We start from the raw sequence: 248988 nt of genomic DNA, 5'->3' as shown, positions 1-248988 counted from the left end.
GCTTCAGTTTGCTTGGCTGGAAATGGGAGTCGTCCTAATCCCACCCTGCGAATTTTCCGAAGTCTGGTGAGGACCCAAAGCCAGCCACAGAAGGCGCGGGAGCTCGGAGAACAGAGCCCAGGGACAGGAGAAATCCCTCTCCCCTCCCGTTCTGCGCTCTCACCTGGGCTGGGGGCAGGGCAAGAGAGAGTGCCCCGCAGCCCCGGGACAGAGGGGTCCTCGGGTCGAGCCGGGACGGGCTGAGCCATTGCTCTGGGCTGGGGGACGTCTACTCGGTCACTCTCATTTTTCAAATGAAAAAATTGAGACCCGAGAGAGGAAGGCGCCTGCTCGCATCCTGCTCCTGCCGCTGCCCCTCGGGGCGCCTAGGGTCCGAGAGAGTGTTGAGAACAGCAAAGCCAAAAAGCCGCGATCTTCGAGCCGGGAAATACCACAATTATGCATTCACATCGACGCAGAGACCGAAAGGCTCAAATCTGAAGGCTGAAGGCTCGGACCCTTGGGTGCGGTCAGCTTCGTCTGGGCCTCTACCCCGAGGCCTCTGGCTTTGGTTGGAGCTGGCGCCTTGGTCCTGCGAGCCGAGGCCCCGAGACCCCGCGCAGACCACGTCCCATCTCGCTCACTCAGCGGAATGAAGGGCAGAATCTGCGGCTGACTTGCGATGCAAGCCCGGCAGGTCACTTCGCTTCTCTGAGCCTCAGTTTCTCCATATATAAAATGGAAAAGATCGGCCCTACAGAAGGGGTTCTGTGGTTTCCGTGAAAGTTCATGAAACAATCTCGGTGAGGAGGGAGGAAAGAGAGTTATTGCAGGTGCCCCACCCCCACCCCCCCCACCCCAAGCCCCTGAGAAACAAGAGTATCTGCAGGAGCTGGAGGGCTGGCGCTACTGCCTCTGAACCGTCAGGGAAGGGCCCTCAGAAAGTGGAAAACAGGAGCAGCACCACCTCTGCAGCGCAGTGAAGGGGACTGAGGGGGAGGGCTGGGCTGAGGAACCCCCAGTCAGCTTCTCTAGGGTGGAGCCCACGGGGGTCTCCCGGACATTGTTGAGGAAGACCCAGGCAGTGTAAGCACAAGTCTGGGCTGGGGACCCAGGTGGGGTGGCGGCTGGGCTCTGAGCCCGTTCTCCCCTGCCCCCTCCACCTGGATCCCCTCTCCCAGAGGTTCCACTATCACTGGTTGGAAGCCCTTAGGTTGACCCTTCAGGCTTCATGGCACCCACCCCTCACAGCCCCAGGTTCCAGCTCAACATGTGGGGAATCACAGCCCCTCACCCACCTACCCAGGGAAGCAAACACAGACCTGGCCCAGCCACAGAACCAGGACTGACAGATGGATACTGGAGACAGATGCATGAATCTACACAGAGACTCAGAGACATCCATGGAGACAGCACAGACTCTCAGGGAGACCCAAAGACGGACCCAGGGACCACAGACATACTCACAGACTACAAGGCTTGGGCCAACACAGTCCTGTGGACACCCGGGCAACCATAGACAGCAGGACACTCACAGACCCCTGTAGGGCCTGTCCCCATAGGCCTAGCTCCTCCCATCAGCCACCCAGGAGAAAAGAGGCAGAAGCATGGTGGGAGGGCAGGTCTGGGGAGATCCCTGGCCCCTTCCCTGCCCAGAGTAGCGGGCACCAGTCACTCAGCAGAGCAGGCAGTGGCCGGCCCAGGCCGCAGGGAGGCACTGAGGAGGGAGGCTGGCCATTAGAGGCCTGGGCCCAGGCCCTCACTTACGGAGCGGAAGGCGAGCTCTCACGCTGGATGAGGGTGGACACTGGGCACCAGGGGTCCTAGCGGAAGCTCCAGCAGCCCAGGTGGGGCAGTGGCGACTGTGGGCACACGGGAGCTCCTTCACGCCACGGCTGGCGGCAGGCGGACAGTAGGCTGGCCCTGTCCGTCCGTCCTCCTCCTCCTCCCCGCCCTGGGTGGGGGGGCCACCGGAGGCCCAATTGGTCTCTGCCCCCACGTGACTCTGCAGGCCTCTCTCCTTCTTTGTTGGTGTTTCTCTTCATTTAGGTCTATTTTTTTTCTTCTCCTAAAAGAAAAAAAAAATACCCCTATCTATCTCGGGGCTGCGGATGGGGGCGGAGGCCAAGGCACTCAAGGAGGCCTTGGCCAGCTGGCTGTTCCAGGCTGCTGTGGCAGCCCAGAGGCAGGGACCCCACGTAGGCGGGTAGGCAGCCCCGCTTGTTAGCGACTGGGTGGGAGTGGGGCCTGATTTATGGGCAGCTCCCCCACCCAGCCTGCAGCCCGGCCTCTCTCCCTTTGAATGGCTACCTCCCTGGGGCCTGGCCCAGCGAGCGGGGTCCGGCCTGTCCCAGACATGGAGTGGAGTCAGGTCGGGCTGGCGTGGAGGCAGGGGCATGGATGACTTGACCAGGTGGCCCTGCAGCTTTGGCCTGGTCTTTTTACTCTTCCAGAAGGTGAAGGAAGGAAGAGGGGGACAGAAGGCAAGCAGGTGAGCTGAATAAACACCTCCCCATGTGTGCATACCACGTTGGCTTCTCTGAACATCACCATCCACTGAGGACTGCTGATGCAGCTGGGAAAGTTGAGGCTGGGCTTAGACTGCCTCCAGAGCCAGGTGGTTGGCTACAGTGGCCCCAGGGTAGGCCAAGTGGGTAGCTAGACCAGGAAATTTAGGGCAGGGCGGAGGGAAGGGGTTTTTTTCTAGGCCAGGCCTCCCCATGCAGCTGAGGGTGTCCCTATCCAATCTCCAGGCCTACACACGTCTTGGTCTCGGAGGGCCCAATTGCTCTGCTCTGCACCCCTCCCATGCATGACTCATTCTTTTGTGCATTCCTCCATTCATCTCACAGTCACTGAGGGCACACTAGGTGCCAGACACTGGTCCAGGCACTGGAGGAAAGGGAAGTAAAGGAAAGAAGTCTCTGCCCTCAGAGGATTTACCTCCCAGCCTCTTGTTCAAGGTGGTGGGGAGGGGCACAGGGGGACCATGGGAGAATCCACACACAACTCCCTTCATTTGAGGAAATAGGCAAATCACGTAGAACACCTCACTTATCTGGCTTGGGATGAGAGGGATTTTTCTGTATAACTAAAGCCAACTATATTTAAAACCTAATGTGTCTTCCTCATTGTGCCACTTAAAACATTTTTTCCCAGTTTTACCGAGAAATAATTAACATATGTCACTGTATAAGTTTAAGGCATATAGCATGATGATTTGATATACATATATTGTGAAATGATTAACACGATAGGTAAGACTTTTTTTATTGTGAAAATACACACAGGACAATACGTTTTCTGACAATCATAACTGACTGATTCTACTGATTCAATATATTCTAATTCTACCTATGACATAGTTTGCAACTTATTCCCCATTGTGCATGACCTCATAATTGTCTTTTTTACCCATAGAAGTTCTTACAGGATACACTTCTCTCACATATGACTGAACCTAACTAGTCTCCCCATTTTAATATAATGATTTTGTTTCTGGATTAATACCACTCATCCTCTGCATTTAAAAAAGAAGTATTCCAGCAAATACCCTATATCACCAATATATCATATACGTGTAACAAAACTGAACAACAAAAAATCATGGTCGTTTGCACCTCTTTTGATCGGATACTTTGTCAAGTTTTGGGGATGAAGTTAAAAATTTTTTTTAATTTTTACAAATCATGGATATATTGAGTCATTCTAAAACTACTTGACAAAGTATCCCATCAGAAGAGGTGCAAAGGTGATTTCCCCACCTTCTTAAATAGGACAAACAGGGTCTTTCAACATCACAGCACCATGGAAAGAACCAGCCTGGCTTTGCCAGTCTCCTCATAAGGCCTTGAGTCTGGAGAAGAACTGCTGAGGCGCTAGTGGCAGAGACTCTATATTAAATCCCAATTCTTCCATGTTCTAGCTGTGTGACCTGGGACCAGTCACTTTCTCTCCCTGGGTCTCACATCCTCTCCATATAATGAGGACAAAATGAGACAACTCAGTGGCTGCCTGACATGTTGTATGTGCTCAGTAAATGTTGGCAAAACACAAACCAACCAACCAAAGGACTGGTAGGTCTGTCCTTAGGGGCCCTCTCTGTGTTGAGTCTGAGATTGCAACATCATCCTGAACACTGTTTGCCCTTCTGTGATAGAATGACTCACCCCAGCCTGGGGAACCCTCAAGGAAAGGCTCAGGGCTGATTTATTTCTGAGTCCACAGCAGCCATCAAAGAGCCAGCATCAGCGAGTGTCTGTTGAATGACTGCTTGCCGCTGTATCCACATGCTGCCTGAGGGTGTAGAATTCTGCTGCCTGTTCTCCTGTCCTGCCGCCTTCTCTATATGCAGTCAACTGTTACTTTCCACCACTCGGGCTGGGTTTTCCTCACCCCAATCACCCTGGATGTTTACTGACATCCTCTTCCTCTGTGCTGCCCCCTCTGCCCTCACCCTTACTGGATGAGGCATGCTGGGAGTGCAAGGCCCTAACACTAAAGTGCTTCTTATTTGCTTCGTTCCCTATTAACCTTTCCACACCTGTGGTCAGTCACCTCTCTACCATCCTGGGAGGTAGGTAGTATTTTCCCCTCACCTTCCATGAACAGTATTTGAGAGATAAGGAAACTCAGGCTCAGAGAGATGAGGCATCTTCCCAAAGTCACAGAACAAGGGTGTGATGGAATCAGGATTCAAATCTAGGCAGTGGGAGTCCAGAACCTGGGCTTTCAGACACAGCATCCTCTCCACTCTGCTGGGGCCCCTGGGTGGCCTATTTGTCCTTTCCTTCCAGCTCCAGCCCAGGTGGTCCCAGGCCATGAGACCCACCCAGAGGGGAAGGAGAAGGGGTGTAGTCCTGAACCAGGCTCCCTCCTCCCTCCCTCCTCAGGCAAACAAAGCCCAGGATCTCCTTCTAAGTGGGGACTTTCCCAAAGTGCCAGTCCTATTTCCTGGAGGTGGAACAAGGAACAAACAAACCAGAGACCCAGAAACTGAAATGGAGAAGAGAAAGAACCATCACGCTGGGGTTGGGGTACAGTGTAGAAAGAAAGACAGAAAAAGAGAGAAGCCATGGAAAGAATGAGGCAGAAAATGAGAAAAGGGAGACCCATTGACAGCGTAACAGATGCAGAGATGGCCAGAGACAGAGACAGAGAGACAGAGAAGAGAGGAATGGGGGGGTTGAGAAGGAATGAGACAAGAAATGGGAGAGAGAGAGAGAGAGAGAGAGAGAGGAGGGAGGGAGAGAGAGAGAGAGAGAGAGAGAGAGAGAGAGAGAGAGATTGGCTGAAGCAGAGAATGAGAGGGGCAGGGGCCCTGAGCTGGAAAGAGAGAGAGTGTGGACGTGAAGACCCCTTGCAGGGCAGTGGAGGGGGTGGGGCTGCTGGCAGCAGCAGAGGCAGTTTCCGCTGCACCCCTTATCAGCCTGCTGCCAGATGTTCAGATCCGATGCCAATGTCAGAGAAGTCCATAGTGCCGGGTCAAGGCCGTGGCCGGCGGGAGCCTCAGCTGCAGTGTGGGGAGGGGGGCCGGGGGACGGCAAAAGACCTGCTTGCTCTTCTCCCTCTGCCTCATGGCTCTCGGGGCTGGACCACCTGGTGAGGGTGGGAGAGACCAGGTGCCTCTGGGGGCTACTTTTCTAGCCTGAGAGCAAGGACTTGTGGAGGCAGAGTGGGGCTCCTGGCAACACGTGGAAATGTAAGCACATGGACATGTGCACATAGGCTCACACATGTGCACGAGTGTGCAAAGCCACATGGGGACAAATCACAGTCCTGCTGAGCTGCTCCATGACAGGGCCCCTGTGCTGGAGGCCTGCTCTGCATGGTCGGCTTAGAGACCACCCCTGCCCCCAGCTGCCTCACCTGAGCCAGGGCTGCAGCCAGAGCTGGAGAAGTAAGACTCTGTGGCTGGTGGTGTTCCCAGGGCGCCCCGCTCTTCTATGAATGGCAATCTGCATGCCCTCAAGGGCTAGGCTGAGGGTCCTGAGACCTTCCAGACTGTGAGGCCTGGTGGAGACCCTCAGGAGGAGATGCAGGAGATGGGTGTCTGGCAGGGCTGGGGCTCCAGCCTTGGGCCCGGGCCTCTCCGCCACGCTCCTGGAGCATGCAGCCGCAGCTGGGGCCCCCTTCCTGGGGTAGTTTATCTTACAGTGCACACGCTTGGCCCTCAAGGGGTGACCCAGCCTTGCTCCCCACATTCCACTTCAGCCATGCAGCCGGTGGGCCCCCACAGCCCTGAGACAGAGCCTGTACTAGGAGGTGGTCAGGAGCAACCACTCAGAGACACCCCACTGCCCTCTTGGCCCCAGCCCTTTGCAGCTGTCTCTCTCTGCTTTTGTCTCCGCCACAGTCAATGTGTCTATCAGTTTTTGCCCCTTTCTCTGGGAATGTCCCAGTTTGTCTCTCCCTAAGGTCCTTGAGTGGGACCAAGTCTGGGGATACCTCTGCTCTTCTTTCTGGCTCAGAGTGGCCAGCCTCAATGGGAATGTATAGGAGAAATCAGGCTGTGGGGGAGGATCCTGGGCAAGTGAAGGCCTTAGACTTGTAATGGGTGAACCGGGACAGCCCAAGCAGCAGAAGTCCAGACCCCCTCCCACCCACCTGCTAAGAGACAGCCCAGATAATGGACACTGATCAGGGCCTGGAGCTGGTGGGTCTCCCCATGTATTAGCTAAGACTGCGGGGGTGGGGGTGTAAGAGGAGGAAGCTGGGGCTGGAGGTCTCGGCCTGAGAGCCTCCTTCCTGTTTGTAGGGAAGTGACTGCCTCAGAAAGCTGCTCAGGGGAGAGGAGGGAGGCCGTGGTGACTTCCGGGAAGCTGGCCAAGGGCCCGAGGCCACCCTCCCTGTGCCCACATGGGGCCCGTCGGCCCTGGCTTAAAATAGTGCAGTTCCTCCACTGCTGCTGCCAGAGGCCAGCCCAGAACTCAAAGGACTGCTGCTCCTGCTCCCAGCAGAGGCCTAGAGCAAAGGGGATTCACCCACCTACCTAACCCTCCCCAGACTGAGGCTGGAGGCTGTGTCTTGACAGTGTGTGTATGGGGGGGTGGGTGCAGGGGGAGCTGCAGGGAAAGCAGGGCTTCAGAAACCCTGGATTCAGGTCTCGATCCAAGACTGACCAGCTGTGAGACTTTGAGCTGGTCCATCTTGTCTCCTTGAGCCTCAGTTTCCACTTACATAAAATAGGGTGAGTGTCTGACTTTCAACCTAAATGAGGCCACATATGTAGACCCCTCAGAACCTTGCTAAGCATAGAGTAGACACAAAAAATGGGAGTTCCCTTTGCCTCTCTTCCTGGCTGTGCCTCAAAGTCCTCAGCCTGAGGAAGGGCCTCCTTGAAGCTTTCCTTAGTTCCTACACTGCTCCTAGGACTAGGTGTTGAATACGGAAGGTCTGTGGAGAGGGAGCTTGCAGGGAGGGCAAGGATGGGGCTGTGGTCTCCATGGTGAGACTTGTTGCCAAGGGAACAAGACTCCAAGAGCCCTGGGTCTGACAGTTGGGCACTTTTGCCACAGGATCTGAGAGAGGCTGATTACCACTGTGGACCTAAAACCTGGGTGGGCAGCCAGGCCAAGTCAGAGAGGGGGCTTCTGGCTTTTCTGGGTTTCTGCTATTGGAGTATGAGGCGTTGCAGCTCCCCTCACACAGCTTCCTTTTATTGGATTGACTTCATTGAGCCCCTACTTTGAACCAGCTATAGTGAATCCTCCTCAAACCTCCAAGATACAAGCACCGTCAACTCCATTTATCTGACAGGGACAGTGAGGATGAGAGAGGTATCTATCTTGGCCAAGGCCACATATGACTGGAAAAGGAAAGAGGTGGAATTAGAACTCAGGCGGTGAGAGCCCTGGTTGATGTGTATGCTGTCACACAATCTGCCTGAGGAAAATGATCCCCGAGAGAGAGCTCCATGTAGCCACGTCCAACCTCATCCTAACACCCTCCCCTGCCCACCATTTCTGGGGGTTTCTGGCTTCAGATTCTGACAACCCAGAGCTGCCAGCATGCCCTGTTTCCTCCTCAGTTAAACAGAGATGATCTTACCTCAGAGGGTTTGCTTAAGAATAAGGGTCTCTGCAGATCCTAGTAGAAGGCACTCAATCAGTGCTGGTTTTTATTCATTCCTGAGGTTACATACAAGTTATGTAACCTTAGGCACATTACTTACCCTTTCTGGGCCTTTGTTTTCTTATCTGTAAAATGGGATCATTATAGCATCAACTTCATAGGATTGAGGAATCAGTAATCAAATGCACATAAAATGCTTATTAGCACAGCACTTAGCCTTGCTCTATATATGTTAATTACTTTATTATTCTTTACTTCCAGGTTATTGCCTGGCACTCAAAGAAACCAAAAGTTCAGCATTAGTTAAGTAGCAATTTATAAATTTAGAGCAGTGTCCTAAATTTTATTCCATGGAACACTGTCCCAACAGAATTTTAACAGGAGGAAAGAATGGTCCATGGTCAAATACCTTTGGTAGACCCTGAGCTAAACAAAATTAAAGTTTTCTTTAGGTAGGACTTCTCAAAGCCTTTAATATGCCAGCGAAGGTTGGGAACCAATAAGAGGAAGGTAAAGTGAGTGCAGTATTTCCCAGATTTTCGGCAGTAGAACTCCTACTTCTCTTCCCATGAAGACACCTGTGGGTTCTCTACCTTCTGATAAACCACAATTTGGTGTCTGTAGCATTCTACATATACTTGGGACAGCACTGCTTTTCACATCAATTTGGGTCTATTCATTCACCTCTTATAGAAATTAATCCTTTATTAGTTTAATAGAGTTTTGTTTTGTTAATAGCAAAAAGTTCAACCAAAGGCCATTCCTGAGCTTTGTTACAAACTCCAGACATTCATATTCAGCACTATTTGAGTTGCTAAGGCCCAGAAGGGAGGAAGCCTGTTGTAACTTTGGTATCAGATAGACCCGGATTCAAAAGCCAATTCTGTCACTTACTCATGTGTCATTTTAGGCAAATGGTTTAACTTCCTCGAGCCTCAATTTGCTTATGAGTAAAGCGGGGCTGAGACCTATACCTTGCAAAATTGTTATGAGGATTACAGGAGCCAAGGCATGTAAAACACCAATCCTAGAGCCTGGCACTCACTACGAGGCTTTTAGCAAATATGTTCCTTGCACCTCTGTGTCTTATCTGTTCCCTCTTGTGGGGCAAAAAAGAATCTACTAATTAGTTCTGCAGCATTCCCTTTATTCTAAAACCATCTCTTTCAAACCTCAAGGGCTCTCTGGTCCCTTGTGCTGGAGGAGGCTGAGGTATGGGAAGGCAGCTGGGCTTCCCCTCATTTCACACATGGGATTTAACAGAACTTGATCAGACTCCTCAGCCTTTATCTTCCCAAACTGAGCTTTCATCTTTCCTGTCTGTCTTCAAATGACCCTCAACCCAAACTCTGCCACTTCTCTGATCGTAGGAACAGCAGGATTACAGGACAGTTGGGCAGATCTAGGTTCAAGTCAGAACTCTGCCACTTCCTGTGTGACTGGGCACATCCCTTGACCTCTCAGAGCTTCCATTTTCTCAGCTCTAGAAAACCTCATCCATTTTCTGGAAAAACAGGTATTAACTGATTGGACCATAGTGACATACAGGCAGGCCACCCACCAGCACACTGCTGTCACTGAGATTTAGCTCTTTCCTGAGATTTAGCAGATGGTTTTCCTTCCTCTAACTCCTGAATGTGGCATTCAAGGCTCCAAGTGCTTCTCCAGCCTCAACTCTTGCAAAAACCTCCCATCTGCCACCATTCCTGCCATGGCAGAACCCTGTTATGTCTGAATATTCCATATGTTTCTGATTCACAGCTGGGCCTTCAAACATGTTGTTGACCCCTCTGACTTGGTCTATCCTCCTCTTTCTGTTTGGTGACTTTCTTCAAGGCTTACCTTCAACACTCATCTGTGAAGCTCCTCCTGAGTCCCATGACCTCTCCTCTCAGAGACTCCATTTTCTCAGCTCTAGAAAACCTCATCTATTTTCTGGAAAGGCAGGCATTAATTGGTTGGACCACAGTGACATAAACGTCCATACACATCCCCATATACATCCTTAATTCCAATCCTGATCCCACTGTACTTCAAAGGTCTGAGTTTGCCTCTCCTGCTAGACTCAGTTCCTCTAGTTGTGCCACTTTCTGGCTGGTTAGTCCCTTACCCTCATTTAACCTTAGTTTCTTCATTTACAAAATAGAGGTAATAATTCTTGAAGTTCAAGGAGGTTCAGGTTTGTGAAAAGTCCCAACACACTGCCTGGCACACAGAGCAGGCACTTCAGTCAGTATTGGCTCACTGATTCAAACAGTTCTGAGAGATATCTCTCTGCCAGACTCTCTCAGCAATAGGAAGTGGGCGAGTGTCAGCTACAAGCAGAAGCAATTGGTCTGAAGGCACACCTAGCACCTAAGGACACCCCATCGTCCCTCCTCGGAACCCCACACACACTTCACAAACAGATGCCATGTGCAGAAGGATTCACATTTATTGGTTCAAATACAGTACCTAACATTTGCTAAACATGCATTTCACACTAATTGGTCACATTTCCACAGGTAGTCAATTCACAGAAAAGGGCCCAGCCCTTGCCAGACGGCAGGGTGGGAGGTAGCAGAGGGCCTGGGGAGCAGAGCCCGCCAACTATCACTTGGTCATGCAGGATTGATGGAGCCTGGTTGGTGGGCAGCCCTTGGCCGGCCCTTTGGGGACAAGGGCTCAGAGACATCCTGTTTACTCGACTCCTATACAGGACTGTGGGTAGAGGTGGGCCTCGGGGAGGTAGCCCAGGGCTAGGCTCACGGATGCACGTGCCACCAGAGCTCCTGAAGGTGGGGTCACGGGAGGTGGTGCTCCCTGTGCCTTGGGTCATAGGAAGGAAATGGAAGCCTCTTCAAGGGGGTGGCTAGTCCCTGGCTGGGCAGGTGGGAAGGACTCCCCAGACATGGCCCAGACATTACAACACAGCCACAAGCCCCTATCGCAGGCCTGGGATGGCAACATAGACAAAAACACCAACACCCCAGGGCAGGCGGGGTTTCTTTACTAACAGAAACATGTAAACAGAGCAGGAGCTACAGTATTCTTTTCCCACAAGATTCCTCAGAGAGGAATAGACCAGGATGTCACTCAAGAGGTAGTTTTTTTTTTTTTTCTTTTTCATGGAAATTTGAGTCAACAACATTATCACTTATTATAAGACATTTCAGAGAAAGAAAACAATGGTCACCAAAGGGCAAAAATGATCCTTTGGCTGGCAGGGCTGGCTCTCGGATTTGGAAGACTAGCCTCCACCATTAAGACAACTTTTTTCTTGGGCTCGAAGCAAGCTCTGGCCTGATTCACAGATTCCATTTGAGCCTGCAACTGATTCCTGAGCAGGCTGTGGCCCATTGAGGGCCACAGGCCCAGAGAAGGGAGGCCAGATGGGGACTGGATTAGGCAGAGGGACCAGGCATCTTGTGAGCCAGTAGAGGCAGGGTCACTGTGGCTCATGTTGCAGGACAGCCAGAATTCTTCAAGTCTCAAGGGAGCCCAGCTCTGGCCAAAGAGGAAGCCCCAGCATCTTTTCTGGGGGCCCTGCCTCTGAGGAAACAGTCCAGGTCTGGCTCCCAAGCCCAGAAAAGAAGCTGTTGCTTGTGGTAGCCAGGAGAGGGGTTTCTGGGGACCCTGTAATTAAATACACATCCCTGAGCTGTGGTCCTAGAAACCCTTGCCTCAAGGCTAACCAGTTTCCAGCACCTGGTGGAATGATTGCCGTTTCTTATCCTGAGACACAGATAAAACATCATTTCACAGACACTGGACATAGATGCTTCAAGCTGAGGGAAAAGGGAGGAATAATCAACTGCAAAGGCAGAGGGGAGTGCAGGGAGACTCTCATGGATCAAGTTGGGGAAAGTAAGAGTGGTGGGATTTTTGTTTAGTTTTTTTTTTTAATTTTTTTTTTTTTACTTTAAAAAAATCAAAGAAAAATTTAAAGTTTAATAAAAGGGCTGGTCTAAAAGACTGGATTTCTTAAAACAATTGCAAAATTTAAAAAAGCAACAAGGAAAAAAAGACATAGACCAGGGGCCCAGAGCTAAAGACTTGGAACCACTGCTCAACTTCCTGCCCTGCTGGGAGGCCAGAGTCCCTTTACTTTGGCCAACCTTGGACATGGCCTAGATGTTGCCCATACTGGGTTTGTCTGTCTCCGTCTGTCCCATTCCCCAGTAAATTGAGAACAAACAAAGGTAGGATATAGGCAGCAGAGCAAGGCAGCTAGCTCAGAGAGCCCAGGGCTTTAAGGACCTGGTGACACACTGGCCACGGCAGGACTCTCTTCCCTGACAAGGGGTGGCAGGTGAGAGGCACGGTGCTGTGGAGAGGGTGACTGTCATGATGCCATGGAGATCCCTCAGTTCCCTCTATCCCTCCTCCTCTGGATCTGGGGAACAGGACAGAGGTTCTTGCCTGCTGCTTTCTGTCCCTGGAGGTTTGCCCACCTCACTTACGGATCAGGCCTGGCTGGGGGGCTGGGTATCCTCTGAGCCAGATGGAGTGCTTTGAGACAGGTTCTGGGGAGTTTCTCCAGACTGAGGGTAAGGCCACCAAGCCTTGTGAAAGACTCCAAAAGTCTACAAAGTAGCCATAGAGCATGAGTTGTAGGTGAAATTGCAAGATTCCAAACTTCTGTCTTGGGTCAAGAAAACATTCAAAGGGAAAGGATGGGAATAGCTTGTACGTTTCAACGCAGTGCAATGAGGTGGGATTCTCCTTTACCACACAGCCTTCAGGGTCATATTTTTATGGTGGAAAAGTTCTCACTCAAAGTGAGTGCTGCTGGTGGCAGGGGATCAGAGAGAGGACAGAAGGGAAGGGAATTACAGACAACATGCACAACTTTTTTCTTTTCCACTAGCAAAAAGGCTACCTGTTAACCAAACATCATGGGAAGAAAGGCAAAAAATAAACACATCAAACCTCCCCCTCCAACCTTTCTCTGTGTCCTTCAAACTGAATTCACAAATACATCTAGTGGCTGACCTAATGTCTCCACACTGCTAGCTACACTCCTACCTTCCTCTCATAATACCTGAGTTTGCGACGCAACACAGTCACTTTACCCTGTTTAAAAAAAGCCCACGTCATAAAAGGACTGGGTGCAGAAGACATTAAAGGTGGTCCACAGGTCAGGCTCCGGCTTGGAACACAAGGCCACTTGGCTCAGAGATTCTGCAGGGCTCTCAGCAATGAATGGGCTCTTTGTTCTTGTGGAATCTGCTGCAAACATTTGTAAAAATGGATTTGTACAATGGCAACTTGCAGAACCTTTCCCCCATTCCACAAATTAACAACTTGCTCTGTTTAATGCTGCATTATTAAAGAGACATGTTGCTGCCTCATGGAGAGCAGTTCCCTCTGATACCCAACCCAACCAGTAAAATGCTTAATTTAAGAGAAAAGCAATTTCAAAAAATAATAATAATTTGGCTGATGGAGGTCTAGCAAAGAAAGATGCAGCACGTAAGAGCCATCCTGGAGAAGGGGTCTCTGATATGTGTATCCTCCCCTACCTTGAGGAAAGCGGCTCGGAGTCTGACCTGTAGCCAGAGTGTGATCTAGTTGGTTAAATAAAAGAGCAGAAAAGCAAAACTATTGTGAATTTAGAAATAAACAAATACACACACACAAATCTTCCCATTGACATGTGAAAAACATTCTGGTTGGCGCTTTTCCTGAGGACCACGTCTCTTCTTTTTTTTTTTTCCTTTCTCAGAGCAAATGGGGAAACGGCATTGGGAAGTAATGCTCTGAGTTTTAGATCCATCAAGGGATAAAGTCATCACTCTGCTGGTACCCGTAACATTTTACCGGAAAGAAAAAATTACAATCTGACATGGACTACCCGATATGCACACAATGTGGTGGCCCTCTGAGTAAGTGTGCTAGGCTGAGCTGGGAAGAGAGCAAACAGCCTTTGACTAAACAGGCAAAAGGAGGTCCTGTAGGCCCCTCAAGCCTAGCCAGGGATGTACCCAGCTAACTGGCCTGTCTGCTGCATTGGCTGTGGGAGGTATGTGGGTTTAGGCAGGGACAACTGCTGTAGTAAGGCAGAGGAGGGAAAAGCACCAGAAAGAGTTCCATGACAGACCTTGTGTGACTGCTGGTCAAAGTCAAGAGGGTAAGGAACATTTCCCAGGACTAGGTGGGGCAGGTAGTGAAAGAACAAGGGGTCCAGGCCATACCTGCAGAGGGGGCAGCCAGGCCTTTAGGAACATGAGGTAGTTTAAGGCCCCCCTTCCCTTCCAGGAGCTTTGGACTCCAGCCCTCCAGACCTTGGTCAGCCAGGCCACTGATAACTCTAAGGGGCAGCTGGGCCACTCTGGGTCTTGGGCTTACTATTCTGAAGAAACCTGGTTTCATTTTGGGACAGATTAGGAGAGCATGGAGTAGAATGTAGGGACAAAAATTCTGGTCAGCAGATGGGTGAATGATCCTTCCAGCTGTTTGGAAAAGAGACTGCAGTTTCAGATTCAGATCTGGAGGTGGAATGGGATGGGGTGGGGAGAGAAACAGGGAACTCCAAAAGAGGAGTGTTTATGCTATTAGCAGTCTGGCCTTTGTCCCACTACTCTCTGAAGGTGAAAGGAGAGTAAATCAGTAGTGGGCATCAGGATTCTGGACATGACATTCTGAACTCACCTGTTTTTTTCAAAGGGCCAATAGGAAGTCAAGTTTATAAGGGAGAGGCAATGAGTCCAAGGAAAGTAAGGAAACTAGGTAGCTGTGAGCCCCAAGGGAGATGGTAGGCAAATCCCAAGGATTAGCTTACCGCTAGGGCTTTGCCTAGGTGAAAAGTTGACAGTGGCAGAAATTAGTAGTGGTCGTATGGATGGTGGGGAGGGGAGGCCCCACAGTGTGGTGTGAGAGAAGAAACCTTCTCCCTGAGGACTCGTCCGGAGGGAGGACACCTAACTTAGATGTGGTCACTGTGCCCAACTCTCAGCTTTCATGCTTTCCAAAGAAAAGAGACAGCTAAATCCTCATCTCTTGTCCTGTTCCCGATGTCTCACCCACTTTGCTTAGTAAACCTCCTAATGCCACTTTCCCTTTTATGGTGTGCTCTCTTACCTGGTAATTCTGTAGCTAGAAAAAGGCAGTTTGCTCTCTGACAGACAAACGTATGAATCTGCTGAGAACATGTGGAAAAAGTAGGGTTGGTCACACCCCTCCCTTTCCACTGAGGTAGTCATCTTTGTCAATATTATGGAAATAGTCATCTCAGCCCCATCCCACCCTCTCCCTCAAAATACAAAAGAACTATCTCTAAACAATGACAACACTGTAACATTAAACATCTTCACATTCTGTAAACTGCAAGGAAATGCATCGGCTGCATTCACACAAAAGCATGTGCATCATGTTGAAGGCCATACATTCAACTCTGTCGTGAAATAAATATATAGAAAAATGAGGTTAAAAAAACAAGACAAACAAACAAAAACTCTTTTGCTATGGAGGCAACTGGCAAGGCTGCTCCACAGCCTCCATCTTGGTCTCTCTGGCTCTTTCTTCCGGAGCCTGTCCTGCCCACCCCAGGCCTTGCCACTGGCCTGAGGAGGGGTGCTGGGGACAGGTCACTCCTTGCCCACACTTGTCTTGCAGGAATGCAGCACCACCTTAAAGAGGAGGGGCAGCTGCTCCAAGGGTACATTCACCATCTTTCCTGGGAAAAGGCAGAAAAAGAAGAGTTAGCCGTGGCCACTAGAAGAAGGGCGTGTTTGCCTCCTCTTGGGCTGGTGAAAGAACACTGCCTTTTCTAGCGACTGGGGCGAGGAAGGTGCCACGAGTATTACAAAGGTAAAACAGACTGGGCTAACATCCCATTACCCAGACCTATTTTGGTGCCTTAGGGAGTCCAGTAATGGTGCAAGTTCTAACTGTTGCTACTATCCAAAGAATACTGAACTCTATGCTAGGTGTTTAAATACATTATCTCATTTAACTCTCACAGTATTTCTGTATGACAGATTTTACTTTTTATCCCCATTTTACAGATGAGGAATCTGAAACTGAAAAGTATTCCTAGATGTCCTCTTAGAGCGAAAATAACATGAGAAACTTACATCCTATTTCATTTCCTAGTAGATTCTTTAATTAGCATTCTATAAAATACGGCTCTTCAGAATAGTATAATGGGTTAATAAAATGTAGCAAGGAAAAAGGAGATGGGGTTTACAGGGGCAAATAAATTGAGAAATTCAGGGTTAAAACAGGTTTTTCTTTATTGGAGGACTTCTAAGAGCACTCAGTATGCTAATATACTTTGTAAATATGAGGCTATAGTTCTCCTCCCTGAGAGAACCCTACAGTCACCTGGCAATTTTTTTTTTTTAAATACTGATGACCAGGCTCCACTCCATATCAATTAAGTCAGAATCTTTAGAGGTGCAGCGCAAGAATGGATATTTTTTAAAAGCTTCCCAGGTGATTCCAAGGGCTGTCAGTGTTGACGACCCAGCTCTGTGGGGTATAATTATTGACCTGTATTTCACAGAGCACCTGATTAATATTTTGCTTGGTAGAACATAGTTTTAAAAATGCTGAGACATACACTATCAAAACACTCCTAAAATTCCAATCATTTATTTAAGTCCAGTTCACATCTCCTAGACTATTTTGTGGCCCAAAAAGTAAAATTTGATTTTATCAGACTGAAAATTTTTTTCCTTCAAAATTGTACTGCTGAAATTTACAGAACAATCTCAGCCCAGAGGTCACATTTCTGAGCTGCCCCTCAGTATGTGCTAGATAACTATAAACAAGAATCTTTACCAAATGAAGTAAAGCAACAACAAAAGCCAGGGTTTCATGTTGAAATGGACCTATTTAAATGTCAAGAAGCTCAGAAAGGGGTCAAGACCACAAAACAACTAAAACAAAAATTCCTTTCTGAACACAGGATTTTTGAGAATTATTTTAAAGATATCACTTTTAATGAAAGATCCTCAAAAACCTATAGGCAATTCTATGAAATAAAATCAATTAAAAAATTGAGATATAGTTAGTTCACATGCCATAAAATCCACCCTTTTAAAGTATATAATTCAGGAAATGACGTTAATTTGAGAAACTGAGCTTCTTTCCCCATCCATAGAATGGCCATAATATCACCAACCACCAGTCCTGCAGAAATTGAGATTAAATGATATCAGGTCACAAAGGACCCTGCATATCACAGGAGCTTAGGAAACGTTAGATTCTCTTCCCTACAAAGAAAAAACAAACTTCTCATTATAACTTTTCTGAGGGCAGGGGTAGTACCTCTTTTATTCAGCTGGTGATAGGCCTGGCATCAGCATCCTGAAAACACTGCTTTCCTCATTCCCTTCACAAGTTAACAAAAGCAAGGAAGGGTTGGAAACCCAGGACCCAGAATGTTACCTGCAATATAGCGAATCTCAGGTAAGCACATCATGAGGTCAGGAAAACGGTTCGGCTGATGTGTATATTTATATTCAGTGAAATCCTGGCAAATGTACCAGTATCGTTTGTTCAATTGTTCCAGCTGCGAGGCACTGGTCAGACCCCTGATATCTGTGAAAAAACCACAGGAAACGGGAGGGGCTTTATAATGTGGAAGAAACACTGGCTCCTTGAATATGTGTATCTTTCAATGAAAAGTTATTAAACATTGTCTCAAAAGGGGATCTTCTCTCTTTCTGACAGGGAGGAACAAAAGCTCTGGGTAAGGGAAGAGAAATAAGATAAAGGAAAAAATTATCAAGGACAATCACTAGACTGAGCCCCCTGGGGGCTAGGCTTATCTTTCTCAACTCTGTACCCAGCTCCCAGCACAGGGCTTGGCACAAAATGGGAACCAGTGGATGTTGAACAACTAACTGAAATAATCTACTTTTCCCAATTTATCCTTCACAGTGTCTTTAAATTTGCTCTTTGCTGGAACCATTCAGAAATCTTCACGCTTCTACATACAATTACACATGGTCTCCTATGTGCTTCTACTCATACTATTCTACCTGGGCCACTGGTATTCTACTGGGTCACTCCAGTTTTTTTTTTCTGTATATAAGTATACCTTGTTTTATTGTGCTTTGCTTTATTGCACTTCACAGATACTGCATTTTTTACAAATTGAAGGTGTGTGGCAACTCTGCACCAAGCAAGTCTATCGGTGTCATTTTTTCCAATGGCATTTGCTCATTTCATGCCTCTGTCACATGTTGGTAATTCTTGCAATATTTCAAGCTTTTTCATTATTATTAGATTTGTTATGAGGATCTATGATCAGTGATCTTTTTTTTTTTTTTTTTGGCAGTATGCAGGCCTCTCGCTGTTGTGGCCTCTCCCGTTGCGGAGCACAGGCTCCGGATGAGCAGGCTCAGCGGCCATGGCTCACGGGCCCAGCTGCTCTGCGGCATGTGGGATCTTCCCGGACCGGGGCATGAACCCGTGTCCCCTGCATCGGCAGGCGGACTCTCAACCACTGCGCCACCAGGGAAGCCCAATCAGTGATCTTTTTTTTTTTTTTTTTTTGCGGTACGCGGGCCTCTCATTGTTGTGGCCTCTCCCGTTGCGGAGCACAGGCTCCGGACGCTCCGGCCCAGCGGCCATGGCTCACGGGCCCAGCCGCTCTGCGGCATGTGGGATCTTCCCGGACCAGGGCACAAACCCGTGTCCCCTGCATCGGCAGGCGGACTCTCAACCACTGCGCCACCAGGGAAGCCCCAATCAGTGATCTTTGATGTTACTATTGTAATTGTTTTGGGGTGCCACAAACCGTGCCCGTATGAGACGGTAAACTTAATTGATAAATCTGGTGCGTTCTGACTATTCCGTTGACTGGCTGTTCCACTGTCCCTCTCCCTCTCATCGGGCCTCCCTATTCCCTGAGACACAACAATATTGTAATTAGGCCAATTAATAATCGTACAATCACCTGTAAGTGTTGAAGTGAAAGGAAAAGTCACATATCTCTCACTTTAAATCAAAAGCTAGAAATAATTAAGCTCAGTGAAGAAGAAATGTCAAAAGCCGAGACAGGCTGAAAGCTAGGCCTCTTGTGAGTTAGCAAAGTTGCGAATGCAAAGGAAAAGTTCTTGAAGGAAACTAAGAGCACTACTCTAGTGAACACACGAATGATAAGAAAGCAAAACAGCCTTATTGCCGATATGGAGAAAGTTTGAGTGGTCTGGATAGAAGATCAAACCAGCCACAACATTCCCTTAAACCGAAGCCTAATCCAGAACAAGGTCCTAACTCTCTTCAATTTTGTAAAGGCTGAGAGAGGTGAGGAAGCTGCAGAAGAAAAGTCTGAAGCTAGCACAGGTTGGTTCATGAGATTTAAGGAAAGCCGCTATCTCCATTAAAGTGTGAGGTAAAAGAGCAAGTGCTAATACGGAAGCTGCAGCAAGTTATCTAGAGATCTAGCTAAGATAATTAAAGAAGATGGCTACACTAAACAACAGATTTTCAATGCAGACAAAACAGCCCTATATTGGAAGAAGACACTATCTAGGACTTTTCATAGCTAGAGAGAAGTCAATGTCTGGCTTCAAAGCTTCAAAGGACAGGCTGACTCTCTTGTTAGGGGCTAATGCAGCTGACGACTTTAAATTGAAGCCAATGCTCATTTCCCACTCTGAAAATCCTAGGGCCCTTAAGAATTATGCTAAATCTACTCTGCTTGTGTTCTATAAATGGAACAACAAAGCCTGGATGACAGCACTTCTGTTCACAACCCGGTTTACTAAATATTTCAAGCCCACTGTGCAGACCTACTGCTCAGAAAAAAAGGTTCCTTTCAAAATATTACTGCTCACTGACAAAGCACCTAGTCACCCAAGAGCTCTGATGGAGATGTACAACGAAATTAATTTTGTCTTCATGCCTGCTAACACAACATCCATTCTGCAGCCCATGGATCAAGGAGTAATTTCAACATTCAAGTCTTACTATTTAAGAAATACATTTCCTAAGGCTATAGCTGCCCATAGATAGTGATTCCTCTGAAGGATCTGGGCAAAGTAAATTGAAAACCTTCTGGAAAGGATTCACCATTCTAGATGCCATTCATGATTCACTGGAAGAGGTCAAAATATCAACATTAACAGGATTTTGGAAGAAGGTGATTCCAACCCTCATGGATGACTTTGAGGGGTTCAAGACTTCAGTGGAGGAAGTACTGCAGATGTGGTGGAAACAACAAGAGAACTAGACAGAATGAGAAGTGAAGCCTGAAAATGTGACTGAATTGATGCAATCTCATGATAAAACTTTAACAGATGAGGAGTTGCTTCTTATGGATGAGGAAAGAAAGTGGTCCCTTGAGATGGAATCTACTCCTGCTGAAGAAGCTGTGTGAAGACCGCTGAAATAACACCAAAGGATTTAGAATATTACATAAACTTAGTTGATAAAGCAGCAGCAGGGTTTGAGAGAATTGACTCTAAATTTGGAAGAAGTTCTACTGTGGGTAAAATGTTCAAACAGCATTGCACATCACAGTAAGTTCGTTCATCAAAGAAAAAGTCAATTGATGTGGCAAATGTCACTGTGGTCTTATTTTAAGAAATTGCCACAGCCACCCCAACCTTCAGCAACCACCACCCTGATCAGTCAGCAGCATCAACACTGAGGCAAGGGCTTCCCTGGTGGCGCAGTGGTTGAGAATCCACCTGCCAATGCAGGGGACACGGGTTCGAGCCCTGGTCCGGGAAGATCCCACAAGCGGCAGAGCAACTGAGCCTGTGCGCCACAACTACTGAAGCCCAAGTGCCTAGAGCCCGTGCTCCGCAACAACAGAAGCCACCGCAATGAGAAACCTGCGCATCTCAACGAAGAGTAGCCCCTGCTCGCCGCAACTAAGAAAGCCCGCATGCAGCAACGAAGACCCAATGCAGCCAAAAATAAATTTAAAAAATAAATTCAAACAAACAAATAAAAACAACACTGAAGCAAGACCATCCACCAGCAAAAAGATTACAACTCGCTGAAGGCTCAATGATGGTTAGCATTTTATAGCAATATTTTTTTTGAGGTATGTACTCTGTTTTTTTTTTTTTTTTTTTTTAAATATTTTTTTAAATTAATTAATTTATTTATTTATGGCTGTGTTGGGTCTTCGTTTCTGCGCGAGGGCTTTCTCCAGTTGTGGCAAGCGGGGGCCACTCTTCATCACAGTGCGCGCGCGGGCCTCTCACCATCACGGCCTCTCTTGTTGCGGACCACAGGCTCCAGATGCGCAGGCTCAGTAATTGTGGCTCACGGGCCCAGTCGCTCCGCGGCACGCGGGATCCTCCCAGACCAGGGCCCGAACCCGTGTCCCCTGCATCGGCAGGCAGACTCCCAACCACTGCGCCACCAGGGAAGCCCTGTACTCTGTTTTTTAAGACATAATGCTACTGCACACTTAACAGATCACAGTATATTATAAACATAACTTTCACAGGCACTGGGAAACCAAAAAATTCATGTGACTCGCTCTATTGCAATATTCACTTTATTGTGCTGGTCTGGAACCAAACCTGCAATATCTCCAAGGTACGCCTGTAGACGTCTCTCTCAGTCTCATATATGTATATATATATTATATAGTGTGTTCATATACATATAAACACACACAATCCCCCTTTTTCATATACAGAATATAAATATTCTATACACAAATCTTACCCAGGCTTTGAGGCCCAGCTCTCAGATTTCTGGTCCTCCAACTAGTTGTTACTGATCTCCCCCCATTTGAGGCTCAAGCAATGTAACAAGTGCCATCAGATTGTATACTTCTTGAGGCCAGGAACCTGGGACCTAATTTATTTCAATGTCTTTAATGCTCAACACAGGGCCTGGCCTAAGGGAGGCATACAGAACACCAGATAAATGCATGAAAGGTGCAGAAGCAAGAGGAAGAGGTCAGTACTGAGGGAGGGGTGGGCAAAGAGGAGGGGATCAAGAGTCTCTGGACTAGGAAACTGAATACAGGAACACAGCATTTTCAGTGTCGTAGGCAGCAAGACAGCCCAGCCCCACTCTGAGAGTAGAGTGCTCACACGCTACTCTGGACGAAAGGGAACACAAATCCTCCTTGCATACTCTGCTTACCAGCAGCTACCAAGCGCCGCTCTGCAGGTAATACTCCATGTAAATCACACCCACCACTCTTCGAATTAAAGCCATGCTTGATATGGGTGTGTGAGTTTTGTGCACCCCCGCTCTGCCCTGAAGGGGCCCGTCAGCCTGTCACAGATCCCTTATCTCCAGTAGTTTCATCAGTCACTCTGCTCTTCTTCAGTCACTGGTAAACTTGGTGCATATTTTAAATGACGCATGTACTGTCCTTGATGTCTGTGTTTAAATGCATTAAAACTGACTAAACAAAGCAAATCCTCTTCCTTCCTCTATGAGTTATAGAGGCTGTGGCATTTAGGTTTGAAGAAAAAAATCCAAACCATGCTCTGCGCTATAGTGGGGCAGAATGATGATGAGGGCAGCACAGGACTTCCAAGATCGGTGCCCACGTGGTGTGACAGATTCTGTGTGACAGTCCTGGGGGTAAAGGGGGGTAGGGGTGAAACATGAAGGCAAAAGGGCAAATATTCACTGACAAAAAAAAAGTCTTTTCTTCCCACCCCCACTTACTCACCTTGATTTAGGAAGTTAATTGCTTTCATGCAAGCATACTCCTCATTGCTCACTTTTAGCTGATGGAACTTGTGATACAGGTAGATGAGCCGCTCAATCACCTCCATCCCTTCATCACTAAATCTGGGGAACAGATACCAGTGTTGTTAATAATGGGCTCTGATTACCAGTGGAGGTAATGGAAGGGAGACAGAAGTCACCTACAGCTCCTTAAGGCAGCTAAGATAGGAAAGAGGGTGAGCTTGGGGGAAATGGAATCCAGACACATCTGTGAAAGACAGGTGAATCCATGGTTTGTCTAGAGGCCAAGGCAGCTCATACGAGCTGCTGTTCCCAAGGTCAGCTGGGGTCAATCTAATCTAAGTTCAAATCCAGCTCCATCACATACAAGCTATGAGACCTTGGGAAAGTCCTTTGACCTCTCTAAGCTTTGAGGACCTCCTCTGTAAAATAATGCTTGCCTGCTTGGGGTAACAAGGGTCACGGAGGTTTGGGATGTAAATGTAGAGAAGTACGACATCGTTAAGACACTGCTGTTGTTGCAATGCAGCCTGTAGTAACAATGGCAGCTACCATGGTGACTCTATGTGAGCTACTGCCACAATGAAGAAAAAGCTGCTGATTGTATTTAAGTTCACTGTTTCCAGCATGGCTGAGGTTACGCACAGTGAACATTTTTACTGGTATCCCTGACTTTAGCTAGAGAGGGAGGGAGGGAAACATAAATTGAGCCTCCATGTCATGCCAGTCTTTGTGCTGGGCACTTTATGTGCATTATCTCATTTAGTTTTCTCAGCCCTATGTGCTAGGTGAGATTATAATCACCATTGTACAGATGAGAAACTGAAGTTCAAAGAATAGAAGGGACTGGTCTGCAAGCACACAGCTAGTTGGTAGCAGAGCTAGAACCTTGAACCTGGGCTAACTCCCTAAGGCCTTGATTTTCTCAATATCTGAGGTGGCATCCATTAGCAGAGAAGACTCAATGCTGACCATGCTGCCTTTTTTTTTTTTAATGTTTTTTCTTTCAGGAGTGTTTTTTTTTTTTAATTTTATTTTTGGCTGCCTTGGGTCTTCGTTGCTGCACGTGGGCTTTCTCTAGTTGCAGTGCACAGGCTTCTCATTGCGGTGGCTTCTCTTGTTGCGGAGCCCAGGCTCTAGGAGCGTGGTCTTCAGTAGTTGTGGCACACGGGCTCAGTAGTTGTGGCTCGTGGGCTCTAGAGCACAGGCTCAGTAGTTGTGGCACACGGGCTTAGTTGCTCTGCGGCATGTGGGATCTTCCCGGACCAGGGCTTGAACCCATGTCCCCTGCATTGGCAGGTGGATTCTTAACCACTGTGCCACCAGGGAAGCCCCCATGCTGCTTTCTTTGGATTAGGAGTTAATTCCTTGGGGAAACACCAAGTTTTAGGCAAATGAGCCCTAGGCTGGGGGACTAATACTCTGGGTCATAGTGGGGAATATCTTATACCAGAAATGGAGATACTCCCAAACCAAGGAGGCAAAGGCTTAGTGGGGAAATAGTTTATAAAAGTTGGGGTCAGGCCCAGCATCCACTCTTCTAGGTGTTCCAGACAGGCCTCTGACGCAGCTGAGTCACAGAGAGATGCTTAGCCTCAGAGTTGCTTCCTGGTGACTTGTTCAGATCGGGGTACTACAGCCCCATGCTAGGCAAGAAGCCCCTATCTGGGTAGGGTCCAGAACTCCTGGGAATGTACTACTGCTGTCTGGGTCCTATTGCTTTCTGTGTTGACTCTGAAGGCTTCGCAAGGGCTTGGGTTCCTGGCCAGGCAGGACATTTTCTCTTCCCTGGGGAAAGCCTGGCTCCTGTTGGGGCCAGAGGCACCTGCACTTCTCAAGCACCAGGGGGAGCCACAGCAGCAGCTACCTGCAGTCCGGAGCCCTGACCCCCGGGGTCCCAGTTTGCTAATTTGAACTACCATGTTTCTCTCTGCTCCTGGCCCAATGGCTTTTACAACTTTATTAATACGTTCTCAGATTGGCTGATAGACACACTTATATTTAATAACCACTATAATAACCATATCTATTATTCTACCATTTGTTGAGTGTTTGCTACTTGCCAGGCCCTTTGTTAAATATTTTACGTACATCATTTCATTGGATACTTCCAATAAATCCACAAAAAAGGATATTATAATCCTCTTTGTTCACTTGTGGAAACAAAGGCTCAGAGAGATTATTTACTGCGCCCTTATTGCATTCTTACATTTTGCCCTCCTGATAATCTGTGAGAAAAGTAATATCACCTTCATGTTAGGGAAGAGGAAGCAGAAGAGATGCCTTCTCCAAAGTTCTAAGTGAATAAAACAAATTAGTGGTGGTGGGGACAAGGTTCAAACCCAAGTTTTCTCATTCCAAGTCTGTTGCTTTCTCGGCACCACACTGTCCATTCCCTGACTGTCTTGTTCTTAACTGGCAACAGGGAAAGGCTACCACATGCTACCACAGGGGATACCTCAGGAGGTCTGTGTTCCCAGAGCAACTCAGCTCAGGGCCCAACCCAGAGTGGGTGTTGGACTCGCTGCAGTGCATAGAACTGCCCCTCCGCTGCCTCCATGATGCTGAGACCTGCAGGAAGCAGTGTGCCTGTGAGTGAAGATCACTCCTCATCACAGTACTTTGTCAGCTACTTCTGTTCTTGAGAGGGAAAAGGTCTTTACTGAAAATGCCCATCAGTATCTGTTTGGAGGGGTGGGGAAGAGATGGGATGGGGTCGGGCATAAAAAAGGAGGATGCAGCAGTGTCAGCGTCTGTCTGGTGGCCGAGCAGTATAGCAAGTAAAGATAACACTCTCTCCCCTCATCAGTAACCTCTTGCCGCAAGTGCTCACTCTGGCTCTGCAGAACCTGCAGGTGTGTGGCTACCAGCCAGACCCCTAGACAGCAATGCTAAACCTATTCCCAGTTGAGTCTTGACCTGAGGACACAAAGGAACTCCCACATGCCTGGCCTGAGTATATGACCCAGATCTGCCCTCTCTCTTGGGGAGAGCACATACCCTCTTTCCCAAGCTTCCTAGGATAGGCAACCAGCATGGACCCCTGGCAGCCAGCCCAGCAGCCCCCACTCAGTCTCCAGAGCCTGACTGCAAAGATTTCCTCCACACCCCGCATCCCGCCCCTTGATAAACAAATTGTTCTCTGTTCCATGGGCCTGCTTTCTCCTGCAGCCGTGCCTCCTCCACATCTGCCCACTGCACAGTTCTAACGCCCCTGTATTCCCTGTCTACAAATTATCAACATTCAAAGCCTGAAAGTTGGACAAACACACCCATTCTTCTTCTAGGTTACCATTACACAAGCATGTTAGGACAAGGAAAACATTCCTGCCAGGATCCCCCAAACCACTGGACCATTCAGTCAGCAATTGAAGCTGACACTGTGTAAGTTATGTCCCATTAAGGGGGCTGAAAGGCCCAGTTGTCTCTTTTTCACTCATCTAAATGCACCTACTCCCAGAAGCAGTCATCAGCCACATCCTTAGAGGAACTGCCATCTCAGCACCCACATACAGACTCCAAGGTGAAAAGTAAGACTGCAGCTCCAGGACACATTCCAGAAAGTCAAACTTTTGAGAAGGCTGAAAAATTTAGTAATGGTAAAGAATCTGGGCTTTAGAGCACAACAGATCTAGATGATAATCTCAACTCCATCTCTTTTAGCCTTAGAGCCTTGAGTTTTCACCTCTCTGAACCTCATGCTCCTTCCTCATGTGTGGAACAGGGTTAATATTAGTACAGTCTCTTAGGGAAGTGGTGACGACTAAACAAATGTTTGCAAAGCACTTAAGATGGAATTTGGCACAATAAACAGTCTATAATTGTTAGCTATTATCATTATTAACAGCAGCAGCAGCATCACTCGTGTTATCACAGCAAAAAGAAAAGACTGTGTTTCCTGAACCTTACAGCTAGGGTCTTTTAGCAGGGAAGCTGTGAGGCAACTTTCCAGAGATCTGGCAGAAATGGAGCTAGTGTTCACGAGATAGAAGTGCCCATTAAAGCCCATCTAGTGCAAGGCATCTTCTCCTAAGAGTGAAGGAGTCTTGATTAGGGCCAGGAGCAGTCACCGGCTGGTGCTACAATCGGCTTTAAATCAAGTTCACCCAGCTTACTGTCTGATAACAGCCTGATTAAGGAAAATGGGCACCATAAATTTGATTCAATATTTGAGAAGAGAAAAGGAGCTGGTCATGTATCATCTGAGAAAAGTCTTTCATGACAGCAGGAACTCGCTTGCACTCAACAGTTGTGAAAAAGTAAAGGCGTTTTGTGGGAGTGGGAGTAACGCCAGAGTAGGCAAGGTAGGGAAGAGCTGTGGCCTATTACAGACTCCACGCTCTCCACAGTCTGGGGACTGCCTTACAGTGATGAACATGATTCCAAAGGTTCTCGTACTTCCATTTTCCTCTGGCCTCCTGAGCAGTTCCACGTGCATCTCAGACTCAAGAGACCCCAAGTCAAACTCAGAGTGGCTCATCTCTCAACCTGTTCTTCCCAGGCTCCATTATCTTGGCTAAGAGAACTGGTGCCCACCTGCCTGGCAGTATCCCCAACTTTTCCACTCACTGAGGTCCCACTGACTTTACCTCCCTGTCATCTCTTAACTCTGTGCTGCCCTCTCTATTCCCATGGTCACTGCTGCCTTGTCCAGGGCTTGTTTATTTTTACCTGGGCTATGGAACAGCTTCCTACACAGCCACTGTCTTCTAGCCTTGTCTATGCAATCCATCCTGAACTTTATAGCCACGGGGATCTTTCCAAAATGCAACCTGACATGTAATTGCTCTACATAAAAACGTCCCACGACTTAATACTATTCACACAATAAAATCCGAGTTTTTTAGATTAGCATTTGAGCACCTTCAGGACTCGTCTTTCCTGTACCTTCCTCTCCTGCCATTTCTCCCCTCATTTCTCTGCCTCTCAGATATATTCTCTCTATACCCTAATCCACAGGATTGCTTTTTGGTTATCTGCACAAACCAACCACCCAGAATCTCTAACTTCTAGGACTCTGTGTTATTCTCCTGCCTGCCTCTTATTCTCTATAATCTACCTAGAAAAATGCCACTTCAAGATGCAGCTCAAATGTCTTTTCCTCTTTGGCAACCATTCCCTGATTATGCAAGTAGAGGTACTCACTCCTTAGTCTATGCTTCCACAGTCCCTCATATGCCCCTCAATCTCCACTAATATCACCCTGAACTGTAGATTCTATCTGCTTCTATTTGCCCCCCAATCCCCTAAACCAAGAATATGGGCGCTCATCTCAGAAACCATGTCTGTATTATCTGTTATCCCAACACCCCTCCTCCAGGCACACACAACAGGTGCTCAATAAATGGGCATGTTGAACTAACATGCTGAAGTTTAACTTGTATTTTTCCATTGAAGGATTCCACAGTGGAGTGAGCGTCCTAACAACGAATCTACTTCTTATCCTCAGAACCCACTTGCAAGCTCAGCTGCAACATGTGCTCCAGAGTTAGCACTGTTCAATACAACTTTCTGTGACGATGGAAATATATATATATATATATATCTGCAACTGTCCAATACAGTAGCCACTAGCCACATGTGGCTCCTGAGCACTTGAAATATGGCTACTGTAAATGAGGAACTAAATTTTTAATTTTAAGTAACTTAAATAGCCACCTGACGCTAGCAGCTACTATACTTGATAGTGCAGCTCTAGATTCTCCTCGGTAAGGACCCTTCCTAGAAAATAAAAATTCCCTCACTAGTTCAGCTGCTACTGGTCCCTGCCTTGCTCTTGGGGCTCAAGGGATTGGAAACAGTGGGATGGGGTGTCTTTCATGAAGCTTAAAGCCACGGAGAACCCTGCATGGTCAGTGATCCTTGCCTATCTGCAGAGGGCATGGGGGAACTCACCATTCTATAGAGAGGGGAGCCCACAGGCTTACTTTGTAGGCAGCCTCAGGCTGCACTGGTGGATTCCAGGCAAATAGGGAGGCCGGGCTCACTGGGCCAGCTCTGCAAACCCTGACAATATTAGAGCAGGCTGACTGCTATCCAAACACTCAGTCAGCCCAGAGATACAGAGCAGGAGACAGGAATTTGATGGAAACAATGAATTAGAGGCTCAAGACAAGGGGTTAAGGTTATCTGCAAAATCAGATAGCTCTGTTTAAGGACAAAATGTCATCTGGGTTAAAAACTCTGTCATTTATAGATTACCATCAAGCCTGTAAGCATCATTAATAAGGAAATATTAGAAAACCAGGGGGAGAAAGTATCCAGACTCCTCCCTCCCTCAGCTGTGCAAAGGGCCCTTGAAGGTGTTAGAGCTTCGCTCCCAGCCTAAGTCTCAACTTATCTTTATGCCATGGTGATTAAGTGGCAGAGGGAGATGCACCTCAGTCCTGTGTAGAGAAGTTTGGGGGCTGGTACTCTACCTTCTCCAGGTTTCTTCGATGGAGGAACCTTTTCTTCCTTCTCTCTTGGTGCTCTGGAATCCCATGACTTCCATTATTTTAAACTGTCTAATAAAGGTAAACTATCGAAAGGACTTTCTCACTGCATCTGAGATACAGTGAAAGAGCCTAGACTTTCAGTTGGGCAGGCACAGGTTCAAATCCAGGCTCTGGGTTCAAATCCAAAACCCTCAAGGGTAGGCCCCTCTGAACTTCAGTTTTCTCATCTATAAAATGGGCATAACAACACCTACAGTGCTGGAGACTGTGACAAAGAAAGATAATAATGTAAAATACCAAGCCCAGTGCTTGGCACACAGTAGGTACCACAATAACTCCTGAGTCTTTTTCTTGGATTGTAAACTATAGCTCAGAGCCCCTCACCTTGTAGGAAATGTTCTTTCCAGATACATTCTCTTATCTCAGTAGTCCAGATGTGACCAAAATAACAGCTTAATACTTGCTAAGCTTTGCTGCACATTATCATTTATTCCTCACAACTACCTTGTTGGGGAGGTACTGTCATTACCCCACTTTATAAATTCAGAACCTGAGGATCAGAGACTTGACCAAAGTTACAAAGCTAGTCAGCAGCAGAGTGAAGATTCAAGTCCAGCCACGTGTGGCTTTAATGCCCATCCTTTGGAGTGTCAGGCAGCCCTGCCTTGCAGAGATGACAATGGTTTGGTTGCCTGAGACTTTCTCCCCAGCCAGCAGCTCTCACCTATGTAGTTCTTCATCAGAGGGTGAGTACTTGGCAGTGACATCAGCCAGCTCCCCGAAGATCTGCTTGCTGTAAACAGTGAGGGAGGACAGCAGGATTAATTCCTGCCACGTAGAGCTCAGGAGGCACGTGTAATCCTTGATTGAGAGCTCGCAGAAGAAAGGCAGTTTCTTGATCCAGGCAATCTGCCTAAAAAGCAGCTCGTCAGCCAGGCGGCAAAGCAGGGCAAATAGCTCTGCTTGAGTCACAGCATATCTGGGGGGGTAGGAACAGGAGAAAGTTACTTCTAGTGGCCAGAATGGTGGGAATGGGGGCAAAGGGAGAGAGTACTCCTAAGGGCACAAAGGGTCTCTGGCAGTGGGCTCCTTGCCCCTGACCAAGGATCTCCAGCTCCATTCAATTCAGTTTAATGATAAAGGGACAGGACTGGGGCCAGCATTAAGCTCAGGGCTGGAGGAGCAGATTTGATAAGAAAAGGTTGCAAAGGGGAAAGGAGGCTTAGAAATTTGTGCAATTATCAGGGAGTATGACTTTTAATGCTCCATGTGTTAGAAGAAAATTCCCAGTCACTTTTGCACCAGTTTTGGAAATGAGAGCTCCATTAGGGTGAATCTGGTGCCTACTCAGTACAGGGATTGGCACAAAAATGAGCCTCGGGGCGAGATGGCTCAAAGAGAATAGAACAGGTTCAGAAGCTTTTCTTGCTCTCATTGCACCCCCTGGTGGTGCGAGTTCAGGAAACTAAGCCACCGCGGGATGGAAGGAGCAGGGCATTTCTCATCTCTGGGCTGGAGGAGACAGGGTCCCAGTTTTCTTTCTCTCAAGGCCCCTGTCATGACTCTTCCCCACACCCCCACATGAGATTTATAAAGGTTTTGGTGGTGGCCTTCTTGTAGGCAGACATCTGAATTTCCTCTTCTGAAACTGGAAACCAGCTTAAGAAATCTCAGGATACCTTTTGGAGCAGAGGGGGCGGTCTAAGCTTAATAACACTCAAATAGCCTATGCTCCAGGCTAAATGAATAACAGTACAGCAATGGGTTGGCTGAACTATTATCTACTCAGGCAGAGCTGACAGGATTGAAAGAGTATTCCTTCCACCCACTCAGGCCTGCACACAGAGCACACGGCACTAGGCTACTGATGAGTATGTTGACTAGGGATACAGACAGGCCACAACCAGTTAGTGCCTTGAGTGCCCTGTTAAGAAGCCTAAACTTAATGATTATTCCCAGAATTATAGCTCATCTCTGGCACAGAAGCACTCAGACCCATTCCAGAGTCTGGCGTACCTCGGCCCAAGCAGAAACAAAAGCCCTTTAATCCCAACTCCATAGGGATTGATAAATAGCCCCCACTCTATGCGAAAAGATGCTCAAGAGAAAAATGAGGGACCACTAACTTCAACGATAAGCAAAGATTTGTCCTCTGATGCTCGAGTCATTGCTCATTATCCCCAAACTCATTCCAAAGCCTGGGGTACAGCAGCCAGGGATGAAGATGAGTGTGGGGTAGGGACCACTTTGAAGCTACAGGGCTAAATAGACCAAGGCTCACTCACCCATCTTCAATCAACATGGGCGTGCCCAATGGCTCCAGGTCCTCGGCTGACACCAGCTGATGAATCAGACTATATGACTGGGGATCCAGGCTGCGAGCTTGTGGGGGCAGGAGTGGAGAGTGGGCAGAATAGCTAAAAAGGTGCGGTATATATTGATAGTGTGGAGGCACAGACATCCCCATGTATTGATCCCTGAATGCCATGAATCCATTTAGTTCCACAGACCTACTGGAGAGAAAAGTCTCATGTCAAGCAGAAACATCGCAGCTCTACTGCCTACTCAAAGGAAGTGAGCTAGGAGGTGGCTCAGGTGTTCTCTGGCCATGCACTCTGTCTTCATTAAGCTAAGGACATAATCAATGGTTACACGCATGTCTCCCCTACTAGATGGGGTCTCTGTGCAAATGTGCATATGTGTGGCTCACCTTTGGACACCCAGAACTTGGCAGAGCTGTACTGAAAAACACTGGTTAAATGACCTCTCTGTACAGGTGCCACATTTGGAAAGTTTCATAGAATATTCATAGACTATGATGACAAAGGTGAGTGTTTATATTTTATACTGCTAGGACAACTAAGTCAGAAACAGGCTAACTGCCTTGCCAGGCCACAAAACAAATCCAGCACCTAGCAAAGAACCTGGCATGTGGCAACAACTCCCTAAACATTCAAAGGAAGGAACAAACTAAGGAACAAACGAATGAATAAAAGTTATAATGAAATATCAAGAGAAAGGAATATTCTTATCTTCCCCATCTTTCTTGGAGAAATCTAACAGTCAACTAGTTTTACCTAGATGACCCCTCTGGTAACAGGGGCTGGCAAACTATGGCCCATGGCCTGTTTTGGTAAATGAAGTTTTATTAGAACACAGCCACACTCATTCATTTACGTATTGTCTCTGGCTGCTTTCGCACTACAATGGCAGAACTGAGTAGTTGAGACCTAGACTGTGTGGACTGCAAAGCCTAAAATATTTACTATCTGGCCTTTATAAAAAATGTTTCTCAACCCCTGTCCTAAAATAAAGATTTCTGGAGAAAGAAAATCTTCCTTGGTAGCTGATGGCTATATTTCACACCTAACAACTAACTTAAGACATCATTCTAGAACCAAGAGTCTTCAAACTGGTATTTCATGACACCAGCAAATCTGACTAACTTGAAAAGTTTTCACTGTTTCCTAAAATTTATAATGTGAAAATCTTCACTCTTGCTGAGGCAGAGAAATGATAACTTAATTCGATATTGTCAATGTGGTTTTTTTTTAAATGATAAAGTAAGTGAGAGAAAAGAGCTACAATTAAAATGTTATTGTGTTAGGTGAAGAATGTATGGGCACGGATAGTGGCTATAGCACTTTATCAATCTGCAGAAGAGACTGCTGACATTTTCAAGGTCTTTAGCTAAAAAATGGGCTGTAAAATGCTGCTTTGCATCATCGTCACCCCAACCCCAGAAGACTGAGGAAGCAAGAGTACAATGGCTGAGACAGACTGGCAGGAATACCCAGCCCAGCTCAGAGGTTGCTTGTGGGTCCATTCTTTGGGTGATCTCTAGATGATGTTGGGTTTGCCCTGAAGCTCACCTGGAGGACAATGTGGAGCCTGGTGAGGGCTGGTTGCTCTCTGAAGCCCTGTTCCCAGGGGAACTGTGGTCGCTGTCACCATGGTTGCTCCAGTGACTGGCCTCTTCCTCAAATTCCTGCCCAGACATAATCCTTTCGATCTCTTCCTCTGATATCTTTGACAAGGAATTGATATATGTTAGACTGAGTGTTCCTTCTTTAGGACTGAGAACTTATTTAAACTTCATGGGGATTCTTAGAACTCTCTAGAGAGAAAGTCAAATTCCCTCCCCTCCACCCACATACTCCAAGTCTCTCTCTCACTAATCTTAGGACAGCTTGGTTGCCTGCCTGCCAGCACTATGGCTCACCATGGCATTCCTTTTGTCCATTTACCTTCCTCCCAGCCACAAAGCCTCTAGGTTCCTCAATACTCCTCTTTGTCCTTAGTCTATTCTTTCCTGCCGCTGAAACACCACTCTTCAATAACAAACTCCTACTTGCCATTTAAGACCCAATTCAAATGTCACCTTCTTTTTGAATCCTTCTATTACTAAGCGCAGACAGAATTTTAGGTCCTTCTTCTATCCACTCATAATTCTGTGTATTCTGAGAGAGGCAGAATAGCATAATGGTTAAGAGTTTGAAGTTTACAGTCAAATCACCTTTGTTCTAATCCAGGTTCTGCCACTTTCTAGTTGTACAATCTTGGGAAAGTCATACAACTATTTAAACCTAAGTTCCTTCACCTGTAGAGTGGAGAGAATAATAGTATCTATCACATAGGACTGTTTTGAGGATTAAATTAGTTAATATATTATCACATGTTTAGGAAAGGGCCTAGCACATAACAACTATTATGGAAGGCTGACAATGATATCTTGATTATCACTGTTATTTTTATAGCACTTATGGTAATGTATCATAAAAATATCCTTAAGTAAGAACTTAGGCTATGACAGGATCTAGAAAAAAGCAGTACTCAAATAAATGCATGTTGGATAAATGAATAAATGTTCACTTACTAAGTACTGACTATATACCTTCACATGAGATTTCTTAGTAAGAAAGACATTTCTAAGCCTACTGAATAAAAGAAGAAACTGTAGCTCAGACAAGCAAATTGACTTGCTCATGTCTGAGCAGGAGTTTGAGGAAGAGGCCAAAGTAGCCAAGTATTCAGTCCAGTGCCCTAGCTACTATGCCATATAGGGAGTGGACACACACTTTTTCTCTAAAGTGTTTAATCCAGAGTTGAGGCCAAGCTGGCTAAAGTCAGCACACAGAATGAGAGTGAGTGCTAAGGAAAAAGAGCCAGATGAATTTTTGTTTCTTGTTCCTATGGAAAGCCTGGAAGGACATTTTCTCCCAAGTCTGTCTGACACAAACCTACATACTTCTTTGCCTGTGAGGGAACCTTGAGCTGCTCCAATCATAGATATAAATAAATAGGCATTTAGAACTGGAAGTTAGCCAACACAGAGGACTTTGAGGGAAAACAAGAAATGTTTAACTGGTGCTCAAGTTGAGTGATTGGTTTTAAATAGTTTGGGTTGCATATTGAATTAGAGGGTTTGTCTTTTTTTATTCAGTCACATGTAGCAAAAGAGACCCCAAATATTTTCTCTTAGAGGTCCTTAGAACACTGAAATCATTGTTTACATTTTATAAGACACATGAAGACAAATGGTGCCATCAAATTACAAGCCATCTACTGAGGCACTGAATGTGCAGCCTCAGTGATGGTGGTGAGAGCAAAACCAGAATGTCGAGGTCATGAAAGTACTTGAGCTTGGTAAAAAGGGCCAGTTATGGTAAAATCAAGCTTATTCCAGCTGGAAGTCAAAGTTGGACTGTACTTGTCTCTCCCTGAGGGTCTCATGGGACACTAAGCAATCATTAATGCATTGAACAGGGGACGGAACTTGTTGGGAGTGCTTGAATCTGGGTGTAAATCTCATCTGTCATTTCCTAGCTGGGTACCTACTGTTGGGCAAGTCACTCAAGTTCTCTGAGCCTTAGCTCCCTCATTGGTAAAATGGAGATAATACCACTTCCCTCATAGCTCATGATTCCCTCACTGGGTGCTGGAGCAAAGAAGCATACAGGTTTGAGTCAGATAGACTTGGGAAGTTAATCTAAGATAAAGTTATTAAGTGCAGGTGCACAACAGGTGCTCAATAAATGGAAATTCTATCACTTCTATTTTTAATTACAATTAAACACAGTTAAGAACTTGGAGATAACAGCTCTCTCTTCCTAACACACCACCTGGAAACAGTGAAACACTAAAAGGAAAATTATATGCCCAGTATCAAAACCCCAAAAGCAATGACAGATGAAACAGGTTTTTCTGAGCATCAGCCTCCTCAATTCTGGAGAGAACATAGAGTCTGGAGATGTAAATGACTGAGGATCCCTTGGCATGGTGAGAGAGCCACAGAGGGTACTCAAAAAACATTAGGTAATAGTGAGGAAGGTTTTTCATTGAGGAAATGCTTAAGAATTCTTCCCAATGGATAAACTTTTTATTATATCTAAATATAAAAAGAATAAACACAAATAAGGCCATATATTAAAAGCCCATAGCTAACATCATACTCAGTGGTGAAAAACGGAAAGCTTTTCCTCTAAGATCAGGATCAAAACAAGGATGCCCACTCTTACCACATCTATTCAAGATAGTACTAGAAGTCCTTGCCAGAGCAATAGGCAAGAAAAAGAAACAAAAGGCATCTAAATCAAAAAGGAAGAAGTAAAACTATCTCTGTTCACAGAAGACATATGATCTTATATGTAGATAACTTAAAGATGTCACCAAAAAACTATTAGAACTAATATAAGAATTCAGCAAAGCTGCAGGATACAAAGTCAACATAGAAAATCAGTTGCATTTTTATATACTAATAATGAATTATCTGAAGAGAAAATTAAGAAAACAATCTCATTTACAATAGTATCAAAAAGAATTAAAAAAAAGAATACTTAGGAAAAAACTTAACTAAGGAGGTGAAAGGCTTGTACACTGCTGAAAGAAATTAAAGACATACATAAATGGAAAGACATCCTGTGTTCATAGATTAAAAGACTTAATATTGTTAAAAAGTCCATACAAGTCCATACTATCCAAAGTGTTCTATAGATTCAATGTAATCCTTATCAAAATTCCAATGGCATTTTTTTGCTGAAAAAAACAATCCTAAAATTCATATGAAACTACAAAGAACTCCAAATAGCCAAAACAATCCTGAGAAAGAACAACAAAACTAGAGGCCTTGCACTTCCTGATTTCAAAACATATTACAAAGCTAAAGTAATCAAAACAGTAACGTACTGGCACAAGGACAGACATACAGAGCCCCCCAAATAAACCCAGACATATGGTCAAAAGGTCTTTGACAAAGATGCCAAGACTACACAATGGGAAAAGGAAAGTATTTCAACAAGTGGTGTTGGGAAAATCAGATATCCATATGCAAAAGCATAAAATTAGAGTTTTACCTTATGCCATATGCAAAAAGCAACTCAGTGGATTAAAGACTTAAACATAAGACCCAAAACAGTACAACTCCTAAAAGAAAACATAGAGAAAAAGCTTCTTGACATTGGCCTTGGCAACGATTTCTTTTTCTTTTTTTAATTGAAGCATAGTTGATTTACAATGTTGTGTTAGTTTCAGGTGTACAGCATAGTGATTCAGTATTTTTACAGATTCTATTCCATTACAGGTTATTACAAGATAATGGGTATAATTCCCTGTGCTATACAATATTATCCTGTTGCTTATCTATTTTATATATAGTACTTTGTATCTGTTAATCCCATACCCTTAATTTGTCAATGACTTCTTGAATATGACATCAAAGCAAAAATAGAAACATAGGATTACATCAAACTAAAAGACTTCTGCAAAGCAAACAATTGACAAAGCGAACAGGTGACTTCCAGAAAATTTTTGCAAACTATATACCTGATAAAGGGTTAATATTCAAAATATATAAGGAATTCCTACAACTCAATAGTCAATTAACTAATTAATCAGCCTGATTAAAAAAGCAAATACTAGGGACTTCCCTGGTGGCGCAGTGGTTAAGAATCTGCCTGCCAATGCAGGGGACACAGGTTCGAGCCCTGGTCCAGGAAGATCCCACGTGCTGCGGAGCAACTAAGCCCATGCGCCACAACTACTGAGACTGCGCTCTAGAGTCTGCAAGCCACAACTACGGAGCCCACGTGCCACAACTACTGAAGTCCGCCCGCTTAGAGCCTGTGCTCTGCTACAAGAGAAGCCACCGCAATGAGGAGCCTGCGCACCACAATGAAGAGTAGGCCCCGCTCGCCGCAACGAGAGAAAGCCCACGTGCAGCAACAAAAACCCAACACAGCCAAAAATAAATAAATAAAATGTTTTAAAAAGTAGCAAATACCTGAATAGACATTTCTCCAAAGAAGACATACAAATACCCAACAGGCATATGAAAAGATGTTCAACGTCACTAATCATCAGGGAAATGGAAATCAAAGCCATAATGAGAAATCACCTCATGCCTATTAGGATAGCCAGTATCAAACAAGCAAGCAAGCAAGCAAGCAAGCAAGCAGAAAAAAAACTCCAGAAAATAAGAAGTGCTGGAGAGGATGGGGAAAACTGGAACCCTGTGCACTTGGGTGAGAATATATCAACAAAATGGTGTGGCGACTATGGAAAACAATATGGAGGTTTCTCAAAAACTTAAAAACAGAATTATCATATGACGCAGTAATCCCACTCGGTATTTATCCAAAAGAGCTGAAATCAGGATCTTGAAGAGATATCCGCACTCTCATGTTCACTGCAGCCAAGGCCATGTTCACTTTAGCCAAGAGGTAGAAACAACCTAAATGTCCATCAATGGATGAATAGATAAACAAAATGTGCTATATTCTATTTACAACAGCCAGGAAATGGAAGCAACCTAAATGTCCATCAACACAGGAATGGATAAAGAAGGTGTGGTACATACTACTCATGGAATATTACTCAGCCATAAAAAAGGAATGAAATAATGCCATTTGCAGCAACATGGATGGACCTAGGGATTGTCACACTGAGTGAAGTAAGTCAAAGAAAATATCATATGATATCACTTATATGTAGAATCTTAAAAAATGGTACAAATGAACTTATTTACAAAATAGAAATAAAGTCACAGATGTAGAAAACAAACTTATGGTTACCAGGGGAATGGGGGGGGATAAACTGGGAGATTAGGATTGAGATATAGATACTACTATATATAAAATAGATAACTAAAAAGGACCTACTCTACAGCACTGGGAACTCTACTCAATATTCTGTAATGACCTATATGGGGAAAGAATCTAAAAAAGAGTGGATATATGTATATGTATAACTGATTCACTTTGCTGTACAGCAGAAACTAACACAACATCATAAAGTCAACTATACTCCAATAAAAATTAAAAACACAAAGCAAAAACAAACCAAAAAACGTGCTATATACATACAGTGGAATATTACTCAGCCTTAAAAAAGAAGGAATCCTGTCATATGTTGCAACATGGATGAACCCTGAGGACATTATGCTAAGCAAAATAAGGCAGTCACAGAAGGACAAGTCCTGCATGATCCCACTTATATGACGTATCAAAAGGTGTCAAACTCTTAGAAGCGGAAAGTAGAATGGTGGTTGCCAGGGACTGGGGGGAGGACGAAATGAGGAGTTGCTGTTCAACAGGTATAAAGTTTCAGTGATAAGATTAAGAAGTTCTAGAGATCTGCTGTACGGAATGTGCATATAGTTGACACTACTGTACTGTACACTTAACAATTTGTTAAGGAGGTGTATTTCCTGTTACATGTTTTTTACCACACAAAAAAAGAGCAGCTATGAATGGAGACCGAAATAAATTAATTTGCAAGAGACACATATGACTTGAATAAATGAATAAAAATGTTTGATTTAAAAAAGAGAATGAATGCAGCACACACCCCACACCTGAGTGCATATGTGTACCAAGCTCATGTGACAGAAGACCCTCCCATACATCATCAGTGTATGTCTCAAACCAACTCTGAATTCCTGTCTTTCTCTCATTCCCTCACATTCAATTGGATAAATCCTATCAATTTTACCTATTAAACATTTCTTGAACCTATTTCCTCTCTTCAATCTGCACTATCACTGTCCTACTTGAAACCACACTGTCTGTATCTCTCGCCTGGACTTCTGTAAAACCCTTTTAACTGCTTTTTCTCTGCCACCAGTTTCACTGACCCTTACCCAGCTCCTCATAAACAATTTACATTGCTAGAATGATCTTTCCAAAATGTAAATTTGACCATATCCCTCTTTCTACTTAAAACCTTTTAGTAGTTGCCTCTTGGTCTACCCCCATAATTCCTGAATCATGGTCCCTGCCCACTAGGGTACTGAAGGATTCACTTCATGGGTCGTAAGCAGATCCAATTCTCTATCATGATGAAGTTCTTCTGCTGGCCAAGTAAGAACAAGTGATGCAGGCTGGCCCCACAAAAGCTTTACTGAAGGAGCTATAATCAAAGTTAGTTGAAGGCCACTTTTTAGAGAACTGATTCCAAACTCAAGGAATCTGCCTTATCTCTTGCCACTTCACAACATGTGCCCAGTGCTCTAGCCTGAGTGAATGAACTCCTTGCCATTCCTTGAAGATTCCTTTTACAGTCTATTCTGTCTAGCAGGAATAAAAGATGTTTGGGTTTCCACCCCTTCTCAACATAGCTAATTCTTCCTTTTCCTTGAAGACTCAGTTCAAACTTTATCTTCTCCAGGAAGCCTTTCCTGAGTGTCTTCAGTCCTCAACCATGGCTCTGGTCCAAACAGAAAAGAAGCCCCTTCTTTCTGTACTCCCTGGGCAACCTCTGTTATCACCCACTGTATTATGATGTCCGTTTACGTATCTGTCTTTCCCACTACACTGAATTTACAGTACAGGGGGCCTGGTACAGAGTAAGTAATACTGAGTAAATGTTTGTGGGACTGAATGGGTATTACCTTCCCTACTTTACAAACAGGCAATCAAGGAACTTTCTGCTGAAATATCTTTAGTGACACTGAACAGCAAAGTAGTCTTGCTGATTTCTGCCAGACTAAGTAACTACAACCTTAAGTGACTGACATAAAAAGTCCTCTGGGAAATTCCCTGGTGGTCCAGTGGTTAGGACTCTGTGCTCTCACTGCAGAGGGCCTGGGTTCAATTCCTGGTCAGGGAACTAAGATCCCATAAGCCGCATGGCGGGGCCAAAAAAAAAAAAAAAAAAATCCTCTGGATGCTTTAGAACCAGAATTGGATTCATCTTCTGTAAAAATCCTTAGGAAGAGTTGAGGCATCACAAGTGGAGCTTTAACCATTATCTTATATATTTAAGATTTTCAAAGCACTTTCATATCCAGGCTCTAAAGCAGTTTTACAGGAATGAAAGTAAAGATGGCTCCCCCTAGCAGCAGATAAGAGGGTCAAGGTGAGCAGCTACAGGAGCATCTGGAGGCCTGAGCTTTCAGGGTAGATCACAAAGAGTAAGACCTAGAACTCACCTGGACGGGCCCAATGCTCTTATTCCGGCCTCCAGGCATGCCATCTTCTCTGATTGCTGGAAGGAAACATAAGTTAAGACAGTAAGAAGCATGCCCACAGAAGTCTAGGCACAAAAAGAGAACTTATTTGGCCAAAAGCATAAGGTAGTAATTGGTGAAGCTAAGATTAAAACACCGATCTTTCTGGACCCAAAGCACATATTCTTTCCATCATTCCAGGCTAGCTCATAGGCAGCAGATACTTTTGGGTCCCCAAGGCACTGTATACACACTACACACACTGTATACATTCAATATGCTCAACAAAGATGACAGCATTATTAACAGTCCTACAGTTAAATATCCCACCAAGATCATGCATTTGAAGGCCTTGATAAATTCAACGGGGCGGGGGGCGGGGAGATAAAAAGAATACTCCCATTTTAAAATAAAATATTTTTTATTTCTAGTTTAGGTTTGAGACTAATTTGCAGGATGAGGAAAACAGGTTTTTTTTTTGTTGTTGTTTTTTAATTACTCAGAACTTTGACCTCACTGGCTCTTTTCTACAATGGCAGTCAGTAGAGTTCCCTTGCAGTTGATTTCCCACTCATGTAATTCAACAAAAAGCAGCTATTTAGCATTTCCTAACTATAAAAAGCAGACTTTAAATAGTACCAGCCTCATTAAGAATAACCACTACTAACACTGTTACCATCATTGTTTACAAAGCACTTAATACAGGGGCACAGACAAGGAACCCCTGATTCGCAATTACAGAAGGGTTCTGGTGTCTGGCAAAGCTTTCTGGAAAACATAACTTCTGAACCGGGTCTTAAAGGATAAATATGATTTATGCAGACAGGAAGAGGGTGCTCCAGGTTGAGTGGACAGTATACAGAAAAGCTTCAAGTTGAAAGTAAGCATGGAGTGTTCTTTCTGGGAATTTCCAAGTGATTCAGTCTGGCTGAAGCATGTGTGTGTGTGTGTGTGTGTGTGTGTGTGAGAGAGAGAGAGAGAGAGAGAGAGAGAGAGAGAGAGGGAGGGAGGGAGGGAGGGAGCGAGGGAGAGAGGGGTGGGGGGAGAGAGAGAGAGAGGCGGGGGGGGGAGAGAAGGGGGGAGGGAGAAAGAGAGAGAGGGAGACAGAGGAAGAGGGAGACAGAGGGAGAGAAGAGTAGCAAGAGATAAGGCTGAAGAGGCCAACTGGGGCCAGATCATAGAGAGCCTTGGACGCCAGGCTAAGAGTATGGACTTCAGCAGAGGAGCCTGAGGATAAGATGGAATGCAGGGGAGGATGTGGTCATGTTGGCATATTTGAAAAATCTTTGTGATGGCAACTGTGGAAGGTGGCTTGGAGAGGGTAATATTAACAGAGAAGTAATGGCATCATGTGAGAGCAAGCTTTGCTGTAATACACCTGGCTCCAAAAAAATTAACATGAACAATCTGTAAAGTCCTTAGGGCGGGGCTGGTTGCCTCAAAAGCTAAGGGCTCCAAGTCTAACAGTTACCTGTGGTAACTGAAAGGCTGACAGGAAGCTCATTTTCCTTAAAGCAGCCATTATTCTTAGTCTTAGAAGATTACACACTCAGAATTAGACAAGCTTGAGTCTAAATCCAGTTTCTGCCAGGTCTGTGTAATTACAGACAAGTTTTTTTCATCTCTCTGAACTTCAGTTTACTTAAGAATAAAGAGGGCTATTGGAACCTGTCTTATGGGGTATTGTGAAGATAATATATAATTTAGCGAAAGCACCAAGCATAGGGCCTGGCATATGAAGTAGGAGGTAACAGTCTGCTTTACAAGGCTGCTGTGAATTTGGGTCAAGAAACATAGACAGCTAGATATATATTATCTAGATGCATGCTGGTTGTTGTCTAGAAGCTCTCTTTCAACCTTACTTCAAGTTCTAAACATCCTTAAAATTCCTCCTCTGCTGTTCCAGGGTCAATGACAGTCTTCAGATACTCATATTTCCAATACTGGTATCTCACACGTCTTTGCTTCAGCTCACAGGTACACAACAAACGTCTGTCACTGGCAGATAGAACACTGAACATTTCTCACTTGATACTTAACTCTCAGTGTCTTGGAGGTGAGGAAGGAACTCAACTTGCTTTCCTTTTTGTTTTAAAGGGCCACAAATCTTAAAGATTTACATCTTGCCAATTTCACCTTCTGATATTTAAAAGCTTGTGTTGTCCCTCAACCTCACCTGGAGTAAGAAACTCCTATACGTGTGAGATAGTATCATGGGTAAAATTAACCCATGAGGATAGTATTAGTATTATCACTCCCACTGAACAGATGACTCTAATGCTCAGAAAAATGAAGTATTTTGCTTATGGTGATAGAAACTAAATATCAGAATCCGACTATCAGATTAAGACCAACCTTCTTTCCACCACTACAATTTCCTGAAGTGTGTGTGCATACCATTGGAGAAACATAATTTTAGGTGGTGCTTAAACTCTTAATTATACATTTATCCTAATGTGCATTAAAAATACTGATTTTCCATTCACTGAAGTGATAAAAATTCCGTTTGAAAATTAACTTCGATTTTTTCAAAAAGATAATTTAAAGAAGAACATAAACAACTGGTTTAATCAGAGATGGTAACATCCGTTAAGACAGCATGATACTGCCTGAGGTGTGGGCAGCAATACCACATGTCACAGTGCCTCTGTTAAGAATCTGGATCATATTTTAAAACTTATATTCAGATACATGAGATTGCATTTGATCCTCACAACAACCTTAAAAAGTATACACATTATTATTATCCTATGCAGTTTAGACATGAGGAAACGAAAGCTCAAAGAGGAAAAGCAACTTGCTCAAGGTTATTCAGTGAAGAACTGACAGAGCTGGGATTTCAATTTAGGTCTTCTGATTCTAAAGTTGTGCTTGTTCCTTGATGCTACACTGAGCTAAGAGCAAGTTTTTCAGCAGGGCTGAGAGTCTTCTGGTAGTGAAGTTATTAAAACAAAACAACAGAACAAAGGGCTTCTGGGTATAGGATCACAGGAACTGTTCTGTTGCACCTCTCGTCTAAGCCTAAGAGAATGGCACCAGCTGTGGTTCTTCTATCTACTCAGAAGAAGCACAAATACTTTTTCTGCTCTAGAACTCATGTACCTAATATTCCTCACTTGCTTAGGCCTGGGTAGCCAACCAAACCCAGAAACCAGAAAGGTAGAAAGACACAAAGCTAACTACCATCAAAGCGCTGTTCAAAATCCACTGGTGCTTCCCTGTGGTCTATGGGCTAATTAAATACAAGCTCCCTAGCTTGGCATTCAAGATCCTCTGTGATCTGGTTCTTATGGAACTCTCCATCCTCATCTTTAGCCAAAAATGTTACACTGTACCTACAGAGAACTACTTGTTAGTTCTTGAAAATGCCATGCTGTTTTACAACACAGTTTTGCCTCTGCACGTGTTGCTGCCTCTACTGAGAAAGAAACTTCACAGTGGAAAAGTCTAACACCACCACGTTACCCAAGTGACACCACCTTAACTAAGTGACTCAAGTTAAAATGACCAATAATGGGACAAACTTATACCATGTGCTCTAGATAGGATGCACTAAAAGGACACAACATTGGTTTTGTGGCATTCTTGCCAAAACTGCATAACCGCAACCTAACTGTGAGGAAAGTGACAAACCCAAATTGAGGGACGGTCTACAAAATAAATGATTTGTTTTCTTAAAAATTGACAATGTTATTAAAGACAAGAAAAGAATGAGGAACTACTTCAGATAAAAGGAGATTAAAGAGACCTAAGAACTAAATATAATGTGTGATTTTGGATTGGCTCCTAGATTAGAAAATAGAAATTGCTACAAAGGACATTGGGATAACAAGTGAAATTTAAATATGGTCTGCAATTAGTTAATAGTATTATGTTATGTTATATTTCCTGATTTTGATAATAGCGCTGTGGTTATGTTAAAAGGAAAGGGGAATGAAATCTGTAACTTACTCCCAAATAGTTAAGAACACACACACGGAAGAAGAGAGAGGGAGAGAAGGGGGAGTCATTTTTACAAAGCTCTTTAAGTTTGTAAGGAGCTTGAACTTCTATTCCTTCAAGATTCTGCTCAAATATTATCTCTCCTTGAGATTTCTCGGTGCTCCATTTTTATCCTGGTAAAGTGATACGGCAATGCCACAGGATCAGTCTCAACAATGTCATTCTACAAACACCAACCTCCTCCAAGCTTTCCTTAACCTTTTCACTTTTGAACTAGTTATCTAGCAAGTTACGAGACAACAAAGTTATGGGAATTTTAAGTATTTTCACATAATTACTTAACTGATATGAATTCCCCACGTGGCTCAGTGTAGCTTCCTCTTGCCTCTGATGATTTTAACAATATTTCCCCCATCCCACTTCCTACCCCGCCCGCCCCCCCCAACCACAGTCAATTCATCAAACCAGGAAGCATCCTACACTAATTGGGACACAAGAGAAAAGTAGGACTTGGTCACGGCCCGTGAGAGGATCACTGTCTAATAATGGGGGCAGCGGGGGAAACAGACAACTACACAGACAAAGAGCACAAGGTGATCAGCGCTATGCAGAGAGCAAAAAAGGGTGATGGAAGCACAAAAGGGTTATGTGGTGGGGGGTGGTGTCAGAGAAGACGTCTTAGAGGATGTTACAAATAAAAGCTGAGTCTAGAAAGAAAAGTATATATAGTCAGGTGAAGAAGAGGGGATAGAACATTCCAGGAAGATGAAACCAAATGTGCAAAGCCCCCAAAACATGAAATATCCCTGAGTTCTTGGAGAACTGGATTATGTGGGAAGAGCAGCAGAGGGAGAGGGAAGGGATGCCAGAGGCCTTGAGAATCATGCTGAGGAGCCCGACTTTACCTAAAGACTGCAAGATGTGTGAGGAGGATGTGTTTCGGGGGTATCGGTGTAGTAGTGGGGATGGACAGAAACGGCCCAGCCTCTACTCACCACCCTTATTTAAATCTCCCTCATTGCTTTGCTAATTAATTTCCTGACCAGCCAAGTTCAAGGTCTGAAAAGATATCTATGTCCAGAGATGGGGGGCATAGGCTGACTGTAGGCTCACACATGACAGCTGTTTTTTGTGTTTTTTTTGCGGTACGCAGGCCTCTCACTGTTGTGACCTCTCCCGTTGCAGAGCACAGGCTCCGGACGCGCAGGCTCAGCGGCCATGGCTCACGGGCCCAGCCGCTCCGCGGCATGTGGGATCTTCCCGGACCGGGGCATGAACCCGTGGTCCCCTGCATCGGCAGGCGGACTCTCAACCACTGCGCCACCAGGGAAGCCCGACAGCTGTATTTTTTAACAGTTAATTTTTAAAATTCTGAGGTTAAGTTTAGATTTATAGAACAATTGCAAAAACAGTTCAGAGAATTCCCGTATACTCTACATCCAGCTTCCCCTTCTGTTAACTAAGCTTACACAGCCATAGATCATTCATCAAAACTAGAAAATTAACTTTGGTAGAACACTATTCACCAAAGACTTTATTCATATTTTCCCAGTTCTATTAATGTCCTTTTTCTGTTCCAGAATCCAATCCAGGATCTCACAATGCATGTAGCTGTTACGTTTCCATAGTCTCCTCCAATCTGTGACAGTTGCTTAGTCTTTCCTTATCTTTTGTGACCTTGACACTTATGGAGAGTATTTTGTAGAATGCCAGTTATTTTGAAGAATATTGCTCAATTTGGGCTTGTATGTATTCTCATGATGAGACTGGGGATAAATCTCTCCATCCCTGTGTGTGTATATGTATATGTGTGCCCTTCTTAGTGATCATATCAGGGGGTACATGATGTCAATGTAAACACACTGATGTTACTCTTGATCCTTTGGCTAAAGTGATATCTGTCAGAATTCTCTACTGAAATGTACTATCTTTCTCTTTGTAATTACTAAATATTCTGAGACTATTCTAAATATTCTGTTTCTGTTTAAACCCATGCTCTCTTATTTTAGCATCCATCAGTGGATCTTGCCTATAACAACTACTATGGTGTTCTAATGGTGATTTTCTATTTCCCTCATTTTTTCTACACTTACTAGAATTCCTCTGTAAGGAAGAATCATCATTCCTCTATTTATTCAGTTCATTTTATCGGTATGAACTCATGGATATTTTATTCTTTGGGTTATAAACTAATATATATATTATTCTTTGGGTGAAAAACTAATATAAACTAACATATATCTAAATATCTGTATCTATAGCACCTTCTAACTTTCCAGCACCACAAGATGCTCCAGACTCATCTTATATATTCCCTGCCTCAGCCCTAAAATCAACCAGTTCTCCAAGGACTCCTGATTCCTTTTATTGATATTTAGAAACCAAGATATGGACACTAGGTGTGCTTGTTACTATTGGGGGTGTCACTGCTTCTAGCCCTTCTCAATGGCTGAGCTAGGAAATATATGTATGTATACCAACTCATCTATCTACACACACATCTATATTTTTTTAATCTATCTAAACATGAGTCCATATTACAATAACCTCTGACTCCAATCTAGCACCAGAGGTTTCATTCTAGCCTTCCCCTTTCCTGATTTATAACTTCTTTCCCTGATGTGAGAAACCTAACTCTCATTATCAACAGTATTATTTCCTTATTTGTTCAACCCTAGTATACAAACAAAGTAGTGAAAGAATTCCTAAACCGTAACTTTGAGAGAATCAAATTTATAAACCAGAGTGCTGTTTGTATACAGTTCTTTTTGTCTTCAGTTTTAACAGTATACAGTCAAAACACTATTTTCCAGCTCTTCTTCCTCGTTCCCTTCAGTGTGGCTATGTGATTTATTTGTAATATTAGACTCATTTGCTATATGCTACAGTCTCTCTCCACCCCACCCCCACCATACTGGTTGCTTTAAAAAAATTTATATACAGTGAAATTCACTTCTTTTGTGGTGCTCAGTTCTATAGCTTTCGACAGATGCATAAAATTATGTGTCAAACACCATAGTTCCATCACCCCAAAAATACTCCAGTGGCAACTGCAATTTTAATTCTGCTTTCTCAGCACCAACCAGGAGGTGGCAGGGTTTCTCTCTGAGACGCAGCCTTCACCATGCAACTGAGCCTGTCTGCTCTGCATGCAAATGGGCCTAGGAAGGCAGCTCTACATCCCTCACACCTCAATGTGTCATCTTCTCCTGGCTATGGTTAGAGGGGTTATGTTGGGTAAGCTTCTTCCTCCCTGGAAGAGGCAAGTTTGGCTGAAAGCCTCAGAATCTCACACTCTTGACTGAATAAGCAGGACGATTCATCAGAGAGAGTAGTCAAGAAAGGAACTCATAAATATGCTTTGATAAAATACTCTCAGTGAAGGCAACAAAGGAAGATGAGAAAACTGGAGACCAAAACCAAGTCAGATGACCAGACTCTCTCTTCAAGACATTACTTGGTGGCTTGTAAGGATTTCTGCAGGAGTAAACTGATAGTGGGGATGGGAGAGGATTTCTAGGTAGCGGAAGGGACCTAGCACAGGCAGGACAGTGCAAGGCATGCTTGAGGTACAGTAAATTCTGGACAAATGAGGTTAGAAACATAGACAGGGGACAAAGATGGTAACAGTTTAAATGCCCTATTAAATGTTTTTATCATTCAGTAAATATAGCACATTCCAACACGCAACTAGTTATCCCATACGGTAGACATGTGAAGCAGTGTGTTGTCCATGTGGTTAGGTACAAGTTTTGCTTGATTAATAACAAATTACATTTTAAAAATTATTAACTGTCAATACAACAACCACTAATCCAACTACTTGTAAGTCATTTTACCTCCCTAAGCTGCCTCTGTAAACTGAGGATAATAGTTAACAATAGGGTTGTTGTGTGTATTTAATGAGATAATGCATAGAAAGTATACAAGACTTTTTGGTACACACGATGCTCAGTAAATATTAGTATTGTAAGTAAATTATAAATGACCTGTATTTACCTAAATGCCCTAAATGCCCTTCTATATCTCTCTTAACTCTCTTCATAATAGGCAAGTTTTCAAAAAATTCTTATTATCCCATACACAATTTAAAAAACCAGTCTGGGGGCTTCCCTGGTGGCACAGTGGTTAAGAATCTGCCTGCCAATGCAGGGGACACAGGTTCGAGCCCTGGTCTGGGAAGATCCCACATGCCGCGGAGCAACCAAGCCCGTGCACCACAACTACTGACCCCGCATGCCTAGAGCCCATGCTCCACAACAAGAGAAGCCACCGCAATGAGAAGCCTGTGCACTGCAACGAAGAGTAGCCTTTGCTCGCCGCAACTAGAGAAAGCCCGCGCGCAGCAACGAAGATCCAACGCAGCCCAAAATAAAAATAAATAAAAAATAAATAACTTTATTTAAAAAAAAAAACAAAAACCAGTCTGAAGTGTCTGCTACAAAACCAATTTGAACAATTCATTAAATCTGACTAATCCCCACCCCATACTACTACTATGAGTTCTTAATACCTTGCTAGGTATTTTATATACATAGTCATATTTAATCCTCTACAGAGCTCTGAAAGTTAAGTATTATCATACCATTTTAAAGGTAAGATTTAGCATCAGAGACATAAAGCAAACTGCCCAAGGTCACAGAGCTAGTCTGTCACCAACCTCTGCCCTCCTGAGCCTCTATTCTTTTACTGAACTACACTGCACCGCTCTCCACCCTCCATAAGAATACTCCTAAAGTTCTGACATTGGCCCTCTTTCTCTTCTGTATCCAAGTTCTCTCTTTGGGTGGTTTCTACCCACTAACAAAACTTTACCACCTCTATGCCAATAGCTCCACAAACTCCTACTTGTAAGTAGGACTTTTCACCTCAGTTTCAATCCAACTTCCTTAGTGGACATCTATGTGTGTGTCCTTCTCAGGTACTTCAAATTCAGCACCTACCAAGGCCAACATTTTGCCCCATTCTTTTATTAATTAATTTACTATTTATTATTACAATTATTATTATTTTTGCAGTACGCGGGCCTCTCACTGCTGTGGCCTCTCCCGTTGTGGAGCACAGTCTCCGGACGCACAGGCTCAGCGGCCATGGCTCACAGGCACAGCCGCTCCGCGGCATGTAGGATCTTCCCAGCCCGGGGCACGAACCCGTGTCCCCTACATCGGCAGGCGGACTCTCAACCACTGTGCCACCAGGGAAGCCCCAATTAATTTAATATTAATTCGAATTATCAGCTTCAACCTCTGGTACTGCCCAATACTCAGTATGTCACCAACTCCTATCAGGTGAGCTTCTCCTGAATCTCCCCATCTGTGCCATTACTTTCCCCGCCTCTCCTTCAGATCCTTCATACCTTTCTTGTGGACTCTTCTAAATACTTTCTAGGTGTTTTTTCTGCTTCCCCCACCCCAATCCATTCTTCAGAGCTGCCCTCTGGATTAACCCCCTTAGAATATTGGTTTATTCATGTCATCTTAGGCTAATGGCTCTTGGAAAACTTCCCAATAAATCCCAAATTCTTCACCAACCTGGATGCAGATTTCTGGGTATGCCCAACCTGAGTATGCCATGCTTGTACCAAACAAAATGATAACACATTCAGGGGACCTACTGCCTTCCTGCCGTTTCATATAAAATTCCTGCTTCCTTTCATCATGCTCTGAGAAAAGAACTAGTGGAGTCTATTAATCCTAGTTAGTGCCTGATTGTTAATTGGCGTCTTGTCACATGGACCCTGTGCATTCATTCGCACAGGATCCTTAACATCTCACCAGTCCTTTCTCCCACCTAATCTGGGAGATCCCTGTAGGCAGATTCATTTTGGGGTTATGAGTACACAGTACAAGTGCAGGCTTGGGAAATGAATAACTCCAAGGCTTAATGGCTGACACTAAAGATAAAGTGATGGGTGAAGCGTGGGTAGCAGAGCCGCAAGCACCACTCACCTTTCCGGTTCATCCCCATCTGGAGGCATTTGAGCAGGCGGCAGTACTGGCACCTGTTCCTCTGCTTCCGAGACATGACACAGTTCTTGTCACGACTGCACCGATATACCCGCTTGTTGCAAATGCTCCGCTTGAAAAACCCTTTGCAACCCTCACAGGAGATGATTCCATAGTGCAAGCCTGTGGCGCGGTCCCCACAAATGAGACAGGTTCGTTGTTCAGCCCGATCATCTGGAACAGAAACTGAACATATGCAAGTTAGAACACAGTGGAAATAATGGCTTTAAGCCTGCAGATCTAAAATTAGCAACCCTGGATAGACCCAGAACATTATCCTCTCCAGGCTAACTGGCAAAGAGGTGGCATCTTTAAAGCCCTTGTTGTAGGAGCAGACTCCTGCATCTACCTGTAGATACCGCAAACATAGCCTAACTAAAAAAAGAACTCACATTCCTTCCTCTGAGTTTCATCATCACTTGGACCAGTAACCAAGTCAGAAACCTGGAAGGTATCTTTGACTCCTCTTTCTCCCTTACCTTCTTTAGCAACAGCCCATCACTTCTACCCTGTAGGAACGTGGTAAGGATTACTTATCATGTATGTAAGTGCCCAGCATATGGTATACACCCAATAAATGATAGTTATAATTAATAACAAGTGAAGAAGCTTCCATGCCCAGCTAAGCCATCCACACATCCAACAGATATATACTGAGCAACTATTCTCTTCTAGTCACTGTTGTAAGGCATGGATACAGCAACGAATAAAAGACCCTGGTGAAGCTTACATTCCAGCAGAACATCTACTCTGTGTCCAGGCCCTGTACTAGGTATTGGGTATTCAGAAATAAATCATCATAATCCCCATAGTCAAGGAACTCACTGTCTAGCAACAAACAAGTTAGTCAAAGCAGAAATTCAGGCTGGAATATAGCTCTTCACTTCCTCTTCCCTCAAATTCCACTTTGGACCAAGCAACTGCCAAAGAACAGGCATATGACAAAAAAAAGCACCTTGGTGAACTATGTCAGACCTTGGTAGCGGGTCCAAGAAACCTCCAGCAGAGAAAGACAAATATCATATTATATTACTTACATAGAAAACAAACTTCTGGTTGCCAAAGGGGAAAGGGAGGGAGGGATAAACTGGGAATCTGGGATTAACAGATACATACTACTAAGTATAAAATAGATAACAAGGGGCTTCCCTGGTGGCGCAGTGGTTGAGAGTCCGCCTGCCGATGCAGGGGACACGGGTTCGTGCCCCGGTCTGGGAAGATCCCACGTGCCGCGGAGCGGCTGGGCCCGTGAGCCATGGCCGCTGGGCCTGTGCGTCCGGAGCCTGTGCTCCGCAACGGGAGAGGCCACAACAGTGAGAGGCCCACATAACGCAAAAAAAAAAAAAATAGATAACAAGGACCTACTGTGTAGCACAGAGAACTATATTCATTGTCTTGTAATAACCTATAATGGAAAAGAATCTAAATATGTACATAACCAAATCACTCTGCTGTACACCTGAACCCTGTAAATCAACTATATACCTCAATTAAAAAAACAAAAAGGAAAAAAGAAACCTCCTGGAAAGATTCTGATCTGTGCCAAGCACCTAACACATGTTATTGTGCTGAATCATCACAACAAACCTAACTGAGGTACCCTTATTTTACAGCTGAGGAAACTCATGAAGCTCATGAGGTAATATCACTCTTCAACAGTCACCCATCTAGTAAGAAAGGGAGCTAGGGCTGGAACCCCCAAAGTCTATACACCTAACAAACATACTCAGTGGCCACGGCAAGGCAAATCTATCCATTCTACGCAGGTAAGTCAGGCCCTTCCCTTGGGAAACACACACACACACACACACACACACACACACACACACACACACACAGCTAAAAAAAAGCCAAGGTCTCCCTTTGTAAATGAACAAACAGAAAGAAGCAAACTGTCCCAAATGGTGCTCGTCCAGATGTCAGATAGAGATTTCTGCACCTCCGATTCTTATAAAGGACTTGAAGGGTATTTAAAGCATGTTTACATTCATTATCTCACTTGTACCAAGACCAGGGCATGGATTATTTTTATCTTATAGATACGGCAATGAAAATTCGGTGAGCACCAATCGTGTACCATGCAATGTTCAAGAAGTTTTTACTGTCTTATTTATTCATCTCAGTGACTGTGAGAGGTATCTTTATCCCCATATTACAGAATCAAGAATCTTAAGAGTTAAGAAAGGGCCTTAGAAATTGGCTCCAACAGACCTTTACCTGAGGCATGAAATGAACTCCCTCTAGGATATTCCAAGACAAGGGGTTGGAACTCTACTTGCACATATCCAGTGACTCAATAAGGTACTTCATTCCATTCATTCCGTTTTAGATAGTTTTAATGGTTCAAAAGCTTTTCTTTACACTGAGCCAAAGTCTATTAACCTGAAGCTTTCCTCATTGCCCTGAGTTACGTGCTCACGGGCAAAAAATAAATGTATAACCTAGCCTAGTTCATATATCAACCATTCAGAGATTTAAAGATAAGTGGGGGCTTCCCTGGTGGCGCAGTGGTTGAGAGTCCGCCTGCCGATGCAGGGGACATGGGTTCGTGCCCCGATCCGGGAAGATCCCACATGCCGCGGAGCGGCTGGGCCCGTGAGCCATGGCTGCTGAGCCTGCGCGTCCAGAGCCTGTGCTCCGCAACGGGAGAGGCCACAACAGTGAGAGGCCCGCATACCGCAAAAAAAAAAAAAAAGATAAGTGGGGTTCCTAACTGAATTTTTCTTCTCCCATTTTTTTTTTTTTTTTTTTGGGCGGTACGTGGGCCTCTCACTGTTGTGGCCTCTCCTATTGTGGAGCACAGGCTCCGGACGCGCAGGCTCAGCGGCCATGGCTCACAGGCCCAGCTGCTCCGCGGCATGTGGGATCTTCCCGGACCAGGGCACGAGCCCATATCCCCTGCATCGGCAGGCGGACTCTCAACCACTGCGCCACCAGGGAAGCCCCCTCCCATTTCTTATTCTTAATCATATAGTATCAAAATTTCTTATAAAACAAAGTATCCAGAACTAAATGGTTTGATTTTCTTAATTTAAGACTCAATTAGTTTTGTTTATGCATCTGCAGCTATCAACACCAGTATATACATAGTATTTTATAATTATTGATGCTATGCTATAAAAATGCTACACATTTTATAATGGGAAAAAAATGAAGCTTAAAGAGGTAAGGAAATTTAATTGGTTATATAATCAGGAGTGGAATTGAAATTAGAATTCAAGATTTTCTGATTCTGAGACTGCTATATTTCCAATCCCCCCCTACATTTAATTCACATCTGGTTCAGAGACATCTAAATCCTGAAGTATTTATCACATATAACATTAACGCATGTCTTTCTTATTCCATTCTTGGGAAGGGTAGGATTTCTAAACCCAACGGTAGGACTTTACACTTGTCTTTGATCAAATTTATCTTTATATAAGAAATTCTATGTGTCATTCTGGTCTATGGAACTCCTTGGGGATCCAGTCCTGCCACCCAGTATATTAGTTATTTCTCACTCCTCCTCCTTTTCTCTAATATTGTATGGTCAATATTAGATCATTTTCATTTCCAACCTTAAAACAATATTCAACAGAAATGTGGCCTCAGGCAAGCTGTTGGAGCCCCTTCTCAATCTGACTTAACCAAATTAACCAGCTGGAAACAGTTGTTCAACTAGTTTTGTCTGTTAATTAGGCCAGACATTTCTCTACCTTATACATAAGGATATCATGTTATACGCCTCACTGAAATTTCAGATTCATTACATCTACAGTATTCTTTGACTAGTGAGCCTACCAACACAAAGGAGATGTTCATAACCATTCAGCACTCTTAATCTATTCAACGTTCTTAATCTGTTAGTCTACCTGAAAATATAATGGGAAAAAAATCAGGCAAATAAGCACTTCAAAGTAGAGACTATGGGAACATAGCCAATATTTTATAATAATTTTAAATGGAGTATAATCTACAAAAATATTGAATCACTATGTTGTACACTTGAAACTAATATTGTAAATCAACCATACTTCAATTAAAAAATACATATATATAAAACAACACCACCAACAGAAACAATAGCAACAAAAACAAAGTAGAAACTATGGCTCTTAGTAACTGTAGTGCTCAGTAAGATAACAGACAGAGTTGTTGATGAAAATCTGAGGGTCTGAAAAATGATAGGTATTTAAAACTCTGAACAAGGCAGCTTGCTATCTACAAAAATAGCAATGGGTTAAAAAATAGTAGGAGAGAAGATTCTTACTAATTTATCAGAGAAGTTCAATGTTTGTCTTGATAAGGAATACTAGAAGGTAGAAGGGCTCAGACAGTGTACTCTAAAAATACCATTTCCTATGAACAGGAGCCAGGACTCCTAAGAGAAATGGTTGATTTCAGGTTTGAGGCAGAATGTATACAGGATGAGTCTTGTACTACCCAAGACTAATACTGGGGTTACGTCAAAAGGATACAGGGAGCAACATAAAAGCCTCCCATTGGCCTTAAATGGAGCAGACTATGCATCAAAAAGAATAATGATGGCAATGGATTAAAACACTTCAGATATAAAAATCAATGAGTTCATAATAATATTAAAAAGAAAAACTTCATTAGTTACCACTGGAGGTTTCTAGGACACCAATTCAGTATTCTGAAAATTGACGAATGAAGGGGAAAAAAATCAAACATTAAAGTAAAAACTATTGGAATCTTCTTCTTTTGCTGTCCTCCCCATGAGTAAGAGAAGAGAGGAGGGTGAACACTAAGACAGTTTTTAAGAACTTTAAACTTTAATTGAGAAGATTGGCATTAGGTAAACATTTGCCTGGCAGTCAAGGGAAGAGGCTAGGGTGGGGAAGTAGAGTTGAACTCGCGCCCCATGGCAAGGTAAGTCTCAACTCAGTGATGGAAAGGAAAGAGACAACTGTCAGCTCTACAAAATCTTCTGAGAAGAGGCAGTAGAACATAGAGATTAAGAACTTGGTCTCTAAAGTCAGAATCCTTGGGTTGAAATCTAGGCTCTGTGACTTACTAGCTGTGTGACTTTGGAAAGCTTCTTAACCTCTCCAGAGGTACCTCAGTTTCTAGTCTATAAAATGTGGATCATACTACCTTCTTCAAGGAACTGTTGTGAGAATCAATGAGTTAACAGATTACCTATAAATAACATGGAGCTCTAGCTTCCTCATGGTTTGTTTGTATTAGAATGAGACAGCTTTACGAACTCTAAAGTACTAGACAATATTGTTGACTGTCTTTTTTTTTTTTCTGACTTAAAAAACTTAAAAAATTCCACTAGCACAAAGGAGGAGTATACAGTCAGTCTGGTGGCAGGGTAAGGTAATAACAGATTTCCTAGAGGAGGTGAGTTCTGAAGTATGCCTACCAGTTAGACAAGTGAAAGGAGAGGAGGGTATAAGCAGAAGAAACAACTGGCATATAAAGTAATGTCTCAATTTTGGCGCTAGAAACCTCTAACTTGGGTTTTCCCCAAAACAATCTCATTCATTTCTAAAATAGCCAATATAGGGGCTTCCCTGGTGGCGCAGTGGTTGAGAGTCCGCCTGCCGGTGCAGGGGACGCGGGTTCGTGCCCCGGTCTGGGAGGATCCCACGTGCCGCGGAGCGGCTGGGCCCGTGAGCCATGGCCGTTGAGCCTGCGCGTCCGGAGCCTGTGCTCCGCAACGGGAGAGGCCACAACAGTGAGAGGCCCACATACCGCAAAAAAATAAAATAAAATAAAATAAATAAAATAAAATAGCCAATATAGTTTACTAAGCTTCAGCAAGACTAACTCAAGATGAGTTACCCAGAAATATCCACAGATACAACATCAAGTTATGTCCTACCCCTCTATATGTAAAACAGTCATGATTTGCCCAGAATTTTTTTCCTGCAAGATGTTCACAAGGATGCTTGCTGGTTACTCATGAGAAATAAATGTAACCACACATGGGCATTGTTAGAGAGAAAGGTAACATGCTTGTCTTTGCTATAGTCTTTCAAAACTTAGAAACAATCTTAAGAATTTATTTTTAATCAGAAATGATTCTAAGGCAGGTAACAGGAACTATCATATCATTTTCATTTCTTCACACATTAACACTCCTGTGTAGAGAGAGAAGGGCTAATGCAGAGCTCGGTTAGGGTCACTATGGACACAGATTAATCTTCAGAGGCAGAAACATCAAGTTCAAAGGAAATAATGAAAATGATGAAAAAAGCAGCTGATATGGTTGGCTTAGAAGATTAATAACAATCTGAACCAGGTAAGAGCCCTAGCAACGTCTCTTCAGGGTACCAATGACACGCACCCGCTCACACAAATCGATGTTCCTGTTTCTACATCATTTAGCAAGAACAAAAAGTAAATGAACACAAGGATATTTATAAATGAATCTATCTGGTCGTCAATCTGACCAGAATTTTACAATACTGAGGTTCTTGTTTTATAAAAGTGGCAGGACCCCTTAGTTACACCTAACCAAGATTATACTGCAGTATTAAGTCTCAATCAAAAACATTAACAGTGGGCTTCCCTGGTGGCGCAGTGCTTAAAAATCCACATGCCAATGCAGGGGACACAGGTTCGAGCCCTAGTCCGGGAAGATCCCACATGCTGTGGAGCAACTAAGCCCGTGCGCCACAACTACTGAGCCTGCACTCTAGAGCCTGCGAGCCACAACTACTGAAGCCCACACACCTAGAGCTCATGCTCTGCACCAAGAGAAGCCACCGCAATGAGAAGCCTGCACACCACAACGAACAGTAGCCCCTGCTAGCTGCAACTAGAAAGCCCACGTGCAGCAACAAAGAACGAACTCAGCCAAAAATAAATAAATAAATTTATTAAAAAAAAAAAAAAAAAAACCATTAACAGTAACATCTGGTACCATGACTGCTACATAGAAGAAGCTCATTTTGTTGAATGAATGAATAAATCAATAAATACTATGGCTTAGTGCAGTGTTTTTGAAATTATGTCATAACCCATAGCATCACGACTAGCATTTTTGGAAGAAATGAAGGAAAATATCAAAGTGCATCACATGTAGTAAGGGTAAAATATTGTGAAACCTTTCTTTCAATTAAAGTGTGTGCATTTTATGTCTGTGTATACATGTGTGCAGCGGATCACAATGTACTATGGATCAAATTGTAAAAAGTTTAAAATACACTGATTTCGTGGTTAAGACACACTGGGTATGAATTCCAGCTCTGCCACATCCTAGCTTTGTTAACTGTGGACACACAACTCAGTTCTCTTAAGTCTCATTATCAACTGTAAAATAGAGATAACAATAGTACTCACCTCATGCAGTTGCTAGGGAATAAATGATTATAGGTATATGACAACAGCTAACATGTACCCAGTGCTTATCATGTAACAAGTTCTGTTTTATATGTGTCACATATAATAATTCACTCATTCCTCACAACTCTATTATCCCCATTTTGTAGATGTAAAAGACTGAGGCACACATAGGATAAAAAATATGCCCAAGGTCCTCAACAGGATCTAGCTATCTAGTAGGCAGCAGAGCCAGGATTCTAAGCAGACTATCTTGAACCAGGATCTGAGACCTTTCATACTACACTATACTGCTTAATACAATTCCTAATATACAGTAAATACAATAAATGTCAGTTGTGCTATTGTTATTAAAGGTACATTTCCTGTAAGATCAGAACCTGATAAAAATTGCAACTTATGAAACATTCTGGAAAGTATTTTGTTTAAAAAAATCCATCTTAAAAGCAATAAAGAGTGCTTTAATAAAAAAAGAAAAGGCTTTCATAGAAATCAAATTATTATTATTAAACTCTTGGCAAATTAGGAATAGAAAAAAAACTTGCTTAATATGATAAAGACTATCTAAAGAAACCTGTACCAAATATCATACTTAATGGTGAAATGCTTTAAAAAACCTTTTCTTCTGAGATTGGAAGACAAGGATGGCCCATTATCAATACCTTCATTCAACATTGTACTGGAGGTTCCAGCAAGCACAGTAAAATTAAAAAAAAAAAATACAAAAACTAACTATATTTCTATCCCAGCCACAAACAGAAATGAAATTTCAAAAGATGCCATTTACAATAGCATCTAAACATATAAAATACCTAGGTTGCAATCTAATAAACACATATAAGATCTCTATGTAAAAATTTTAATACACTTATTTAATGTGAAATATTTCTAAGATAAATTGAAGAAGATTTCAGTAAATGGACAGGTATGTTATGATCATAGGTTGGAAGAGTTATTATTGTAAAGATCTATAGAGTCAGTAAAATTCCATTCAAAATCCCAGTTCTGTGTGTGTGTGTGTGTCTGTGTGTATATACCTGACAAGCTAATTCTAAAATGTATATGGGGGCTTCCCTGGTGGCGCAGTGGTTGAGAGTCCGCCTGCCGATGCAGGGGACGCGGGTTCGTGCCCCGGTCCAGGAAGATCCCACATGCCGCGGAGCGGCTGGGCTCGTGAGCCATGGCCGCTGAGCCTGTGCGTCCGGAGCCTGTGCTCCGCAACGGGAGAGGCCACAGCAGTGAGAGGCCCGCCTACGGCAAAAAAAAAAAAAAAAATGTATATGGAAATGCAAAAGAACAAAAATAGCACAAATACTTAAGAAAAAATAAGATGACTTTATCTACCATATATCAATATTCATTTTAAAGCTATAGTAATTAAGATATCTTTTACTGGCTCACAGGTAGACAAACAGACCAAAGGAACTGAATGGAGAATCCTATATCATCATACATATATGGATATTTAATTTATGATATGAGTGGCACTGCAGAGCAGTGAGGAAAATACAGTTCTTTTCCATGAACAATGCTGGGACAATCAGATACCTAATATGGAAAAAAAAAAAAGAAACTTGATCCTACTTCACCCCATGCAAAATATTTAATTCCAAGTAGATAGCAGACCCAAGTATCAAAAGCAAAATAATATACCACTCAGAAGATAATAAAGAAGAATATCTTCATGATCTTGGGATAGGAAGAGATTTCTGAAACAGGCCATAAAAAGCACGAACATAAAGGAAAACATTAATAAAATTGGACTACATTAAAATGAAGAACTTCAAGAAAGTGATAAGGCAAGCCACAGTGTGAAAGAAGATATAAGCAATACACACAACCTAGAGTGCTCACATCCAGAACATATAAAATTCCTTTACATCAATAAGAAAAAAGCAACCAGCAGAAAACTGGGCAAGAGACCTGAACACGCATTTCACAAAGGAGGCTATCCACATAATCAATAAACTTATGAAAAGATGTTCAAACCTATCAGTGGTCAAAGACATGCAAATTAAGACATGCAAATTAAAACCACAGTGATACACTATTACACATCCATTAGAATGGCTAAAAATTAAAAATGACTTCAAGCTATGGTGGCAATTTAGAAAAACTAACTTTCACATACCATTGGTAGAAGTGTTTACTGGTACAACTACTATGGAAGTGTGTCATTATTAGAGTTGAAGATACACCTATCTTATGACCCATTCCCAGGCTCATACCCAACAGAAATACATGCACATGTGTATTAGAAGACAAGTTCAAGGATGTTCACAACAGCATGCTTATAAAAGTCCCAAATTAAAAATTACCATACATTCATCAACCTACTGTAGATTAACAGTGTAATTCATACAATATAATACTTTACAGCAGTAAAGATATTTGAACTACTGCAACAGCATAGATGATGCATACAAACAGTGTTGGGTAAAAGAAACCAGGAAAAAAATAATGCATACTGTAGGATTCCATTTGTATTAAGGAAGTTAAAACAGCAACAACAATAACAAACAAGCAATACAGGGGAAAGAGACACAGAGTGAAGAGAATGCTGGGGTGGAGAGAAGCTTTTGGATCCTATCAAGGTTCTATTTCTTGATTTGGGTGGTGCCTGTTTTATATTAATTCATTAGGCTTTAAATTTGTGTTTTATTTACTTTTCTCTAAGTGTTATATTTCACAATAAAAAGGTTGAAAACAAAAGATAGCAGGGCACTTCAGGAAAGGGAAATGACATCATCAATAGTAAAATGAAAGAACACAAATGTATGGTGTGTTTGAAGGAACTGCATAGGATATTATAGTTAAGTAGAGACCAATGGTCAGAGATAAGTCTAGAAAGCTAGTTTGGAACAGAGTGCAATTGATTTTATCCTACTGATAAAAGGCTACTGAGATTTTAAAATAGAGGTATATCTGGATCAAAGCAGTATTTTTAGGAATATTAACCTCACAATGATGTGCAGGTTGCCACAAGATGGATGGCATGGGCATCTAGGTAACATGAATGGTAACGAAGGAATGGCTGAATGGAAGTGAAAAGAAAGCATAGGAGCCCTAGAGACGGCTTGTTGACTGACTAGATTCCAGAGGGGGGATGAGGGGAGGACGGGATAGGAAAGTGTTTAAAAAATGAACTCGAGGTTCTAAACCAAGGTGGCTGTGAGAAATGTGGTATCACTAATAGAAAAGAGTAAAGCAAAAGCTAAGTGAGGGACAAAAATCAATGGCTTTAGTTTAACAGAGGATGATGGGCAAGTCAAACAGAAGTTTTCCAAAGGCAGTTACTTAGAGGACAATGGTTCAGGCTAGAATGAAGGATTTGGGAGTCATCAACCCATGCGAGAGTTGAAGCTATGGCAACAGGTTAGAACTCCAAGGAGGAAGGGGATGTACGGAGAAGCAGCCGGAAGGTAAAATGGAGACACAGAGAGGGGAAGGTAAGAAGTTAGGGAAAGAAAGTGAGATGACATGATCAAAGAAGAAACAGGTAGAATATAAATCCATGATTGTGAGAAAGATAAAGGACAAAAAGGGTTTCACAAAGAAGATGAGCACTGTCAAACACAATGCAGGGCTTCCCTGGTGGCGCAGTGGTTGAGAGTCCGCCTGCCGATGCAGGGGACACGGGTTCGTGCCCCGGTCTGGGAAGATCCCACATGCCGCGGAGCGGCTGGGCCCGTGAGCCATGGCTGCTGGGCCTGCACGTCCGGAGCCTGTGCTCCGCAACGGGAGAGGCCACAGCAGTGAGAAGCCCACGTAATGCAAAAAACAACAACAACAACAACAACAACAAAAAAACACAATGCAGGTCAAAAAGTGTGAGGAATAAGAAAAGGCTCAAAGATCACTGGTGAGAAGTTTCAGTGAACTGGTTAGAACAAAAATCAGATTCGGTTAAAAACAGGTGAGTGGTAAAGATATAAAATTAGTATTTTATTATCACTCCAAGAGTGATAGAGAAACATTTTGCAGGAAGAAGCAACAGATTTAAGCAAATGTTTATTTTTTAACTAGGAGAAATTCATATGCATTTAAAGAAGATAAACATAAGAATAAAGCCTTTTAAGAGGAGAAAGAACTATAATCCAGATATACTTTCAAAATAAAAAGTAATGAAATGTCAAAAAATTAAACATTAAAATTTTTCTTATGTATTTTATTTTTATTAAGAAAAAGATAAAGGTACATGCCTAGTGTCAGAAAAGGAAAGCGATCTACCCAAGGTCACACAGCTAGTCAGTGATGGATCTGAACCTCAACCTTACTACTTTTCCAAAGACAGACTTCCCATTATACAAACTACCTCCTATGGGGGTGGGGTACAGGAAGAGAAGGATGGTATATATCAAAATTGAGCCTCAGTGCTGCTGCTGCCTTTTTTTTTTTTTAACCAAAGAAACAACTGGAGTCACAACAAAATCTGTGTAACTAGATGTATTCTTACCATGCTGTGAGTGAGCATGAAGTACCTTCATATTAGCAACCAGTTCTACTTTAACTTGGTTAAATGCAGACCAAAAGCTGTTGTTGAAATGCGTCTTACTGTCATACCTCCACTCAGCCCTGCTGTTACAAAAATACCTCCCCAACCCCACAAAGAGCATTTTACCCATTCCAAGGGCTCAGGTTACGCAAATTACATTTGGAAACTGATTTTTATCAAAACCTGCTTTTCAGACTGTGATGAAGGCCAGATTTAGGAAATGGAGAGTACAGCTGCTCACTAGACCAAAATTATGCTGACAGCTCAGGCAATCTGGAACTTGGCTGGGTAAAGGGTATCAAAAACAAAGGGGATCTGTTTCAACTGGATTGCTGGTTCTAACTCCCTGATCAGCTGCATAGTCTAAGTACTGACTGCAGTCAGTTTTATAGGTTGCCACTATCTGAAATGAAAACATCAGGCGGTGCAGCAGAAATGAAATTGGGAACAGGTACCCTCAAAATTTCATTTGTGAATACAGAATTCAAACAGAAATAAGTAAAAATCATAGGACTTCTCCTCTACTAATATATTCTTCCTCCTCTACACTTACCACTATAAAAATCCATTTCCAGAGGCCGCACGTGGCGTTCCACAGAGGACATTCCTAAAAAATGACATCAGTTGAATGAAAGCAAGTGAGCAATTTACAAGATTGGTATTAACTGAATGTTTGGAAATTATCCCTATATGTCACTGAATGAAAGATGGGAAAAAGACAATGTTACCACCATTAACTGCTTAGGCCTGGAAACACAGATGAAATGGTTCACAAATTACAATAAACTGAATGCCACAGGAAATGAATTCAGAGAAAATATTACCCCATCACTCAACAGATGGGGGTAAGAACATAAAGTTTCAGACCAAAGTCCCTAGTTCCTTCCAGTCTCTCATACGTAGGAATCTTTGAACTAGGAATCAAGTTTCAATTTGCAATAAAAACAGTTTTCATATTCATGCAAATTTAGGTTTTCCAGTTGGAGAAAACAACCTGCAAATTTGTGGTTTGTCCTATTTGGATTGTTAATGGGAACTTTTAAGGATTCCCTGTTCATTTAGGGAAAAAAAGAGTTGGTTGATTCTGAGGAGTCTTCTCTGAAAAAAAACGTAAACATATATTTCATTAATAGATAGCTTGGATCCCTGCATTATGGCTCTAAACAAGTATTTTTGAATTTGGAAGTATAAAGTAGACATTGATTCACTATTTAATAATTGTTACTTCTTACTTCAAATCATCTCTTGACATTTATTCACTAAATAAATATTTGAGGACTTCTCTGTGCCTCTGGAACTATGAATGTGACCAGTAAGATGGCCTTCTTCTGGAAAAGCAGAAGCTGCTCATCTGTGTGATAGTGGTGGTGATGAGGGCTGGGGATGAGGTGAAGCAGAGGTGCTATACCACATGGATTCATAAGGGTTGAGAGTAGTTACTATGGCTCCTGAAGCTTAAACATGGCTCCCTGTAATAAAAACATACCAATCTTGAGATTTCCCTAGCAGTCCAGAGGTTAGGATTCGGCGTGTTCACTGAAGGGGCCTGGATTCAATCCCTGGTCAGGGAACTAAGATCCCACAAGCCATGTGATACAAACAAACAAAGAAAAAACCCATACTGATCTTAATTCAATCTGTGGACACTGCCCAACCTGAACCAGCCTGCTCCCTCCTTATTTCCACCAAGAGTTTTCAGCCTTTGGAGTTTAACATCCCTAGTCCCCAAAACTGACTTACACAGTACGTGATTTCTAGTCCTCTTATCACACTGGTCATCTGCTTCTCCTCTGGACATGTTCCTGCTTGTAAGGATCTTATGAAAATATGATGCTCACAATCTAGTGTGGACTGATGGGTACATAACAGAGGGGGTCTGTTTCCCCTACTCCCTTTTATATGTATATATTTTTTGGCTGCACCGCGCAGCTTATGGGATCTTAGTTCCCCAACCAGGGGTTGAACCCAGGCCCTCGGCAGTGAGAGTGCAGAGTCCTAACCACTGGACCTGTATACTATGTTTTTAATGAATGCAAATTGGGCTTATCGCCTTTAGGGTGTCTGTAATGTATTTGTGACAGTATAATACTATATGACTGCATAAAAGATAATGGATTAATATTATTAATCAGTCCTGAGTATATAGTAACTCAAATCTCTCAGTCTTGGGCTTCCCTGGTGGCGCAGTGGTTGAGAGTCCGCCTGCCGATGCAGGGGACACGGGTTCGTGCCCCGGTCCGGGAAGATCCCACATGCCGCGGAGCGGCTGGGCCCGTGAGCCATGGCCGCTGAGCCTGCGCGTCCGGAGCCTGTGATCCGCAACGGGAGAGACCACAGCAGTGAGTGGCCCGCATACCACAAAAACAAAACAAAACAAAACAAAAAAAAACAGTAAATACAGTGATTTTTAAATATCAAAATGTATTCAAGTTATATTTTTATATTTATAACTTTTCCCAATTTTACTGAGACATAATTGACATATAGTACTGTATAAGTTTAAGGTGCACAGCATAATGACTTGAAATGATGACTTGTGAAATGATTAGAAGTATAGTGATTAAGAGGATGAGCTATGAAGTCAAATCTCTGTCTGGATTCAAATCTCAGCTTTTACATTTACTAAATGTATGGCCTCAGTTCCCTCATTTGTAAAATGAAGGTAATAATACTACTTACATCACAAAGTTGCTGTGGGGACTGAGTTCATACATGTAACATACTTAGTGCTTAGAACAAACTTAATATACATAAAGTTCCTGGCACACAGTAAAAGCTCAATAAATGTGCGATATTATTATTACTACTATTATATCATCACCATTTTGTCTCAGGATACCCATCAGTAATGAGAAAGTGCCCCCATATATTCTAAAATTCAGGATACCTGTGAAGAAAGGTGGTAACTGACCGGAGTGAGCTTCTAACTCATGCCTGGGCCTACTGGGTTTGCATGCCAGTCAGGTGCAGAAAAACACCTATAGTCGCGCACATATGGCTTTCCTCAGTGCCTGATTGCTCCCCTCTACATTTACTTTTGGTTTTGGAGATCGCTGCTTAGGCTAGAGAACTAAAAATTTACTTATTAAGCTTTTGCAGCAAACTGCCCTTGAAGGTTTTTTTTTATTTATTTTTATTGTTATTATAAAGTCAAAAGCAACCCCAGCTGTGCATCCCTGTTAGTCACTATTTTAGCTGTGTGACAATCTCTCTAAGCTTCAGTTTCTTCGTTTATAAAGACAAAAATATTCATCTTTCAGGACTGTTGTGAGAATGAAGAGATTAAAATATGTAAAAGATTTGTGAAAGTGAAAATATACACAGTTCAGTTATACTAAACCATTAAACCAGAGTCATCAAAATCTCCTTTAGGAAAGTATGTATATATATAAAATTATCTTTGGGTTTATTCCAAAGACACTCCCAGGGACTTTCATTATTGTAGCTTTCAACTGTCAAAATCCTGTGCTTCCACCATCAGACACTCAATTAGAGGTTGATCTGGCTACTGAAGGAGTCACTGAAAAAGACATTACAGACGTTGAAAGTTGATGTGTTTGTTGCATTATCTCAGTTATTTGTGACTTCTCTGATTAGTTGGTCCTGGACTATGGAGTCATTAAATTTCAGAGCCAGAAGAGGCTTTAGAAATAAACTAGATGGAGAAACTGAGGTCCAGAGAATTAAAGTAACTTGCACATGTTTGTGTAAGTAACCTCTACATTACAGCTGCCTCTGCATTTCATTTAGCCTTTAAATGACCTATGTATCTATAATAATGTTGCTATTCTGGATCACATGAATTTGCATACCAAACCTTCTATTCTAGTAACAAAAATTGGGAATACTATGGAATCATTAGTGTTAAAGTGTTCAAGGCAACTTTCTGAAATTTAAATATCGTAACTGAATATAGATGGGCCCTCAAAATCCCTATATAGCTTCACACTGAAATCCTTAAAATATATATGTAGACTATATATATTGGGTTGGCCAAAATGTTTTTTCGGGTTTTTCCGTAACACCTTACAAAAACCCGAACGAACATTTTGGCCAACCCAATATATTTAGAGATAGAGCGGACTACTTCATCTGTCCTGATCACTGCTGGACCTATCCATGGAGTCTTATAAAGTGAAAAGTACTCAAGAATGTTTGCTTGATGAATGAAAGAAATTGGACAAGCATCTCAATTCTTTCCTTTTTGAAACATTTTCCTCCCTTGGCTTCTAGAATACCACTCTCTCCTGGCTTTCCTACTTTCTCAGTCTCTCTCTCTCTTTTTAAAAAAATTTATTTCTTTTTGGCTGCGTTGGGTCTTCATTGCTGCACACGGGCTTTCTCTAGTTGCAGTGAGCGGGGGCTACTCTTCGCTGCGGTGTGCGGGCTTCTCACTGTGGTGGCTTCTCTTGCTGCAGAGCATGGGCTCTAGGTGAGTGGGCTTCAGTAGTTGTGGTGCATGGGCTGAGCAGTTGTGGCTTGTGGGCTCTAGGCGCACAGGCTTCAGTAGTTGTGGCGCATGGGCTTAGTTGCTCCATGGCATGTGGGATCTTCCTGGACCAGGGATCGAACCCGTGTCCCCTGCACTGGCAGGTGGATTCTTAACCACTGAGCCACCAGGGAAGTCCCCCGGCCCTTTCTTAAACTACCATCATCTCTCACTTGGATGACCATTCATTCTAATAATGGTTTCCCTACTTCTCCTTGGCTCCCTACAATCCATTTTCCCATCCATTCTATAATGTAGTGGGTGGGCCAGGGTGGGGTGGGTCTTTAAAAATTCTCCTCATTAGGCTGTAAATACTTCCTCTTGCACATGAAATAAAATCCATGGCCTATATATAGTCCTATATGATCAGGTTCTGGCCTAATTCTCTGACCTCATCTAATTCTACCCTTCCTCCACTCACTGGAAATAATCCTTTCTCATTTTCAAAAGAGCAATTTATATCTAGGGAGAGGATTTCAGACGGGGAAATCACAGTACATCAATTCAATTGTTTAACATTTCTAAACTGTGAGAATTTAGAATTGTGAGAAAACCCCCTGTGTCATAAAGCACAGGTTGGCTCCTAAAGAAAAAGGCTGAGAGTTGTAAAAGCATGAGGCATAAACTATGATTTAAGAATAATCTGGAAATATAAGCAAGCCGCTTTAATAACTACACACTACACCCTTTCCATCTTCAGTCATTCAATTTCTGTAAAGAAAACTCATCCAAAAAGGAATCCATATCCAGAATATATAAAGAACTGTCAAAATTCAATAATGAAAAACCAAATACCACAATTTAAAAATGGAAAGACCTGGACATTTCACCAAAGAGGTTATGTGGCTGCAAATAAACATGAAAAGATGGTCAACATCATTAGCTGTTAGAGAAATGAGATACCACAATGAGGTATCAGTACATATTAGAATGGCTTAAAAAATTTTGTTCTCAATTCTTTCCACCACTCTGCTTCTATGTATTCCCACAGTAGATACGTTTATACAAATATTAGTCCTTAACTAATAAAATTACATGTGAACTAATTTTTTAGAAGATTCTGATCACATAATACTTTTTATAAACAGATTTGCTATTTGGATCATTATTTTTTTAATTTATTTTTTATTAAGGTAATATTGGTTTATAACATTATTTAAGTTTCATGTGTGCAACATTATATTTTTACTTCTGTAAACCCTACAGTGTGCTCGCCACCAAAAATTCAGTTTCCATCTGTCACAATACAGTTGATCCCCATTACCCATTTCACCCTCCCCCATCAACTGCCTCCTCCTCTGGTAGCCACTACTCTGTTCTCTGTATCTACATGCTTGTTTTGTTTGGTTTGTTCATTTATTTTTGTTGTTGTTTGCTTTTTATTTTCCACATATGAGTGAAAAAAATATGGCATTTGTCTTCCTCCATCTGACTTAGCTCACTTAGCAAAATACCCTCAAGCTCCATCCATATTGTTGCAAATGGCAAGACTTCATCTCTCTCTCTCTCTTTTTTTTGATCTGGACCATTTTTAAAGTCTTTATTGAATTTGTTACAATATTGCTTCTGTTCTATGTTTTGGCTCTCTTGGCCCTAGGCATGTGGGATCCTAGGCATGTGGGATCCTAGCTCCCCCACCAGGGACTGAACCCGCACCGCCCACATTGGAAGGCGAAGTCTTAACCACTGGACCACCAGGGAAGTCCCAAGATTTCATCTCTTTTTATGGCTGAGCAGTATTCCATTGTATATGTATATCACATCTTCTTTATCCACAGAATGGCTAAAATTTAAAAACGACAATACCAAGTGATGGTGAAGACCTAGAGCAGTTAGAACTCTCATACACTGCAAGTGAGAATGTAAAATGATAAAAGCACTATGGAAAACAGTTTGGCAGGTTCTCATAAAGTTAAACATATACTTACCATATGACCCATCAAGTCTACTCCTAGTTATTTACCATAGAAAATAAATACTTCGGTTCACACACAAACTTGTACATGAAATGTTTATAGCAGCTCTATTCATAATCACTGCAAACTGGAAATAACCTACATGTCCTTCAAGACGTCAATGAATCAACAAACATACAATGGAATACTACTCACCAATAAAAAAAGAATGAACTATTGATACATACAACAATTTGGATGAATCTCAAAGGCATTATACTGAGTGAAAGAAGCCAGTTTCAAAAGGTTACATACTGTATGATTCCACTCATAGAACACTGTCCAGAAGATAAAATTATAGTAACAGAAAACAGATAGTGATTGCTAGGGGGTTAGGATTAAGGTAAGGGAATGAAGGAGTCTTTTTTGGGGGGGGGGCAGGTAATGAATCTGCTTTGTATCTTTATTGTAGGGTGGTTACACAAACCCATATTCATAGAACTATGCACCCCTTTCAAAACCTCTCAATTTTACTGTATGTTAATCTTTTTAGAAAGCATCTAATACTACCTATTCAAAAACATTTTAATGCTTTGATCACTAGGTCATCAACTATTTCACCAAGATTAAATAAAAATACAATGATTACCTCAGTAAAAACATACACAACTTGCCCTAGAAAACCAAAAGAAATTTTTGGTCTAAACTCGTGAAATAGTCTGGGTAAGATATTATTATTATTATTTTTTTTTTTTTTTTATTTTTTTGGTACGCGGGCCTCTCACTGTTGTGGCCATTGCGGAGCACAGGCTCCAGACGCGCAGGCTCAGCGGCCATGGCTCACGGGCCCAGCCGCTCCGCGGCATGTGGGATCTTCCCAGACTGGGGCACGAACCCATGTCCCCTGCATCGGCAGGCGGACTCTCAACCACTGCGCCACCAGGGAAGCCCCCTGGGTAAGATATTATTAAGTCTCTCGTATACCACAGGGAATTCTACCCAACATTCTTTAATAACCTACATGGGAAAAGAATCTGAAAATGAATGGATATATGTATATGTATAACTGAATCACTTTGCTGTACACTTGAAACTCATGTAACATTGTAAATCAACTATACTCCACCATAAAATTAAATTAAAAAAAAAAAAAAAGACTTTCACAGACTTCCCTGGTGGCACAGTGGTTAAGAATCCGCCTGCCAATGCAGGGGACACGGGTTCGATCCCTGGTCCGGGAAGATCCCACATGCCGCAGAGCAACTAAGCCCGTGTGCCACAACTACTGAGCCTGTGTGCCTAGAGCCCACATGCTCTGCAACAAGAGAAGCCACTGCAATGAGAAGCCTGCACACCGAAACAACGACCCAACACAGTCAAAAGTAAAAACAAACAAATAAATTTAAAAAAAAAAAAGACTTTCTCTATTAACTAAAAAAATACAAGAGGCCCCATTTCTGTTTGGAACCATTCCCCCAGAGCACAAATAGTATAACTTATTAGAACCATTTAACCAAGGCCTCTCCCTCTGCAGTACCTGGCAATTTGTAACAAAGTTAAGCAAGGCTATAGCATGCTCTCCCTAAGTCCCAGAAGCAGTAATGTCCAGGCCTCCAGCTCTGGGGCGGACCTGTGCCCTTTTCTAGCAAAGTACATTAATCTCTTCAACATATTTGCAAGAGGAGTACTGAAAGGAATGTGAGGAGGGTGCTCTTCTGCTCAACAGGGGTAGGGGTATACATTCTCAGACCAAGGCTCTCTCTAAGGTTTCCCGTGCATCTAGAACCAACCAATCCTTCTGTCTTATGTGGGCCTTATAGCTCACCCTGTACTCTGTCAGGTTGTTTTATATTGTTATGCCTTTGCTCATGCTGCTCCTTCTGCCTGGGAGACCCTTTCCTCAGTTTAACAGCCTGACAAACATTGACCAATCTGTCATGATGCCTTCCTGGTTGAAGAAAGAGAACAGAAAAGAGCACTCTGAGCTGTGTACAACCTTTGTACCTTCCAAGATTACTATTATTGTGCCTCAAACACCTTGTTGCACTTATCTATCTCTGTAGACTGTAAGCTCCACGGAGCAGGGAGAGTATCTTATTTTTTCTGTATCCCTAATATATAGCTCAATACTAAGCATAGGGCAACCTCTTGTGAATGTCAGTTGAATGAATGAATAGTGTAGCTTCTCTACTTGTGAATCAAAGTGCACAGTTTATAAGAACTCTAGATGATAAACTAATAAGCCATCCCAGAAACCTTATGCCAATGCTCAAAGCTCAGTATTCTGCTACCTAGGTCTCTGCCCAGTTCTAAAATCCTGGTGAAAGAGAGATAAATTAGCATGCTTCAAGTAAAACCATATGTTCTAGAAGGGTAGAAAACATAGTTGCCATACCAAAAGGCCACTTTCTCCAGAATTCTGACCAGATTTAGTATAAAGAGCCAGAACACAGATATGCTGCATTATTGCAGATTCACACTCTATATGCCAAGAAGTGCTTTTGTAACTACTTTCATATGTAAAACAATGTTCAGAATAAGTGCTGGAGTCTCTCTGCACTCATAATTAAGACCACAAATTATGAAACTTAAATTATGCACAATTATGCACATTACAAAATCTTTCACAATTACACTCACATTATTTTACTAATGTAGCCATCAGAACCACAGGGTTCTGCTTCCTGGAGGCCCTGGATCAATACTTTCATAAAACTAGTACTCCTTCCCCACCACTCCCCAAGACTCCCTAAACGTTCATCATTCTCTTCCTTTGGTAAGACTAATGGTTAGTGGAAATAAAGAATTAAGAAACTAAGTTCAAATATTTTTCAGCATATGACATATGACAACTTTCCATACTAAAGCATGTTCTATGGTGGGTAGTTTTTCTCTAGTAACAGATTGGTAACTTCATGGCAAGTGTTTTAGTGTACATGACACTCAAAAAAGTATGTGAGGGGCTTCCCTGGTGGCGCAGTGGTTAAGAATCCGCCTGCCAATGCAGGAGACACGGGTTCAAGCCCTGGTCCGGGAAGATCCCACATGCCGCGGAGCAACTAAGCCCATGCACCACAACTACTGAGCCCAAGTGCCACAACTACGGTGCGCTCTAGAGCCCACAAGCCACAACTATGGAGCCCACGTGCCACAAATACTGAAGCCTGCGTGCCTAGAGCCCGTGCTCCGCAACAAGAGAAGCCACGACAACGAGAAGCCTGCACACTGCAACGAAGAGTAGCCCCCACTCACCGCACCTAGAGAAAGCCCACGCACGGCAACTTAGACCCAACGCAGCTGTAAATAAATAAATAAATAAATAAATAAATTTATTTTAAAAAAAAAAAGTATGTGAGGATGAGAGCAGAAGTTCTGAGGGAGAATTCATTTCTACATATTCAAAAGGAACCTAGAATCCTAACAGAACAATGTGATGGCCAATTTATTAAAGTACCACTTAAATACGCAATATGGTTAAAACAATGGTATGGACTATACCCAATGACAGGGAGAGAAACTAGCTGTGGCACATCATCACCTCACCCCTATCCTGCCCCCAGTCAATAAAAGACGTGAGGGTAGTAGATTTTTTTGTCAGCGGCAATAAACAACTATCTCATGGCAAACTTAAAAAAACTATGAATGCATATGAGTATGTGCATGTATACATGTTATTATAATAGTAACAATGGCCAAGACTTCATGACCAGCACCTACTGGGTGCCAAGACTTTCATTTACACATCTCTTACTTCCACAGACTCAAGTGCATGTGTTTTGGGATTAAATGGCCACTGGGATGGTATTTACTTCTACTTCTTTCTTTTTTTTTTTTTAAAGGTCCAAAACATGCATTTGCTGTAGAGCAGTTAGTTAATAAACTTTAATTAAATATATCTGACATTTAGTAAATTATCCATAACTTATCAGCTCCTTTGAAAAGCAAAGCTAGGTGCTATAGTCATCACACTGAGGGCGCATGCTAAAACCTCTTGGAAGGAAAACATTTTGCTAACAGTGAATAGGATGCTAACACAGAAACAGAAATGAGATTTAGAGTCTCTCCACACTTTTGCCAAATGCATTCCAGGACTCTAATTTTACTATATTAAGAAAAATAGAAAAGTATTTGAATATTCTACGTTGCAACCATACACTTGTAAGAGCAAAAACATTTCAAGAAATGTCTAACAAATGTAGTCAAAAAAACTAAAGAAATATAAGGCCCAAAGTGCAAACAAAATCCTACTGCCAGTTTTGAATAATGCTTTGGAAGCTAAATGTTCTTCTTCCTCTCCCAGCAACTGCCCTCAAAAACTGGGGTTTTTTTTTCCTTAAATTTTTAATTTTTGTACTATTTTAAAGGTTGCTTTCCATTTACAGTTATTACAAAATATTGGCTATGTTCCCCATGTTGTACAGTACATCCTTGAGCCTATCTTATACCCAACAGTTTATACCTCCCGATCCCCAGCACTATCGTGTCCTTCCCCCTTTCCCCCCACCACTGGTAACCACTAATTTGTTCTCTGTATCTGTGAGTCTGCTTCTTATATTCACTCGTTTATTTTTTAGATGCCACATAAGTGATATCATACAGTATTTCTCTTTGTCTGACTTATTTCACGTGGCATAATGCCCTCCAAGTCCATCCATGTTGCTGCATATGCCAAAATTTCGTTCTTTTCTATGGCTGAGTAGTATTCCATTGTGCATCTTTATCAAAAACTCTAAATGAGGAACTTCCCTGGTGGTCCTGTGGTTAACACTCCATGCTTCCACTGCAGGGGGTGAGACTTCAATCCCTGGTCAGGGAACTAAGATTCAACATACCACGTGGCATGGCCAAAAAAAATTAAGTAAATAAATAAAAATAAAAATTTTAAAACTCTAAGTGATAAAGTTAATATCTGTTAAGCAACATTAAAATTATTTTTCCCTCTTTGTAGCTAAAAAGGAGGAGCTGCAGTTCAGGTAAGGAATTATGTCTGATTCACCTGTGTTCCCAAGGCTCAATGAATGATGGCTACATAAATTATAATTTTAAATACAGAGATAAAAAAATGAACCACTGATATAACCTCTCAACCAGAAGGCGGAGAGACTGAAGACACCAAAGTTAAGCAGGGCAATGATTAGTGTGCTAATAATATTCCCGACTTTACTACCTCACGGTAAGGCTTCTGAGAAGGGGCTACTAAGCATGGCCTCGGTAATCATCTTGGCATCTATTTATCTCCCAAAACGCATGAAAGAATATCTTCTTCTTTCACGTTATAAGACTAACGTGACTATCCTTCCTTTTCTAATAATGACTTAATCTGTGTGCTCACTTAGAGGCCATCCCTTCTCCTTTTCCTTCCCATCAAAACAACTGTAAAAAAGACTCTTGGGGAAAAAGCTACAAATTTTGCAGGGACCCACTCATTACTAATTATTTTCATTAGCCCAGGAATAGGATATTAGCACAGCAACTGGATGTAGAAGAAGGCTCAGCAGCTCATCTCACTGGTCATACAGCATTTTCCAATTTCCAAAGGGCCCTTCCCTGACTGTTCCCCACTGAATGGAGGCGTTCCCTGGGGACTTTTCTACTTGGAATATAAACAGCACCAGCCACAGCCTCACCCAAGAATCTTCTCCTTCCTAATCTCCTTAAATTTGCTACTATTTGAAACTTATTTCAATGTCAAGGCATGTTAAGCATGTGTTGGGCACTGAGCCAGAGGTTCTCTTATTCAATTCCTATAACAATCCTGTGGAGATTGGTATTATCATCCCTTGTTGTACATATGAGGAAATTGAGGCTCACAGAGGTCAAGTGACTTGGCCAAGTGACAGAGCAGGCTGCTGAGGTTCTGTAGCAAAGCAATGGATGCAGTCAAGTTTTTATGAGCCATCTGGGCAGCACAGGACAAGTCCTTACCATACAGGCCAAAGGATCTGCTCAGAGGCCATGGAAGCAACAGCAGGTTTTTTGTTCTTTCGTTTTTGTTTTTGTTTTTGTTTGGCTTCAACGGCTAAAAATCCTATACGAACTCTGATTGGCCCCAACGACAATCCACCAAGGCCCACAGTCAGTTGACTCCTGACCTTCCATGCTTCTCATCCTAATTAATGCAAGGTTCTTGGATCACAGTGTGAGCATCAAGACCCTGTTAGAGTTAGCAATGACCTTTACATCTATCAGGCTTTTCAAAATATGTAAAACAGCTGTGCCTTGGGAACACCCCCCAAAACCCTCAACCTTGAAATATGAGTGGGTACATTTTTCTTAATTATGGTGTTTTTAACCAAGTCTTTGAGACATGACTTCTTTATGTGACAAAAAAATATCTGAGAAACAGCTTGTTTTTCAAATGCCCAAGCAAACCACTGAGGCATGCAAAAAGAAGATTCTTACAAATGGACTAATTTTCTTGGCTTAAAAAAACTTTTAAAAAAATGATCTGAAAATATTTGGCGGGAAGGGAGAATGTTTGGCTTCCATACTTGTGCCTCTGATATCCTTTTGTTCTCCCACCTCATTGTATTAAGGATGCTAAATCAAACATGATTGCAGTGATGTTTGTGTGTGAAAATGACAAAAGCAATGGCCTAAAATCCCAACCTCATCTTGAACCCTGAAGACTTTTATGGCTTTTCCTTCACTAGGCCCTCCCCCTAAAGCACATTAAAGACCACATTGTTCAAAGGGTCATGGTAGGTTTCATACCCCATTTTAATACAATGCAAATGGTAACTGAACTTCCAAGTTTTGCTAGTAATATTTGTATCTCCCTGGAAAATACCCATTAAAAGAATTGATCCCTTCTGTAATGAAAAATTATAATGCATCAGAAAGGCAAAAACAATGCTATCAAAGAGGTTTGTGATGATTAAATTAAATTTTCTTTTTATACATCATTTCATTTTATACATATACATCATATATACAGAAAAGGTGTATAGGTTAGAGATGTGTTAAAAATATCCAGATGATCTTGTGAAGTGTCGATGTATTCTCTCAAGCCTCAAAACTGTCCAGGAGACTGTGTCAGGTCTCAACTCAAGAAGCACAAAATAAATTAAACTTGGGGCTCATTTAAGATACAGGTCTTTTGTATATTTGCAAGTTGCATTACAGACCTCCAGTTAGCTTATGCATTTATTCCTGGAAGATTTTTAAACTGGAAGATTTTTAAACTGGAAGAAGTTCTTTATGATTCCATTTTCCACAGCTATTACCATCAGTTGTCACCAATACTTTGGAGGTTTAGCAGAAGAGAAGCAGCAAAGACTCCATTACTCTTTCGAATTGCCATAAAGAATCTGCATCATAAAAATACCTACTGAATTACTGCCTTGGTCCTCTGAAAAAGGATACAGTAAAACAGGAATGTTACAGTTGGGCCTGGAAAAGGGGAATTCAAAAAATGAAAATCTGGGCTGGAGTAAAAGAAGAACAAACTTGGTAGCTTTTAAAACCATAACTTCATTGGCGGAATTTGTTCACTTTCCCAAGCTCAGGTATTTCTGTTTAACACCCATGTAATATGCATTAGGATGTGGCATATCACAACTTCAGTGCATTTTAAAATAAGACCTATAATTTTTATAGATTTCTTAGCTACAAATCTGCTTTAAACGATCTCAAAATAACACTAAGAGCATCTGTTTAGCTCAGCTGAAGTTTCAAGAACCAATACCAGCTGTTGGGGGAGGGATTTCACACGTGTTACTTAAATCCTAACCAAATTTTGTTTTTTTTATTCCTTTAATGATGCCTCCAATACCAATAGAGTAAAACAAACGTTAGAGTAAAAAAGAAAAAAAAGAAGGAAGAGAAGAAAAAAGTAAAGAAAAAGAAAAAAAAAGACTACTCAAAGCTTTGATGCACGTGACTAAGACCAAAATGATCACCCTCTCCAATTCAATACAGTATTAGCATGAGGACAAAAGGCGTTTAAAAATCAATTTGGAGTTATTTCTAGTGGGGGTTGCCTGATCCCAGCAAGTTGTGGAATGAGAATATTCCCAACATTAAAAGGGCACTCAAGTATTTTTTTCTCTTTTAAACAGCAATCTTATTTTCACAGGGAATTCATTCAGTGGCATTGTTTTGGTTTTAGGTGTCTGTCTTGCCAGGCAGGGGCCGTGCAAAAGGGCTACATCTATCTTGAAGTGTGCACAATGGCCTCTCTGCGGCTTGCTCTCTGTTATTGATCCTTACAGATGCTCCAAGGCCCTTCCCCCACCCTTCTCCAAATCCCAACCCCCCATTCTGAAAGATAGCTTAAGAAATAAGACTTCCTGCCTAGCGACTGGCAGGGCTGAAAGACCAGATTGTAAGACTCCACAGATCAGGCCTGCCACAGTGAAAGCTTGAATAGAGTTAACCCTCTGTGAACTAAAACAAAACATTTGTATGCCCAGCTGTGACAAAGGTTAATTTAAATGGACAAGGGCCCAATATCTAAAACCAGGCAACGCTTTTTTACAGTAGCATTTTCACTGATCTCTTTTGTAAGTAGTTTGATTTTGCTTTTTAAGCTTCCAAAGACCTCCTTCAGCTGGGATAATTCATTTTGCCTTATTAGAATTTTGTATGGATGATTCAGGTGAAATTTTTAAAATTCACTTCTTTGTATTATAAAAGTTCTCATTTTAGTACCATAAGTTATTTTCTGCCATTGAACAGCTAAGAAAAATTGAAGTTTCAATATTTAATTAAGAACTAAGGGAGAACCTTCTGTTCAAACATTTTTTCTCTTTCAGAACTGGTGTAATACCATTGTAAAGCATTATACTCCAATAAAGGTGTTAAAAAAAAAAAAAACAAAACTGGTGGACTACATATCACTAACAGATTCAAACTAGTTGAAAAAAGTCCAAATCCTCCAGAGCTATCCCCTCCAAACTCATCTAACTATTGCTCTGGTATCTCTGCTTACCCCTAAACTATTCCAATGGATCCAGAGCAAATCTTACTTCTTAAACTACTCCCTTCTGGAAAAGCTAGTGTAAGCAGATTAGTTTAACAAAGAATTTCTGTGCCTATTGGGAGAAAGTTGTTCAAGATAAAAAATATCAGGTTGTGCATGTAATTGATAATTTCTATAAACTTTGTAGTTTCCATCAATTTATAATAAAAACCAGTGAGGTAATTCTGGCATACAAAGTGCTGGGGAAGAACATATAAGGGAGTATTACTATAAAGAAGAATGTTGCTGTGAGAGAGGGTCCCATTTCCCTAGCTTGCGCATCCTCAGAGTAAGAATTAAACTGCAAAGCTGCCTATGGCAGATGTTAGGCATGCTGCAAGGGGCTGGGAAGCTTTCCTAAGAAAGCATTTCATAGATTAATGCCATTCCTAGAAATATATCAACTGCCTCAAAGAATCTGAAACTCTTCTGGCTATAACTGAGCAGTGCCTATGAGAAACCAAACTTTTGGCAAACTCTTAGACTCTATACTTTATAAACACAGCAAACAAATACAGCAAATCTTAAATACTAAGATTCATTTTGTAGCTGTTTCTTTAGCTGCCTATGTCTTTTGAGGCCCGAATAATAAAGTTGTGGGGCACTGGTGTTTCTCACACAAGAGCTTATTACAAGTATACAAATTCAACACTAAGTACTTGCTATTAAATGAGAGAGAGAGAGAGAGAGAGAGAGAATATTTACCCATTTTAAAAACAATCCACTTAAAAAGAAATTAGCAATGGCTTAGGCTTATACCCAAAACCGTAAAGTATCTAAGTTCCCCCAAAGGGAATGAGGATGCCTTATCAAAGGGCTCATGACCTCAATACTATCTATAATTAACAGTACTAAATAAGGCTTTGGCAGATGGTGAACTGGATTAGGGAATTTAAAATATAAACAAAATCTGTCAAGAAGTAAACAGAATAATTTTTTAAACTGTAAACTTTACCTAAGGACTGTGATGTAAAATGAAGTTTAAGATTTTTTTCAAGTCACTATAAAATTTCAATCCATTTTTTCTTTCCTTTTTTTCTGCTCATTCTCTTAAAAACATCAACCACAATAACCAATTTACTACAGTTCTCCCTTGCTTTTCTCTATTTCAAAACATTTATAGTTAGTTGCTATTTACATGAAAACTTGTTGGCTGAATTCCGCCAAGACACACAAAAAAGGATTGGACTGCCTCCCTCTTCCCTCAAGGCTACTATCTGCTCTAAACCTTCAAAGAAAATTTCTAAACCTTAGATTTGAGCCGAGACTGACACAGTCTGCTCCCTTACCTTCCCATGTCTCCATTTCATGCTTCTCGGAGTCTGTTGAGAAGTTCTATTGCAGCCATGAAGAAACAGAGATTACAAGACAAGTCCAGCTTGATGATCACCCTTCCGACACTTGGCCAATTTCTCTCTCTTAGCCCGTACTACAACAGTCATCCTCACAGGTCAGTTTACAAGCCAGTCATGTGATTAGAAAGTTCAGGCGCTAAGGTCACAACGTGTATGGAGTTCGTTTATTTCCAAAGGTTATCTAAGTGGAACTGATAGACTTATTTTCTTTAGTTAACAATACTGCCTACCATGACTCTCTGAAAACTGTTATGGGAACATTTCATAGGAAATACTCCTCTGGTCTTTTTTTTAAAGCTGAGATCCTAAACTTAAAAGGCAGCGTTTTAGAAGGACTTGGTTTTCATTTAATTTAAAAGAGTTCTAGTATGTAGGATTTTTTCTCTCCTTTCTTTCAAGAGCTATTTTATATTATATTCTTTTATAATCTGGATTAGAAAGTTTACAGTTAAAACCTTTGGCACAAGGAAAAGAAAAAACAAAGACTCCGTGTTATGCATGTGTTGGTGGGGTAGGAGTGGGATCCCCTGCTTTTTGTCATTATAATAAACAATGACAAGGCAAATTCTTCTGAGAAAATTAAAATGTGAAGCTGAGTTATTTGCAGTGTTCACTTTAACTCTGGCCCTTAATTTTCATGCTGTGGTCATACACACTAGTTTGAAATAATGTGGAGAAAGGGAACTAGGTCTGCAATATTCTTTTGGAAAGCAAAGGTTAGAATTTTCATCCCCCGCCCCCAGCCAAGAGCTTAAATCTTTAAAGTAAGCTTCTTGCTTCATTCCTTTAAAACTCCTAAGATCTTAAGCAATCATTATGCCATGCCTCCTTGATTTGTGAACCATACCAGTGCACGTCACCCTGGGTGTATGAGTATGTTCAAACACCGCCACAGAGCTGCAGAGGCTGGCAAATCTGAGTCATATGCTAATGACACATGATGTCAAACATTCAGCTCTCCATTCAGATATCAGAACACAATATCAGGTGAAGTTCCACTGAGAAGGTGGGATGATCCAAAGAGAGACCAACTGTCGGGGATAAGTGTTTTTTAACTGTGCAAAGTGTTTCATCCTATGAAATCTCCTTTAATCTCTAGGCTAGCCTTGGGAATAATTTAAAGGTCAGGCACATCTTACAGCAGTAGTCCATAAAAAAGGAGTGGGAGTGGAATCTGTCACTGGCAGCCATATAACTGAATGGCAAATATTGCTACCACTGTTACTAGAGGGCTTTCCCAACCAAACGAGAGAGCATTAAGGTCATCTTACAAAGTATGGCCTAAAGGGAAAGCAACCAATGATTTCCAGGAGGAGAAAAGGCTATAATTTGTCTGCCTAAAAATAAATTTTTTGCCACTGGCATCACACACCTCACTCCAACACAAACACATCAACCAGCATTCCCATCCTATTCCCACCCAGACAAGAGATTAATAAAGTGTAGTAAGCCTCTTTGCTTTACTGTACCAACCTTTGGAGGAAAACATAAAATGGGGAGCTGTTGGTCAAGGTCCAAGTATCAAGACTGAGGCAGCACTCTTGATTTTAAAGGGTGGGTCTTAGTTATAATCCTTGATGTACCCATAAGCCTGAGAACAAATCTTTAACATAATTTAAGACAGGTAAGTCTTTGTCTTTGGATACAGTTGCATATTTCTTCAGTATCCAAAGTCCCACAAGTTTTTTTTTTTTTTTTTTTTATGGTACGTGGGCCTCTCACTGTTGTGGCCTCTCCTGTTGAGGAGCACAGGCTCCAGACGCACAGGCTCAGTGGCCATGGCTCACGGGCCCAGCCGCTCCGCGGCATGTGGGATCTTCCCGGACCGGGGCACGAACCCGCATCCCCTGCATCGGCAGGCGGACTCTCAACCACTGCGCCACCAGGGAAGCCCCCCACAAGTTTTTTGAGAGCCCTTTATAGGTTCTACTAGGAGGAAGGGGCACAGCACGAGAACATGCACCTCAGTGACCATGTGAAGCAAAAGACAAACTCTAAATCTAAACAGGGCTCCCAATAAGATTGTTAAAAACAACCGCAGAGAAGAAAAATCATTTAAAAAAATTAAAAGGATTCATGGAATTTACGAGTGGGAAGGGGAGAAAAGAAGGTAAGAAAGCAACGTTTTCTACTTGCTAATACTAGTTTTGAAATGTAGAAAAAAGTAGATGAACAAACTTCTACATCCAACCAATACCTGTGACATTTGCATACTGAATATCTAACAGAATTCAAAAGTTGAGTCCAAATTATGAATGGCAGAACCTTAGTTAACCTTGCAAGAAACTGGTTCCACTTTCATTTTAAAGATGGGGAAGAGGCCCAAAGAAAGGAAAAAGCAAGAGTCATCAGACCAACTGAGAGAAGAAATCCAAATATCCTAGTCCCTCATCTCCTCCATTATGCCACATATCTTGGACAGGAAACAACAAAGCCTCTTTTTAGATGTTACTATTCAACATCATTTCCATGTTTGTTTATTCAAATGGAAACTTTCAAAGAAGACTGCAGATTTTGAAGCTGAAGGGGGTAATCAAGATGTATTATGTTTAGTCCTTCAAAGTAAAACAAAAGATAGCGATTCTAGTGGCTACACAATCACTGGAATCATTTCAGCCTTATTGGCCTTTAAGAAGTTTCAGTGATAGTCTGATGCGAAGTGAAAGCCATGTGACCACTGATGGAGGGGGACTAGTTAGAAAATCTATCCATTTCAGAAAAACAGAATTATGCGGAAAATATTTTAAATTCCTTTTTAACTTGCAAACCACAAAACTCAAAAGCCCAAGGTCTCTTGTTCTCATCTGTCAGATCCTTGATGCATACATTCTTTATGGCAAGGACAGGAGTTTAATTCAACGAAACAGGAATAATGAAACACAGCCAAATGAAGTCCACACTACCTGGGACTAACAAGCAAAGCTCCTGAGTTCAGAAAAAGAACAGGAGCAACAAAGAACATACTTAGATATGATTTCCAGTTTTGCCATCTATTTCTGGAGTTGGAAAGGGCAGTCCATAGTTCAGGAAAAAACAAACAAAAAATAACTCAGAGCTACAAACCAAAAATATTTTAGAAACTAGGATTTTTCATCCAATTCTACAAACATTCACTGAGTGTCTCCTATGAGCTAGGCACTATGCTGACTGAAGTGACAGAAATGAATATTATGTGATCCTCACCTTAGAGGTGCTCACCATCTGCTGACCTCTCTCTAGCCTCATTTCCCCCCACTCCACATTAACCCACTTGTACTGCAAACAACTAAACAGATAAATGACAACATGATGTTATGAGTTAAGGAAACAGATGAAGGAAAATTCATTAGATTGGAGTGGCATGCCACAGAAAGGGAGCTGAACCTTGGTGTTCAACATGTAAACAGGTAGGAAAGGTATTTCAAGACGTGAAGGAATAAGGATCACAAAAGACTTTTTAATGCCTATGATATAGTCAGGAATTAAACCTGTATGTAGAAGAGTAACATGACTGGCAATGGAAAAAAAGACTCGAGGATGTGATTTAAGATACCCTATAGGGACTTCCCTGGTGGTCCAGTGGTAAAGAATCTACCCTACAACGCAGGGGACGCTGGTTTGATCAGGGAACTAAGATCCCACATGCCGCGGGGCAACTAAGCCCGCACGCCACAACTACTGAGCTCGCGCGCCTCAACTAGAGAGCCCATGTGCAGCCAACTACAGAGCCCACGCACTCTGGACCCTGCATGCCACAACTACAGAGCCCATACGCCCTGGAGCCTGCGTGCAACAACTAGAGAGAAGCCTGCGCTCTAAAACGAAGAGCTCGTGCACCTCAACTAAGACCCGACGCAGCCAAAAATAAATAATAAATAATAAATAGATTTTTAAAAAAAGAATAGCCTTATATATAACAACCAGATGCAAAGTATGTACCTTGCTTGGACTGTGATTTGAACAAATCAACTGTAAAAAGACATTTTTGAGATAATCAAGTAAATTTAAATATGAGTAGGGTACTTAAGACCTGGAAAGAGTGAACCCTCCTTTAAAACATCTCCATAATTCTCCAGTCAAGATCTTGTACATGGATTTTTAAAGTATCAGATTATAGTATGAATAAATCAGCCCCTTTTGAATGAAGAGAAAAAGAAAAGAAACAGACATACAACGTATAAATATAAACACAGCCAACTATTCTGTCTCCTGAGAAGTCTGAACAAGTTGGGATTTATTCATCCCATATGGCACCCTTACCTGTCTACCTTCTTCACAATTAAGTCCAGAGATGAATGCAAATAAAATATTGCAGCTCTGAATATATCAACAGCTCAAAGTGCTGTTAAGCAACATGTGCAAATGAAGTAAAAAAGATCACAGCAGTAAAAAGGAGACTTGGGGGCAGGGCAAATGGACAGAGAACCTTCCTCCTTTGGTGCCCCTAAAAAGGAAGACCACTTGAAACTCAGTAGTTTCTGCATAGACTATGGCCTAGGCCTTGACTTCTCACTGTTGTTTCATTTGTCTACCCATCTATTTGCCTGACTGAGAGGAAAAAAAAAGATGACACAGGAAGAGGTTTCTGCCTACAAGTAACTCACTGCTGTATAACTGGGGACTCTGGACAAAGGTGTGCAAGATAAAAACTCCCAATAACTGTGGCATGACCTGTGTCTAGTCAATGACTCTCAGGCACCTATAGTATAAAGGTCCACAATCCCAATCCCCTTTACACTCCAGCCCTTGCTGATCTCTCCAGCTTCATTTACCACTATTCCCTATAAATACCCATCACTCCTGCCATACTGACTCACCTGTAGTGCAAATATGCTAAGCTATAACATCTACCTGGAATAACTCTTCTCACTACTTCCTTATAGCTTCCACTAGCACTTACTCATCTTTCTGGACTCAATTTAAATATCACCTCCACTGTGAGGTATTCTAAGACTCCATCCTCCCAGGCATCAAATCAGACAGAGTCAAGCCACACCCTTCTTCCATGCTGCCTGGATCCCTAAAATACATCATGATAACACAAGCCACCTACTGTTTTTATTTTACAGTTCTGCCTTCCTTATTAGTCTGAATATAACCCCAAAGAGTCAAGCTTTGGTAATTTCAGAGCACAGCCTTGGGTTTAGCATATATCATATAGCAGGCATCCATAATATGCTAAAGCAATTAGAAGGCTTTTGGTATATGCGTTGTGTAAGTGAGTGGGTGGTATGCATTTTTAAAAAAATTAAACTTAATGATGGGACTTCCCTGGTGACACAGTGGTTAAGAATCCGCCTGCCAATGCAGGGGACAATGGTTTGAGCCCTGGTCCAGGAAGATCCCACATGCTGCAGAGCAATTAAGCCTGTGTGCCACAACTGCGCTCTAGAGTCTGTGAGCCACAACTACTGAGCCCACGTGCCACAACTACTGAAGCCCCGCGCCTGGAGCCAGTTCTCCGCAACAGAGAAGCCACCGCAATGAGAAGCCCACACACCGCAACAAAGAGTAGCCCCCGCTCGCTGCAACTAGAGAAAGCCCGCGCGCAGCAATGAAGACCCAATGCAGCCCTAAATAAATAAATAAATAAATAAATAAATTTATTAAAAATAATAAATAATAAACTTAATGGTGCATTCATAGTCTACTTACTTTCATTTTCACGTTTTCTAAATCTTCCATCTTACTTTAGAGGAGGTTTTTTTTTCCCTAGACAAACTCCATTTCAGAGTCTCTATGTGTCAGGCCCTTTGTTTTATATATATATATATATATATATATATATATATATATATATATATATATATATAATTTTTCCCCCCTCATTTGTAAACCTACCTGACACTGAATCTTCCAATAATGAAAACCCAGCACTGGTAATAAAAGATTTCTGGCCAATATGTCCTATTTACTGAGTTCCTGTATTCGTATGGAATCATACGTTGCTGGTGATCTTCTGATTAACATATATTATATATATATATATATATATATATATATATATGCCACTAGACTCCAAGCTATATGAAGGCAGGGACTGTGCCCCCTATTCTTGTTCACCATTGTATCCCCAGTGCCTGACACAAAGCATGTGCTCAATGAATATTTGTTGACTAGAGGAAGAAAGGAAAGGAGTTGCTTCAGAGAGCAGGAACATGGGGGAGGGAAAGAAAATCCTTTAGGAATACAAATACTCACAAAAAGATTGCCCTAAGCCATTCCTGCAAAGCCAAAACCAGTTCACCCGGCCTCAATTCCAACTACAGTAAATCCTACCCATATACAGAGCTCTCCTCTAATTGAGGGACTGGGTGTAATAAATCGGAAAACCAACAGGACCTGTTGTAAACCGGCCTAGTGGCAAACCCACCTACAACCAATTCTGTCCTTCCTACTCTACTAGAGATTGAACCTGACTCTCTGAAGATAAGCACAAAGAAAAGAGAAAGCAATAGGGGCTTAATAATCTTACTTTGGGGTACAGCCTGGCTTCAGCTGGCAAAGGGACTGATTTTTATCAAACAAGATATAACATACATCACCATATGAGTCAACTACACATAGCAACTGAGCCCTATCCTGGGTCTTGGAGTCATGGATTGCTCCCCTGAGCTTCACATCTTGATATCCAACTGCCTCCGGGGCATCTCCACCAAGATGCATCTATCATAAGCACCTCAGACATGTCCAGACATGTCCACCCTTTAAAACCGGCTCCTATTTCTCAGCTGTTTCAGTGAACAGCCTCAACCACCCAAGCCAAAAACCTGGGACTCTCCTTAACTCCCTTCTCCCCTTTAACCCACCTACATTCAAAACCTATCATCATTCCTATCTTTCCTATCTCTTCAAAAGCTGCTGAATCAGCCGCTCTCTAACCATAGATGAGAATTTGAATATCCTTTTAAAAAATAATTACAATTAACTGAAACACAAATGTTTAAATCCATGAGTTAATAATGACTCTAAAAAATCTGTCACCATTGAAGGATGCTAGGGAACTAACACAGCATATTGGAAATTATTAAATACTAAAAAGGGAAAGAATCAAGTATTTACCCTGCCTTTTCTAAATGAAATACAGAACAGGGTAATCAACAGCAGTGGAAAATTTTCTCTTTATAGAAACATTCCAGCCAATAAGTGAACAAGAAATACTGGAATTAGAATGTTACTATAATGGCTCCTAGATACTGATCATCAACAGCTACTAACATAACAAAAAGAGAAAACAAGATGGTATATATCTTCTGATGGAAGAACTCAACATCCCCATGAAGAATTCTTGCCCAGAAAGTTGAATCTGAAGGTGATCATGCCTCCAGATCCAACTACTAAAATAAAAGAGCTACAGAGTTCAGAAAAACACATTCATCTACATCAGAAGGATGTAATCGGCAAAACCTGGGCTGTGGTAAATTCAACAAGACAAATCACCCAATCTCTTAAATGAGAAGGGAAAAAAAGATGGAGGAGAAATCTATAGATTAAAAAAAAAAATCTTCTAGAGATACATACTGGAATATTTATGGATGAAATGATACCTGAGATTTGCTTCAAATAACATGGGGGGTGGGGGAGGTAAAGATATGGGTGGGATAGGATTAGCCACTGGATGATGATTACTGTTGAGGCTGTGTATGTAGGTTCATTGTACCACTTTACATATTTCTACGTACACATAAAATCTAATAATATAAAGCAAAACAAACAAATCTTCCTGAATCCATACATTTATTTTCATCTCCACTATCCTATTCTTGGCCACCATTATCTCTCATCTGGCTTATTTCAAGAGCCTCCTTATAGGTCTCTCTTGTTAGCTCCTATTTTTTTCCACCTTTCTACCTTCCCCCCTCCCAAATCCATTCTCCACTCTGGCTGCTTTCTAAAACTCAAATAAAACCATATACTCCCATTTAAAATTTGTCAATTCTTTCAGAATAAAGCACCCTCCCAAGCTTACAAGAGCTTTCCTGATCAAGCCTCTTGTCAACCTCTCCATTTTCCCTTCTCATTCCCAGTGCTGTCAACAAACTGTGCTATTTACAGTTTCCCAAATGTGCCTTTGCATGTGCTGTTCCTTCTGCCTGGCTAGTTTCCATGAATTATTTAATTCTCAGCTAACTCAGACATTATATCTTCCAAGAAATCTCCAATTCTTACCTGCCCTAAGGGTTCCAATCTTATGAATTTCTACGGTTCCATCCCGTTGGATGCCTGCCTGCCCATGGGTCTGTGAGTATTCCAAGAATAGGGACGTAATCTGATTCATCTTTGTATTCCTGGCACCTACCACAAAACCTAGCACAAAATGGGTACAGTAGTCCCTAGGTATCGACAGGGGATTGGTTCCAGAACCTCCATGGATACCAAAATCCACAGATGCTCAAGTCCCTCACATAAAATGGCACAGTATTTGCATATAACCTATGCACATCCTCTTGTATACTTCAAATCATCTCTAGATTACTTATAATACCAAATACAATGTAAATGCTATGTAAATAGTTCCTGGTATGCAGCAAATTCAAGTTTTGTTTTTTGGAACTTTCTGGAATTTTTAAAAAATTTTAATATTTTTGGATCCATGATTGGTTGAATCCACAGATGTGGAATCGGCAAATATAGAGGGCCCACTGTACTTGATTCATGTTTGATGAATCCATAATTCTAAAGAAACAGCTAACTAAAATAAGAGGCAGCCTGAAATTAGATGGTTTTACAGGTATATACTTGTCTCTAAACTCATCAAGTTTTATACATTAAATAGGTACAGTTTTTTTGTATGTCAATCATATCTCAATAAAGTGATTTTTTAAAAAGACCATTCTCCCTTCTTTAGTCCAGAATTAGAGACAAAGAATTAAGCATTCTGAGCAGTTCAACACTGAGCAATTCCTGTTCTATGCCAAGCTAGAGGTGACTGCATCGAGACAAATGAGTGAAGATTCTGTCCTTGAGGAAATCAAGCCAGTGGGAAAGAATGATATATATGTCTTAGAAGAGGGGCAAAATATAAGGTATGCTCAGAAGAGATGTGCTTGTTTTAGCTGGGGTGGAAGCAGCTTATCACTGTGTTCTTGGTGCTTAGTATATATTTGATTATTTGATGAACTGAACTGAAAGACTGGAAGGGCTTCCTGGAGAGAGTGATAGCTGAGTTGTGCAGCTGTATTGTTCAGCTAATTGTATCACAGAGACTTTTGCTTTTTGATAAGATTTCCAAATAAAGCTAAACAAGGAATTAAAACCAAATGTCAGGTAAAAAAGGAAGAATTTCCATTTGGTGAACTGAATCACTTCTCTCTCCTGCCCCCCTCTCAGAGTCCACCCAGATTCCAAGGAGTCGACCTCCATTTGGAGCAAAAGTAGTGAATTATGAAGAGCCTCCATTGACCTCACCCTGGACTCAGCTGTATGGGACAAACCAGTACAGAAAGCAGAGAAAGAACCACTCCTAGGCCTGAAGAGACACCAAAGACTTCCAGGAAATGCTTTCCTCGGATTTGCCAAGCATCTTCTCTTGGTAATGCTGCTTGGACCAAAACACTAGCATCTCTGCAGAACTTAAATGGCACTCCAGCCAAAGGGAATAGTATCAGGGCTGTGGGTAGAGGCAGTCGTATCTGAACACTATGCATTAGTAAACTCCTCTCTTCTGAGTTACTTAACTGAGTTAGCAGATGGATCGGTTTCAAATCACATCAGTGTAAGAATTTGCCTGCCAAGAAATCATATCCTTAGAAATTACCCAATTCCAATGATAATTCTTGTCCTATAGAGAAAGCGAGCTCCTCCATGTATCCTACCAGTGTTAATGCAAAGAAGTAGTTTAGGTGATTTTTTTTTTTTTAGCATCTTCCATCACACACTCATTATATAAATTGGTACAACATTTTGAGAGATCACTTTCGGCATTATGTATCAAAACCAAGCCTATCCTTTAAAACACACATATCATTTTTTAACCTAGTAATTCCACTTCTAGAAAAGCATCCTACAGATATACTTGTGCAGGAATGAGGAAGTATTCACTGTAGTACTGTATATAATAGCTAAATAAATAAAACAAATTCTGCAATCTAATAAAGCTATAAGATATATGTTACTATTATAAAAATGAGTAAGTCTTTAATGTATTGGCATGTAAAGAAGTCCATAACATGCTGTGAATGAAAAGATATTGGTTTGATCCCTTTTATGAAAACTTAAGTACATTTAAAAGTACATAAAAGTTGCAAATGGATCTTGCCTCTGGCCAAGATGGAGTAATGGGAACCAGATTTGGCCTCCTGACTAGAGAAGACTGGAACTGGACAAAGTATATAAAATAATAATTTTCATGTATTGATTTCAGGCAGCAAAGGACAGTGATTCCTGGAAACAAGGAAGCCCTGTGAATATCCCACCTAACTGCCCAGAGAGTTTCCAGGAGGAAGCACAGGGAGAGCTCAGGTAGAGCCGAACAAGTCTTCTCGAGCTGAGGATTTGGGGTTGGGAGTCCAGGAGGCTAGGGTGGCTGGAATTAACAGGGCAGGGGGCTGGAAAAGAGAGCGCCACACGGAGAGAGCATGACTGAGATGTGCAAAGGGTTCTCCTGAGTCTTCAGCTGAGGATGGATGACTGTACACGTATGAGGAAACTACCCAAGGCTAGGGAAAGAATCACCCAAAAGGAATAGGGGAAATTATTTTCAGGGCTCACAAGAGCCAGGAATAGCTCTTGTTTTCACCAGCCAGAGTGAAAAATGTTCAAGATTAGAGAATATATTTCCTGAAATCCTGATTAGTATTCATATATCCCTGACAGCTGGCCTTCAGGTATTCCCCTAAAAGCACTGACTGTTTTCTCAAGTTATCTATTGCCGTATTCAATTCATACAGGATAGAATCTAAGACAGGTTGTGATGGTTGGTTTGTGGGATGAGATACGGATTATAAAGTCAAGAGGAGCCAGGGCTTACCTGGTGGTGCAGTGGTTAAGAATCCGCCTGCCAATGCAGGGGACATGGGTTTGAGCCCTGGTCCGGGAAGATCCCACATGCTGCGGAGCAACTAAGCCCGTGCGCCACAACTACTGAGGCTGCGCTCTAGAGCCAGTAAGCCACAACTACTGAGCCCACGTGCCACAACTACTGAAGCCCGCAAGAGAAGCCAACACAATGAGAGGCCCACGCACCGCAACAAAGAGTAGCCCCCGCTCGCCACAACTAGAGAAAGCCCGCGCACAGCAACGAAGACCCAATGCAGCCAAAAAATAATTAATTAATTAAATTTAAAAAAAAAAAAAAAGAGGAGCCAAAGAGATAAATCCAATAGCTGGAGAGAGCAGATCCTAAAAATAAACTTTGCCTCAGGCTCATCTTGACTTCGACAAAATCCACCACTATAAGCAGAATTCCCCTTTGCAAATTAGCACAAAAATGACTGTAAAGATAACAATATCATAATCCCTCTTAAACAAACTGGTCACCACAATGAAATTCTCCTTTTCTTCTTGGATATTTTTCAAGCCTCTACAACTCTGCCCAAAGCCAACCTTCCCATTCACCATGTCTTCTTTGCAAGAGACACCCAAATGCATTAAAGCAATCCTTTTGAGCATATTCCTGGAAAACAAGTCTGTACAATCTTACTTGACCTTTTGGTACTAATGAAATAATTATTAATTTAAAGTCTGATATTGCCCTTTTAATGGTGTTTTCTCAGTCTTGGTGAAGTTCACCTTTCACACAAATAAGATACTTGAATTCCACTGAACATCTCTGTTCAGATCAAGTTATTACAAAGTTGGGAAACTTAGATCCTTTATCATATAACATTGAGAATTCTCAGATAAATGCAGTGTAAAAAGAATTTGATAACTTTCCAGGCTAAGACACTGCAGTGCCATTATTTTAATGACCTACTAAAAAGAGAAATTAAACAAAAAGAAAATGGGTAGGGCACTTTTTACAGTAAGCACTTCACTGTAAGAGTCACAGTGGTATGAAAATCAACACTCAGGGACTTCCCTGGTGGTCCAGTGGTTAAGACTTCGCCTTCCAATGCAGGGGGTACAGGTTTGATCCTTGATCAGGGAGCTAAGATCCCACATGCCTCCCAGCCAAAAAATCAAAACAAAAAACAGAAGCAATATTGTAACAAATCAATAAAGACTTTAAAAAAATGGCCCACATCAAAAAGAAAAATCTTAAAAAAAAAAAAAAAAAGAAAAAATCAACACTCAGCAAAAGGGAAATGCATGATAGACCTCAGAGAGGCAGTTGGTGACAGGCATATAGTTGGGGTTCTGGAATGGGAGCCAGGTACAGAACTGGAGGTGAAATCCTGGTCTATTAAATACTCACCCAGCTCCTTTAAAATTCTAAATGTATATATGGAGAATTCTACAAAGGCCTGACACTGGAAACTGTAAAAGGTTATCAGGCAAGCAGCAACACAATATTTATTCCAACTTCAGGAAAGCACTATTTCATTAACTTCTAGCTATCCCAACCTTCCAACTCTCTCTGCCTTCCCACAAAGCACCTAAGAAACATTTGTGAGGCATATTGTTTTTGTTTGTTTATTTCAGGAGGATGCAAAACTTTGCACGCAGATGCTGAGCCACAAATCTTTTTTAAAGAGATGAACAACAGAAGAATGATTATACGTTAACAGTCAAATGTTCTTGCAATTTGGATAACTAAAAAGAGCCGTAGCTAGAATAATTGGAGCCAGAAAAATCTCCGCCACTTATTACTTATATAATCTTAATTTCTTCACCCATAAAATGGGGATAATTATACCTGTCCTAACTGAAAAGTGTCCTAACTGAAAAGTGTTCTGAGGAACCAATTAGAACGTGTGTGGAAACATTTTATAAACAGAAGTGTCAAACAGTTATTATTTTTAGTAAAAATAACATGTACTTTAAAAAAAAGATAGTTAAGAAAAGGACAAATACAATTGGAGCAGAAGGGAGAAGAGAACAGCACCCTGGTCCCAAGTCTATAATCCCAAAGTAATCATTACCAAAAGGGCATATTGATTTTGTTTTTATTATCTTTCTGAATTAAAAATCCACTATTTTTCCTTTGGCAGTAAAATGTGTTGACAGCTCATGAAACAGAAATTTCATGAACTATAAAAGAACTAATCACATATACAAAAAATGAACTGGAAAATCATTAGAATAAAAAATGAGAATAATGTATTTCTTTACTGTTGCGGGGAGGGAAAGTCTACATAACATAAAACCCAGACATCATTAAGGAAAAGACGATTGTATTTGCGTTTACATAAATGTCTAACTTCTGAAAGGCAAAGACACCCAAACACCCAAACACCCCCCCCCACACACACAGTATTTATAAACATAAAGAAATCCTACAAATAAGGATTAAGTACTATTTCTTATCCATCAAATTGGCAAAAAATTTAAAATGCTGAGAATATTTCAGTGCTGGAAAAGGCTTGAGAAAATGAGTATGCTTATACAATGTTGATAGTTGATACACAGCTTAAATACAGCTTATAGTATCTATCAACATTTAAACTGTGCACACTTTTTGACCCAAAGATCCCTCTTTTACTACTCTATCTTACAGAAATACTTATGGTTTACAAAGCTATACATGTAAGGATGATCACTGGAATATGCTACAATTTTTAAAAGCTGGAAGAAACTCAAATATTCATCAATATAGGAAAAGCCAAGAAATGGGAGGATGATTAAGGAGATAAGAAACCAGACTTTTTAGACCTTAGTCGGTCATTTTGCAAGATTCTGGATTTTAGTCAGGCTGTCATTAGCGGGCTACTCCCCCTGTGCTAAACCCACAGCCAAAAATCAAGTGGTTGATCAAAACCTGCTCAACCAGACAGCTGCTTCCAGAGCCCAGGGGCCATAGGCTCTAGTCCAGGCTTAGAGTGAGAAAGGATAATAAACAATCTATCCCATCACATCAGGAATGATGTCTTCCTCAGAGTTGAGCACAGGGCCTGACAGGGACTGTTTGAGAAACAGGGCTGATCCTGAACTTGCACGACCCTGAGAGTGAAAGTTGTTTTAAATTTTGTACTACAGGTATCTCATTTGCCTCATTCTAGTCCTGCTGTTGAAAACTGAGCAATTTACTTGTTAAATGAAAAGGATCAAGATTATGAGTCAATACTTTTTATTCTCATCCAAATGTTATGTAATGAGGTGCTTAGTTTTAGAAAACAGAAGTTGTGGTTTGTCAAAAGGCTCCTTTCCCTCCTTATGGTTCTTTACAAAAAGAAAATCTCAGAAATATCATAACCTGTAGGTTGTCACCATCCTACTGGGCATCATTTGAGGTAGAGATCTATACCAAGGAGGCAAGTCAGTCTCTCATCAAATCATACAAAGTAATGTCTACACTCTATGTGGCCTCCTATATTATAAAAGAGACTACAGGTGAAAAGCCTGCCTAGGAAGTTCCTGTCACAACTGGGGTACCTGTTTTAGTCAGTTATTACCTAAGGCACCACCTTATTGTCTTAGGAAATCAGGTCTGAGGGAGGACCACGCATCATAGAAATGTTTGTAGCAGGCCACTCAAATGTCAAGTATTTGTTTCAGGAGAAAATACAGATATACAGCAATTATACAGCAATACTAAAGAAACATTGGGCATACTGTTTTACTAACAGTATTAATGAAATATCAACGGAGATCATCCTAGCTTTGACAACTAGTCTTGAGGATTCCAAATTAGCCATTATCCTACATAAGAAATATAATATTTCCCATGGCTGCAATTGGTATATTCTGCTTGCCTTTTGTTTTGTGATAAATATTTTCATTCTTCTATGTTGTCTTTACACAGCCAATTTTAGCACCTCTAAGTACAATCCCGAGTGCTGGACACCTAGGTTTTATTCTTTTGCCACAATAGATATTACAGTGAAAGTCTCTGTACTTTTCTAGTGATTGATGAATTATTCTCACAGCAAAAAGTCTTAGGACTGTTTCATGAAACTGGAGACTAGAGAGCTTTATGACTCTGCTCTATATAGCCTCGTCAGTTCCTCTAGTGATCAGATCCATCTAAACTGCTGTGGGTATCCTACAGTCCACCAGCAGAGGGCAGCATCCCCCAGACTAACAGGGCCTAGGGATGAAGACACCAAGCATGGAGAGTGGAGAGGAAAGGGATAGTCAGAAGACAAAGGCAAAATCTACAGGAAAATTCTAATCAGGGTTCCCAATATCTGAGAGATGTGGTAAGCTCTGGCTCCTGCAAGACAACTGGGGATCATCCACAACTAGCAACATCCAACACTCCTGTGTCCTTGATTCCTTTACTGGCAACCAGTTACCTCCCCTTAAACAGGTGTATACAGCACTATATACTGGCCACAGAGACCATGCCAACTTGGATCCTGCCAGCAACAGAAATGACTAGAGCCTTACCTCTGGAGAGACTACAAAAGGATAGCATTAGGCTGTTGGCCTCACTCTGGCAGTTTTCATTGAAGGAAAGAATGGAAATGGTAAGCACACGTATCTATCCCAGATGTCCAAGTTCTCATCTCCCTTCTTGGCTTCACTTTAAAGTGAGTTGGGGGTAAAGACGCAGACCTACTAGAGAATGGACTTGAGGACACGGGGAGGGGGAAGGGTAAGCTGGGACAAAGTGAGAGAGTGGCATGGACATATATACACTACCAAATGCAAAACCGATAGCTAGTGGGAAGCAGCCGCATAGCACAGGGAGATGAGCTTGGTGCTTTGTGACCAACTAGAGGGGTGGGATAGGGAGGGTAGGAGGGAGGGAGATGCAAGAGGGAAGAGATATGGGGATATATGTATATGTATAGCTGATTCACTTTGTTATAAAGCAGAAACTAACACACCACTGTAAAGCAATTATACTCCAATAAAGATGTTTAAAAAAATAAATAAAGTGAGTTGGGGGGCAAGACAAGGATAGTGTAGGCAGCAATGAGGTGAAAGGTAACCAGCAGGCCAGAGCAGTTAGGGAACAGGCCTAAGAAAATGGAAATGGCTGTGGCTGAAATGTCTTAATGTTCATTTAAAATCATCAACCAAGTAAGTCAACCTAAATTAATCTGAATTACAGTTTGGGCTACTCCAATATTGCAGAGCTCTTGAGAGCCTAGATAAATGCCAAATCCTTACCTATCAAAAGGCTGGAAACTACTTAAATTTACCAGCTATTCACCACTGCCCTTCACTGATATGTTAACTTCTCTCTAGAATGTTTATATGATTGATAACATATAACCACATTACAGAGATAATAATGCAACATTGATGAGGCTGGAAAAACAGGCTCTCATATGCTGATTGCAAGGGTGAGGGAGTTGGAGGGGGTTATTTACCACCTTCTGTGTGTGGGGGGGTGGTATTTAACAGCACCAAAATTTCCACTTTCATTTGGAAATTTCACTTCTAGGACTTAAGGCCAAAAACGTAACACAAGTAAGCAAAGTATTATACAAGGGTATTTGCTGCAGCTCTATTCATAATAGAAAAGGAAAAAAAACAGCAACCAAATGTCTACTAATAAAAGACGAATTAAATTCTGGTGCTTCCCTGGTGGCTCAGTGGATAAGATTCTGCACTCCCAATGCAGGGGGCCCAGGTTCGATCCCTGGTCAGGGAACTAGACCCCACGTGCATGCTGCAACTAAGAGTTGGCATGCCACAACTAAGGAGCCCTCCTGCTGCAACTAAGGAGCCCACATTCCACAACTAAGGAGCTGGTGAGCCACAACTAAGGAACCTGCTTGTGCAACTAAGACCCGGTAGAACCTAAATAAATAAATAAATAAATAAATAAATATTTTTTTAAAAAATCCTGGCATATGTACTCATGAAACCATAAAAATAATTAGATCTATAAATCCTACCATGGAATAATCTGTAAGACAAATTAAGTGAAATAAAACAAGCTACAGAATAAAATAGTATATAATTTTTGTTTTTAAAAAACTGCGTATTTTGGAAAGTCTGGAAGAACATACACCAGAATGCCCAAGTTCAAATTCTGGCTCTTCCACTTACTAGAAAAGCAATTTTACATTTAGTCCTTCAACTTCAGTGTCCTCATCCATAAAATAAGGAAAAATAGTATCAACTTAAAAGGATTATTTCATACATATGCTATATGAAATAACTGAATTGAATATGTAAGGCAACACAATGCCTGGCATACAGTAAATGCTCAAAACACTCAGAAGATGATTATTATTATTATTACCATCGCCACCCCTGGAAAGCGACTCATTTACCAAGGTGACTCATTTACCAAGTTTCATACTTCCATATATAAAGACTTTTTCAGAACAAGCATGTATTACTTTTATAATTAAAAGATACATGTTTATACTCAAGAGAAATGAAAACATGTCCACACAAAGACTTGTATGTGAATGTTCACAGCAGCATTATTCATAATAATAAAAAATTGGAAATAACCTAAATGTCCATCAACCGGTGGACTAAACAACTATACAAAAATGACTAAACAAAAACTAAACAAAGGGCTTCCCTGGTGGCGCAGTGGTTGAGAGTCCACCTGCCAATGCAGGGGACACGGGTTCGTGCCCTGGTCCGGGAAGATCCCAGATGCCGCGGAGCGGCTGGGCCCGTGAGCCATGGCCACTGAGCCTGCGTGTCCGGAGCCTGTGCTCCGCAATGGGAGAGGCCACAACAATGAGAGGCCCGTGTACCGCAAAAAAAAAAAAAAAAAACTAAACTAAACAAAATGTGTGGTATATCCATATAATGGAATGCTATTCAGAAATAGAACTATTCATATATACTATGACATGAACAAACCTCCAAACCATCATGCTAAGTGAAAGAAGCAAGACACAGAGAACACATATTGTATGATTCCATTTAGAAAAAATGTCCAGAAAGGGCAAATCTATAGAGACAGATAGTAGATTAGGGATTGCCTGGATCAGGAGTTGGGAATAGGACTTACAGTTAAGGGACACTAGGGGTCTTACTGGGATGATGAAAATGTTCTAAAACTGATTTATGGTAATGGTTACACAACTTGGGTAAATTTACTAGATATCACTAAATTGCACAGAGTAAAATATGCCTCAATGAAGTTGTTTAAACAAAAAAAAGTTGGAAAAAGATATCCTTAAAAACCATGCATTATTCTATGATCATATAATGCTTTGCTCCTTGGAAAAGGACTTTTCACATGCATTATCCTATTTGACCCTCATAAGAATCATGTGAGGCAGAGTAAGGATCATGCCCTTCGAAGAGAAAAGGAAAATAATGTTCCGAGAAGTAACATAACTAGCCCATAGTCACTGCAGCACATAAAGCAACTGCAGCCCAGCTCCTAAACATAACTAACTCAATACAAGTGGCAGCAGAAATGTGCCAAGCCTGCAAGATCCAGGGATAGTCACCAAACAGTGATCACACTTCAGATGAATACTGAAGGACAGAGGCTTTAAAACTTTTTAAAACTTTTTGAATAAGTGTGCATTTAAGAAATTTTATGTAAAAGATGCTTTTCTTCCCCCTTATACACTCCGCTAAAAGTGAGATCCATTACAGACCAATTCCCAGAAGCAACAAGATATTTCCTTTTCAGTAGCTCATAAAATGCTCAGCACACAACTGGATTCAATATATGATTCTAACATCTATGAAAAATAATTATAAATTTTAAAAGGCTTTATTTGAACATTATTCTAAATGTATCCTGCATTTTGTTTTGTATAGAAAAACCGGAGAGAAATGACAAGAGACAAAATTCAAACCATAAGCCATATGGAAGATTCTCTCTCCTCTTTTTTTTTTTTTGTCAGATGGTTACTTTTTGGCAACCATTTTGCTAAAAAGTATAAAAGGCCACCTGCATCTGCAGTCACCACAGGCTTTCCCAGCATCAGGCAAGGAACTAAGAAAACAAAAACAATGAAAACCTAGTACGATCAACCAATAATTTCCCCACAGCTTTCTCTTACTGACTAGGTGCAGAGAACTACCTAGTAGGAAAGAATTGGTTCTGTGTGAAAAATCCTGTGTCTGTCACACTAAACAGGGTTGATAATGTGGTTGATCTTGCTCACTCCCATTTTAAAGATGGAAAAATAAGCTCGGGCAGACAAAATGTCAAAGTTTCTTAGCATTTTCTGTTGATCGCAGCTAAAAAGATCAAGACTCCTTGAACTGTTAACTAAAACACCTTGCACTAAACCTTGACAATTGAGATTATTTTACCTAATCATGGTCTCTGAAAAGAAATGCCTAGAGATAACTGGTAAACTAGAAAAGCAAGTTATAAATCTTGGATCATTATAACATATTTGGGATTTACTTTTGTCTTTACAACTGACATTATATTCTTTAGGATTTAGGCACCTAACAGAAGGTAAAGGCTATCAGGGAAAAAGCCACAAGCCACAAACAAACAGGGTTTTGGAATTCTGGGCAGACCAAGAAAAGCACTAGAAAACCTGACAAAAAAACCTGAGCTCAACTCTGGCTCCTGAGGCCTTCTCATAGAGACGTAGATCCAGAACAAGCAAGGCACAATGTACAAGTGGGCTCAATTTTTACACGATTTTATGCATAGACAAAGAGACCTTAGAAAACAGTGCATAAATCCATGGTTGTTGGGGGCAGTACCTCAGAAGACTCACTGTGATATAACTATAGAATCTTAACAAGGGGGCTATGAGCCCAACACCAGGCAGAGAGTACTTCTAAAGGTCCAGAAATACATTTCCTGTTGCAGTCTGCCAAATAAAAGGTCTGTCTCTATAGGCTGTGGCAGGATTTTCTTTGCCCCTCTTAGCAGTCAGCCCTCTGCAGAGATGGTGGCATGACAAGAAAAAGAATTTTCAAAATGAAGGGAACTGAAGAAAGGTTAAGTATACAATGTCAGGGTATTAAGACTATCTTTGGTTGGTCAGTTCTGAGTTGTTAGAGGATTTCAGAGTGGGGATGGGAACAGGGATAGGGCTGGGAGATGGATGGCAGCTCAGGCAAGCCAAGAGCCAGGAATGCAAGGTGAGTCCCTTCACATGACCAAGAGCAATAATCTATACCTTGTGAGTCCAATTTTTTAGAATCATAACACTCTGTCTTAATTTCCCCTTCCTACTGCCTGAGTACTACGAAACCCTAGCTTAATTTTTCTAGCCCTACCTCAGCTATACTATGGGGTCTTGAGGGATAAACCATTTATCTCTGCTTAAACTAGAGATCTGAAGAACAGATGTCTAGCCCCCCGCTGAGGCCTGTTTGGTAGACAACTTAAGCCCCCCGGCCCCACACACATACCCTCCCACTCCATACTTTTTCTTCTACCCTTACTGGGTCCTGACTTCCTGTCTGGCACCAGTGCTAAATGTTTTATGTGTATCATCTTACCAAAATCTCATAAGAAGTCTGGAAATACGCTTATTATCCTAATTTTAGAAATAAAAACACTGAGTCTTAGAGAGGTTAGGTAAATTGCCCAAGGTCAAACAGCTCATAAAGAACAAAGCTAAAATACGAACCCAGGAATGTTTGAGTACTAAAGGCACAAGTTCTTAACTACCCTGCCATAGCAGTGGCAGCAATTAGTAAGAGACCTCAAGGGTATGGTTACTTACAGGGGAGAGAGCTGAACTACTTGTGAAGATTTCCTTCCAGGCAAATATGGAAGTTCTATCTTTCTTGAGGGTTGTGGCAGTTTCCTCGTACATGGTGGCAGCAGTGGGATCATGGATACAGGTTATCTAGGCTAGCAAATCTGTCCTCAGACAGATGAGAGTGTTACCTTCTGCCTTTTTCTAGGTTGATTTTCTAATACCAAGTTGCATATTGATAAGACTCCTTTTTTATTTCATTCTCTCTCTGAATAGGTAATACCCCAATTCATTTCATATTAGGTATCTTCTCTTCAAAATCCCTGTTGGCATCATGTCCCAGCCCAGCCTGGAGATGTGTAGGGACAAAATGCTGGGATGGGTTATCCTAGGACACACTGACTACCTACATAAGAACATGAGGCTGTTTCCCAAAAGCACTAAAATCAAGAAAGTAGATCTCCTGACACAATAGTTTCTCCAAACAACATGAAACAACTCTTTGAGATATCAAATATTGTTCAGTCAAACCTTGTGATTTGAGCCTTGCTATTGGTTGAGTCCCTGCAGTTTGTGCAGTGCCCGGGGTTTTGCTCCAAATCCGTCACATTGCATTAGTGCCCTTCCTCCTCACTGCCTACAGAAATAACAGTCTTGAACATGGCAGCACAATCCATTTGTCCTGCTCTAATTACTTTTTGACATTATTCTTTCTGCTGCCAACGTCCTCCCTCCCTCTTTCTTTCTTCTTTTCTGCCTTAGGGCATCATTAGAATCATCTGAAAAGATCTTTAGGTTCCACTGGTATATATTTTGTTAACTTTTTATCACAAGATGGTTCCAAGGAGGAGTATGATAGTTCCAAGAAGAAAAGCCACCAGATTCTCAAAACCATTTCCAGAGTTTCCCAGCTAGCACAGAGAGAATGGCCAAGAGGAAAATGTCCAGGTTTGAAGTACCTGGACAAATTGTAGCTCTGTCACTCACTAGCTGTGAGACCTTGGGCAAGTCTGATAATCTGTCTCAGTCTTAGTGCTCTATTCAGACAAGTGGAGTTATATCTGATAACCTAACAAGAGCTTCTATGAAGGTCAACTGAGATAATGCATGTGAAAATACTTTGGAAAAGGCTGTAGTTGTATTATTATTAAGAGACACAAAAGTAATGACCAATATTGATAGGAATCTCTAAGTCTTGTGTTTTTCATTAAACTTAGTGTGATGGTTAGTTTTACATGTCAACTTAGCTGGGCCATCAGATCAAACATTTGGTCAAATATTACTCTGGGTATTTCCATGAAGGTGTTTTTGAATGAAATTAACATTTAAATTGGTGGACTCTGAATACAGCAGATTGCCCTCAATAATGTGGTTGGGCCTCATCCGCATTATTGAAGGCCTGAAGAGAACAAAAAGACTGGCCCTCCCCTGAGCAAGATATAAATCTCCAGGAGACTGCCTTCGGACTTGAACTGGAACATCAGCTCTCCTGGGTCTCTAGCCTGTCAGCCTTCAGACTGGAACTGCAGCGCTGACTTTCCTGGGTCTCCAACCTGTTGGCCAACCCTGCAGATTCTGGACTTGTAAGCTTCTGTAATTATGTGAGCCAATTCCCTACAATAAATCTTCAGTTATCTATCTACATATACACACAAACACACACACATACCCCATACTGGTTCTGTTTCTCTGGAGAATCCTGACTAATATATCTAGGACTTAGCTTTGTTTAGGATTCACAAGGACCATCCTATGCTCTAATAATAAGGGACAGAAACATCATGGATACAATAAATCCAGAGGTTTATCTCCAGAGCTCTTTTTGCTTCAGGATGACAGATCCTGATTTATAAATTACATATGTTCCCAAAGTCACTTTTAAGCCAGCTGCCTGGAACTTAAAAGGCTTTCCTCAATAATAAAATGGAGCTTAAAGACAAAGGATTGAGATGCTATCCTTATAGGAGTGATTAACACAGTGATTAATATATGTTTGTTAGGTAAGTGCAAGAATCAATGTTGTTCTATTTAGAAAATACTTTTGGAAGAAAAGAATACAACATTTATTAAACCCTCCTCATGTGTTAAGTAAGCACTGTACTGGGTGTTTCACATATATTGTTTTATTCAACCTTAATACCTGTAGTACAAAGACAATGTTTCCCATTTCTGCAAATGACAAACTGAGCTCTGAAAGATGAGACAATTTTGGCATAGGTCAAACACAACTAGAATGTGGTAAAGCTGGGATCAGACTGACTCCATCGACCCATCTCAGACTGTAGGACAGACATACTGAATAGTCTCTACCCTTATACATTAAAAAAAAAAAAGTAGGGGTGATGAACTATGACAGACCTGTTCCTCTTCCTCCACTCATTCCTAGATGTGGGATGGCAAAAAAGCACAAAAGGTAGAAAATAAGAAGCACTGGGTAAAGCAGGCTTTGGAAATCTACAGGCTGAGGGGTTTTCAGCAATGTCAACATGAGCACTATCATTATAGCAAAAGACTGGATGTAAAGAGCAATGTCTTGGCAAACAAGAGTGAGGGTTTTTGTTTTTATTTTTTTAAAGAAAGCAATAGAAAATGCAGTGGTCCCAATGAACTGTAAATGTAGATGGGGGAAAGATGGTGTGTGAGGTGGGGGGAATCTGTTTGGTCTTTGTTGTTAATCTTAACAAGCCAGCACATCCTCTTTGTGCTGATGGCCTCAGGTCCAAGTGATAAGTCAAGCCAAAGCCAAGCCAAAGAGGTCTCTGTCTCCTGCAGCACTTCCCTTTTCCCATCTCAGATGGCTTTCCAGGATCCATCCTTAATTCACTTTCTTTCTGCCCCAAATGCATACACTTAACAGGGAAAACTAATTTCACATTTTGTATTGTTGTACACAGCCTGCCAACCAAGGATAGGAACCGGAAGAATGATAAGCAATGAAACAAGAATTATTTGCTATTAAGCCAAACAAGGTTCATTTTCAACTACATTAAAATAGGCCAAGTAGACCAGCTGCTTGAGAAGATATTTTCCTGCAACAAAGTGTGACAGCAGGTTATTTAAACGTAACTACTGTTGGAATTACATCACTGATAAAATGTTGCAACTCCAGTAGTTTCAAAACATACTCCTTCATCTTGATTGTAAAAAAAATCCACTTATAACCATGACTTCAGAATAACTCTGTAAGAAGGTATCATTACCCCACTTTATCAGTGAAGAAATTGAGGCTCAGAATGGTAGTCAAATGCTTAAGTGGTCAGAGATAGGATCTGACTCTAAGTTTTGAGTGTTTTTGCCTTTCTCAAGTCAATTTCCCAAAGCTATCAAGGTCTTGTTTATTAGGCCTCTCACTTTCTTGAGGTGTCTTGCTTCTAAGGACAATGTCAGATAAACACTACTGTAGTTGTAGTGTCTAAGACATTCCAATCTAAAGAACAACAAAGTCATGCCTGCCAAGTTCTAAATCATTTAGCGTGGTTTTTCTAGATAATGTAGTCATTGGCATGGGTAACATTAACCTCCAATGATACTGATTTTTTTTCCTCCAAAATTTTGGGCAACTTGATCTCGTTAATCATTTGTGAAATTGTAAACATTTTGTGAACTAAAAGCAAGAACCTTTTCCAGATGAACACTTGAGATGCTAAAGTAGTATGCCATGTTTTCTAAATTTTTTCATTCGTGTAATCAAAAGTAACAGAACCTGCAAAATAACAGTTCTAAATCAAAATGAATATTTATAAACACATAGCTATATGTGAATTCTATTTTATGGTTTTTTATTCTATTTTAGGTACAAATACCTACATAAAATCCCCAATTATATTTTGAATTATTATAACTTTCTGAACTTAGCCATTCCAGTTCTACCAATCAGCTTCTTCTTAAAACTAGTACAGGCTGCACACTGAAGGGGAAAGCACACGGATTCTGAGATCAGACAAATCTGGGTTCCAATTCTTGCTCTACTATTTCATACTTTTGACAAGTTACTCAATTGCTTGGAGTCTCATAGCTTTCTCGTACAAAACAGGGATACCATCCCTTAACCTTTAATGGTTATTGTGACATATAAAATAAATGAACTACTATATCAGGCAAGCTCAGTTCCTGGGATACAGATGGTGTTCAATGAATGCCAATAGGTGCTTAATGAATGCTGTTATAAATTGTTTTTAAAACCCTATAAGGAATATGTCTATTGTTCCTCCTATGACCCAGAGAAAGGGAAATGAAGATTAGTGATATGACATAAAGTAAAAACTTATTTCCACTTCTAGTATTTCTAGCATTTCAGCATTTATTTCTCCCGAATTTGTTAGAATACAGTTGTAACTGGAAGTGGAATTTAAGATGAAATATTTGGATAAAGGGGTCTACATTAGTTGATTAAATTCAAAAATTTAAATATAGTATGTACTAAATACTCTCCAAATTGCTACAAAGCAAAACCATTTTCTACACAGCTTGCATTTCTGCAGCATAGCTTCGAAAGAAAAGAAACCACTCTGTAATCCCACAGATTATGTCTAAAAATAGGATGATAGGCCAGCTGTCAGATGCATACGTCGTAGGGAAAATGGGGCCAAGAATCTCTCCCCAAAAATCACTGCAACTCTTCTTGCATTTGCTCCCATAAGGATGAAAAATTGAGATCTATTCAATTCTAGCAGCTACTACTTTCTTTTTGGACTAGGACAAAGGTTTGGAATTCTGAAGATTTATGAGGCCTTTTGTGAAATCTCTCCAAATTTGCAAAGTGCTGCTCATAACAGGCTTTTAACAGAAGTGTCATGCATGATCTGGAATTACTGCCTCAACACAAGCTCATTTTTAAAAAACTTTTGCTTTTTTGTGAACGCTTCCTGCCAGAGTTATTTAACCTTAAAAAAAAAAAAAAGATGTAATGATTGGGACTAGGTTAACTTGCTGGATAGCCTTAGGTACAGTAAGCCCTTTGTGGGCCTCAGTTTTCTCATCTGCTTAATGAGAAAGTTGCGGGAACGTCTGTGCAAGGCTATCTTTCAGCTATGATGCTCTAGGGATTTTCTGAGCCTCAAAATTTCCAGACAGAATGAACAGAAGAGAAAACAAATACCCTTTTGGAGCTAACCTGTGTTAAGATGCTTCAGTCCAAGAGCTCAGCAACCCTAAAAAGGTGAACAGAAGAAATTTCAATATCTTTTCTGCTGACTGTTAAAGAAGCATAGGGCCAGGACTTCCCTGGTGGTTAAGACTCTGCACTCCCAATGCAGGGGGCCTGGGTTCAATCCCTGGTCAGGGAACTAGATCCCACATGCCGCAACGTAGATCCCGCGTGCCGCAACCAAGACCTGGAGCAGCTAGCTAGCTAGCTAGCTAAGTATTAAGTAAGTAAATAAATAAATATTTAAAAAAGAAAGAAAGAAAGCATAGGGTCAATTATTGTGGGTAAGGGTGGGAAGTGTCCTGGTGAGAAGAAAGGAAAGTGCTATCTAACTGAAAAAAGTGGGCACACGTCAAGGAAATACATACAGCCTGTGTACTATGTAGTCCACAAATACATTCATCTTACTATTACACAACTGACACTTTTCTAGGTGCTAGGGACAGAATGTGAGCTAGACACGCATTCCTGTCAAGAGTCTCACCAGCATCTCAAGGCAGGCACAGATCGTACCCAGGTCAATTTCAAACCCTGACCCTCAACAGTTCAATGGAAAGACTATAAAAAGGTTTAGCCTCACATCCGGTACACTTAATACGTGCTGGCTATACCTGGAGAATAACCTACCTTACACCAATGCCTTTAAAGGTTGGCAGTTTCAAAGAAAAATAATTGGCATATTGAGTTTGAGAGAGGAGCTTTTAGGTGAGATATTGAGGATCAAAATACTATGTCAGCTTTGTGACCACCTAGAGGGGTGGGATAGGGAGAGTGGGAGGGAGATGCAAGAGGGAGGAGGTATGGGGATATATGTATATGTATAGCTGATTCACTTTGTTATAATACAGCAGAAACTAACACACCATTGTAAAGCAATTATACTCCAATAAAGATGTGAAAAAATACTATGTCAGTCATTTATAGCACTCATTTCTTGTTTTTGTTTTTTGTGTTTTTCAGGGAATAGTGGTATCATTATTCAAAAACCAACAGCAGAAAACGCAAGAGAAAGAAGACCTAGTGTCAGAGGTGTCTACTCTGCACTGTAGCTCAGAACCTAAAGGATTTCCTTGTAAAGCAGGGGTCCCCAACCCCCGGGCCACCAAGGACTGCTACAGGCCTGAAGCCTGTTAGGAACCGGGCCGCACAGCAGGAGGTGAGCGGCAGCGAGAGAGCGAAGCTTCATCTGCCGCTGCCCATCGCTCGCATCACCACCTCAACCATCCCCATCCCCACCTCCCCCAACCACCCCCCAGGTCTGTGGAAAAACTGTCTTCCACAAAACTGGTCCCTTGTGCCAAAAAGGCTGGGGACTGCTGTTGTAAAGGACAGAGGTTTGGCTACTACCTAACAATGTCACCATGAGGAAACTAAATCTGATATGAGATGTTTCTCCCACAAGATTATAGGCTTATTTCTCCCTAAACCTCAGACACACTATATACTGTTGAGACAATCCAAGGACTTGAGGGGTTCATGAGGATTCAATCATTCATTCAACAAATGTTTATTGGGTGCTTACAATCCTCATGATGGGGATCAGAGCAAACAAGACTGGCATGGTCACTGCCCTTACAGACTAGTAGAAGGGACAAACATTAAGCAGTTATATAAAGAAATATTTAATTATAATTGTGATAAGTGTAATAACTGTCCTAAGTACAGAAGGTATGAGTAACAATGACAGGACCAAACTTGGCCTAGGAGAAGTGGAATAACATTCAAGCAATGGAATATGAGGAGAGTGGGCAGAAAGCAAACTATCCACAGAAAAAAACCACATGATTTCTTTATAAAAAATGGTCTAGCCTTTCTGCTCCCAAAGTCTCAGACATATGTCTCTCCTCAGTGCTCTTAGCACCCTGTACTTCTCGGCACTACTGAGCTGATTTTACTGCAACGTGACAACCAGTTTTATGAATCTGTCTCCCTTACTAAACTGCAAACTCCTCCAGAATAGGGACCTTATCCAACCTATTTCTGTGCCTCTAATACCTAGCATTGGGCTAGATACTCAGTATGCCCTCAGAAAATGGTAATTATTATTACTGTGATTACTGCTCTTCAGTGACCAGTAGATCATTACACAAATTATACAGCTTTGTTCTGTTAATTGAGACCTTTGTCCCACTTTGTAGAGAGACCCCAACAAGTGAGTCCCAGGAATAGGTCACCTACCACTGATCCCAACACATGTCACTGCTCTCAGCTCCTTTGCAGTGGTAATTTTTGCTTGTTTACATGGATGATTCAGAGCTATCTTTTCCACTGTTCTGTGGTCACTTCCAATGCAAGACTATCAGCCAAGAACAGAAATGCCTTAAAAGGTAGTGATATGAAGATCACAAGTTAGGAAAGGGAGAGGGAGTGAAGAGAATTAGGACACAGCTGTAGTGTTCTGTAGGCTAAAACACAGACTCAATGTGTCACAGAAAATTAAATCAGAGGCTGAATATTATTCCTGGTCTCCTGAATAAATGTAAGCAAGGGCCCTGGTACTCTGTCACTGGCTACACTGTAGCCATGCTAGGTCCTCAATGACATCCAGTTCTACACCCTAGGATCATTCTGAATTGGGGAGGCAAGGTCATTGCTCCTCCAGGCTAAATTCTACAAAGCTCCATTTGCCCCAGACAGAAAAAAGAGGATGTCAACTGCTAAATCCATTTTGATAGCTAGAGGAGGATTAAAGAAACTGCACACATGGTGATGTCCGAATCTGAGCAATGAGATTAACCTCCATGTGGACTGCCTATATCTCACAGAGGTTTAAAACAAACAGATCTGCCATCACATTTTTCACATCTAGAATTCAAACTGAAAGGGAAGCCCCAAGTGAGATATAGTCATGCATTCTGCTGCCCCAGATTCTAGAGAGACACTAAGACAGGGTCACCGTCCTCTAGAAAGTGTGGGGGAGAAAGACCAGGAAATTATCTACAGTGCCCAAGAAAAGCACAAACAAGGTGCTAAGTGGGAACTCACAGGCAGGAGTGATAAATCTATGTGGAGTGGGGCTAGATCTGATGGAAACTTCACAGTCAGAAGTGGCATTAGAGCTCAATTTTGAAGGAGTAGGCTCCCAAAACGCAGAGAAGGGGGAAGAGGTGGCAAGTGCATTCTAGGCAAAAGCAACAGCAAGTACAAAGACATGGCAGCATAAAAGCAGAGGTTGTTTTGAAAATATGAATACTTTTGTGCAGCGTGGGTTTAAGACACATGACAGTGAGTGGCAGGAAAAGAGACTGAGGGACGTTGAGGAAAGCCAGATTTAGAAAGGCCTTATATACTGGGCTAAACAGCTGGACTTCTTCCTGCAGGTGGGAATAACATACATTTAATATTATTACAGTTTATTTATTTTGTTAAATACCTGCTATGAACAAGGCAAGGTGTTTTACATACTTCAGTGCATTTGATGTTCAAAACTCCTCATTGTACACACAAGCAAAAAGACTCAAGAGAGGTCAGGTAACCCAAACCAGGTCTGTTTGACTTCAAAGACTACAAAATCTCCCAAAAAAGGATTCCTGGTATAGGAACTCCTAGACTTCTGATTCCAAACAATCTAGGGCTCTTTCCAACATACTATATACGTTATAATGTAAGTTTCAGAATGCTCTCACTTGAGCCTACAGCAAACTGGTGGTATAAAAATGTTCAAGGGGGCTTCCCTGGTGGCGCAGTGGTTGACAGTCCGCCTGCCGATGCAGGGGACACGGGTTCGTGCCCCAGTCCGCGAGGATTCCGCATGCCGCGGAGCGGCTGGGCCCGTGAGCCATGGCCGCTGGGCCTGTGCGTCCGGAGCCTGTGCTCTGCGACGGGAGAGGCCACAACAGTGAGAGGCCCGCATACCGCAAATAAAAAAAAAAAAAGTTCAAGGAGCCCTTGAAATCACTGGCATCAGACCACGTAGGTTCATCTACTCATTCTTAGCAGTCTCTAAAACACAGGAATACTAAGAAATCTAAGATCAATTTTTCTAATGGTCCTTGTCTGAAGGTTTTCTCTCTGACATTACTGCAGTATTTTACATCAACAGCTATTTCAGAAGACAAGGTAGCCAGGTTCCCCAAAGCAGAAATAGGAACAGAATGAGACTGTGGCTTAGATACCACCAAATCTGACACCTGGCCATGAAAATTCAACAGTGAGGACACACGACTTTGTTGAAACATGTCTAGGCTCTGAAGTGCATTAGTTGGTTGATTTTGATCATGTTAGTTAACCTTTCTGAGCCTCAAGTTCCTTACATTAAAAATGTAGTAATAAACACTACCTTTCAGGATAGCTATGAAAGCTAAATAGTATAAATAAGGTGAAGAAGGAGGGACTCAAAGCCTAGAGCATGGTAGGCACCCATACCTACCTTTCCTACACACACTTATATACATACTTAGCTAGCATTCTCTCTGCCTACTTCATATGATTTTTGTGAGGCTCAAATAGGGTGATGTCTATGAAAGTCCTTAATCAAGTATCAGTAAAAAATAACTGTCATTATAACTAAGCTCAAAACTCTGCTCAGGGCACAGTGATGAATATTTTTTTATAATCCTTGTCTTCAAGGGGCTAACCCTCAGATAAGTGAGCTACAAGTATACAAATGAGTGGAATATAGGTAAGAAGTAGTAGAATTAGTAAGTGCTAGAAGAGTGGTAATAATAGCTAACATAATTGAGCACTTACCATGGGCCAGACCTAGTCTAGGTGCTTTACCTATATTATCTCATTTTATCCTGAAATAAGCCCTATGGAGCACATGCTATTATATGCATAGATGTGGAAACTAAAGCACATGATGGCTAGGTAATTTGATTAAATTTACACAACTAGTAAGTGGTGATACCAGGATTGAAATGCATGAATTCTGACTCTACAGCTCATACTATTAGAGATGCAGAGGTGTGAATTAAAGAAGTGGAGAAATAATATGGTAACAAATAATGGGGTCTATTAATGAACTCACTGAGCACTCATATTGTGCCAGGCCTGGGCTAAGCACTTCACATGTGAGCTCTTACTTAATTCCAAAAACCCTCTGTGAGCTAGACACCATCCCAATTTTACAGATGAGGCAACAGATTTAATGAGGTTGGGTTACTTGCTCAAGGTCTCACAGCTAGTTACCAGAAAAAAACAGATCTCAAACTTAGCCCTGTCAGTGTGTAAAAGCACATGCTCTTAACCTCTTTGCTCTTTGGATCAGTGGCAGGCAGTAGTGTTCAGGTTGGGCCCTGATGGCCAAAAAGAATTTGAATAGCTGATAATGAGTTGTGTGGGATTCCAAAGGGCACAGCATGAACAAAGGATTACACAGAGGAAGTCTGGGGGCTTTAAAATAAAAATACAATCACTTTATTTTGTAATCCCTAAATCATCAGACAGCTGGATATTCTTTTCTGACATTAAAAACAACCTTCTAAATTACAACAGCAGTATATATGTTATCGAATATTGGGAAATATATAAAGAAGCAAAAATAAGAAAATAAAGCATGTCTTAGAAAAGATGTCTTTGAAAAGAAGAGAGTTGTGGAAAATTAGTTAGAAAGGTACTTCAGGGACTGACTGCAGCAGCTTTTTAAATGCTGGACTGGGGAACCAAAACTACATTCCAAATGCATTGGAAGATTGTGAGCAGAGAGGGAGTATAATTAGAGACTTAAGCCATGCTTAAGACAGACTTAAACAGAGAGATAAGAGGCAAGAAGATCAGGAAGGAGCCCATTATAGTAGACCAGGTAAAAGCTAAGGGTCTGAGTTATGAGCAGGCTATGTATCATGACCACTGTAAGCTCAGACTGAGTCAGACCTAAGTTTGAACTTGGCTCCATTACTTACTAGCTATGTGATGCTGATTAAGTTAACTTAAACCTTGTGAGCCTCAGTTTCATCACCTATAAAGTAGGGATAATATAACCCACGTAAAGAGTTGTTGTGAGGGGGCTTCCCTGGTAGTGCAGTGGTTGAGAGTCCGCCTGCTAATGCAGGGGACACGGGTTCATGTCCCAGTCCGGGAAGATCCCACATGCCGCGGAGCGGCTGGGCCCATGAGCCATGGCCGCTGAGCCTGCGCGTCTGGAGCCTGTGCTCCACAACGGGAGAGGCCACAGCAGTGAGAGGCCCGCGTACTGCAAAAAAAAAAAAAAAAAAAAAAAAAAGAGTTGTTGTGAGGACTAAGTAAGCTATGAAACAATTAATGTGATTCAGGTTTCTCAACTTCTACACTATTGACATTTTGGGCCAAATAATTATTTTTTTATGGAGGAGCTATCCTGTGCATTAATAGGATATTTAGCAGCATCCTTGGTCTCTACCTACCCGTCCCCTCCCCACCCGCCCTGGCCCCCAGGTTGTGACAACCAAAAGTGCTCAACATGGTCAAATAAACTCCGGTTGATAACTACCTGGCATAATTTCTGGCATATAAAGTATCAATAAATACAAGCTTTAAAAAATGATTGCAGGGAATGAAGGGAGGGGAAGGTGGTTACTCAGTGATGAAAACAGAAATGTAAAAGTAAAACAAAGACAGATATGATGAATTGCCTGGCTGACTGGATATGGAGATCATGAAAGAAGAAGGTAGAGGAGATGACCACAGCTTTAACTCTGTGTGATTCATCCAACCAAAAGAAATAAGGAAGAAAGGAGAGTGTGAAGGCTTAAGGGACCAAGGGACATGCAAATAAAGATATTTGAAAGATTAAGAATTCTGGTCTTGGGCTTCCCTTGTGGCGCAGTGGTTGAGAGTCCGCCTGCCGATGCAGGGGACACGGGTTCATGCCCCGGTCCGGGAAGATCCCACATGCCGCGGAGTGGCTGGGTCCGTGAGCCATGGCCGCTGAGCCTGCGCATCCGGAGCCTGTGCTCCGCAACGGGAGAGGCCACAACAGTGAGAGGCCCGTGTACCGCAAAAAAAAAAAAAAAAAAAAAATTCTGGTCTTTAGCTAGGGAGAAGGGTCAGTATAGGTCTATGAATAAAATATAAAAATCACTCTTTATGTTTCCTGAGCTTTTAATGTTTTCAGCTATAGTTCCAAAGTGAGTACTAGTCACAAGCCTTAATTGTAGAGCTCTCAGGAGAAATAAACTTAAAAGACATGTTTGACAATGAATATGTATTGTCATTAAAATCAGAAAAAAAGGTATTCTATTTTCAGAAGGAAATGTAATCAGAAAAAAAATATAAAGCAAATAAGACATTAAGAAAAACACTACAAATTTGTACAAAGTGACAGACTTTTTTAGTTTTCCATCCTTTCACCAGACAACTGAAAAACTGGTATATACTGATCTTCCGAAGATTAAACCAACTTCAGAGCTTCTAGTATGTGCCATATATTTTAGAGATACTGGTGAAAGAAAAAAGTTGAATCCAAACCTATGCATGTTCAAATTCCAGTAGTTTGATACCTTTCGGAAAAGTCAGATCTATCTGACTCTATAGCCTTCCGGTCCCCAGCAGACCCCCATGGCAACTCTTGCAGCCTTTGCTAAGCCACCTGAGCAAACAAGACTGTATCCCTGCTTGTCACCTGCTACGTAGTCTATTCCAAGGCCCTTTCAAGCACTAGTCAAAGCAGAAAAGCACTGAAACTGATCTGACACATCTACATACAGTGACTGTACTTTGATTTTTCCAAGATTATTATGTTCTGTGGTCTCCATGAACCAATGTTCTATAAATTCCAATATTCAGGAATTCAAACTAAATCTCCATATAAAAAGTCCATGTGATATCATGACACATTTGCCCAAATCCATAAAGTATAAAATATGAAGAGTGAACCCTAATGTAAACTATGAATTTTGGGTGATAATATTGTACAATATCAATGTAGCTTCACTGATTATAACAAATGTACCATTCTGGTATGGGATGTTGATGGGAGGGGACTGTACAATATGTTTGGAAGCGAGTATATGGAAACTCTCTGTACTTTCTGCTCAATATTGCTGTGAACTTAAAACCTTTCTAAAAAATAGTCTATTCAAAAGGGAAAAAAAAAATCTCATGTGAGATCTGTTGTCCTGATTTTGGATTCAGAAAACGTGATCCTTGTAGATGTGCAGGAGCAGATGTCAGAGAGACGACTTATGCTAAGGGCCAGAGACAAGGTCTGAGAAAGCAAGCTCTGAACTCTTGGGATAGTCATGAAGAAAATAAAATTTTCCAATCAAAATATGCAGAAATCGGGCTTCCCTGGTGGCGCAGTGGTTGGGAGTCCACCTGATGATGCAGGGGACACGGGTTCGTGCCCCAGTCCAGGAGGATCCCATGTGCCACGGAGCGGCTGGGCCCCGTGAACCATGGCTGCTGAGCCTGCGCGTCTGGAGCCTGTGCTCCGCAACGGGAGAGGCCACAGCAGTGAGAAGCTCACGTGCCGCAAAAATAAATAAATAAATAATGCAGAAATCCAAATGGTGAGCTTTCTCATTGCAGTTGGATAAAGACTCTCATTTTTGTCATGGGGTAAATTTATATGTGCCAAATTTACAAAGAGGGGTGTAGAAAATAAGTAAATGCCTTGTCAGGAAGCTCTCTTAACTAAATGACAACTTTTGGATAAGGTTAAAAGTAGGAAGAAATGACATCCCTATCTCAAATTCTTTAAAAAATCAATACCACCTCCAGTTTCCAGTCTGGCCATGTCAGGAGCTTAGAAGTTGCTGCTCTGTCCTAACAACAAGAAAAAGCTGAACAAAATGGAAAATCAACAACTCTTCATAGATGTGGCAGAGAAGTGAGGTCAGATGGCAAACCACTGTCCCCAAAATTGGAGAGACAGATACAGATAACAGAGAATCACAACCTACTAAAGCTGAAACTCTTGAGCAGAAAATTCCACAGGAACCAGTGCCAGAGTAAGAACACCTAAGCTGTAGTTGATGAATTGTTGGAAGCTAAGTGTGGATAACTCTGAGAGTTAAAACTCCAGAGGGAGGACTTCCCTGGTGGTCCAGTGGTTAAGACTCCATGCTTCCAATGCAGGGGGCATGGGTTCAATCCCTGGTTGGGGAAGTTCCACATGCTGCATGGCGCGGCCAAAAACAAAAACAAAAAACACCAGAGGGACCCAGTCACAGGAGGGCTCCACACTTTTTGAGTTTTACCTCCAAAACCTCTACCAGGACCTCACAGTGAATATCAGAGAAAAATTCCTTCTTGCTTCCAGAAGAGAGAGGGGAAAAAGACCCCTGAAACATACCAGAGCATTCTGTTCTTACAAGGCCTGCATTCAGGAAAAAATTATTTTATTAGAGCCTAACTTGCTGGAGTTTTATCAGAGCCTAACCAACCTAGGAGATGGGAAATACCCAACTCTAGCTTCCTCTAGCATCCCACATGAAGAAAGAGGAATAACCCAACTCCAGCCCACCCAGCCATCCTGTCCCACCTAAGGGGCAAAAAAACCCTTAGAAGCACTAGTAAAGTTCACTGTTCTGCGGCACTGGCTCATCAAAACACTGAGACCAAATCAAAGGACTATAGAATGCTTCCCCTTCCGCACATCTTACCACTACATTACTAAAGGCCTGTTTATAGCAGTTCCTTTTACCTAGTACACCACATTCAATTTTCAACAAAAAAACCCCACAAGGCATACTGAAAGGCAAAACAAGCATCAGAAATCAGAGTCAGACACTGCAGAAATGTTGGAATTATCAGACCAGGAACTTTAAAGAACTATGATTAATATGCTAAGGGTTTTAATGGAAAACAGACAACATGAAAGACAGATGGATAATTTAAGCAGGGAGGTGGAAATTCTAAGAAAGAATCATAATAAAATGCTAGAAAATTAAAAATACTGTAATAGAAATGAAGAAGGCTTTGATAGGCTCAATAGTAGACTGGGCACGGCTAAAGAAAGATCTCTGACCTTAAAGATATGACAGTAGAAACTCCCAAAACTGAAAAGCAAAGAGAAAAAAGACTGAAACAAACAAAAGAAGAGAATCTCCAAGGACTGTGAGACAACAACAAAAGGTGTTACGTATGTGTAATGGGAATACTAGAAGAAAAAGAAAGAAACAGAAGCAGTATTTGAAGTAATAATGACTGAGAATTTCCCCCAAATTAATGTCAGATACCAAACTACAGATCCAAGAAGCTCAGAGAACATCAAGCAAGATCAATGCCAAAAAACCCCCACTACACCTAGACATCATATTCAAACTTCAGAAAATCAAAGGTTAAAAGAAAAAAATCAAATCTTGGACTTCCCTGGTGGTCCAGTGGGTAAGACTCCAGGGAGCCTGGGTTCGATCCCTGGTCAGGGAACTAGATCCTGCATGCATGCTGCAACTAAGAGTTCGCATACTGCAACTAGGAGTCCACATGCCACAACTAGGAGTCCACATGTCGCAACTAACAAGTCCACATGACGCAACTAAGAGCCCACATGCCACAGCGAAGATCCCACATGCCACAACTAAGACCCAGAGCAGCAAAATAAAATAAAATAAAAAATAAAATAAAATAAAATAAAGTATAAAAATAAAAAAGGGTGACTTATAACTTAAAAGAAAAAAATCTTGAAAGAAGCCAGAGGGAAAAAACATCTTACCTATAGAGGAGTAAAGATAATAATTACATCCAAGTTAACCTCAAAACGATGCAAGCAAGAAGGGAATAGAGAAGAATGTTTAGGGTGATGAGAGAAATAAACCCACCAACCTAGAATTCTGTATCCTGTGAAATTATCCTTCAAAAGTGAAAGAGAAATAAAGAATTTCTCAGACAAACAAAATTGGAGAGAATTCATTGCCAGTACACCTGCCTAGCAAGAAATGTTAAAAGCAGTTCTTCAGAGGGAAGGAAAATGTTAATAAAGTCAGAAATTCAGATCTACATAATAAGAAGGAAGAGCACTAGAGAATAAGTAAAGGTAAAATTAAAACTTATTTTTCTTATTCTTAGTTCTAACAAGTAACAGTTTAAAATAATAATAGCGGGCTTCCCTGGTGGCGCAGTGGTTGAGAGTCCACCTGCCAATGCAGCGGACACGGGTTCATTTCCCGGTCCAGGAAGATCCCACATGCTGCGGAGCGGCTAGGCCCGTGAGCCATGGCTGCTGAGCCTGTGCGTCCGGAGCCTGTGCTCCGCAACGGGAGAGGCCACAACAGTGAGAGGCCCGCGTACCGCAAAAAACAAAAAACAAAAAACAAAAAAAACGTAATAGCATGTATTCTACTGTATATACTTACGTGTAAATGAAATGAATGACAACATGATATAAGGGATGGGAGGTAGGAATTAGGAATATTTTGTTATTATAAGGTATGCATACTACTTGTGAAATAGTATAGTGTTATTTGAAAGCTGACTTGGATTAGTTGTAAACGTATATTGCAAACTCTAGAGCACCACTAAAAAAAAAGTTAAAAAAGAAGTACAATTGACATACTCAGAAAAGAAAGAAAACAGAATCATATAAAATGCTCACTTAAAACTACAAGAGGCAGAAAAAAATGTGGAAGACAAAATCAAGGACAAATAACAAGGGCAATAAATAGAAAACACTAACAAATATGGTAGATATTAATCCAACTATATCAATTATCACCTTAAACATCAATGGTTTAAATACACTAATTGAAAGACAGAGATTGTCAGAGTGGATCCAAAAACAAGACCCAACTACATGTTGTCTATTGGAAACACACATATAGATTAACAGTAAAGGGATGGAGAAAGATATATCATGGTAACATCAATCAAAAGAAAGCAGGTATGTCATCAAAACACAAAAGTGTTTTGATGTTTGATGTGTTTTAAGGACACCCCTGCCCTGCTTTCTTTTGATTGGTGTTACCATGATATATCTTTCTCCACCCTTTTATTTTTAATCAAGAAGACAACAAGTAAGTCTTGGTGAAGATATGGAGAAAAGGTAAATCTTGTGCACTGTTGGTGGGACTGTAAACTGGTGCAGCCACTATAGAAAACAGTATAGAAATTCCTCAAAAAGTTAAAAATAGAACTGCCATAAGATCCAACAATTTCACTTCTGGGTATTTACCCAAAGAAAACAAAAACACTAATTTGAATATACATACATACATACCAATCTTCATTGCAGCATTATTTACAATAGGAAGATATGGAAGCGACCTAAGTGTCCATCAATAGACGAGTGGGTAAAAAGATGTGGTTATGTATATAAAATGAAATATTATTTGGTCACTAAAAAAATGAAATCCTGCCATTTGTGACAACATGGATGAATCTAAAGGATATTATACTAAGTAAAATAAGTCAGATGGAGACAAATACCACGCAATCTCACATTTGGAATCTAATAAACAAAACAAAATGAAACAGACTCACAGACACAAAGAACAAATAGGTGGTTGTCAAAAGAGGGTGGTGGTGGAGTGGATGATATTGGTGAAGGGGATTCAGAGGTACAAACCTCCAGTTATATAAGTCATGGGGTTGTAATATACATCATAAGGAGTACGGTCAATAATATTGAAAGTTGTACAGGAACAGATGGTTACTAGACTTACCATGAGGATCATTTCACAATGTATACAAATGTCAAATCATTATGTAGAACACCTGAAACTAACATAATATTGTATGTAACCTATATTTATTTTTTAAAAAGTAAATGAATTGACAGATGGGTAGAGGGACAGATGGATGGATAGATATGGATTAAAGCAGAGTGAAACATTAATGGGAGAATACAGGAGGTGGGCATATGAGTATTCACTCTACAGTCTTTAACTTCTCTGGTGTTTGAAATTTTTTAATAGTATTTGGGGAAAAGTTTTTTAAATACTTCAAAAAAGTTATAATTTTTGGAACTGACTGATGAGTACATCAGGGCTCTTTATACCATTCTCTTTACATCTGCATATATTTGGATATTTCCACAATAAAATTTAAAAACTTTAAAAACAAGTTAACAGGCTAAAAAAAAAAGTAAGAATGGGTATATTAATTTCAGACAAAGCAGATTTCAGAGTGAGGTAAGTTATCAGGGATAACATAATGATAAAGGCATCAGTATTCCAAAGATGACATAACAACCCTTAATGTGTATGCACCTAACAACACAGCATCAAAATATGAGGTAAACTCTTTATTTAAATTTACAATTCTTTGACCCAAAATGTGGTTGAATACTTATTCATACTGTTTCATTTTTAAATTTTTATTTATGTGTGTCCAACTTTTATTTTTATTGTGACATATATCAAAAGTATGTGTATGTATAATTTAAATCATAATAATATAGTAAACACTAATTTATAAATTTTTAGCTTATGAAAAAATATGAGGTAAAAACTGGTAGAACCACAAAAAGAAATAGATTTGAATCTATTATTATAGTTGGACACTTTAACACCCATCTATCAGATATGGACAGATCCACAGCCATAAAATCAGTAAGGACATAGCTGAACTAAACTGAACTACAAATCAACAGAATATAATTGATATTTACAGACTACTTTATCCAACAACAGCATATTACACATTCTTCTCAAGCTCATGTGGAACGTCCGCCAAGATAGACCACATTCTGGATCGTAAAACACACCTTAACAAACTTAAAAGAATAGAAATCATATAGTGAATGTCTGCTCTCAGATCACAATGGAATTAAACTAGAAATCAATAACAGCAAGATAGCTGGAAAATTACTTAAAATATTTGGAGATTAAACAATACAATTCTAAACACATGGGTCAAAGAAGAAATCTGAAGAGAAATTTAAAAAATATCTTCAAATATTTTAAAAATGAAAATACAACTTATCAAATGAAATACAACTTATCAAAATTTGTAGGATGCATCAAACACAGTGCTTAAAGAAAAATTAATAGCACTGAATGTTTTAGAGTTGAATTTGAATTCAATATTAGAGTTGAAAATTGAATATTAGAAAATATCTAAAATCAATAATCTAAGCTTCCACCTTAGGAAACTAGAATATGAAGAGCAAATTAAACCCAAGGCAAGCAGAAGAAAAGAAATAATAAGAACTAGAGAAAAAAAAATCAATGAAATCGAAAATAAGAAATCAATAGAGAAAATCAACAAAACCAAAAGCTGGTTCTTTGAAAATATAAATAAAATCAATAAGCCTCTAGCCAGGCTAAGAAAACAAGGGAGAAGACACAAATTACCAAAATCAGAAATGAAAGAAGTGACATCAGTACAGATCACACAGACATTAGAATAAAGAAATACTATGAACAACTTTATGCCCGCAAATTTGATAACCTAGATGAAATGGACCAATTCCTGGAAAGACATAATCTCCCAAAACTCACACAAGAAGAAATAATCTAGATAGGCTTATTATTAAAGAAATTAAATCAATAATTAATTATCTTCCCAAACAGAAAGCACCAGGCCCAGATGGGTTCACTGGTGAATTCTACGGGACACGTAAGAACAAAATTATACCAATTTTCTATAATCTGTTCCAGAATACAGAAGCAGAAGGAATATTTCTTAACTCATTATGTGAGGCCAGCCTTCCAAGACCTTGTAAGAAAATTACAAACCAATTTCTCTCATTAATACAGATTTTAAAATCCTCAACAAAATACTAGCAAATGGAATCCAACAATGTAAACAGAATTATACATCATAACCAAATGGGATTTATTCCAGGTATGCAAGGCTTGTTTGTCATTTGAAAATTATTAATATAATCCATCATATCAACATGCTAAAGAAAAAAAACACTTGATCATATCAACAGATGCAGAAAAAAGCATTTGACAAAATCCAACACCCAGTCCCAATAAAAATACTCAGGAAACTAGGAATAGATGGGAACTTCCTTAATGTGATAACACCTGCAAAAAACCTACAGCTAACACGAAACTTAATGATAAGAAACTCAAAGCTTTCCTGCTAAGATCAGGAACAATGCAAGGATGCCCCTCTCACTACTGCTTTTCAACAACACACTGGAAGTCCCAGCTATTGTGATAAGACAGCAAAAAGGAAATAAAAGGTATACAGATTGGGAAGGAAGAAATAAATCTGTCTTTGTTCACAGATGACAAGATCGTCTATGTAGAAAATCCTAAAGAATCACCAAAAAGTCCTGGAACTAATAAGCAGTGATAATAAGGTTTCAGGATACAAGGTTAATAAAAGTCAGTCACCTTCCTATATACCAGTAATGAACAAGTGGAATTTGAAATTAAAAATACATTACCATTTACAATAGCACAACCCCCCCAAAATGAAATACTTAGGTATAAAACTAACAAAATATGTACAAGATCTTTATGAGGAAAACTACAAAATCCTGATGAAAAAAATGTCAAAAAAGTACTAGAGAGATATTACATATTCATAGATAGGAAGAGTCAATATCACCAGATACCAGTTCCTCCCACCTTGATTTACAGATTCAATGCAATCCCAATCAAAATCCCAGCAACTTATTTTGTAGATATCAACAAACTGATTCTAAAGTTTATATGGAGAGGCAAAAGACCCAGAATGGCCAATACAATATTGAAATAGAAGAACAAAGCTGAAGAACTGACACTATCTGACTTCAAGAATTATTACAAAGTCACAGTAATCAAGACAGTGTGGTATTGGGGAAAGAACAAATAGATTAATGGAACAGAACAGAGAGCCTAGAAATGGACCCAAATAAATCCAACCAAATGATCTTTGACAAAGGAGTAAAGGCAATAAAATGTAGCAAAGTTAGCCTTCAAGAAATGGTGCTGGATCCCACTACTGGGCATATACCCTGAGAAAACCATAATTCAAAAAGAGACATGTACCAAAATGTTCATAGCAGCCCTATTTACAATAGCCCAGAGATGGAAACAACCTAAGTGTCCATCATCGGATGAATGGGTAAAGAAGATGTGGCACATATATACAATGGAATATTACTCAGCCATAAAAAGAAATGAAATTGAGCTATTTGTAATGAGGTGGATGGACCTAGAGTCTGTCATACAGAGTGAAGTAAGTCAGAAAGAGAAAGACAAATACTGTATGCTGACACATATATATGGTATTTAAGAAAAAAAAATGTCATGAAGAACATAGGGGTAAGACAGGAATAAAGACACAGACCTACTTGAGAATGGACTTGAGGATATGGGGAAGGGGAAAGGTAAGCTGTGACAAAGTGAAAGAGCGGCATGGACATATATACACTACCAAACGTAAGGTAGATAGCTAGTGGGAAGCAGCCGCATAGCACAGGGAGATCAGCTCGGTGCTTTGTGACTGCCTGGAGGGGTGGGATAGGGAGGGTGGGAGGGAGACGCAAAAGGGAGGGGATATGGGAACATATGTATATGTATAACTGATTAAATTTGTTATAAAGCAAAAAAAAAAAAAGAAATGGTGCTGGAACAACTGGATATCTACGTGTAAAAAAAAAAAAAAATCAATCTACACACAGACCTTACACCCTTAACAAAAATTAACTCAAAATGGATCACAGACCTAAACGAAAAACACAAAACTGTGAGACTCCTAGAAGATAACACCGAAGAAAACCTAGATGACCTTGTGCATGGCAATGAATTGTTGGGTACAACACCAAAAGCATGACCCATGGAAGAAATAATTAGTAAGCTAGACTTCATTAAAATGAAAAATTTCTGGTCTGCTAAAGACAATGTCATTAGAATGAGATGACCAGACTACGAGAAAATATTGGTAAAAGACATCTGATAAGGAACTGCTATCCAAAATTATAAAAGAAACTCTTAAAACTCCACAATAAGAAAAAACCCTCAACAAGAAATGAACCACCAAATTAAAAATAGGTGAGAAACCTTACTAGACACCTGACCGAAGAAGATACAGAGATGACAATCAAGCATAAGATGTTCAACATCATCTGTCCCCTAATCTGTCATTAGGGGAGTGCAAGTTAATATGACAAGATATCACTACACACCTGTTAGAATGACTCCCACACCAAAAAAAAAAAAAAGAGAGAGAGAGAGATAATATCATATGCTGGGGAGGATGATGTAGAGCAACCGGAATTCTCATTCCTTGCTGGTAGAAATGCTATCTTGGAAGACAGTTTGGCAGTTGCATACAAACTAAACATACTCATACCATATGATCCAGTAAGCACCCTTGGTATTTACCCAAATGAACTGAAAACTTATGTCCCCACAAAAACTTACATACAGATGTTTATATATTTATATATAGCAGCTTTATTCATAACTGCCAAAACTTGGAAGTGGCTTAGATGCCCTTTGGTCGGTGAGTGGATAAACTGTGGTACATCCAGACAAAGGAATTATTATTCAGTGCTAAAAAGAAATGAGCTATCAAGCTATGAAAAGACATGGAGGAAACTTAAATGCATATTACTAAGTGAAAGAAGCCAATCTAAAAAGGCCACATACTATATGATTCCAACTGTGTAATATCTGGAAAAGGCAAAACTATGGAGACAGCAAAAAGATCAGTAGTTGCCAGTGGTTAGGAAGGAGGGAGAGAGGTATGAATAGGCAGAGCACAGAGAACTTTTAGGGCAGTGAAACTGTTCTGTAACATACTGCAAGGGTAATACACATCATTATCTATTTGGCAAAATCCACAGAAGGTACAACACCAAGAGTGAAATCTAAACTAAACTATGAGGACTTCCCGGGTGGTCCAGTGGGTAAGACTCTGCACTCCCAATGCAGAGGGCCTGGGTTAGATCCCTGGTCGGGGAACTAGATCCCACGTGCATGCTGCAATTGAGAGTCCACATGCAACAACTAAGAAGTCCACATGCCGCAACCAAGAGTCCGAAGGCTGCAACGGAGATCCTGCACGCTGCAACAAAGACTCCCTGGCGCTACATACATGCATGCATGCATGCATGCATGAATGAATAAATAAATAAATATATTTTTTAAAAGAGCAGTGGCTGAAACCAGCAATGGTCATTTTATAAATAAGTTAGTTAGTAAGTAAGTAAGTAAGTAAATAAATAAATAAATACTATGGATTTGGGGTGACAATGATGTGTCAGTGTAGGTTTATCAACTGTAACAAATGCATCACTCTGGTACTGGATGTTGATAGTTGGTCGGGGGTCATGCACATTGGGAACAGGGAGTATACTGGAACTCTCTGTACTTTCCACTCAATTTGGGGGTGAAACTAAAGCTGCTCCAAAAATAAAGTTTATTAGTTAAATAAAATACATATGAAAGAAAAAATATTAATTTTCTAACTTTTCAAGTATTAATAGCTAATGCCTTTAGAAGCCTGGAGAAAAAAGGGCGGTAACAATTTTTACAAAGAAGAAAAACATATATTCACAATTTTTAAAGTTAAAAAAGGCTCCCTTAAAACTGCTTAAGTGAGTTAATCCCTGCCATGTTTTGTCAGTGGGCACTTATGACTCTAATGGGAATGGTGACCATGTAAACTTCTAGAAAGTGTGTAATTCCAGTGGCAGGTATCTCCTGAACATGACCTCTTTATACATTTAAAAGGTTAACAGGGGGCTTCCCTGGTGGCGCAGTGGTTGGGAATCTGCCTGCCAATGCAGGGGACACGGGTTCGAGCCCTGGTCTGGGAAGATCCCACATGCCGCGGAGCAACTAAGCCCGTGCACCACAACTACTGAGCCTGCGCATCTGGAGCCTGTGCTCTGCAACGGGAGAGGCCGCGACAGTGAGAGGCCCGCGCACCGCGATGAAGAGTGGCCCCCGCTCGCCGCAACTGGAGAAAAGCCCTCGCACAGAAACGAAGACCCAACACAGCCATAAATAAATAAACAAATAAATAAATTTAAAAAAAAAAAAAAAAAAAAAAAAGGTTAACAGGGACTTCCCTGGTGGTCCAGTGGCTAAGACTGCGCTCCCAATGCAGGGGGCCTGGGTCCAATCCCTGGTCAGGGAACTAGATCCTACATGCCGCAACTAAGACCCAGCGCAGCCAAATAAATAAATAAATGTTTTTTAAAAAATAATAAAGGTTAATAGACCTGCTTGGAGAGGCCTAGTAGTAATTACAAATGGTAAGTCAGGCCAAAACGCTGGCCACCAATGGCCTGCCTCTGAACCATATCCCTTGGGAGTGCTGGTACCTGCCTAGGTTCAGCCCTCTGTGACCTGGAATTGAGCTCTGGCTTCTTCCTGTGATACAGTCTGACCCCACGTGGGCTCAGCCCATAGCCAAGTACCTTTCTGCCCTATCACCTTCTGCCCAGTAACCATGTGGCTCTGGATCAGTGGATATTCCAAATCTCAACAGCCCTAGGTCCCTCAATGTTTCAATCAGCTCCTGAAGATTTTGATGCCGTGAGTTTTTAAATGATGTTGAAGTCACCATAACACAACGCTGAACTGAATCTCTTTTTAAAGTTAAAATGTTCAAGAATGATTTGATAATTTATAGGGAAAAAAGGGGTATAATCACCACCACCATTCTCTGAACACTGGCAATGCCCTTGAGAGGCACTGGAAGTGTGTTAGTGAAGATAGCAAATAGGTAATACAAAGAGACAACTTTGGAGCCACACCAAAACAAAAACAAAAACAAAATCCATACACACCAAAAACAAAACAAAACAAAACCCCACAAAAAACCTGAGTTAGATTACTGGCTCTGTCTTAGGAATCTTGAAGAAGCTACTACTTAACCTCTCTGTACCTCAGTTTTCCTCATTTGTATAAAGGAGGAAATGACAATGCCAACTTAGTAAGGATGTTATAAGAATTCAAAGTAACAGTTTTGCATAACAGTTTTGCAAAGTCCCATCTTTACCCTTGATGTGATCCATGAGAAGACAAAATGGGGGAGAAAAAGTAGGCTTTATCATATATCTAAAGAAATTATCCAAAATCCCTGCTTTAATCGAACGACTAACACTGGACCAGTCTCTTCACAAAAAAATGAGCATTTTCTTGGCAGCCACAGGAGTAATGTTTTATGAGCCACGCCTTCGACCCAATCCTACCCACGTGATTTTACCCTTTTCCCTAGCAGACACTGGGGCACCTGACTATTTTTGCCTACCCCAGAAACGAGGTCCAGAAGCTTTGGAGAGCCAACCCAGTTCAAGCCCAAGAGAAAAAAACCTATGTCCAAGTCATGGTGGAAGAAAAAAAGGAAAAACAAAAACAAAACCCAGCAGGTTAATAAAGGAAACTAGCAGAAGATTAAACTCCAGTTTTTCACTGAAAAGCAACTGCATGAAGACTAAAAACATGAATCTATACTGATTAAAAAAGTGTTGGGGCTTCCCTGGTGGCGCAGTGGTTGAGAGTCCGCCTGCCGATGCAGGGGACACAGGTTCGTGCCCCAGTCCGGAAAGATCCCACATGCCGCGGAGCGGCTGGGCCCGTGAGCCATGGCCGCTGAGCCTGCGCGTCCGGAGCCTGTGCTCCGCAACGGGAGAGGCCACAACAGTGAGAGACCTGCATACCGCAAAAAAAAAAAAAAAAAAAAAAGTGTTGGAGGTGGGACTTCCCCTGTGGTGCAGTGGCTGAGAATCCACCTGCCAATGCAGGAGACACGGGTTCAATCCCTGCACCAGGAGGATCCCACATGCCGCGGAGCAACTAAGCCCATGTGCCACGGCTACTAAGCCTGTGCTCTAGAGCCCTTGAGACACAACTACTGAGCCCGCGTGCTGCAACTACTGAGCCCAAGTGCTGTAATTACTGAAGCCCACACACCTAGAGCCCGTGCTCTGCAACAAGAGAAGCCACCTCAATGGGAAGCCTGCGCACTGCCACGAAGAGGAGCCCCCACTCACCGCAACTAGAGAAAGCCCACGCACAGCAACGAAGACCCAACACGGCCAAAAAAAAAAACAAAAAGAAAGTGTTGGAGGTATCCTAGACAAACCCCACGCTACACAGGAATAAGAAAGTAGCTCTATTCCCACAGTGTTGGGTTTTCAAAGGCTTCCATCCTATGACATAACTCTTTATTCTTAAAGCCTAGGAATGTCCCCTTCTGCACAGTCTCATCAACTTAGAGCTCCAATTCAGTTCTACGGTGAAGGTACGATTTTTTTTTTTAATGTTGGGGGTAGGAGTTTTTACTAATTAATTTATTTATTTTTGCTGTGTTGGGTCTTCGTTTCTGTGCGAGGGCTTTCTCTAGTTGTGGCAAGCGGGCGCCACTCTTCATCGCGGTGCGCGGGCCTCTCACCATCGCGGCCTCTCTTGCTGCGGAGCACAGGCTCCAGACGCGCAGGCTCAGTAGTTGTGGCTCACGGGCCTACTTGCTCCGTGGCATGTGGGATCCTCCCAGACCAGGGCTCAAACCGGTGTCCCTTGCATTAGCAGGCAGATTGTCAACCACTGAGCCACCAGGGAAGCCCCGAAGGTATGATTTTTAAAGGTAGGTATAGTGTAGCTTCTGTCCCAACCTCAGCCACTACCTGACTTTGTGATTGTTTAAGAATCATTTCTTCTCTCTGAGCCTCACTGTTTCTTTTCTGTAAAATAAGGATAATACACAAAATAGTTTTTTGGGGCACTGTAACTGTTCTGTGTCCTGATTGTTCTGTATCCTAATTTTAAGAAATAAAAATAATAAATGAAAACAATAGGGATAATAACTTTCCCCTCATGGAACTGTCGTGAGAATTAAACTAAAACCTATGTCAAAAGGGCCTAGAGGGCTTCCCTGGTGGCGCAGTGGTTAAGAGTCTGCCTGCCAATGCAGGGTACACGGGTTTGAGCCCTGGTCCAGGAAGATCCCACATGTCGTGGAGCAACTAAGCCCATGCACCACAACTACCGAGCCTGCGCTCTAGAGCCCGAGCACCACAACTACTGAAGCCCATGTGCCACAACTACTGAGCCTGTGCTCCAGAGTCCGAGCACCACACCTACTGAAGCCCATGTGCCACAACTACTGAAGCCCACACGTCTAGAGCCCATGCTCCACAACAAGAGAAGCCACTGCAATGAGAGGCCCGCGCACTGCAACGAACAGTGGCCCCTGCTGCTGTAACTGAAGAAAAGCCTGCATGCAGCAACAAAGACCCAACACAGCCAAAAAATAAATTAAATTAAATTAGATTAAAAGGGGTGGTGTAGAGCAGCAGTCCCCAACCTTTTTGGCACCAGGGACCGGTTTCCTGGAAGACAATTTTTCCACGGACCGGGGTGTGGGTGTGGGTGTGGAAATGGTTCATGCGGTAATGCGACTGATGGGGAGTGATGGGCAGCGGCAGATGAAGCTTTGCTCGCTCGCCCGCCACTCACCTCCTGCTGTGCGGCCTGGTTCCTAACAGGCCGTGGACCGAGGGTTAGGGACCCCTGGCCTAGAGTACAGCACATGTCTGACTCATAGTAAACAAAAGGCATTAATTCCCTACCCTTTCCCTTTGATACAGCCTTATCCTCCAGCCAAGAGGAGGACATGATTTCTCCTTTCAGCAAAATTAACTCAACCAGTACCGTAACCAGGTCAGAAAACGGCAGGGCTGGACTCAGACGCTAGATATATTTCCTGTCTTGTATCTGAGCACTGACTCCAAGTTACACTGCAACAGCTCGCTTTTGAGAGGCCACATTCTCACTCTCATAAGCTAGGTATCACACAGCTATTATTTTAAGAAGCCAAGATTAGCCCAGGGGTAGGCTGAGTAACGAGATACAAGTGCTTTGGGAATCTGCTGGTTCCCAGTACAACTAATGAGTAATATAAACTGCATGCTGTCCAACATATGGAAGACAACACCAAGTGGCCAACAGCTCTTTGAAAAAGGCAGAGGACATAATCATAGGAAGAATATTTCTGTCCCACCCTACAGCCTCTGCTTTGAAAATTTATATTTTATATAATCATTATTAAAGGTCATTTTTGGTGTTTTCATTTTTGTTCAGTTTCACTGAAGGTTATAATCACTAGAAAAGCTATACAATGTGGTAACAAGGAAGGACTTTGGAATCATTAGCAATGGTTTAAGTCCCAGCTCTGCTACTTCCTTGCTATGTGACAAATGACAAGTCATAACCTCTCTGAGCCTCAGATTTCTCCCCTATAACGTTTTTTCAAAGTTCAGATTGTCCCTTCAGTGGGTTTTAAAATCAATTTAGTGGCTTGTAAATAATATTTTTTAAGTAAAAAAAAAAAAGCAGATGACTACATGTAATAAGGACAAGTACTATACCATGAAAGTATGGTTTCAGATATAGATATTGATACATAGATATATATGCAAATACGTGTATAATGGATTACAATATAAAATATCTTTCTTACAGAGGATAATGGTCAAAACAATTTGAATGCAACTTATCTATAAAATGAAACTATCAGGTGTGTAATGTTATGTTCGGTATTTTTCACAGTATTTGAAAAAATTAAATAATATGGGATAAATGTTAGCAATTAACCCTACTAGAGTCAGAATACCTGAATACAACCTTATTTAAGAATACTGGGAAGGGGGGACTTTCCTGGTGGTCCAGTGGTAAAGAATCCGCCTTACAATGCAGGGCGCGTGGGTTCGATCCCTGGTCAGGGAACTAAGATCCCACATGCCGCGGGGCAAACTAAGACTGCAGGCCGCAACTAATGAGCTCGTGCGCCTCAACTAGAGAGCCTGCATGCCGCAAACTACAGAACCCATGCACCCTGGAGCCTGCGTGTCACAACTAGAGAAGAGAAAACCTGCACACCACAACTAGAGAGAAGCCCGCGCACCACAAAGAAGAGCCTGCACACTGCAATGGAAGATCTTGCATGCCTCAACAAAGATCCTGAATGCCACAACTAAGACCTGACGCAGCCATACATACATACATACATAAATAATCTTAAAAAAAATAAAAAGAATACTGGCAAACGGACTTCCCTGGTGGTCCAGTGGTAAAGAATCCACCTTCCAACACAGGGGACGCGGGTTCAATCCCTGGTTGGGGAACTAAGATCCCACATGCCACGGGGCAGCTAAGCCCGCGTGCCACAACTGAGCCGGCAGGCCTCAACTAGAGAGAGAAAATAGAAGGAAGCCCACACACCACAGTGAAGAGCCCACGCACCTCAACAAATATCCTGCATGCCGCAACTAAGACCCGACAAAGCCAAAAAATAAAAAGAATACTGGGAAAGTTCCTCTTTACTTGTCAATTTCAGATTCCCGTCAGTATGCCCTTAAGTATATCATATAAATGAAACAGCCATTATCAACTGCCAAGAACACGTCCTTCAAAGTTACTGACACAGAAAGATCAGGTCTAATTAAGAACTGAATTTTAGCCTAAATTAATACAGAAAACCAGCATATAAAACCCTATCCACACAACAGTGATGTTGTGAAAACAACAAGACTCCTGTTGAACGAGCCCTCTTTGATGTGGAAAGAGCTATGAAACCAATGGTTGCCCCAGCATTCTTGTAAAAGAAGTATCATTCTGCTAGGACACCTAGAGCTGGCCACTAACATGTGAAAGCCTTGGCAAAGTCTCCAGCTTGGGAAGGACTCCAGTTAAAGGTAGTGTCAGGGGAATTCACTAGCAGTCCAGTGGTTAGGACTCTGTGCTTCCACTGCAGGGGGCACGGGAACTAAGATCCCACATGCCTCCCAGAGCAGCCCAAAATAAATAAATTAATTAATTAAATTTAATTTTTTTAAAAAAGGTAGTGTCAGGAGGACTCTTCTGCTTAAAACCTTCCAATCTCCTACCTTTGGGAAAAATCCAAATTTCTTATCACAGCTCACAAGGCCCTACATGATAGGATGCCATCCTACCTCTCCAACATTATCTCCTACCTGCATTCACTCCACTTTAGCCATGCTACTCTTTCTGCTCCTCAAACACACCAAACTCAATCCTATCTTAGAGCTCTTATATCTCGTTCTCATTGCTCAGATCACACTTCTTTTAGCTCTTTATCCTCTAGGATTCTTCTTGTCATCGTTTGGCTCTCAGCTTGTATATTTTACTTCCTCAGAGAAGCATTCCTGGGTATTTCCTCATTTAAGGAGTCCCTCATCCAAATCTACCCCCAAGGCATTGTCCAACATCACATTACCCTGTTTTATTTTGCTCATAGCATGGTTTCCTGTTTTACTTTATATTACTTTGTAAACTTGTTTTTCTGTCTCCTCACTAGCATGCAAGATCCATAAGAATCTGTTCTGGTTTATTCTTAACTCACCCTAGCACCCAGAACAGTATCATTCATGTATGTATGAGGAACATCGATTCATTCGTTCTAGTGCATTCATTTAACTGCATTTTCAAAATAACCTAAGAAAGAGAATTTACATACACAGGAATATGTGTGAACTGAGTTCAACAAGGGGTTGTTCAGCTAAAGATCTATAATGTGCAAAGCTTTCCTCTGAGTATCCACTCATGAACCATCTCTATCACAGGGCTATAGCTCCTGATGCCTAATGAAAGAATATCTGATTTGGAATCAATGCTTAGCCTTAATCTCCTGCTTCCAAACCCACTGATCATCACCTCACTACGGAGTTTGCATAATGGCTCTGGAGCCAAAAGAGACAAGGGTTCAAATCTCAGTTGTATCTTTTACATGCTATGAGGTCCTGAACAAGTTATCTATTAAATGAAGATAGCAACACTTATCTCAGAGCTGTTTTGGAAGTTAAATAATGCATATAAAACATCTGTCACAGTGTCTTGCCTATAATAAAAATCCAGTAAAATTAGCTATAATTCTATTATTATTCATTAATTCACATTTTTTTCCAACTAATTTTTATTGATGTCTACTTCCTAAACAAGAGGCACAGGCACAATTCAAAAGGAATTTACTACAGTCCCTGCCCAGGAAGAGCTCACAGTGTAATAGGAAAAGATAAACCCATAAAAAATAAATAGAGAGGAATTATGTTTTAAGCCTCATCCAAGAAGGCTGAAAAGAATCTGCCCTTCTCTAGCAAATCTGATATTAGGGCCTAGGTAGTCTCTAAAGTTAAAAGGCATACCAAAACCCTTCCAACTGATAAAATGGAATAGCTTTTAAGATGGGTCAGAACAGCTCTGTAAAGAAGCCCTCACAAGATTACAAGAAGAATGGTCAAGAATGATTGTCTTAATAGCCAAAAGGTGGGAGCAACTAAGTGTCCATCGACAGATGAAAGGATAAACAAAATGTGGTCTATACGTACAATGGAACGGAATATTATTCAACCTTAAAAAGGAAGGAAATTCTGACACATGCTACAACATGAATGACCCTAGAGGACATTAAGCTAAGTGAAGTAACCCAGTCACAAAAAGACAAGTACTGTATGATTCTACTTTTATGAGGTATCTTGAATAGTCAAATTCATAGAGACAGAAAGAATGGTGGTTGCCAGGGGCTGGGGGAGGAAGGAATAAGAAGTTAATGTTAGGTACAGAGTTTCAGTTTGGGGAAATAAAAATATTCTGGAGATAGGTGGTGGGGATGATTATACAACAATGTGAGTGTACCTAATGCTACAGACTACAGACATTAAAATGGTAAATTTTACTTTACGTATATTTTACCACAACTTAAAGAAAAAAAGGAATGATTGTTCTGTAGTTTACAGAAAGAGAGGGTGTGCATCCCTTCTTTTCTGACTTTGATCATTGTTATATCCCATAGCATATCAACCCAGCTTCTCCAGGTTAAGACAAGAGAAAAATTCCTGGGCAGTCCCCATATATAGGATGCTGTGTAACATCTAAGAAATTACAAATACTTAAACATCCAAACCCAGAATTTACAGCAAAACAGACAGACGCTATACACTGACCATGGATATATTTCCACAAGTGTAAGAGAGGCAGAAAATAAACCAAAGTATTTATATGCCTAAACACCAGTTTAGGATTATATAAGCTGATTCCTTTATTGCTTCAAATTTTAAAAAAATAGTGTTAATTTGCATTAAACAAAGCAACTTTCATATACTAAACAAAAATGTCACAACCAACAGTCCAAATAATGGCCTCATTTCCTAGTGGCCCAGAAAGACAGGAAATAATCCCAAGGACCCTAGTTCAGACAGACTAGAGAGAGTAGACTAGAGAGACTAGAGAGAGTGGCTATCTTGCATAAAGGCTATGTCACAGTTCAATGGGATCCTATAGCTTCCCCCCAGCAGTCCCCTATGTGACTAAGGACTAGGATAAGAGTGGCAGCTTCACAAAGGCGATAAGAGATAAAGCTTCTTCCTAGCACATTCAAAGACTCCAGAATCCAAAACTTAACTTCTCTGCTGTCCATCCATCCAATTTTCATTAAGAGCAATTTGTATCATCTAGGAAGCTTCAAGGTCAAATGCTACCTTTATTTTTACCTTATCATACCCATAAAATCACAGCCAGGGTGTGGTCTGGACATGGGCCTTGGTTAAGATCACAAAAATTCTCAAATAATTGGGTTAAGTTAGAGTAAAGTTCATCAACAACAAGATGACAGAATTCAGGCAAAGTCGGCTTCCTTCTTGCATTTCAGGAAGGCTAGCATTGTTCCTAATACTAGTACATAGGTGTAAGTAACCTCTGAGTGGGTAATGCCACCAAACAAAAGCAACACCTTCGAAGTCTCTCTCAGTGACTAGAGGCAGCCAGACACTCAAACTGCCAGTCCTGAATTACGGCCTCTGAATGGTGAGGGCTTCACATTTCACTGATCAGGGCACAGCCCAATCAGAAGACAAACCCCTGCACTGCCAGGGACCAGCAAATCCGCTTTCTTCCAGTGTGCACATGACTGAATGTGCTTCTGTCCATCATCTGGGTCATATATAGTTCAATGCGAGCTGAGCAGACAGGGCTGCAAGGAAATCTGGCGCGGTTCAATACCTCATCTAGTCTGGGTTCCAGTATCTAATTTTTTTTTTACTGACAAACTCATTTCTCTACCGGGACAGGATGCTGTGCTGGCTGGGAGTTCCATTTCTACAGCAAGAATCCTATCTGGAAACAGAGAAGTTGTCCTCTAAGCCACAGCAGCTCGAACTTTTTTGATTGTTGTTGCTGCTTTCTCCCATCACCCCCACCCCCTTTTGACAAAGATCCAACTGTAAAAAGTCTTACGTAACAGTTCAGGACTACTTCGGTTCTTTTACTGGGTAAGCACTTTCAATTTTTTTTTTTTTTAAACTAAAAACCATTTTAACATTGAATCTGTTGAGAGGCTTGACTAAAATCTTTTAAGTAATTTGTGTGGTGAAATACTGTCAGTGGATTTTTTAGTCTCATTTCTGCACGTGCTCCTTTGTTCTCAGAACAGAAGCTTTTTATACACACCCCATAACGCAGCTGGAGAGAGTTATGAAGTCAGTTATTATAAGGAACACAAAGGTTGCTTTGCATTCTTTGCCTTTAGATAATTAATTTTGTATTTGTTTTCTTAAAACGAAGTAGTAAAGAAGAGAGAAAGTGAATAAACAAAAGAATAAACTGTTGGAGAATCTAGCAAAGTTTGAAGTTTTTACCACCTTTTTTCTATCTGTAGTTTTGTGTAGCCAAACACTTGTGCTGCCTGGGGCGGTGGGGGTAGAGGCAAGTGTAGACAGAGAGGAACTAAGCCAGACATGGACAAAGGCATGAGCCAAAACCAGACAGTCCTGGCCGTTCGATAGGCCAGCAGTGGGTGAGACAGGTCAGCCAGCTGCAGGGGCGGGAGAGCGGGGAAAGGGGCATGGATGTGTGAGGTGCTCATGCGTGCGATCGTGACTAGATTCTGAAACTGCCAGCCATTTTCCCAGCTATGCTTTGTGCAATCTAAAGGAATGCATCTCCTCTGAAGCAGTCTTGCCAGAGCCCAGTGATAGCGAGGAGTGTGATAAATACCACAACATATGTAATCAGAAAATACTGGGATCTGGGGTGGGCAAGAGGGAATGCAGAGGGTGTGGAAATTTTTTAGTGATCTGGAATGTGTTGAGTGACAGGAAGTGCCCCAAGCTCTCCCCCGCCTCAACTCTTCTCAGTCGCGCCTGCTTTTGTCTAACTCTTGTAATCTACACACTACTGCTTACAAAGCTGTCTGAGTTTAAGACAAAAAGAAACATAAAAGGCTCTCCCGTTCCACAGTACCTGCAATATGGAAGGAATGTAAAAAGCATGGCCCTTTAAGCCTGTGGACATTTTTTCAGGTATACAGGAGAAAGATAATATAACAGTATTCCAAGGATAATGAAATTATGAATTATAGTCAAGCTTCCAAATCTAATTTTTAAAATCCTGATTCTGCTATACTTACAAATGCTTAAGTTGGTTCCTAATTTGAAGGAGGCTTGTTTGGTTGGTTAATACATCGCATTTGAAGTTGTTTCTATTTTCTCTGTATAAATTTGTGCTTTGGGGGGAAAAAATGCAAATAAGTAGAATGCTCTGAAAAAAAGGAGATTTTTCCCTTCAATAGTTGGAAAGCATTTTAAAGGGTTGGTTTCTTAGAAAAAGCAGCTCCCTCTCTCTCATTCTTGCATGTATGCTATAAAGATAACTTTATGCCATTATAAATGTAAGGTAGAAAACTTTTGACAGAAAAAAAATAGTGTTCTAAGAGAAAAACAACTTAGCATCTTCCCAAACTTCCATATTATCAACAGAAACACTAAACTTAAGAGAAAAGTACTCAAATAGTTGAATGGCTAACTCTACTTTTGGAAGATGAAATGGAAAATTAAGTGTGAATAAAATGATACTTGGGAATGTTTCTACCTCCTACTACAAAAGATGTTAGTGGTCAGCCCAGGAGTTAATCTTTCCTAGTGTGGCTCTGAGCCTTCATGCCGAGCAGACGTTATTCACATGACGATTCGAAAAGTCCATTCATATATCTCACTACCTGGATTTGAATAGAAACCAGACAGCAATTCTTTAGTTCCAGCCACCATTCGCCCCACTGGACAATAGCGATTTGTTAGCACAGAGTCACAGGCTGTGGGACACAAAGCTTGGAGCTGCAGAAAGATGGGGGATTCAGAGAACAGGAAATTACAGGCCCGATGCACTCCTGGCAGCTCTAAGAATACAAAAAAAAAAAAAAAGGCAACACAGCGATGCCATGTTTAAGAGTTACTTCTAGCGTTTTTAACCACCTCCAATGTCATAAAAGCTCTATTGTTGGAGTATATAAAGTCACGAGTTCCATGTGCTCTCTTTTCTCACTACAGCGAACTTCATTCAATGCCTTGGCATAGTCAGAAAATCAAAAGCACCCAGAGTCGATTAGTTGTGAGCTCTGATAGAAAGGAGAGGAGCATTTTACAACTAAAATGACGGAGAAAAATATGCTACTTAGTAACACATAATAAAATTAATATATTTTACAAATTATTTCATAAGGCCAGACAATCAAAACGAAACCAAATCTATCAAGACTCCAGGGAAATGAATTTTTCTTCAAAATATCATATGAAATCTACTATTTAATTCCATCAAAAGTTTCTTCAGAAGACACATATCAATTTAAAAACTCATCTTACACAGAACATTTCTGAGTTCTGGGTTGTATTTTCCAAAACAAAGAACTAAAATCAAAGCCCTGAGGATTTATTTTGAAATATTAGAAAGGAAAACTAAATTTTCTTTTGTTGGGTATCAAATTATTATAGCTCCCTGGCTAAATTTAGAAACTGTCTCTACTTCCCTCTCTTTAGATATAAAAAATGAAATTAATGGACATTCTAGGTGAGGGGAGAGGGATAATTCTCCAATCTCAATGAGCAGTGGAAAACAGTTCATGGGTTCCTGTCCAGGCCCTCAAGCCTCAACCTGAGCATCAAGGGGCCAGAATGGTGTCCATTTCAACAGGAGTAGCCCCTGCATAAGAAAGGTGTAAATGGTTTTGCTCTTCTGTGATCCATTAGCAAACACAAGTCCCAAATGATATCATACCTGAAATACTCATCAAATGAGATCATGAATAATCAAAAAGTGCTCTGGAAATATGAACTGTTCTATTCTATTTGGTTCTATGGCTTTAGGATAAACCCATGCCAAAGTTTATGTTGCTGGAAAACCAATCAGCAACTTTTAAACTACTAATTATTGGATTTCCTCAAATTCTATCATTACTCATCAAGCACAAGAATCAGTTACTACCTCAAACTGTGCTATAATCACACATGGCTATTTTTATTTGAATTTAGTCAAAATTAAATAAAATTTAAAATTTGGTTCCACAGTTGCACTAGCTACATTTCAAGCACTCAGAAGCCCCACATAACTAGTGGCTATTATACTGGACAATGCAGAAAGTGGACATTTCCAACTGCAGGAAGTTCTATTGGACAGTATTGATCTAGAGCATATTTATATCCAGAACACCTGTTTTCAACTGCACATCCAGCTAGACATGAAAGAAAGTGATCTCTAAGCAAAAAATACAATGACAAGACAAGGTAGCTAGCACTATGATACTTGAGAGATGACTAAAAAAGCATTTTGAAAACAAAGGCTTCATTTTTTTCCTTGGTCTGTAATAAAGGTTATGAAGAATATTAAGATGGTAGCGGCAGACAGGTAGCAGTGGCCAGAGTAATTAAAATGTTCCAGAATGGCATTTAGTGTTATGACTACATGTCTTAACCTCCAAATCTACCATCAAATAATCAGACATGATAAACATGAATATGAGGTCCTTCAATTTGGATGCATTCTCAACCCATCCTATGCCTGCTAGGTGCAAGAAAGGGTCTTAGGGTCAAGTGGACATGGGTTGGAATCCTGGCTCTGCCACTTATTTACTATGTGATCCTGAATAAGTCACTTCCTCTCTTTGTCTCAGACTTCTCATGTACAAACCACGAATATTAATGCCTTCCTGACAGTTGTTTTAAGGTTCAAGGATCATATATATACAAGATCTTGAACTGCTCCTGGCACATTGGAAAACACCCTGGAAATGTCAATTCTGTGAAAACTCAGTAAGGGCTTGAAGTTCAATTCACTGTCTGAGACTCTTCCCAAACACAGAGAATGGAAACAGAAGGGTTCCAAGCTGCTTTATAGCACAGGCCATTCTCTGCTTAAATTTTAATTAAAACAAACATGAAGATGAAAGCTGTCAACACTGCACAAAGAATCTCACAAAGTCTTAGAAACAGAAATATTAGATGAACTGATTGAATGAATATAGGAAAATTATCATTTGAAAAGTGAGGTGGAACATCAGATTTTAATATCATGAAGTGTATTTAATACTGATACTAATTTAATGTTATTACATATATAAGAATCATTTTCTTAAATTAAGAAATAATATTTCCTGGAGACTTTTTTGGAATAAGCTTTCTACTAATTCTTCTTGGTGATTAAAACAGAACATGAAAATTCTAATACTGCCTATGACTAAGAAATTAAAATAGCCTCCTGCAGGTATGGGAAAGAAAATTCATGTCTTTTAAAATCAAAGCCATACACTTGAAACTAACACAACATTGTAAATCAACTATACTCCAAAAAAAAATTTTTTTAATAAAATAAAACCAAAGCCATAGAAGGAATTCCTAGGCAAAATCTGTACTACATCTGTAGACTCATTTTAAAGTTGAAAGTAATCTAGCAGAAACTAGAAAAAGTTGGTGTTTCTTAATGATGATGCCAAATAACTGAAAAATGTTGAACATGCCACAGAATCTTTTCAGAGTACGAAAGGCAAGAGATTTTCCAAAGCAAACAGTAGAACAACATATAGGGGAGACAATGTGGTACAGTGTAAAATCTGAAAAGGTATGTTCATAATCCCAGAAACTGGCTGGATTAGATATGACATGAAATTTTAGCTCTGCCACTATCTAGCTAGGCGATTTTTAACAAAGTCACTTCAAGTCTTTGTTACCAGTGGTGGTCCAAAAAACATATCTATACTGGAGGCTAAATGACAGACAGCAATTTCAATTTGCAAGAGGGTATTCAAATATTTATCAAGCACAGTGCTAGACCCAGGTTGAATGATGAACAAAATAGATACAGAAGCTGCCCTCTTGGAGCTGATAAGCTATTAACTGAGATAACCATGGCTAGAGGCCATCTCTTTTAAAAAATGGTAGGGATCTGAGTTCAGAAACTTTGAGAATGGACCCAAAGATTTGGAGAAACTGCCGTGCCATCCTTCGAAGCTGAACTAACATAGTTCATAAGAATGTGAAAGAATGTACACCCTCAGCTCCGTCTGATTCAAGCAAAGAGAGATGCTAAACTACAAGACCTTAATGGATTTCAAGCCATTATGGAAACAAAATACTGGGTTGGCCAAAAAGTTCCTTCAGTTTTTAAATAAAAATAAAAGACACATTTTTCATTTTCACCAAGAACTTTATTGAACAATGTATTCACCGTTTTGTTCCACTACCTTCTGCCATTTTTCAGGCAACTTTGTAATTCCATCTTCCCAAAACTTTTTTATCTTTTTGAGCAAAGAACTGTTCCAGGTGCCTTTTACAGTCTTCCATGGAATTGAAATTTTTTCCATTAAGAGAATTTTGTGGGATTTCCCTGGTGGCGCAGTGGTTAAGTCTCTGCACTCCCAATGGAGGGGCCCGGGTTCAATCCCTGGTCAGGGAACTAGATCCCACATGCATGCAGCAACGAAGAGCTCGCACGCCTCAACTAAGGAGCTGGCAAGCCACAACTAATGAGCCCGCCTGCCGCAACTAAGACCCAGCGCAACCAAATAAATAAATAAATATTTTTAAAAACAACAAGTTTAAAAATTAAAAAAAAAGAGAGAGAATTTTGTAAAGACCAAAATAAATGGAAATCTGAAGGTACAATGTCTGGTGAATATGGCGGATGAATCAGAACTTCCCAGCCAGCTGTAACAGTTTTTGCCTGGTCATCAAAGAAACATGCGGTCTTGCGTTATCCTGATGGAAGATTATGTGTTTTCTGTTGACTAATTCCAGATGCTCTTCGTTGGGTGCTGCTTTCAGTTGGTCTCAATGGGAGCAGTACTTGTTGGAATTCATCGTTTGGTTTTCCAGAAGGAGCTCATAGTAGAGGACTCCCTTCCAATCCCACCATATACACAACATCACCTTCTTTGGATGAAGACCAGCCTTTGGTGTGGTTGGTGGTGGTTCATTTCGCTTGCCCCACAATCTCTTCTGTTCCACATTATTGTACACTATCTGCTTTTCATCACCCGTCACAATTGGTTTTAAAAACGGAATGTTTTTCTTATGTTTAAGTAGAGAATTGCATGTGGAAATATGGTCAAAAAGGGTTTTTTTTGCTTAACTTATGTGGAACCCAAACATCAAAGAGACTGACATAACCAAGCTGGTGCAAATGATTTTCAATGCTCGATTTGGATATTTTGAGTATGTCGGCTATCTCCCGCGAGGTATAACGTTGATTGTTCTCAATTAATGTCTCAATTTGATCGATATCAACTTCAATTGGTCTACCCGACCGTGGAGCATCGTCCAGCAAGAAATCTCCAGCATAAAACTGCGCAAACCACTTCTAACACATTCGATCAGTCACAGCATCTTCTCCACACACTGCACAAATCTTTTTTTGCGTTTCAGCTGCATTTTTACCTTTCTTGAAATAATAAAGCATAATATGCTGAAAATGTTGCTTTTTTCTTCCATCTTCAATATTAAAATGGCTACATAAAAATTCACCAATTTTGATAAGCTGTTTTTTTAAATGCACGCTGATACGACAGCTGTCACAACATAAGCTAACAAAATCGTTTCGAATGAGGTTAAAGACAACTAAGCGCTACTAGAACCATCTTACAGAAAAACCGAATGAAATTTTTGGCCAACCCAACACCTTCAAACAAACATAGGGTGGGTTTCACAGTGACCATTACTCAGATCTGTGGCAAACCACTATCTCATACAAAAATTCAGTCTCCTTTTGATTCGTGATGATTAGAAACAAGAAAATTTCTGGAGGGGAAAGAGCAAAGGGTGTCTGAACGTAGAAAAACAATCCAGGAGCAGACTGTGATACACTGAAGCATTAGATGTGATACATATTTCCTTCACTCCCTTCCTTAAGACTAAATTCCTAGCACTTACCATTTCCTTTAATGGCGCATACTATGACATCATGACCACACAGCTAGCTAGTACTCAACCCATGACTCAGCTAGCTCTTAGCAACCAAGAATATTTCAGACATGGATGATAAACATGAAAAGAAGGCAAGGCTAGGGCTAGAGTCACAACCGGGCTTCTGTAACAATTTATCGTACAAACTAGTACCATGTCTATGAGGTATCTAAATATTAACCTCTCTTCCAATTGGAATTTAGTCTTTGTTGTCATAGGACTATATAAGAAGTTGCTGTTAACAATAAAGTATCTCCATATACCACAATGGCACAATGTTATTTCCACAGAATCTGAGGCTCCCAGCACCCAAATCCCAATCAAGAAATTCCCATTCTAGTTCCTTGACACTTACAGAACTTGGGTTTCCACACAGATTTTTTTCCCCCACCGGCAAGGACCTAATATCATGTGTATTTTGCTTTTCCTTTGTTCATTGAATATCAAAGCCAAGTGGAAAAGAGAGCTGGCAAATGTACTCAGAACAAATTAGACAGTTAAATCAAAAAAGAGGCTCCCAATCTGGTCATCTGTTACTATGACCTAGATTTTGTTAGAAGTATCTCCATTTGGCTTTCTAATAGCATTACATTTTATCAGGTTCACTTCTATGTATAATCCTATATTACTAGAACAGACAATCTCTTCTGCTTGGCCACTTAAAAGCTTCTAGGTATATAGTTCATTCTTTCAAAGGCTATCTGTTGAATGCTTAGTATATGCCAAGCGTTGTTGTAGGCACTGAATATACAATAGCAAACCAGACAAAGGTCCTGTCCTTCAGCATCATAATCACAAAGACTGGAATCCAGTCTCAGCTTAAGCACTCACCGACTGCGTCACCCAAGACAAATCTGCCTCTCTGAACCTTAGATACCTCCTCTAGGAGAAAAAAGGGAAAATAATACTTCTTCAAAGAACTGCTGTGAAAAATATGTTTGTCAGTGTCTAGCATAGTGCCTGGAATACCACAAATGTTTGACAAACATAGCTAAAGTTTTACAAATAGCAGATATTACTATTATCCATTCTGCTTTTATATCCATGTATATGAGAATCACTCTAGTTTTTTTTTAAAAATAACAGGTTTCAAAGGCTTATGTATATCTAAAATATTTATTTCAGATGTTAAGAGCTAAGCAGAGTAAGACCCATTAATGGATGAACTGCTACTTCTGATTATAGAAAAGTTTCTGGTTGTATATGCTAAACACAAGATAGCAAGAATACTGTGAGAAAAATACTTTGAAGTTGGGATGTTAATGGTGAAATGGATCGCTGCACTCACACAGATTTCAAAAGGTACAGCACTTTATCTCCAGCAGTATTACTATTTCAGTTAATTTAATCAGAAATTGTATAGAAGAAACATAACTAAAATTTGGAGGGACTTCCCTGGTGGCGCAGTAGTTAAGAATCCGCCTGCCAATGCAGGGGACACGGGTTTGATCCCTGGTCTGGGAAGATTCCACATGCCACGGAGCAACTAAGCCCATGAGCCACAACTACTGAGCCCGTGTGCTGCAACTACTGAAGCCCGCGCATGCCCTAGAGCCCCTGCTCCACAAAATGAGGAGCCACCCCAATGAGAAGCCTGCGCACCACAATGAAGAGTAGCCCCCACTCGCCACAACTAGAGAAAGCCTACACACAAGCAACAAAGACCCAACACAGCCAAAAAAAAAAAAAAAAAAAGATTTGTATTCTCAAGTCTACCAAAGCCATCAAGCAGGGCAAAGAAAGTATGTCTTTCCCCTAAAGGTCATTATGGAAGTCTCACAGAGGAAGAAATGTCTCTGAAAGAAAATTCCTGGTTGACTATAGTGATATACTTTATAAAATAACTTATTTTTTCATCTTATAAAAATAGTATGCTTACTGAAGATAGACTGAGAAGCACAAAAAATATGAAGACAAAAAGTTATTCATAATCTAAAAAAAAAGTTATTCATCATCCCACTATCTAAAGATAACCACTGTCAATAAATTTCCCTCGTCTTGTTTTGTAATTATCCATTAGTGATTTTTAAAATACCAGGAGTTTTTGTCATTATATTCGTAACACTTGATCTATATGGAAAATTTGGATAATAAAAAAAATGTAAAGAAAATTTGTCACCTATAACCCCACTTACAGAGAAAATTCTTATTAATTATCTTGGTGTAGTTCATATACAATGGAATCAATTCTTTATATACAATTTTATATTCTAATTTGTTCCCTTAAAAGCATTTTTTAAAGTCTGTAAAAATGACTTTTTTTAAAGATATCCAGATGGTTTCCAGTTATTTTCTATTATAAATAATACTGTAGTGAACATATTTATACAGAAATCACTAACTACATTTCTGATAATTTTTTTAGTTTGACCAATTTACACTTCTACTAACAGGAACTGATAGCGCCTGTCTCACCCTAAGCTCATAACACTGAGAATGTGCTACACATAATTAGCGGGTACCCAAATATAATAAGGTTTCCATTTCTTCAATAATGAAAAAAGAAGAGTTCTAAAGGAAAACTCAAAGTGAAATAAGGAAAAGAAAATAGAAGAATCTCCCTAGTAAGATTAATTATACACCCTTGAAAATGATAGGCAGTTGACCGAAATCTTGAAAACCTTCCAACAGGATACAGGGAAGCTGAACATTAGGCTCCCCAAATCTCAGAAGTAAAAACAAATCAAATCAAATCACTCTATCTTGTAGATGTGTTCATTACTTGGAAACAATGACATGAATCAAGAATTAATCCCACCTTTGGGAGAAAAACAACATGGAAAACTGTGGTGATAAATTAAAATGCACAAAATCAGTATTTTCACATCTGAATTATTTTCAAATTTTAGGAGTGAGTAAAGAGTATTAACTATGGATATAAATTTTTGGTTTCCCAAATTTATAATAGAAATTACTATAAATTCTTTTTTTTTTTCTTTTTTTGGCTGCGTTGGGTCTTTGTTGCTGCGCACGGGCTTTCTCTAGTTGTGGTGATGGGCTACTCTTCCTTGCGGTGCATGGGCTCTAGGCTTCAGTAGTTGCGGCACATGAGCCCCAGAGTGTGTGGGCTTCAGTAGTTGTGGCACGCCGGCTTAGTTGCTCGGCGGCATGTGGGATCTTCCCAGACCAGGAATCGAACCCATGTCCCCTTCAATGGCAGGCAGATTCTTAACCACTGTGCCACCAGGGAAGTCCTATAAATTCTTACCAAGACAAGAAAATAACCAATAATATCACTTATTCAACAAAGCTTTACTGAATGACAACTTTGTTTCAGGTACTTTTATGTATAAGAAGAGATCCAAAGTCATTAAAAAGAGTTCTTTCCTCAAAAAGCTTGCCTTTAGTATGCTTCCCAATCTGGCCCTCTTACATCATGTAACATTTGCCCTGCCTAATTGCTGAAACATTAAATATTTCAGGCCATGACTAGAAAAAGGAAAACCTTTGAGGACACACACTGTACTGAATGATCAACTTAAAAATCAAAATTTCTTAAGAAAGAAAAAAAAAGCCCAAAGTCAGTAAAATCCAATTGAATAGATTCCACTTACATGGCCTCATACCAGCACAAAGTAATGTTTACCCAAGTACCTACAGTCAAGAGGAATTCAAACACTGACAGGAAGAAAAAAAACTCTTACTTCCCACAGAATAGCTAATAAAATTACTATCATTTTTCATTTCTTTGTAATTTTCCCTGTAAATCCTGCTTAATTTCAGTCTGACAAGACGGATTTCTCCTTAAGAGAAAATGACGCCCCACGTTTCCTGCAGGTATTTGAGAATATGTATATCACACAGAAGAGAAATTGTCACAGTAACTGCATGGTCCAAAAATGAAAGCTGATCAGCTCAGTGTGAAAGGTCAGATTTCTGGTAAAGCTTCGCATCTGCTAAGACTTTGATACTTATATATATACCTAATATGTTTCAAAAATACACCCTCCCCAAATGATAGCAAATAACATTTATCAAGGGTCTACTACATGTCAGAACCTGTGCAATGTTTTTCTAAACATGTCATTTAATAATCACAACCATCTAAAGAATCCGGTACTGTTATTAGCACCTATTTTACTGATGAAGATATTGAAGCTTGGAAAACTTGTCCACTGTCAAAACTGCTAGGAAACAGCACAGTCCAGATGACTGGTTCCTAGGGGAACTGCTCAGTTCACTATAGCAGTTTGATTTTCTATGGTTTGGTGGGACTTTTTCCTTCTTTAAAATTTTTCCTGTCAAAGACTACGTAAATTCTTTTCTGCTTCTAACTTTGAAAAGAACTAGTTTCCAGGATCACAAGAATATGGGACAGTACGATGTAATTTTACATATGATGAAAATAGATTTCTGAATGTCAGCAAGTATGCAGTCTAAACTATGCATGGAACTTTTAAAAATAGCTAGATATCATTTATTTATTAGGCTTCAAGTCTCCAGAAAAAGTAGAAAGAACTATATAATCTCTCTTAAAAATTTACTTAAGTATAAACAATATAGTCTAATTTGGAGAAATACATCCAGTGTTTGCTAAAATAGACCAGTGTCCATTGCACCAATGCTCTATGCTTATATTGTAATGTTATTTAAAAGGATATATAATATCTTAAAAGAACGGCATCTCTGGATTATTATATGTGAATGTGAAAGCCTGTTGTAAATAGTAAAGCAAAATTATCATTAACATTATTTTAAGGCACTTGTTCTGCTTTAATAGGTCCTAGAAATTCATGGTTACCTTTTGATAACAGATAACTAGAATTCACCAGAAAAGATACTTAATTTTCGGCAGGCAGTAAAATGTAGAGAAAAAAGCAGAGACAGTATGAAAACATGGGTTTAATCAAAGAATTTCTAACTAAAATTCTCTGAGCCTCAGTTGCCTCAGCCGTAAAATGGAAAAATACTAAGTTCCTCATACAGCTGAATGAGAGTCATAAATGACAAAGTGCCTCACTAAAAGTCATGATTCATTCATGATTCACTGTCAACAAATACAGATTGGGAACATGAAACAGTATGATCAAGAAAAAAATTAAGATGTGTATCTAGCTTGGGAGCAAAAGGTATACCTAGTTTGGGAGCAATAAGGAAACGGATATAACTTAGGAACTAGTGTATTAGAGCCCCATAGTGAAAGCCTTGTCAGCTGAAAGCATTTAGATTTTATTTAACGGCAGTCAGGGCATCAAGTTTTAAAGTCAAATTTGCATTTAGCCCCTGGGTGGAAGGTAAATTAGAGGTGGGCGAGACTGGAGGCAAGGAGAATACTGAGGCTACTGCAATCATTCAAATGAAAAAAATGATGGTTTTGACCACAATAGTGGCAGTAAAGACAAAGGCTGTCACATGCTACAACACAGATGAACCTTGAGGGCATTATGCTAAGTGAAATAAGAAGCCAGTCAAAAAAAGACAAGTACTGTATGCTGCCACTTATATGGGCTATCTAAAGTAGTCAAATTCATAGAAACAAGTAGAATGGTGGTTACCAGGTGTTGGAAGAAGGGAAAATGGGGAGTTGTTTAATGGATACAGGGTTTCAAGTTTCCAAGATGAAAAAGTTCTAGAGATCTGTTGATCAACAATATGAACATACTTAACACTTATGAACTATGTATTTTTAAAAAGTTAAGATGATAAATTTTACGTTATGTGTTTTTTATCACAGTTTGTTGTTTTTTTTTAAGATGCAAACGGGAGGCCAGGGCTTGTTTTGTTTTATTTTGACATTTTGCTCTATTCAACCTCTGAGCAATTCTCTTGCTGTTTTACTGAACTGTAAAATAACTATGGCTAAATGAGATCTGATTTTCAGGGCACCGAAGTTCCACTTGACCTCAAGTATCTTACCCTATTACTTGTCATGCTACTTACTTAACCGTTCTTTCATTAAAATTGCTTTTTAAAAAAGCATGCTTAAAATATTATTGAAAAATAACTCAAAATGTGAGAAGTACTAAACAGAATAAAAGGTAAAACCCCACCAGTTCTCTCACAACCCTACTCTTGACCCAAAGTATTATTGGTTTGGTGTGATTCCTTCCAGCCCTTTACTGTAAATTTTAAAAAGTTATCATTTAAGGCCTCTCTTAAGTGACTAGCTCCAAGTCATTAACTAGAAATGGTCTCTTAGCACAAGTCCTTGAGCCCTATGCTTCCCCTCAAACTTTTAAACCAAGCTTCTGCCTAGCTTTTTAAAATTTGTGTTTGTTCCAGTGTAAAAAGTAAAGCACACGCATCTCAAATGTACAGTTCAATGAATTTTTACAAAGTGAACATACTTGTGGAACCAACACCCAAATCAAGATATAGAGTATTACTATTACCTCAGAAACCTCCTTTGTGCCCCCTCACAGTCATTATATCCTCTCAGTAAACGTAACCACTATTCTGACTTCTATCACACAGATTAGTTTAGCCCATTTTTGAACTTTACATAAAGGTAATCACATATTATATAATCTTTTGTGTCTGGCTCCTTTTGCTCAACATTTTGTATAGGACATTCATCCATGCTGCTGCATACTACAATAGTTTGTCTGTACAGTATTTCACTTTACAGATTATACCACAATTCATTTACCCATTCTACTGTTGATAGGTATTTAGTTGTTTCCAGTTTGGGACTATTACAAATAATGCTGTTATGAACATTCTCATAAATGTTCTTTCAGCATACACTTTATCCATTTTTGTTGGGTATATGCCTAGACATGGAATTGCTTATGTTCCAACTTGCAAAGGTACTCCTGAAGAGTTTTCAAATGTTTGTACCAACTTACACTCTACTTCTGCTGGCAGAAGTTGAGTGTTACAGTTGTTCTCTGCAATGCTTTAAATGGTCAGTTTTTTTGTTTGTTATATTAATTTTAGCCATTCTGGTGGCCATGTGGTAGTATATTATTTAAAATTTTTTTTCATTATTCTGATACCTAGTGATGTTGAGTACTTTGGGCCAGAGTTTGATAGGTATTTGGGAGGTAGATTTAATAAATCTAAGTGACCAACCGATTGAAGAGAAAGAGGAGAAAATCTAGAATGATAGAAAAGGGAAATATATTTAGGAAAGGAAGAAGGGACAGAAAACATACTCATTTCTGAAATTATTAGATTTGACTCTGCCAATGGAAATGGGTGAGACACGAGATTCAAGAGTTGAAGACTCTTGAGTCTCTTCTGAGACTCAACGGGACACATAAAGGTTCTCACACTAAAAAATAATTTAAAACAAACAAAAATCTCCAACACCACATCTTAGGTGGTAAAGAAAATAAACTTACTATCCAAAGGAAGCAAGATAAAGATACACTGAAGTGCAGTATTTCAAAAACAGAACCTCATAGATGCTTATGATTTTCCCCACTATAACTTCTAGAAATTCCTGTGAAGATAACAGAAACAAATCTATAAAGAGTGATGAGTCCAGCAAATGGAATGAAAGAAAAATTCAAAGTCTTAATAAAGGACAAGTTCACTAAATCAGATAGACAAGGATCTCCTGTGTTCAGACAAGAAGACTATCTGTGACACCAAGTTTCTCTATTATGAGAACATAAAGAAGAAGAAAAGAAAGGCTCACAATTAATCAACAAACTATGTGAGGATTAAAGGCGAGAAACAGATTTGGAGCTAGGCTCAGTCTTCTGAGATTCGCCTCATCATTGTTATATCTATAGCTAATTATTGCTTCTCTTTAAGTATTATGTGGTATCAAGAGCTTGGGGTCTGGAGACAGGCAAACCTGTATTTAAATCCTAACTTTCTATCTCTCCTTAGCTATATTTTAAAAATTTTTTATTTTATATTGGAGTATAGTTGATTAACAATATTGTGTTAGTTTCAGGTATACAGCAAAAATAGGCAAGAGACCTCCTTAGCTATTTTACTCCAGGCAAGTGACCATCTCTAGCTTCAGTTTTCTCATATCCAGAATGAGAATAGTAATGATCCACAGAACTACTGTGAACATTAAATAATACAAAGTAAAGCACTTAAATACAATGCCTGACCCATAGTTAGGTTCTCCATAAATGTTGATATTATCATCTGCAAAATGGGACCAATTCACATACCCATTAAGATTGAAAAGAAGTGACATGTATAATGCCTAGCTATAGGAGGCACACAAATGGTAAATATTATTATTATCCCTTGCTTTTAGGCAACTCTGCATCATTCAATGTCAAACTGCATATGAAATGGTATAGTGCGCTGATTAAGAACACAATGGGTCTGAAACTCCTGAATTTAAATCCTGGCTCTGCCACTTAGCTATGTGATCTTGGGCAAGTTATTTACCTTACTTTGCCTTCCTGTTTTTATCTGTAAAATGGAAAAAATAATAAGCATCTATCTCATTGGACTGTTGTGAGAATGAGACAACCTTCTTTTTAATTGCTTTATTTGTAAAGCTCTAAAAACAAAACCTGGAACATAAGTACTATATAAGTATAAGCTGTTATTATTTTAATAGCAGCAGTATACATGTTTTATCTGAGACTTCTGCATCAAAGAAATGGGGAGGGAATTCCCTGGCGGTCCAACTCCATGCCTTCACTGCCAAGGGCCCGGATTCGGTCCCTGGTCGGGGACTAGGATCCCACAAGCTGTGCAGCACAGTCAAAAAAAAAAAAAAAAGAAATGGGGAAATAAGTTTGGACATAAACAATTTAACATTCTTCTTATGGATACGAGAAGCCCAGTGAAAATATTCATATACTCATCCTCAAAAATGGAGGGAAAAAGGCTGAAAGAATAACAAGTTATACACAAGAACTGTTATCACTATGAAGGAAATATGACCTCATCTGTCCAGAAATAGTTAGGGGGGAAAAATGTGCTTTCTGGCTCTGCCCTAACTGTGCAACAATTCAGATGAAGGAAGCCTACGTTGCACAGAGAGAAGGAAATATTTTTTCCTACTTTTACCTTACCAGAGCCTGATAACCAACAGAGCTATCTAGAGAGACTGGTACATCCTCCTAATCTTTTTTAGATAAAGGAAAGACTGCTTAGAACAAAATAACCAATTCTGGAAGCCTTCTTAGAAATGTCTTTCTGCATTATTCTGACATCTTTCCACACTCCACAAATCTTCATTCCTGGGCAAGTCAGAAGAGGTATCTAAAGAGGCAAAAATGCCAGCGAGTAGCATACTTTAGAATTAAAAAGAAATCCCATGCTTGTTCTTAGGTCACGATGTCAATCCTGTGGACTGGTTCTTGTAGCTGACTCACAAAATGAACAAAATACTGAACTACGTCGACAACAAATAAAATCAGTGAATTGTAGCTTATCTGTTTAAGAGTTTATGCCTTCTACCAGACTGCGGGCTTCTTGAAAAAAGATCTTATTCATCGTTAGCATCTAGTACATTGCCCGGTACACACAGAGAGTTCAATAAATGGTAACTGAATTTAGTCATTGAGCACCTCCCCCTTGTAAAAGGTACTATGTTAGGTGCCAGAGAGCCTGTAATGGTTCACTTATGTTGATGCCAAAACATTTTAGACTATTTTAAAATTAAACAAGGCCAGATTTGGTTAAGGAGCTGCAGCTGCAGTAGCACCCGCTCTCATCCCAGACTTAACTCCGAACAGCAAGGCTACCCTCCTCTGCATGCCTGTGGAAGCAAATTAAATACTTCCCTCAAATGATGGAGAGCCTCTTCCCATGCAGCTCTGGTGTGGTGTTCTTTCTGCTTAGCAAAGGAGGCAAACTCCAGAATCTCTGGTCATAAAAATGTGATGTGAGCAAGAACAGGTGCTGAGTAAGCCTGGTGCACTTCCAAATGAAGTCTTGCCATCTAGAATTCTGAACTGAGGATGCCAGACTCAAGACCATCTGGATTTGCTCCTCTGGCTTTGAGCTTTCTCTAAGAGAGGCCGGGAGAAAGTATGCTGTTGCCAGTATGTGTAATGTGTAATTGCATACTCAAATACTGTACTTTGGATAAGAGTCCAAGACTTGGCAAATGGATGGAATGTAGCACGTGGAACTTTCTGAATAGAGAACCATGCAAAGGGAAGGGTTTCCTCACAAAACATAAACTAGGCAAGGTGTGAATTGCCCCTCTGTGTCACATTTTGGAAAAATTCACGCAGGATAATAAATACTTGGGAGTTGGGCGGGGCGGGGTGGGGGGGATGCTCAGAAGTATGTGAGAGGCAAAACAGCACCATTACCTCAGAAAGAAGTAAGTTTATCTAACAATAATTCTTTATTTCCCCTCCCCCAATGAGATAAATATATGTGATTATAATTTGGTACATACAGAAAAAAATATCAAGCTGTGGACTCTGGCAGACAGACGGTGTTGAAATTAAACAGTGTGAGCTCTGGCAGCTGCACTATGTACTCTTTCAAATTCTGACATCATTACTCTGGTAAGGGCCCTGTACCAAGTTGGCGTGGGTTCTAATGTGGTTTAGAGAGAGAAGTTCTTGCCTTTTTTAAAAAAGATGACCTACAAATAGTCTTTTTCATACAACAGGGAAATAAGCATTTCCCTTTACCCCAGATTTTGTTTTAAAGGACAAAGCCATGTTGCCAAGGTATTAAGAAAGTGTTAGAAATGATTCTGAGATTTTAAAGGCCACTCAATACAAGCTCTAAAAAGACATCTAAAACAGTACATGAATGTCTCTTAAACTAGTGATTATCCTTTTGTGGTAATAAAGAGTCAATTACAAAGAATGCTAATTTTCTTCATATTTATACTCTGACATTGGCAGCTTAGGTATCCTTTGGAGGCCAAGAATGGGGAGCCCTCCCTACTTCAGCCATGAGAACTTGGACAAGTTACTTGACATCAGATCCTCAGTGTCCTCAAATGCTAAGTGAAATAGTAACATCACCCCACAAGATACCCCTCACAATACCAAATATATGGCAAATCCTCACTAAGTATTAGACAGACTTATGAAAGAGCCTTTAAAACTGATGCTTAATTAGAACTTAATAGAGCTAAGTGGTCTGACTTTTCTCCACTCAGATTCAAGAATGGAAAGAATTTACACATAAGCTGGTTTTAAGATCAAGACTGGATTTGTCCTCTTTCAACAAGTGATATCACAAAAACTAAGATTTCATTCTCCTCTCCAGTAATATCCAATAAAACACAAAATCCAAATATGAAAAATGACAGGTTAAAGAAAAGAGAGAATAAAAAACCACCTGTAGCTCTCATAAAGTAGATATAATTTGACTTGTTTAGAGTGACAGGATTTTTCATTTCATTTTTATCATGAAACATTTTAAATTTTCATAAAAACAGTGATAATAATAAAATGAACTATCAACTCCTATTCAACAATGATCAAGATTTTGCCACATTTGCTTCAGAAAAGATTATTACTATTTTATTTTTTGAGGTATAATTTACATACAGTAAGGTGAACAAACCTTAAATTAAATAAGTCTGATTAATATTTACATATGTACACATACATGTAACTACCACCCAGAACAAAATTATGGAACATTTATAGCAGCCCACAGATTCCCTTGTAACCTTTTCCTCCCAATGTATCTAATACTCTGAACTCAGATAGCATTATTCTTCATTTGTTAGGTTTTCCTTTCACCATTAATAATAAGATCTAGGCTTTACTTTTCTGTTTTCTTAAATAGTTTGCCAATGTCTATTTCAATCGTACATTTTTTGGCCATAATGATCCCATTAAACATAACAAATTTATGCAAGAGTCAAAGTAGTGATAGTAGAAACAGGCAAAAGACCTAAAAAGTGTAGTTTAAAAAAAAAAGTCTACATATTTAGAATGCCCGTAAGCCCCCCAACATTTTAAAGGGGGCAGAAGACTGAGAATGCTAGCATAAAAGTGACCAAAAGGAAAAGTGGAATTCATTTTGATTTCAATAAATCCTAAAGAAAATACACTAGACAGTTTTTTAAATAAGAAGGTCTGTACATTTCTAAGCCATTTTTAAGAGAACATTCAACTGAAAATTTAAACCCTTCATATGTTGATTTTTATTGCCTGTCAGTGTCTGAATAAATCCCACCCCAATTACATTTTCTTTAAAGTTCACCACCATTTTAAGGCCATGCTCTCATGCCTAAAAGCTGACATTCTTCCTAAATGAGCCAGATCCCTACACAATATTAGACCTAGTACACATACAAATTTAAAGCTAATCAACAGCTTTTTCATGAAGTAAAGTCCTATATTTGGTATGTACATCTCACCACCTGTCAGTTACTGCATAATTTAGTATTTCAATCAAATAACACAACCTAGTTGACCTGATATACTTAGCAATATGCACCACTGTTAAATTAATATAGTCATGTGACTGGACAACATATATACTAAATTACTTTGGTATATGCAAACCAAGCAATTCTAGGGTCAACTGGAAAACAGTGGAGTGGGACAGCATATCTCAGTGCAGTGACAAATGCAATAACCACTACCTTATCAGAAGTGTTGTTGGAAGCATTAACTAAGATATCACAAAGAAAGGGTGTTACTTCTCTCACCTCCTCAGCACTCCTCACTCCCTTCGATTACATGGCCTAAGCTGTGATGTAACAGAAATGCCCTCTCCTCACCTCCACATCCTAGAGCAGCACAAATATTCTACTTCTAAAAGCCATAATTTTCACGAATTCATTTGTGTAACCAAGTATCTCTGAAAGACTTAAGAATTGAACTTTGGGATAAATTTCTTTAGTCGGTTTGCTTTCATATAACTTAGTTAAGACTCCACTGGAAATAAAAATTTGAGTTGGTATTAAGAAAGCCCCAAAGGGAAGAACTCCAGCCCTAAGTACTTCCTAGAAACAAAAAGATAAGCTGAGGGTTTATTAGGAAGCAAAGACACCCAATTTGCATGTGGCTTACAAAGAACTGACAACTAGTCTCCTTTCTCTACCCAGACCTCAAGTTTGCACTCACAATGCTAGCTAAGCATTTATGGTTAGTCCCTTATACAGATGTTACTCTTTAAATAATCTTTTTATAGAGACTATACAAAAATAGAACAATTATCATACTGGCTGCTTCTGATCACTGTTTATTTTGGAGACATAAATAACCCCCTGCCAGCTACTGGCTTTATTGTGACTGACACGGTATGGAGGGTGCTTTGATCTCCAAATTGATTTATTAAGCTGCAAACTGACTATCTCTTATGTTAAAAAGATTAGCAAGCTGAACTTTCACAACTTTCTTCCATCTGCCTTCATCCAAAAAGTAAATGTAGTATCAACTCAAATCAGCAACCCCTCCCCAATTATCTTATCATAGAACCATCTCTCAGGAGCCAAAAAGGGTACTACTTAATCAACACTAGCAATATGAACAAAAATCTTCATATTTTTCATTGCTTTTCAAACCTAGGAGTTGCAAATAAAACATGTGAACCCACTCCGCTCCACCAAAACAGATGCATACTGCAACTTTTAGAGGAGACAGATTATAGGGTTATTAGTCACATCTCAAAAGGAAATATTAAGCATATTTTTAAAACTAACTTAATATATATTTAAATGATTTCATTTATATACTATTTAGATAAACAATGAAGTAAATTTCATTCACTGTTAATAAAATATGTTTATATAAATATTTATCAAGTGCCTGATACATATCTGAACAAAATGCTTGTTTTCACAACTGTAATACAAGGTACACCATGAGAAATGTTATAGAATCAAGGAGGAAAGACGAGATACCAGGAAGACGTCTAGGAAAGCTTTAGGAAAAATCTGGCATTGGGAAAATAATTAATTCTACCCAGTCCAGCCCATATTGCTTTCACCCCTCTGAGCAATTAGGCATATACTGGAAAGTTTGGCAGCAGACAGACCAAGGTTCTGTGACTTTGAGCAAATCACACCCCCTATTAGAGTCTCATGTATAAAGTAAGTGTAATACCAAATACCTGGCAGAACTGTCGTGAAGATTAAATGTGAATGATTTACATATTTATATAGATTTTTATATACTACATATACATATATAATACATATCTATATACTTTATCTATTTATACAAACTTTATTGTAAATATACACTTACATATATGTGACATGTTGAATACAGTATATTTATGTGTGTGTGTGCATATATGTATATGTACATAAAATCACAATGGATGGTGAATGTTAACTAAGCCTAATGTGGTAATCATTTCACAATATATGTAAATCAAACCATCATGCTGTACACCTTAAACTTACACAGTGATATATGTCAATTATTTCTCAGTAAAGCTGGAAAAAAAATCACAATGCCTGACACTGAAAGGATGCTCAAGAAAAGGAAGTATTTATTATAAATACCTACTAAACACTGAACCCTATGCCAGGTACTATTCCCCTCTGCATCTGGACAGTGCTTGATATGTTGTTTAACTGCTTATTTTCCCCAAGATCATAAAAGAGCAAATCCCATGTGATTTACTTCTTATCTACCCACAAAGAGAATAAAACACACATAGTAACACATGTCCAACTGCTATCTGTTAAGTAAATTGAACTAACTTCGTTATAAAAAGGTAACTGAACAAACAGAAGGATCAGCAAGACTCAGAAAATACACGGTGTTTACCATGAGAACATAAAAAAACTGACTTTTTCAGTATAGCAGAAAAAAGAAATTGTTAGATATATTATTTAGGCAATTTATATTGATTGATCAACCTATCCTGAGCTCCACCACGTGCAAACTAAAAGCCCTTTGGGGATCCCAGAACAGGTTGTCTTCTCTCCAGCAGCCTACAGCAGCCCTCTGAGTCTGATGGGATTAAGGAAGTTTCCACCACTTGCCTAGAGTTTCCTAACATTTGGAACTCCACAGTAGCGGTTCTCAAAGTGTGGTTCATAGATGTCCCCAAGACCCTTTTCACAGAGTCTGCAAGATCAAAGCTATTTCTGTACTAATTATAAGACATTATTTGCCTTTTTCACTTGACATTTGCACTGATGGGGCAAAGCCAATGTTAAGTTAAATCGCTGGCCTTAGCCCTAATTAAAGCAGTGGCACCAAAATATGCACTGATAGTCATTGTACTCATCACTGCCACACACTGGGGGGTACAGGTGCGGCAGGGGAGGGGGGAACCCAGCCATTTTAACTGAAGAATGTCTTTGATGAAGCAATAAGATTTATCGGTTTTATTAAATCTTGATGCTTGAGTACATAATTTTTTAATATTTTGTGAACAAAATGGAAAGTACACATAAAGCAATTCTACTGTACACTGGCTGTCCCCAAGGAAATGCACTTTGAGCTACTGTTTGAGTTGTATACTCAACTAGCCAATTTTTTCATGGATCACCAATCTACCTGAAAGAACTAAGAGAAAATTATGGTAATTCAGACTTGGATGTTTGACAGATTTTCTTGAAAATGAACAAAGTGAGCATGTCATTTCAAGGAGAATAACTGACAGTCTTTGTTGCCAATGATAAAATTCAAGTCTTTAGACAAAAATTAGAATTTTGGAAAATTTATATCTGCCACTGTGTGCTTCACACAGCTTCCCAACATTTAAAAGTGTTTCCAGGGACTTCCCTGGCTATCCAGTGGTTAAGACTTTGCCTTCCAATTCAGGGGGTGTGGGTTCGATCCCTGGTCAGGGAGCTAAGATTCCACATGCCTCACGGCCAAAACACCAAAACATAAAACAGAAGCAATAGTGTAACAAATTCAATATAGATTTTAAAAATGGTCCACATCAAAAAAAATAAATCTTTAAAAAAAATAAAAAGAATAATATATACAATTATCTGAAGAAACTATTAAAATTCTCCTCCCTTTTCCATATATATGTATGGATAGAGGCCAGATTTTCTTTGTATACCTCAGCCAAAATAACATATTGAAACAGATAGAAAGCAGATGCAGATACAGGCAAATATGAGAATTCAGTTGACTTTTACAAAGCCAGACATTAAAGAGAGCTGCAAAAATATAAAATAATCCCAGAGTTCTCACTAAGCTTTTTGGAGAAAAAAATAACTACTTTTATACTTTTTTTTTTTTTTTTTTTGCAGTACGCAGGCCTCTTACCGTTGTGGCCTCTCCCGTTGCGGAGCACAGGCTCCGGACGTGCAGGCTCAGCGGCCATGGCTCACGGGCCCAGCCGCTCCGCGGCATGCGGGATCTTCCCGGACCGGGACACAAACCCGTGTCCCCTGCATCGGCAGGCGGACCCCCAACCACTGCGCCACCAGGGAAGCCCTATACTTATTTTTATTTTAAAATGTTATTTATGCTGGTATGTAATGGGTTCGTTTTTATTTCAAATGAATTAATAAATATTTTAATTTCTCAGTTTTAATTTCTAATACAGTAAAGTGATAGCTATAATCCAAATAAACAAAAGCTCCTGGAAACCTCAGTAATTTTTACAAATGTAAAGAGTTTTTGTATGGCAAGAGATCTTAGAGATCTGACCTTGGGTTTGGTTGATATAATTTTTCTTAATGGAAAACTATGAAAACTGAAGTAACATACAGCACAGTCAAGACTAGGTCTCCTGACTTCAATTTTACATTCATTCTGGACCACGATTCCTGAATTCACTAAAGACAATAATTTTGAAGCCCCTCATTCCATTCTTCCCAGTAAGCAGGAAGTTTGACCAAATAATTACAATAGTAACAGTAACTGAAATTTGAATGTTATGTCCTAGGTATTTTTATACTGCTGCTTTCACTTAATTCTCACAACCCTGTGATATAAGTACAATTAATTACTAACCTCTAGATGAGAAGCACAAGTTAAACCAGAAATCAGAAAGCTACTTAATGGCAGAGATGGGATGTGAAAATAACACTTCTAACAGAGAGATATATCAGCAAAAAAGCTTTCTCGTAACTCTCAATCAAAACATTTGTGTGGTCACCAGCAGGGGCATTTAGGGAAATACAGGACCTGTGACTCTGGCCCAGTACACCTTCAGATGTAGACAGAACAAAACACTAGCCTGGAGTATGGCCACACAAATTTAGCTCTACACTAAATGGCAAGAAAACAAGCAAATAGGGAGATGTGCTAGAGTGCCTCTCTTCCTCACCCATCCAGCGACTCTACCATCACCCATTAAAAAGAAGTGACAGGAGTCAAGGGTGAAGGATTTGTTACTGACACACAGCTGGGGCAGTGAAAACTCCTGGCAGGTGTTCTCTAAGCTATAACTCCTCTCCTATGCAAACTAACCCCCAAGCTGAGTCCTCCTGGCTTTATCATACTGAGGCTCGACAAGAGCCATCATTAGTGTCCAAACTCCACTTTTTCCAGGCTGATGACATGTGTCAGACCTTGATTCCTGGTGCTACTCCTGCCTGCCAACTCCAGAAAGACTTCTGTAATGGCTTTGGGTTTTTAAAAAATACTTCAAGTCACAAGGCAGCAGCTGACACCAACTCCCTCCTGAGGATGGACACTTGGCCAGGAGCCCAAGCTGAGGTGGATTTGGAGATTCTTGATCTTTTTTGAAATCATTCATAACTTCTCACTGGCAATTAAAATAAAATCCTCCCCAGAGAACAGCCAGAGGTTGGGCAAGCCTCTTCCATCCAGTGGTAGTCACCTTTGATTAGAGAAAAGTGTTAAAGTGTAGCAGCAACTGATAAATGTCAGAGCCTGGAGGGCCTTCAGAGTTTTGATCACTTATGGCTATTTCTCATTTCATACCATGAACAGTTTCTAAGCCAGCACCACTCAGCATTGCTTACTTAGTCAAATGCTTCAGGTCAGCGTACCAAACTCAAGTCAATGGTCCGTTTGCACTAGTTCTGAGTGCCTCCCTAAGGCTAAGATGTTTGACTTGCCAGGCAGATGACCTGACGTGCTCTGCAGATGCCCAAGAGGACATTAGGAAACGTCCACAAAAAACTGGCTTTTTCATGGTGGAGAGGTAGTGTGGTATAAGTGAACACACAAAAAATTCAAGCACACACACAGAGTCAAGGATTTCAATTTTAATTCACTGTGTGACTTGGGGTCTTCATTTCCCTTCAACATCTGTTTCCTTGTCTATTAAAGAAAGATCTTAGCCTAAATCAGAGATTCCCAAATGTCTGTGGAATGGCTACATCAGAACCCTCCGACGGCTTGTGAAAACTACAGAACCTATTCCTAAAGGATATGATTTACTGAGTCTAGGGTGATACCTAGGAATCTGCATTTTTAGCAATCTATATTCCCACCACCACCACCACCACCACTTTTAATTCTGATGCAAAGTCACGTTTGGAAATCATTAGCCTAAATGACCTCTAAGACTCCTGATAGCTTTGAAAGTTATAAAACTATAAACTGGAACTTATTTTCTATTCCTTCATCCCAGAATGTTTTCCCCTATCCACTATTAGCATTCCCACTCAAACATCAGGATTGTCTAATTTCAGGTTAACAATGGAGACATAAGTCTAAGAGCAGTATGTCAAGTATTAATAGCTTACCCAACCGAGTACACTGCTATTTCATTTATGAAAGTAGATCTAAGCATAGCTTTTCTACACAATATACATAGAAAAATAAAACTTTTAAGACATCATATTTTGCAAAGATTCAACTATTTGCTGGAAACAGTCAAGAAAAACAACATTTAAAAAGCATTTTCCCTAAATGTTATGAATAACTAAAAAGTTATGGAATGAATATACTTAATTAGTACTTATGACTCATGATGCCTTAACACAAAGCTATAATCTACCTGAGGCAATAAAAAACTTTATAACAATAGAGGTCAAGTTTTTAAAGCATAAATAAAGTACCATATGATTAAATTTTTAACCCAATGAACTAAAATAGGCCAGAGGAGAAATCAAAGTCCTACATTATTGATATATCAACAGGGTTTCATTATAAAAAAGGAAGGATTGAGTCCTCTGATCACTGTTCTTGTTTATTTCATTAACTGGTTGTTGCAAACACATGCCTGTTGCTCTAAAGGACTCTCAAAAATCTCCTCCAACACTTTTCACACACTGTAATAAAACCCAATATTCTTTCCAGCTCATTCCTTAATTCCCATGAATATTAGCTACTGCATGATTTGGGTTCCTATTTCTTTTACAACTTTCAATGCCTAACTCATTTATGTACTCATTTATCTCAGCCAGACAACAATCCTTGGTACAGAGTTACTTAGAAGAGTTCACTGATTACAGATATCCTGTGAATTAATTTACCATGGAAAAATGGAGTCCTGCTTCTGGTGGGTTTGCAAAATAATCTAAAATAGTAATACCTCAAAACACATGAAGTCACTGTAATTAAGGGATGGAGAATTCAGGTGGCCTCTAGAATATTTTGATAGGCTTTTAAGTGTGCATCCCATAATGCCTTTGGCACTTGACCAATTTGCTATCTCACTGAGTTGGCCTCCCACTTCCTGTCTTCTAGACTCATCTGAAATAGCTGAAGAAACCTGATATAAAGTTGCCATGTCAAATAGTAAAATGTTCCAAGCTATTAAGTTTAAGCTTCTATTCCTACCTCTCAACTCCTTCGTAAAAACCTCAAGAAGGCTAAATATAATAAAGACCAATAATTCTATATACAACTGCAATCTTTGGCACACTCTTTTTTCCCCGCTTCCTAATATTCAAGTAAATACTCTGAATTTAGCAGCCTCCTTTGTAAGCTTTGCCTTGAAACAACACAAGTTTTCAGCCTAACTTAAAGCCAGAATTAGTAGTCAAAGTGCTGGAATCAGATCCAAACCAAACTGGTAGCTGGGGAAGTTGTTGTGGGGAGGCGGGAGATAGGGAACTGCTGCAAAATAAGATAAATTCATTCAAATATTTGTGTTAACTTCTCTTCCTGCAACTTATTTTAGAAAGTTGCTAACTGTACAAGCACAGAGTTACTAATTAATGATTGGTACCTGCAATTCGTACAAAACTTGATGAAGTCTAAATATCCACTCTTCCAGAGACCATCATTATATTACATCTTTATAGTTATCATTGTCCTAGGTTATACTGCACAGGTTATGCTATAGGGAAAGGTGTGACTAGATGATGGTGAGTCTGCACTACTGCTGGCAAGTAGCCACTCCTAATAAGATGGAGATTGAGATTTCCAAAAGTAGCAATATTACACCAGTGACAATAGATTGCAAAATCTTGGTCTAAAGCTCTGGTCAGAATTTCTCATCCTGAAGTTCGTAGGGAGGCTATGGATGGGTTCTTAGATTCCATAAATGAAACTCCTTTCAAATGTTTGTGTTTACGTGCATGTATTTAGGGAGAGAATCCATAGCTTTCCACAGAGTTTTAAATTATATACCTAACTTAATCCTCACAATCAATATGAGATAGGTACTAACATTATTCTCATTTTTACAGATTGAAGAAATTGAAGCTTATAGGAGAAAAAAACTTTACATAAGGTCACAAAGAAAGTGGTAGAGGGCTTCCCTGGTGGCGCAGTGGTTGAGAGTCCGCCTGCCGATGCAGGGGACGTGCGTTCGTGCCCCGGTCTGGGAAGATCCCACATGCCGCGGAGCGGCTGGGCCCGTAAGCCATGGCCGCTGAGCCTGCGCGTCCGGAGCCTGTGCTCCGTAATAGGAGACGCCACAACAGTGAGAGGCCCACGTACAGCAAAAAAAAAAAAAAAAAAAAAAAAAAAAGAAAGTGGTAGAGCATTAATTTCAAAAATGTCTTTAAAACACACATATACATATGTATATTATGTATTAGCTAGTCAGACATTGTTTTAATTATAAAAGAAGGTTTTTACATTAGTGTATATGCACTGGAAACCAAATTCTGGGCAAAACATGCAATTTTATTTAGTAACGTAAATAATAGTTGTAAATGATTTTAACAATTTAAATCATTTTGTAATAACTTATAAAAAAACACAAACCTGACATGTTTTACCTCATTTAGTCCTCAGAACAGTCCTATGAGATAGATACTATCATTATCTCCATTTTATAGATAAGGAAACAGAGAAACAAAGAGGTTAAATAAGGTCACATAGCTATTAAGTTGCAAAGTCAAGATTCTGGCTCTGAAGTCTGTGCTCTTTTAATATTGCTTCCCCAAACAATTAATATATGAAAAATGTAAACTATGGTCACTTCAAAGGGAAAAAAAATAAAGCCAAATAAAAATCAAATTGGAGAAGTCTATCATGATAAGGTACTTCATTTATTCTATTTAGCACATATGAACCAAAAGCAATGAGAAGAGAGACCTACCAATTATATTTGCATGCTACTTTCACATACATAACCTCCTGTGATTTTCACAGCTGTGTGCACAGGAAGAGCGAGTGCTATTTGTCCAGCATCTTAAAGATGAGTTAACTGAGGCTCTGAGGGGTTACTCTCAATACTATTCACCATTATGAACTTCCCTGCCTCTAGGATTTCCTGTACAGAGTTTTGGAATATCTTTCCTTCTTTGTCTAGTAAAAATTCAACTAAACCTTCAAGGCCCAGATCAGATGTGACCATTTAGATATGCCTTTCCTGGCACTCACTCCTAGGCAGAATTAACCCTTCTTTTCTCTATTCTCCCTTAACATAGTTCATACCATTTTGTCAGCACAGCAATCATCCTCTTTGTCATCAGCTGTGTCTATGTCTAGTTCTCTGCGTAGACACTGCACTCGGTGATGGCAAGGGCTGTATGTAGGAGAAAGCGTTCCTAGAAAAGATTCTGCTGTTGAGTTAGTAGAAGGATGAAGCAGAACACTGGCAGTCTGGCTAAGAGAAACATGGATTCATGCTGACACTTTGTTGTCATCTTTATAACTTAAGACTTTGTCCTCAAGAATAGCAACATTACCTCAAACACTTCTAGAGATGTTCCCTGTATAGTGTTTGGGAAGTTATGGGCAGACAGCCACCTGAGACAGTGACTCCCCTTCTATGCTACTAATCTCTCAAATACCTATTGTTTTAATAAATTTATGCTTCTTGTTTCTTTCAAGTATATCAAGAGGCCTCAAGAGGACTATGAAAACATTTACATCTCCAACTCAGAGCAATGTGGGTTTCACAATATTTCGTAGTACCTCTGGAAAAGGAAAGAAAGGAGGTAAGTGAAACAATAAAGGATGGCATGGTGAGTTTTGACAAACTCAAAACCAGTCTAAATCAATTTATTAATTTGGACCAATTTATTAAATGTGTAGTAGCTTCTATAATCTAGCTAATTTAACCCTCAACTTTTCTAACCCCTAGACTTCTGCACTGAGTACATACATCTCTTGGCCAAACTCACTGAAAAGATCCAATGCGTGCCTTAAACTTGCTTGATGATAAAAACTAAACTTAAGGATTTAAAGCAAATTGAAGGAATGAAGATAATGAAGGCCTTTATTGCCCTGAAAATTAATTGTCTCAAACACAATGGGAAACACCCCAATGTCACTTTAGAAACCTTTCACTCTTCTCTAGTTTTTCAAGACTACGAAAAGCATTCTTTTTAGAATGCCATGAATTTAAGAAATTGTATTTTGTAAACATCTAATGGTTTGGGGGAGCAGAGGTCAGTATTTTTTTAAAGCCTGACTATTTATCAAAACGGAATAAGACATTGACTTCTCTTCATATTATCAGGCCAAGGAGAAGACCATTTAAAATAAACCCATTAAAGAGTTTTTAAAATACCACACAGTAACAGTTGCTTGATTTTTTGTTGTCGATTGTATACAATTTACTGTCATAATACTGAGGACTCAACAAAGCTGGCTAACTGAAGTGTTTTGACAGAGGGTGAGATAATTAAACTGATGTAGAACGTAAACAGTTTATATCCAAACCAAATTCTCAGTGGCTGATTTTTTTTTAATGTGTACCATTTGGCTGTTTAAAAATGAATTTGAGAACAGTCAACTTTTAATATTTAAACTTAAAGCAAATGGTAATAACTATCCCGGATTAAAGATTAACCTCAATTCAGCCAGCAGTTCTATAAGCACTTTTTCTACGGAGCATGCCTGGATCCCTCCCATTATAAACCCTATATTCTGAAAAATTCCATGTAATTAATTCATTTTCCAAATTTTTCATCAAGGACACTCAACAGGCAATAAAAAATAACCAGTATGTCTACAATGCACTGGTACCATCTCTGCCAAAAGCTAAGGCACCTGACATTTTAGTTACTCTCTGTGAACCTTACTAAGGGGAAATGCAGGCTTTCTATTAGGTGGTAGAGTTCTTATTTTTTGCTTTTTCAATATGGAAAATAGACTACCCCTGAACCTCTGTGGTAACTTGGTGATCCAGGATCTCAGCTAGAGAGGTCACCAATTATAAAGGTCAATTTTTTTAATCTTCTTCTATGAAACATTTCACCTACTATTATTACAGGCAAACAAGAAGAGGATGTTTACTTGTTTGACTTAGATCTCACTGAAGGTCCTGCCCCCAGATATACAACAGTAAGTTTTGTGGTGGTCAACGGAGGAGGCAGTACGATCAGTGAGTTTTTGCTATCATAAAGTCCAGTATTCAAGGTCTAGCTTGCAACCTTGGCTCCTGGCTATGTAACTTTGGGCAAATCACTTAAGGCTCAGCTTTCTCATGAGGTCAAAGTATGTTGAGAATTTAAGGAGATAAAAATATATAAATCCCAGTATACAGTAAGTCCTCAATATATGTTAATTTCTTTCTTATCCTTGCCCTTTAGTAATTAAAGTACTACTATAAAATGGGATATCTGATATTTTCAGAATTACAAAATAATACTATTCAAAGCTCTTTTCTCAGATATCCATTTGAGTCTGCTTATATATAAATAACTGCAGCCTCACAATCCTGAAGTTTGTTAGCTCTGCGCTGTACACAAAGTGATTTCTTAAACACTCGCAACTTCAAACCTGGAAAAGAATGTGAGAGGCTCCAACAGCAGTGGTCTCTCAGGCTCACTGGCTCCTGAAACATGGGTGCAGGCTGAAGAAGGGCTGCCAGGGCCAGGACCCAGTCTTCAGAGGACTCCAAGGAACATTCAACGCTGTCGGTGAGTTTGGGATTTGAAAAAACCACCGACCGTTGACTGTACCTTGGGGTCCTTATAGACAACACTATATTTCCTGAAGCAAAGGAGCATGCTGTGCCTTCACATATCACATTAAATCACCAAAACCAGTCCCGCTCCCCATCCCCCAAAGGTGGTCCAGTTAATTTTTTAAAAGCTCCCCTCTATTTCTCTTGCCCATTGTTCCTTGATTTTTGTTGTGTTTTCGACAAACAAGTGTTTCATTTCAACAAGATAAGGGAAGCTCCATGATACTACCTAATGTTTTTAAATGTCTCCTAGAAATAGGCCATTCTGGTGAGAAATTGGATGTAGCAAGAATAGATTTATTAAAAACATGTATTTCATTTTGGAGTAAAATCCAATTAAGTATTTTACTGCCACTTCTCCCATGTCCCCTCAAAACCTTTAATTAGGACAAGGGGAGGATTTAATAAGCAAAAATAGCACAGAACTGTCCAATGTCTGCACAGTTCTTAACACATTCTACCTCCAATTACAGTTAATGTGGTTAAGTTCTGACAGCCCCATTAGAATATGAGCTGTTTGAAAGCAGCAACTGCCTCACCATTTCCATCCACACGTAAGCTGATTTCAATGTTCGTTAAATTCAAGTAAAAAGTCATGTCTGGAGTCAGAAGGATCTGGGATGAATCTTGGCTCAGAACTCCCTAACTAGCTGTGTGACCCTGGGCAAGTGTCCGAGTCTCAGTTTTCTCATAAATAAAATGGGGGATAATAAGTATCCTTACCTCATAGAGTTTTGAGATTCAATAAGATAATATATAAAGTGTTTTGTACCATTCCTAGCACACAAAAAATGCTCAATAAATGTAAGCTATTATTATTATTAACCCAAAGCATAATCTGTGCTAATTTACTTTGAAAGGCACTCGTAATTCTCAGTTCAAAACAGAGAGAAAGAAATAGGGTCCTCAGCTCTTGTTTATACCTACCAGTATGAAAGCACTGCCTGTGTAGTCACAGAGCTACTCGTTAGCTTTTCCAAGAGCTCCTTCCCTTCCCTGAACCACAGTTTCTCCATCTTTAAGAATCTCCCAGCTCTACTGTCAATGTTATCTATAATTATGTGGATCCTCAACGGCTGGTTACTAAGAGAGATGCCAGAACCAGACCTCAAAAATCCAGCGTGGAAAAGAAGAGCCAGGAGTTGGGACAGGCCAGGGCAACTCCACCAACTTGAAACACTGATGGCTGCACTCAACATTCATTGCTGTCGGTGGGTTTGAGTCTGAGTCAACTCACTGATCAATGAATGCAAACTGCGGACCAAACAACCCAAGGGAAGCAAAATCCTGTGTAGAGAATCACCCAAGTGTATCAGCTACTGTGCTGGGTAGGAGCTGCTGTTGTCTCCAATGTACTGGCTAAAGGCTTTGGTTCTAATACAGAGTAAGCCCTCTAAATTCCTAATACTTTTCTTCGCCCCCCCTTTATTTTTTTTAAAAAACGATGTTTTAGAATTAAGGAAATATTTTATAGAAAGAATAAACATCATACCATATTTTTAAAAACAATGTTTTCATAATTTTTAAATGTAAAAGAATCACATGCTCATTATTTAAAATTCAAATAAGAAATAAATAAAAACTGAAAATCTCTTTCCTCATCATCTGCAATCATTTCCTCAATGGAAATCACCTATAACTATAATAAATCAGTTTAATAACTTGTTTAAAATAATAAATATAATTATAACAAACTATTTATTGTATTATCTATCATTAAAAGGATAAATATCATAAGTAAACTAAATATTTATTTTATTTCCTTGAAGACCTTTATCCATGAACATATAAATAGATACATACCACAACTCTGTGGTTTTTTGGAGGGTGGCTTAAAACAAAAACTACCTCATTTTATTTTATTTTATTTTATTTTATTTTATTTTATTTTGGCTGCACCACATGCCTTGCAGGATTCTCAGTTTCCTGACCAGGGATTGAACCCAGGCCACGGCAGTGAAAGCCCAGAATCCTAACCACTAGGCCAGCAGGGAACTCCCCAAAACGACCTCATTTTATACTTACTCCCACACAATCTGCTTTTTCACTCAGATATACATTACAGATAGCCTTCCACAACAATCTTGTTATAGTTATATTAACTATACAGTTATATGCCTTAGTATGAACACCTTGGTTATTATTGTTCAAATATATTTAAATATTCTCTTTTGACCAAAACTATAAGGTCCATTCATTCTGACCTTTGCAACCCACATCCCTCAATTAAGAGAAAAAACAAGTGAGATGGGAGATTCACTTCATTTCTCTTAGCAAAAATTAAAATGTAGTATCAACTCTCTGAATCCTTTAAAATAAGATAAGCCACTAAATCTTTCATGATAATGACAGGAAAACAAATGCCTTGGTCATGAATAATTTATCATACACATAAGTCTGAGATAGAAACAGATTCTCATAGCAAAAGTCAAATTAAATAAGGCAGCAGGAGAAGAGGCTTGTCAACTTAGCCTTCTGAAATTTTTTATCCCAGAGGTAGGAAGGAAGGTGAAGTGCAGGTGAAGTGAGACAAGAACTAAAAAGACAAATCAAAGCCAAAAGAAAAATGCAAAAAATGATGAGAATTGGGACTTCCCTGGTGGCGCAGTGGTTAAGAATCCATCTGCCAATGCAGGTGACACGGGTTCAAGCCCTGGTCCAGGAAGATCCCACATGCCACAGAGCAACTAAGCCCATGCGCCACAACTACTAAGCCCGCGTGCCAGAGCTACTGAATCCCACATGCCTAGAGCCCTTGCTCCGCAACAAGAGAAGCCACTGCAATGAGAAGCCTGCACACCACAACGAAGAGTAGCCCCCACTCTCTGCAACTAGAGAAAGCCCGTGCACAGCAACAAAGACCCAACGCAGGCATGCATGCATGCATAAATTTATTTATTTATTTATTTATTTATTTATTTTAAATGATGAGAATTCAGGAAAAATATGGGGTTCAGGCCAGTGTTTCCCAAACCTGGTTGAACATCAGAATCATCTAGAGGTGCTTTTAAAAATGCAGGTTCCTGAGTTCTACCCCAGATCACAAGTAGGGCCCTACAATCTGTATTTTATTATAATAAGTTCACCAGGTATTTAGAGCCACTGAAGGCTGGTTTGAAGCAAAGCCAAGCCCACCAACTTAACACTGGATTCTGACCACCACACTTCATGTCATCCACTTCTCAACTATTGCCCAAACTTCTGTGCCACCATCTGATACTACCACTAGTCTTCTGAGTACAGAAAAATATAGCCATACTTACGTTGCTATTGAGTAACTCTCTTCAGAATGAATAAAACTTTGCACCATGCTGTGGCAGCCAAACAAATCAAACTGTGTCTGATGTTTTATAGAAACAGATGCACTTGAGTTTATGTTCTCTCAAAAACTAAAACCTACCTAAAGAACCTAATGAATGGGACCTTCCCTGGTGGTCCAGTGGTTAAGAATCCGACTTCCAACACAGGGGACACAGCTTTGATCGCTGGTCAGGGAACTACGATCCCACATGCCGCAGGGCAACTAATCCCGCGCACCACGACTACTGAGCCTGCATGCCACGACTAGAGAGCCTGTATGGTGCAACTACTAAGCCTGCATGCCACAACTAGACAGCCCATGTGCCGCAACTACTGAGCCCATGCTCTGGAGCCCGTGCGCCACAACAAAAGATCCTGCATGCCGCAACGAGGGTCCCACATGCTGCAACTAAGACCCGACGCAGCCAAAGTAAATAAAATAAATTAAAAAAAAAAAAAGAAAGCAGCCATTAGCGTTTCTTTAAAAATAAAGAACCTAATGAATGAACAAGGTTAAATTCAGATGACTGTCCCACCCAAGAAGTCTTTATAGAAATCAAAAACTTTTCTTTCTTTCATACTGGTGGACACATAGGAGGTAATTCACATATTGCTGTTTGTCAAGATGCCATGCATCCTATAGGTATTTATTTTCAACCACCAATTATTTCCAAATTTCTGAAAACATTAGAAAAGAATGTCTGACAGGGCTTCCCTGGTGGCTCAGTGGTTAAGAATCCGCCTGTCGATGCAGGGGACATGGGTTCGAGCCCTGGTCCGGGAAGATCCCACATGCTGCGGAGCAACTAAGCCCGTGCACCACAACTACTGAGCCTACGCTCTGGAGCCCGTGAGCCACAACTGCTGAAGCCCGTGCGCGTAGAGCCCATGCTCCGCAACAAGAGAGGACACCGCAGTGAGAAGCCCGCGCACCGCAACGAGGAGTGTCCCCCACTCACCACAACTGGAGAAAGCTTGCGCGTAGCAACAAAGACCCAGCGCAGCCAAAAAAATAAATAAAAAGAATGTCTGACATGTTCTTTGAAAAATGTACAACTAAACAAGCATGCCATTTATTTCCCCAGACAATCAGTAGTCTCTATATATGCCAATGAAAAAATTACATATTTTAGCCACCAAAATCCTCTATAGTTTCTATTGGATAAAACTAAGTGCTACAGGAAGGGAGAACTTATGTGAGTTTGAGGGTGTTTCCTGCATATGGGACTTGTAAATAAATACCTGCAACAGAGAAAATATGTGGCATGTATAGTGGACAAGAGCAGAACAGTTCAGAGATTATGTTTGGGCGCACTGAAAAAGTAAAAGGACAAATTACAGACAGTCTTGTGAGCCAGGCAGAAAAGTTTAGAATTAGTGCAACAGGAAACCACTTTAAGTGGTTAGCTCTGCAAGGAGATAACAAAAGCAAGACTTTGGGAAGATTCACCAAGCAGATGAAGTAGGAGGAAGGGAGGAGAGATCTGAGACAAAAAGAAATAGAAATCTGTTGCACAAAAGAGCTAAGCTAAGAGGGAGGCAGCAGGAATAGACAGAATGAAAAGGATATCTCAAAAAGGCATTTTAGCTTTGGTTGCTTTTTGTTTTTCAAATAGATTTTTTCGGGGGGGGCGGTTACTACGTAGTTACTGAAAAATTCATACAAAAGAGAAAACTAAAGTCCACCAGTTGCCCCCCCCGCATCATTCTGTTCAGTGTATTATTCTTCCAGATATTTCAGAGATATTTAAAATATTAATATATGTATTTATATTTAGAGAAAATATCACAAATTACACATAATTTTCCGTAACCTTTTTTCACTTAAAACATTGTGGCCATCTTTCCAGGTCAAAGGATTAGAGCCATCGTGTAACTGACTCAAACAGAAAAGATAGTGATGAAGTTCAAACAGACTGGAAGCAAAAATGTTAACAGTTGAAATCTCCAAGTTGTAGAATTAAAGGTGATTTTTAAGTTTATCATTTACAACTCATCTATGTCTTCCAAGCGTTTGGCAATAAATATGAACTATTTCAACAATTAAGAAAAATTATTTAAATGCCTTTTTTTAAAAAGCAAAGATTTCTTTTAGATGCAACATCTACCTACGTTTGGCTGAAAAGCATATGGAAGAATCCACAGAGGGAAAGGAAGAAAAGATGGACTATTTTTATTAAGAAAGGGTACCGGTAGAAAGCACAGCTGCAGGGACAGTGGAAAGTAAAGGGCTCCAGGTCCATGGTTGAAGTGGTCACTTTGGAGAGCAGACACATCGGCCTCAGAGAATGAAAATTACAAAGCAAATTCCAGCCTACTTCTGTTCTCCTCTCAGGCTGTATCTCAATAGGATCCAACTGGGTGATCCCAAATCTTGCAAGAGGCCTTCCATGGAATAGACATTCCATAAATGATTGCCAAATGAATTCCCTTATGTTTTATGACACAATTATGTTTATAACTTATGAAACTCCTTGAAGTAAGCATAGGATACCTTCAAACCATCTGTGCCATGAAGTAGAGTTCCAATGCAGATATAATTTTATTATCTACCAGATATCAGGACAAAGCTATCTTGATTATACTTGCTATAGAACCCCTGAATTTACACTGTAGCCCAACTTCCCCTCCTACTCTTCAGACTAACTAAATCTACTGAAAAATACATGCACAATCCATCAAAATCACATGCCCCTTTCTCTTCTCTTCCCAGTACAGTGGGTCCTCCGTATCCAAGATGTGGAGGACCAAAGATACTGCACCATTTTATATAAGGGACTTGAGCATTCTCGGATTCTGGTGTCCAAGGAGGATCCTGGAATCAATTCCTGTGGATACCGAGGGACAACTGTAAATAGCTGAGGCAAAACAGTAGAGTAAAAAAGAAATAAATGGTTTGGGATAGTATGGAGTTAGAAAACCTGAATTTAATTCCAATTTCTGCCATGGTTATGTGTTCTTGGACAAGTGAGTCACCTCTTAAGCCTTAATTCTCCGTGAAAGAGAGACTAAGTATACCTGTCCTATTTTCACAGGATTGTTGTGAGGCCTCAGAGAGAGCACAGTGAACACATGTGCTGCAAACAGCACACAGCAGCACAGCCCAATGCATCCTGGCCTTTGACGGTACTACTCCATGGCGTATCCCCACTTTTAGTAGATAAGATTCCCTCACTCCCCAGATTCTCACCTACTTGTCAACCAGAAGCACGTATTTGCAAGCTGTCTAGCTGAGGTTATTAATCTATAACCTGGGGCTGAATGCAGGCATTTTTCTGTATATATGTGTCACCAGCATAGACAGTCCATCAGAGCCACAATCTATTTATTTAGGTCTTTGTAAACTTCTCTCAGAAATATTTTAGTTTTTAGTGTACAAATCTTACACTTCTTTTGTTAAATTTATTCCTAAGTATTTTTATTCTTTTGATGCAATCGTGAATGGAACTGTTTTCTCACTTTCATTTTTGGACCGTTGCTAGCTATAAAAATACACCTGATTTTTGTATATTGATCTGGTATCCTGTGACCTTGCTAAACTGAATTAGTTCTACTTGTTTTGTGTTTTTTTGTGTGAATTATTTAGGATTATATATAGGATTATGTCGCCTATGAATAAAAACAGTTTTAAGACATCCAGTTTAGATGCCTTCCTCCCTAACCCTCACATTACTGTACTAGCTAGAACCTCCAGTGAATGTTGAAAAGAAGTAGTAAGAGCACATTCTTACCTACCTGATTCCCAATCTTAGGGGAAAGGTACTTATATTTACCCAATTAAGTATTATGTTAGCTTTAGGCTCTTCATAGATGTCCTTGGTCAAATTGCTGAAGTTGCCTTCTATTCCTAGTTTGTTGGGAGATTTTGATCATGAATGGGTATTGAATTTTGTCAAATGTTTTTCCTGTGTCTACTCAGATGATCACGTGGGGCGTTTTAACCTTTATTTTATTAGACTTATTTTATGGCCCAGAATACTCTTAGAGACTGTTCTATGTGTACTTGAAAAGAATGTATATTCTGCATGGAGTATTCAATAAACATGAGCTATGGTAAGTTGGTTGATTACTTCTCAATTTGTTATAAGCCTATGCTTGTTGTTGATGGTTTTATTCAGCTTTACAGTTGCTTTTTGGGGACAGGCTGTGTTGACCTTCTCACTCACTCATGCCAGAAATGAATCTCCTCCTCAGGTATGTTTTTACAAATCTCATAAGTGATAAAATCCTAATCTTGGTGAAACCAAACAGCTAGTCTGAATTCCAGTCTATTTTCCTGAAATTAGACCCAAGTACCATAACAAACTGCTCAAATACAACTCAATCCCAAAATACACTTAGGAGGAAAAACTTCCTGAGGAAGGCAGAGGAATAAAGTCACTCTGGAATATTGGAATGATTTTCAAATCCCAAAGGCAACAATACAAAAACTTGAATATCAAAGACTTATCTTCAGTTTCCACCACCAAAAGCCCTAACTGTTGGAGTCACTAGTACCTTCTATGTGTGTATACAATCTGAACCAGCCCCAGAGCCAATCATGGCTAGGGCGAGAGTACCTGGACAGCCTCAGATCTTGTCACCAGGTAGGTACTCAAATAGGGGTTATGCAGTGAGGTACACTGAGGGCTACAAGTGGCCCTGGCCACTGCAATTAAGCCATCAGCACGCTTATAACTCCCAGCCAATAACTGAGTGGTTTGAAAGTATCTTTTCTACTTGCCAAACTTCAAGCATTACCTAATGCCTGGATTTTCACTGCAGTTGCCAGATCCCCATCCTTTCCCACCCCAGGGCTAGCAAATAATTCCTAATCAACCATGCCCCTGAATTTGCCCTACCTTTGCACTATCCCTCAAATACCGGACTTACTGGGGAGTTTCTACAATCTCCATGCTACCTGTTTCCTGACTGAAACTATCATATCAGAAAATGTGTCTGCTCTATTAATATTCTCCTTAGAATGCACCTGCAGCTTCTACTGAATAGTCAGTGGCCATAGCCCCAGGTAAATGGATATCTGGACACCAAGCTGGGTTTATCCTCTTTCCTGAGTATTTAAGATTTGAACACAAATGCTTCAGTTAGTCTGTGCTGAGCATGGGTGCTGGAAAGACATGACAAGGCAGGGCAAATCAGGGGCAGCCATCTTCCATCATGGACACAGAAGCAAAGAGTATCAGTCTGAACGAGAAGAGAAATATGAAACAGAAGCACCAGAGAAGCAGAGATAAGCCTCCACAGAGAGATGGGAAAGAAATCCTGGTCTTGCTCCTTCATGAAATCCAACTGAATGCTCCCTCCTTGGACCCCAAGAGAAACCCTGTATTTTCCACCAATGTCCCCATTTTAAACTAGCTTAAGGAGAGTGTCTTTCTTACAATTTAACTACTTGAGTCAACACCTCTGGTTTTCCTCCCTTGCTACCAGTCTATATTTCCCAGGCACCAACACTGTTCACACACTTTCGTGTGTTACTTCGCCATAATACAGCTCCCTGTGTTCAACTCATGTTTTTCTGACTATGCCAAGTTTCTTTACAAACCCCTAAGACTAGATCATATTCTCAAAGCTCTCAAGTTTTCTTTGGCTATGATGAACAGGGGAATGAAAGGCAGTGTGGTCTTAACCTTTTAGCCTTAGCTTCTCATCTGGGAACTACCACCTACTACATAGAGTTGTGATGGGGATTATATAAGGTGAGAATAAAGTGCTTAGCACGGCATCTGACATATGGCAAGCCCCACTAAAGGTAGCTCTTTTCTATAATAGCTTGATTAAACTTGTACATACTAAACAATAGGTAAAAATCATATCACTAATATTTAGGATCTAAATGGCACCAAGTATATCAAGAAAACTAATCAAGAGTAATTCCTGCCGGGCAGCAATCTTTTTACATGACAGCACTACATCACTAACATGTGAGCAGCCGTATCAACTCCCAATCAACATTTATTTCTTCCAAACTTGTTTCTAGTCCCACTGTACTTCTGAAGCTTTTCAAATTACCCTGTTATCTTTCATCTGCATTTGTAGGATCATTTCCACTAATTTACCAATGTTGCTTTTGAGGTTTGTTTGCTCGGTGATATTTTTATCCAAGGTATTTCAAAAGAGAAAACAAAGATCAGAGGTTGAAACTAACTGGTCAGACTTAACTTATAAAACTTAAGAGAATATATTTTTGGTGAAAGATAATTAAGGGTCAAAATTATCACGACTATTAGGAAAGGGTGACTAAGGTATTTTAATTTTAAGTTTTTGTCTAACAAAACCTCTCACAAAGGGAAAGAGAGACAGAGAGAAACAAAGGGACAGAGACTAGATTTCACAATTAAGATTATCTTGATGAAAATGATGTTTAGGGCCTGGCTTTTATTGCATCCTAGTTATGTTGAAAGATTCCTGGACAGCTGAGATGTTAAATAATGCACACACCAAAAACAATCAACAAAAATCCCAGGACAAAATCATTACATAAAGGATTTTACTTCCTTCTTGATTACCCTTCAACATAAGGAAAAACAATTCCTAGAAGAATCATTTGTTGTTAGACTCACGTAACAAATAATTCTGTCAATAGGACTGATCACATGAGTAGTAATTCTATCAACAGTATTAGAGCCTATCATAAACATCTACGCATACATAGTGAAGACACACATTCACACACAATGGTGAGATTTTGCTTTAAGTCACAGAAGACATACATTTTTTCTATTTCACACCTAGCTCCAAAGGCCCATTGCACTGAGCCTTCTTCTAGCTAGCCTGTGGCTGTTTTCTACCTTCTCCTCCTCCTTCCCAATCTTTTAGCCCCATGATTCTCAAGGTATGAATTTAAAGGATCCTCATGGTACATTAATCCAACTTTCATCCATCTTATGAGTGACTGATGTTCAGTTCATTTCTACTTATGAATAAAGGCTATAAGTAACTTGTTAATGGACTGTCAATAAAATTTGGTGTTTATAAACTAAAAGTAACAAGAGACTCTTTAGCATTCTACTAATAAGCCTGGCTGCCACAAAATGGGTGGCAATGGTGCAAAGATCCTACTGCAAACACACACATAAAATCAACTGGAAATCTTGCAGTTCTCTGAACTCCATTATCACTGTTGAGGGAATTAGTGGTAGTTTTCAATTACTGTTATTCTTGCTTTTTAATCTTCATTATGGCTCATTCAGCATCATCGTTTTCAAATTAGTTTGATACATGCTGTGTATGATAGTACACCAACAGTATCCTTATTTTAAAATCTTCTAGTACTGTAATTAGACTTTGACAAGTATATGCCATGTTTCAAATATGAACCATACCTCAATTGCTAATGCACATTTATCATCCTCCCTCCAAATTTATTTGCACGTTAATAGTCCATTATCAATGAATTTTCAACTGGAAAGCAGGAATAGGAAGGTTAAGTAGATAATGGGGTCCTGCCTAAGTCAGCTGTGTTTCTAACCTACGTAAGTCACTGAGGTCAAAAAAGTTGGCATCCATTGCCATAATCAAGCAAGCTGCAACAGGCTGCCAGGTCACTCTGCTTCCAGCCTAGTTGTCCTCCCAAAGCTTTTCTCTTCTTAACTACTTCAGGGAGCATTAGAAACTCACCCCACCCATCATCTTTTAATTTTCACAGCCTGATAATTCTACTCATGGCTTCTTAGAATCTTACATCCCCTTAAACAACCTTCTTCCTTCACTACTATCTTAAACAAATCCTCATTCAGGAAAATTTCTGTTCTCCCAATTTCCATTTTTATAAGGAAAACCCACACCTTCGACTATAACATTCATAAAAACTCTTCTTCATGCCCAAGGAAGGAAGTCTCAGACCCAAGGGACAGCACGGAGCTATTAATGCCTCTTCTTGCAGTCTCCCTGGAAGCAGATTGTCAGCTCTTGGATATAAGAGCACATCCTTCTTGCCCCGACTCCCCAAACTCAGATCTCTTTGCATTAACGGTCAGCTATATCACCTTTCCCCCATCCCCCAATATTCAAAAAAAAAAAAAAAAAGCAACTGGATAGCCACTGAATAAGCCAAGATTTTGAAGTTTGAGAGGCAATGGAAGGAAGGCAGCAGAATGGATTCCCATATAATATTAATTAGAGTTTCCAAACATGCTCTTAGAATGAGCTAAAGGCTCACTCCATCTCTCATATCTTGAGGGCTAGCAGTATTACTTTTCAGAAAAACTTGGTTTTCTGTTCCGTTTAATTATGAGTTTTACAAGCATTGTTTTCCGTTTTTCGGTCTGATCCCTTGCTCTTGGCTCTTCAGTTAGGGCCTGTTGCCACCTAGTGGACTAAGTGGGAATAAATGCCAATACATCATCACAGCTTCTCACCACTGTGCTCTCAGAAGAGACCACTAGATGGAGACTTCAAATTTGAAGCAGAAGGAGAGTGCCTAAACCTATCTAGAAAACCAGTTAGTTGGTATAAGACTACACAAAAAACTAATAAAAACTCACACAAATAAAAGCGAACGTGTCCAAAATGACACTGAGGTTAAGGATATAGGCTTTGACTCTTTTGAACATAATCACAAAAATCTACAATAAATATTACCAAGTTGAATTACCAAGACTCCACGTTCCCAATGCAGAGGGCCCAGTTTCGATCCCTGGGCAGGGAACTAGATCCCACATGCATGCCGCAACTAAGAGTTCACATGTCACAACTAAAGAGCCCACCTGCCACAACTAAGACCCAGTGCAACCAAATAAATAAATAATTTTAAAAATCCACAGTTTTTGAAACATACATAACTTAAAACAAAACAAACAAACAAAAAAAAAATGTGGCATAAAGAGACACATATAGACAAAAGAAACAGAACAGCAAGCCCTGAAATAAGCCCTCACCTATATGGTCAATGACTGTCAACAAGGTTGCCAAGACTATTCAATGAGGAAAGGACCATCTTTTCAACAAAGTGATGGCAAAAGTGAATATCCACATGCAAAAGGATGAATGTGAACATCATCTTATACCATATTATACAAAAAATAACTCAAAATAGATCAAAGACCTAAATGTAAGACATAAAACTTTTAAAGGAAAACAAAGGGGAAAAGCTTCCTGGCACTGGATTTGGCAATGATTTCTTGGCTATGACACCAAAGGCACAGACAACAAAAGAAAAAATAAGTAAATTGTGGGCTTCCCTGGTGGCGCAGTGGTTGAGAGTCCGCCTGCCAATGCAGGGGACATGGGTTCGTGCCCTGGTCCGGGAAGATCCCACATGCCACGGAGCGGCTGGGCCTGTGACCCATGGCCGCTGAGCCTGAGCGTCCAAGAGCCTGTGCTCCGCAACGGAAGAGGCCACAACAGTGAGAGGCCCGCGTACCGCAAAAAAAAAAAAAAAAAAAAAGTAAATTGTACTACATCAAAATTTAAAACAACTGTATATGAAAGGACACAACAGTGAAAAGGTAATCATAAACTGGGAGAAAATATTTGCAAATCATATATCTGATAAGGGGTAATATCCATAATATATAAAGAAATCTTAGAATTAAAAAAACAAAAAACAAAATAACAACAACAACAAAAAACCTGATTAGAAGATGGACAAAAGACTTAAATAGGCACTTCTCCAAAGATGATATACAAATGGCCAATAAGCACATGAAAATACATTCAACAGCATTAATCATTAGGGAAATACAAATCAAAACCACAGTGAGATACTACTATTGGGTGTGTGTGATACTATCAAAAACACAGAAAATAGGAGGATGCAGAAAAATCAGAACCCTTGTACACTGCTGCATGGGATTGTAAAATGACACAGCCACTGTGGAAAACAGTATGGTGGTTCCTCAAAAAATTAAAAATAGAATTACCATATGATCCAGCAATTCCAGTTCTGGCTATGTACCCAAAAGAACTGAAAATAGGGACTTGAAGAGCTATTTGTACACTCAATATTCATAGCAGCATTATTCACAACGTTCACAATAGTTAAAAGCTATAAGCAACCCAAGTATCCATCAACAGATGTATGGATAGACAAAATGTGGTATATAACAAACAATGGAATATTAGTCCATCTCAAAAAGGAAGGAAATTCTGACATGCTACAACATGGATCAACCTTGAAAACAGTATGCTAAGTGAAAGAAGTCAGCCACAAAGGGACAAATACAGCATGACTCCACTTATATGAGATACCTAGATTAGCCAAATTCATAGACAGAAAGTAGAATGGTGGGTGCCGGAGTCTGGAGAATGGGGAAATACTGTTTATGGCTACAGGTTCGTTTTTGCAAGATAGAAAGAATTCTGTGGATGGATGGTGGTGATGGTTTCATAACAATACTAGTGTGGTACTTAACGGCACTAAACCGTACACTTAAAAAATGGTTAAGATAATAAATGTTTTGATCTGTATATTTCACCACAGTTTTTTAAAATAAATAATAAGAAAAAAACTATAGCTAACATGATTCTTAATAGTGAAATATTGAACTCTTTCCCTCTAAGATCAAAAACAAGAATGTCATCCTCGGGCTTCCCTGGTGGTGCAGTGGTTAAGAATCCGCCTGCCAATGCAGGGGACACGGGTTCGAGCACTGGTCCGGGAAGATCCCACATGCCGCGGAGCAACTAAGCCCGTGCGCCACAACTACTGAGCCTGCGCTCTACAGCCCGCGAGCCACAACTACTGAGCTCACGTGCCACAACTACCGAAGCCCGCGTGCATAGAGCCCGTGCTCCGCAACAAGAGAAGCCACCGCAATGAGAAGCCCGTGCACCGCAACAAAGAGTAGCCCCTGCTCGCCACAACTAGAGAAAGCCTGCACACAGCAATGAAGACCCAACACAGCCAAAAATAAATAAATAAAATAAATAAATTTATAAATAAATAATAAATTTAAAAAAATTTTTAAAAAAAGAATGTCATCCTCAACATTTTTATCTACTATTGGACTGCAAATCTTAGCCAATGCCATAAGGTAAGAAAACTAAAAGTCATAAACATTAAAAAGGAAGAAGTAAAATTGTCTTTATTCATAGTTGTACACATAAAAAGTCCCAAAGAATTTATTTTTAAAACTTACTAGAACTAGTACACAAATTTAACAATGTTGTATGATACAATCTCAATATACAAAAATCAATGGCATTTCTATATACTAGCAACAAACAATTGGAAAATAAAATTTTAAAATAATACCATTTACTACAGCACTAAAAAAACATACTACTTAGGGATAAATTTAAAGAAAGATGCACAAGATCTCAACACTAATCTTTTTAAAAACATCACTGAGAAAAAATACAGTTCTAAATAAGTGGGAAAATATACTGCATTCATAGAAGACTCAATTCTAAAATGACAACTCTACCCAAATTGATAAGATCAATGAAATCCAATCAAATTCCAGCAGCCTTTTCACTAAAAAAAAAAAAAAAAAAAAAATTTTTTTTTTTTGATGAGCAGATTCTAAAATGTAAAACGAAATTAAAACAAAACAAAACAAAACCCTAGAATAGCCAAAACAGCTAAAACAACTCTGAAAAGGAAAAATGGAGTTGGAGGACTAACACCATCCGATTTCAAGATTTATTATACAACTATAGTATTCAAAACATTGTGGTATTAGTGAACACATAAGTAGGTTAATGGAAGAAAACAGAGTCTACAAGTAGATCATACGTATAAAGATCAAATTATTTTTCAGCAAGTGCATCAAAAATTCAATGAGGAAAGTCTTGTCAACAAATAGTGCTGAAACAAATAAATATTCATATAAAAAGACTTTGATTCCTATCTTACACCATATTGAATAAAGCTAAACCATGAAGTTTCCAGTAGAAAACATAGAATAATACCTTTGCAACCTCAGGTTAGGCCAAGATTTCTTAGGGAGGATACAGAAAGAATTAATCATAAAAGAAAAAATTAATAAATAGAACTTCATAAAAATGTAAAACTTTTGTTAATCAAAAATCATGTCAAGGGCTTCCCTGGTGGCACAGTGGTTGAGAGTCGGCCAACCTTGGACTCTCAAGGGGACACGGGTTCGTGCCCCGGTCCGGGAAGATCCCACATGCTGCGGAGCGGCTAGGCCCATGAGCCATGGCCGCTGAGCCTGCGCGTCTGGAGCCTGTGCTCCGCAACGGGAGAGGCCACAACAGTGAGAGGCCCTCGTACCGAAAAAAAAAAAAAAAAAAAAAAAAAAAAAAAATCATGTCAATAAAGTAGAAGAGAACACCACAGATTTGAAGAAAATATTCACAACATATATATATGATGAAGGACTTGTATCGTAATAAAAAATACCCACAACTCAATAATAGGACAAAGAACACAATTTTTTTTAATTATCAAAAGACTTTGAATAGACACTTCTAAAAGACAAAATATGAACGGCCAATAAGGGTATGAAAAGATAATCAATATAAATAGTCATCAGGGAAATGCAAATTAAAACCACATCGGTCCCATTACCTGCTCACTAGAATAACTAAAATTTAAAAGTTAACAACACTTACAAGGATGTGGAACTATTAGAAATCATACTACTGGAATTGTAAAATGTACAATTTGGAAAACTGGCAATTTCATAAAAAGTTTAACATACATCTACCATCTGACCCAACAATTCCTAGATACGTTTAGAGAAATTAAAATATATCCACAAAAACCTTGTACAAGAATTTTCATAGCTACTTTATCATAATAGTACAAAACTAGAAACAGCCCGAGTATCAACAGATGAATAGATCAACTATGATATAGTCAATTGAATACTACTCAGTAATAAAAAGAAATGAATTACTAACACCTGCAACAACATGGATGAGTCTCAAACATTATGCTGAAAAACACTAGACACAATAAAGCACATGTTGTATGATTCCATCTATAAGACATGTCAGAGCAGACAAACTAATCTATCATGACAGAAATCCGAAGTTATTGCTTCTTGGGGCAGAATAGTGGGATCAACTGAGAAAAAGCATAAGGGAATTTTCTGAAGGGATGGCAATGTTCTGTATCTTGATGAAACATGAATTACAAGGGTACATGCATTTGTGAAAACTGCTTGAACGTTACACTTAATATGTGTGTGTTACACTTAATATGTGTGTGTTTCACTGTACGTAAATCATACCACTATTTTAAAAAGATAAAAAGTACACTGGCTTTGGAATCATACAGGCTTCAGCTCTGCCACTTAACAGCTCTGCGACCTTAGCCAAGTGCTAAACTGTCAGTTTCCTTATCTGTAAAATGGGGAGAACAAGAGTTGAGAACAACTTCATAGAGTTGAAAGAATAAAGGAGACAATGTTTTAAAACCATTAGCATACAGTAAACGCTCACTAAGTATTAGCCCAAAAAGTTAGAAACCCTTCATCATATATTTCAGGAACAAAGAAACATGCAGTAACAGCTAGAGCAGCTAAATACTTGGTAATTCACATATACTATCTAACTTATTTTTAAAAACAACCCCTAATAGGGATTATTACTGTTTTATGGATGAAGAAACTGACCTTCACAGGTTGCCTATGGTCACTAGCAAGGACTGGCAAAAGCCAAGATGCAAACTCTCATGTTCTTTCCACTGCACCACACCGTGTCCATTAGGGTCACTTCCAGCAACATGACCTGCAACTGCCAGGACAGCACAATTCGTATGAGAAGCTTACTTAAGGCTCCCTACATTCTTGATAGCAGGGTAAAAAGGAGGCCAATTCTGATAGCTTGATTAGTGAATGGAGGCAGGGTGGCAAGCAGAAGCCTGAAAATGCTGCTCTAAGCTTTTATCCTGTTTTTTGGCTTCAAGATGGTTCCGGATACTTGAGGATACAGGTTCCTATTCCTTAGAGCAATTTCAAGGAAAGAGAATTCTGAATGTAAAATCTACCATCTAAATGGAAAGCTGTAGCCTGGGTGACTCAATTTGACAGAATAGCTTGGAAGCTTGGCAGCTGAAATGAGAGCCACAGATTTTTTTAAAAATATATATCTCATTTCTTAATACAAGAGCCTTGTTTAAAAAAAAAATTAAGGGATAAAACCTGGTGGTCCAGTAGTTAGGACTCTGCACTTCCACTGCCGGGGGCCCAGGTTCAGTCCCTGGTCAGGGAACTAAGATCCCACAAGCTGCGGTGTGGCCAATAAATTAATTAATTTATAAAAATTAAAACAGAAATAGTGAAAGGTACTCTGTGATACCACCTGCCCAAAGATATCACTGTTAACTTCAGTGTATCTTCTTCCAGACTAAAAATTACCTTCTCCTTAATGATTCTATAGTATTCTATTACATGGATAACTACAAACCATTTTAGTCCCCTATTAAACTTTTGAGCTGTTCCTTTTTTGCTATTATAAATGCTGAAAAGAGTATCTGTGAATATACATTTTGCACACCTTTCATTTCTTATAGGATAAATACCCAGATGTACTAACTGCTAAATCTGCAAATTTAAATTTAAAAATTTTTAATTTTAAACTGCTAAATCTGCAAGAATAAACCCGAACATTTTAAGTGTTGACAGATATTGTTAGATTATACTCACAGACTTCCCGTTTTCCCACACCTTCATCTGCACTGTTAATTATCATTTTTTAATGTAGGAACTGCAAACTCAAATACCTAGAGAAGACTGGAAGGAAACATAAATGGATGAAGGAGGCCATGTGGGTTTGTGACAAACCTGAGTCTGCATGCTCATTTAAAGAGGGCAGCCACTACTCTGTTCCAGCCAACAGATGCCATGTATCAACAGAAATCCAGGCCCAGTGCTGGACCATCCAATTTATCAAGAAGGCCAGAAATGGAAATTTTTACGAAACTCTTGCAGGTTTTAAATGTTGACAACTAACATGCTTTTATTTAAACATCCAGTTAGTCAAACAAAATACATCTATAAGCCAGACTACATTTAGCACATGGAATTTTGTGCTAAGGTGAAAACGATATAACACTATTTTCACTGTGAATCTTATTATTCATGCAGTTTATCCTTTCCTATGCTTACCAACAGAGGATGTATCTATTCAATTTTGGTTCATACTGTCAGCACCCTTCAAAGAAAGATGCTTATCTTTTCTTTCAGATTCAAATCTACAAAAACAAATACTGGACCAACAAAAAAAAAGATATGTAACTTCAGATACAGAAGCTAAGAGTCTTAACTGACCTGTATGCCCAGAAAAGGCTTATGAAGACTCATCTGGGACTGAATTGCTATACTCTCCTCAACATACTTAGAGAACCCCAAGATTTTGAGAGAAAACACCAATTTGTAAAACTATGTATAACTCTGAAGAGGGTGGCTTTAATAATCCAGGGTTTCCCTCCACTACCTAATACATTTGCCTAACACAGCAAATTTTCTCCTTGGTGAGACATCAGAAAAGGAAGAGAATTCCCACACATACCCCTTTGCTATCATATACTGAATTTAAACAACCACTTTCAGCTTTTTTAAAAAAAATGAAATAAAGCACAGGTTTATAGGAATCCTTCTCTGCTCTCAAAATTACTGCAATACTGCACTCACAGAAATAATTTCAGCAACCTATCTAATTTCAGAGTTTCTTCTCGTTCCTTCTTAGTCATCCATTACATATCTCCAGACCCAGATGTTCAAGCATTCCCTGAACCCACCATAGATAATGGCAGAGATTCATGACTATCCAAGGATCCAACAAGAGCCTTTGAATGCAACTATCTTTTCATCAATTGTAAACAAGTCCTAAACTCTCGGCTCCACAGGGAATCTCTATCAAGTCAGTATAAACTCTGAAATAGGGGCAAAGGTCAAGGGGATGAAGCTCAGCCTAAACTCTGGATCTCATCCCACCCCCACCCTGTTCAAAAGAATTCTTATCAGAAAGGAACTCCCCAGCAAAAGGCCACATTCAGGAGACGTGATCTTGCAGTGATCTAGCAGATTCAGCTGAAGCTTTGGAAGCAAGGCTCTTGGAACTGTTATGAATGTGAAATACCAATATCACAAACAGAATGTTGTGAAGGAAAGGTGACATAAAGGGGAAAACCAAGGGAGCTTATCTTATGAACTATCTTCATTTGTTTCAGGAAAGAACCTGTTTGATAATACATAGTGGAATAATCCTGAACCTCAGAAGAAATCTCTTTGGGAACCTATTCCACAGTGAATTACTCTACTTTACATCCAAAATAATTCTAATATATGCAAAAGAGCCCAAATGACGCTTAGAAAATAGTCTTCATTCTGTACATAAAAGGCCCCATTATATATGTTATAAATCCTTATACTGCCTTAAACTCTTCCATTAGCATCTGAGACTTGTCACAGTCAAGAGAGCTAGAAACAGGATAGAAGATTCATTAAAACAGCAGCTCTGAAGTCCCAGATGTTTCTCCACTGTGTACTTTGGGGTGAGTCATTTAACCTCTCCAGGCCTTAGCACTCTCATCTGTTAGGATAGGAATAGTATCTTTTCAAACAGGCTTTATGAGTGCTTAATGAAAAATGCACATGAAGCACTTAATGTGTAATAAGTATTAGCCATTATTATTATTACTAACTACTATTATGTAGTAAAAGCCACATATCATCAAATTTTGTTGTCTGTCGTTCCTGACTAAACCAGAGTCCCTTGAGGGCAGGAACTGAGTCTTAGGCTTGACACACACATCAAAGGGAAAAAGAGAAATGGGGAGGGAAGGAAACAGTGGACTAGGTATTACAAAGTCAAACTTAAATTTAGATACTTTATATGCTATAACCAACCCTTCTCACTCCCACCGAATATGTTCAAAGTACCTAGCACATAAGGAATACCCAATAAATGTTAATTTTCTTTGATCTCTAACACCCAACCTTAAGTTCATTATCTGCAGACCACACTTGGGTTTATATAAACTGTTTTCTGAGATCAAAATTTGTGACATATAGGGCTTCCTTGGTGGCGCAGTGGTTGAGAGTCCGCCTGCCAATGCAGGGGACACGGGTTCGTGCCCTGGTCCAGGAAGATCCCACATGCCGCGGAGAGGCTAGGCCTGTGAGCCATGGCCGCTGAGCCTGCGCGTCCGGAGCCTGTGCTCCGCAGAGGGAGAGGCCACAACAGTGAGAGGCCCGCGCACCACAAAAAAAAAAAAAAAATTGTGACATATAGTTTGACAACTAGGAATAGACCCATAGGACATGGTACAGAATGTTGGAATTTTGGAATGAACCTATGGGTAACTCTAGCTGAGATATACATTTCTCTTTTATAGCTTGAAGGATCCACAAAAAGTCTCCTTGGGATCCCAAAACACTTGACAGATGAATGCAAAGCCAGAGCAAACTAGTGATGTTAGGCTGTCTTATTCTGAAGCTGTTTTTTCAATTGCCTGTTCATCCCACATCACTCATGGATCTCTCCCTGGTGGGCTTCTATCAGTATGGCAACAGAGGGCAAAGATTAATTTAACTTTCAAATCTCTTCTAAAATGCTCATTTATCCAGGTCTTTGCTCAGTAGGGGAAAATATATACATATGTATATGTATGTATGTATGTATATGTATGTGTGTGTGTGTGTGTGTACACACACACACACATATATATATTAAAAAGTCTGAGTCAGCAAGAATCCCAAGTATGCAGTCTTTTAAAAATGGTAGGGATTTCCCTGGTAGCGCAGTAGCTGAGAATCCGCCTGCCAATGCAGGGGACATGGGTTCAAGCCCTGGCCCAGGAAGATCCCACATATCGAAAAGCAACTAAGCCCATGTGCCACAACTACTGAGCCTGTGCTCTAGAGCCCGTGAGCCACAACTACTGAAGCCCGCAAGGCATAACTACTGAAGCCCATGCCCCTAGAGCCCATGCTCTGCAACAAGAGAAGCCACTGCAATGAGAAGCCCGTGCACTGCAACGAAGAGTAGCCCCCACACGCAGCAACAAAGACCCAACGCAGCCAAAAAAAATTAATTAATTAATTATTTTTTAAAGTATCATAGGATTTATAAATAAATAAATTTAATTAAATGGTAATGGCAGGTCTTTAATTACACAGATTTCTTCCTCAGCATGCTCTCTATAAGACCTTGCTACTGACCAAAGAGAAAGTGCATAATCTGAGTATTTATTTTAAATAAGCAGAGGGTTAACTCCTTTAGTTTCCTAAGAGGTTAACTAAATGGGTTGGCAGATGGTCATTTTGGTTACCTGCTGCTGCTTGGGCGAAGGGGCCCAAAACACCCTAACAGTCAACCAGATGGTAAGAACAGTCTTGGCCAGCCGTACGTGAGCTCCATTCCTTTGAGGGAACTATTTACTTGAAGCAGTAACTTACACCTGCTAACATCTGGAATGATTTATCTTTGTGTCATTAGGCAACACAGGATAGTTTAATTGAATAAAGTGGTTACAACAGACGTTAGGTACAGAAAGACTGAGAATTTCAACATTATGCTATATAGCCTAGAATAGCATACACTTAATAGTGTTTACCATTTGCCAAGCATTGTTCCAAATGCATATATTACTTTCCTTAATCTCCACAATAGCCTTGTGAAGTAGAAGTACTTTTTTATTGTCCCCATTTAACAGATGAGAATACTAAGGCACAGAGAGGTTAAATAACTTAGCCAAGATTACAGAGCTAGTAAATACCGAAGCCAAGTTGAACTCAAGCAATCTTAAGCCAGAGTCCATGCTCTTAATTCAGAAGAGTTTGGGCTTATATAAAAAGATAAAGGGCTCACTTGAAATGCAGACAAAAAATTTATATAAAACTACGTTCACGGGCTTCCCTGGTGGCACAGTGGTTGAGGGTCCGCCTGCCGATGCAGGGGACACAGGTTCGTGCTCCGGTTCGGGAAGATCCCACATGCCGTGGAGCGGCTGGGCCCGTGAGCCATGGCCGCTGAGCCTGCGTGTCCGGAGCCTGTGCTCCGCAATGGGAGGGGCCGCAACAGTGGGAGGCCCGCGTACCGCAAAAAAAAAAAAAAAAAAAAAAAAAATCTTTATGAAAACTGTTTCATGACTTGGGACAGTGTTCCCAAGGTAATGTTGAGTGGGGGAGCAATAAACAGGATACAAAATTGTATATATGACTTCTAACCACATAAAAAATAAGCTCAGACACAAACTGGAAGGACATATTCTCAAATAAGAAACAATGGTTATTTCCAGGTGGTGGGATTAGGGGTGTTTATAGTTTTCTTCTAGTGTTTTCCACAACGAACACGTATTATCCTACCATCAGTTTAAACAAAGGCAATTTTTTTCTTTTAATCAAGCTGCATGAAAATCCTCAAGCAGTTGGTATAAACAGCTAGAAAGCTTCTAATCTGTCTAAACTTCAAGTAGTTACTTTCCTTGACATAATACCCTTTGAACACCAAACAACATAGTCAGCACATACCAAAAAGAATGCTCATCTTCAAATTTGGAAACTCAATTAAAATACGAGTATTTTCAATTCTGGTCAGTGTTTATTCTCTAATTATTTGTAGGATTATTTTACAAGAAGAGAAATGGATTTAACTATTTAGAGGCCAAGAACCCAGGAATGGTTTTGCTGCAACAGAATAAGGGACAAAAATCTGACTAGGGAGGAAGAACAGCTGTTGCTAATCCAACTATTTACCCTTTGACCCTCTATCTGGCCAATAACTGAACAGTATCAATTGTTTTCCTGTATTATGTGCTGTTTACAAGCCCTGAGAGGCATGAAAGGAATTAATAATTTAGCCTAGATAGCCGACAGCCTTTATTGGGGAGCCCCTTGTCTGTGGGACAGAAATCAGAGCAAGTAACTGTCCTGAAGTCATAGGTCCCTTTACTGTTCCTGTTTTATAGCCTAATTGGTCCCCAAACATAAATCAATTATTTCTCCTGTTTTAAGCAACAATGATTTCTATTCTCTAACTTCCCTTATATCAAGTCAGTCCTTGTTCTCTTGAGTTTTACAACTACACGGTAAGCACGATGGCTGAGGAAAAAACTCGGGGAGCAGGGCAGACTGGGGTTATTTGGAAACAGAAGCACAGAAAGGTTATGCTGTTTTGAACTTCTCTTGACCTTTGACTGCCCTTGTCCCTTATGCTAATAGGCAGGGTACAGAGATGCTTCTTGTAGAAATGAACTTAGCCTGAACCTGTGCTGTAACATTGGACTCCAGGAAGCCCAGGAATCATAGGAAGGCAGCCAGAGTGTGAGTAGCTGCCCGTATTCTAAGCATGCTACCCATATGGTCTATCACAAAAAATGTAGGGGAAAAAAAGGCTATACAAATTTTACAAAGTCAGTCTTTCCTCATCCAGTTCCAACATGTTGTCCCAAACTTGCTGTCTACAACCACTGCCAAGCAAAATGGGAAATCAGCAACAATGGTATTTCCTGGTCCAAAATAAGCAAGTATGAGCAGGCCTTCCTTATCAGGAATTTGGGGGTAAGGGAGACACTGGAGCCTCTAAATTCCAAAGATGCATCACAAAGAAAACCCTATTATTCTCCATCTAATGTGCAGAAGTTGTGAAATATTAACATAGATGTTATTCCTTCCCAACCAGAAGCCATGGAATTTGTAGTACCAACAACCATAACCAACTTTACACAACACATGTGTACAGCCCATTTCAGTCTTGAGGTGTGCTATGACTTGGTAGGGCTGAGCATGCTCAATTAAACCCCAAGACTGACTCAGACCAGATGATAAACTTTTGTTTCTTCCCATTCATTATTATAATGTCAGATCTTTATGTATTTCTTCAAAGAGAAAGACCAAAAATACTAACTTCACAAAAATAACATGGGGACTATTGAAAATATTGGCCACATAAGCTAAGTATGATTTTTAAAAGAAAAATGATTTTTTTAGGTAACTCCCATTCTATACTGATATATAAAATTATGATTCAATATCTGTTCATTCTCCTGGAATGGAGAGGTATATAAAGCACAATATCTAGCTAGAGAGTCTATGCAGAAATGTTAAATGAGTTAGAATTACTTGGCCCAGAAAAAACAATAATCCAATAATAATCTTCATAAGAATATCAAGTGCCTTTCCTAGAAGATGGGCACGAGTATTTTCAATTGTTACTAAGTGCAGAAAAAAAGAATAAATTTGGATACTGTGTGCTAAATTAGAGGTTTAAAAAAGTGTATTTTGGGGCTTCCCTGGTGGCGCAGTGGTTGAGAGTCCGCCTGCCGATGCAGGGGATACGGGTTCGTGCCCCGGTCTGGGAAGATCCCACATGCCGCGGAGCGGCTGGGCCCGTGAGCCATGGCCGCTGAGCCTGCGCGTCCGGAGCCTGTGCTCTGCAACGGGAGTGGCCACAACAGTGAGAGGCCCGCGTACTGCAAAAAAAATAATAATAAAAAAAAAAAAAAAAAAAAAAAAAAAAGTGTATTTTGAAATAATTCCAGACAAGGAAATATTTTCCAATAGACTATTAATAAATTAGGGCAGGACATAGATTTATTTATTTGTGTATCCCTGGAGCCTAGAACTGGGCCTGTTGCAGAGAACATTCAATGTTAAACTGAGTTCTCAATTATCTGGCTTGTTTTACATGTAGTTCTATCTGAAAGATCACAGGGCATGTCAATATCCTTCCTAGTGTTCAAAAATGCCTCTAAGAGAGGACCATGACTCGAGAATTTACCTTTTCCTCCTCCTAAATGACGGCTATTCATTAAGAGAAAGACAGTGAAAATAGTGTGTTCACTCACAGGTAATGGGATGTCAGGTAGGAAGGTGGGGTAAACTGAGCCTATATTACCTACAAAGCTGATTCTGAACTTTATGACTTGTAGAAAGACAAATCTATTTCCCTGGTGTTTGATAAGCATTATGAGACTTATTTTATCTTGCAATTAATAAGTTAGTTGAACAAACATGAATGTTTATACTATTAAGGTGTGTGAGGAAAACATGACAATGTCCACAGCTGATATTAGGATGGTGAGAAGGTGAACTTGATCGGTTACCTCAACAGCAGAATGGTGACCAATAACCAGCCCCATGACCCTAACAAGTACAAGAACTAGAAAAAATAACTAAATCATCTCATGGAGTCTCAATCTAAAGTATCATTCGACCTTTTGGTATTATAGCAAAATAAGGTATGTATACACTGAATATTCTCCATATCCCGGAATGGTGTATGCCACATTATGAGAGCACTATAAACACAGATGATTATCTATGATCAAGACTTAAATAGTCCTGAAAAGCATCATTTAATTAGACTTTGAAATGGTCATTCTCATACCTTAAACTTAAGAATGTAGTTGAAGATGCTTTAGAAATTAAATTGTGGTATGAAGGTTATCAACTATAAATATCTAAACCTTTACATAATCCTTCTTTGAAAGAAATTATATCAAAATTATGTCAACATTTTAAAAAGTGGTTGTGGGTATATGGTTGTATGTGTGCATAAATGAAAGCACAATTTTTGTTGGTGGTGGTTTCATGGGATGATGGAGAACAAGAAACTAGTATTAAATAGAAATTTTCAGCAAAGAATTTTCTATTAAATGGCTAGACTCTGGCCACCAAATAACATTAGGAGAAGAGAAAGAAAACATAACTAGAAAAGAGAGAATGCCCTCCCCATAATCATAAATTAAAGTGAAATAAAATCTGTCAATAGGTCTATAAATGACATCTTAAGTTATACATTTCAAAGTACACACACATACACTTTTCTTACACATGAACACTGGGGAACATTCAGAACTTACTAGTGCTTGGGTCAAGCTCTGCCAATTCGTCCTGACAAAAACCTAAAGAGAAAACAACGGGAAAAAAAGATTACAATTCATGAATTACTCCAAGGTGCCTCCAAATATGAAAAATCAAGTATCATATAGCGGGAAAAAAAATCCAGACTCAGATGTCAAATCTGGATTTGAATCCTAGCTCTATAACATTTAGCTACTGTACATCCTTCTTTGAGCCTCCATTTCATCATCTTTATATAAAAAAATGGAGATAGTAACAGCACTTATCATGGAGTAGTAATGAGGATTAAGTGGGACACTGATATAAAATGCTTATTTAGCACAGTCCCTGGCACAGAGGAGCTCAATAAACAACAACACAAGTAATTATGAGTAAGCATGCCAAAGTTAGCTGTAAAAAGTTCGTAATAAAATTACAATGTACTTAATACTCGTCATGTTCTACTATGTTATCAATGAATTATTTTCCAAAAGAAAGCAAAATATACAAAATGTGAACTTATAAAATATCCAACAGGAAAATTTTACTTAAAATTTTCACAGTTGCTTAAGAATTTTACCTATACACACAAATGGGAGCAATTCTTCCATTAATAAATATGCCATTCAAGTTGGAATAAATACCTCTCAGAGCACATTTCAGGCCCAAAAAATCTGAGCTACATCTTTCTGATTGGTGTGTAACTATCACACTGAAGAGAAAAATCAAGCACAGTGAGTGACAAACACCCAGTAGGTGCTCTATACATAGGTGATGAAAGTTCTATTTTCCTGGAATGACTGCTTACTCTCTCCAGTTTGCCTTCTACTCATTCTCAGAAAAGCTTTTTCTTGCCTCTCTTATCCTTGTCTCATACACAAGGTCAAAGCCCCGTTATAATTATCTATAATGCTTTGTGCACTCATCAGCAAGGAATTATTGGCTCAATGTCTGATGCCACTATTAGACTGTTCCACTAACAGTGTTCCACCACCCTAGGGGAAGGGACCTGGCCTGTCTTGTTCTCAGCTGTATACCCATTATGTCTCACAAGCTTAGTACAAAGCAGATGTTCAATAAACATCAACTGTAGTATCTCAATGGTAAATTCAAAAATAATGGAGCAAAACTAGGACTAGAGGGATATAAGAACATTTTCTGTCATCAGAGCCAGGCAACCAGAAGCCAAAAGAGCAACTGAGCGTCATGTGGAGAAGAAGGATTCAAACAGCAAGTAGACTGTTTAAACACCACTTTTAAAGTCCTTGCAATCCTGGGCATTCACCAAACAAGCCACAGTCCTTCTTGGTAAAGAACTATTCATCATCCTTCAAGACCCAGCTCAAATATGACAACTATGGGGCCTCCCTGGTGGCGCAGTGGTTGAGAGTCCGCCTGCCGATGCAGGGGATACGGGTTCGTGCCCCGGTCTGGGAGGATCCCATATGCCGCGGAGCGGCTGGGCCCGTGAGCCATGGCTGCTGAGCCTGCGCATCCGGAGCCTGTGCTCCGCAACGGGAGAGGCCACAACAGTGAGAGGCCCGCATACCACAAAAAAAAAAAAAAAAAAAAAAAAAAAAAAAAAATATGACAACTATGAAACGTGGAAAACAGAAGAGGCCTCTCCTGCATTCACAACTTAAATAACTGCCTCCTCCACTAGACAGTGAGCTCTTCAAGGGTAGGGACAGTGCCATATCCATTTGCAGAGCTGCTTCTATGCCCGAAACAGTTGTCGATACATTAAGTAAGGTGCTCAAATGCAGGATGAACTAAAAAGAAAACACAACCCTGCCTCTAGATCACAGTCTAGGGTAAGGAAGTCACAGGATCAGAAAATCTAGGTCTAGCCTGAAAAGTGTGTAGAATGTCTGAATGAGGAAATCTGGTCTGGAAAACCAGAGTTTGGAAGCTGCTAAAGTGGATGAGATGCCTAAAAAGGCTCACCTCAGAGCAACTTTAAACCGTCTCTACCTAAACACATGGGGATCAGAAAAGCTGTGGAGAGATGCCAGGCAATGAGGAAATCACTCATTCATTACACATGGGTCCAATACTGAACATGCTGCCAGAAATGAAACTGAGAATAAGCACTCACTTAACATAAATTGACTCAAAAATAGGACAAAACATGGGAAGGCAGAATAGTATAATGGGCAAGTTATAGTTCAAGCCACTTTGAGTTCAGTCATATGACTTTAGGCAAGTCACTCTCTATTCTGGACCTCAGATTCTGGACATTAAATGAAAAAGCTGTACTAGAAGTCTCAAGAAAAGACAAAGCCTAATACATTTTCTTAAAACAACATTCGGAACTCAAAGTAACTAGATCAAACACAAATAAAGAGAGGGTGACTAAAAAAAAGAAATACTATGAAAAATAGTTAAAGTGGACATCTATTGCTTTTATCTGCCTAGCAACCACTCCCCCCTTCTGGTTAATGGCATTCTGATTTTACTTTGGAGACTTATCCCTTTTACACTTTCAGTTGATATGACCCAAGCAGAATTGACCTTAACCCTGCTATCAACTGGGATTAACAACAGCACTTACCTTATAGGTCTGTTAAAAGGATTAAATGAGATAGTGAATGTAAAGACTTTACACAGTACTTGACAAAGTCAAAGCACAACATATGTGAGCTACGACTAACTAACTAACCCCAAGGGTCCATCCAATCTAGTGCTGTATCTGTGGTACCAAAGAAGAGATTATAGGAGGGTTAACTATTGACTCATTCATGACACCATTCTCAAAGACCTGGAATGGAACCCCCTAACATCACCAATGTAGTTTAATTACTTGCTGTGATTCTTGAACCTTTTTCTATATTTTGAGCCTATAAATTGCTTGATACAATAATTCCAGATGTAGTACACTACCCCCCGAGGAAAGAAGAACTCTTTATATTTGCCTTAAAACAAATTCCTCCAGTGGTCACAAAGATCCCTGATTATGGAATTCAGTAACTATGTCTACAGTCCCTCCATCCAGCCCTGAGACCACTGGCTAATAATGTTGTCTCTGGCTTTACAGATCATCACTAATGCAGGAGGCCTGAGGAGATATGGAGAACAATGTTAATCCTACCTCCTGACAAGTCAATGGAATAGCTAGATCAGGCTACCTTCTCAAACAGTCTCACCCAGATTCTCAGCAACCAGATCTAGCTAGCAAAATGATTCCTAGCTAGAAGAATCCAAACCACTGCTAGAAATAACCCCAATGTGTGTTCAATTCATTTCAACACAGAGGCAAAGGATATCAGAACTGTTCGGTAAAAAGCAGACTCCTAAGGCACATAAATACACAAATATAACCCCAAAACCTTCTGCCTCACAAAATACAACACCTTAAACAGATTAGGAAATGTTCTGAGAAATCCAGAGTCTTTGGCTGGTGACTTAAATTGCTTTAAAAAGGGAGAGACAAGAGACACACATTGGTTCCTAAAATGATAGATATACCACTAAATCAGCATGCTCATAAGCAATTTGAAATTTAGTGCAAAGCTTATATATATTGTTACCACGGTTTAACTTAAAAGACAGATGCATAGTGAAAAGGACATGGGTCTGAGTTAGAGTTGAATTCAAATCCCATATCTGCCACTATTTTTGTTTAATTAACTACCCTATAGCTACTTCCTGAAATGGGGATAAAAATAACCATCTTGTTCAACTGTTGTGAGATTTGGTGAATATATATAAATAACCTACTTTATGGCAAGAGATCAATAAATGGCTCAGTCTAGGAATTTTCTTTAATACAAAGGAAGATCCAGTTGACAAGCTTTTGTCCAATAGGAAAGAATTTGGCAAAAACAAAAAGATCAGTGACTCCTTAATCTGTGATTGGCTACAGTAAGAGATTTTGAAAATATTGATTTTTTTCTTTATTTACTGTTTTTGGCTATGAAGTTATACATTTACCACAATAGGATCTTAAAAAAACTTTGAGTATCCAATTTTTTTCCAAATGTGAACAAATAAAAGCTTATGGGTAATGCCACTTAACAAATTCAAGTCTAAAACACTAGCTAATCGTAATCTATAATGTGTTTTTTACAAAAGCAAGTTAAAGATTACTCTAGGAATGTTTTAATTTCATTCAATTTGACTGTAGGAAGGCAGCATGGTGCAATAGAGACTTGGATCCTGGGCAGGATTCTGCCAATCCACTTTGAAGCCCACAAGGCAAAATTAAGGTGAGGCCCTTAAAAGGCAAAATTCTATAATTTTAATCAAACATCTCATCTTTCCCCAAAACAGAAATCACATATTAACATTAGTTTAAATGTTTTAATTAAATATGAGATATAACATTATTTTACCTAGTCAACTGCAATTCAAGTTTCATGTACTTTAAAATGTGAGATATGAAGTGAAGCAGAGCTTCCAGAAGGAAGTCAGGGATCTAGAAGGATTTTGAAATTATTCTGCCTTATTAGGTTCCCTACTCTGTGATCCCAATTCCCTCTGCTTCCCACACCAAATCACCATCAGGGCTACTGACTGTGAATTCAGGTTTTAGAGAATTTTGTTTTCCATACTCCCTAAGAAAAAAGCTAAAAATCTTTACCCAGGATTTGTACTGATACACAAGGGTCATTCACTGGTACTTTCTGGACCAACAGCTCTGGTCATCTGTGTCAGTTTCCCATCTGCTTTCTGCCCCTGATCATGATTAGGTTCCCAATGAAACTCTGTGTCGTTCTTTCAGTCAGATCTGGTCTCAGCCCTAACTATCTCCAGCTTCAAGGTTGAGGCACATCCCAGTATCCCAGGAAAGGTTGCTCAGTAAATGTTGAGGAACTACTTCTTTCTCCAAAAAGCAATGGTACTAGGGCTTCCCTGGTGGTGCAGTGGTTGAGAATCCGTCTGCCGATGCAGGGGGACACGGGTTCGTGCCCCGGTCCGGGAAGATCCCACATGCCGCGGAGCCGCTGGGCCCGTGAGCCATGGCCGCTGAGCCTGTGCGTCCGGAGCCTGTGCTCTGCAACGGGAGAGGCCACAGCAGTGAGAGGCCCACGTACCGCAAAAAAAAAAAAAAAAAAAAAGCAATGGTACTAAACCACATGCTACCACAATGAAGTTTTGCCAAAATATCAAGTTCTAAAAGAAAATAACAGTTTCAGTATTCTCTGCTTTCAAAGTCTAGACCAACAATGTCCAATTGAAATTCCTACAATGATGGAAATGTTCTCTCTCTTCATTATCCAAAACGATAGCCACTAGCCACATGTGGCTATTAAGCACTTAGAATGTGACTAGTGTGACTGAGCAACTGAATTTTTAACTTAATTTTATTTTGATTAATTAAAGTAGCCACATAAGTCTTATGTTTTATGGAAAACATAAGACTAGAAAAAAAGTCTTCCCTCTTCTAAATGTATTATGCCACCTTTTGGACTCTGTTGCAGCTTTAAAGTAAATGAAATATGGAAATGCTTACGCTAGTGTTATTTACTAACCAATTCATAAGTTTATCAGTTGTTATCAGAAAGTAATTCCATCAGCCTAGCAAATATAGTCACTTACTTCCTCAAATATTATTAAGTACCTGCCCACACTGTAGCAGCTCCTAGGCCTGGAAGATACAGGTATCAGTAAGAATGACCCTACTGTCAGAGAATGAATAGTCCAGAGGGGTACAGAATAAAAATTAACTATAGAGCACAACAATATGAATGTACTTAATGCCACTGAACTGTACACTTAAAATGGTTAAAATGGTAAATTTTATGTTATATATATTTTACTACAATAAGAAAAGATTAAAGCCAAATGAAATAAAGATAGTGAAGGAATTTCCCTGGTGGTCCAGTGGTTAGGACTCCACGCTTCCACTGCAGGGGGCACAGGTTCAATACCTGGTTGGGGAACTAAGATCCCACATGCCGTGTGGTGCGGCCAAAAAAAAAAAAAAAAAAAAGATAGTGAAATAGATAACATTAAAAAAATTAATGGTAGGGAGTGAATGATGGACAGAGTAGGACAGATGGACAAGGTGAAACTGGGAAGCACTGCAGAGTAGTAAGAGCATATATTTTGCTATCAGAATAGGTTTGAGTCCTGGCACCATCACTTACTACTGTGTTAACTTAGGAAGTAACTTCACCTATCTGAGCCAATTTCCTCATCTGTAGATTGTTGTGAGGATTCAATGAAATGATACACTTAGGGCAGTGGAAAGCGCTTATGAGCCGCTATCAATATTAGTGAGAACAGAGCAGCAACCATGGGGCCAGGAGCAAGTGCAAGGGATAAGCATTCACCAGACAAACAGGGCTATTTGAGAAACATATGCAGAGGAAGCCACATGTAAAAGGCATGAACAGAGAAAGTGAACAGCGTTACCTGGTAATGTGATTTGACTGGAGCCCCAGCCAGGGCCATATCATAAAGGGTTTTAACTGCCATACACGGGGAGTTTTTGGCTTTTACTCTATAGGCAACAGTCACTGAGGAAAGGAAATACATGGATACACCTAGGAAGTGTGTCAATACCAGCCCAACTCTGACTAACTTCAATATAGTGGTTCTAAAATTTCAACCAGGTAACTAAAAGCATAAGGGTTAAAGGGATGGGAGGAAAGCTCTCTGAGAGGGTAGCCAAGATACACATGGCAAACCATCCACAGCTCCTGAAATTCTAGGAACTCTTCCCATTTTTCAGGGCCCCTCCCAACTCCATCTCCTATACTGCTTTTGGTACAAAGAATGGCTTAGGTAGCGGCTGAAAAGGAATGTAGTCTTTTTTTTTTTTTTTTTTTGGTAACAAACATTAGCTAGCCAAACCGTGGCCTGCCTTACAGTCCAGTTTGCAGACTACAGTTTAGCCACAGACCCAAGCAAATACAGAAACACTTTTCTTTAGATTGGCTGAGTATTAAATTCACATCTGCCTCTTTCCTTTCTATCCAGTGAGTGGGATGCCACTTGCGCCATTAGCTTTTGTTTCTCACAGGCAACCTGATAAACTATACTTCAGGAATAACAGAAAATGCTTTTGAATACAGAGACAGCACCACAAGTCCGCACAGCAAAAGCTGGCTGGCAGAACTTCAAGTCATATTTCCCTTCCTCCACCTACAAATGTCAAGGTCACATTTAAAAAACTGCAACAGGGGCTTCCCTGTTGGCGCAGTGGTTGAGAATCTGCCTGCCAATGCAGGGGACACGGGTTCGAGCCCTGGTTTGGGAAGATCCCACATGCCGCGGAGCAACTAGCCCCGTGAGCCACAATTACTGAGCCTACACGTCTGGAGCCCGTGCTCCGCAACAAGAGAGGCTGCGATAGTGAGAGGCCCGCGCACTGCGATGAAGAGTGGCCCCCACTTGCCGCAATTAGAGAAAGCCCTCGCACAGAAACAAAGAGCCAACACAGCCATAAATAAATAAACAAATAAAATTTATAAATAAATAAATAAATAAATAAATAAATAAATAAAAATAAAAAACTGCAACAAAAACAAAGCCCTTTCCCTAATGTCATTTTTTTTAACATGAAGTCTTAGGGGCAGAAAAAAAGAGTGGGGGGAGGAGAAGCCAAGGATTCTCAATTATATAACCTATTGTGCCCACATATTTGCTCAGCTTAAATGCTGCTTACAAGAAGTGTCTACATTTCTATGGAAACATTAATAAGTTCCATCTGATCAACCTACATCACCTTTCATACAGTTTTTCAGCCTTCTAGCTTTGTAACGGCAGCCTTGAAACCATACTGAAGGCAGAAAAGCCAGCTCAAGATTATGACATTTCGATTTTAAGATATTTTAAAAAATAAAAGCAGTACAAAGCTTCAAGGCTGTAGCTAGAGAATCAGAAGGTGAAAACAGTTTAGGAAGGCAATTCGGTTTGATGAGTCAGAGGTCATTAGTGTTTCTATGGAAATATAGTACAGGCATTTCTCAGAAAACTGCATGTACTGATGAGCCTCTGACATTTTTCATTTACAATTCCTGGATCTCTGTAGTAACAAAAGAGATTGTTGATAATTCTCCATTCAGCTTGGAGGTTAAAGAAATTTCAAAATGCACACATACAATAAAGTGTATAAAATAATCTCTCAGCTGCCATTTATTGAATCTTTACTATAGGCCTGGCATTGGCGTGATGCTTTACACGAATTCTTCCTTCCTCCATCTTATAGGTTTAAACAGATTATTGTATTCTGTTACATGGAAAGAGCCACAAAAGTCAAAACAAGAGAACTTCTATTCAGAGCAGCTGGGCTAATAAAATCCCACCTTTGCAAGGTACATGCTTTTCAACAGCTAGATGGGAACTTGACGTTATTTCAAAAAACAAACCCTGACATTCCCACAAAAGCAGGGCTTCAGAGTCCAAGAAAAAAACACTACACCTTAGATGAGTCCATTATAAACCTCCTCTTGAATAATCCAAGATAATCAGAAGCAGCTAGAGTAACTTCACTAACCAGATCAAACCAAAGTATAAAACTTTACATGAATGAATGAATGCAATACTGTAATTAAACAAGAACTAGGTTCTTTTGGAAAAATATGTTACTCCCAGCAGGAGTAGGGAGAGTGAAGGAGATTTTTTTTTTTTGCTCATTGTCATTTCAAAGACTAACTGAAGAAGAGTCTTACAGACAAAGGAGTTTGTTTGACCATGGTCACAGAGCTTTCGAGGTCATTTCAGAACCATCTGTTGAGGATTTTTTTTTTCTCCATTCTACTTTTCTGATTGAAAATATATTGTTTTTATAAACAGAAACATGCACATTTTAAAAATCCTAAGAACAATGAAAAATATTTTTAAAAAGAATGTATATATATATATATAACTGAATCACTTTGTTGTACAGCAGTAATTAACACAACATTGTAAATCAACTTTACTTCAATAAAAAAGAAAAAGCCTAAGAACAAAATGATTCGCCTTAACTCTCTAAAATTGACCAGTTCAACTGAAGGAAAAAAAAAAAAAAACCTCCCAGACGTTCTCTAAGTGACTTTTAAATTACTTCTTATTAGAAACATAATTCTGGGCACTAATCTTTCTGACACACTAGTTAACCATTAATGCTAAAGCTCAGTACCATCTCTCATGTCTCAGCTTCAGAAATCCATTGTGTGGCAACAAAAAGATACATCTTTAAACTTCCACCCCAGAATCTTTCAAATATGAAGCAAAGCTAGTTGCTAGTTAATCAATCTATGAAATAACCCCAAAAGAATTTTTTTAAACTATTCGAACTGAAGTCAAGATAGAAGAGCAAAAACCAACATATGTTTATAGCACCACATAAATGCAAAAGACACTCCACAAACAGGAGTAAGGGTGAAAAACTCCTGCTGCTTCTTATATGCTACACTTTCCTACGTTCTAAAATTAAACTCAATAAATATTTACCTAGCATTTTCAATATAGGGCACTATGGTAAGTTAAAAGGGATACAAAGATGAATAAAGCTGGCTACCCCTAGATTCTTACAATTCCTCTCCCCACTGGTAACCACTAGTTTGTTCTCTATATCTGTGAGTCTGCTTCTTTGTTATATTCACTAGTTTGTTCTATTTTTTTAGATTCCACATATAAGTGATATCATACAACACTTTGTATTTGTCTTCCTCTGTCTGACTTATTTCAATTAGCATAATAACCTCCAAGTCCATCCATGTTGCTGCAAACAGCAGAATTTCATTCTTTCTAACGGCTGAGTAGTATTCCATTGTATGTATATTACCACATCATCTTTATCCATTCATCTGTTGACAGAAACTTAGGTCACTTCCATATCTTGGCAATTGTAAATAATGCTGCCATGAACATTGGGGTGTATGTATATTTTCGAATTATTGTTTCTGGTTTTTTTGGATATACAGCCAGGAGTCGAACTGCTGGGTCATATGGTAGTTCTATTTTTAGTTTTTTGAGAAACCTCCATACTGTTTTCCACAGTGGCTACACCAGTTTACACTCCCACCAATAGGGTACAAAGGTACCCTTTTCTCCACATCCTCACCAACATTTGTTAGTTCTTTTTGATGACAGCCATCCTGACAGGTGTGAGATGATGCTTCATTGTAGTTTTGATTTGCATTTCCCTGATGATTAGCGATGTTGAGCATCTTCTCATGTGCCTGTTGGCTGGCTCCCCATTTTCAACATGTTTAGCAAGGCATAGAAGGCCTTAAATCATAGAAATAGGGAATCCCCTGGCAGTCCAGTGGTTAAGACTCCGAGCTTTCACTGCCGAGGGCCCGGGTCTGATCCCTGGTCGGGGAACTGAGATCCCACGGGCCAGGTGGCACCGCCAAAAAAAAAAAAAAAAAAAATCATAGAAATAAGCAAGTCCAACATTTAAAAAGCTACTTTTTAGAACCTTCTTTTCCTTGACTCATCATGAAGTTTGGAAAGGGTAAAACATCAATTCCTACTTCCAAACTCTTAACTCTTTATACAGAGATAAAAACGTCTATACCAACTCTGATGTTAAAGCAATTTCCTAATGTTAAGAAATCAATAAAGTGATACACTAGGGAGGCAAGACACCTGAACACTAGCCTTACTCTGGTACTAATAAGCCATTTGTGTGATGCTAAGGGATCTACTCCCTCTGTGCTCCATTTTCTCTTCAGTAAAAGGAGAAAGTCTGGCCAATTTTCTTAGTATTTTTTCAGCTCTAAAGTCTACGAATTTTTCATAAGTTGGCAGTTGTGTATATACTAGGGGATACAGAGGATATAACGTTAACACTTGAGGAACCCTTAAGAGGTTGCCAAAATTCTTAGATTTTTTTTTTTTTAACTGGAAGAAACCTTATAATCCTCCCTAATCTCCCTAATCTCTTCCATCCCACTCTAGCCCCCATTTTACAGAAGGGAGAAATTATGTAAAGGGGGTAACATCTGTAATATCTCTCTGATTTAAACAATAATCATGGTCCTAAAGGCTTTGGCATTTTTCCAATCTAAAAATGGCAACAATAATAGTACGTACATGTCACAGGGCTGCGGAGAGGATTAAATGAAATGAAAAAAAATTTAAAGCACTCAAGGGAGTACCTAGTGCATAGTACATGTTTAGTAATAGCCTTTTTTTTTTTTTTTAGATGGACCAGTTATTCAATTAGGTTCTTTGTAAGAAGTTTAGAACACTATTTTGTGAGGATAAATTCCATTTGTAAGAGTGGAGGTAGCCCTGGAGCTGAGGAACAGCTTTGATTCTTCATAGAATTTGTGAGTCCACAGCTTTCTGATCAACCTTGTGCTGCTCTGTAATCTCATATTTCTCTCTCTGTGGGTCGAAGATCTCACCTTCCTGGTGCTTGGACTTACACAGCTTCTTCTTCTTGAAGTAATAAGCATCAGTGAGATGTTCTAGGATTTTTCACACCACTGATATCAATTTTGATAGAGGTGGAAATGACAAATTTCTGGTGTGCTCTGCGGAGAACTCGATTGAGGGACAGAGGCCCAGTCACAAGTAGCAAGCCACTGCTCAGATGCTTCAGACAGATGACCCTCTTGCCTCCGTGGCACCCAGTGAGGCAGATCAGAATGGTCCCAGGACGCAGTTTTCTCACGTGCTTACTGATGGGTTTTTTGCCATGACGTAACAGCTTTCCAGGCACATTTTCAGTAGGATAATACCTAGGCATTTTGCGAAGTTAACCACTCGGGTACCACCATTCTTGTCACCACCAACTGGTTTTGCGACAGTAGCAAGGACCATCACCTTCTTTTTCTTTTCAACCTTGGATTTAGCTGCTGAATACTTCATCTTGTACAAGGCCTTTCTGGAATACAAAACCAATCAGGAATACTGGCCAATTCCTCTGACCAAGACAGGGTTTCAGCTGCAGTGGGGCTTCCCCTTCTTAACCTTTTTAACCTTGCCACCAGCATCAGCCTTTTTTTTTTTTCTTTTAATTTTTATCGGAGTATGTTTGCTTTACAATGTTGTGTTAGTCTCCACTATACAACAAAATGAAACAGCCATACACACACAGATATCCCCTCCCTTTTGGACTTCCCTCCCATTTAGGTTACCACAGTGCATTAGGTAGAGTTCCCTGAGCTATACAGTATGTTCCCATCAGTTGTCTAATTTATACATAGTATCAATAATGTATATGTGTCAATCCCAGTCTCCCAATTCCTCCCACCCCACCCCTTTCCCCCTTGGTATCCATACATTTGTTCTCTACACATCAGCCTTCTTGGCTTCACATTTTTTCTCTTTAGTATCTGGCTTCTCAGCTTTTTCACTGCCATCTTGTAAGATGGGAAAATGGAGTTAGCCATTATTATCATAGTTGGGAAAGTCATTCTGATCTTCACCCTCCAAGCCACAAATATAAGTATACTTGTGAAACAGACTTCTTGATTAAAAAACATAAACCACTTTGCAGCAGCTCTAGGGGAACTGTTCCACTCTGTGCACACACAGAGAATAGGACCTTTTATTAAGTCATCACTCAGTGCTATTATTGAGATGTTGGCTTCTTGATGAAGCTACAGCATTCATGTGAAAACTGACCTCTGGGTCAACCATTCAGATCTCAGATCACCAGACCAATGAAATAAATGACTGGGGCATGTTTAAGAGCTACAGATACTAGTCTACCCTGCCCAACTAAAATCATACTCTACTTGTATAATACATGCATCCTTTTAATTTTTGATACCTGTTATACGGTCTGTCAGCTTAGGGGTAAAGTTCATCTTCTAACATTATCATGCATTAGCATTAGCACAAACATAATGTATCATTCTTACTTCCGAATATGTATCTCAAAACTAAGTGAAATACCAAAAATGTCAGGCTTCCTGAGTGGGGAACCATTACTTGGTATACAGCACTTCTGATCTGACTTTAGCAATCCTGTTTCTGCATATGCTTCACATTCCTGAATAAGTCAAAGTGACCATATTTTTAGAATATTAGCTAATGATGTCAAGGTGAGAAGAGTGTACTCAAAAGGTCAACAAGGCAGACTGAAATACAAGCTGACCTGGAAATTGAAGTTGTGTAGACATACTGGTTGCTTACAGTCACTACCATGTTACAGTCTTCGTGTTTTCAGTTCACAATATTCATTTTTTAACTTGTTCCACATAGTATTAAGTAGCCTAATGTTATTTTGCTTTATTTCCTAAAAGCCATTAAGTATTACAATTCCTTCCCATTCCACACAGAGATCTACTTCTGTGTTAAATGCCCAGGGCCAGCATTGCCTCCTTGTTTGCAAGGACATGTCCTAAATCCCACAACAGCATCCTTCTCTAACACCACTAATTGGTTTTGGACTTCATTCTTTTCTTTGGAAACACAAAAAGGTATCTTTTAAAAAAAATGGTTAGGGACTTCCCTGGTGGCGCAGGGGTTAAGAATCCACCTGCCAGTGCAGGGGACACGGGTTCGAGCCCTGGTCCAGGAAGATCCCACATGCCGTGAAGCAACTAAGCCCGTGCGCCACAACTACTGAGCCTGCGCTCTAGCGCCCATGAGCTACAACTACTGAGTCCGGCGCCTAGAACCTGCGCTCCACAACAAGAGAAGCCACTGCAATGAGAAGCACGCGCACCGGCAACAAAGAGTAGACCCTGCTCGACACAACTAGAGAAAGTCCACATGCAGCAATGAAGACCCAATGCAACCAAAAATAAATAAGTAAATAAAAATAAAATAAAATAAAATAAAAATTTAAATGGCCAATTAAAAAAAAAAGTTAAGAATTTAAACAAGCAATTTTCAAGGGGCACAACTGTCCCCATGCCTAAAAATGGAGGCGGCATTAACTCTGAAGTTTGGTTTTAATTTTTGCATCTGCCATTAAAGCAATGTCTTCTAAATTCTAGACTCCTTAAGGTACAAATGGCCCTTAGGATCCTCCTCTATCAGAATATGGTGCTGAGATTCCAAGAGTGTGAGGCCTAGAGTCAAACAGCCTATATTTGAATCCCATCTCTCCCATTTACCAGGCCAAGTCACATAACTGCTCCCAGTTTTCTCATCTGCAAAATGACAGTAATAATGTAACTCTCCTTATAAGACTGCTGAACATAATTAGTACACGGTAAGCACACAATAAATTTCAATTTAAGAAAAAAGACAAACGCTTAACTACAAGATTTTCAGAGAAAGATAATGATCACAAACTAAGTACTAATTATACTAATTTTGCACATGAATAGAGTTGCTAAATCCCAATTCAGCTAAGAAATTGGTTTGGGACAAAATTTTTTCCTTTCAACAGGAAGAACACAAATACTTCATGCTCTAATCAAGAGAGACATTAAGTTTTTGTTTATGATTTAGAATTTAAAGTGGTAAAATTCTAGATAGAGCATATGAGCTAGATAATAAAATTTCAAACCCTTGTTCTAAAGTCTCCATTACTTCATACCAGGGCATGCTGACAAATCTTACCCTGGGATAAGCTCTGGGTTGAAACCCTGGGTTCAAAGTGTCAAAGAACAGTGAATCATATATTTTAGCTTATGCCAAGTGTTAGAAAAATTTTATTAAAGTATCAATTATACCAAGTTTGGCCTTCCATACACTACACCAGTCTGGCCTCTGGCATTAGAAACCTATTAGGAATAGGTTTCACAAGATGATTTATCAAGAATCCACAGTAAATGTTCAAAGATATAATCTAGCACAGACAAAGTACAACACAGTAGACAGGAAAATCAATTCATGGGGACTTCCTTGGTAGCGCAGTGGTTAAGAATCTGCCTGCCAATGCAGGGGACACGGGTTCAAGCCCTGGTCCGGGAAGATCCCACATGCCGCGGAGCAGCTAAGTCCGTGCACCAGAACTACTGAGCCTGCGCTCTAGAGCCCGCGAGCCACAACTACTGAGCCCTCATGCCACGACTACTGAGGCCCGCACGCCTAGAGCCCATGCTCTGCAACAGGAGAAGCCACCGCAATGAGAAGCACGTGCACCGCAAGGAAGAGTAGCCCCCACTCACCACAACTAGAGAAAGCCCGCGTGCAGCAACGAAGACCTAGTGCAGCCAAAAATAAATTAAATAAATAAATTTATTTTTTAAAAAAAGATTTCTGCCAAATTAAGATCGACAGTTAGCACAGCAGCATTTTCAAGAATGTTCAATTTGTCTCTATCCCAGCTCTCTGCTGCTCCTGCAGCTGGAAAGAGCCAGGGCAGAGAGGGGACCTCTGCTGGTGGAAAGATACAGTCTGCTCTGGGCTGCAGGTAATGCGGGAAGAGATGGGGTACAGGAAAAGGGAGAGAAGAAAAGGGCAAAAAATGACAGGGTAGCAATTTAGAAGAAGGAAACTGACAACAAATACTGTAAGTTCTACAAATTAGATTCAGCAAATTGATTTTTGTTGAATTGAATATTGGGTAAAGTGGATATTTGGCAAACTAATTTCAATGACTTGGATTTCGGTGAACTAGCTTGCTTACCCATGAAGTAAGTATATTAACGTTACTTACAGATAAGGAAATTGAGAAATGTTAAATAACCTTCAAACAGTAACACAGCTACACTCCAGGTTCTTCACACACTACATCAATTCATTCTCCAGTAACTTGTGTGGTGATTCTACATCCTTTCAGCACCACTACCCTCCAAAAAAATCAAAAAAGTAGGAGACAGGCTTTAAACCCAGGTCCAACTAGAGCTCATGCCCTAACACACCTAGTTAACCACTACATCATAATAATAGTTCTCTGAAATAAGTTTAAATTGCCACCCGTACCAATGCAGTTTTTCTACCATACTACAATAACTATTTATTCTACCCTCTTCTGCTAAAATTTGTATCTGTTGTTCAGAGGTTGGGTGGCACTGCTGCTGCCAGACTAAACTAGAATACTTTCAAGGCAAAAGTCAAGATTGTAGAGACATTATTACTTTATTTAGGCTGGACAACCTTATTACTCATATGATTTTAGATCAAATTTTGCACAACTGAAATTGCTTGAGAACCCGTACTACCATCTTTAGGGATCCCACACTGACAATCCCTGATGTGTGTGTACATATACACAAATACACACATACACACACGCACACACACACAGGTATACAATTTTATGATCAATTATTTTGGTCAAAGTGTAGGCTAGCCTCATTAAGTAAATGTAAAAACTAAAATAATCCTAAAGTCTACACAATCTATATAAGACATTAGTGCTTGCTCAAACTGTTTGCCTTACTACTGGGGTCTTCAGGGATTTATCACATTTATGATGCTAGGAGAAATGTCTTATCTCACCTACTGACACGTAAAACTTGACTTTTCTTGTAGCAACATGTTCAACTTTCCTCCTACCAATAAGATAGTAGTTCAAGGCTCTCTAAACAACTGAAAATATATTTTGCTCTTTTTGGTAAGCAGAAAAATTCTCTACTCATAGATCTTACGATACAGCCCAAATATAAAGCATTTTTGCCTCAGCATAATCAGGAACTTTTACTAACAAAGTTCCCACTCCTGTAAAATATTTTAAGAATGAATTAAACTGTTACTTTTAAAAAGCGTTAAACATTTATTCTGATTTTGAACACTGGGTTCAAAAATCTCTTTATGTTAAGATGGGGAAAAGAAAGATCTTTTAAGCAAACTGACACTTTGAAAAGCATCACCCTACCTTAAACCTCTTCAAATACATATTTCAAATGCTCAACGAAGAAATGACAAAGCTCATTTTTTTTGTCCATTCCAGGCTTCTCTTCTGCACTTTAAAAGTGCCTCTTATTATTTCTGATCTTCAACATACACCCAAGGCTACCCTTAATGTTTTAGCAAATAGAATATGATTCTTCCTAACCTCTTGTGAAAACAACAAGAACTATAAATTTAACTCAAGACAGCTCTTGTCCTTCAGTTAGATTCAAGGTCATCTCAAGGCTTTTAATTACTAACCAGGATTTGAGGAGGTCTGCAATTGGTATAGTCAAGGGAAAGAGCAGCTGGCTTATTCACGTTCTTATTAAAGAGCCTTATAAAAACTGTGTCTTGGCAAATTGCAAACTCTCTTACCACCAGTGGTGAACACAAAGAAGCAGAGCAAATGATCTTCAAACATTTGTGTTTACTCTCAATCAACCTCAACTTTTAAAATTACTAGAAGACTCTTAAATCTGAATTTCAGCAAGTATGATTTATGATTTTATTCAAAATTTGTAGATAGCCAGATTCTGAAAATATTTGTTTCCATTCTGAAACCAGCCCTGTTAAAAATTATGAATGCCCTTCAAATTAGCATAAAATGTATTTAGGTTTTTCACTATCAAACCCTGTGCAGGGTCAGTGTTTCAGCCACTGAGGAAGCCATGCAGATTATGCAGATATCTAAAGGAATGTAAGTTTAACTTCTCTCTCCATGTACTTAATTTCCAATCAAATTCAGTTTTAAGTTTCAGGACATATTCAAGACTTTGAGGAAGTTGATATAGTTGTATTTGAAGACAGAAAGACACCCCCCCACACACAATCCACCCTCCTGAAATTTTTAGAGGCAACCAGAGAAGGCTCCAGAATGTCTTTGTGACCCATTCACCCATGATCTATAAGAGAAAGAAGACAGCCTCAGAAGGGTCCTTAAGCACTGCTCTGACCAGGCTGGAGATGCTGGGGTGGGGGGTAGAAGGCAATGTGCATGGGGGGCCTGGTGCCAGAAATCTAAAAGATTCAGGGGACAAAAGGCATTGGGAACGACTTCACATATCCCTCCATAACATGAGAACAGAGGAAATAGCCTAGCAGTGTCTCAATTCTATCTCAAGCATGAGGCATTTATTAAAAAAATAGTAATAAGTCCTAGATGTTAGTATACAAGGTATCTTAGTGTAAATTAAATTGGTTGTTGGCGATGGTACACTGAGGTAGATACATACTTCTAAAAATTTATCCCCCCAAAAATAAGCCAAAATAAAAGAAAGCACAAGATAGTCTGAGCAGTATTGTTATACCAGTGAGAAACTAAAAACTATCTTAATGTCCAACAGTGAAAAACAATGGGCTGTCATATAGCTAATAAAAGTTTTAAATAAGTTAATGTTGAATCAGTAAAGTTTATAACATGAGAAAAAGGCTTAAAATTAAACAAAAAGCATAAAACATAACGGTATATACTGTATAATCACAACAATACACAAAAAAACTAGGATTTGAAGAAAGTCTAGAAGAAAACATAAGAAAATGCTAATAAAAGTTGCTTGGAGACAAGATTATAGGTAATTTTCCCTTCAGTTTCCATATTTTCTACAGTGATTACACATTTCTAATTTTAAAATCATTAGATTCCTAAACAGCTCACACCTAAGGAACCTAAGGGCCACAGGCAATTCAAGCACAGAACTCAGAGATCACACCGTTTAAAATCTAAATACAAGATACAGCTAAATCCCTCCTGCTTGTATGCAAGCACTTCCAACTGTGTTGCCCAGGAAGCGTCCCTTAAACAACGCTCTAAACTTGCTTTCCAAACACGGCATTGGAAACACTGGGTATCCTTCAGCCAGGAGCCCTATCTATGCTCCTGAAACTAGCTTTGGAGAATAAATTTACAGTATTTCACACACTTCATATTACCCATAGATGCTCGGTAATTGTTTTTTTATTAATGGGCACACTATATGAAAAGCAAACTTACTTTGAAATATTTTTAAAAGGCTCACGGCAGATAGTGCATTTTATCTTCAAATGTTAAATGCATTTTTTCATCACAGTAGTACTTTCAGTAACTGCTTGTCAGCAGTTAGCTCTGAATTCCAGCCAGCCCAACTATCTTTCAGATTTAATCTGTCAGCAAGTAAGGGAATATTTTTTTGTGGGAAAGCAATTGTAATTTCCCACATTAGGTGATTGATTAAGTTCTCTCCCCTAAAAGGCTGATTGGTTTCCTGGTGCCAGTAAAATGATTGATGAATATTTCAACTGCAGCTCCCTTGCTAACCCCCCTCCACCCCTCCCCCATACATTGCCGCCCCTTTCCTGCTGGGTTCCCTTTTTCCAGACCAACAGCATTTAAGGAGGTTTTGCAATTTTCCTTAATGAATCCAAGTTCTCAAACTCAGAGCATTTGATCTTAAGAGGATAGGACTCTTCTCAATGATGAATGAGTTTTGCAGATAAAAATTCCTTTACAAGGAATGAGAGAAAACTCTGAAATGAACTATGGGTTTAACTCAATGAATGAAAATGTACTTACAAAAGAAAAGTGTGGCATTGAGGGGGCGGGGTTATAAATGAGAAGAAAAGTGATCATGTTAAAAAGAAAAAAACACAAATGAAAACTCTACATTGAATTTCGAGTTTACATTACAAATTATCATAATGTCATAACTTTAACTGCAAACATTTCTATGCGGCAGACCCAGAGAACAGAATTTACATGTAAATTATGTGATCCTACAGACTTTAAAGCAGCCAGGTATTCTAAAATTTAAACAGGGAAACAAGGTATGGTAAGCATTAAGGAATGTAAATATTCTTTGAGGGATTATTGAACAGTATCTGAAATCAAAATCATCCCAATGAATCTGGGCTGTGAGTACCATAGTTATTTGCTTTAGGCAGGGCTTTCCTAAATTGCAACTTCCTGTTTTACCCAATTCATTTCATCATAAAGCTGGAAAATTCCTTCAGGGATGATCTAATTTAGCTCCTTCATTTTATACGTGGGCCCATAGAGACATGCCTTTATAAGAGAGCTAGAATGAGAACCCAGGCAAAACCTAGGCGCATCAACTATTTCCTGAGCCTCATACCTCCAATAATGTGGTTGGCCTCCTCTGGCAAGTCCTTTCCTGCTCAAACTACATTGCTACCATAAGCTATTAACCCCCACTGCCACATCAGTCTCGCCATCTCCTTGCTAGGAAATCACTATCTATATTTTACAAGCTTTAGACAACTGGTTCTTATATTTCCATTTTCAAAGGGTCACACCAACCTTAGATTGGTCCTCCTCTTTTTCATATAGCCAGCTTTTGTGTGGCAGAAATAAAAAAGGTATAGGGGACAAAGCCCATCTTTTTCCTAAACCACATTCCCCAACATAGTCAAGCAAACAGCCAGGGGTTTATTGGCCATCGCATCTTAATCTGGTGTATCTGGTCACTTTAGGTATAATGAGAGCTACATTTCCAAACAGAAATGTAGCTATATTCTGGTTCCAGGAGGGCCTGTCAAACCTTGGATTTAGCTTCAACACATGGCTTGACTTACATACTGGCCCCAATTTTCTGAAGTGACTGAAAAGCACATTCCCTTCCCTTATATTTTGCAGACTTTCTCTGACTACCAGCAAAGAACTCAGACTCAAAGGGCTCTGATTAAAGCAAAAGACTAAAGATTCCTGACCTGACCGCTTTCATTCGTCCATTCCTTCAACATTCATGAAACACCAATTCCTTGTGTTTTTAGTGCTGACGCTACAGATACAAGATTTGGTATCCCTGCCTTGAATGGCTCAAAACCCCTTCTTTCCTTAGCACTCAAGGATTATCTCTGATTCTGAAAAATTATTTTCTGCTCAGTTGTTTTCTGGTTGGTTTATTAAAGCTAACATGAGAGAAAGAAAAAAATCACTTGCAACTCTAAGGGTGGATCTCTGTGACTCTCTAATCTATCGGGAGTTGAGTTCTGGGCCTCTTCAACAACTATAAATGGCCTGGATTCACAAGTGTCTGCTTTGAGGCAGACACTATGCTTGGCACTCTACAGACTTTGTCACGAGTCCTAATAATCCTACCCTCAATTTCAGAAACATTACAGTATGTGGGGAGAAGGAGTGGAAGGAGAGGTTAAACCTAAGAAACAAATGATTAATGGTGTTACTAACTGTAAAATCTAGGGCTTAACCTCTGTGGGCTTCAGTTTTCACATCTGTAAAATGGAGATGATAATAGAACACCTACCTCATAGGGTTATGAGAATAAAGTGAGTTGATATATGTAAGGTGCTAAGAATATTATATAATAACAACTATATAAATGTTAGCTGCTATTATTATTCAATGAGAACACTAAAGTTCAGAGAAGTCAAGTGACAAAGTCACACAGGTGTGATCTTTGTTCTGCCACACTCCAGAGTCCCTGCTCTTTCCCTCTCACACTATCTAACCAAAATCCTTCCTCCTTTGCTGAGACTACTACTGCGACTTCCAAAAAAACAAAGCCCTCTGAATAGATATCAGTGGGGGGTTTCCCCCAGGTGGTTTATTATCCTGCTAAAAAGGCATTTTTGAGGAAGGACTGTAAGGCTAGAGAGAAGCCTCCTAACAGGTTAGATTTCGAGAGTACAGCAAAAATATGGAAGAAAAAAAACAAATCTGCCTCAGTTATCAAGCTTAGTAATTAGCACGATTTAACGCATCTGAAACTTGAAATAATATCCAAGCATTAAAATGAAAGAGGCATGTATCTTCTCATTACTAAGCTGCTCCCCCACCCCACCCAGACAACACAAAAATGCTTTAAAAGGTACATTAAGTGAAACTCCAAGAACATCAAGATAACTAAAGAGCTCTCAGGAAGGTAGCCCAAACATCACATGATCGTTCATCATCCACCAATCTTCATCTTAAGTTCTGATCCAGTTACTCCTTACTGTTACTCACATTGTTCTGTGACATTTCTTCTGCCAGCAAGCTCACTACAGGATGAATTCTACCTAGCAACTACCCTAAGGAGTAAATCCCTAACCCTTTAACAACACAGTAATTGACTTACACTAAAATGTTACTCACACTAGGAAAGGGTATTCTTAACACCAGAAGAGGAGATACTTCTCCTATACAGATTTTATTACCACCTCTCTCAGTGCAAACCAGGTTAAAGGAAAACCAATCTACAAACTGACTTTGCCAAAATCACAACTTTAGAAGGCTCTGTGAAAGCCAAACATGTCTACTGAAAGCAAACAAGCAAACTATTCTTTTATTTTATGTTCATAATTTTGGGTTCTTTTCTTTTACTTATTTTTTAATTGAAGTATAGTTGATTTACAATGTTGTGTTAATTTCTGCGGTACAGCTAAGTGATTCAGTTATACATCCATATATACATTTTTTTAAATATTATTTTCCATTATGGTTTATCACAACTATTCTTGATGGAAGTTTTAAAAAGCAAGATAGGATTTTTACCTCATAAATATATAATTTTTTTTTTTTTTTTTTTTTTGCTGTACGCGGGCCTCTCACTGTTGTGGTCTCTCCCATTGCGGAGCACAGGCTCCAGACGCGCAGGCTCAGCGGCCATGGCTCACGCGCCCAGCCACTCCGCGCCATGTGGGATCTTCCCGGACCGGGGCACGAACCCGTGTCCCCTGCATCGGCAGGCGGACTCTCAACCACTGCGCCACCAGGGAAGCCCTATATTTAATTTTTATAGCAATGATTCTTATCAAGTAATAAAGTATTTCTGTGTTGTCAGATTTATTTCCACAATTATAAATCCACCCTTGGTGAGGAAACAGGTTCTATTGGAAAATTTCTAACACAAATAATTAACAGTTAAGCAACAGATTTCATGTAGCAGGTAACAAAAGCCTTATCAGAGAACTCAGTGACGTGAACTTCTTTTAGTCTCTAGTAAAGAAAACTTAAAATGATATGAACTCATTTTCATTTTTTTCCCTCCATAGCCCCTTTACAGAGTTTTTAAAAAGAAAGAAAGGGGCTTCCCTGGTGGCACAGTGGTTGAGAGTCCGCCTGCTGATGCAGGGGACACGGGTTCGTGCCCCGGTCCGGGAGGATCAAACAAACAAACAAAAAGTTTAATTAATTATGTCCTTTTTCAAACAATGGTTTTAAAGGGAAAAATTAAGAACACAGAAATTTTGACACTACAATGATGGGATTGAAGAGCAAGCATTCACAGACCTCTGAAATGCTTTTATAGACAGACACAAAATTCCCTGATACTATGAATTATAAAGAGTTGAGAAGGCTATCTACCTCTTCCACATGAACAATTTAGTTGTGCATTTCTCTCTCTCAAACTTATAATTCTTGAGTATATTTTCTAAAAAACTACAAATTGTTTCCAATGCAAACAGTTGTTCAAGCAAGTATCTATGTTTGATATATCCTTTGCTAATATCACCACTGCCATTCCAATGTGCTATAGCTTATTACTCAAACAATTCCATCATTATTACCAATTTCTCTTTATGATTTCTCACTCTGAAATGAGAGCAAAATCACTACTCTGGGTCAAACCACCCACAGAGTGTATCTTCAAATCAACTGCCCGGATTTGTTTCCAGAATACATTACATGTTGCTGCCTAGGGAATTGGTTTAGGAAACATTATACTTGGCAGCTGACGTATCAACAGTGCCCGTAGAATTGACACCAACCTAAAGGCCAGAGTCCATCCAGAAAATAGAAAAATATGCTGCTACTGCCATCTGTGGTTTATGCTTGAATAGCTTCTCCCATGTAAACAAACTGAAAGGTGTACGGTTTGCAATTAAGATCCGAAGACTTCATCATTTGAAGATACTTTTAAAAATTAACTCTTAATATAACTGTACAGTTTATTAAGTATATGACAATAAGAATTTGTGATTCTTTATTTGAACTTATTAATATAATGCTGATGGAGAAACCACAACTACTTTGAATGACAATTTTTCCACTGCATAAAGGCTAACTTTTGTTTTCCCCAAACACACATTCCTAAAGAAATTCAAAACACTTCAGTGCCTCCTGTGGACTTATAATAAGGATAATTTCTCTTTTGAAATAGTGATTGTCAATACTAAAACATCCCCCAAATTTTTAAAGCAAAAAGTGTATTTTTAAGGAAATTCAGGAATTTTCTATTTAGACATGAGAGTATGCGCCCTTCAAAATAAATTTTAAAGGTTCAATTACCCCTATAATTTTTTTCTAAGAACAACTTCCAAGATGCAAATGAAGCCTCAAAGTAGACTATTTTCACAACTTATTTTCTCTCAGTTTGCTTTCTCAAATGACAACCACTGTAGCTTAGGGATCAAAAGATTTGGTGCTGCTGGGGGTGGGGAAAAAAGCAATTCAGGTCCCCGGCAGCCAGATGAGGAAATCCTGGTTCGCTCCCCAACTAAATCACTGTTAATTAGAATTACCAGGTTACATAGTAAAGCCTTATTTAAATAATCGTAAACAAAAAAAAAAAATCTGTTTCTTGAAAAGCTGTTCTCTGCAGGCTACTGTTTAACAGCAGGTAGTAAGGGAAGAATGAAATAAAGTAGGAAATGTTTTAATCTTTCAAGTTAAGTTTTCTATTTATAGTTATTTCTAAACCACACTGAAAAGGCAGGTTAGCCACCTCACAATGGTTTTCTTCTAATTTTCCGTTATCTAAGGTCTAACAGTCTTATCTTTTTCATAAAGACAAGCCATGGTGGAAAACAAGCAATAAATAGAAGTCTGGGCCTGATTCTTGTAATACAGTATATCAAAGTTAATCCAGAGTTTGTTTTTTTGGGTTTTTTTTGTTTTTTAATATAAGAATAAGTTCAGACAAATCTGAATCTTCGGCTCTAACAGGGACGCAACAACCGAAAAAGAATTACCTGCTCAGTACTTCTTGCTGACTTTAAATAATGCTGGAATTTCTGAACCCTATTTATCGATCAAAGGCATCCGTAAAGCCTTAAGAAATTACCTGAACCAGGAAAAAGTTGACCTTAAGAATACAAAAGTTTGAAAGAAAACGTTTTCTTTCACAACTTCTTGGTCTCAGAAATACTTTCAAAGTATTACAAAGAGTTGGGTATATTAGATCACTACCTGTGTGGACATATTCAATAGCTACCTTATATTTAAAATTGTTTCAAAGACTCTTTTATTCTTTGCTGAAATGCAAGATTTATCTGTTGATTCAGAACTTCTGATTTTTCTGACTGTGAACCTTTTTCACATATAAGACGACTGGTTCACACAAAATAAGGCATTTTTATTGTCCTAGTTTAATAGAGTAGATTTGACCAACAATGTAAAATTTACTCGTAAGTGGCATCTTCCCAAATTTAACTTTCAACCTGATTATATAAATGGAAAAAATACTTAAATGGAAAATGTCATTTAACTTGGCTACAACACAAAAGTATACAAGAACCAAAAGTTATGACAAGGCCCCAAAGTCCTACATGAGCTTGCTGAAAATAAAGTCTCCTAATGTGGAAGGAGCGATCCTGGCTTTTGAAATTCTGAAGCCAAAAGCTACCATCTGAATACAATTCATTAATGGGCCAATTTATTCAACACAAACCAATAAATACCCACCTAGTTATAGAAACAAAGTGATGGTGTCTTAATACAGGATGAAACTCACAAATACAGCCCCGGGCCCCAGAACACGCAAGCATCATTAGCAATTTAAAGCCATCTTGCACAACAGGCACTAGAAGTGGTATAGAAACTTCCTTTACCAATATCATACTTGCAGTTGGCATTTCTACCCTCCAGTCTCCACTAACCTAAACCTAGATATTTAAACCTTTGCTCCACAACCCCAGGAAAAAGTGGAAAAATTTGAGAAACCAATTAGTTATGAATAAAATACAGAATACATGATTTGGGCATATTTTAGGAAATTTACCAGCAGTTTTTTCATTAACTCATCTCCCTCCTCCCCCTCGCTAACTCCCTTTCACATGCTAATTCATGCAGTACACACACACACACACACACACACACACACTTTTGCTATAGAATTCAGAATGATTTATGGATCAGGAACATGTCATGTTCATATTCTGATTACATGAAACAGAAATGCTCAGAAAGAAGATAGTGGATGGTAAATATGAGATTGGAAATGTGGTCATCTCACACCTCAGCTACTCAAAATCACCAATGAATCTGTTCATTGTTGCCTTTCACTGTTCTTTGGAGGTCACAGAACCTACTAAAAAAACACCTGTTTGCTGTTTTACTAAAGAACAACAGTACTATAGTATGGTTTTTTTTTAATGGAAGTAGAAAATTCTGAGGTGACTCAGAACTAACTTGATCTTTAAAGTCACAGAACTGAAAAGTTAGACTGTCATGGAAAACATCTGCTAATGTATTTTCAGGGATAAACATTCGGATGCTATGGTCCTAGCAAAAAAAGGGCATGATGTTATTTAGTGAACTCTCCAATTCCTCTAAAGTGTAATTATATAAAACATGCCTTTAATTACTTAGAGTGGCTTATTATCTTCCTTTGCTTGAAATATTTAAAAGTCTACTCCCTTATTCTCTTAAAATAAAATGAACAAGTGCAATATTCAGCATATACTTCCTCAAATCATTCATCTTCCTTTAAAATTATGACTAAGTGAGTTCATGTTTGTCATCAAAACCTAAAAGCAACAACTGAAAATATCTAGCGCAGTCAGCACAGGGAATTCCTGGAAGGGTGATGGTGCATCAAAAGGCTACCAACTCTATTGCAATAGAATAATAAAAACCATTAAAACCACTTAAAGGACTGTAAATTCAGCATCAGTGGCATTTCTGGCAGGAAAACATTTCTAAAATTCCACCTCCAGTTTATTTCTTCATGACACAAACCAAAAGACCTCCTATCTAGATAGCTATCTACTGCAAATAGTTCATATAAAATAGAAATCAGTCGCTAGGATAAAAAGCCAGGAGAATTCATTTTCTCTGCTTGGAACCTAAGCAGTTTCATTTACTTTGGGAGAAAAATATTAATTCGTAAGTGAACGAGAGAAAAAAAAAAAAAGTCCCACCATTCCAAAGATAAACTTTTTTTTTTTCTTTTTTGGTAATTCTTCTGTGAGCATGTTAAGTTATAAGAGATAATGAACATAAATTGTAAAACAGTAGACAATGCTCATTTTTACACTAGAAAATAAAACTTCCCACAACAGTCTAATGTTTCACATATTTTCTTTAAAGCCCATCAAACTGCCAAAATCCCATTCTGTTTTCAACAAAAAGGAAATATTTGTAGCACTAAACTGGACTGATGCCACCTTAGCCTAAATGTATTGCTTGATAACATTCTTTTACATGGTCCAGATGATTGAGGAAATGAGGCTGTGAAAGGGAAATTTGATTAAGAGTTAAAATTACCACTGAGTTCTTTAAAATGTACTAATGAATAATTAATAGCAAATGCAGTTCCTAGGCTTCCCTTACAACGATATTCTCAAGTAGAACTGAAAGTACTGTCTGTAGTACAATCCATCAGCTACGTGTCGCACAGGTGGATACAGGAAGTACAGACACTCAGAAAGGCATTATGAAAATACACACACTAATATGGGCCATAACATAGATCTGGGACTTGGGTAAAAAATCAGCATGATAAATTTTACATCACGATTTACAACTTTAACACATTAACACCAAACCAAATCACCTCTTAAAAAGCTCACAAGTCAAAAGCACTAAAGAAATCCTTTGTTCCTATGATACTGTCTCCTTCTACCCTAACTGGATTCCAGCCTCCTCCTTTGTGACACGGGATTTTATTGATCTCAAACATGTTCACATTCAGAAATTAGTCTCCAAAGACATCCCAAGGGACTGCCAGCCACCTAGATACCACACATCACAGACATCTCAGAAAAGGACAAGAGCTTTGAAAACATATCACTATTTGGTCAGCAACATTTAGTGAAGTTAACCAGGCTCTCTTCGAAACAGACTTTTCCCTTAACTGGTAAAAAAAAAAAAAAATACCAGATCTACTCAATTGGCAATAAATGTTTGACGAGTTAATAAATTCATAAAGGCGCAGATCCACCCCAAGATTTCTCCCCTTGTGTAGCTCCTCATTCATTCAACAACTGAGCGCCCAAGTGACCTATTTTCAGGTTACTTTCTTCACACCTGCCAGGTCACTGTCCTGATTGAGAAACTTTTGCTAAAGCAATTAATTTTTAGTGCCTCCTAACTGTCCCGGGTGTTTGCATTCAATTTGAAATCTGTTACTTGTTAGACACTGTTCGGTCCTAGATCTTTCAGAGAATTGCGCGTTTATGGCGCAGAGAGGGGAGGAGACACGGATCTCCGAGAGCCTGCCCTTTATTCGGAAATGAGGAGATGTGAAAGGTGGAAGGCAGGGCAAATAAATAAATAAATCGGGTTTGCCGCCGAAGCGTTTGCGGGCCGGTACGAGCACCCTTTGTAATGCAGGCCTCCCGGGGCTATCGCCTGCGCTAATTGCTCCAGGGCGCTTTCCAAGTTCAAAAGTTCACCTTTTACGACCTCACAAAAGCTCCTTACACGTTACCAATAAAAACATTCCGCGGCAAACACTGAGGGGGAAAATATCAAACAGATACAAATAAAACACCCTGCGGGGGTATCAGAGAGCCGGGGGGAGGAGGGTGAGTCGGGCCCAGGCACAGCCCCGAGGAACCTGAGGACTTGGCCCGGACGTGCGGGCAGGGAGAGAGCGGTGGGAAGGGCCGGGCCAGGTGAGGAATCCTCCGGGCCTGGGCTCCGGGATCGCGAAAGGGAAGAGGAGAACTAGGGTTGGGCAGGCGCGGGCCGGGACAGGCGGGTGTAAGAAGGGAAGAGGCAGGTGTCCCGGGCACCCGGTCGGGCCGGAGCTCTGAGCCAGCGGGGAGAAGGGGCTGAGCAGGGCGGGGGGGCAGGAGAGCGCGGGGAAGGAGCGCAGAAAGGCGGGGTGCGGGGTCCGAAAGGGAACCGCTGAGCCGGTAGCTACGGAACTGGGGGTCGGCGCCGAGGTGGAGGCTGGGGCAGCAACGGAAGCGCGGCACCGCATGAGAGGGAAAGAGGCTCCATAAAGGTGAGGGGCAGAGAAAACCAAGGGGTCGAGGGTGTGGCGGCGGCAGGGCGCAGAGGGAGAGTCCGCGGAGGGAGGAGAGGAGGGACCCGCGTGGGGGAGAGTTGTGGGGGGGGAGGGGAAGGGGTTCGTCGCCGAAGGGACCCTTTGGGGAAGAGACCCCCACAGACGGGTCCCCCAGGGGAGGGAAGGGGAGGCTCGGAGCAGAGGGAACCCGAGGGGGAGGGGGGCTTCCCCAATGACGGGACTCGAGGTGAGGGGACCGGGGAGAGCGAGAGGGGCCGGCGCAGAGGGGACCTGAGGGAGGGGGGGAGGATTCGCGCAGAGGGACGGGGGGAGGGGAGGCCTGTGCTGAGGGGACAGAGGGGAGGGGAAAACGAAGGTCGGGGTGGAGGGAACCAGGCAGGGGGAGGATCCGCGCGGAGGGGAACCGGGAAGGAGGGGGAGGAGAGGGAGGGTCCCCGCCGGGGGGAACCGGGGCGAAGGTCCGCGCTGAGGGGATCCCGGGCCGCCGCGGCTTCCCAGAGTGAGAGTCGGCGGAGAGGAGGGGAATCCCCGGGGTAGGGGACAGGAGGCTGGTTCTCGCCCGGCGAGCCTCTGCACGCCCCTCACCCACCGTTGCGCGGCGGCGGAGGGAGCGCGGCGGGCGGCTCCAGGAACCCCGCCGAGCCCCCGCCGCCTCCCCCTCCGCTAGGCGGCCGTTCGTCCCGCTCCATGCGGTGGTGCTCAGGGCCCGCGCTCGGTTCGCTGCTCCGCCATGACCGGCGCCCTCGTCGTCGTCGTCGTCCGCCGGGGGGGAGGGGGCTGTCAGGGGCCGGCGGGCTGCCGGCCGCGGCGCTCTCTGGGCCCCGAGCCGCCCGGCTCCGCGCCCCTCCGCGCCGCGCCCCCTCAGCACTGGCCAGCTCCCACCCCCGACGTCACGCGTCGCTGCCACGCACTGCCCTGCGGGGCACGCTGGGAATTGGAGTCCGCCGAGCGAGGCCGGCCACGCGGGACCCCACCAACTGAAGGGGTGGGAGGAAGGAAAAGCGGCCTTGAGAAGGAAAGGCCAAGGCCTGTCAATATCGTGAACCCTGATGAAAACTTCTGGTAAAAATTGAATAAAGACTGCTTCAGGGCCTTCTCTTTATTGTGATTTGTCCATGTTCAACGTCCCCTACGACGCCTCGTATCCCCCCGCCCCAAGAATGAGTCTTTCCTAGGAGGCGGATCGCGAAGGAGCCGGGTGAGCACGTGCAATGAAGCCCAGCCCTGTGGGCGGGGCTTATAGGGGCGGAGCTTGGGGTATTCACGAGGGCCTTCCTCCGCGGCTTCAGGACAAATTGGACCCGAGATTAAAGGGCCGGAGTTTAACTCGAGGTGACTGCGTTCGTATGCAAATGGAATCTATAAAACTCCGCTTTCCGGGGTACTCTTTAAAGCCTTTTACCTCCGGGTGGGCGGGAAAGATTAAAGTTTCTCTTCCTCTTCTTTCATTCTCCCCCTGCCCAAAGAACAGAATGGCAAACTAAGCTTCAGGCCATTGATGCCGGTAAAGAAACTCAGACTCTTGACTCCTGAGGTCTTGAAGCCCTCCGTTTGAGAGGGTCCTTACCCGGTCTTGTTCGCCTTCCCTTCTCCTCAGCTTTCCTATCTGTCAAATGGGGTTGGAATAGGGACGGGGTCCAATTGGAAGATCCCAGTCTCCCCCACACCCGCTCCTTGCCTCAGTTTCCCAGAGCAAAATCCCGGATTTTGCAATTTCCGCTGCTGAGCCCACCTCCTGCGGCCACCAGGTGGCGCGCGGCCTCCAGCCTCTGGGCCTGCCGGGGGCGTACGCCTTCAGCGACCCTCTCAGGAAAGGGCTCATCGCGGCTGCCTCCCAAGGTCTAACTAAGCTCTACCTGGCCTGTTCGAAAGCAAAGAACAAGAACGCTCGTTCCTTGCCCGCCTCTACTCTGCCGGGTTATGCTGCAGCTTCCTCACTGGCTACCCATTCCCCACCCTGACCCCTACCCCGCCCCACCAATCAGTTGGCTCTTCTATGTCATTGCTTGCTTAATTTTCAAGTCCTCATCCTGGCATTCGCACCCCTGCCTGGTCTGACCCCTGCCACATTTCCCATTACACCCCTTCCCTCACCTGCTAGGCAGGATGTTTTGCAATGCTTCCCTGCATTTATGGGTTGGTTGGCTGTTCCTTACCGACACCGATTAACCTGTACTTCATCCTTAATCTGCTCGGGCTACCGTTCTGAGAGATTTACATTAACGCTATGCTCTGAACCTCACATCTGCTCTATGAGGTAGCTCCCATGTTGCCGCTATCACACACTGATGAAATCACCCATCAGTAATGGGGATTCCAAAGCCAGTCGGTCAGACACCTGAACCTGAACGCTTGGCTCCTTCACACTACTGGCTTCACCCAACCCAATCCCAAACTCCTATTCATCTTTCAAGATCCTGTTCAAATAGCCCCTCACGGATATTAATATCTCCCACCAGGGAACATCAAGTTCCCCTCTGTGTTTCCTTACTGCTCTGTTGAACTCTCTGAACTCTCTATGGACTGTGAGAAATGATCTCTCTGTGATTGCTTCCCCACTACCGTTCCCCAGCCCCAGAGGGGGAGGGGAGCCCTTAGAGTTGGGGGTTGGGGGGGGAGGGAGACAGAGGAGATGGGTCTTCTGGGCCATTCCCTCAGCTCTGGGTTCTAAAATGAGTTAGGACCAGGTGGCCTTCCTAGAGCCAAAACTTGCTTTTGTCACAGACCTCTGGAGGCAGTGAGTTCCCCTTCCCTGGAGATCCAATCAGGGGCTAAGTGGCACTGCAGAAACCTCCGGAAGGACTGGGGTTTCAGTGGTGGATGAAATTCTAAATCGACTCTCAAAGATGGACAGAAAAGTTCAGCCAAATGCTCAGCCCTTGGAAGTAGCTCCTCCTCATCCTTCAGACTCCAGCTCTGTTGTCACTTCCTCCCAAAAGCCTTTCTATAAACTCATTTATTTTATGTATTTTTTTTTTGGCTGCGTTGGGTCTTCGTTGCTGCGCATGGGCTTTCTCTAGTTGTGGCGAGCGGGGGCTACTCTTCGTTGCAGTACATAGGCTTCTCATTGCCGTGGCTTCTCTTGTTGTAGAGCACGGGCTCTAGGCGTTCAGGCCTTGGTAGTTGCAGCACGCGGGCTCAGTAGTTGTGGCGCACGGGCTTAGTTGCTCTGCGGCATGTGGGATCCTCCCGGACCAGGGCTCGAACCCAGGTCCCCTGCATTGGCAGGCGGATTCCTAACCATTGCGCCACCAGGGAAGCCCCCAAAAGCCTTTCTAGATCTCCCTTTTTTCTCACTCTCATCATTATAACCCCAACTGCTGAGCACAGAACCTGAACACAGTAGAAACTCAATAAATAATTGCTGAGTGGGTGAAAAAACAAGTAAAACATATCTGATTTTTCTATTAATAACTGCAACTTTGGTTACCTCCAAGCCTCAAAGTCCTGGTTTCTAAGGGGGGAGGAATAATAGTGATAGTTACTACCTCACAGGATTGTTATGAGAATCAAATAAGAGGATGCATGCAAAGCAATTAATATAAGGTCTGGCTTAATAAATGGGACCTGTTAACTAATGTTATTTAAAGAGTGGTCCTAATTCCCAGTTACTTCTCTTCTGAAAATGCTTCTTGGGAAGAGTCAACTACCACAAAACTGAGAAAGGTGAGGGAAATGACTGTGTACTGAGACCCCAGCCACTGACTGTTCTAAGCAGATAGGGTCCTGTGAGGTAGGCACTTACTGTGGACCCTTTCCCTTACATTGTCCCCCCAACAATCCTGAGAGGTCAATACTTTTCTCCCCAAATTACAAATGAGAAAACAGGCTCAGAAGGACAGGTGAAAAAGACTCCCCCCACCAGCAGGACAAATGACAAAAGAGCTAGGAAGGAAAATATCTAAGGAGAATGAAGGATCTGGGGGTGGGGGGAGTGCTGAGGTCAGTGGTAGACAAACAACCAGTCAGAGCTACAGCTAAGAACAAGGCAGGTATGGGCTCCATCATGAGGGCCTTGTCCTGTGGTGGGAGAGACAGACACTAATCAAACAAAATAATCACATACCCACAATTACACATAAGTACTACGACTGAGAACACGCTTAGAAGTTCCTGGTGCTATGGCAGTGTGTGACAGGGCTCATTTTGGTCAGGGGCAGTGACCAGGGGATAATGAGCATTGAAGATGGAAGGATGAGCAGGAGTGAGTCACAGTGGGTGGAGAGAGAGTTTCAGGGGGAAGGAACAGCCTGTGCAAAGGTCCCGAGGCCGTGTTGAAACAGAAAATTCATTGTGACTGGAGCCTACCCAGGGACAGAGTGCAGGAGACAAGGGTGAAAAGGAGGAAGCCAGAGGAAACCATGGGGCCATGTGGGAGAACAGCCAGCAGGGGGGGCAGAGTTCTCTGATGACAGCAGCCTTGCTCTTCCAGGACCTAGCCAGAGAGTCCCAGCCAGGCTGCATGGGGAGAAAGGGCTGGGAAAAGGAACCCCCACCAGGTTGTTTGTTTTAAGTACACTTTGTCTATTATCTGAATAGATAGGAAACACATTGCAAAATTCCCAGGTTGCAAAAAAGTATTCAGTGAAAAGTAAGCCTTTCTCCTTACTGGATTCCCAGCAGCTGGCTCTCCTCCTTATCCATTAATTGTGTCCATTCCCAGATTGTGCACATAAGAACACACACCATATTTGTTTTGTACACTAATCTAGCCCTCCCCAGGGGATCTCTAGTTATGAAAGAAGCTAATTTGTACTGAACATCTACTGCACATGATTCTTTAATTCAACTGAGAGTTATGGACCACCTGACCTTGTGCTGAGCCAGTGGTTCTCAAATTTTAAATCCCCTGGAGGGCTGGTTAAAAACCACAGATTGGGGACTTCCCTGGTGGCGCAGTGGTTAAGAATCCGCTGGCAAATGCAGGGGTCACGGGTTCGAGCCCTGGTTCGGGAACATCCCACATGCCGCGGAGCAACTAAGTCTGGGAGGCACAACTGCTGAAGCCCGCACGCCTAGAGCCCGTGCTCCGCAACAAGAGAAGCCACCGCAATGAGAAGCCCATGCACCGCATCGAAGAGTAGCCCCGCTCGCCGCAACTAGAAAGGGCCCACATGCAGCAACGAAGACCCAACGCAGCCAAAAAAGAAAAAAAGAAAAAAGAAAAGAAAATTGGATCATTTCACAGCCCTGATTTTAAAAAAACCTTTAAAACAAACAGATTGGGCCTCCCTGGTGGCGCAGTGGTTGAGAGTCCGCCTGCCAATGCAGGGGATACGGGTTTGTGCCCCGGTCCGGGAGGATCCCATATGCCGCGGAGCGGCTGGGCCCGTGAGCCATGGCCGCTGAGCCTGCGCATCCGGAGCCTGTGCTCCGCAACGGGAGAGGCCACAACAGTGAGAGGCCCACGTACCGCAAAAAAAAAAAGGGGGAAAAAAAAAAAAAGATTGTTGGGACTTCCCTGGCGATCCTGTGGTTAAGAACCCACGCTTCCACTGCAAGGGGCGCGGGTTCGATCCCTGGAGAAGGAAATAAGATCCCAAAAGCCTCGCGGTGGGGCCAAAAAAAGAAAAAGAAACACACAGGTGGTTGGGGCCCACCCCTGGAGGAGCTTCTGCCTCCTTAGGTCTGGGTTGAGGCCTTATATTTGCATGTCTAACAAGTTCCCAGGTGATGCTGAGGCTGCTGGTCCAGAGACCGCACTTCGAGAACCACTGAGCTAGCTGCTTGTGGACAAAGTATGTGGACAGGAAGGCCTTATTCCTCTCCCACAAGAGAAGGCATGAACAGACACAAAGAAACACATACCAACAATATAGTTCATAAAGTGATAGATTCCATGAGGAAAATGAAGAGGGTGGAGGAGTGCAGGAAGGGGAAGTGCTGGAAAGTAAGGATAGGGTAGGCTTGGAAGGTAGCAACACTTGAGGGCACAAATCAGTGTTCCTTTTTGAGCAGTTGAAGTTTACAAAGCCAGGCAAGCACACACAAGAGGGGCCTTCTTGGGCTCAGGGGAGGGGTAATCTACAGACACAGTGAGGAGAGGTTAGAAAAGGGGGTCCACTCCCCCTCCCCCCCCACCCCCACCCCCACGGCGTGCACAGAGGCAGAAGGACTTGCAGAAGTGACTGAGTCGTCCGCGGTGAGATCCGAGGGCAAATCCGAGAGAGGAGAGTTGGAGAAGGGGGCGTGATCAAGAGCCGTCGATTTTGAGAGGGTAGAGAGGTGCCGCTTTGGGTTGGGTTGCAGGAGGGCCCAGAGACCCCAACAAGGCATTTCCATGGTGAGACTGAAGACCCCTGGAGCGAGGGGATGAGCGGGGAATTTGAGGATTGGCGACCGCAGATGGCTCCTCGGGAAAGTTTTGTTGCTCAGGAAACGGAGGAATGAGGCGCTCCCTCAGGCGGGTGGGGAGGGTGTTTAAAAGGTTGGAGGTGCTGGAGTTTAGTTGGGCGTTGATGGGAGGGATCTCGGAGGGAGGAAGAAATGGAACATGCAGGAGAGAGGGGTCTGAGCCTTGAGAAGGGTAGAGCTGGCAGCGTCTGGGTGTTTAGAGAACTCAAAAGTTCGCCTGCCCTGGAAACAGCACTCATCTGAAATTTACAACCAACTCCAAAAGGAAAGCACTATTTTCCCCATTTAACAGACGAGGAAACTGAAGCTCAAAGAGGTGAAGAGACACGTCCAAGGTCCCACATCTCAAAGAACAGGACCTCACTCGATGTAGGGGGCCCGCGCTCCTCTCACTGCCCCCGCTGCTCCTGCGGGCTCCGAACAAGACCCTTTTTTGTGTCCTTGCAGGGATGCCCTTTGGAGAGCCGCCCAATGGCAAAGAGGCCCGGCTGAGAGCGGGCCCGCGGGGTGGGGTGCCCCCCTTCATCCTAGCTCCGCCCCCAGCGGCGCGGGAGGGGGCGCGGGGCGGGGAGCAGCGGGCAGACGCGGGGCGCGCGGGACGGGTAGAGCTGGCGGCGGCGCCCGGCTAGCAGTGCGGCCCGCGCTTCCCGGACTCCGCGCCCACTGTCCGTGCCCGCCTTGCCCGTCCCGCCATGGCCGCAGCCACCCTCCCGCCCCGGTCTCGGCCCGGGCCTGGGCCCCGGCCGCTGCCTCTGCTCCTGCTGCCTCTGCTGCTGCTGCTGCGTGCCAGCCCGGTGCGCGCTGACAGTAAGGTACGTGCGGCCCTCCGACCAGGTCGCAGCTCGACGTGTAGCCTGGCGCGAGGGGGCGCTGTGGCTGGGGGTGCCGGCTAAGCATGGTTTCTGGGCCAGGAACAGAGGACCCAGAGAGGGGAGTCTTAACAGGGAGGCCGCAGGGGCAGGGACCCCGGGAGAGGAGCACGTGGGGGAAGAAGGGCTGGAGACAGATGGCAAGGGTGCTTGGGACCCCGAGCCTCTGGAAGGGGCGCCGGACACAGTCCAGTGCGGGGAGGAGGTCAGTACTGACACCCCGGGCCAGGGAAAAGGGGCGCTGGGAGCTTAAAGGCGGCCCAAACAGGGAGATGCAGTCCCCAACCTAGGGAGGGGATTCCCGGGAGCGCTGGGCAGGGGCAGCCTGGAGATCTGGCTCAAAGTTTCCATGGGAGGCTGACCCACGTGGGGACAGACCCCTGGGTAACTGCTACCTAGCGACTCCTAGGTTTGCAGCAGGCCCTGGGCCAAGGCTTTCAGGCCATACGGGGGACCCAATGAACCCAGCTGGGCTGGCCACTCTCCTGACCTCTGGTGTTCCTGCCAGAGATCTGATGCACCCTCCAGGAGACACGGTGTCTCCTGAAGTGACTGAGCTGTTCTCAGTTATGGTTGAAAGGATCTGCTCTGGTGTCAGGCAGACCTGGGTTCAAATCCCGCCTCCGTCCCTCAGCTAGGTGACCTTGGCCCTTTATGACCTCTAGATTAGTGAGATCCGGCCTGGATAATGCTTAGCACCACTCTGGCACCTAGTGGGTGTCCAATAAATGATACTGTGATTTTGAAATCTTACCACAGAGACCCCAAAAGGGGGTGTGATCCAGAATGTAGAGAGGAGAAGCACTTAGAGTCAGTCAGAGCAGGGACCTCTTGAGCATGTTCTAGAAATGACCCGGTGAGGACTGGGTTGGGACTGGGGGCAAGCGAGAGGCAGGAGGGAGGTACTGCAGAGCATGAGAGTAAGAGTGACTTCTCTTGATGTCTCTTCAGCCTCTTTCCTGGGTAGGAGGTGAGGCTGCCCTGTCCACAGGCAGGTAAAGGGCAGAGGTCACTAGCCACATGGTAAGTATATGAGCAGTGGGCACTGGCAGACCTTCGGCCTGAAGACTCAGCTCAGGGTGTGCAAACAAGTGAGCTGCAGTCCTAACCATGTGCTCCAAAGACAAGGAGGGAATGAGTATCGTTCCCATTTTACAGATGGGGAAATTAGGATGTATAGAAAGACAGCTAGCTTGTGGATCAAAAAACTTAGGTTCTGGCCCTTTGTTGTTTTTTGTCTGTGTGACCTTGGGCAAGTCACTGACTGTTTCTGGACCTCAGTTCCCCCATCTGAAAAACATTGTCTCCCCAACTTCCTTTCCGTATAGGGCCTTCTAGGATTCCCTGACCTGGCTCAGGTAGGGGAACAAGTGAGCAAAAAACCCCAGATAACCTGGTCAGCACTCTGCCACCTCTCCTCTCTCTGGCTGGGAGGAATATTTGGTCTTGGGCATCCTCTGAGCCATGCAGAGGGCTGTAGAGCTTGTGGGGGAGGGCTCGCATTCAAAGCAAAGCAAAGACAAAGAAAACCCAACACCCTGTTTATGTAGTGAGTCAGCCAAACACTTGCTAGGTTGGGGGTGTGTGTGTGTGTTTATTTGTCCCAGGGCAAGCTGGGGCTGGTGGGGTGGGGAGGCACATCCTAGAGTTTGGAGGATGAAGCAGCTGGGGGACTCAGCACAGCCCTCCGCCAGACACCTCCCACCCCACACCACTCAGCCAGCTGGGAAAAATAAAAATCAAGCGATGGGTGAATTTACTCTGCATTCCTCAGCACAGCCGGACTCCTGCTGGCTCTGTAGAGAGCTGTTTTCATTATCACCCTCCCTCCCCCAACAATCCTCCTTCCTCTTCAAGCCTGTCCTATTTTCTGAGGGTGAGGGGAGAGCCCTGTGGAAGGCCAGTCTGGGACTTGAAATCTACCTAGGGCCCTAAAGGGTTAAGTTGGCCCCTCCTCAGACTTCCTGCTCCTGGGCGGTCCAGCCTCACCTTCTGCCCAGTACTTTCAGGGGTACAGGGGCAGCTCGACCCCAGTTCTCACCAAGGAACTCTGTGGTCTTGGCCAGCTCCTCATCACTCAGTGTGTTTTAATTTTGTGTTTATAACAAGGTCTCTCCTAAGCAGCACTTGGGGTTTCCATCTAAGGAAGTGCTTTGCCCAACTTGGGAGTGGGAGAAGGAGTTCACAGCTTCCCTGGCATATCTGAGGGGCTGCCCAGTGTGAAGGTTAGGATGGACAGACAGGTAACCACATGAAACCCAGGCACAGCACCAGAGACCTCTGGGAACCTGCTTTTTGCTGCGTGTCCTAGGAATGTGGCTAAGAATTCCCCATCTCTACCTCAGTTTCCCCATCTGTGAAAGGGCTGCTGGCACCTCATGTTCCCCATGCATCCTGGGGTGGGAAGGGGGTCTTTGGTCAGCCCTGCTGCTGATCAGAGGCCCGGGGACAGTGGGGAGGCCAAGGCCTGTGGGAGCTGGGCCAGGGGAGCAGCAGGGCTAGCACAGGCAGGCGGTGGGGTCCCAGGCTGGATCACATGTTCCCGGTCAGGCCGGTCCCGGAGGCTTAGGGGTTGCTGCCTGTGGGTGTAATCGGAAACAGGCTCCAGAGCAGGCAAGGGCTGCGCAGTGATGGAGTCCTCCTTCTGCACACAAAGAGTGTGGGACCCAGTGAGGCCCCGTGGCGTCTCTCTGCAGGGAAGGTCTTGCTCCATCTCTCCCATTGGCTGGGGCACAGGAAGAGCATCCTGGGTGCCAAGCCCCCTGCCCAGGATTTACATTCAGGATCTCACACAACACTCTAAGACTTCAGTGCTCCCTCCCCGTTTGACAGACTTGAACACTGAAGCTCCAAAGAGTCAGGTTGGGGCTGCTGAAAAATCCAAGATAGGGAACTTGGGGAGTTTGGAGATTCCTGGGACTCCAGGATTCTCAGCCTTTAGTGGGCATCCAAATACCCGGGGAGCCTGAGAGAGTCTGAGTGAAGGAATGTGGAGTAAGGACAGGGCATCTGCATTTTCCAAGTCATTCCACCCCAGGTAATTCTGAGGCACATCCCTAGTTGAGAACTCATGGAGGTTTGTGGAGCAAGAGAATAACAGATCAACAAAAAGGAGCTTTTGGAAGGTTAATCCAGCAGAGAGGAGGCTCCTGTATTGCCCAGGTAGCAGTTGATGCAACCTGAGCTCAGGATGCGGCCGGGGAGTAGAGACCAAGAGATTGAGATGGGAGACATTTAGAATGAAGCATCCATCGGAAGAACATGACCAATGGGTTCCAGAGTAAGAAGGAGGCTCAGAGACCTGGGTTGGGCAGGAAGGTAGGTAGACACGGGTTTGGGAGAAGATGCTGGGCCCAGTTTTGGATGGATTAAGTTTGGGGTACCTTTGGGGTATATCCAGAGGGAGGTGTCCAGCTGACCATGGGCTCTAGGGGAGGTCTTTCCCTGCAGGAGAACATGGAAACTGCCTCTCAGTGAATCTGGGCTGGCCATGAGAGAATAGTGAAGATTCAACCTCAAGGTGACACAATTTGAAACTGTTCTGTTTCTAGAACATTTTATCGGTTGAACCCCCTCTTCCCCATTCTGGCCAGATTTATCCATCTCCCTTCAGAAATATCAAGTACACCTTCTTGCCATCTTATTGTGGGATTTCCTTGCAAATTGCTAGGGAACATTTTAAGCACAAGCCACCCACACTTCTGGGGGCTTTGGCAGCTGTGTGTGCTGAGCAAGCCTGCAGGGAGGGATGGGGGGCTGAGGCAGCAACTCCAGCCCTCAGGCCAAGGGCAAGGTGGGTCAGGCCCAGTGGGAGCCCCATTTCCCCTGCCCCACCAAGGCCTGATCCAGGGCCAACATCGCTATCCCAGCTCAGTTGCTGGTGGAGAAGCCCTTGCCTGGTGATTATTGGTGGTCATAGGAGGAAGAGCATGTGAACTAAATTTTGGAGTCAGCCTGTGCTGTGTGACCCTGGGCAAGCCCCTCATCTTCTCTGATGCTCAGATTTCTCCTCTCCAAGACAGGGTTGTGGTGAGAGCAAAGAGGTAGAAAATGATGTACAAACGTGAGGGAGGGTTATTGGGAGCAACTTCAGTAGCAAGTAGACAACAGTTGTTCTATGCCAGGCACTCTGCATGCATTGACTCATTTTAGCCTCAGGACAAGCTTATGAGGAAAGGACTGTTATCCTCCCCATTTTACAGAGGAGGAAGCTGAGGCTCACAGGGGTCAAGGTCATGTGGGGAGGACACGTGGGAGCTGGGATTTGAGCCCAGGCCTGGCTCCTTTCCATGGTGCTCTGCCTCCAGTCAAGCGGCACAGGACATAGTAACCACAGGAGGTAGGGGCCTGCCTGGGCTCCTGGCAGCCGGGGCTGAGCAGAGGCCCTCTTCTGACTCCATTCCTGACTCCTGGCCTGTGTCAGGGCCTTGGCCGCCCCCATCAGGACGTAGCACCTCATCTGAGGAGGGAAGGAATGTTGCGGTCTGATGTGGAGGCCGCTGCTGTGGGGATGGGCGTTGGATGAAGGGCGAGTCCTGAGGAAGAGGCCTCTCTGGCCTGGCCACACAGAACACACCCACATCCCCTCACTGGGCTCTTACCCCAACCTGGGGGAGTGGGTGGGAGGTGGCTAGGGGTTCCAGCAGAGCCGGGAAGGGGGCCCAGAAATCTCAAAGAGAAGGCAGGCTTACGGTAGTAGCAGCGATCTAAAGAATATACAGCATCCGAGCCTGGCTGTCTGCGTTCACAGGCGGGGAGAATTGCCCAGCAGGGCCCAGGGTACACTTCGCCCACAGACAACCCAGGACAAAGCTTCCACCCGTAGCCACCTCCTTCCCCACACTCATCCTCCAGGGGACAGCAAGTCTACCCACCCTGGGCTCTGATCCCCTTGAACTAGTCATTTGATGGCTCCAGGGCTATTTCCTCATCTGGAGGACACTGCTAAGAATATCTACCAATGCACCCACGTGGAGAAACAAAGGGAAAAGCAAGCCCCTGTCAGGATTCTTGGTGGTAACAAAAACAACTACAACATGTTCCTGGTATTCCGTCTCTCAGTTCTCACACAGTCCTTTGCTGGGTATGCACTAGCAGTACCCTCATTTTACAGATGAGGAAACTGAGGCACAGAGAAGTTAAGTAATCTACCCAAGAGCACACAGCTGTAGGTGGCCCATGGCTGTGTTCCTAACCACTGCCCCACACTTCCCCAGCACTCAGGGAGTTCTCAGTAAATGTCTCCTCCCTGGGTTCTGCACCCCAGGCTTGCTTCCTCCACCCACCATCTGTCCACAAAGCAGCCTGAGTGAGTGTCCCATGATGCAGATCTGACCCTGGCTCTCTCCTACTTAAAACCCTTCATGAATCCCCAGTGTTTTCAGGAATAAGTCCAGATCCTCAGCCAACTTTCAGGGCCCTCCACGAGCGGGCTCTACCACCCCCAGCCTTAGCTCCTGCCACCCAGGCTCTCTGCAGGCACCAGCCAGAGTCAACCTCCTCCAAGCCTCCAAAGTGCCAGGCCCTTGCTTGTCTTTGCATATATTACTTGCTCTCCCTGGAATGCTCTACTCGTGCTTAGAGATGTCCCCTGGGGTGCCCCCCTCTGAGCAGTCTTCATGGGTGTCTTTTTCTGTGATCTCAGAGCTCACTACATCAGCTTCTCTCATGGTTGAGAAGGTCAAGGATGTACCTCTATTTCTTCTGCACCTCCAGCTATCACCCAGAGTCTGGCTGAAGCCAGGGGTTCAAACAGGTGTCTGAGGGCTCAGAGCAGAAATGGAGTGCCTGCTGCCCTTCCCCAGAGGGCCCTGGGACACTCATGGGGGCTGGGCTTGGCAGAAAGCCCAAGGGAGCCTTGAACTCACCTGGGTCCTGGTGGCTTCAGTGAGAGCTTAGTAGCCATGAGGCCTGCGGTGTTGGTTTGTCGATTGAGCCATAAATAGCTGTGTCCTGAGAGCCTGGAAGCCCAGGATGGGCTGGCTGAACCAGCTAGGGCAGTGGCTGGCTGGGGCTCCGAGAGCCTGGCTGGTGTGTGACGACAAGGTAGGCTGGAGGTGGTGACTGGGCCTGGCACCTACCGCTGATCTCACCAAGCTGACTCTTGCAGGCACAAAGTCCTGCTGCCCCAGGGACCAGTGACCACACTTAGACACTGGGTATGTGGCCTCCCAGGGTGGGATTGAAGGAAAAGGGGGGAGGGAAGGGAAACCACTAAATGGAGGTCATGTATCTCATTTGAGCCTCACTATGAGGAGGCCGGGTATGGAGAGTCATCCATTTTACCACTGAGGGAATGAGGCTCAGAGAGGTTATGTAACCTGTTTAAGGTCACACAGGATATGGGGAAACAGATTTGTAGGAGAAGCAGCATAAACCAGTGATTTCTATCTGGAGGCAGATATCCACAGCTGGATGTTCCCAGGTGAAGCTGTGTGAACTTGTGACTTCACCTCTCTAAGCCTCTGCTTCTTTAGCTGTAGTAATAATGGCTCACACTTAAGACACACTCACTATTGCTTAGACTCTGTTCTTTACCTATATGAACTCTTTTCATCCTCACGACAACTCCGTGAGGCAGGAGCCCATTTTACAAATGAGGAAACAGAGGCACAGAAAAATTGGGTTGCCCACAATCTCACAGTTACTGGTCTAGGCTCCAGACACCATGCTCTTAGCCCTGTGCTCTAGAGTGTCTGTAAAATACGGGCTTGTTTATCCAACAGATATTTCCAGGGCTCCTACTATCAGCCAAGCAGACACTGTTCTGGGGATATAGGAGGGAACTAGACACAAGTTCCTGCCTCTGAAGGTGCCTTCAGTAGAGTAGGGGAGACAAAAAATAAGAAAACACAGATATGATATTTCAGATGGTAGTACGTGCAATAAAGAAAAGCAAAGCCACTAGATAGGGGGACAGAGAGAAATGGGAGGTGTGTGGTCAGGGAAGGCTTCTCGGAGGAGGTAATGTGTAAGTTAATGTGAGGGAATGAACTCAGGGAATATCAGAGGGATAGGGGTTTCAGGATGAGGGTACCAAATCCGAAAAGGCCCCTGAGGTTGGAGTGGAGTGAAGGGAAGAGTGGCAAAAGGAGGGCCTCGAGGGAGGCTGTCAGCTCACATAGGCCTCGAAGGCCAGGCTAAGGACTTCGGAGGTAATGATACCCCCCATGCACAGATATTATTAAAGAGTGTAATGCACCTGAAACCTGGGATGTAGTAAGTGCTCCGTAAAAGGCCTCCATTCATATTTTTTTACTATTGTGGCAAAATACACATAACATAAAATTTACCACTTTAACCATTTGAAAGTGTACAACTCAGTGGCATTTACGTAGTACATTCATAATGCTGTGCAACCATCACCACTACCTAGATCCAGAACATTTTCATCACTCCAAAAGGAAACCGTGTACCCATTGAGCAAACACTCTCCATTTGTCCCTCTCTCTACATCCTGGGAACCACTAATCTGCTTTTTCTCTCTATGGATTTGCCTATTCTGGATATTAATATAAGTGGCTCTTGCATTTAGTATAATATTTTTCAAGGTTCATCCATGTTGCAGCACGTATCAGTACTTCATTCCTTTTTATGGCTGAATCATATTCCATTGTGGGGCTATACCACACCTTGTTTATCCATGGATCAGTTGATGGACATTTGGGTTGTTTCTACCTTGTGGTTATTGTGAATGGTGCTGCTGTGAACATTCCCGTACAAGCCCTTGCTTTAACACCTGTTTTCAATTCTTTAGGTATATACCCAGGGGAGTAGAATTATTGGGTCACATGGTAATTCCATGTTTAACTTATTGAGAAACAGCCAAACTGTTTGTCACAGCGGCCATGACTCTTTTCATTGTTGTTATTATTATAAGGCTTCCATTTCCTTGTAAGGACATTTGTTTCCTTCTCAGCCCACTCTAATGCTGCCCCCAAAGGCCGGGGGGGCCGGATCCTGCTACCTGTCCCTCCCTCTCCTTCTCTCCCCCTCCCGCCAGCGCTGGCCTTCGGCTCACCGGGGCCCCTCTTGCAGGTGTTCGGCGACGTGGACCAGGTGCGCATGACCTCAGAGGGCTCGGACTGCCGCTGCAAGTGCATCATGCGGCCGCTGAGCAAGGACGCGTGCAGCCGGGTGCGCAGCGGGCGGGCGCGAGTGGAGGACTTCTACACAGTGGAGACTGTGAGCTCCGGCACCGACTGCCGCTGCTCCTGCACCGCGCCGCCCTCCTCGCTCAACCCCTGTGAGAACGAGTGGAAGATGGAGAAACTCAAGAAACAGGCACCCGAGCTCCTCAAGGTAGACTTTCTGGAGTAAAGGCCGGGATGGGACCCCACTCCTGCGTGAATACCTAGCATAGGCTGGCGCCGGCTGTCCCTCCAAGGGAAAAGGCCACACGTTCTAAGGCAGGGGTCCCATTTCACAGGTGAGGAAACAGAGGCTCCCTGAGAGGAAACCAATTCCTGCCTAAGACCATTCGGCCAGTCAGTGATGGAGGCAGCATCCTTCGGCTGGCTTACCTGGATAGAGCCCTTTGCCATCTAGTAGCATCTATCCCAGTGTCCTGTGTTTTACCCAAACCAGGTCATCTGTCAGCACCTCCATGTAGTATTTTGTGGCATTTGATTGTTTTTTATGTAATAACGTTTCCCATATTCACGTACCACCTTCGTGCCAGATGTTGTGCTGAGCTCTTTTCTTTTTTTTAACATTATTTCTCTAAATTCTTAAACCGTTTTCTGAAGTATGGGATCTTTGTCCTCATTTTAGAGGCAAGAAAAACTGAGGCTTGGAGAAGTTAGGTAACTGGCCCAAGCTCTCACATAATGACATGCAGCCGCAAGTCTCTACCATATTTTTATGTAAATTTTGTGCTTATAATCCCCTCCCCCCACCCCTCCCCCCACCATAGGAAGATTAGAAGGAGGCACCACCTCTAGGTGACACAGCCCTGTGCCGGGCCCACCACCAGGACCCATGGCTTGGATAGGCATGTACAGGGAAATCACAGTCCCCCATCCAGCCTGGCACCTTCGTGCCATTCACGCCATGCGCAACTCCCTGCTTGGCGGGCCTGGTGGGGCTGGGATGTGAACTCGGGGCCTGCTGTGTCCAAAGCATGTGTCCTAAGTCACCCTGCTCTCCTGTCTTCCTTTCTGTAATAGCCAGATAATTTGGTGGCTTTTGAGAGGATCCTTTTCTTTTATAATTTCTTCCAAACATGTGTCTATTTTGCCCTTTTCGTGTCAAGAACTGTGAAGTTGACTGAGATGTTACCCTACTTGTAAGCTAACAAGTTAGCCTGCTAGCTTCATGGACGCTGGCAGTAGACACGAGCCAGAGACAAAGGACTTTATTACTCACAGTCGGAGTGTCTCCACTTTCTTGCACTGGTTCTCCCACTCACTTCCCACAGGGTGATGCAGTGAGGGCCAGATAACACCTGCACACACAGTGGGATGTTTTCCAAGAGAGGAGCCCCAACTTAGAGAATCCAGATCTCTTATAATGAGCACCAAACACACCTTCCCTGCTCCAGAGGGAAACACTCTCCGGATGCGCCAAGGCCGTTCACTCTGCAACAAGATGGCCTGGAACAAGGACAGTCAGTGCCTCTGCAGGCAAGACATGAAGAAAAGCAAGAGGCCTGGGAAGAACTGTCTCCCAACATTTGGCTAAAAATCATTTTCTTTAAATTTAACTTTAGTTTTATTTTTGTAACTACTGGATGGATACCAAAACTCTCGAAGTTGGGGGTGGCGGTTGAATTTTAGGCCAAGTGGCCTCTTGACAACTTGGCAGTCCCTGGACCACACTGTCTCCCAAACCCAGTAGGGCCCTGCAGACTCCAGGCACTGAAGCCATAGGCCAGTCTTCAGTTACAGGGACAAAACCAACTTTTGCTCAAATCCACTTCTCAACAACTGAATTGTGAGCATACTTGACATGAGGATAGACAAAACCTTTTCCTAAATGCTGGCTAATTTAATCCTTGCTACAGCCCTCTGGAGAGGGAACTTATGTTCCCAGCTTTACTTGGGGGAGGAATCTGAGGCCCAGAGAGGAACTGTGACTTGCCTAACATAACACAGCAAGAGATATGAATCCAGGAATTCTCTGCTGTGTCCCCTTGCCCAGTGGAGAGGTCACTGGGCAGTTCTCTCAGCCGGGAGCTGTCCCTTCAGTGCACAGCTGCCATGGGGGGTTTTATTCAGCCTTACAGGACTGGAGTGGGGCAGTGGTGGATTAACCCAGCAGGAGGGGTTGTAGGAGGAACACAGGGAAGATACTCTGCCTCCTTGATACTGTAGAAGTATAAGTGAGTACCCGACAGGTACCCAGTGAGCCCCAAGAGGAGAAGTGGACACAGGCAGTAGGAGACAGAGCTGAGGCCCCTCTCATTTGGCTAGGCTCCCCCTCCCTCAGTGGGCAGCCCCGCCCCCAGGAGAGGAGGTTAGGGGAAGCCACTGTGGAGGGGAACAGGGCAACCCACCCTATACTTGCCCCTTGTCTCTACCCCAACCTTCCCCTCAAGCTAAGAACTGCAGCTGTGATGTAGCCTTAGTTGCATGGCTCTGAGGAGGAAGAATGGGATTCTAGATCCCCTTTCTTGGGGGCGTGTCTCTCACCTCTTCACTCCCTTTCCTTTTGGACCTGAATTCGGCATGGCCCCACCCAGTAACTGCCTAGTAATCAGGAATGGCAGTGCGGTCAGTGCTGGGCCAATGGACGTCCCAGGGACTGTGGGAACCCAGAGGAGGAGGTAACATTACAGCTGGGCTTTGAGGGATGTGTAGGAGTCCCTCGAGCAGAGCAGAAATAAGAACATTCTGGGTGAGAGTAAGTGGAGTGGGTGTGACCCAGGGTGCCTCCCTGCCCTCTCTGCCCCAGCCCCACTAGTTGCCTGCCAGTTCCACACTGTACTTCTCAAACTATATGTGGTGAAAGACCAGTTTTTAAAACAATCTGTCAAGAACCGGGAATTCCTTGGCGATCCAGTGGTTAGGACTTGGCGCTCTCATTCCCAGGGGCCCAGGTTTGATCCCTGAAAAGGGAACTAAAATCCTGCAAGCCACGTGGCTCGGCCAAAAATAAAATCTGTCAAGAACCAACACTCTTGTAAAATACTGTAAAAATGAATTGTTAGGAAAATGAATTGGAGTAGAAACAGACACGCAAAATACAAGTCCAGTGTTGTATTATTAGAGTCCACAGATATAAAATTTCTCTGTCAAATGGCTCTGAAAGTTTATAAAAGCCTACGCTCGCTTTTTGTAATTATTTTATCACAGACTGGTAACGAGCAGCTTGGACTTGTGCTGGTCCGCAGACTACATTTTGAGTTGCTCGGCTCAAACACACCATGTGTCTTCACACCTCCAGCTCTTTGCACGAGCTGTTCCCTTTGCCTGGAATGTCCTTCTCCGACCATCGTTGTCTGATTTGTGCTCCTCCTTCAGAGCTCAGTTCAAACAAAACTTCCTGCTGGCAGACTTTACTAAACCACACACACTCCAAGAGAAGGTCAGTGCCCCGTCGATAATGACCTGGGCACCTGTGTGTGTTCCCACCTGCATTCCCTGATCCAGGCACCTCTGTGTTACTCTGCACTCCTTGACAGCCTGTAAAGGACCATGAAGGCTCGTGTCTGTATTGTCATAACTGTCCTTAATGCCTGGCCCAGAGTGAACATTTGCTGAGGCCGAAGAAGGTGGCAGGGGCAGATCAAGAAGGGCTGGAATGCCAGGGTCAGGAGACAAGTAGTCATACCTGGGCAGTGGGGAGCCACAGCAAGTAATCTAGCAGGGGAGAGACCCATGGTCAAAGCTGTGCTTTGGGAAGCCAGTTTTGGTGGCCATGAAGGCAGCAGAAGTGGAGCTAGGAGGTCCCATTTAGCCGCCTGGAATAGTAACCATCATTGCTGGTATTCATGAAGGCCTTGCTGTGTGCCCATTCTGAGCTGAGCCCTATCCAGACGGTACCGCTCCGCTCCACAACCCTGCTGCCCATTTCACAGAGAAGGAAGCTGAGGCCCAGGAGTCTCCGTGCATGGTTCTTAAACTGAACTCCACAGAGCCCTGGGGTACCATGCAACCCCTCGGAGTCTGAACAAGGTTGTAGGGGAGCAGAGAAGACTTGAGGCCCTTTCCCTGCTTCCACCAGAGCCCCCCCACCATCCCCTTTTTCTGTTTTAGAGATCAAAGTTTATTCAGAGAAGAACCCTCTGGCTTAAAACAGCGTGAACACCCCTGGGAGAGTGGGAGTAAACCTGTGTTGGAAACAGCTGGCCAAGGCCAGACAGGAGCACCAGCATGCGCAGGCCCTGAGAATGCACGCAGGGAGTGGGCTGGAGGAACCACCCACTAGAAGCAAGGGAAAGCTGATTTCCCAACCGGCTCCTCGTGCCAAGGTTTCCCTGACACTCTTGCTGGCATCTTGGCCACTCTAGCTAGGATGCTGGGCTACTAGATGCCCACACCAATCAGGCATTGCCTACAGGCTGCCCCAGGAGGACACAGACTCCCAGGCACTTTGGTGGGCAAAGTGGCTCTTTGAAGAGAGTCACAGATGCAGACTGTTAAAAGGGAGGGAGGCACATGGAAGCCAAGGCTGGGCACAAGAAACAGAAGCAGGGATCCAGGGGATGTGGATGGAGCTCCCCCAGTGTCCACTACACACCTCGAGGGGTTGTTCAGGATTAAGTGAAATGGCTCATTCAAGCCCCTATACAGTGTCTGCCATATGGAAGTGCTCAAAGTAGCTTTTCTTGTGATTATGAGCAGGCTGGGTCTAGTCAAGCAGACCACTCTGAGGCTCTGGGGTTCACGCTCTGGTGGGGCTCCTTTTGCACCCTCTGTGCCTGGCCGCGTGCTGTGCCTTTTCCCTAACCCTCACCCTTCCCCGGGCAGCTGCAGTCCATGGTGGATCTCCTGGAGGGCACCTTATACAGCATGGACCTGATGAAGGTGCACGCCTACGTCCACAAGGTGGCTTCCCAGATGAACACGCTAGAAGAGGTAAGGGCAGGGCTCAAAACAGAGGCCGGGCTGGTGCAGTGCTGGCGGCCAAGGGTAGTGTCCGAAGGGGCCTAGGCAATTCTGTCTGGACCCTGGTGGCTGTTAGAAGCTGGACTCCTGCAGGGAGCTGGGAGAAGGAGATGCAGGCCACAGGGTCCAGCCTTTGAGGAAGAGGTCTGACTGGGCCTCAAGGGCCTGTAGGAAGCTGGAAGGCTGGGTGGAGAAACTGAGGCACCTGCTGGTTGTATGAAAGAGGTGCAGAGGGGGCTGAAACTTGCAGTCGCCCTCAGTTCACCAAGACAAGGGCCCATATATTGCACAAGTCTGGGGCAACCATTCACATGAAACACCAGCATTGTGCAGGACTGGCCAAACCCACGGGGGCCAGGCTCGAGGTAGCATGGCTGTTCAAGGACCCACCTACCGTGGAGGCAGAGGTGCTAAGTGTCTTCTCCTAGTCAGGGTAAATGTGCTGGAGGGCTGGGCGGGCGGCTGATACTGCCCCCTGAGGACAGGGACAGAGTTGAGTGAGCATGGAGGTTCAGGCTGCAGGTTTGAGGTTTGCATCTCTGCTGGCACAGCCTGGCCTCTGCCTGTTTCCTGCATCCGGTCCCTGCTGGGCTGCTGGGAGCCTGGGGATATGCAGCTGCCAGGAGGGGCGTGAAGGCTTCCTTTCCCAGCTTCCTTTCCACAGGGAGGGGGGCACCTGGGCATCCTGTGCCCCACGAGGGGAGATTAACCCCTTACTCACCCCAAAGTTGGGGTCACAGTGGCTTTAATTATTCAAAAAGTGTTTGGTGAGTATCTCTTATATGCCAGACCCATGCCAGCACGGGAGATGGTAACAGTTGTTGAATTTCTACTGTGCACCAGTATTTCCTGTGCATCTAGTACATCCCAGGCTCTCCTGTTGTTGGTTCTACAGTGAGCCTCCTTTGACCTCTCCTCTGGTAATCTTAGGAAATGTTAACTCACTTCACGCAACTATGAGCCAGACAATCTGGAGGGTATGTCTGCAGAGCCTGGAACAAACCAGAAATGATTTCTGCAGCCACAAGGAAATGATTTTTAAATTATCTTCTGTTTTGCATTATCTGTGCTTTGCTTCTGTTCACTAAGTGATAGCTATGAAAAGAAAAAGAAAAAGGAAAAGGTTTTGCCAACACTGGGAGGAGGCGGAGAGAACAGCCTCACTGAGGAGGAGATGGCTCCCTCTGCCTAAGGGAAAAACATCGCAGGAGGTCAGGCGACAATCTGGGGTCCCAGCTTCCTTCTGCTTTCTTCCCTTACACCAGTGGTTCTCAACCGGGGGTGATTTTGCTCCCCAGGGGGCAGCTGGCACTACCTGGAGGCATTTCTGGTTGTCACAATTTGGGGGAGGTGGGTGGCAGATGCTATCGGTCCTAGCAGGCAGAGGCCAGGGATGCTGCTAAACATCCTACAGTGCACAGGACAGCCCTACAGCACCCAAATGTCAGCAGTGCTGAGGTTGAGAAACCTGCCTTACACAGTGTGCCTTCTGTCCACCCTGTGATCCAGGTGGGAGTGGGGCTAGGGGCTGCTAAAGCCAGGCAGAGTCCCCAGCAGTAGGGAGACAATGAGGCAGGGCAGGAGAACAAGAGGAAGAGTAAAGGTGGGGCTTGGTGCGGTGGGAGGAGCCAAGCCTGCCCAGGAGAGAAGTCGGAGGCCTGGAGACTAGGAAGGGATCAGAGACCATAGCAAAACCCCACAGAGTTCCGGTGTTTGAGTATTTTATAAAAAAAGAGGTATTTATGTATTACTTGCGAAATTAAAAGGTAATTTTGAAGTAGCAAAAGATTGGTAGCAACTTAAAAGGTGGATCCATAAGGGACTAGCTAAATACATTTTGGCCCATCCACACAGGGGCAAACTAAAAGGTATGGGGAGCGCTATATACACAGATATGCAAGAGTTCCCAAAATAGGCTCAAGGGAGAAAGCGAAGTGCCAAGGAAAGGAAGGCAGGGAGGAAGGGAGGGCACGCCCCACCCGTTCCCCCAGGCCCTGCTCAGGAGACTGGGCAGCAAAGCCTGATGGCAGAAGCTGGGGTGTCCCCCGGGGCTGGGGACAGTCGGAGGCTGGAAAGGTCTTGGGTCCCGCCCCCACAGAGCATCAAGACCAACCTGAGCCGGGAGAACGAGGTGGTGAGGGAGAGCATGCGCCACTTCAGGGAGCAGCTGAGCCACTACGAGAACCACTCGGCCATCCTGATGGGCGTCAGGAAGGAGCTCTCCAGCCTGGGCCTCCAGCTGCTGCAGAAGGACGCGGCCGCGGCGCCCGCCGCTGCCCCGGCCCCCAGGCCTGGCAGTAAGGCTCAGGTGAGCCCAGGGCTCTTGTGGCGGGCCAGAAGGCGGGTGGGCCGGGAGCACAGTGTGCCAGGACCTCGGCCCTGAGGGCCAGCTGGGTGGGGCTTCGGGGCTGCGGGATGGGCCGAGGGCTGGCACAGCGGGGGAGTCCGTGGCAGGGCGGGGGCAGGGGCTGCCTGCTGCTCAGTGAGCCGTCAACACAGGTGAACTGGGGGCAGACGTGGGGCTCCAGCCCAGGGACACGGTTGTAGAGATGAGCCTCCCTGCCTGGTCCTGGGGAACCAGGTCGGCTGCGGCAAAACCACTTCTAACCTCCCCTGCTGCGGCTGGGCCCCTGGCTGGGTCAGGCCTGCTCATGGGTAGGTGGGCAATGCCTCGGGGACCCCAGCCAACTAATACCACTTCATCCAACCCATCCTGGGGTGGAGAACTCCTGCAGCCAACACCCAGCCTTCCATATTCAAACTCAGCACACAAAGTGAGCAAAGGCCTTCACCAGGCTGAGCCACCCGACACACAACACACCTTCGGGCAGATTTGAAAAAGGCCCTCCTGTAGGCAGACATGCTGCAGAAAAGGCTTTCCCACAGGCCAGATAAAATAAAAGGAGGAGCCCCCTTTGGGTGGATAAATTGTACAAAGGCTCCTTCCTGTGACAGACACGTACCAGGGTATGTGACTTGGCAAATGGAGTACAGACTAGACTTCAGTCCCATTCGTGCCCCTTTGACCAGTGCCACGTGCAGGATACAGCCCACCACTCCCACAGCGGCCCTGTGTGTTGGTGAGTGGAGGAAAAAGGGAGCTGACTTCTTCGCAGACATTATCTCAGTTAATCTCATAGCCACCTGCGAGGAGGGATGCTCGTTGCCAGTTTGGCAGATGAAGAAACACGGAGCGGGGTCACTCAGAGAAGGTGGCTGTGTTGGAACCCGGGCCTGCCTGACAGCCGAGCCCATGCTCTTCCTCTCCACCCCTCAGCCTCCGTGCTGACATTTTGACAATGGGGCTATTTGTGTCTGCAGCAGGGACCACCTAGGTGCTGATAAAGCAGGGAGGAAGCCTAGTGCCTTGACCCAGAGCTGGCTTCCTGCTCATTCGTGTGCCAATTCCACGGTAAGAATGAATCCTGTTTGGGCGGTGGCACAGAAGGCCTAGATCCTGTACTTACTGTATCTCCTAGAGATCCTGCCTGACCATGGGTGATGTCACAGGCCCTAGGTTCTTGTGCCAAGCCAGCATCAGAGGCATTTAAAAGGAAGCAAAAATAACAAAATTCACAAAATGTTAGAAACAGCATGCCCTAAGGTCAATGCCCCGGTGACCAACCATCCCAGTTTGCCCAGGACTGAAGGGTTGCCCAGGATACAGGACTTTCAGTGCTAACACTGGGAAAGTTCCATCACACTGTAATGAATTGGTCACCCTGACTTGGGGCCTGAGAACCTCTCCCTGCCCACACACAAAGACCAATGAGTGAGAGAGACAGGGATGGGAAGCTGACCTCCCCGGGGAGCAGACCGCTGTAGTCTACCCCCAGGGGGGAGTGTACAGGAGTTGGGAAGTAGAACAGGAATCTCACCTATCAGGCTGGGCTTCAAGCCTGCAGGGGAGCTAGAGAGCTGAGTGGGGAAACTGAGGCACACCCCAGTCATGGATGTAACTATGGGAGGAAAGCTGTGACTTCATGAGCGCCTGGGACGCGGGGCCAGGAGCAACATGGCCATTACCAGCCCCCACATGCTGAGCCTCCGGACGCCCCGCGACATCCCTTCTACCATCCTCCAAATCTGAGACTTCCCTTCTCCCCCAGGACACAGCTGGAGGGAAAGGCAAAGACAGCAACAAATATGGCAGCATGCAGAAGAGCTTTGTAGACAAGGGCCTCCCAAAACCTCCTAAAGAGAAGCTGCTGAAAGTGGAGAAGCTGAAGAAGGAGGGCAAGGGCAGATTCCCCCAGACCACAGCCAAGCCCCGGGCCCTGGCCCAGCAGCAGGCTGTGATCCGAGGCATCACCTACTACAAGGCGGGCAGAAAGGAGATGACCGAGGCCATGGCTGGTGAGTTAGAAGAAGACTGGAACCTTGGGGAGTGGGGGCCCCTACAGGGACCCAGGGTCTTCTCAACAGTCAGACTGCCCCAGATCTCAGCTCCAAGGGTCACCTGTCGGTGCCCTTTGCTCGTCCATACAGTGGGATAATCCCCCTCCTGGGGTTGTTGGGGATGAAATGATCAAATCAACACAAAGGGCCACTCACTCAGTTCCTCTCCAGTAGTTATAGCCGTCTCCACCCTCACTGGCCTTTTCCTTCTTCATTGAAAGATGTGCGGAAGGTTCACTACGTACGTGCTGTACCTTCCGGACTTTCTGCCTAACACGGAGCTCACGGTCTAGTGGGAAAAGCAGACCCATAACCAGGCAGCTGTCTCTGGTGGGCGGGCGAACGCAGGGACCAGACCACTTCTGGGAAGTGACCTGGGGCCTTGGAGGCACCTCCCGTCTCCAGACTGGCCTTGGGGTGTACGGCCTCTCCAGCACCTCCCACTCTTTTCCCCCCAAAGAAGAGCCCACAGACTCTTGTATCCTTCTTATAGCTCCCTGCCCGATCACAGTGAAGGACAACAAAATAATGAACCGAGGAACAAGGGACAAAAGTTCCAAGAGTACCCAAATTTCCAGGCCACCCCCACGGGTGTGGCTCCTGGTTCTTCCTCTGAGCCCCTCCCCAGATGCCTGCTCTCCCTCCAGGGTCCTGCTGACCACCTCCTCCAGGGAGGTTCTCTGCCCAGCCCATGCCCAAGGGGCCCAGGGGTAGAACTGGGAGGGACCAGTCTCCCAAGAGCCCCCTCAATTCTTGGCCTCTCAGGGCTCAGGGGCCTCTTCTCCCAGCTCCTGGTGCCAGCTGCTGGCTCTGAGTCCTGCCAGGTCAGCCTAGCCACGGCATAGAGCCTCTGACCCCTGGCCAGGGCTCTGCCCAGGAACAGCTGCAGGCATCTGACTCTGCCAGTGAGGGCCGTGGGAACAAGCCCCTGCCCTGGCAGGCTGCCAAGGCTGGGCCCCACTGAGGCCTGCTGACCAGAGGGGGTGCCTGCGTTCCCGAGAGACTCCAGGGGCTGCTCCACAGCAGGGCCTGGCTGAACCCCCGTGCAAAGAGGAAGCCCAGCAGGGAGAGAAAAGGAAGAAGTCAGGTGATTGTCTGGAGGCAAGGGGCCTCAGTGCATCTCTGGGGGCCACACCATCATGGTAACAACAGCACCATTCCTTTGTCTCTGGCATCACAGCCTGCTGAGTCCTTTCACACATGCTGTTGCACTTGATCCAGCAGAGGAGACAAGCTCAGAGAGGTGAAGTGACAGCTTCCAGGTTTCACGGCGAGTTAGTGGGACTGGAACCCAGAGGCTGAGGAGTTTTTGTCCCCTGCTCTGTGCCACTGAATCTTTCCCTACCCAGACCCCATCCATTCCAACCCAGGAAAGCGTGGGTCAGGGAGGACCCAGAGATGGTCCCAAACCAGTCCCACGGAGCTGAAAAAGTCCTCCTATCAGCAAAGCCTGTGCCAGCAGCAGTGGAAGAAGTGGGGACGGATGCCATGAAAGCTGAGAGATGGGAGATAGGAGATGAACGAGGGGGCAGAGACAGAGAACTGGGGTTCAGAGGTGACGGGAAGCTGGCTGCACCCGCCCTTCCCTACCTGAAGTGGCAAATCCTGGGTGAGAGAAACTAGAGGGTGTTTCCAGGGGAGCGGACTAGGAGAAAGTCTGTAAAATGGGAGCAAGGGTTTCTGCCTTCCTGGCATTGGATCCAGGAAATGAAAGAATTGGTACAAAGGGACATTTAGGAGGGAAAGGGGTCTCACATCTGGCACCTCATATTTGCCAGGATCTGTGCAAATGTCTTGTGCACATTTTCCTCTAATCAACACAACAGCTTGACATGGTGGACCTCATGACTCATTTCACGGAAGGGGAAGCCGAGGCCCACAGAGGCAGGGGACTTGGCCAAGGCCACTCATCTGAGGGGCCTATAGCCAGTCTGCTGACCATGAAGCCTTCCCCACCTCCCACTTTTCAAGGCCTTTCACTCCTTAGGGGCCACCCGCACCTCTCCCCCATGGCCCCAGCGCTGGGACCCGGTGGGCCTGGACCCCAGGCAGCGGCAGTGCTGCTGGGATGTGAGCACAGGGTCTTCTCTCCACAGACAACGCCCTCAAGGGCACTTCCTGGCTGGAGCAGCTGCCGCCCCGGGTGGAGGGCAGGCAGCCTGAGCCCAACTCAGCAGAGCGTGACAAGACTGGGCCCCGGGCCTCTGAGGGAGCGGACTTGGCCCCTGGCACCCCTGCCTCGGATCCCACCCCCACCCCTACCCTGACTCCCATCACCAGTCCCCTGCCCACCACGCCACCTTCACGCCCAGAAGTCCCCAGCCAAGGTGAGTAAGCCTCACAGGGGTCAGCAAACTACAGCCCGTGGGCCAAACAGCCTACAGCCTGTTTTTGTACAGCCCTTGAGCTAAGAATGGTTTTTACATTTTTTAAGGGTTGTTAAAGAATATGGGACAGAAGTATGTGGTCTGGAAAGTCTAAAATGTTTGCTATCTGATCTTTACAGAAAAAGCTTGACAACGTTTACAGTGAAACAGGTAGTGTTTCCAACAAATTCTTCTTAAAACGTCACCTAGAACCCCATCATCAAATCCAGCAACTATTTTCACTTCTGTATTTCCTCTGTCTAGTCTTTGGCCCTGTTTTTATCTCCACGTTTATAGTTTTGGCTTGTGTCTTTGGTAGAAATCTTCCTCATTAAATCATCGATCAAGCCCGTCCTTCTGGAGGGCATCTTGGCTACCTGTGATAACAAGACAGAACCATTCCCTACTTTGGTCCACGTGCATTCCACTTCTAGGAATCTCTTTCCTAAAGGATCCATCAGATATGTGAACGACAGCTGCAGCTTAACTGGCTTCCTTGCAGCCTATTTCTAATGTCAGAAAACTGAAAATAATCTAAAGGTCTAACACTGAGGGGACTGGTTAAATAAATTCAAGGGCACAGCTGTCTGGCAGCCTGGTGGAACCTTGAGATCACATCATTAAAAGGCCATTTAATGATGCGAGAGATTGCTCAGTGCAAGGAAAAAACAGGATACCTAAAACTGTATATTCAGAAGAATCATGTTTTTTTTTAAGTATGTCTGCATGACTATACATGCAGAGAAAAAAAAGGAAAGGAAGGAAATACAGCATGTTTAAAAATTTCTTTGAATAATAGAATTTTGAATGATTTTTATTTTCTCCATTCTCCTTTTCTGAATGTTCTGTGTTTTCTACAATGATCAGACATTGCTTTGATCATGAAGAAAGAAAAAAGAAATAAATAAGGCTGCAAACAAATCCTCAGGGGGGATTTAAGTAAGACCCAGATAACGTTCCCAGGACTGTTGCTCTGGCTCAGCGTCTGTGGGTCTGTGTACCAAAGGCTGCACCCCTTGCTCCCCACAGGCAGAGAGGCGAGCTGCGAGGGCACCCTCCGGGCCGTGGACCCCCCTGTGAGACACCACAGCTATGGGCGCCATGAGGGAGCCTGGATGAAGGACCCCGCTGCGAGGGATGACAAGATCTATGTCACCAACTACTACTATGGAAACAGCCTGGTGGAATTCCGCAACCTGGAAACCTTCAAGCAAGGTCAGGGACCCCTGTGATGGGCAAGGGGCAGGTGTGGGTAGCCTCGGGAGGGTCCCCCATGGAGACTTGGCCCTCCTTTGCCTTGTGGTTTCCTGTGGTCCAGACTTCCCCTGCCTGGCCTAGCTCTGAATGGTCAGCCACCCCAAGAAGAGGAGTCTGGGGGCACCCCCTATGTACTGGCCCCAGGCCAGAAGCTGGAATGCAACAGCAAACAAGATGGACGTGGTCTTGCCCTCATGAGTGTACTTTACTGTCAAGGGTAACAATACTTAGAAATTCCACTTGTTGAGTGCTTATTATGTGCTAATCGCCAGTGTGTATCAGCTCATGGTATCTTTGAGGTGGGGGTTATCACCCTGTTTTACAGATGAGCAGAGCCCCAGGCCTTCCAGGACCTTCAGGTCTGGGCAGGGAAGGGCAGAAATTTGGTTATCAGATCTGGAACATGATGAGGGAAAGGGTCACTTAGGCATGAGCTGCCCTCCAGAAGTGCACAATCTGATGTGCATGGCAAAGGCTTCAAGAAACAATTTCAATATAGTGCTAGAGGGAGGCCTCCGGGGCTATGGGAACCCAGCCTGGAGATCAGGGAAGACTTTCCAGAGGAGGTGATGCTGGGGCATTCCCCAGGCAGATAGGATGGGAAATGGCAGTCTAGGCAGAGGGAACAGCATGGGCAAACGCCCTGAAACAAAGCACAGGGGCTGGTATCAGCCTGTGTCTAAATCCTGGCTGTGCTGTTCCACAACCAGTGACCTTGAACCCTCTGAGCCTGTTCTCTCCCCGGCAAATGGGATAATAATAGTACCTCCTTCATGGGACTGTCTTGATGGGATCAGATAACTGGCCCAGCTCCAGGCCCATAGCTCACTCAGTATCCTTGCTGGGCCACCCAAGAGCCCTGGTCCCTGGCCTCCCTGGTCCCTGGCCTCCCTGGTCCCTGGGGTGGGCTGGGGTTTTTTCGGGAAGCTCTGGTGTGACCTTCCACCCTCCGCACGCAGGCCGCTGGAGTAACATGTACAAGCTGCCCTACAACTGGATCGGCACAGGCCACGTGGTGTACCAGGGCGCCTTCTACTACAACCGCGCCTTCACCAAGAACATCATCAAGTACGACCTGCGGCAGCGCTTCGTGGCCTCCTGGGCGCTGCTGCCTGACGCGGTGTACGAGGACACCACACCCTGGAAGTGGCGCGGCCACTCGGACATTGACTTTGCCGTGGACGAGAGCGGCCTGTGGGTCATCTATCCCGCTGCGGATGACCACCACGAGGCCCAGTCCGAGGTGATCGTGCTGAGCCGCCTGGACCCCGGCGACCTGTCGGTGCACCGTGAGACCACGTGGAAGACGTGGCTGCGGCGAAACTCCTACGGGAACTGCTTCCTGGTGTGCGGCATCCTGTACGCCGTGGACACCTACAACCAGCGGGAGGGCCACGTGGCCTACGCCTTCGACACGCACACGGGCACCGACGCCCGCCCGCAGCTGCCCTTCCTCAACGAGCACGCCTACACCACCCAGATCGACTACAACCCCAAGGAGCGGGTGCTCTATGCCTGGGACAATGGTCACCAGCTCACCTACACCCTCCACTTCGTGGTCTGAGCGAGACCTGGGCTCACGGGAGAGGAGTGGCCATGGGCATGGGGGGCTCCCCACAGCGACTCCTGCAAGGGACTCCCTCCGCAAATATTTACTGGGCCCAGGCCTGGAGCTAGGTGCTAGGCAGTGGGCACAGCCGGCGTCAAGCTTCCTCAGCACGCAGTGGAGTAATAATCACTTCCACTTGCACAACACTGCCAAGAGCTTCGTGTGCACTAACCCACTTAATCCCCCTGACACCCTTGGAGGTAGAGACAGTTAAGCCTATTTAACAGGTGAGGAGACTGAGGCCTCACTTTGGATCTGGCAAGCCCATTTTACAGATGAGACCTGACCATGCTCTACCCTAACCTCTCCCCTACCTCCAACCCTCTCCCCTCTCCCCTCATATCTCTTGTTCTCTCAAGTCTATCTCCCTTCCCCGGGGCTACTCAAAACCAGAGGCCTTTGGGACCAACACACTAGTGTTGGGTGGAGGCCCAGCTCTGCGTGCCACCCCAGGCCCCTGTTCTGACGGAGCTGTTGGTGGCCCTGGGGCTTTGGGCCCTTTGGCTAATGGGCTAATGTCCTTGTTCCATGCCTTTGGCCAGCCCCCCATCCCCACCCCACCCGCTGTCTGACCACATTCCAAACCTCCACAGTCATCCA

The 248988-nt window shown here is 41.9% G+C and overlaps 2 protein-coding genes and 1 pseudogene across 7 annotated transcripts; 1 reads left to right on the top strand and 2 right to left on the bottom strand.

The window, feature by feature from the left end:
• Positions 1–15620: 15620 nt before the first annotated feature.
• Positions 15621–219175, bottom strand: NR6A1 (nuclear receptor subfamily 6 group A member 1; the record flags this gene model as incomplete). Of its 5 annotated transcripts, XM_079705923.1 has the most annotated exons (11): positions 15621–15709; positions 17428–17580; positions 22646–22767; positions 29827–30081; positions 31388–31615; positions 32975–33129; positions 40528–40583; positions 50436–50678; positions 164368–164412; positions 189741–189782; positions 219076–219175. In XM_079705923.1, the coding sequence occupies 11 exons, from the start codon at positions 219173–219175 to the stop codon at positions 15621–15623; spliced, it is 1488 nt and encodes a 495-aa protein (XP_079562049.1). The 5 variants fall into 5 exon arrangements, with proteins under 5 accessions (XP_079562049.1, XP_079562050.1, XP_079562051.1 ...); XM_079705924.1 differs by lacking the exon at positions 164368–164412; XM_079705925.1 differs by lacking the exon at positions 164368–164412 and having other exon boundaries at positions 31388–31612.
• On the bottom strand, positions 200847–201691 carry LOC307055191 (large ribosomal subunit protein eL6-like; annotated as a pseudogene). The gene has a single exon. The product of its transcript is annotated as a large ribosomal subunit protein eL6-like (transcript).
• Positions 219176–225532: 6357 nt separating the features above from the next.
• OLFML2A (olfactomedin like 2A) lies at positions 225533–248343 on the top strand (the record flags this gene model as incomplete). Its single annotated transcript, XM_079706632.1, has 8 exons — positions 225533–225652; positions 233747–234010; positions 238621–238728; positions 240857–241066; positions 242868–243114; positions 245253–245487; positions 246556–246737; positions 247739–248343. 8 exons carry the CDS (start codon positions 225533–225535, stop codon positions 248341–248343), a joined length of 1971 nt encoding a protein of 656 aa, XP_079562758.1.
• Positions 248344–248988: the final 645 nt, after the last annotated feature.

Source organism: Hyperoodon ampullatus, assembly GCF_949752795.1.
Source record: "Hyperoodon ampullatus genome assembly, chromosome: 6".
Lineage (NCBI taxonomy): Eukaryota > Metazoa > Chordata > Mammalia > Artiodactyla > Ziphiidae > Hyperoodon > Hyperoodon ampullatus.
This window is presented reverse-complemented; position numbering and strand designations above follow the sequence as displayed.